At 43.4% G+C, this 288358-nt stretch overlaps 4 protein-coding genes, 3 long non-coding RNA genes, 1 other non-coding gene and 1 pseudogene across 46 annotated transcripts in view; 7 read left to right on the top strand and 2 right to left on the bottom strand.

The window, feature by feature from the left end:
• The window catches only part of A630089N07Rik (RIKEN cDNA A630089N07 gene), a 19928-nt gene extending 3591 nt beyond the window's left edge, over positions 1-16337 (top strand). Inside the window, exons 2-5 of the long non-coding RNA NR_015491.1 lie at positions 10719-10845; positions 11034-11094; positions 12184-12305; positions 14611-16337. This is a non-coding gene — a long non-coding RNA (RIKEN cDNA A630089N07 gene). The remainder of the gene's footprint in view (positions 1-10718; positions 10846-11033; positions 11095-12183; positions 12306-14610) is intronic.
• A 32051-nt stretch (positions 16338-48388) lies between these two features.
• Positions 48389-48709, bottom strand: Vmn2r-ps112 (vomeronasal 2, receptor, pseudogene 112; annotated as a pseudogene).
• A 13383-nt stretch (positions 48710-62092) lies between these two features.
• Positions 62093-81771, bottom strand: B230307C23Rik (RIKEN cDNA B230307C23 gene). 6 transcript variants are annotated; one of them, NM_001377008.1, is made up of 6 exons: positions 81413-81513; positions 70094-70220; positions 69845-69905; positions 68522-68730; positions 63130-63183; positions 62093-63007 (listed from the first exon to the last, which is right to left on the bottom strand). In NM_001377008.1, the coding sequence occupies exons 1-6, from the start codon at positions 81413-81415 to the stop codon at positions 62970-62972; spliced, it is 492 nt and encodes a 163-aa protein (NP_001363937.1). In that variant the 5' UTR covers positions 81416-81513; the 3' UTR covers positions 62093-62969. The 6 variants fall into 6 exon arrangements, with proteins under 6 accessions (NP_001363937.1, NP_001363938.1, NP_001349026.1 ...); NM_001377009.1 differs by having other exon boundaries at positions 68681-68730; NM_001362097.2 differs by lacking the exon at positions 68522-68730.
• C030010L15Rik lies at positions 70216-84250 on the top strand. 2 transcript variants are annotated; one of them, XR_001781957.2, is made up of 5 exons: positions 70216-71168; positions 77027-77077; positions 81062-81152; positions 81398-81923; positions 83706-84250. It is a non-coding gene; the product is annotated as an RIKEN cDNA C030010L15 gene (long non-coding RNA). The 2 variants fall into 2 exon arrangements; XR_001781956.2 differs by lacking the exons at positions 70216-71168; positions 77027-77077 and having other exon boundaries at positions 79724-81152.
• Positions 84251-116221: 31971 nt separating this feature from the next.
• Zbtb21 (zinc finger and BTB domain containing 21) lies at positions 116222-133054 on the top strand. 14 transcript variants are annotated; one of them, XM_030248927.1, is made up of 4 exons: positions 116223-116435; positions 121955-122091; positions 125756-125921; positions 127980-133054. In XM_030248927.1, the coding sequence occupies exons 2-4, from the start codon at positions 122020-122022 to the stop codon at positions 128966-128968; spliced, it is 1227 nt and encodes a 408-aa protein (XP_030104787.1). In that variant the 5' UTR covers positions 116223-116435; positions 121955-122019; the 3' UTR covers positions 128969-133054. The 14 variants fall into 14 exon arrangements, with proteins under 14 accessions (XP_030104786.1, XP_030104785.1, XP_030104787.1 ...); XM_006522861.4 differs by having other exon boundaries at positions 121949-122091; XM_030248924.1 differs by having other exon boundaries at positions 116223-116336; positions 121949-122091; positions 125756-127379; positions 127980-133006.
• Positions 133055-138697: 5643 nt separating this feature from the next.
• On the top strand, positions 138698-142618 carry Gm41514. The gene is made up of 2 exons (XR_876315.3): positions 138698-142250; positions 142483-142618. It is a non-coding gene; the product is annotated as a predicted gene, 41514 (long non-coding RNA).
• A 10435-nt stretch (positions 142619-153053) lies between these two features.
• Positions 153054-223640, top strand: C2cd2 (C2 calcium-dependent domain containing 2). 6 transcript variants are annotated; one of them, XM_006522976.4, is made up of 15 exons: positions 153054-156794; positions 166145-166243; positions 186540-186659; positions 188731-188835; positions 192639-192761; positions 195453-195576; positions 197155-197260; positions 199175-199239; positions 201617-201741; positions 202455-202629; positions 203607-203720; positions 208569-208696; positions 209933-210257; positions 214059-214095; positions 219273-223635. In XM_006522976.4, exons 1-14 carry the CDS (start codon positions 156534-156536, stop codon positions 214082-214084), a joined length of 1896 nt encoding a protein of 631 aa, XP_006523039.1. In that variant the 5' UTR covers positions 153054-156533; the 3' UTR covers positions 214085-214095; positions 219273-223635. The 6 variants fall into 6 exon arrangements, with proteins under 6 accessions (XP_006523039.1, XP_011244412.1, XP_011244411.1 ...); XM_011246110.3 differs by lacking the exon at positions 219273-223635 and adding an exon at positions 212918-212980; XM_011246109.3 differs by lacking the exon at positions 214059-214095 and having other exon boundaries at positions 192642-192761.
• Positions 201558-201616, top strand: Mir6964 (microRNA 6964). Its single transcript, NR_105929.1, has one exon. It is a non-coding gene; the product is annotated as a microRNA 6964 (primary transcript).
• Positions 223641-226973: 3333 nt separating the features above from the next.
• On the top strand, positions 226974-287382 carry Prdm15 (PR domain containing 15). Of its 15 annotated transcripts, XM_030248932.1 has the most exons (25): positions 227028-227076; positions 238881-238926; positions 239501-239594; positions 241122-241275; positions 241532-241688; positions 243019-243271; positions 249137-249238; positions 256839-257081; positions 260508-260637; positions 261804-262000; positions 262219-262313; positions 262656-262743; positions 266124-266291; positions 267698-267792; positions 270063-270194; positions 270993-271127; positions 271677-271840; positions 272295-272374; positions 272685-272804; positions 275008-275139; positions 279212-279295; positions 279620-279795; positions 281072-281152; positions 282990-283199; positions 284193-287329. In XM_030248932.1, the coding sequence occupies exons 6-25, from the start codon at positions 243082-243084 to the stop codon at positions 284667-284669; spliced, it is 3099 nt and encodes a 1032-aa protein (XP_030104792.1). In that variant the 5' UTR covers positions 227028-227076; positions 238881-238926; positions 239501-239594; positions 241122-241275; positions 241532-241688; positions 243019-243081; the 3' UTR covers positions 284670-287329. The 15 variants fall into 15 exon arrangements, 14 of the variants coding, with proteins under 14 accessions (XP_006522928.1, XP_006522927.1, XP_030104790.1 ...); XR_384928.4 differs by lacking the exon at positions 241532-241688 and having other exon boundaries at positions 226974-227076; positions 275008-275433; positions 284193-284324; XM_006522865.4 differs by lacking the exon at positions 241532-241688 and having other exon boundaries at positions 226975-227076; positions 261804-261898.
• The last annotated feature ends 976 nt before the right edge of the window (positions 287383-288358 follow it).

Raw genomic sequence — 288358 nt, 5'->3', positions numbered from 1 at the left:
GAGGTTATGGGGATCATCCTTCAGCAAGATCTGATTAAAATCCTTTTACCTTTCCACTATCACCAGTCAAAATGCATGAAGTGATTCAGGGAAATTCAGTTCCAGGGTCCAAAAGGAGTTTCTGAGATGTAAAGGTTTCTTAAGTGTGCATGGTGGTGTGCAGGTGGGTAGGGCAGATTCTATATCATATGCTATAATCCAGGTGGCAGGAAGCAGATATTAAAATTATTCTTCAACCTTGGTTTGTGTGTGGGCTCAATAGGGCTGGGTTTGTGCAAGAACACAAAGGGGCATTAGGTTCAGCAGAGCTCTAGCCCATCTTTCTGATGACGTCCATATAGAGAGAGCTCTGGGGCCTCTGTTTGGAAGTGGGACCAGTAGTAGCTGGAGGGATCAGAAATGTACCAGTTAGGGGTCACTTTGAATAATTTTTGTGGGAGTTGTGAAGTCTGTTTTTATTCCATTTGTATACATATGCAGTCATGGGTAATATTGGTCATGTTCACATTTTTCCTGACTGAGTTTCCTTAGGTCTTTTGATTGAAACTTGACTATAATTTGGGGCTTATATTTGGGACTTTTTTTCTCTACATCTCATTATTTTTTCATGAATGTTATAAAGCTTTTGGTTATTGTAGCTCTGTTATAAGTACGGATAGAATTTACATTGTGCTGAAAGGTGTACTATTTTTTCATAATCCTAATGACAATTCTGAGGTGTTTTGTTTTGTTTTGTTTTGTTTTGTTTTTTTCATGGCAGATAGCTTTGGAATCAGCTTTCCTGTTAGAAGTTTTCTTTAGATTGTTTTGAATTTATGCTGCAAATTAAACCTACCCATCATCCCTTTTATTTTTGAAAACCTCCCTATAATGGTGTTTTTTACAATTGTAAGTATGTGAAACTAAAAATGATGTGAAATAATGTACAAAGCTATAGAAAGAGGACTTTAGCATAGACTTTAGGGACACAGAATATATTGTTAGGGTTACATTAATGATACCTCACTAAGTATAACTTAATTGAGAAAACAAAAAGAGTGAAAATAAGGCATTGTCCAGAATTGAATAATGAATATGAATATGATACAGGGTTGTGTATTAGGAATAAACTCTGAAAGCAGTAGGTTGGGATTTTTCATAGATGTCAATAAAAATTAGTTAAGACCATGTTGTGTTATAGTTGATATAAAATTTTACATAGTTAATGTATGTATTCTGATACATTTGCACATAATACCTACTCCCAAGCAATCCAATTCTACTGACTTCTCATAAAAATGACAGAATTGCCATGGATCCCAGCAGTCTTCTCAGTATAGTTTCCATGCACTTGAAATTAGTTTAAAGAAGAACCAGAATTCTCATGTTCATTGCAGTTGTATTATGGTAGCCTAAATAAAAGAATTACCTCAGTGCTCATTTGTTGAGGAAAAGCTGGGTGCCTTAAGGTGACATTGTGCTAAAGGAATGAAGACAATAGTAAAGGTTAAATGATTAAGTTCTTGTAAAGACTCTCAGAGTCAGTGCTGTATTGGTCATAAAAACGGCATATAATTACAGCTTAAGCCTTGTTGACCCACTTCTTTTTCCCATATAATTTTAATCTTTCGTGCACTCTTATTGTCAGATGGATATGAGGACTTGAACCATCTTGTCTATCTGCAGGTAGCAGTAGAAAATAAAGGGTGACCATTCATCTCAGTCAGTCAACAGGATCTCAAGGGAGGGAGGGAGGATTGAAAAGAAGAAGACAGTTAGACATCACTATAACATGACTCCAGCCTGTGCTGAGGCTGAAGCAGGTCTATTTCCCTCAAGCCTGCTTTTAGACCATTTTAAGTACATGCCAATAATAAGGTCAGTTCTAGGTCAAGGAATACACAAGCTAATAAACAAAGTCCAGGAATCATACCTTTAAGGGGCTTATCAGAGCGACCAAGATAAAAGGAATGCCACACATTCCTTGGCTGAGATTACCTGGAGCTTTGTATTAGCCCAAATGTAACTATTCTATTCTGAGCCTACTTCCATGTCCTTGTTCAATGTCAAATTCCTGCCAAATCCCTACAGAATGGCAGAAAGCACTTAATCTAGCTGAAGCAATCTCCTTCAAAGGGTTATACTAATGTTTAGTTAGCACATTATATGGGGAAGAGAAATGAACTATCAAGCTTTCTGTAGCAAGAGTTGTTAAGATGGGAAGCAAATGTGGTATTATAGTACACTGTAAAAATGCAGAAAGTGGCTTTATTTGGATGGTATGAAAGTTTTCTGCCTGTGAGTCATACTGCATGAAAAAGTAAAAATGAATTTAAGAAACAGACTGTTTTGTTTTTATTTAAATACTGATGATAAATTACAATTGGACACACATGTAATAGCCTTAAATAACTGATTCATCTGTATTTTCTCTGCATTAAGTAAGTTAGATGGTAACACTTTCATTTTTGATTTGGAGAATGTATTTAAACATTTAACATTTTTATAGCTTGGTGTATTTATTCTTAATGTATAATATAGTTAATGCAGCAAATTTGTACAATATCACATATTTCTTTTATTGAAGAGATATGTAGACATTGGCTTTTCTTGACAATAGTCAAGAGTTTGCTTTTGAAATGAAATAAGAAACATTGTGATGCCACATTTCAAACTAGTGAAAACTAAAACAAGAAAATGACTGCTTTTGTTTCCTACGTGATATATATTTCACATTGCTGAGAGCAAAACTCCTGATTTCACAGACATAGACTGGGCACAAGACGAGCTTATCATGAACTCCTTTGTTGCAGGGTATTTGATCACACTGTTAACCCAGGGAATATCAAGTTTACTTGTGGTTGGGGGTGGGATGGGGTAGGGAAGCTGTTTCTACTTGTGGTGTGGCTCAGCCCTTAGTACACATGTTTGCTGCCAAACGATGAAAATAAAGTTAGTTTTAGAAGGAAGCACTCATGCTTGAAAGCAATGTCTAATTGAGTAGCTGACAAAATGATGAATTAGAGAAAGATCTGACAAAATAGTATATGCCCAACTCTCAAGAGAAGAGAGAGGGAAGAGAGGCAACATAAGAGGAAGCAGCCGAGAGGGTGAGAGGAGGAGCAGTTTTACCTGGAGAGTTTAACAGAGACAGGCTAAATAGAAAACAAGCTAGACACAGGTGAAGAAAGAATGAGCTAGAGAATGAGACCATACCAGAAGATGAGAACAGATTGCTAGAGTTCATTTGAGGCCAAGCACAGCAATTCATTCAGAAGTGAAAGAAGCCAGTTTGAATCGGTTAGCATGAAGAGGAGTTTGAGTCAGAACAACTGAGTAGGCCAGCCAGCCCAACTTCAGAAAGAAAAAGAAAGGGTGATTTTATTCAGCAGTTAAGTCTCTGATGCCCAAAACATTCTAGACCTAGATAAGATTGTACAGAGGTTAGAAACTTTCAGGACTAGGTCTAGATGATCAGGAGAAATTGAACCTCCAAGATGATATTTTTACACTCCTTTGTGATGGTCAGTATCTACAAAAACAGAACAAAAGCTGTATCTGTAACAATCCTACTGTCCCTGTCTTCACTATTTTGCTTTTCTTTGTTCATTATTGCTTACTTTTTTTGCATTTTCATTTAAGCAGTAATGAATTAATATTTATTTGAAGATAGATTCTCATTCAATATATCCTGAGCACTGTTTTTCCTCCCTACACTCTTCCCAGCTACCACCCCCTCCCCTATTTCACCTATCCTCCTCTCCCCAAGATCCAGTAGCCACCTGCCCTGTTTACTAGTCAAAAAGGAGCAGACCTCCAAGAGAGGACAGCCTAACAGGACAAAAAAAGATAGAAAAAGACAACGTGAAAGCCTTCATATTGGACAAGGCAACCTGATAGGAGGAAAAGTCTCAAGATCAAGCAAAAGAATCAGAGTTACACCTGCTCCCACTGTTAGGAGTCCCACAAAAACACCAAGCTAACAACCATAACGTATCAGCAGAGGACTTGGCACAGACCCATGCTGTCTCTCTGCTTGCCATTTTTAAGTCTCTGTAAGGTTCCTAGAAATCCAGTCAATGTTACTCATGGGTTCCCTCTCAGGTCAAGGGTCTCAAGTTAAACCAAACATTGGTTGGCCACTCAAACAATTTTGTTACTATCATGGCCCAGAACATTGTGTGTGTGTGTGTGTGTGTGTGTGTGTGTGTGTGTGTGTGTGTAGAATTCCTTCTCTCTTCAAAGAGAATAGAACATAGGGGTGAAAGCTCCAAGCCTGCACCAGTTTGGTTTCTACATTCAGTGAACCTTGTAGAATTTGTCCTGATTGATGGGGCCCTGCTGTCAGTTATGTGAGAGCAGTTTTGTCCCAGCATCAGCATGGATTGTTTAAGGATCTCCAAGGGACCACCTTAGCCAACAGCTCAACTATATATGTAGCCCATTTCTAATACTGAAGCCCTGGCTGGCCTCAAAAGGATGTTCAGTTCAGACTTCATATTCTTCATTACTTGGAGTCTTCATTAAGGTCACCCTATAGCATCCAGGAAGTTGATATTGTACTGGGTTTTTACACTAACCCCCAAATGACCCCATTCCAGCTGTTTCTCCCTGCATTGTACTTTAACCCTGCATTAACCCAACTGATCCCCACCACTCCTGTTCCAATCAAACCTCAGTCTACTCACAGAAACTACTCTATTTCCCCTTTAGAAGGAGATCTGTGCTTCCCTCCTATAGCCCATCTCTACCTAGCCTCTCTGGGTTTGTGGAGTACAGCTTGATTATTGTTTACCTAATAGGAAATATCCACTTATAAGTGAATGCATGCTGTGTTTGTCTTTCTGGGTATGGATTACCTCACTTAGGGGGATTTTTCTTTTTTTTAAGTTGCATTCACTTGCCCATAAATTCACGATGTCATTTAAAAAAAAAAATACAGTTGAGTGATACTCCATTGCATAAATGTACCACATTTTTTATTATCCATTCTTCAGTTGAGGTACCTCTAGGTTGTTTCCAGTTTCTGTCTAGTGTGAATAAATATGATATGAACATAGTTGAGCAAATGTCCCTGTGGTAGGGTAGAGCAACTTTTGGATAGATTCCTAAGAACAATGTAGCTGGTTTTGAGATAGATGGATTCTCAGTATTCTGAGGAACCACAATTCTGAGGAAATACTGACTTCCATAATGGTTCTGTTAGTTTGTACTCCACAAGCAGTGGAGAGTTCTTCCCAGTTCTCCACATCCTTGCCAGCATGAGCTATCACTTGTATTATTGGTCTTAACCATTCTGATATGTACAAGATAAAATTTCAAAGTAGTTTTGGTTTGCATTTCCCTGATGGCTAAGATGGCGATGATTTCATTAAGTATTTCTCAGCTTTTGGAGATTCCTCTGTTGAGCATTCTACCCCATTTTTAAATAGAATTTTTCTTTGGAAAGCCTAGTTTCTTGAGGTCTTTGTATATTTTGTATATTAGGCCTCTATAAGATATGGATTTGGATATAAGATATGGATTTAAAAAAAAAAAAAACTTGTCCCATTCCTTAGGCTGCCTCTATGTCCAATTGACAGAGTTTTTCCCCACTTCTAATCTGCTTTCTATTATTGGCAAAGAGGAGAAACAGAATACACAGGATGAGTATTGGTCTGTAATTTCTTAATTTTTAAATCATATTTCTATACTTCATGCTTAAAAGACATATGTTTGTCTTTCTGTCTCCTTTTATTTGTGGTGCTATCTATGTTGTGTGTTTTTATTCATTATAATCTAATTATATTGTTATTTCTCTGAAAAGTGATAGACGGTCACATATTTTCGTCTTCTGACAACTTACTATGAGTTTCTTGAGTTTTTTTTTTTAAAGATTTATTTATTACATGTAAGTACACTGTAGCTGTCTTCAGACACACCAGAAGAGGGCGTCAGATCTCGTTACAGATGGTTGTGAGCCACCATGTGGTTGCTGGGATTTTAACTCTGGACCTTCCAAAGAGCAATCAGGTGCTCTTACCCACTGAGCCATCTCACCAGCCCTTGAATTTTTGATAGTTTGGGAAACAGTTTTAGTTTCTTCTTCTTAATTCTGAAGGCTTGCCTCTCCTCATTTCTTGGCAGCTCTGTCTTCCTGTTGTTGCAATCAGCAATTTTTGGAGTTTTGCTACTTTTGATATGGTTAACACATTTGATTTGTGTTTTTAAAACTTTCTGATCTATTATTGTCTCTGTGTCCTAATTAGCTTCAGTTGTCAACATTTTGGAGCCTACAATCATCTGAGGAAGCCTCACTTGAGGTCATGCCCTCGTCAAAATGGCTGGATGCTATGTTAGTGAGAGATTGTGATGATTGATGTGGGAAGGCTCTTCCACTGAGGGTGGCAGGATTCCTCAGCAAGTGGGCCTGGGCTACATAAGAGAGCTAGCTGAGCATGAGACAGTGACCAAGCAAGAGGGCAAGGCAGGAAACAATGTTTGTCTATGGTTTTTGCCTTATTTTCTTGAAGTTTCTATCCTAAGCTCACAAAATGATGGACTGTGTTCTGACAGAACCAAACAAGTGAACCTGTTCATTACCTGAGTTGCTTTTGGTTAGAGGATTTAATCAAAGTAGCAGAGTAGCAAGTTAGAACGAAGAAGAAGAAGAAGAAGAAGAAGGAGGAGGAGGAGGAGAAGGAGAAGGAGAAGAAGAAGGAGAAGAAGAAGACCCCAAAAGTGATTTTGTTGCTGGACAGAAACTGGACATGTTCTCCTTTGGAGGAATGTGGGACATATCAGGACTTGAGATGGCAAACAGCAAAGAAATCTGCACTCAGAGCTTAACTTGCTGTTGTTGTGGCATCTGGAAGATATGAATATTGCAAGTTATGCAGACAGAAGTTGAAGTTGTAGGATTTCAGTTGAAAATAGAATGAAAAATTTAGCTAGAGGTCATTTTTGTGGTAATTTTACCCCAAAACTTCCTTATTCTTCCCATGCTCAGAGAAATCGAGTAAGGCAGAATTAAAAAATAATTGGCTGTATTTCTTAAATGGAATATTGAATCTGTTGGATGATTATTACTAGTAACCCATTCATGACTACAATGAAAAAAAAAAGCAAAAAGTTGGGCAGAAATAAATGCAGTCTGTGGCTTGTAGAGAAAAACAGCATTGGGTAGTTTCAAATGGCAGCCAAATGCTGAGACAGAGGCCCGAGTTCAGGAATGAAAGTCTAAGAAGGTGTCCTAAGGAAAACACACCCTCCTGCTAAGCCTTCAATGAATGGAAAGGGGGATGAGGTGGGAGGATAGGTAGGCAAAGTGATTCCTAGTCCCCAGAAGGAGCTTCATAGAAAACCCACTACAGCTGTGGTCCAAGCATGGCGGAGTCCATCCAAACTTAAAAGGAGCAACCAAGTTCTGGAAATAAGAAAGATGTAAAATGTAAGGTCATGGATTCTTCCCCTGTAGTTTCAGTTCAGCACTGTTCCAGCCAGAATCAGAGCCCCAGTGAGGGAGGAAACTGTGAGAGTGCATTGCATGAACCTGTGAGGATGAAGCCTAAGTTGCATTTTGAGACCACAAGATGTTGAGATACCTAAGCTATGAGATACCTGCTATGGAGAGCTGCATATAGAGAGTGCAAGTAACTAAACTGAGAGATGTATGAGAAGTTTCATGGATAGGGCCATCGATGTCTTTTGAAACTGAGTCCCTGTGTGTCTGAGATAGAGTTACATGATATGGTGTTTGTCCTGCTGGGTTTCCTGCCTTGGTCCAGTCTTTCCTCACTATGTACATATTCCTCTCCATTCGAAATGGAAGGGGCATTCTGTGCTTTTGTATGTTGGAAAGATATAATAACTTGACTTTTGATTTTACAAGACGTAACAATCAAGAATGTCAGAGGAGTGCATGGAGAGATGCCTCAACAGTTAAGAGAATTGGCTGCTTACTCTTTCAGAGGTCCCAAGTTCAATTCTCTGCAACCACATGGTGGCTCACAACCATCTGTAATGGAATCTGATGCCCTCTTCTGGTGTGTCTGAAGACAGCTACAGTGTACTTATATGAATGAAATAAATAAATCTTGAAAAAAAAAAAAAAGAGTGTCCTAAGAGACTTTGCTACATTTGAAGAATGCATGGGCTGCTGCAGACTGTTAGGGTCATTGAAGTTAAACTGTGTACATTTTCAACATGGATGACCATGGTCAGAATGTAGTTGTTTGAGTGAAAAAGCTCACAGATAGGAAGATGTCTTTGAACACTTGTTTCTCTCTTGCTTTTTGATTTTACAAGATGTAGCAATCAAGAGTGTCAGAAGAGGGGATGGAAATATGGGTTAGCAGTTAAGAGCACTGGCTGCTTGTTCTTCTAGAGGTCCTAAGTTCAATTCCCAGCAACCACATGGTGACTCACAACCATTTGTAATGGGATCTGATACCCTCTTCTGGTATACTACATATAAATATTGCTACAGTGTACGCATATAAATGAAATAAATCTTAGAAAGAAAGAAAGAAAGAAAGAAAGAAAGAAAGAAAGAAAGAACGAACCAAACATTTGAAGAATGTACAGGGTGCTGCAGACTATTAGGGTCATTGAAGTTAAACTAAGTGCATTTTCATCATGGGTGACCATGACCAGAATGTAGTTGATTGAGTCAAAAAGCTCCCAGATAGGGTGATGTCTTTGAACACTTGTTTCTCCTTTGTGGCTTTCTTTGGGAGAGCTTATAATGTTAGGGTCCAAGAATCACTGAAGGAAGAATCCCCCAACTCAAATAGTATACAAAATCGTTTTATTTTGCAGAATTCTATCATACAGGGGTCTGCCATTCACTATGATGGATACAGACATGTGAGCTTTGCAAGCTCAATTTAAAGCCAGTTAGAGGAATTCCAGGGAGGAGAAGGTGAACTTTATTCTGATTGGTTGGTTCAAATTCCAAGGGTATAGGTGTCTTTGGGATTGGTTAAGCTTCTGGGGGAACTTGGGGGACTTTACGGAACTAAAATTATTCTTGGTTTAGGCTTGGCTCAGGCCTGGTGGTAGGGGCAGTTCCTAGAAGCTTCTGATTGGCTGCCTGTGATAGTGGGTTTCCTGGAATTGACTTGTTTGGACTTTTCCAGTTCTAGGAAACAAAAACTTAGGCCTAGTCTTCCATAGTGTCAGTTTGCAGCCTGTCATGGAGTCAGCTTGGCTCTGACCAACTCATTTCTCTCAATGAAAGCTTTTGTAGGAGGAAACTTTCTAGATTGCTTATTGGGGATGAGATTTGAGTGTCTATAGACTCAACTCATTTCCGGTTTGTGTGTGTTCATGTGTGTGTGTGTGTGTGTGTGTGTGTGTGTCCCCTGTGTTGTGATTGGACCTAATTAGTCAGCTTCCTTCTTATGGCGTCTTGCCTTCATCATTATAGACTATCCATAAATCACATAAGATGCAGTTGAAGCAATTGTTATTCAGTGCTAAACTATGTTGCAAGCCTGGTATTTTATAATTTTAATTTTGTTGTTTTTGTCTTTGAGGACAATGTTTCTTTGTGTAGCCCCAGCTGTCCTGAAAGTAGGTATGTAGAACATGTGGCCTCAAACTTAAAAGTCCATCTGACTCTGGCTCCAGAATGCTGGGTTTAAATGTGGGTCAACATGCCTAGCATTTTCTTTGTTTTTTTTGTTTGTTTTTATATTATTGACTGATGGACTAGATTGTAAGTTTTTGTACATATCAAGCATATGCTGTTGTGTTGATAGTCATCCACGTTGTGAATTTTGAAATTTGGCAGAGAGAATATTCTGTTTCTCAGTATAGTCTGTATTCATGACATTAATACTGCCTGAGCTTTACTGCCTGAGCTTTCTGAGTCATTGGTTTGCAGGTACATAACATTCTTCCTACCTGTTGTGTTTGTTTTCATTTTTTAAATGAATATGAGTATTTGAGTGTATGCATGAATATGCACATCATGTATGCCTGGTTCCCATAGTAGTGAGAAGATGGGTTCAGAATTCCTGAACTTGGAGTAATCAATAACTACTGGCAATTGAGCCTAATTATTAGCAAGACCAGCAAGAGCTCTTCACTGCTGAGCCATCTCCTGTCCTATGTAGTATCAACATTTACATTGCCAATATTTTCATCAGTCCATTTGTATTTAAAGATGCATCCCCTTTTAGTAAGATCTCATTACTGTTATAGATTAAACTGGGACACTTCAGGATTCTGGAAGCTGAATAGAGAACTGGAGTGAATGTGTCATTCTTTGTAGGAACTCCAATAAAAACCTCTGAGTCCTTTCTATTTTTCCTGTTTGTTTGATTGATTATTACAGGGGAGACTGGGTCTTAATATGTACCTCTGGCTGTCCTGGGTAGACCAGAGATATACCTGCCTCTACCTCCTGAGTGCTGCCATTAAAGACATGAACTACTATGCTCAGTTTGTCCATCATTTTTTGTAGTTAGTAATTGTTCATAAAATTTCTCTGATGTGTGCTTAATACTACTCACCCCCTCTCTTAATTAGCATTTCTCTTTCAAGGCTACCACTCAAAGAGCAAAGAAATGACAGAAGTGAACCTTATTATTCAGTTTCCTTCTAAGATGACTTGGTAATTACATCAGAACTTCTTGGTCATGAAATAAGTGAGGGAAGCACCAGAATCATACAAATATATTGTCAATGAAGCATACATTTACAGTGATGTTGGTATCATGGTTTCATTTTTACACATGTATACAATATTTTAGGATGAATTGACCTATGATGATGTGCATGTGAACTTTACTCGTGAAGAATGGGCTTTGCTGAATCCTTCACAGAAGAGCCTCTACAAAGATGTGATGTTGGAGACCTACAGGAACCTCAATGCTATAGGTAAGACTGAATTTTCTTTCACTTTTTAAAATGAGGGAACAATTGTTTCTTTGCTATTGATGCTTTTCTGTAATTTCAATTGAGAATGAGGAAGAATGAGATGAGTAAATCACATCTGCTAAAGATAGTAACTTAAATTTGCCTAATTTCTAATAATATATCATATATTTTCTGATACTATATTTTAGGCTACAATTGGGAAGACAATAATATTGAAGAACATTGTCAAAGTTCCAGAAGACATGGAAGGTAATTTTCATGTGCAAGTTGATATGAATATGCCTCAGAAGAAATGTTAATGTGTCCTGGAACATTTAAAGAAAGGCAATAGTGTAAAAAAAAAGTACTTCTTTAAGTGTAGTGATTATTAAGTTCTCACAAATCCATATACCTCAACGTCAGGTGTCTGATTTGTGTTTTCAAGGCATTTCTCTAAAAGAGAAGATGAGGAAACAATGCCCTAACACATAGTTCCATTTGAATCATAGCCACAGTACAGCTACTCTGTAGAACTGCCAATCTAGTGTCATACCACTTACATATTGCCAAAGATATATATTAGGTGGTAAGTGTATGTTTCTAATAAGCAAATATTCCATAGTAAAGCTAATTACTCATATAGTAACATTGCTAAGTTTAAGTGAGAGGGGCAGTTTATGAGAGTCAAGAATGTTGATGACGAGAAACCTTCATTCCTATACCATATATCTATGATGAACAAACAGCCAAACTGCCTGAATGCAATGTAGAAATCTTTCATTTGTTATTCTTTTTTAATAGTTATACCCTGTATCACAATAGATACAAGCCATGTGAGTATAGGGATATTTAAAGAAGCAGAACCTTCTCTCTCTCCCAGAACAATTAAGATATATGTAGTAGTCCACATTTGAGCCAAATTTCTCAGGGTGTTACAAGTTTATAATTATTTGGTTTGCCAGCTTCAGTGGGAATATATCCATATACTCACACTGCAGAAAATCCCTATGAGTACTAGGATTGTGGACATTCTTTTCTGTTTGTCCTTGTTTATTTTGCCATTTTAGTATGAAAATGTAGTGTATTTCACAATATAGGCAAATTTATGAATGTATGTGAAAAATCTCATAGAGAAAAAGGATGCTACAAATATGAGCCATGTAATAACACTTACCATTACAGGTATGCAAAACAACCATGATGAAGGGGAAACCATGATGTAAAGAAATTGATAAAAATCTTAATATGTGATTCCTGTTTACAATTAGACCAAATTATAAAGTTAATTCCTACAGATAAAAAGATTCATTGGTTTAGTGAATGCGGTAAAGCTTTCACATGTGCCAATTATCTTTACAGGCATGAAAGAAGACTTACTGGAGAGAAACCCTCTGAAAATATTCAGTGTGGTAAAGACTTTGCAAGTCACAGTTATCCTCAAAGGCATGAAAAAATTCATACTGGAGAGAAACCCTATGAAGGTATTCAGTATGGTGAAGCCTTTGTACATCAAAGTAGTCTCCAAATAATACATACTGGAGAGAAACCCTACAAATGCAATCAATGTGGCAAAGCCTTTGCACAACACAGTACTCTGCAAATACATAAAAGAACACATACTGGAGAGAAACCCTATGAATGTAATCAATGTGGTAAAGCCTTTGCACAACACGGTAATCTCCAAATACATAAAAGAACACATACAGGAGAGAAACCCTATGAATGTGATCACTGTGGTAAAGCCTTTGCATATCTTGGTCATCTGCGAGTACATAAAAGAATACACACTGGAGAGAAACCTTATAAATGTGATCAATGTGGTAAAGCCTTTGTAGCTCAGAATGGTCTTAAAAGACATGAGAGAGTTCATACTGGAGAGAAACCTTGCAAATGTGATCAATGTGGTAAAGCATTTGCATATCATAGTTATCTCCAAGTACATAAAAGAACACATACTGGAGAGAAACCCTATGGATGTAAGCAATGTAGTAAATCCTTTGCCTCTCATGATCAACTTCAAATTCATGAAAGAAGTCATACTGGAGAGAAACCTTACAAATGTAAACAATGTGGTAAAGCATTTGCATATCGTAGTACTGTCCATGTACATAAAAGAACACATACTGAAGAGAAGCCCTATGAATGTAAGCAATGTAGTAAATCCTTTGCCTCTCATGGTCAACTTCAAAGTCATGAAAGAATTCATACTGGAGAGAAACCATACAAATGTAATCAATGTGGCAAAGCCTTTGCATATCATAGTTATCTCCAAGTACATAAAATAACACATACCGGAGAGAAACCCTATGAATGTAAGCAATGTAGTAAATCCTTTGCCTCTTGTGGTCAACTTCAAATTCATGAAAGAATTCATACTGGAGAGAAACCTTACAAATGTAATCAATGTGGCAAAGCCTTTGCATATCATAATACTCTCCAATTACATAAAAGAACACATACAGGAGAGAAACCTTACAAATGTAATCAATGTGATAAAGTCTTTGCATATCACAGTTATCTCCAAGTTCATAAAAGAATACACACTGGAGAGAAACCTTATAAATGTGATCAATGTGGTAAAGCCTTTGTAGCTCAGAATGGTCTTAAAAGACATGAGAGAGTTCATACTGGAGAGAAACCTTGCAAATGTGATCAATGTGGTAAAGCATTTGCATATCATAGTACTCTCCAAATACATAAAAGAACACATACTGAAGAGAAACCCTATGAATGTAAGCATTGTAGTAAATCCTTTGACTCTCATCATGGACTTCAAATTCATGAAAGAAGTCATACTGGAGAGAAACCTTACAACTGTAATCAATGTGGTAAAGCATTTGCATATCATAGTTATCTCCAAGTACATAAAAGAACACATACTGGAGAGAAACCCCATGAATGTAAGCAATGTAGTAAATCCTTTGCCTCTCATGGTCAACTTCAAAGTCATGAAAGAATTCATACTGGAGAGAAACCTTACAAATGTAATGAATATGGTAAAGCCTTTGCACACCATCATAATCTTTGAGAGCATAAAAGAATACATACTGGAGGGAAACCCTATTGATGTAAGCAATGTAGTAAATCCTTTGCCTCTCATGGTCAAATTTGAAAACATAAAAGAATTTCATACTGGAGAGAAACCTTACACATGTAGATAATATGGTAAAGCCTATTCATAATACATAAAAGAACACTAAAGAGTAACCCTATGAATATAACCAATGTGGTAAAAGCCTTTTCAGTGATCTTGAAAGGTGTGAATATACTTGGTCCATGGCAAGTGGTTGTATTAGGAAGTATGGCATTTCTGGAGTAGATGTGGCATTTGAGAAAGTATGTCACAGTGGGGGTGGACTTTGTGATTCTATGCTTAAGTTCCACCCAGGGCAGAAGAGTCTTCTGGTCGCCTTCTGTTCAAGATGTAGAACTCTTGTCTCATCCAGCACCATGTATGCTTGGACATTGCCACTTTTTCAGCCTTGATGATATCAGACTGAACCTCTGAATCTGTACACTACCCCCAATTAAATGTCCTTTATGAGAGTTGCCTTGGTCATAGTATCTTTTCACAGCAATGAAATCCAAATTAAGACAAACAGCATAAAAGATACCATACTGGAGAGAAACTGACAAGCAGATAGTTCTCTGCATATTTGATAACAGAAATAACATGTTTTAAGTAGTCTCTTCTTCCTTCTCCTCTTCTCTCCTTCCATTTTTCCTCGTCTATATTCCTCTACATTTCCTTTTTCTTTCTGCTTCTTTTTTTCCCCATGAGGACAGTGATGTATTAAGATAGACTCTCTCGGATGGAGCTCCTGGGGGAGCCATCTTGGGTCCCGGATCCCTCAGAGACTAGTCTGCACAGGTGAGAGTGCAGACTATAGAAGCGACACAGCTTCTGGGACAGGCCTTGTTTTGGGCCTTCATCTTCAGCTAGGAGGCAGGTCCAAACTCCAGATATCTGTACACCTTCCCTGCAAGAGGAGAGCTTCCCTGCAGAGAGTACTCTGACCACTGAGACTCAGGAGAGAGCTGGACTCCCAGGTCTGCTGACAGAGGCTAACAGACTCACAGGAGGAACAAGCTCCAACCAGAGACAACTATAACGACTAACTCCAGAGATTACCAGATGGCAAAAGGCAAATGTAAGAATCTTACTAACAGAAACCAAGACCACTCACCATCATCAGAACCCAGCACTCCCACCTCAGCCAGTCCTGGATACCCCAACACATCCGAAAAGCTAGACCTGAATTTAAAAACATATCTCATGATGATGGTAGAGGACATCAAGAAGTACTTTAATAAACCACTTAAAGAAATACAGGGGAACACTGCTAAAGAGTTACAAGTCCTTAAAGAAAAACAGGAAAACACAACCAAACAGGTGATGGAAATGAACAAAATCATACTAGACCTAAAAAGGGAAGTAGAAACAATAAAGAAAACCCAAAGTGAGGCAACGCTGGAGATAGAAACCCTAGGAAAGAAATCTGGAACCATAGATGCGAGCATCAGCAACAAATTACAAGAAATGGAAGGGAGAATCTCGGGTGCAGAAGATTCCATAGAGAACATGGGCACAACAATCAAAGAAAATGCAAAATGCAAAAAGATCCTAACTCAAAATATCCAGGACACAATGACAAGACCAAACCTATGGATAATAGGAGTAGAAGAGAATGAAGATTTTCACTTTAAAGGGCCAGCAAATATCTTCAACAAAATTATAGAAGAAAACTTCCCAAACCTAAAGAAAGAGAGAGATGCCCATGAACATACAAGAAGCCTACAGAACTCCAAATAGACTGAACCAGAAAAGAAATTCCTCCCGACACATAATAATCAGAACAACAAATGCACTAAATAAAGATAGAATATTAAAAGCAGTAAGGGAAAAAGGTCAAGTAACATGAAGGCAGGCCTATCAGAATTACACCAGACTTTTCACCAGAGACTATGAGAGCTAGAAGATCCTGGACAGATGTTATGCAGACACTAAGAGAACACAGGCTACTATGCCCAGCCAAACTTTCTATTACCATAGATGGAGAAACCAAAGTATTCCATGACAAAACCATTCACACATTATCTTTCCACGAATCCAGCCCTTCAAGGATAATAACAGAAAAAAACCAATACAACGACGGAAACCACACCCTAGAAAAAGCAAGAAAGTAATCTTTCAACAAACCTAAAAGAAGACAGCCGTAAGAACAGAATCCCAACTTTAACAACAAAAATAACAGGAAGCAACAATTAACTTTCTTTAATTTCTCTTCACATCAATGGACTCAATTCCCCAATAAAAAGACATAGACTAACAGAAATGGCTACACAAACAGGACCCAACACTTTGCTGCTTCCGGGAAACCCACCTTAGAGAAAAAGACAGACACTACTTCAGAGTGACAGTCTGGAAAACAATTTTCCAAGCAAATGGTCCAAAGAAATAAGATGTACCCATTCTAATATCGAATAAAATTGACTTCCAACCCAAAGTTATCAAAAAAGAAAAGGAAGGGCACTTCATACTCATCAAAGGTAAAATCTTCCAAGAGGAACTCTCAATTCTGAATATCTATGCTCCAAATACAAGGGCAGCAACATTCATTAAAGAAACTTTAGTAAAGCTCAAAGGACACATTACACCTCACACAATAATAGTGGGAGACTTCAGCAACCCACTCTCACCAATGGATAGATCCTGGAAACAGAAACTAAACAGAGACACATGGACACTAACAGAAGTTATGAAACAAATGGATTCAATTGATATCTACAGAACATTTTATCCTAAAACAAAAGGATATACCCTCTTCTTAGCGCCACATGATACCTCCTCTAAAATTGACCTATTCAATATAGTACTTGAAGTTCTAGTCAGAGCAATTAGACTACAAAAGGAGATCAAGGGGATACAAATTAGAAAGGAAGAAGTCAAAATATCACTTTTTGCAGATGATATGATAGTATATATAAGTGACCCCAAAAATTCCACCAAAGAACTCCTAGACCTGATAAACAGCTTCAGCGCAGTAGCTGGATATAAAATTAACTCAAATAAATCAATGGCCTTTCTCTACACAAAGGATAAACAGGATGAGAAAGAAATTAGGGAAACAACACCCTTCACAATAGTCACAAATAATATAAAATATCTTGGTGTGACTCTAAGGAAGTGAAAGATCTGTATGATAAGAACTTCAAGTTTCTGAAGAAAGAAATTGAAGAAGATCTCAGAAGATGGAAAGATCTCCCATGCTCATGGATTGGCAGGATTAATATAGTAAAAATGGCTATCTTGCTGAAAGCAATCTACAGATTCAATGCAATCCCCATCAAAATTCCAAATCAATTCTTCACTGAGTTAGAAAGGGCAATTTACAGATTCATCTGGAATAAAAAAAAAAAAAAACTAGGATAGCAAAAGTATTCTCAACAATAAAAGAACCTCTGGTGGAATCACCATGCCTCACCTCAAGCTGTACTACAGAGCAATTGTGATAAAAACTGCATGGTACTGGTACAGCAACAGACAGGTAGATCAATGGAATAGAATTGAAGACCCAGAAATGAGTCCACACATCTATGGTCACTTGATCTATGACAGGGAGCTAAAACCATCCAGTGGAAAAAAAGACAGCATTTTCAATAAATGGTGCTGGCACAACTGGCCGTTATGTAGAAGAATGCGAATTGATCCATTCTTATCTCCTTGTACAAAGCTCAAGTCTAAGTGGATCAAAGACCTCTACATAAGACCAGAGACACTGAAATTAATAGAGGAGAAAGTGGGGAAAAGCCTCGAAGATATGGGCACAGGGGAAAAATTCCTAAACAGAACAGCAATGGCTTGTGCTGTAAGATCAAGAATTGAAAAATGGGACCTCATAAAATTGCAAAGCTTCTGTAAGGCAAAAGACACGGTCAATAAGACAAAAAGGCCACCAACAGATTGGGAAAGGATTTTTACCAATCCTCTGTCTGATAGAGGACTAATATCCAAGAAGCTGGACTCAAGAAAATCAAATAACCCCATTAAAAATGGGGTTCAGAGCTAAACAAAGAATTCTCAACTGAGGAATACCGAATGGCTGAGAAGCACCTGAAAAAATGTTCGACATCCTTACTCATCAGGGAAATGCAAATCAAAACAACCCTGAGATTCCACCTCACACGTCAGAATGGCTAAGATCATATATTCAGGTATCAGCAGATGCTGGCGAGGATGTGGAGAAAGAGGACCACTCCTCCATTGTTGGTGGGATTGCAAGCTTATACAACCACTCTGGAAGTCCGTCTGGTGGTTCCTCAGAAAATGGGACACAGTACTACCAGAAGATCCAGCAATACCTCTTCTGGGGATATACCCAGAAGGTGTTCCAACTGGTAATAAGGACACATGCTTCACTATGTTCATAGCAGCCTTATTTATAATAGCCAGAAGCTGGAAAGAACCCAGATGTCCCTCAACAGAGGAATGGATACAGAAAATGTGGTACACTTACACAATGGAGTACTACTCAGCTATTAAAAACAATGGATTTATGAAATTCTTGGATAAATGGATGTATCTGGTGGATATCCTGAGTGAGGTAACCCAATCACAAAAGATGTCATTAGATATGCACTCACTGATAAGTGGATATTAGCCCAGAAATATTGAACACCCAAGATACAATTTGTAAAACACAAGAAAATCAAGAAGAGGGAAGACCAATGGGTGGATACTTCATTCCTCCGTAGAATAGGGAACAAAATACCCATGAAAGGAGTTACAGAGACAAAGTTTGGAGCTAAGACTAAAGGATGGACTATCCAGAGACTGCCCCACCCGGGGATCCATCCCATAATCCGCCACCAAATCCAGACACTATTGCATATGCCAGCAAGATTTTGCTGAAGGGACCCTGATATAGCTGTCTTGTATGAGGCTATGCCAGTGCCTGGCAAATACAGAAGTGGATGCTCACAGTCATCTATTGGATGGAACATAGGGCTCACAATGCAGGAGTTAGATAAAGTTCCCAAGGAGCTGAAGGGGTCTGCAACCCTATAGGTGGAACAACAATATAAACTAACCAGTACCTCCTGAACTCGTGTCTCTAGCTACATATGTAGCAGAGGATGGCATTGTGGGACATCAGTGACAGGAGAGGCCCTTGGTCTTGTGAAGGCTCAGTGCCCCAGTATAAGGGAATCCAGGGCAGGGGAGGAAGAGTGGGTGGCTAGTGAGCAGGGGGAGGAGGGACAGAATAGGGGGCTTTCGGAGGGGAAATGGAAAGGACATAAAATTTGAAATGTAAATTAAGAAAAATATCTAATAAAATGATTTAAAAATTCACATGGCAGTCTTTCATCATCCATGTCTAAAGAGCATCAGAACATGTGATCTGCTGCTGATGCATTGGATCAATTCCAGAAAGATCACCACAGTTATGTGACTATTAGTTTTTGAAACATTTAATTCCAAGCTTCTTCAGAATTTGGAAGGTTCGTACGAAGAACATCCAATGACCAGAGGGCCTTTGGCTACGTTAGTGATGGGTAGGGAGAGAAAAGTCTTGTGGGGTTTTCCTTAATGCTTTCCCTTCTGTGTTCTACATCATGGAAAGCATGAACTATGATTGGTCTCTGAGGTCTTGCACTATTTCTCCTTGGTAATGTTGCCTGATGACCAGGTAATGAATTCTGGTCTTTAATGTGCATGCAGAGATCATAATTTCCTAATAATTCAAATGTGTTTTCTTAGAATCAACATTGTATTGAATATGTTAAACATCTAAACTGATTTACAGTGTAAGGAGTTGTCTGGATTCTATGCTGTTATCACACAATTCTTCATGCATTGAGTTTATTTAACTCAGCTACATTGTGGCTGCTCATTATTACTTATTTGTAGACCATCTAAGTCCCAGGAAGCATATTATACAGGGAAACTACCTTTTCAATTTGTTATTTCCTAAAGTTTGTACTAGCAAACATTAAATTAAAGTATCATTTCTCTGACGTGTGCTCAGCAATTAATTTTGTATCAGCAAATTAAGAGAGCAGCTTTCAGATGCACACATTCACAGTTAACAGAGTCTGCTAGTGAAAACTTGTCAAGTGCCAAGCACATTTTTTCCTTCTAGTCATCTTGATCTACTACAAGTTTGTTCATTATCAGAAAATTAAATTTATGTAGTTAAATAAATTATGGACACAGTGATACTGGGAAATTGTATTAAAAAGAAAAATGCACTGGAGAGATGGCTCAGAGGTTAGGAGCACTGACTATTCTCCTAGAGGTCCTGGGTTCAAGTCCCAGCAACCACATGGTGGCTCACAATCATCTGTAATGACTTCTAATGCCTTCTGGTGTGTCTGAAGACAGCTACAGTGTACTCACATGTGTAAAGTAAATCTTTTTTTTTTTTATGGGCTGGAGAGATGGCTCAGAGGTTGAATGCAGTTACTGTGCTTCCAGAGGTCCTGAGTTCAATGCCCAGCAACCATGTGGTAGCTCACAACCATCTGTAATGTGATCTTGGCACCCTCTTCTGGAGTGCAGGCAGAACACTGTACATCATAAATCTCTACAAAAAAAAAAAAAAAAAAAAAAGACCAACCAAACCAAAACCAAAACAAAAAACAAACCCTAAAAGTGTAAAAATGCAAAACCCCTGCCAAAAAGGGGAAAAGAATTCTTGTCTCCCCTCCCTAGGAAGGAGGTAAAATTTATGTGACATGGCAAAAGGCTCTATGGCTATTTGAAGAAGATGGTATGTTACCTAGATGGTATAATTAGCACCTAAACTGCAGATCAGAAGACTCCCTTTTGTGTGGGAGGACAGTCATGCAAAATACATGTAATTGGGCAAGTTTGCATATCCTATTCTCCAGCTAGAGTACTGATCACATTGGGAATAGGCAATTGCAAATGTGCTTCAAAGACTCACTCACCCAGAAACAATTTTTCTTTTAAAAATAAAGACCATGAAAACTTTTTTTTTAATTTAAATTTTATTTTAAATCTTTTATTTTTAAATTGTATTTATCTATTATATAATATAGCTACTAAATTATTTATAAAACTATTATACATTTTTAATAATAAAATAAACATCATACATGAACATTTGTTTAACGGAAATTTACTGTACACTGTATAGCACCTTTCTCAGAATTAGTCTTTCATTATTATCTCATTAGATGAAATCGAAATCGGTTCAGTAGAAGTCACCAGGGGGTAACCTCAGCACTGTCTTCCACTTGTGTCCTACTTAAGGTGTCCTGGACACAAGGTGACACTAGAAAATAGACTTCTCTAGGAATCCTGCACCCTACTAGAAAAGTTCAGCAGGCAAAAACATAAGCTTTAACAAAGAGGAAATGAAACAGTGGGAATGAGTCATTCAGTACAGTGGAAGAGAAATAAAAACAGAGATCCTGGTGGAAATAAGAGACTGTGATTTTTCTACCTACAACCCACCAACAGTCTCTTCTACCACATCCACAATCTGTGAAAGCCCCTATGCCTGTGTGTAGAGTAATGCCATGACATGTCACTGATACACCTGTTTCTGGTCTGTGTCTTATGTATGAAAATCTTCAGTCATGAGGAAGAGATTTCTTTAAAATAGCATCCTCAGGAGCAACAGAAATGACCAGACACCACTCCTGTCATCAATAACGTGCCTGTTCTCCATTGGCAGCTACCACTGTCCTTCCTTCTTCCTGCCTGCACCTGTGTGATATTAGAAAAATCAAATACATAAGTCTTTTCTTTGGAGATGAGATTTAATGGATGTGACTGAATGAATAAGAGAAAAGGCTAGGCTAGGCAAGCATCTACCACAAGTCCAGCATGGCAGTATGGGGGGCTTTTATCTCTCTAGAATCTTGATTTAATGTCAAGTCCGAATTCTAAAGGATAGGGACAAAGGAAGGGACCTGTGGACATCTGAGCAAACTATTTATTTAAGAAAATATTTCTAGTCTTGAAGTCATACCTGCTCAGAAACATTCAGTCTGCACATTCTTCAGGCTGTGCCTCCCTCCTCCCCTCTACCTGGACAGTGGCTTAACAATTACACATATTTTTCCTATCTATGACAGTCTGAATGAAAATGGCCCCCATTGACCCATAAGGAGTGGCACTATTAGGAGGTGTGGCCTTTTTGGAGGAAGTTTGTCACTGTGGGGTTTGCTTTGAGATTTCAGATGCTCAAGCCATGCCTAGTTGCTCCCTTTCTCCTTATGATGCCTGCTAGTCCAGATGGAGAAGTCCCAGCTTCCTCTCTAGCACCATGTCTGCCTGTGTGGCACCGTGCTTCCCACCATGATGATAATGGACTAAACCTATGATCTGTAGGCCAGGTGTAACTAAATATTTTCCTTTATAAGACACTATGTCCATGGTGTCTCTTCATGACAGTAGAAACCCCAACTAAGATACTACCCATTTGATTTTGGGATCTTAGGTTTTCCTGGGATCCAAACTGAGGGCGTGGGGAAGTTCTGAGGGCAGGTGGGTCTCTTACCTATTCCTTTATTTTCTTTTATGAGACAGAGTATCACTATGTAGCTCAGGCTGGCCTCAAGCTTGCAATCTTCCTGCCTCAACCTCGTGATTGCTCTTATTATAGGTATACAGCATTGCATCTGGATAGACTCACAGACTTCACTGTGGAAACTTCAAGGTTTCTGAACAAATAGGAAATGGGTTGAGGTAGGTTAAATAGATCCTAGTTTATATGTATTTCCAATATTTAATTGGCTCTGTGTCTCAGCTCAAAGATGCTTAATGTTAGAAAATTGTGAGGTGAGAAATAGCCAGTGCAGGCACATTGACAGCCTTAAGAACTGAGAGCTGGATAGAGTGAGTAGTAGTTAGCTGACTGCCAGTCCCACCATTAGCCATTCCTCACATTGGAGCTGTTTTGTGTGTGAGCCAACAACCCCAGAATTCCTGGTAATTTCCAAAATGTCCTTGTGCTCAGAGCCTCATTAAGTAATTAATATTTATGATGACCTATAGTACACTTAATTAACATAAAAATTAGTAATACCTATTGAACTCTATGTGCCAGGACTTGTGTTCTATGCTTTATAGGGATTATCTCATTGGAGAAATATTCCCATATATAACCGCTTTAACTAAAAATATTTTGGTGCTTAAGCTTTAGTTGGCTGAAACTTGTACATATATGGAAACCACATTTACTAAGGAGGCTTTGGTTAAATGAGGCTTTCATGTTCTCCTTTTTGATTGTGTGTGTGCACCAACATATTAAGTCTGGCAAGTGTGTTCAGTATATATTTTTGTACTGTGCTCTGTCCTTCAGTAGTATTAGTAATCCCTTATTCATGGGAAATGCATGATGAGACTCCAGAGGGATAGCACCAGGCATGCTGTTTTTCTGTGCATGAATGTTGATGATGAGGTTTAGCCTATAAATTAAACACAAAAACAGGTTAATAGCAATGTTTAACTGTATGCTACAGTAAAAGTCATGCAAAGCGGCTATTTTACCCTTAAAATATTACATGCACTGCTCTTCCTGTGATGATGTGAGATGGCCATGCCGATGTAAGATAAAGGTAGCCAGAAAACACAAGCACTGTGATAGCAATGAGCTTCTATGCAAGGGTTATCTGAACACAGAGATGCAGTGACAGTAGATTTGAGACAGAGACAGTGATGGAGCAACACATGGGTGGGTGACATATGCAGACTGAGTACAGGACAAAGGAATTGTTTACATCTTAGGTGACACCAAGAAAGACAGCACAAAATTGTGGTTTGGGCTTTTCTCTTCCTAAGCTAGCCATGACATGGATCTCTAGCAGCTTTTCAGGGAACACCTACATTGCTCAGGTTGCCTTCCACATCCACCTTGGTCCCACTCCTCTTCTCTGAGCTTCTGCAGCCCTCACTTCCTGTCTATTGTGTGCCAACTATCTCTGCCACTCATCTCTCATGTTGACAGCCCCTTCTTCTCTGGACTACAAACAGGTGGTACTCATGCTCTTCTGTAGACTCCTCTGATGCTGGTATGTCACCCCTCCATTCTTCTTCTGGGAGTTTCACTTTTCTCATATGAACAGTAGAGATTATACTACTCACATATTGGCCAATGTGTGCATTACTCTAAATAACAGGCAAAGAGATCGCTACACTGTTAGCTATCTGTAGTGCAATTTGCATAAAATTCACTGTACTAAAATATTGTATTCATATAATTTATTTTTAAAGTTTTTTGACAAATATTTAATTTTTGTTGTGTGTATAGTGTATGATGAATGTGTGGGCACATAAATATTATGGCACATGTGTGAGGATCAGGACAACTTTGTGGAATTGGTTCTTTTTTACCTTTGCATGAGCTCTGGGACTTGCACTCAGATCTTTAGATTTATGTGGTAAGTGCTTTTTTTTCTCTCTGAACCATGTTGCCAGCCCTCACATAGCATTCTAGAAGTACATTTTTAAGGAATAAACATGGAACAATCTACTCAGCCTAAGCTGACCAGGGACCCATCTGCTGCTTCTGTATGTCAGCATTAGGCCCTAAGCCAGCCTTCTCCAAAGACTCAGACACTCAGATTTCTTCCTCACTTTTGAGATTGAACCACTTAAATAGTTGATATTTGGTGCTGTAGAGTGAATTTTTTTGTCCTCTTGAAACTGTGTATGGTAACTGGGACCACAGGTAAATGTGATTATGAATCTTTGGCAGATTATCAAGTCATAAGTATGTATCCCTCATGGAGTGTGGTTCTAGCCTTAGAAAAGAGACCCTGAGAGCTCTAGTATTCCATTTGCCATGGTAACAGAGCAAGAAGATTGCAGTCAGGGAATGGACATCTGTGGACCTCAGCAGACACCTAACCTGACACCCTGACTTAGTATTTCCAGTGTTTCTGAGCTGGAAATTTATGTGACCTTCTTTTATAATGATAAGACAATTTCTGTTGGGTTCCAGAAGTGGGAATATGCATGTGCCATGCACCATCTGCAAAGCAGTCTCTGATGATGTGTAGATGGCATCTTTATGAGAGCAAAAACCAATACCCATGTGGTCCTGTATAAGTGGGGCAATACCCTTTGTTCCCAATTTCTTGTTTCTAGCTCCACTCCTAGTATGTGTCCTGCTAAAGTGGAAGATGCTAGTTTTCTGTAAGTATCTTTCTGTTACTATTATCTTCCATCAGCTATTTTTTCTTTAAATTAAAAGAGCATTCTATCGTCAGTTTTCTTTTCTTTTCTATTTTTTAAAAACAGATTTATTTATTTATTTATTTATTTATTTATTTATTATATGTAGGTACACTGTAGCTGTCTTCAGACACACACCAGAAGAGGGCTTAGGATCCCATTACAGATGGGTGTGAGCCAGCTGGGAATTGATCTCAGGACCTCTGAAAGAGCAGTTAGTGCTCTTAACTGCTGAGCAATCTCTCAGCTCCATATCTACAAATTTTTATCTACTTGAATTCATGGCCTTTTTTCACAAGTCCATGTACTCCTTACCTATCTATGAGGTTGTGTTTTCTGAGGTTTCTGGGTACCTAAATTTCATATTATAAACTGAAAATATCCTTTACTATTCCCCGAATCTTGCTGACCATTGTCCTGTCTGCTGCTTTTTCTATGCTAGTAAATAGGAGGTGGTGAGCTGCATTGAGACACTGACATGGAAGGACTCGTTAGATCATGTTATAATGCAACTCGGTGCAGATAATCTACATATATGCAGGATACCGTCATGGGGTATAATCTGAAGTACTATTTAGACTTTGTTGTGCCTGCCAATTGGCATCCCTCATAAAAGATGGTCTTGTTTGTTTCTCTTCGTTTTTAACCTTTTAAAAGTGATTTGCTCCTACCCTGAGCTTTTACTTTGGCTATTTTCCTCAGTTCTGTCTCCCTGGTCAGCTAACTTACTATATATATATATATATATATATATATATATATATATATATATATATATTTTTTTTTTTTTTTTTTTTTTTTTTTGGTTTTCTGAGACATGGTTTCTCTGTGTAGCCCTGGCTGTCCTACTCTGTAGACCAGGCTGGACTCGAACTCAGAAATCCACCTACCTCTGCCTCCCAAGTGCTGGGATTACAGGCATGCGCCACCACTGCCCAGCTCATCTAACTTACTTAAAGCTCTCTATGTGGTCTTTTTCCATGGCCTTTTTCCTCTATCATTTCCCAAGATTTCTGGTGTTTGTTTCTTCTTTTAGAAGAAGTAGAATCGTTTTTATAATTTATGATTTATTAATGTCATTATACATTATACCATATAATTATAAAATGCCCAATATATAATGTGAAGTAAAATTAAGCATTTTTTTTTTCTATTTGATGGTGTTTAATGATTTAGGTTCTCAATAACTTAGACTTGCCTACTAGCTACTTATTGACAAACAGATAAAAGGGGCCTAAGTGTACTGTTAGGGCTCAAAATTTTTAGGTAGGATAAGGTAATTTCTTTCACATGAGACATCCTTCGTAATATTAAAAGTCACATAATTCTCTTTTTTGAAATTTTTACAAATATATGATGGTTGTAATCAGCACTGTAACCAATACTAAGTTAAGGATATTGGTTCACATTCTTCTCCTCTAGACAAAAGTAAAATCTTTTCATTTCTTATCTACAGCTAGTGATGGTATGGGTAGCAGCATATGTATGAAGATATCTAATTGATAAATATTAAGTAGTTGCTTCTTTTTCTTCATCCATATGCTGTAATATGTAAGGATAGAGTCCTTTTGCAAACAAGCATTTCAAACATGAAACATTCTACTTTCTCATCTTTAGAAATCATGTAAAGAACAAAACTACAGAAAAATTATGACATAAGTTCCTATACTCTGAGCAACCTGATGCCAAGACAGTGAAGGAAGCAGAGCATGAACACAGTGGATCACAGAACATGCTCTCTTAAGTAAATCATTAAAGATTTCAAAGTGAAAGTTTGTATAGTTCTTAGAAAACATGAAAATGATGTTTGGGATATGCGTCCACCAGCCTGGGAGGGCTTTGCCTGAGCATCTGTGGGAGACACCTTGGTTTCCGGACCCCACTGAGACTACTCTGCACAGAGGATAGGTGTTTGCCCAGCCCGGGAGGGCTTTGCTTGAGCATCTGCGGGAGACATCTTGGTTCCCAGACTCCACCGAGACTACTCTGCACAGGTAAGAGTGTGGACTACAGAAGCTAACAGTTTCTGGGACAGGCGAGCCTTCATCTTCTGCCAGGAGGCAAGTCTGAACGCCAGATATCTGTGCACCTTCCCTGAAAGAGGAGAACCTGCCTGCAGAGAGTGCTCTGACCACTGTAACTCAGGAAAGAGCTAGTCTCCCTGGTCTGCTGGTAGAGAATAACAGAATCACGAGAGGAACAAGCTCTAACCAGAAACAACTATAACAACTGACTCCAGAGTTTACCAGATGGTGAAAGGCAGACATAAGAATCTTACTAACAAAAACCAAGACTACTCACCGTCATCAGAACCCAGTACTCCCACCTCAGCCAGTCCAGGGCACCCCAACACACCCGAAAACCTAGACCCGGATTTAACGCATATCTCATGATGATGGTAGAAGGCATCAAGAAGGTCTTTAATAACTCACTTAAATACAGGAGAACACTGCTAAAGGGTTGCAAGTCCTTATAGAAAAACAGGAAAACACATCCAAACAGATGATGGAAATGAACAAAGCCATACTAGACCTAAAAAGGGAAGTAGACACAATAAAGAAAACCCAAAGTGAGGCAACGCTGGAGATAGAAACCCTAGGAAAGAAATCTGGAACCATAGATGGGAGCATCAGCAACAGAATACAAGAGATGGAAGAGAGAATCTCAGGTGCAGAAGATTCCATAGAGAACATGGGGACAACAATCAAAGAAAATACAAAATGCAAAAGGATCCTAACTCAAAACATCCAGGAAATCCAGGCCACAATGAGAAGACCAAACCTATGGATAATAGGAGTAGTAGATGAGAATGAAGATTTTCAACTCAAAGGGCCAGCAAATATCTTCAACAAAATTATAGAAGAAAACTTCCCAAACCTAAAGAAAGAGATGCCCATGAACATACAAGAAGCCTACAGAACTCCAAATAGACTGGATCAGAAAAGAAATTCCTCCCAACACGAAATAATCAGAACAACAAATGCTCTAAATAAAGATAGAATATTAAAAGCAGTGAGGGAAAAAGGTCAAGTAACATATAAAGGCAAGCCTATCAGAATTACACCAGATTTTTCACCAGAGAGTATGAAAGCCAGAAGATCCTGGACAGATGTTATACAGATACTAAGAGAACACAAATGCCAGGCCAGGCTACTATACCCAGCCAAACTTTCAATTACTGTAGATGGAGAAATCAAAGTATTCCACTACCGAACCAAATTCACACATTATCTTTCCATGAATCCAGCCCTTCGAAGGATAAGAACAGAAAAAAATCCAATACAAGGACAGAAACCATGTCCTAGAAAAAACAAGAAAGTAATCCTTCAACTAACCTAAAAGAAGACAGCCAGAAGAACAGAATGTCAACGTTAAGAACAAAAATAATAGGAAGCACCGATTACTCTTCCTTAATATCTCTTAATATCAATGGATTCAACTCCCCAATAAAAAGACATAGACTAACAGACTGGCTACACAAACAGGACCCAACATTTTGCTGCTTACAGGAAACCCATCTCAGGGAAAAAGACAGACACTACCTCAGAATGAAAGGCTGGAAAACAATTTTCCAAGCAAATGGTCTGAAGAAACAAGCTGGAGTAGCCATTCTAATATCTAATAAAATCGACTTCCAACCCAAAGTCATCAAAAAAGACAAGGAGGGGCACTTCATACTCATCAAAGGTAAAATCTTCCAAGAGGAACTCTCAATTCTGCATATCTATGCTCCAAATACAAGGGCAGGCACATTCATTAAAAAAACTTTAGTAAAGCTCAAAGCACATATTGCACCTCACACAATAATAGTGGGAGACTTCAACACACCACTTTCACCAATGGACAGATCATGGAAACAGAAACTAAACAGGGACACAGTGAAACTAACAGAAGTTATGAAACAAACGGATCTAACAGATATCTACAGAACATTTTATTCTAAAACAAAAGGATATACCTTCTTCTCAGCACCTCATGGTACCTTCTCCAAAATTGACCACATAATTGGTCACAAAACAAGCCTCAACAGATACAAAAATATTGAAATTGTCCCATGAACCCTATCAGATCACCATGGATTAAGGCTGATTTTCAGTAACAAAATAAATAATAGAAAGCCAACATTCATGTGGAAACTGAACAACACTCTTCTCAATGATACCTTAGTCAAGGAAGGAATAAAGAAAGAAATTAAGGACTTTTTAGAGTTTAATGAAAATGAAGCCACAACATACCCAAACTTATGGGACACAAAGAAAGCATTTCTAAGAGGAAAACTCATAGCTCTGAGTGCCTCCAAAAAGAAACTGTAGAGAGCACACACTAGCAGCTTGACAGCACACCTAAAAGCTCTAGAAAAAAGGAAGCAAATTCACCCAAGAGGAATAGATGGCAGGAAATAATCAAACTCAGGGGCAAAATCAACCAAGTGGAAACAAGAAGAACTATTCAAAGAATCAACCAAACAAGGAGCTGGTTCTTTGAGAAAATCAACAAGAGAGATAAACCCTTAGCCAGACTCACTAGAGGGCACAGGGAAAGCATCCTAATTAACAAAATCAGAAATGAAAAGGGAGACATAATAACAGTTCCTGAAGAAAGCCAAAACACCATCAGATCCTTCTACAAAAGGCTATACTCAACAAAACTGGAGAACCTGGATGAAATGGACAAGTTTCTAGACAGATACCAGGTATCAAAGTTAAATCAAGATCAGGTTAATGATCTAAACAGTCCTATATCCCCTAAAGAAATAGAAGCAGTCATTAATAGTCTCCTAACCAAAAAAAAAAAAAAAAAAAAAAAAAAAAAAAAAAAAAAAGCCCAGGACCAAATGGGTTTAATGCAGAGTTCAATAAGACCTTCAAAGAAGATCTATTCCCAGTTCTTCACAAACTATTCCACAAAATAGAAGCAGAAGGTACCCTACCCAACTCATTCTATGAAGCCACTATTACTCTGATACTTAAACCGCAAAAAGACCCAACAAAGATAGAGAACTTCAGACCAATTTCCCTTATGAATATCGATGCAAAAATCCTCAATAAAGTTCTTGCTAACCGAATCCAAGAACACATCAAAACAATCATCCATCCTGACCAAGTAGGTTTTGTTCCAGGGATGCAGGGATGGTTCAATATACGGAAATCCATCAACGAAATGCAGTATAAAAACAAACTCAAAGACAAAAACCACATGATCATCTCGTTAGATTCAGATAAAGCATTTGACAAGATCCAACACCCATTCATGATAAAAGTCTTGGAAAGATCAGGAATTCAAGGCCCATACCTAAACATGATAAAAGCAATCTACAGCAAACCAGTAGCCAACATCAAAGTAAATGGTGAGAAGTTGGAAGCAATCCCACTAAAATCAGGGACTAGACAAGGCTGTCCACTCTCTCCCTACCTATTCAACATTGTACTTGAAGTCCTAGCCAGAGCAATTATGGGACATCAAGGAGAGGAGAAGGCTCAATGCCCATGTGTAGAGGAATGCCAGGACAGGGAAGTGGGAGTGGGTGGGTTAGTGAGCAGAGGGGGATAGTATGGGGGGGGGTTTCAAAGGGGAAATGATGAAAGCAGATAACATTTGAAATGTAAATTAAGAATATATCTAATAAAAAACGTTCTTCGAAAAAAAAATTGCAAAGCTTCTGCAAAGCAAAAGACACAGTCAATAAGACAAAAGGGCCACCAACAGATTGGGAAAGGATCTTTACCTATCCCAAATCAGATAGGGGACTAATATCCAATATATATAAAGAACTCAAGAAGGTGGACTCCAGAAAATCAAATAACCCCATTAAAAAATGGGGCTCAGAGCTAACAATGAATTCTCACCTGAGGAATACCGAATGGCTGAGAAGCACCTGAAAAAATGTTTAACATCCTTAATCATCAGGGAAATGCAAATCAAAACAACCCTGAGATTCCACCTCACACCAGTCAGAATGGCTAAGATCAAAAAATCAGGTGACAGCAGATGCTGGCGAGGATGTGGAGAAAGAGGAATGCTCCTCCATTGTTGGTGGGATTGCAAGCTTGTACAACCACTCTGGAAATCAGTCTGGCGGTTCCTCAGAAAAATTGGACATAGTACTACCGGAGGATCTCTCAATACCTCTCCTGGGCATGTATCCAGAAAATGTTCTAACTGGTAAGAAGGACACATGCTCAACAATGTTCATAGCAGCCTTATTTATAATAGCCAGAAGCTGGAAGGAACCCAGATGCCCTTCAACAGAGGAATGGATACAGAAAATGTGGTACATTTACACAATGGAGTACTACTCAGCTATTAAAATGAATGAATTTATAAAATTCTTAGGCAAATGGATGGACCTGGAGGGTATCATCCTGAGTGAGGTAACCCAATCACAAAACTCACACAATATGTACTCACTGATAAGTGGATATTAGCCCAGAAACTTAGAATACCCAAGATATAAGATACAATTCGCTAAACACATGAAACTCAAGAAGAATGAAGACCAAAATGTGGACACTTTGCCCCTTCTTAGAATTGGGAACAAAACACCCATGGAAGGAGTTACAGAGACACAGTTTGGAGCTGAGACGAAAGGATGGACCATCTAGAGACTGCCATATCTGGGCATCCATCCCATAATCAGCCTCCAAACGCTGACATCATTGCATACACTAGTAAGATTTTGATGAAAGGACCCAGATATAGCTGTCTCTTGTGAGACTATGCTGGGGCCTAGCAAACAGAAGTGGATGCTCACAGTCAGCTATTGGATGGATCACAGAGCCCCCAATGAAGGAGCTAGAGAAAGTACCCAAGGAGCTAAAGGGATCTGCAACCCTATAGGTGGAACAACAATATGAACTACCCAGTACCCCCCAGAGCTCGTGTCTGTAGCTACATATGTATCAGAAGATGGCCTAGTCGGCCATCAGTGGAAAGAGAGGCCCATTGGTCGTGCAAACTTTATCTGCCTCAGTACAGGGGAACACCAGGGCCAAGAAGTGGGAGTGGGTGGGTGGGGGAGCGGGTGGGGAACTTTTGGGATAGCATTGGAAATGTAAATGAAATAAGTACCTAATAAAAAAATTAAAAAAAAAAAAGAAAATGATGTTTGTCCCCAAGGAAAAATGACTACCTCACATCTTTAAGGGAAAAGAAAGATTAAAGGTAATTCCATTGTAAAAATCAGTGTATTTTGTTTGAGAGCAAAGATGTGCTAGTCCATGTCTGTAGTGCTGTTGAGTGTCAGCTTTGTCCATGTCCTGGATCTCATAAACAACCTCAGTCCCAACTGTATCCTTCTCAACTGAACATTAAAGATGGAAGTGAAAATAAACTTCTCTATGACTATAAAAACCAGAAATTAATAATCCTTGTAAACAAGTGAAAATTCTTATAAAAGAAGCAATAATGATAATCATAATATGGGATGATGGTAAGACTAGTTACATTTGAAATGAAAGAACATGCTTGTTATGCAAATGAGTATAAAATAAAACAAAACTTAATTAAGTATACATTTGATATTAGACGTGTGCAGAGGTGGAGTAAATCATAAAAGCAGTGTCTCCCAAAATACAAAGAAATGAATCATGTGACTATAAACCAGCTTGTAATCCTACTTTAAAGCACTGGATCCACGAAACTTCTGCCTCTGGTGTTTAAAATGAAATCTTTCAGAATTGTGTAGGTTTGTATTTTAAAGTATGTTGTAAAAATGTTCATGTTCTTGGATCCATGTAATTTTTCCAGGTAAGCCCACCTGGAAAATTCTATTGATTTTGCTCTTTCTCCCAAGCCCTCTAAGTCCTCAGATTTCATATGAGAAACTGAAGAAAATGTCCTGATATGTGTCTGGCTATTATTTCACTCTGTCAGGTGTTTTCTCATTCTTATGAGCAGCAGGTAAGTTTTTCTCATTCTTATATCAGCAGGTAAGTTTTTGAAGAACTGACAATAGGGGTGGGGGTTCAGACATTTCTCAAAGTTCAGAAACTGTGTTTAGAAAGTGATAGAACCTAATTTTAAATTTATTTATACTATAATATAAATAATAAATTCTGTTCATATGTAACAAAGGGTTGATTTAGGGTTAGAGGGTTGTGGTTAGGATTGAGGATGGGGTACAGGTTACAGGATTAATGTTAAAGGTTAGGGTTAAGCTTAGGCTTATGGTTACTGTTGGAGTTGGTGTTAGGGTTAGGGGTTAGGGGTTAGGGTTGGGCTAGGGTTAGAGGGTTAGGGTTAGAGGCTTAAGGTTAGAGGGTTAGGGCTAGTGGTTAGGATTTAAGGTTAGAGAATTAGGGGATTAGAGGCTTAGGAGTTAGGGATAAGGGTTAGGGTTAAGGGTCAACCAGAGCCGAGAGTGCTACAGAGGACAGAACTGGAGATGTGACCCACAGCTTTTGGAGGAGCACAGAAGATCATGTGTGGATCCCAGGCAATGGAATAAGAAGCTGTAACTGTCAATGTTGCCTTGAGACCCCAAGATGTATGCGATGCCAGAGCTGTGTAGTATCTGTGGAGACTTTGGAAATTGGACTAAATGTACATTTTTAATTATGCTATGGTTACGTGTGGCCCCAATAGAATCATGTATTTCAACAAGCCTATGGTGTTCAATTAGTTCATTGTAATGCTTTGAATATACTTGGCCCAGGGAGTGGCACTATTAGGAGGCTTTAAGACCCACCCAGCTGCCTGTAAGTCAATCTTCACCTAGCAGCCTTGAGGTGAAGATGTAGAACTCTCAGCTCCTTCTGCACTACGTGTGCCATGCTTCCACCTTTATAATAATGGATTGAATCTCTGCACCTGTAAGCCAGCCCCAGTGAAATGTCCTTATAAGTGTTGTCTTGGTCAAACCCTAACTAAGACAGTAATCTGGGTTGTCATCTGTAGTTTCTTAGAGTCTGCAGCACATGTGTTCAAGCCCTTCTGGCAGCTAGAGTCTACATCTCAAAGACAGGTATAATTTTAATAGATCTCCTTTGGTATATTATTTGATTTTGTTGTTATTTTATTTTTCTATTGCAGTTTTCCTATTCTTTCTTTGTTCTATATGTTTAGTGTTTTGATATTACATGACAAAGGGACGTTTTTTTCCCCAGTCGAATCTATTTAGTATTATGTATTCTTCTTGTACCTTGATAGGCATCTTTTAATCTCTTTCCCAATTTTTCTTTTGTGATTTTGTTGAACATATTTTCTGGACCCTTGTACTAGTATTCTTCCTCTGTTCCATTTATTAGTTTTTGTCTTTTCATAATGTCCCAGATTTCTTGAATGTTTTAAGCCAGGAAACTTTTAGATCTAACGCCATTTTGACCAATGTATCCATGTTTTCTATGCCTGACATTCTCTCTTCCATCTCTATTATGTGGGTGAAGCTTGCCTCTGTAGTTGTTAGTGTACAGGCCATTCCATTGTTCTACTCTCAAGGACCTAACAACTGCTTATATCATCATGTGCCAGGTGCTCTAGGAGGGTGCTTCATGTAAAAGGACTGCCAGTCACCCCAGCCCAGGCAGCCCAGCACTCTCTCTCTCTCTCTAACTCTCTCTTCTCTCTCTCTTCATTCAGTCTCTCTTCCCTATAGACTGCACCTCTCTGGTTTCTTGGCTCTCTGTTCTTTCTCTGCCTGGCTACATGTCCTCTTGTTTGCCTCAATCCCTTTCCCAGGTACTCAATCCCCAATGAACCTCTTTAGTAAAAAAGATCAGATCATGTAACATATCTGGTGCAAAAGACCAGATAGCTTAAAATGAAAGAAGAAATTTCATGCAGATGGAGTAGATAACAAGGAATAATCAAATTGAGGGTTAAAAATCAATAAAATAGAAACAAACCAATGTAAATGATCAATGAAACTGGGTTTGTCAATCTCATTGATTTTCTCAAAGAACCCATTTCCCTTGTAAAACTTGTCCATCCACTCTAAAACAGACAGGAAAACAAAACGTAAAAACAATACAGATAGGCTCAGAAGATGAGAAAGCATCTCATTTTAGCTTCATTTGTTATTTTCACTTCATGATGCTTCAGATGCCAAAGAGAAAGTTTCTCTTCCTTGAAGATACAGATTTAAAAATCACCTAACATGGCATTGGCTCTGTTAGTTGAGCCAAGTGCCTCTCTTCTTTTACCACATACAAGATCCCTCTAAAATTACCTTCAGCCCTTCTTTGAGGAAGCCAGAAGAACTTAAGACCCCTGATAAAGTATTTTGTACACAAGAGCCTGCTTGCATATTCCCTATTTCCACTACAGTACGGGATTTCACAGCCAAGAAAATGAGGACCAGAGTGGAAAGATGGAGGCAGTTGTTGCTCAGACTCAGGAGCTCCTGCTCAAGCTGCAACAGAGCACCAGGTCTCCAATGCACAACAACCTCACCCTGTTGGCTGGCTGGAAATCTGGCTCTGCCACTGGCTGCCTTGCTTGGGACCTGCACTGGACACAAGAGGAGCAGCTATGCCTTGGGCTCAGTGGGTGGGGCAAAAGTGCTTTTAGAAGTAGCAGGCACAAAGTCAGACAAGTTCATAATGGCAAAAGATCTAGAGTACTTTCCTCCTTCAAGTATGGTGCCCCCAGACCATTTTCTTTCACTCCATGCCTTAATTCAGATCTCTTCATAAGTTTTTAGTTCCTTCCTTCCTTCCTTCCTTCCTTCCTTCCTTCCTTCCTTCCTTCCTTCCTTCCTCCCTCCCTCCCTCCCTCCCTCCCTTCCTCCCTTCCTTCCTTTCTTCCTTTCTTCCTTCCTTTCAACTAAGCTAAAGGACCAGCAACTAGATATTTTTTAACCTAATATTTTTTGTGGTCTCTGTCTTGCATACTTGCACACACACACACAAACACACACAAATCTTAAGTCCTTAATAGAATACACTTTAATAAGATACATTAGCCTAGCCCAATCTGTGAACTGGGGATTGGGGTTTTTGGAGGCAATTAAACTTGGGGGGGGGGTACATCCCTAACTCCTTATGCTTGTGCCACGAACGTATTATTAATTTTCAAAGTTTTCTTTGTCAGTGTATGTGAGTGTGTCTGTGCACATATGTGCCACAATTTTCAGTTGTTAGTTTTCACCATGGGTCTCAGGGATTGAATTCAGGCAATCATATTAGTACAGCAAGTTCTTTTATCTGTGGAGTACCTAGCTGCTATTGCACAAGTGTGTGTGTGTGTGTGTGTGTGTGTGTGTGTGTGTGTGTGTGTGTGTTTGTGTGTGTGAAATTTTCCCATAAGTATGTGCTGTATATTGGGCATATTCTCTACCCCCTTACTATTACCCCTCTTACTATCCTTATTATCCTTCCTTTTCTCTGTGCTTACCCTCAACTATCATTTATTTTTCCCTCAGGACAGTTTTACTTTGTTCATGTCATAGAGACATTCATGTGTTTACACATTTGTACAAAATGTAGAAACAAATACACTGAGTAAAACAAAAAAATTAAAAAATAAAAATGTGGTCTTTTTGTTTGGTATTCATTAGCATATGCTTTTGTTTTAATTTTTCCTACAAGTCATGTCTAATAATTAATAGTCAATCAGCTTGAAATTTTTCCTTAGTGATGATAATAGCTTTTTCATTGATATCCTTGGGGTTTTCATAAATGTTATCATACTATCTGCAGATAAAATGACTTACCTCTGCCCTTTTTATTCTTATACGTTTATATTAGTAAGTAACAACAAGTCTTACATATAGTATTTATTATAGAATGGAGCACAATATCAATTTGTGATTCATACTAGTGACAGGACTTAAAAATCACATTTCTCCATTCTGACCACAGCTCTGTGCTGTCTATAAGGGAGGTCTTCACTTAGTAGGGTTCAGTGGTCCCACTCAGAAGGGTGGTGTTGATGTGGACAAACATCATCAGATGCTTGTCTTGAAGAAATGTGGATATGGATATAAGGTGTAGGGTGCCACCTTGTGGAAGTAAGTATTTAGTGCACTTGAGCTGTGTCTTCTCCCATTGGCTGACTCCAAGTCCAAAAGCTGGAGGAAACCTTAGCCACTCACACCACAAGCACCTATCCTCTCTCTAAAAGAAACCGAACTTCAGTTTGAAAGGAAAGGGACACTTGATTTTTAGTGAGATTCGTGCTTCTCCTACAACCTGCCAATTCCAAAGGATTCTCAAACACATGAAAATGCTAGGGAATCCAGGGCACTAAACGCCACTGGAAAACTCAGGCTAGGGTCTTCTGTCAAGTTCAATGGAGCACTGCTTCTACACACCCAACTACAAGTTTTTAATCTATAAGCCAAGTCAGATGTGTTGAATCATCTAAGCATATGCACTAATAGGAAATTAATTGTGGTTGTAGGATACTAAGCAGAAATTTAATCCAAGAACTCAAGCAGGAGGGCAGAGGCAGGTAAATATCAGGGAACAGAACATTCTACTCTATATAAATATTTCCAGGATAAATACAAACAGAAAGAGACCTTCTGTTCCAAACTCTGATTTTCAGTAATTGACACGCAATATGAACATGTCATTATAGATGTGTGTCCCTTCTGGGTGCAGATTGTAAGATCAACTTTATTATGTTGGAGAATATTCATGAGAAAATAAACTAGAGCAACCAGGTAGATAAGAACAGAAGTAATGGAGTTAGAGAGATGGTTCAGTGGTTAAGAGCACTGTCTACTCTTCCCCAGGCTTTAAGTTCAATTCCAAGAAGCCACAAGAATTCCATTATAGCTGACTTACAACCATCTATAGTGAGTGCTAATGCCCACTTCTGTCATGCAGGTGTACATGCAGATAGACTAATCATATACCTGGAATAAGAAAGAAAAACCTTCAACAGAAGAAAAAAGAGAAAATTAAAACGATAATATTAAAATGTAAGACTAATTTTTACAGACAATATTTTGAAAGTCAAAGTAGCTGACTTTATGCTACTTTTTAAAAAGTCTGGTGCAATGGCTCAGAAGATAAAGTTATTTGTTGACAAACCTGCATACCTGATTTCAGTCCCTGGGGCCCCACATGGTGGAAGAAAAGAACCAACTCCTGAAAGTTATTGTCTTAGGTCAAGGCATATGCATTTCTACCATTTCCAATTATTAAACAAACAAAAAGATTTGAGAAAAGAGGTGAGACTAAGCAGTCACAGTGAGGGCTGCTTTGCTTTTTAGGTCAATGCTATCAACAGATGCCATCAAAGGATGTCAAGGAACAATCATTTGGAGGCTGTGCTCAGTAGAATCTGGTTCTACCTGGCCCTTCAAGCCAACTCAAGGCTCATATAAGGAGTAAGCAGGGCTCTCAGGGAGTATATAGGAGCCATGAAATACTTTCACTATAGATATCTTCCAGGAGAATCTAAAATGTAATGCACAAGTATATTTTTGAATGCTTTTCTGTCTTGAAGTCTCCACATGCCTGGTACATTCAGAAGCCAGACAAAGGGGGCATAGCTACAGAAATTAGAGTTGTGAATGGTGTTCATCTGCTTGTTGGACTAAAACTCAGAGATTCACTTCCCTCTGACTCTCATGTTCTGAAATTTGTTTTGATTTAGTTTGGATTTTAGTTATTCTTATTAAAAGAAATTGTTTTGGTTTGTATTGGATATTGTGGATATGTAAACAGGACCCAGCATTTTGCAGCATACAGGAAATTCACCTGAGTGTCAAAGACAAACACTACCTCAGAGTAAAGAGCTGGAAAACAATTTTCCAAGCAAACGGTCCCAAGAAACAAGCTGGAGTAGCCATTCTAATATTGAATAAAATCGACTTTCAACCAAAAGTTATAAAAACGATAAGGAAAGACACTTTATACTCATCAAAGGAAAAATCTACCAAGAGAACTCTCAATTCTGAACATCTATGCTCCAAATGCAAGGGAACTCAGAATTCTCAACTGAGGAATACCAAATGGCTGAGAAGCACCTAAAGAAATGTTCAACATCCTTAGTCATCAGGGAAATGCAAATCAAAACATCCCTGAAATTCCACTTCACACCAGTCAGAATGGCTAAGATCAAAACTCAGGTGACAGCAGATGCTGGCAAGGATTCTGCTGGGATTGTAAGCTGGTACAATCACTCTGAAAATCAGTTTATTGGTTCCTCAGAAAATTGAACATAGTACTTCCAGAGGACCCAGCAATACCACTCCTGGGCATATATCTAGAAGATGCTCCAACATGTAATAAGGACACATGCTCCACTATGTTCAGAGCAGCCTTATTTATAATAGCCAGAAGCTAGAAAGAACCCAGATGTCCCTTAACAGGGGAATGGGTACAGAAAATGTAGTACATTTACACAATGGAGTACTACTCAGCCATTAAAAACAATGAGTTTATGAAATTCTTAGGCAAATGGATGGAGTTAAAAAATATCATCCTAAGTGAGGTAACCCAATCACAAAAGAGCACATATGTTATGCACTTACAGATAAGAGGCTATTAGTCCAGAAGCTCAGAATACCCAAAATACAATTCACAGACCATATGAAGCTCAAGAAGGAGGAAGACCAAAGTGTGGATACTTTGGTTCTTCTTAGAAGGGGGAACAAAATACCCATGGGAGGAGATATATTGCGTCCCACTCGACCGGCAAGAAAGACGCAACAAACCGGAATCTTCTGCTGCAAAAGCTTTATTGCTTACATCTTCAGGAGCAAGAGTGAAAATGGCAAAACCCCGTCCCTTTTAAGGAGAATTATCCTCCGCCTAGGACATGTCGCTCCCTGATTGGCTGCAGCCCATTGGCCAAGTTGTCGTCACGGGGAAGGCAGAGCACATGGAGTGAAGAACTACCCTTGGCACATGCGCAGATTATTTGTTTACCACTTAGAACACAGGATGTCAGCGCCATCTTGTAACGGCGAATGTGAGGGCGGCTCCACATATCTCCCCCTTTTCTTTTATTTAGGAGCAATAGGCCACCCATTCTAATGAGAGTGGAGATAGAGGTCAAATCCCCAGTGTGCAGGTAAAGGAGCTGTACACAAAACCGCCTCCCAGGCTCATCACCCAGAGGGGTCCTGGTCTGGTCCCGTGTTGTTTTTCCTGGGGGAAGGACACTTGAACACTCAACCTTCTTGAAAGATGACATGTCTCCCTAGAATAGGCTCATACATGCCTCAGAGCCCTTCTACTGCAGTGCTTAGCCGTGCAACTCTCTCGGGCTGCTGAAGCACACTCACTCTATCCCGTGCAATGAGACTAGCCTCGTGGGGTACAAGAGCTGAATGGCCAGCGACCTATTGCTTAAGCATAGATAACCATATATCAGGGGAAGCACCATGTTCTAGTGCTGCAAGCGCCTGGGCAATAACCACCTTGTCTCTCCTAGTTTGGGCCTTAAGCTTACAGACCAACCAGAGAAGCAACACTAATCCACAGCAAAGTGTATCTCCAAATAATCCCACCCCCACCCATTCTTTAAAGAAGGAAAATGCTGAGGAGATCCAATTGGGTAATCCTTTGGTCAGGGACAGGTCCAAGCGCGTGGAGTTGACCTGAATGATGGCAAGTGTCAATTCCTGAAGGGTCTGTTCAAATTCAGCCGTCCAATTCTGTAACATATACTGAGAAAGACTTTTTGACAAATTAGCTGCCCTAGTAAATTTCTCATACTGAATGGAAGTAACGCACATTCCCGGAAACTTTTGTTCACATCCCAGCTGAGCTATTTGCCATAATACATCTAGTTGTTCCTGGACAAGATCTATGCATTGATTAACCAGCATGAGACCTCCCTGTATCTTGACATTAGCTGAGGCCTGTTTATTCATGGCTGTGGTCACTGAGGCTGACAATGTGTTAATGGACCTGTCCAGACAGAGCCAAGGCTGTCTGAACAAGGCCAAACCCAGTTCCTTGTTAGTGGTAAAAAAGCAGGGGAATACTTGAGCATTATACATCACCGGCATTGGGAGTGGAAATGTCGACATTATCCCCCAACGCTGCTCTCTCTTTGTTATTGTCGCCCTGGACATCACCAAGACGAGGGACATCAGTATTCCCTTGGTCAGTCTGGATTTTTCGGGTGAGTCTTTCTGGTATCCAAAATGGGTTGTCTTCATTCTGTGGAAAAACACAAACAGCTCCCCTGGATCTTATCAAAATAGGATCCGGTCCTTTCCATTTGTTACATAAAACATCTTTCCATTTAACCATCTCATTGGGCCTATCTGGCTCTGAACAATGACGTTCAGCCGCAGTATGGCCATGAGCATCAAGATTTAAAAAATTGAGTGTAAAGAGTGCCATAGACACAGACACTCTTGGTACTCGGGGTAGAGCCTCGACTCCCCCTTTCTGTTTTATCAGATAGGATTTGAGGGTGCGATGCGCATGCTCAACAATACCCTGTCCTTGAGGGTTGTATGGAAGTCCAGTCAGGTGGGTCATGTCCATCTGACGGCAGAACTGCTGGAATTTTTGAGATGTATAAGCTGGTCCATTATCAGTCTTAAGGAGTTTGGGTTTCCCCCAAGCACTCCATGCCTCAAGGCAGTGTTGACATGTGAGGCTTTTTCTCTGGTTAAAGGAGAGGCAAACATGATGTCAGAACATGTGTCAATGGACACATGGAGATATTGAAGTTTTTCAAAGGAAGAAACATGTGTAACATCCATTTGTCAGACCTGTAGAGGTCGAATACCGCGTGGGTTAATTTCCACATGAGGAACTGGCAAGAACTCACAGCAGCTTTGACATTGAGTAACAATGTCACGGGCTTCTTTTCTGGTCAAGGAGAAACGACGGCGTAATGTTTTAGCCGTCACATGAAAATTGTTATGAAAATTTCTTGCAGCCTCTACCGGGGATGATAGGGCAGCAGTTACCACTTTAGTGGCCTTATCTGCCAAATCATTTCCCAGAGCCATGGGGCCAGGTAGGCCTGAATGGGCTCTAACATGAGTAATATAAACAGGAAATCTTTTAGATAACAAGACTAATTGTATCTGCTGAAAAATATTGGCAACTTTACTGGAAGGCTTAATCACTCCAGCCACTTCTAAAAGATTTACTGCATTAACCACATAACAGGAATCTGACACAATATTAAGGGGTTCTAAAAAGGTTTTTAAAACTTCCAAAACCACTAAACATTCTACCACTTGAGGTGAATTTTCATTATATTGTTTGGATACCACTTTACCATTAGCCACATAGGCACCTATGCCAGGTTTTGATCCATCAGTATATACCACAATCCCATTTTTAAGTGGGTTTCTTACTGTTATTTGTGGAAACACAACAGATTGATTTTGGGCAAACTGTAAAATTGGATGTTTTGGATAATGGTTATCTATTTGTCCTGAAAAGGAGGTAACTAAAACTGCCCAATCATTAGATGTGGCTGCCAAGGTTTGAACCTGTGCAGCGGTATAAGGTACAATTAAAAGATAGGGACTTCGTCCAAAATGAGTGATTGCTGCTTTTAGGCCTTTAAGGGCAAGCTGTGCAATTGCATCAGGATACCAGTCTATTATTTTAGCTGGGGATACATTTGGATGGATCCACAACAATGGCCCATTCTGCCACAAAACTGCGGTTGGCAATTGTGCTGTCTTAAAGACACACAAACTAAAAGGCTGCGAATCCTCAATACGTTGTAATTGTGCATTCTGTAAGGCATTTTCCACCTTTTGTAAGGCCTGGTTAGCAGCTAGAGTAAGAGCCCTAGGGGAGGAGATATGAGAATCTCCTTCTAAAATATCAAACAAAGGCCTTAACTAAGCGGAAGGAATCTTCAAAAAAGGTCTGAGCCAATTAATATCTCCCAACAGCTTCTGAAAATCATTTAAGGTATGGAGGTGATCTCTTCTTATCTCTACCTTTTGGGGCACAATCTTATTTGGGGACACCACAGAGCCCAAGAATTGTCCTGCATCAGAAATTTGGACCTTTTCTGTGGCTATCTGTAAACCCCACTGACTTAAAGTTTTAAGTAGATAAGGATATGCCTTTTGTAGCATGGTAAGGTTTTTATGGCACAGGAGGATGTCATCCATGTAATGGAGCAAAATTAAAGAGGGGAATTGTTCCCTCACTGGTAAAAGAGCTTCTTGCACATAAAGTTGGCACATTGTAGGACTATTGGACATTCCCTGTGGTAAGACCTTCCATTGATACCTCTTATCAGGTTCCATGTGATTAATAGAGGGGATGGTAAAGGCAAATCTGGGCCTATCCCTTGGACACAAAGGTATAGAAAAGAAACAATCTTTAATATCTATAATAATTAAATCACAAACCAGTATGCACAGTTCTGAGTACTGTGCAGCTCTTAAAGGAGAATTGTCAACCTCAGATTTTAGCAAGGCCTAGACAAGAATTATGTCATTAGTAACACCACCATTTGTGGCTAAAATAGGAGCTGGAAGTCATCCTCCTCACGCCTGTTATTCCCACAGCCTGAGAAACTAAGGGGACCTTGCAGTAACAGCAAGGGTGGAAAACCAGAGGCCAGCTAAGGGACTAAGCCCATCTATCAGAATAAAAACCAATCTCTTCTAGTATAGAAATATCTGCTTTTTTAGCCCTCTTGGTAAACCTAAATCTCAACTCAGACTGAAAGCCACATGCTGGAATGTCCTTGGAATGAAGATAGCAGTTGCCACCTGTATGCTCTTGGGGGCTGGGATGCATGCCCGCTGCAGTCCGGCTGGAGGATGTTGATTGACCTGCTTGAAAATAACAAGATCTAGACAATGAGAAAAATAGCAATGCAAATCTTCTTTTGGGGAAGTCAAGGTACTTTATTCAGTTGCAAATTAGCAAGGCACAAGCTAGGACAGAGACTCTCTGGAAGTGGGGGATGTGCTCTGAATTAACTTTGCTAGGTAATTAAGACTATAGGAATCTCTAATATTGGACTAAATATTAGACCAGTCTAAGATTGAGTTAGAATGACTGGTCACACCGAAGAAAAGAGAACAATCATTATGACTCTATTAAATGACTATGCTCACTAAGTCAGAATATATAGTCTCTGATGTACTATTGCCATAAAGTTAGAAGGCTTGAAGCTAGTCTAAACTGGAAAAATGGCAAGCAAGGATGGATCTAAAACATGAATCTAATTTAGTTTCTTAGTCATTTTAATCAGGGCACTGAGTCAACTTACCTGCCAGCTCGTCACATGAATTAACCAATATGCTTTTGCAGCGTTCTGTGGAGAGAACCTGTTTTTCCTTTCCCTAATAATGTAGCTGTTTAGGATCAATCTATAAGCCAATAAGTAGATCCTTTTAAGATACTATAAAGCATTTATTAAATTCTTTGATATTTAAATTTCAAATTTTGAAAATAAAGGTATGATTTAAATAGTGTGCATGGGAATGCACTAAACAGTATGTACGGGGGATACAATTTTTCTCTTTTTTGTCTTTAAGAAGTTAAAGTTTTAAAGTTTCACAATATCTAATCTTTTGAATTAGTAACTTGTTGACAAAACATTTAAAATACTTGGCTGTAAAGGAGCAGTGACTAATTGCACTTTCAATCATTTCTCTTAAGGAGCGGTTGTAACTAGAAGGCTTGAAAAGTTATTAAGAGTCACGTGCATAATTTATTTATTTATTAACTAGAAATAAGAGCATTTATTTGTAGCAAATTATTAAGTAAAAGTTCTCAAGAATTAACACTATTATGTGGAAACAAGTAGTAATTGAGGACACTAAAAGGAAAAAAATTATACATGCACAATTTTTAAGAATACTAAAATATTATCTTAAACCATAACTGTTATGAATATATAAAGAATGAGGTTATATATCCAATCTATTTTATATGGACAGCCTATAGACTGTCTGAGATATAAATTTATCCTGGCATTGTTTTAAAAATGTCCAGGCAATTAGGACAATTTAATAAATGTCTAAAAACCGCCTTCTTGAAAGGACAGCATTTTTTCTATGAGTTGTATATGCATAAGCAATTGCAAATTTGAGAATTAATAACATCTAAGGGATGAACAATCTTAAGCAAGTGTGAGCTCTGAGATATAGCATTGACTATTAATATACAAATTAAGGTTTGATTGTTTAGTATTATAAAACACTATCTACAGCACACACTAGATTATTTGTGCTGAAACAGGGGGAAACTGTGACTCAAGGTTCCGCCCTGCAGCAGCCAGCAGCTAGTTGGGCCCACATAGGCCAACGATCAGCTGGGAGGAATGAGAAAAATGACTTTATAATGTTTTTTCTGGCCAAGGAATTGTCTTAGGCACAGCTAATATTTAATTATCAATGAATATAATTAATAACAATTATAAAAGCTTTCTTATTTTTTGTAAAACCTTTTGTAGTAAACTAAAACCCTAAGTAATAAAAAGATATTGTCTCTGAATCTTTTGGGTGAGAGCAAGGATTTAAGGTAAACTTCCCTTGAGAAGTATTAGTTAATAAAACATTTTTCACTTAGGAAAAAATACACATTGAAAGATTAAAACTCTTGGCTTCTTGTATAGAAGCAGAAATGATAAATTTTTTTAACATAATGTAGATCAATATTTAGCCATATTAGAGGCAAAATATTTTAGTTATTATAAACTCACTAGAAGCAAAACCTTTACAATCATTAAGATGCAAAGGAGAGAGAAAAAGAAACAAACTTTGGATCTAATATAACTATATAAAAGGTAGGCAAACCAGGTTGTAATGCCTTGATAAATTTTACAGTCTGATTGACTCTTTATAAACTATGAATTTGAACTTTATTTAGAACAACATCTGAATAGATCTGTAACATTGTTCATTAGCTAAAACAAAATTTCCCTGGAGGCAGAGAGAGGCAAGTTTCAAGAGCTTCCTTAGGCACCATTTGTAAGACAAAAGAAAGTCACACAAGCCCTGCCAAGGCTGCTCTGAGCTTTGTATGGCTGTATGGCCACAGAGAGCTGTATTAGTGCTCTCATAAGATGATTACTCTTGTAATAATCTTAATTAACAATATATGGGTGAGTAGAAAATCTTAAATTTGCGATCAAACTGCAAGCTGCAGTCAATGGAACACTGGCAGTTTTAACCATAATTTTCAAGTTTCTTTTGTAACGTTAGGATAATATCTACAACCTTGGGAAAGCAAAACCCAAGTTTAAAACAATTTATCATCTTTAAAATCAATATTAGAAGCATTACTATCATATTACGAAGTTTGGCTGCCAATTAATATCTATGAATACATGTAAGCTTTAATGCTTTAATAAAAAGGCATTGCTTTAAATCTTATCTTAAATTTTACTTTTTAGGATAGGAACCACACTAATTATTGTCTAAACTAGAAATATCTTTAGAGACCCAGCCTCTTGGCTTGCCTTATGCCACGTGTTGGGAAGACATTAAACTTGAGTTATCAATTTTAAGACTAACCATCTGTAGCAATGTAACAATTATTAGTCTTAACCAACAACTTATGAGCTGATTGTGAAAACACACAGAGCACATTACCAATAAAAAAAGAACCAAATGAAGCAGTTACATTTAGACCAATCAGAAAATATTAATTTTTCTAGCTACAATCATAGAATAAAAGGCACTTTATCATTTGCCAAACACATTAATCACGAACCATTTATCAGCTTTTATACCCTGAAACTAAGAGGTTGTAGACTCGCCCTTTTTTCCTAAAACGAACAGTTTTTCCAGCAGGGACCCTCCTGCCATGTGTCTGATTCTTGGTTGAAGCACGTGGCAGCTCTCGGCTTTGCAGATAAAGTTTTTATGTCATCTTTATTATCCAACATAAAACATAGAACATTCATTCATACAGACTGGACACGAACATACATGAATTGAACACGAGAACAGATTGGTGCACCAAACATTAGACAAGACACAAAAGGGTCAGAGTACTTCTGCTATAAGGCCCAGAGAGAACAAAGCATGGCACTCCTGAAATTTCTCTCTGCTCTTTGGGACATTTTCCTCCCGCATGATGCGGTTTCTTTAACTGCGGCCATCCGCCTGATTATTTGTATATAATTTCCCTTTAATAAACCCTTTCTTTTCTCATGCCTAAAAATGTAGCTTCTGAGAGCTATGGCTAACCGCCTGTTACAGTTCCTAGCTCCTGTTAAGCTTCACTGCTGAACCTAAGTGAATTAGCGCTCAGGTTAAACGCTGTTTCAACTTAGCCCATACCAACCTTCTCCGGTATGAATTTCCTTTAATTATTTTCTTCTTCTTTCATGGAGCTCCAAACCAGCAGTGCTTCTTCCAAATGTCCTCTGCCGTTTCTCAGTCCCGAGTTGGTTCGCCAAATGTTGTGTCTGGCCAGCTGACCACATGTTTGGGTTCTAGTCTGGAAAGGCATCTTAGAAACCTGGAAGAGAAGAAGGGCTAGGTGGCGTGAGATAAAAATGTAGCTAAGACAGTCATTCTGATCAAAGCTCAATTTTTTATTTCCAACACTCAGTTATGAAGGAGGGGGAGGGGCCCGATTCCCGCCAAATAATCTTGGAGTAAGGTTGCAGGTGAACACGTGATGGCTCCGGAACAGGAAGTGGGCTCCAGCAGTGGGCGTGGCAGAATGATTGAGCGGCAAACTCCACCCCTGAGCAAGCAGGTTTCAGGCTGGTGAGGGGAGGATACAAAATGCAATGGGTTTAATTGGTTCATGAGGTAGCAGGGGCCAGGTTGCACTATTGAATGGCCAGAGCCATGGTGATCATGTTTATTATAATAGGAAGTGTAGACAAAATATTGTTCATAATGACCTAACCCATAATGATGAGCAAAAGCAAGGTGAGTTTTTTTAGAGGACAAATGATATGATTTGTATAGACCTTTGGTACTGGCTAATCACTCATTGTGTTTCCAAACACAAAATAGATAAGAAGCCTACTATATTTCTGTTTGGTTTTTATAAGCAGAAAAATTCCCAAAACAAATGCAAGAAAGGTTACAATGGATCATGACAAGAGGAAATCTCAGCCAGTAAATCAATTTCCAGATTTGACCCAGTGTGCAGACCCAGAACCACATTTAATTAAGTGGTGGCCAGATTCTCTTTAGGCAGGATCACGAGAAGGTACCAATATTTTTTTTTTCTCTTAGCCTTTCTCCAGTACTTTCTCAGTGGGACTGACAGACTTTTACAAGGGTAACTGTACACTAGGAGAAAGAAAATAATCACACTTTCTGGGATCTAATGCATACTGGATCTAAATTGTTGACGATTCCAGCAGATCCCGAGAAACGCCGTGATCTGCCCATGTTCAGACTTCATATGTGTGTCAATAAAGATAGATATTATCATTCAGATTTCACAGAGAACAAGTGTGTCCAGAATACAGATAGGTGAAACAAAGTTAGTGCCTCTTTGACCAGCAGTCCTCTCATCTTTATTCCTGGATTATAAACTTGAAGGCCAGGACCATGGTAATGCCCTTGGCCGTCACAGTACAAAAAGTGACTGTGAACATAAAGACAAATGTTTGCTACAGGATATATATGGCTATGCTGGGATACCTGATGAAGAGCAAGAAGCAGAAGAAGCAGAATGTGAAAGAAATGAACTAGATGTATCTGAGAGTGAGGTTATTAACCTTGATAATGGCAGTGCCTTTGCACTTCCCAAAAGCTCTAGAAACAACATCTGTGAGGTCAGAGAGTGTAGGTACATGCAGTCAAGAGCCATCCCAAAAAGTTCTTTATAAATAAGAAAGGAGACATGTCTTCACAGGGAGTGTGCATGGTTTCTGTTGGTATACTTATCTGCACATATCTGTTGGAGAACATTAGCAACATACCATTCTAAATTTTCACCATTTTTATATGTATAATTATTTAGTGTTTGTCTTAATTAGAAGATACCACAATAAATAATTTGCCATTCAGCAAAAAGTTGTTTGTGCTGGGTAGAGCCCAGAGGACTGTCAAGGAGTTTTCCACACTGCCTTAATAGTAGTTAGTGCCCATTTCCATGGCTACTTCCCCCATTTTTAAAGAAGTCCGCACTCTTGGTGGCAGTCTGGCACCTCCTTATAATACCAGTGGGATGCCTGGTTTCTCTAGATATCATGTGTATTCCCCACTGTAGCAAAGGTTGCACAAATATGCATGCTGCTGCCCAGTACATCTGCAACACAATGCAAGTCTCCCATGTCTTTTTCCCAGATTTGTGACTCCACTTCCCCTCATAACCTCCTGGATCCCAGTTCCCACAAACAGTTATACCAGAGATCTCTGCACCACTCCATCCATGCTAATGGAGCATGCCTCCTTATAGTGGAGGGAGCAGAAAGGTTATTAATTTTTATTTACTATTATATTAATGACAGTTTTAAAATGTGAAAGAAAAATACTTCTTCTCAGAGTGTTATAAATGATGATTTAAAGTAGCTTAAATTAATTTATCCCACAGACTTGAACTTGCTACACACATTTCTGTAGACTATGTAGGTCTATATCATGTAGCTAGGTGATACTATGCATCACATTGTTAGTTTTTTCTTGGATTCTTCACATATGCACAATGATATACAATTCCTACTGGCAAATACTGTTTACATAACCTCTGAATAAGCTGCACTCACCAAGCTTGAGGGGAGAATGGGAGAAATGTTATATGTGTGGGTGACCTCCCTGGGGAGGCACTGAGGGGGATATAAAGTGAAAAAGAAAAAAATTCAATTCAATTTAGAAATTACTAATACAGGACTACTCATCCTTATCTGTTCTCTAGCTTCATAGGTCATTATAAATTTAAAGCAATAGTTTTTGTCCCAAGTTAGCAAGTTTTTTCGAGACAAGTCATCTGCTCCGTGACTTATTATTTTGAAATCTTGTATAGATAAATTAGTCATTCTTTTGTTTTATGTTCTTGCACCTTCACTAAATTGTCCTTTCCCAGTTTATATGACCTTTAGTTACCAAATAGTCACCTCATTCCTAACATAGGAGTGTTTTCCTTCATTGTAAATTTGTTCCAAGCCTGTTTTCTTTTCCTAGTGCAATTAACCCATGACACATGAAGGTTTACACAGCTCTATTTCCCACTTTCATTCTTCAGGCGCCTTGAAATTATTTGTATCAATTTAGGAGTTCTATGTTATCACTATCAGAAATTCAGAAGTCATCAATTTGTCTAAACAGCATTATAACATGAAAGTTCATCTTTATGATGATGGGCAGGAAATTTGTTGAGCTGATGACCAGGAACAACTAGGCTGTAATATTGAGAGAAATAGCATATCCACAATAAGAAGAAATCCTAGGTTGAAGTCTCTGGGGTCCTCACTTCTCTGAGTGCGTCCATTTCAGTCATGCAAAATGGTAAACCATCTACAGATAACTCACTTGCTTGCCATACTGTCCCTTCCTTCCTTCCTTCCTTCCTTCCTTCCTTCCTTCCTTCCTTCCTTCCTTCCTTCCTTCCTTCCTTCCTTCCTTTCTCTTTCTCTCTCTCTCTCCCTCTCTCTCTCTCTCTCTCTTTCTTTCTTTCTTTCTTCTTTCTCTCTCTCTCTCTTTCTTTCGAACATGATTTTAATATTTTCAACTGTTAATATTCAACAAACAATATTTATTTTAAGATATATTTCATAGTTATGTCTCCCTTTTCGTTTCTGATTTTATTAATTAGGATACTGTCTCTGTGCACTCTGGTTAGTCTGGCTAAGGGTTTATCTATCTTGTTGATTTTTCTCAAAGAACCAGCTTCTGGTTTTGCTGATTCTTTGTATAGTCCTTTTTGTTTTCAATTGGTTGATTTCAGCTCTGAGTTTGATTATTTCCTGATGTATACTCCTCTTGGGTGTATTTGCTTCTTTTTTTCCTAGAGCTTTGAGTTGTGCTGTCAAACTGCTAGTGTAAGCTCTCTCCAGTTTCTTTTTAGAGGCACTCAGAGCTATGAATTTTCCTCTTAGCACTGCTTTCTTTGTGTCCCATAACTTCTAGTATGATTTGTCTTCATTCCATTAAATTCTAAAAAAAAAAAAACCAAAGACATAATTTTTCTTTTTCTTCCTTGACCAAGTTATCATTGAGTAGAGTGTTACTCATCTTCCATGTGTATATGTGCTTTCTGTTGTTTTTGTTGGTATTTAGAACCAACTTTAGTCTGTGGTGATCTGATAGGGTGCATGAGATGATTTCAATCTTCTTGTATCTGTTGAGGCCTGTTTTGTGACCAATTATATGGTCAATTTTGGAGAAGGTGCCATGAGGTGCTGAGAAGCAGGTATATCCTTTTGTTTTAGGATAAAATATTCTGTAGATATCTGTTAAATCCATTTCTTTCATAACTTCTGTTAGTTTCACTGGGTTTCAGTTTAGTTTCTGTTTCCATGATCTGTCCATTGCTGAGAGTGAGGTGTTGAAGTCTCCCACTATTACTATGTGTGATGTAAAGTGTGCTTTGAGCTTTAGTAAAGTTTCCTATATGTATGCGGGTGCCCTTGCATTTGGAGCATAGATGTTCATTATTGAAAGGTCTTGGTAGATTTTTTTCCTTTGACCAGTATGAAGTGTCCTTCCTCATCCTTTTTGATAACTTTTGGTTGAAAGTTGATTTTATTTGATATTAGAATGGCTACTCCAGCTTATTTCCTGGGATCATTTGCTTGTAAAATTGTTTTCTAGCCCTGTATTCAGGTAGTTTCTGTCTTTGTCACTGACGTGCATTTCCTGAATGCAAAATGCTGTGTCCACTTTATTTATCCAGTCTGTTAGTCTATGTCATTGTGTGTTTGTGGGGGGGGGGGAGGAATTGAGCCCATTGATGTTAAGAGATATTAAGGAAAAGTGATTGTTACTTTATGTTATTTTTGTTGCTAGAGGTGGAATTATGTTTATGTGGCCATCTTCTTTTGGGTTTGTTGAAAGATTACTTTCTTGCTTTTTACTAGGCTATAGTTTGTCTCCTTGTATTGATGTATTCCATCTATTATCCTTTGTAGGGCTATATTTATGTATATATTGTGTAAATTTGGTTTTGACATGGAATACCTTGGTTTCTCCATCTATGGTAATTGAGAGTTTTGCTGGGTATAGTAGCCTGGGTTGGCATTTTTGTTCTCTTAGGGTCTGTATGACATCTGCCCAGGATTTTCTACCTTTCAGATTCTCTGGCGAAAAGTCTGGTTTAATTCTGATATGTCTGCCTTTTTATGTTACTTGACCTTTTTTCCCCTTACTGCTTTTAATATTCTTTCTTTTTTATGTGTGTGCATTTGGTGTTTTGACTATTATGTGACAGGAAGAATTTCTTTTCTGGTCCAGTCTATTTGGAGTTCTGTAGGCTTCTTGTATGTTTATGGGCATCTCTTTCTTTAGGTTAGGGAAGTTTTCTTCTATCATTTTGTGTGGGAAGCAGGTGCGGCCACAGGCCCCGTGAAACCCACTTATTTACTGCCTTGTCTGAGCATGTGCAGTGAGGCTGCATGCATGGGCTGCCTGCCAGGCTGGACAGTTCCTCGTGATCCAGACCTGTCAGCCTATCTGTGAATGACCTAAGCTCGTGCCTGGAGCGTGTGTGAATTCTGATTGGATGAGGTGGGGTGGAGCTAGAAGGGGAGGAGTCGAGAGTAGTGAGGAGAGTTGTTTTTTAGCGCTTGCCATAGGTAGAAGCCAGAAGTAGAGTAGTGAGGAGTTTTAGCCCATGCCGTGAGTAGAAGTAGAGTAAGAGAAGTAGAATAGGAGTAGTTTAGCCCTTGCCCTAAGAAGAAGCTGCTGGGGAAGGGAGCTGTAAAAGAAAAAGACCGAAGTAAAGTTGCTGCGTGAACCCAACTTGGTGCCTGTGTCATTCGTGTCGCCACCAGCTCAGAGGACCTGAGACAATTTTGTTGAAGATATTTACTGGCCCTTTAAGTTGGGAATCTTTACTCTCTTCTATACCTATTATCCTGAGGTTGGTCTTCTCATTGTGTCCTGGATTTCCTGGATGTTTTGGGCTAGGAGCTTTTTTGCATTTTGTGTTTTCTTTGACTGTTGTGTCAATGTTTTCTGTGGTATCTTCTGCACCGCAGTTATCTCTTCTATCTCTTGTATTCTGTTGGTGATGCTTGCATCTATGACTCCTGATCACTTTCCTAGGTTTTCTAATTCCAGAGTTGTCTCCCTTTGTGATTTCTTTATTGTTTTTATTTCCATTTTTAGATTCTGAATGGTTTTGTTCATTTCCTTTGCCTGTTTGGGTGTATTTTCCTATAATTCTTTAAAGGAGTTTTGTGTTTCCTCTCTAAGGGCGTCTAGCTGTTTACCTGTGATCTCCTGTATTTCATTAAGGGAGCTATTTATGTCCTTCTTAAAGACCTCCATCATCATCTTGAGAAGTGACTTTAGATACATATCTTGCTTTTCCGGTGTAATGGTGTATCCAGGTCTTGCTATGGTGGGAGAATTGGGTTCTGATGATGCCAAGTAACCTTGGTTTCTGTTGCTTATGCTCTTATGCTTGCCTCCCACCATCTGATTATCTCAAGTGTTTCCTGCCATGGCTATATCTAATTGGAGCCTGTCCTTCCTGTAACCCCAGTTGAGTCAGAACTCCTCAGAGTCCAGCTTTCACTGTGATCCTGTGATTCCTGGATCCTGTGATCCTGAGATTCTGGGTGTGGCAGAGTTCCTGGCAGTCAAGTTTCCTTCTGTGACCCTGAGATCCTGGTGTGACCAAGCTCCTTGGATCCTAAGATCCTAAGGTCCTGAGCATGTTAGAGCATCTGGAAGTGGTACCTCCTTTGGGGGTCATGAGGCTGTCTGCTGAGTTTGAAACCAATGTAGATGAGTGCCGACTGGAAGGAACCTGAGCCACTGGTCGGGTGGGATTTCTGTGGCCCTGCTCCTACTGGACCCAGGCACTCCCATTGGTGTTGGACAGATGTTGTGTCCTACTAACCAGTGATTCTAAGATTCTGGGAATGCTAGGGCACTCTGGGGATTATGGGACTGTCTGCCAAGTTTGTGCCCAAGGTGGCGTAAGGAATTTTTTAGATTTAACATTTTCGTTGAGTGGTGATTCAATTTACTTTACTGTAAATTCTACACCAGAGACTCTCTTTTCTTCCTCCTATATTCTGTGGTGATGCTTGCCTCTGATATTCCTGTTCTCTCCCCTAGGTTTTTTGTTTCCAAGCATCTCTCAGTTTGTATGTTCTTTTCTTTCTTTTTTTTATCATTTATTAATTTTATTTTTTGAGAATTTCATATATGTGGATGGTATTTTCACAGTTTTCCCTTTCCTTTTTTTCTTCAATTCCTTCAATGACCTTATTCCTTTCTTTTTTTGTTTTATTGAATATTTATGCATTTACATTTCAAATGTTATCCCCTTCCTGGTTTCACCTCTGAAAACCTTCTCTACCATCCAGTGCCCTCTCCCCTGCCTCTCCTCCCTTTGGCCCCGGGGCCCAGTGTCACCCTGGGGCCCCATTCTGTTGTCATCTCTTCCTTGGTATCCAGTGTGGGATGCCAGAGGCTGAGAACCTGGTGCCTAGGATTGCCCCTTGTCCACCACCAGCCGAGTGGGGTCAGTGGCTTCACACAGCCAGACATCCACCTGGGACTATGTGAAAAGTGTGTAGCAGTCCTCCCACGTCTGCCCACCCAAAGCACAGGAACTCTGGCAGAATGCAGGTTCTCTCCCACTTCCTCTTTCCCCCACACCCACGGCCCCACAGGTATTCAGCCAAGGGTCTCACCTATATTCTTAGTTATGAAAAACCGTCTGTTAAGTAGGCTGTTATGGGTGGGAGGTATACCCTGCTTACACCAGTTCAGACTCTATAGGTTCTTAAGGTGTAAAATTTATATAGAATATTGAGATTCTTTTTTTTTTTTTTGTATTCCATATTAGTATGGTTCAGTATACAGGACAATGAAGCTTGGAAGGGAATATACGTCTTTTTATTGTAGGACTGTGAAAGACAGCCTGTTTTCTGGTTGAGCTAGAACCAGAGACCCAGCAGATTAACTCTGCAAGGAATGGACTGCATTTGCCACTCTCCTAGACACCAGGCTCCTGACAACAGGCCTCAACTCTCCATAATTCTGTGGCCATCAATCATGTAGGGCAACACCCCAAGCCCCTCCACAAGTAGAATACTTGACCACAATCACCATAGCCTCAAGACACATCTCCATTTTAATGAGGCACTTAAAGAAGTAGGGTCTTGTGGCTTCTCACAGCCCGACACTCACCCAGTAATAGCATGGGGAATGAGCAGTCAAAACTTCCCATGACCTGCCTCACCCAATGGCCCAAAGTCTAGGCCTAATGTGGGCCACCATTCTAACCCTCACTTTATTGTAAGCTGAGTTTTATGGTTTAAAGGTTTTAAGGGGACAACTTGGAAGAATTATCATCAGCAAACCTACATGGCTATGTTCCTGAGAGTTTGGGGAAAACCTTATTTGCATGTGGGAAGGCTTGGTGCTGTTCCTACTTGACTGATAGCCATGTGCCTCTCCTGTGGGCGGTAACTTCGACAGGAACCAGCGGTCTAGGAGTCATGATCAAATGCCTTCCATCTTGTGTAGGTGGAAATTATCACCCACCAGGTCCCACCAGTGTTCAAGACCTAAGCTCGACTGGAGACCAGGCTTTCTGTGTGTTGCCCCACAATCAAACACAAGCCCACTAGATGGCAAGTGACAGCACTCACAGCTGAAATATAAAACACACACACACACACACACACATACACACAAACTCTGTCATAAAATCCAATGTGCCTTCATGATCAAAGTTCAATAGTCAATAGTACTAGAGGGAGCATATGTCTATAAAATAAAAGCCAGAACCTTTTCTACTTTTTTATTTTGCTTCAAGATAGAGCTTCTCATGATGTAGCCCCTGCAGCCCTGGAACTTTCTCTGTAGGCTTGGGTAGCATCAAACTCACCAAACTCTGTCACCCACACAGTCAGACAAAAGCTAGCATTTTTTTTTCTTATTTATTTCTTACTTTTTTTCAATGTATATTTGTGCTGTATCTGCTGCCTATACGCCTGCATGCCAGAAGAGGGCACCAGAACCAAGGAGGACCCACCATGCAGCTCCTGAGACTTGAGGTTTCTGATTCAATCAATCAATCAATCAATCAATCAATCAATCAATGGAAATTCTAATAGCATAGAGGGTAGATATCTGCCTGTTTCTTCTAGTGCTGTTTAAGGCTTATTATAACTAATAAAAATTGTGTGTGTGTGTTTTTTTATCCAAAAACAGAATGATCAAGGTTGGGTAAAAGCCCAGTTTGAGATTAAACATTTGTACAACATAACCTTGTGTTGTTTTTCCTTCACGTAATCAGAGGCAGGGGCTTCTCAGACATAAATCTGAAAGAATACAATAGATCATTTGAGGGGGTGGATGTGGTGGGGTGGGGTGCGGCAGACTCAAGACAGTTTTTCTTTGCATGTAGAACTCACTGTCCTGGAGCATGGCTTGTCTGTCTGTCTGTCTCTCTCTCTCTGCCTCCTAGGGACTGTTAGATAAAAGGCATGCAGTTTCATGCCTAACTTCCTTTTTTCTCTTGAACCCCTGGAAGGTTTTTGCACCACCATGTCTGTGTGTTTCTACTTCCTTGTTTTGTCACTCAGTTGCGCTTTAGCCTCACCAAGATCAAAGGTGACATGTGGGTGGCAGCCATCTTGGCTTCTAACTGACCTCACGAAGACAGAGGTGGCTGGCTGTCATGTGACCTACCGTTGCAGGTTACTTTTGTTTCTCAGCTTACTAGACTCTAGGGGACCAGAACTTGATTAGACCCAGTTTGCATGTGCAGAATAGTGAGGAGGCACCCCAAGGCAGCCAGAAGCCTTGCACCTTCTTCTCTTCTGCTTCTGTCTATTTAAGTGCCAGATGAATCTAACATTTTTAAAGTTATTTTTTAATTAAATCACATAATAAAAGATAAATATGATCAGTCATCCTGGAACTCCTTCTGTATACCAGGCAGAGTTAGTAACTTAGTTAGATAGTTAGTTGGTTAATCCGTTAAAATAGGTAAAAAATTATGTCAACACTAAGAAACCCTGTCTGAAGAAAGAGAGAGACAGAGAGAGAGAGAGAGAGAGAGAGAGAGAGAGAGAGAGAGAAACAGGCAGACTTGGGTAGCTTTTGTTTATTCCAGATGTCATATTTCTCTGAATAGCCTGAAAGACAAACTTGTTTGTTTAGTCCATCTGTTGGTTGATTTTGTTTTGTTTTGTTTTTTCAGGAACTGAGGTGGCCTAGTGCCTACTCAAGAATAGGAACAAGAAAAAAAAAAAAAGATCTCTGAAACAGCCAGGCGGTGGTGGCACATGCCTTTAATCCCAGCACTTGGGAGACAGAGGCAAGCAGATTTCTGAGTTCGAGGCCAGTGTGGTCTACAGAGTACGTTACAGGACAGCCAGGGCTACATAGAGAAACCCTGTCTCAAAAAAACAAACAAACAAAAAAAAAGGAAGGAAGGAAGGAAGGAAGGAAGGAAGGAAGGAAGGAAGGAAGGAAGAAAGAAAGAAAGAAAGAAAGAAAGAAAGAAAGAAAGAAAGAAAGGGTCACAACTTACTGAGGTGCTTGTAGAGGTGGGTGGAGAAAATATAAAACAGATTGAAGAGGAAGTAGCTATAAATGTCAGCTAAGGCCATATGACCAATTGTGGAAAAGAAAATTCACTCATGTATGAATTTGTTTTATTTTATATAAACTGCATTATGTAGATACTTGTGTTTTCTTCAATTTCATTATCAACGATAGAACATCAATATAGAATACATCAGTGGTAATCATATTTAAGTTCAAGATAACAAAAAATTATTTCTTGACAGACATTGCCATGCATTCTAAATTTATAATGTGTTTGCAGCTGTCCATGTCTCCTTTTTAATACAGGGCTACTGTATGACTTGATCCTGTGCAGGTCTTATGAATGCTGAGAAATCTCTGTGAGTTCATATGATTATCAGTCCTTTTTTCTTAATGATACTGTTTCATTGAAGTCACCTAATACATCTGTCCCTTATACTAATTGTCCTTGATTTTCCTCTTAGATCCCTGAGCCCTGAGTGTTGGTGTTGTTCTATATAAACTGGTGGCAAGGAGATAGTCCTGAAGACAAACCTTACTTATGTCATCAAATATGAAAAAGTTCATCTGGTCCTCAACTACAAGCTTTACCTCTAATGACTAGAATTCAAGTTGCTAGAAAGTATGCTACAAGCTGCCAGAGAAAAAGGTAAAGGAAATAAAGACCAAGTGAATCCCACTCCACAAATATTCTTTATCTTCAAAATGTACAGGTACATTCCTTTAATCCCAGTACTTGGGAGGCAGAGGCAGGCAAATTTCTGAGTTCAAGGCCAGCCTGGTCTACAGAGTGAGTTGCAGGACAGCCAGGGCTATACAGAGAAACCCTATCTCAAAAAAAAGTACATTTAAATGTTGGGACCTATAGGGGGGTATAGGGGAAGGAGGGGGAGGGAAAGAGCCCACGTCTAGCCAGAGTTCCTCCTATGCTCTGGGCAGGCAGACATGGGAGGGCTGCCAGACACTTTCCACTTGGCCCCAGGTGGGCATCTAAGCCACTGACCCCACTCGATGGGGAAGGGGGGTGAGGACAAGGGGAAGTCCCTGATGCCAGGGGCCCTGCAGTGACACCTTCAGCCCGGGATACAGGAGAGAGTGCAGAGGAAGAGAGGTCCCCATACAGGTGAGAGTCCTTAGTCTGGGCCTTGACTGGAACACAGGAAGACTTTCCATCGGGAGATTAGAAACAGCTCATTAGAAGAAAGTCTATCAAATGGATGTATCTGGAGGACATTATCCCAAGTGAGGTAACCCAATCACAAAGAAGTCACTTGATATGCACTCACTGATAAGTGGATATTAGCCCAGAAACCTAGAATACCCAAGATACAACTTCCAAAACACAAGAAAATCAAGAAGGAAGACCAACTCATGGATACTTCATTCCTCCCTAGAATAGGGAATAAAATATCCATGAAAGGAGTTGCAGAGACAAAGTTTATAGCTAAGATAAAAGATGGACCATCCAGAGACTGCCCCACCTGGGGGTCCATCCCATAATCAGCCACCAAACACAGATACTATTGCATATGACAGCAAGATTTTGCTGAAAGGACCCTTATATAGCTGTCTCCTGTGAGGCTTTGCCAGTACCTGGCAAATACAGAAGTGGATGCTCACAGTCATCTACAGGAGGGAACACAGGGCCCCCAATGTAGGAGCTAGAGAAAGTACCCAAGGGCTGAAGGGGTCTGCAATCCTATAGGTGGAACAACAATATGAACTAATCAGTACCCCCAGAACTCATGTCTCTAGCTGCATATGTAGCAGAAGATGGCCTAGTTGGCCATCATTGGTAAGAGAGGACCTTTGGTGTAGCAAACTTTATATGCCCCAGTACAGAGGAAAGCCAGGGCCAAGAAGTGGGAGTGAGTGGGTAGGGAAGCAGGGCGGGGGGAGGTACAGGCGACTTTTGGGATAGCATTTGAAATGTAAATGAAGAAAATATCCAATAAAAAGTTATGTTAAAAAGAAAAAGAAAGCCTATCCCCCTATCCCATCGTCCAAGCGCAGCAGGCCTTGATGAACAGAGACAGTCTATGGTTTTAGAGCCTTATTGTAGAAAGACAGGGGGAAAGAGAGAAGGTGGAGAGAGAGAGAGAGAGAGAGAGAGAGAGAGAGAGAGAGAGAGAGACGGAGACAGAGAGAGAAAGAGAAAGAGAAAGAGAAAGAGAAAGAGAGAGAGAGAACAGCCATGGCCAAGAGGAGAGAAGGGGGAAAGGAGAGAAGAAAGGCTAGAGTAAGAGGTTAGAGAGAGAGCGAGGAGAGAGTAAGAGAGTGAGAGGAGAGGAGGAGAGAATGAGGAGAGAGCGAGGTGGGGCCAAGCAGCCCCTCTTATGGTGGACTGTTATCTTACTGTTGCAAGGTAACTGGGAGGAGTCTAGCCTGAAGGTCAGAAGCTTGGGACATTGTCTATGTGACTACTAGCCACATGCTTCTCCTGTGGGGGCTGTGGGAGCGGCAACTTCGACAGGAGCCTTGAGTTCAGGAGACATGAGTGAATGCCTACCGTGCCATGTACTATGAATGTGTGCATCTGAAAGTTGTTCTCTTAATTTGCTGATACAAAATTAATTGGTGAGCACACTTTTTTCTTTTCCCGAGACAGGGTTTATCTGTATAGTTCTGGCTGTCCTGGAACTCATTCTGTAGACCAGGCTGGCCTTGAACTCAGAAATCCACCTGTCTCTGCCTCCCAAGTGCGGGGATTAAAGGTGTGCACCAAAATTGCCCACCGAAATAACAGATTTTGATTTAATGTTTGCTTGTGCAAATTTCAGGAAATAACACATTGAATGGAGAGTCTCACTGTATAATGTGCTTCCTGGGAGATAAATGGTCAATAAGTAATAGTGAGCAGCCACAACAATGAAGTGGAGTTAAACTATACTCAATGCATGTAAAACTGCATACTACCAGCACAGAACACAGACAAATTCCTCCTTACACTGTAAATCAGTTTAGGTGTTTTACATATTCAATACAATGTTGATTCTAAGAAAACACATTTGAATTATTAGGAAATCATGATCTCTGCATGCACAGTAAAGACCAGAATTCATTACCTGCTCATCAGGCAACATTACCAAGGAGAAACAGTAAGAGACTTCAGAGACCAATCATAGTTCAGACTTTGAATGATGTAGAAGAACACACACACACACACACACACACACACACACACACAAAACCCACAAGGAAAATCCACAAGACTTTTCTTTCCCTACCTGTCACTAACATAGCCAAAGGGACTCTGTTCATTATGTGTTCTTACTATGAACCTTTCAAATTCTGGAGAAGCTTGGAATTAAACATTCTAAAAACTAATAATCACATAACAGTGATTTTTCTGGAATTGCTTCAGTGCATCAAGAGCAGATACCATGTTCTGATGCTCTTTAGACATGGATGATGGCCTTGAAAGCCTGCCATGTGAATTTGTTTTTAGTCATTTTTTATTAGATATTTACTTTATTACATTTCAAATTTTATCCCCTTTCCCCTCTGAAAATCCCACTATTCGGTCCCCCAATTCCCCTGCTCACTAGCCACCCATTCTTGCTCCCCTATTCTGGGATTCCCCTACACTGGGGCATCAAGCCTTCACAAGACCAATGGCATCTCCTCCAATTGATGTCCCAAAAGGCCATTGTCTGCTACATATGTGGCTGTAGCCATGAGTCCCTCCTTGTGTAATGTTTGGTTGGACCATGTGAATCCATAAATATACTTATCTCTACTCTATCCAATATATGTCTGGATTTAAATAAATACTGGTGTTTAAATAAAATAAACACTATCTGAAGCTAGAGTGAAGCACCTTGGAACCCACGCATACACTTCCTAACACAATGGGGTTGGTCTTCATCTGGCCAAAGATGGTCTTAAGAGCATCTCCTGGAGTCCTTGTCTGGCATGAGAAGGCCTTTACATGGCTTTAAGCTCTAGTCCCTCTTGGTCATTTTGGTGCCTCTTATTGTCTCAAGTGGAACAGGCTACTTTATGACTAATGCCTAAGCTCACTCCATATCGCTATAGTAATGGGCTTGCAGGAGTTAACAGAAGTGGAGGCATGACTGTACTCTCTGAGTCTACTCCTCAATACTGTCATAACCTTAGCAATTTCCCAAATATTAGAGTTAATTTGTAGTTCAGAGATCCACATCTGTGGATTCAGCTTGAAAAACCTGGGCATGACATACAAACCTATAATATCAAAGATATTTAATCAAATATTAAAGAGATAGAGAGGTAGGAGGATTTTCAACTCAAGACTACCCTGCGTTGCATGTGAAATTCTATCTTAATACATCACTGTCCTCATTGGGAAAAAAAAAAGAAATGGAAAGGAAAAGAAGATATAGAAGAATGTAGATGAGGCAAAATGGAAGAAGAGAAGGAAGAAGAGACTACTTAAAACATGTTTTTTCTGTTATCACACATGCAGAGAACTATCTGCTTGTCAGTTTCTCTCCAGTGTGGTATCTTTTATGATGTTTGTCTTAATTTGGGTTTTATTGCTGGGAAAAAAATACCATGACCAAGGCAACTCTCATAAAGAACATTTAATTGGGAGTAGTGTATATATGCAGAGGTACAGTCTGTTATCAAGGCTAAAAAAATGTCAGTATCTCATAGGATCTCAGAGTCCAAGCCAACAGTGACACATCTTTCTTAATTCCACAACTACTCCAGAAAGGCCATCCTTCATAAACTGGCACTTGCCATGGGCCAAGTATATTCAAACCACCACACCTTTCAATATCACTATAAAGGATTTACCACATTGGTTATATTCATACGGTTACTCTTTAGTACATGTTCTTTTATGTAGTTGGAGGTGACTTGACTTTGAACAGGATTTGCCACATTGTCTATATTTATAATGTTTCTCTCCAGTATGAATTCTTTCATGATTTCAAAGTATAGCATGAGAAACAAAGGATTTACTACATTGCTTACATTCATAGGGGTTCTCTCCAGTATGTATTCTTTTAAGAATTCAAAGATTGAACTACTGGAGCAGGTGACGGAGCCATCTTGGGCCCCAGGTCCCTCAGAGACCAGTCTGCAAAACTCAGCTGGCAGACTGTGAAGGGTGAGCAAGCAGACTGCAGAAGCAACACAGCTTCTGGAACAGACCCTGTTTCGGGCTCCAGACATCTGGCACATTCACCATCAGAGGAGAGGTGTCCGCCCAGGAGATCTCTGAATGCCTGAACAGGTGAGGGAGCCATCTTATGGCTCGTGTCCCTCGGAGACCAGTCTGTGCAGGCGAGCGTGCAGACTGCAGAGGCAACACATCTTCTGGGACAGGCCCTGTTTTGGGCCTTCATCTTCAGCCAGGAGGCAGGTCTGAACGCTCGACCTCTGTGCACCTTTCCTGCAAGAGAGCTTGCCTGCAGAGAGTACTCTGACCACTGAGATTCAGGAGAGAGCTGGACTTCCAGGACTGCTGACAGAGGCTAACAGAATCACAGGAGGAACAAGCTCCAATCAGAGACAACTATAACAACTAACTCCAGAGATTACCAGATGTCAAAAGGCAAACGTAAGAATCTTACTAACAGAAACCAAGACTACTCACCATCATCAGAACCCAGCACTCCCACTTCAGCCAGTCCTGGATACCCCAACACACCTGAAAAGCAAGACACGGACTTAAAATCATATCTCATGATACTGGCAGAGGACATCAAGAAGGGCATTAATAACTCATTTAAAGAAATACAGGAGAACAGTGCTAAAGAGGTAGAAGTCCTTAAATAGGAAACACAAAAATTCCTTAAAGAGCTACAGGAAAACACAACCAAATAGGTGATGGAATTGAACAAAACCATCCAAGACATAAAAAGGGAAGTAGACACAATAAAGAAAACCTAAAGTGAGACAACTCTGGAAATAGAAACCCTAGGAAAGAAATCAGGAACCATAGATGCGAGCAACAGCAAGAGAATGCAAGAGATTCAAGGAAGAATCTCAGGTGCAGAAGATTTCATAGAGAACATGGGCACAACAATCAAAGAAAATGCAAAATACAAAAAGATCCTAACTCAAAACATCCAGGAAATCCAGGACACAATGAGAAGACCAAACCTACAATAGGAGTAGATGAGAATGAAGATTTTCAACTTAAAGGGCCAGCAAATATCTTCAACAAAATTATAGAAGAAAACGTCCCAAACTTAAAGAAAGAGATGCCCATGAACATACAAGAAGCCCAGAGAACTCCAAATAGACTGAACCAGAAAAGAAATTCCTTCCAACACATAATAATGGAAACCCACCTCAGGGAAAAGGACAGACACTACCTCAGAGTGAAAGACTGGAAAACAATTTTCCAAGCAAATGGTCCAAAGGAACAAGCTGGAGTAGCCATTCTTATATCGAATAAAATTGACTTCCAACCCAAAGTTATCAAAAAAGACAAGGGAGGGGCAGTTCATACTCATCAAAGGTAAAATCCACCAAGATGAACTCTCAATTCTGAATATCTATGCTCCAAATACAAGGGCAGCCACATTCATTAATGAAACTTTAGTAAAGCTCAAAGGACACATTGCACCTCACACAATAATAGTAGGAGACTTCAACAACCCACTCTCACCAATGGATAGATCCTGGAAACAGAAACTAAACAGAGACACATGGAAACTAACAGAAGTTATGAAACAAATGGATTTAATTGATATCTACAGAACATTTTATCCTAAAACAAAAGTATATACCTTCTTCTCAGCCCCACATGGTACCTCCTCCAAAATTGACCATATAATTGGTCACAAAACAGGCCTCCACAGATACAAAAATGATGAAATTATCCCATGCATCCTATCTGACCACCACGAACTAAGGCTGATCTTCAATAACAACATAAACAATAGAAAGCCAACATTCATGTGGAAACTGAATTTGGTATTATCATGGAATACGTTCGTTTCTCCATCTATGTTGAGTTTGGTTGGGTATAGTAGCCTGGGCTGGCATTTGTGTTCTCTTGGGGTCTGCATAACATCTGTCCAGAATCTTCTGGCTTTTATACATGAGAAGTCTGGTGTAATTCTAATAGTCCTGACTTTATATGTTACTTGACCTTTTTCCATTCCTGCTTTTAATATTCTATCTTTATTTAGTGCATTTGTCGTTCTGATTATTATGTGTCAGGAGGAATTTCTTTTCTGGTCCAGTCTATATGGAGTTCTGTAGGCTTCTTCATGCTTATGTTCATGAGCATCTCTTTCTTTAGGTTTGGGAAGTTTTCTTCTATAATTTTGTTGAAGATATTTGCTGGCCCTTTAAGTTGAAAATCTTCATTCTCATCTACTCCTATTATCCGAAGGTTTGGTTTTCTCATTGAGTCCTGGATTTCCTGGATGTTTGGAGTTAGGATCTTTTTGCGTTTTGCATTTTCTTTGTTTGTTGTGCCCATGTTCTCTATGAAATCTTCTGCACCTGAGATTCTCCCTTGAATCTCTTGTATTCTGTTGCTGATGCTGGCATCTATGTTTCCAGAATTCTTTCCTAGGGTTTCTATCTCTAGCATTGTCTCACTTTGGGTTTTCTTTATTGTATCTACTTCCCTTTTTAGGTCTTGAATGGTTTTGTTCATTTCCATCATCTGTTTGGATGTGTTTTCCTGTTTTTCTTTAAGGACTTGTAACTCTTTAGCAGTGTTCTCCTGTATTTCTTTAAGTCCTTCTTGATGTCCTCTATCATCATCATGATATGCTTTTAAATCCGGGTCTAGCTTTTCGGGTGTGTTGGGGTGCCCAGGACTGGCTGAAGTGGGAGTGCTGGGTTCTGATGATGATGAGTGGTCTTGGTTTCTATTAGTAAGATTCTTACGATTCCCTTTTGCCATCTGGTAATCTCTGGAGTTAGTTGTTATAGTTGTTTCTGGTTGGAGCTTGTTCCTCCTGTGATTCTGTTAGCCTCTGCCAGCAGACCTGGGAGTCTAGCTCTCTCCTAAGTTTTAGTGGTCAGAGTACTCTCTGCAGGCAAGTTCTCCTCTTGCAGGGAGGGTGCAAAAATATCTGGCGTTCAGACCTGCCTCCTGGCTGAAAATGAAGGCCTGAAACAGGGTCTGTCCCAGAAGCTGTGTCACTTCTGCCAGTCCCAGAAGCTCTGGAGTTTCTGTATTCCACACTCTAACCTGCGCAGACTAGTCTCTGAGGGATCTAGGACCCAAGATGGCTCCCTAGGTGCTCCAGCAGAGCCCTCCCAGGAAGACACCTCTCCTCTGGCGGGGAAGGTGCCCAGATGTCTGGAGCCTGAAATGGGGTCTGTCCCAGAAGCTGTGTTGCTTCTGTAGTCCATACTCTCACCTGTGCAGACTAGTATCTGAGGGATCCAGGACCCAACATGGCCCCCTCCAGGTGCTCCAGCCGTAAGATTCTATCTTAATACATCACTGTCCTCATGGGGAAAAAAAGAAGCAGAAAGGAAAAGGAAATGTAGAGGAATATAGACGAGGAAAAATGGAAGGAGAGAAGAGAAGGAAGAAGAGACTACTTAAAACATGTTATTTCTGTTATCAAACATGCAGAGAACTTTCTGCTTGTGAGTTTCTCTCCAGTGTGGTATCTTTTATGCTGTTTGTCTTAACTTGGGTTTTATTGCTGTGAAAAGATACTATGACCAAGGCAACTCTTATAAAAGACATTTAATTAGGGGTAGTGTACAGATTCAGAGGTTCAGTCTGATATCATCAAGGCTGAAAAAAATGGCAGTGCCCAAGCAGACATGGGGCTGGAGGAGACAAGAGTTCTACATCTTGAACAGAAGGCAACCAGAAGACTCTGCTGCCCTGGGTGGAGCTTAAGCATAGAATCTCAAAGTCCACCCCCACCATGACATACTTTCTCAAATGCCACATCTACTCCAGAAATGCCATACTTCCTAATACAGCCACTTGCCATAGACCAAGTATATTCACACCTTTCAAGACCACTGTAAAGGCTTTTACCACATTGGTTATATTCATAGGGTTACTCTTTAGTGTTCTTTTATGTAGTTGGAGGTGATGATTGTGAATAGGCTTTACCATATTATCTACATGTGTAAGGTTTCTCTCCAGTATGAAATTCTTTCATGTTTTCAAACTTGATCATGAGAGGCAAAGGATTTACTACATTGCTTACATCAATAGGGTTTCTGTCCAGTGTGTATTCTTTTATGCTCTCGAAGATTATGATGGTGTGTAAAGGCTTTACCACATTCATTACATTTGTAAGGTTTCTCTCCAGTATGAATTCTTTCATGACTTTGAAGTTGACCACAAGAGGCAAAGGATTTACTACATTGCTTACATCAATAGGGTTTCTCTCCAGTATGTGTTCTTTTATGTACACGGAGAGTACTATGATATGCAAATGCTTTACCACATTGATCACATTTGCAAGGTTTCTCTCCAGTATGAACTCTCTCATGTCTTTTAAGATCATTCTGAGCTACAAAGGCTTTACCACAGTGATCACATTTATAAGGTTTTTCTCCATTGTGTATTCTTTTATGAACTTGGAGAATACAACTACGTGCAAATGCTTTACCACATTGATTACATTTGTAAGGTTTCTCTCCAGTATGTGTTCTTTTATGTACTTGGAGACTTCTATGATATGCAAAGGCTTTGCTACATTGATTACATTTGTAAGGGTTTCTCTCCAGTATGACTTCTTTCATGAATGTGAAGTTGACCACAAGAGGCAAAGGATTTACCACAGTGATTACATTTGTAAGGTTTCTCCTCCAGTATGTATCGTTTTCGTGAATTTGAAGTTGACCATGAGAGGCAAAGGATTTACTACATTGCTTACATTCATAGGGTTTCTTTCCAGTATGTGTTCTTTTATGTACTTGGAGAGTACTATGATATGCCAAGGCTTTACCACATTGATCACATTTGTAAGGTTTCTCTCCAGTATGAACTCTCTCGTGTCTTTTAAGATCATTCTGAGCTACAAAGGCTTTACCACATTGATCACATTTATAAGGTTTCTCTCCATTGTGAATTCTTTTATGAACTTGGAGATTACAACTACGTGCAAATGCTTTACCACAGTGATTACATTTGTAAGGTTTCTCTCCAGTATGTGTTCTTTTATGTCCTTGGAGACTTCTATGATATGCAAAGGCTTTGCCACATTGAATACACTTGTAAGGTTTCTCTCCAGTATGACTTCTTTCATGACTTTGAAGTTGACCACAAGAGGCAAAGGATTTACCACAGTGATTACATTTGTAAGGTTTCTCTCCAGTATGTATTCTTTTATGTACTTTGAGATAACTATGATATGCAAATGTTTTACCACATTGAATACATCTGAATGGTTTCTCTCCAGTATGAATTCTTTCATGACTTTGAAGTTGACCATGAGAGGCAAAAAGTTTACTACATTGCTTACATTCATAAGGTTTCCTTCCAGGATGAATCCTTTCATGTTTTTTAAGTAGCTCATGAGAGGAAAAGGATTCACTACATTGCTTACATTCATAGGGCTTCTCTCTAGTATGTGTTCTTTTATGTACACGGAGAGTACTACGATATGCAAATGCTTTACCACATTGGTTACATTTATAAGGTTTCTCTCCAGTATGACTTCTTTCATGAATTTGAAGTTGATCATGAGAGGCAAAGGATTTACTACATTGCTTACATTCATAGGGTTTCATTCCAGTATGTGATCTTTTATGTACTTGGAGAGTACTATGATATGCCAAGGCTTTACCACATTGATCACATTTATAAGGTTTCTCTCCAGTATGAACTCTCTCATGTCTTTTAGGATCATTCTGAGCTACAAAGGCTTTACCACACTGATCACATTCATAGGGTTTCTCTCCAGTATGTGTTCTTCTATGTACTTGGAGAGTATTATGAAATACAAAGGCTTTACCACATTGATTACATTTATAGGGTTTCTCTCCAGTATGTGTTCTTTTATGAATTTGCAGAGTACTGTGTTGTGCAAAGGCTTTACCATATTGATTGCATTTGTAGGGTTTCTCTCCAGTATGTATTATTTGGAGACTATTTTGATGTACAAAGGCTTCACCAGACTGAATGCCTTCATAGGGTTTTTCTCCAGTATAAATTCTTTCATGCCTTTGAGGATAACTATGACTTGCAAAGTCTTTACCACACTGAATATTTTCAGAGCGTTTCTCTCCAATAAGTCTTCTTTCATGCCTGCAAAGATAATTGGCACATGTGAAAGCTTTACCACATTCACTAAACAAATGAATCTTCTTATCTGTAGGAATCAGTTTTACAATTTGGTCGAAATGTAAACAGGACTCAAGTATTAAGATTTTTATCAATTTGTTTACATTCATGGTTTATTTTGCATACCATTTAATGGTAAGTGATATTACATGGCTCATATTTGTAGCATCCTTTTTCTCTATGAGATTTTTCACATATTTGAAGAGGAATGGAAGAGCTCAGAGCTTTACCACACTGAGTACATTCATAAATTTGCCTATAGTGTGAAATACATTACAATTTCATACTAAAATGGCAAAGTAAACAAGGACAAACAGAAAAGAATGTCCACAATCCTAGTACTCATAGGGATTTTCTGCGTGTGAGTATATGGATATATTCCCACTGAACCTGGCAAACCAAATAATTATAACTTGTAACACCCTGAGAAAGTTGGCTCAAATGTGGACTACTATATATATCTTAATCGTTCTGGGAGAGAGAAGGTTCTGCTTCTTTAAATATCCCTATACTCACATGGCTTGTATCTATTGTGATACAGGGTATAACTATTAAAAAAGAATAACAAATGAAAGATTTCTACACTGCACTCATGCAGTTTGGTTGTTTGTTCATCATAGACATATGGTATAAGAATTAAGCTTTCTCATCATCAACATTCTTGACTCTCATAAACTGCCCCTCTCACTTAAACTTAGCAATGTTACTATATGAGTAATCAGCTTTACTATAGAATATTTGCTTATTGGAAACATAAACTTATCACCTAATATATATCTTTGGCAATATGTGAGTGGTATGACACTAGATTGGCAGTTCTACAGAGTAGCTGTACTGTGGCTATGATTCAAATGGAACTATGTGTTAGGACATTGTTTCCTCATCTTCTCTTTTAGAGAAATGCCTTGAAAACACAAATCAGACGCCTGACGTTGAGGTATAAGGATTTGTGAGAACTTAATAATCAATACTCTTAAAGTAGTGCCTTTTTTTACACTATTGATTTTCTTTAAATGTTCCAGGACACATTAACATTTCTTCTGAGGCATATTCATATCAACTTGCACATGAAAATTACCTTCCATTTCTTCTGGAACTTTGACACTGTTCTTCAATATTATTGTCTTCCCAATTGTAGCCTAAAATATAGTACCAGAAAATGTATGATATATTATTAGAAATAAGGCAAATTTGAGTTGCTATCTTTAGCAGACGTGATTTATTCATCTCATTTTTCCTCATTCTCAATTGGAATTACAGAAAAGGATCAATAGCAAAGAAACAATTGTTCCCTTATTTTAAAAAGTGAAAGAAAATTCAGTCTTACCTATAGCATTGAGGTTCCTATAGGTCTCCAGCATCACATCTTTGTAGAGGCTCTTTTGTGAAGGATTCAGCAAAGCCCATTCTTCTCGAGTGAAGTTCACATGCACATCATCATGGGTCAACACATCCTAAAATATTCCATACATGTGTAAAACAAAAACCATGATACTGACATCATTGTAAATGTATGCTTCATTGACAATATACTTGTATATTTGTATGATTCTGGTGCTTCCCCCACTTATTTCATGACCAAGAAGTCCTAATACAATTATCAAGTCATCTTAAAAGGAAACTGAGTCATAAGATTCACTTCTCTCATTCCTTTGCTCTTTGAATAGGATATAGCCTAGAGAGAAAGAGAGAGAGAGAGAGAGAGAGAGAGAGAGAGAGGCAAGCAGTACTGAACACACATCAGAGAAACTGTATGAACAATTACAAACTACAAAAATGATGAGCAAGCTGAGTATAGCAGTTAATGCCTTTAATCCCAGCACTGTGGAGGCAGATGCAGGTTTATCTCTGGTCTACCCAGGACAGCCAGAGATACATATTAAGGCCCTGTCTCCCCTGTAATAATCAATCAAACACACAAGAAAGACTCTAGGAGTCAGAGGATTTTACTGGAGTTCCTACAAAGAATTACACGTCTATTCCAGTTCTCTGTTCATCTTCCAGAATCCTGAAGTGTCCCAGTTTTTTCCATAATTCTGCCTTACTTAATTTCTCAGAGCATGGGAAGAATAAGGAAGTTTTCAGGTCAAATTACCACAAAAATGACCTCTAGCTAAAATTTTCATTCTATTTTCAACTGAAATCCTACAACATCAACTTCTGTCTGCATAACTTGCAATATTCATATCTTCCAGATGCCACAACAACAGCAAGTTAAGCTCTGAGTGCAGATTTCTTTGCTGTTTGCCATCTCAAGTCCTGATATCTCCCACATTCCTCCAAAGGAGAACATGTCCAGTTTCTTTTCAGCAACAAAATCACTTTTTGAAGGTTTTTTTCCCCTTGGTTCTGACTCGATACTCTGCTACTTTGATTAAATCCTCTAACCAAAAGCAACTCAGGTAATGAACAGGTTCACTTGTTTGGTCCTGTCAGAACACAGTCCATCATTTTGGGAGCTTAGAATAGAAACTTCAAGAAAATAAGGCAAAACCCATAGACAAACATTGTTTCCTGCCTTGCCCTCTTGCTTGGTCACTGTCTCATGCTCAGCTAGTTCTTATGTAGCCCAGGCCCACTTGCTGAGGGATCCTGCCACCCTCAGTGGAAGAGCCTTCCCACATCAATCATCACAATCTCTCACTAACATAGCATCCAGCCATTTTGACGAGGGCATGACCTCAAGTGAGGCTTCCTCAGATGACTGTAGGCTCCAAAATGTTGACAACTGAAGCTAATCAGGACACAGAGACAATAATACATCAGAAAGTTTTAAAAACACAAATAAAATGTGTTAACCATATCAATCACTCAAATAGCAAAACTCCAAAAATTGCTGATTGCAACAACAGGAAGACAGAGCTGCCAAGAAATGAGGAGAGGCAAGTCTTCAGAATCAAGAAGAGGAAACTTAAACTGTTTCCCAAACTATCAAAAACTCAAGAAACTCATAATAAGTTGTCAGAAGACGAAAATAGGTGAGGGTCTATCATTTTTCAGAGAATCAACAACATAATTAGATTATAATGAATAAAAACACAAAACATAGATAGCACCACAAATAAAAGGAGACAGAAAGACAAACATATAAGTCTTTTAAACATGAGTTATAAGAATATAATTTAAAAATTAAGAAATTACAGACCAATACTCATCCTGTGTATTCTGTTTCTCCTCTTTGCCAATAATAGAAAGCAGATTAGAAGTGGGGGGAAACTCTGTCAATTGGACATAGAGGCAGCCTAAGGAATGGGGAAAGGTTTTTTTGTTTGTTTGTTTGTTTTTTAACCAAGTCCATATCTTATAGAGGCCTAATATACAAAATATACAAAGACCTCAAGAAACTAGGCTTTCCAAAGAAAAATTCTATATAAAAATGGCGTATAGATCTAAACAGAGAATGCTCAACAGAGGAATCTCCAAAAGCTGAGAAATACTTAATGAAATCATCGCCATCTTAGCCATCAGGGAAATGCAAACCAAAACTGCTTTGAAAATTTATCTTGTACATTTCAGAATGATTAAGACCAATAATACAAGGGATAGCTCATGCTGGCAAGGATGTGGAGAAAGGGGAACAACTCTTCACTGCTTGTGAGGTGCAAACTAATAGAGCCATTATGGATGTCAGTAATTCCTCAGAATTGTGGTTCCTAAGAACACTGAGAATCCATCTATCTCAAAACCAGCTACACTGCTCTTAGGAATCTATCCAAAATGTGCTCTACCCTACCACAGGAACATTTGCTCAACTATGTTCATAGCATATTTATTCACACTAGACAGAAACTGGAAACAACCTAGAGGTATCTCAACTGAAGAATGGATAATCAAAAAATGTGGTACATTTATGCAATGGAGTATCACTCAAATGTTTTAAAAAAAATGACATCGTGAATTTACGGGCAAGTAAATGCAACTTTAAAAAAAAAAATCCCCTAAGTGAGGTAATCCACACCCAGAATGACAAACATGGCATGCATTCACTTATAAGTGGATATTACCTATTAGGTAAACAATAATCAAGCTGTACTCCACAAACCCAGAAAGGCTAGGTAGAGATGGGCTAAAGGGGGAAGCACAGATCTCCTTCTAAAGGGGAAATAGAGTAGTTTCTGTGAGTAGACTGGGGTTTAATGGGAACAGGAGTGGGAGGGATCAGTTGGGGAGATGCAGGGATAAAGTACAATGCAGGGAGAAATAGCTGGAATTAGGGGTGATTTGGGGGTTAGCGTAAAAACCTAGTACAATAGCAACTTCCTAGATGCATTAGGGTGACCTTAATGAAGACTCCAAGTAATGGAGAATATGGAGTCTGAACTGACCATCCTTTGTAGTCAGCCAGGGCTTCAATGTTGGAAATGGGTTACATTTAGTTGAGCTGTTGGCCAAGGTGGTCCCTTGGATATCCTTAAACAATCCAAGCTGATGCTAGGACAAAACTTTGCTCTCAGATAACTGACAGTAGGACCCCATCAATGAGGACAAATTCCACACAGTTCACTGAATGCAGAAATCAAGCTGGTGCAGGTTTGAAGCCTTAACCCTTATGTTCTAGTCTCTTTGAGGAGAGATGGTACTCTACTGGCTACAGAAAGAGAAACCTGGACCCCCACCCCTTACACACACACACACACACACACACACACACACACACACACACACCAATTGGTCCTTCCTGCAAGATGTGCTGATGCATGATGTTAACAAATTTGTTTGAGTGGCCAACCAATGTTTGGTTTAACTTGAGACCCTTGACATGAAAGGGAACCCATGACTAACACTGACTGGATTTCTAGGAACCTTACAGAGACTTAAATGGCAAGCACAGAGACAGCATGGGTTTGTGCCAGGTCCTCTGCTGATACGTTATGGTTGTTAGCTTGGTGTTTTTGTGGGACTCCTAACAGTGGGAGCAGGTGTGCTTGATCTTGAGACTTTTCCTCCTATCAGGTTGCCTTGTCCAATATGAAGGCTTTCACGTTGTCTCTTTCTATCTTGTTTTGTCCTGTTAGGCTGTCCTCTGTTGGAGGTCTGCTCGTTTTGAAGAGGAAATGGGGTGAGGGGGTGTTAAATCTTGGGAAGAGGAGGATAGGTGAAATGGGGGGGGTGGCAATTGAGAAGAGTATAGGGAGGAAAAACAGTGCTCAGGATATATTGAATGAGAGAGAATCTATCTTCAGTTAAAAAATAATTCAATATTAAATGAAAATGCAAAAAAGGAAAGCAGTGGGGGAGGGTATGGGGGACTTTTGGGATAGCATTGGAAATGTAAAAGAGGAAAATACCTAGTAAAAATATTTTAAAAAATAAAAATAAAAGGGAAGCAATAATGAATAAAGAAAAGCAAAATAGTGAAGACAGGGACAGTATGATTATGACAGATACAGTTTTCATTCTGTTTTTGTATACAGTGACCATTACACAGTAGTATAAAAATGTCATCTTGGAGGCTTAATTCCTCCTTCTGATATTCTAGACCTAGTTCTGGAAGCTTCTAGCCTCTGTACAATCTTATGTAGGTCTAGAATGTTTTTTTTTCTTTCTGAACTTTTTGGCTGGCTGGCTAACTCAGCTGTTCTGACTCAAACTCCTCTTCATGCTAACCGATTCAAATTGCTTCATTCACTTCTGACTGAATTGCTGAGCTTGGCCTTGAACTTTAGCAATCTGTTCTCGTCTTCTGGCACATTCTCATTCTCTGGCTCATTCTTTTTTCACCTGTGTCTAGCTTGTTCTCTCCTTAGCCTGTCTCTGTTAAACTCTCCAGGTAAAACTACCTCCTCCTCTCACCCTGAGCTGCTTCTGTAAGATTTTTGGTAGCTCAAAATGACCACGGTTGTAAAAAGTTAAGTAAATTCTTTTCCCAGAATTTGCCTCACTGCAAGGTATGCCAAGAGATAGTTCTCTGATTGTATACAAAAGCCCACACAATGTCTCTGGTCCTTAAGTTTATCCACCAAGAGATAGTTCTCTGATTGTGTAGAAAAGCCCACACAATGTTTCCAGTCCTTAAGTCTGCCCCTTAATGTTGCTAAAGGTTAACCAATGATAAACTGCCCCAAAAAATGTATAAAAGGTGTGTGCTTTAGCTACTCGGGGTCGCTTCTATCCTGATTTCAGAACAACCCCAGCGTGCTGGATTAGTAAACCTCTTGCTTTTTGCATCGATCTCCATCTCTGCATCTCTGTGAATGGGACATCCTGGACGTAAGGCTTTTCAGGTCTTACACTTCGTCTTATGTTGCCTCTCTTCCTTCTCTCTTCTCTTGAGAGTTGGGCATGTCCTATTCTGTCAGATCTTTCCCTGACTCATTTAGACATTGCTTTTAAACATATGTGATTCCTTCTAAAACTAACTTTAATCTTCATTGTTTGGGAGCAAACATGTGTACTAAGGGCTGAGCCACACCACAATTAGAAACAGCTTCCCGACCCCTGTTCCCCCCACCACACCTCCCCGGAGTAAATCAAATAGTCTCTGGGTTCACAATGTGATCAAATATCCTGCAACACAGGAGTTCATGATACGCTCATCTTGGGCCCAGTCTATATCTATGAAATCAGAAGTTTTGCTGTCAGCAATGTGAAATACATATCAAGTAAGAAACAAAAGCCATCATTTTCTTGTGTTAGCTTTCACTAGTTTAGAATGTGGAATTACAATGCTTCTCATTTCATTCCAAATGAATACTCCAGATTGGTTTCAAGAAAAACTAATGTTTAAATAACTACTCAATAACAATAAATATGTGATATTGTACAAAATTGTTACATTAATTTTGATATGCATTAAGAATAAGTAAACCAATGTATAAAAATATTAAATGTTTAAACACATTCTCCAAAGCAAAAATGAAAGTGTTGCCATCTAAGATAAGTTACTTAATGCAGAGAAAACAAAGAGATGAGTCAGTTATTTAAGACTATTACATGTTTGTTCAATTGTAATTTATCATCAGTATTTAAATTCAAACAAAACAGTCTGTTTCTTAAATTCATTTTTACTTTTTCATGCAGTATGACTCATAGGCAGAAAGCTTTCATACCATCCAAATAAAGTCACTTTCTGCATTTTGACAGTATACTATAATACCACATTTGCTTCCCATCTATAACAACTCTTGCTACAGAAAGCTTGATAGTTCATTTCTCTTCTCCACATAAGGTTCTAAACATTAGAAAAACCCTTTGAAGGAGGTTGCTTCAGCTAGCTTCTGTGCTTTCTGTCTTTCTGTATGAATTTGGCAGGAATTTGACTTTGGGCTAGGACTTAGGAAGTAGGCTCAGAAAAGAATATTTACATTTGGGCTAATATAAAGCTCAAGGTAAACTCAGCCAAGGAATGTGTGGCATTCCTTTTATCTTGGTTACCCCAATAAGCCCCTAAAAACAATGATCAATGGAATTTGTGTATTGCCTTGTTTGTTCCTTGACTATTTATGTTTATTGCCTTGTTTGTTCTTTCACCTAGAACTGACCTTATTATTTGCATGTACTTAAAATGGTATAAAAGCAGGCTTGAGAAAAATAGACCAGCTTCAGCCTCCACACTGGCTATAGTCATGTTATAGTGTTGTACCAGGGAAAAGTTAGTGATCCCCAAAACACACAGGAGCCAATCTGATGCAACTCACAGCAGGTTCGTTATTCTATTTGAGCCAGCTCAGGCTACTCCAATGAACCACCTTCACGCAGGATGGTTTTGGTGGTGGGGGAGCCCTGAATGTCTATCGGGGCAAGGCTTTATAGCAAGCAGCAAGCAGGGAATATGTGCACAGGGAAGCTCCTGTGGCCTTTAACATAATTGGCCGCTGCTGGGAGTCATATCATAAACTTCACTTCTGCTCCCCTCTGCATTGGTGGTTGTTAGGCAGAGGGTGGGCTTATGCAGGTTTCTTGGGGGAATAACCTGGAAACTCTGCTCTTGTTGGTGATTAGCCTAAAGACTGCAGCTAGGCTCAGGTTTTGTTGGGGGGCAACTTGGAAACCAATGCTAGATACCAACCTGTTAGTCTACCTAAATCCAAACTTAGGTCAGGTTCTCTAAAATTGGGTCTGAATTTAAAAGCTTTAGCATGGTTCAAGTTATCCTATTCATCTGACAATAAGAGTGCACTGAAGATTAAGATTATATGGGAAAAATAGGTTGACAATACTTAAGCTGTAATTACATGCCGTTTTTATTACCAAAACTGACTGTAAGAGTCTTTACAAGAACTTAATCCTTTAACCTTTGCTATTGTCTTCATTCCTTTAGCACACTGTCACCTTAAGGCACCCAGCTTGTCCTCAACAAAAGAGCACTGAGGTAATTCTCATATTTAGGCTACCATGAATACAACTGCAATGAACATGAGAATTCTGGTACTTCTTAAAACTAATTTCAAGTGCATGGAAACTATACTGGGAAGACTGCTGAGATCCATGGCAACTCTGTAACTTTTATGAGAACTCAGTAGAATGAAGTTGCTTGGGTTTAAATATTATGTCCAAATGTAACAGAATACATATACTACATATGTGCAATTTTATATCAACTATAACACAACATGGTCTTAACTAATTTTAGTTGATATCTATGGAAAATCCCAACCTACTGCTATCAGTTTATTGTTAATGCACAATCCTGTGTCACATATATATTCATTGATCAATTCAGGACAATGTTTTATTTTCATTCTTATTGTTTTCTCAACTGAGTTATACTTAGTGAGATATCACTTATGTTACCCTAACAATGTATTCTATGTCACTAAAGTATATGCTAAAGTCCTCTTTCTATGGCTTTGTACATTATTTCACATTAATTTCAGTTTTACACACTTACAACTGTAAACAACACATTATAGTGATGTTTTCAAAAAAAGGGGGGGAGGGATGTTGGATATGTTTAATTTGCAGCATAAATTCAAAACAATCTAAAGAAAACTCTTAACAGGAAAGCTGATTCCAAAGATATTTGCCATGTGAAAAAAGCCAAGAACATAAATCCCAAATTATAGTCAAGTTTCAATCAAAAGACCTACGGAAACTCAGAAAAACTCAGAAAAAAATGTGAACATGACCATAATTACCTATGATCACATGGGTATACAAATGGAATAAACATAGACTTCACAATTCCCACAAAAATAAGTCAAAGTGGCCCCTAACTGTTACATTTCTGACCCCTCCAGCCACTACTGACCTCACTTCCAGAGGCCTCATGTTCTAGAGCTCTCTCTGTATGGAGATGATCAGAAAGCTGGGCTATGGCTCTGTAGCACCTAACACCCTCTGTGATCTCACACAAATCCAGCCCCACTGAACCCACACACAAACCAAGGTTGAAGAATAATTTTAAGGTCTGCTTCCTGCCACCACCTGGATTATAGCACATGATGTAGAATCTGCCCTACCCACATGCACACCACCATGCACACTTGAGAAACCTTTGCATCTCAAAAACTCCTTTTGGACCATGGAACTGAGTTTCCCTGAATCACTTCATGCATTGTGACTGGTGATAGTAGAAAGGTAAAAGGATTTTAATCAGATCTTGCTGAAGGATGATCCCCATAACCGCATCTCTACCAGTTTCTAAACTATTTATAAAATCACACAAAACTGAATTTGCAATGCAATGTTCAGAACTTCTAGAAACCAGATTTTCAGTGTTGAAATCTGTCTTCTGCACATCAAAAGCAATACTTGTATGTGCACACCAAGCAGTGATATTATAATTAACACAGCTTCCTATGGCCAGAGCTGCAGAGCCTCCCCACCCCCACCCCCACCCCCACCCCCACCCCCAGGGAATTCACATTCAGGCAGGTTCAGAGGACAAGGCACTTGGCCCGGGTCACCACAAGTACCAAAAGAAAGACAGTCTGGTTCACAGTCCATCACAGGCCAATCAGACTGGACTGGGATTGCTTGGCCAACCCCTTTACCCTGGTGGCTGCCACAATCACAATGGCATGGCTTGGGGTCTCCCTCACAGCTCTCTGATGAACTGCATCTGAGGAGAACATGGAACGGAACGAACCTGTAAGCTACCTCCCACTGCTGCTCCTCCTGATTGCTAGGCTGCCCAGAGAACAGAAGAGGCTCTCCTACTGGAGGATTAGAGATTAAATCACTCAGACAGCACAGGTCTTCCCAGCTCTGCCCTTCCATCCACCCTATGAGCAGACAGAGCCCTAGTATGGTAAATTTGAATTTTATTGGAATCTTCTACTCTCCCAGATGTGGATAACCCTTGGTACTGCTTCTAGGAATAAGGCAAACATTTGACACTGGGCTAGGACAAGGAAGTAAGTTTAATAATAATAATAATACAGCTGAGCAATGTGTTCCTACATCTTGTCATAAGTTGATCATCTTGATAAGACCCTGAATACAGTGAGCAAGGGAACTTCCTTTACACCTTTTTTCTTCCTGGATGACGATATTTATGCTTTAAAACTGACGCTATTCTTCTATGTGCCCAGGCAGTCAAGGCGGGTCAGGGTCTGTTGGCAGATTTCCCAGCCTAATGAGACATGGAACTATAAGAGGAGGTACTCCTGAGGTTCAAGGGAGGTACCTTTGGATAAGAACAGATATTCTGTGTATATTTCAGGAAATTGTTTCTGTTAGCTTGTAGCTTTGCATTCTACAGTACTGTGTGGGTATAAAAAGACTATGAAAAATAAACTCAAGGCTCTCGCTGCTGCTGCTGCAGTATTAACCAGCAGTCCTCCCAAATCTAACTATTGGCTTTGCATCTTCTTTCTGCCTTTCCTATCTTTAATCCTTGCTCCCTGCATCAGAGACTGACTCATGCTGGGGGTGGGGAGGTGAGGGGCCAGTACAAAAAAAGAAACTAGATTCAAGGATCTCTTTCTCCTCCATCCTTGTTTCTGTCCTATCTGGTGTTAGGGGGTGAAAGAGGAGGGGGTTGGAGTTGGGGGGGGGGAGGGGATTAAGTGTGTGTTAAAAGAAGAAACCATAAAGTAGTAAAGACCAGCTACACTGGTTAATACTAAAGAGGAGCCAGACGAGGATGGATTTTGCATTCCACATATGCTGCCACCCTTAAGTCTCTTTTAGATTCAGGTTCCAGGTTAAGTTCTGAACAATTTAAATATAGACTGGAGACTGCAAGTCTAGCCACTTAGACAGATGGGAAATTTACACAGCAAATATAACCCCGGGATCATTTCTTAAGTACACCAGTGCCCTAACACAGCAGGTTAGTGAGAGTGTCCTGAGTGGAAGGCTCCAGATGATGAAAAACACTGGAAAAGGAAAAGGTAGAAAGTAAAAAAGCTGGGGTGGGGAGGACTTACACAAGCTATGGCTCATGCTAAGTAAGCTTCTAAAGAATACCATCTTGTACACGATTGACATGAGGGAAAGGAAGGAGATGGGAGACATCTATGAAGTCAGGAGAAAGATGAAGAAACTATGAAGTCAGCAGAAGCATCATACAATGGGACACACTCAGGAGAAGTCTAATCAAATAGTTGCTGCACAAGGGGAAACTCAGTGTATCTGAAAAAATTTCTGACCAAGTCTCTCATGGCCTTGGGACTGATAACCACAACCCCGTACGGTGGGAAGAGTTGTGCTCTCAGAATCTGAAGCAACCCCTCCCAAAGGCCCTGGCCCCAGACTATTACCAGCTCTCCCAAGCATATTCCAGGTCTTAGAGAAGAAGCTCTGTTTTATCTCTATACCCAGAGCCTCAGGGAAAGCTCCCAAGGCCTAGGCCCCAAGCTGTGACTGGCTCTGCCAAGCATGTTCCTGGGTTTCATGAGGAGCTATGTCATTCTCCATATATGGAAACCTCAGGGAAAGTGTAACTTAGCACTCAATACAACAGTGTTTTGTTTTGTTTTCTTTTTTACCTTCTCACATGGTTGTCACTAGGCATCATCTCACCCATGTGGCAGAACTATGCTTTTCTCAAGAAGAAAACTGAACCTTTATGCCACACCAGGCCTTACTGTAGATTGTGATCCTGTAAGGCCCCATAGACCAGCCTGTTAGAGGCCTGCTCTTTGATATGAAGATGAACCTAGTGGATGGTAGTAAATCAAGTTTGTTTCCTTTGTTATGGTTTGGTGCCCAATTTCTGGACAATCCGGGTGAATTAACTTGTGTATCCTAGCAACCTAATCTCTAACAGCCCTAGTTAGCACATTACCTATCTGTGGGATGTTTTACATGCAGTCCACCCTCAGATAAATTCTACTTGGAGTGCCTTACTATCTCCTAAGCTTTAGTAAATCCTTTAGATCATTAATCCTGCACTTTTACATCACAGCTTGATATTGGATTGCTACCCAGCACATGAGATGTCTTTTACAACCTCCACAAAATTAACTCCAATGGATTGTCCACCTTAATGGCAAATGGTAAGAACAGAACTTGCAGAAACTAGTACTCTCTGAGTTTGGGATCATGCCAAAGATCTTTCTACACACAGGCCAAATGCTCTGCACAGATGCAGCCCCCACAGTGAAGTTATTCAGAGGCTACAGCTGGGTCCCCCAAGTGGCTAGGACCTCACACGTGGCCGCCGATTCCCATTCAGTCCTGTGAAAGCCCCACCACACCAGCTCGCGCTGCTGAGACCCCTGCTTCTCCCCATTGTTGGCAGTGACCCTGTGCTTACCATGTCGCAACTTCGGAGCTTGCCTGTGCACAATCCACAGCATCCAACCGCAGGAAACGGAGCACGGCACACAGAACCATTCAAGCACTCAACCAGGAAGCGAAACCGACACCACCGCACCCGGAAAACCCGCCTTCTCTTCTGACACGCAGGTCTGCCTGGAGGCTCTGATTGGCCAGTAAGTCTTGAGTGAGTCGAGCACCTCCCTTAGAGTTAGAGTGTGCTGAAGCCACACAGTGTAGAAGTTCTCAGACCAAGCTTCAAATCCAGGGACGACCTTTTCCAGATCTACAGGGATTTTCATTTCTGTAATACTTGTGCCGGTCCTCCAATAGCCTACCCTTCTGTCTCCCCGCACAGCCCCAGGGAGGAACCACCACTGCACCTATCACTGCTCAGCCGCTTGCTCCTCCCCTATGTGAACAGTTGACCCCGTGCTCAGCAAGTCCTTGACTTTTCAGCCTGAGCTTTCCTCACTCAGTAGACTGTTTGCCTTCCTCCTGGAATCAAGGTAGTTAGCTTGCATAGCTCAACTTGCAGTGGAGTTATCAATCTGTCCTACAAGCGGAAGGGTGCCCAGGATATTAACGATTAAAAAGAGATTTGGGGAAACAATAGTTTTGTTGCGGTTGGGATTCAGACCCGGGACCAGCTTCTGATCTGCATATATTTAACACACCAAAGCTGGCTGGGTGGAGCCATCCAGCAGCCGCGGGAGAACTGAGTTTACCTGAAAGGGGTGCTGGAAATGAAAAGATGGGGGTGGGGGGTACGCGAGAGAAGAATGAAGTCAAGACAAAGATTCTGATCAAGACTCAAAGTTTAATAATAGGCTTTACGTTTATAAAGGGAAAAACCACAAAACCCATCCCCTTCTTTAGCTGGAATATGTTGTAGAACAAGGTCAGCACAGGCAGCCAAAACAGCTAAGTTCCCATGGGAACCTGCAACTGCAGCCAAGACACATGTCTCTATCCAGCTTGATAAGGCCTGTCAAGATGAATGTTCAAGGTCTGCTTAGCCTGCTCAAGGCTGGGAAGGTTACAGCTGAACCTCCAGGTTCTCCCAGCTCTCCTCAGTCTCCACCTGTTACATAGCAAAGTTGGCAGACCCCACCTTGTACCCTGAGCTTTCCTGTCTCCAGAAGATCTTCCTATATAATCCTGACAGTTTGTACTCTTTGTCTCTCTGTTTCATTCTCTCTCTCTCTCTCTCTCTCTCTCTCTCTCTCTGCCTCCTCCTTCCTCCTTCTCCTGCCCTTCCCCCTCCTCCCTCCACTTCCCTCTCCATCTCCCTCCCCCCTGCATGCCTTGCTAGCTCCTTCTCCCCACCTCTGCTCCTTATACTCCCATCCCATAACTTCTCTGACCTCCTTGGGACTAGTGAACTCTCTGGTTCCTTGGGATCACTGAATCCACTAGAGAGCTACCCCCAAATAAACCCCCAAATACTCTAATTTCACTTGGGTTGAGTCCTTCATGCTGGGCTTAGGTAAACTGCAGCTACTTTTCAGCTGGTAAGTATGTGAACCCTGGAAGGCAAACAGGAACCAGATAACAAACCCAGTGGAGCACTATGGTTAGCCAACACATCTTCCTCACTGGGAAGCTAAACATTCATACACAGAGGCTTCTGCAAGGCCTCCCCACCCCAGCTTTTGTAACTTTCTGCCTTCTACTTTTCATGTCTTTTTCATCCTCTGGGACTTTGTACTTAGGAACCTGTCACTGATGTTGTTTCAGGACACTGGTGTACTTAAGAAGTAATTCTGGGACTATATTTGCTGTGTGTCTGTCTAATTGGTTAGACATGCAGTCTCCAGTCCATATTTAAATTGTTCAAAAATTAACCTGGGACCTGAACCTAAAAGGGGCTTAAGGGTGACAGCATAGGTGGAAATTAAAATCTATTCCCAGCTGGATCTTCTTTGAGCATTAGCCAGAGCTAAATACATGCTGCCATTAAAGAGATTTCTCTCAATTAATCTTTTGTGTGTGCAGTGATAAAATCTTATATAGTTATAGACTCCCTTCTGTATGAGTTCTTTTAGGACTTCAAAGACTACTGAGATATGCAAAGGCTTTAACAGATTGATTACACACTAAAGGTTTTACTCTTGTATGAAGATCCCAGGAAGCACAAAACTTTACCACACTGTCTGTGCTTATGGAGTTTCTCTGCAGTTTGACTTTTTCTCATGATTTGTAAGACTACTGCTACATGCAAAGGCTTTACCACATTGTTTACATTTATATATTGTCTCTCAGGTATGTATTATTTTCTGTATTTGTAGATAACTGTGCTGTGAAAAGTGCTGGAGTCCATCTCTGGTGGGGTTCTGGAACCTGAAGACAGATGTGTGGTCTCCGCAAAAGTGAGGACTCTGACTACCTGTTAGACCTTTCAACCAAGTGGCACTGAATAGCTCGAGTCATCTTTCTTTAAACAATCTTTCTTTAAACAATCACAAGCCTGCTCCCAGGAGCAGTGATATCATTGGTTATTCTACTTAATGAAATCATAACATCAGCATTATAAAAGCCCCATCACTGTAAAAGCCCCCAATAGTTTTCCTTCCTCCTTCCCATCTCCTGCTATCGATTGAGGAATGTAAGCTCCAGGGATGTGGCAGACAGCATCTGGTGTGCTCCAACTCAGAGAAGCCTTCGTGCAGCAAAAAAGATGTTACAGATATTTCCCTTAGCAAACAAGGATCAGAAACTCTATACACAATGCAGGATTTTCACATGCCTCTTTCTGCTCATTTATGATACAAACTGTTAAATGGTTGTTGCTTCCCTCGATGAGTTATTCTGATTAAAGATTATCTGGAAATGATCTACCACTCAGTCTACTTTCTTTCTTCATCTCTATACACAAATGTCAAACTACATGAGCAAATTTTGAAAAGGGAAATTAAGAAAGCTTTGTAGCCAGTCCAAAGGGGAAAAAATTGAAGTCCAAATGCTTCAAACACACACACACACACACACACACACACACACACACACACACACACACCTTTAGAAGGAGCCTGAAACAGTTAAGTTTTAATGAAACTCAAGCACAGAATAATTCTGGTGAGGCTTGAATTAGAGAAAGAACTGGAAAAGCCATGCTTCACACTCGGCTCTTTTTCAGTTATGTCCTAGTTTTTATGTTTTCTCAAGAGGCTGTGTCCAACCTGAATCAAAAGTTCTATGCAACCTCTGAGAAAAACACAGTCTTCCGTTGTTCTGTGTCCTGCACCAGAATCTCAGTAGCAGCACGATACGATGGACATTGTGAACCAAGTGATTCTTCAGTGGGTAGGGCCAGGAATGGAAGAGCTGAACATAACCCACTTCTAGGACTCCAGACACTGGATCCAACAACACACACACACCCTCCCCGTGCTATACAATCATAAAATGTCTCTTGGGGCTGGAGAAATAAGTTGGTATGATAAAGATCTTACACACACAAACATAAGAACCATAGTTCAGATCCCCAGCATTCACATAAATGCCAGGTAGGTGTGGCAGCCTGCCTATATTTCTAAGGCAGACATGGTTTACCCTGGCAAGCTGGCTACCTAGCTATACCTGAGAACTATGAATTCAACTAAAAGACTAGGCTTCAACAAATAAGATAAGAAGACTCACATCTACCTTGAGCCTCCAGTACACATGCATGCACATCACACATGCACATGAGAGAAAGTAAAATTCTTTCTCTAGATACTGTCAAAGTGTCCTCTGCTGGGTGAAATTCTCCCTGGTAGGGAAGCACTGCCCTGCCTCTGTGCCTCTGAAAGGGCTTAAATGCCATATTCAGCAGTGTTTTGGCAGGTTTGGGGACTAGCACCTACCAAGCACATCTGAGTTAAACAATATTTGTTTGAACTTCTTGTAACAGGCTGGCCCTGCTGTATTTTACAAGTACCAGTAACTAGTGCTTGTAAAATACAGAATATGTTTTGGAAAGCAAAATGCTTTTCTTTAATGCTTCAGACTCATATATGTAATTCTGGGGAACATATAATTTGACTGTTCAATTAGTTCCTTGTTGGGGAAGGTGTTCTTTGTAATAAAAAGTCATTTGTCTCATGCTACAGTCTTAAATTTATTCTTCTTTTTGAGTTCAGAATATATGGTGTGATTAGAAAATTGAAGATAAAATGCTCTTTTAAGTTAAAGAAAAAATAGCTGGTGGAAGATAATAGTAACAGAAATAGTTACAGAGAAATAGCGTCTTCCACTTTAGCAGGACAGCCACTAGAAGGAGTTGAGCTAGAAATAAGAAATTGGGGACAAAGGGTATTGCCCCACTTCTACAGGACCATATGGGCATTGGTTTTTGTTCTCATAAAGCTCTTATTCTTTCACATCCTTTAAATCTCATCTTCTGAGAAAAGACTTATGTGCTTGATTCTTCTGATATCACACAGGTGCAGGCAGGAAAGAGGAAGGACAGTGGAGAACAGGCACGTTATTGACAACAGGAGTGGTGTGGGGCCTGATCATTTCTATTCCTCCTGAGGATGCTATTTTAAAGAAATCTCTTCCTCATGACTGAAGATTTTCACACATAAGACACAGACCAGAAACAGGTGTATCATGTCATAGTGTCACTCTACACACAAGCATAGCGGTGTTCACAGATTGTGGATGTGGTAGAAGAGACTGTTGGTGGGTTGTAGGTAGAAGAATCACAGTCTCTTATTTCCACCAGGATCTCTGTTTCTATTTCTCTTCCACTGTACTGAATGACTCATTCCCACTGTTTCATTTCCTCTTTGTTAAAGCTTATGATTTTTTGCCTGCTGAACTTGTCTAGTAGGGTGCAGCATTCCTAGAGAAGTCTATTTTCCAGTGTCACCTTGTGTCCAGGACACCTTAAGTAGGACACAAGTGGAAGACAGTGCTGAGGTTACCCCCTGGTGACTTCTACTGAACCGATTTCGATTTCATCTAATGAGATAATAATAAAAGACTAACTCTGAGAAAGGTGCTATACTGTATACAGTAAATTTCCTTTAAACAAATGTTCAAAGCCGGGCGGTGGTGGCGCACACCTTTAATCCTAGCACTTGGGAGGCAGAGACAGGCGGATTTCTGAGTTCAAGGACAGCCTGGTCTACAAAGTGAGTTCCAGGACAGCCAGAGCTATACAGAGAAACCCTGTCTCAAAAAACAAAAAACAAACAAATGTTCACGTGTGATGTTTATTTTATTAGAAAAATTTTATAATTAGTTTTATAAATAGTTTAACAGCTATACTATATAATATTTAAATACATTTTAAAAATAAAAGCTTTAAAATAAAATTTAAATTAAAAAACAAGTTTTCACGGTCTTTAATTTTAAGAGAAAAATTGTTTCTAGGTGAGTGAGTTTTTGAAGCACATTTGCAATTGCCTATTCCCAATGTGATCAGTACTCAAGCTGGAGGATAGGATGTGCAAACTTGCCCAATTACATGTATTTTGCATGACTGTCCTCCCACACAAAAGGGAGTCTTCTGATCTGCAGTTTAGGTGCTAATTAAAACATCTAGGTAACATACCATCTTCTTCAAATAGCCATAGAGCTTTTTGCCATGTCAAATAAATTTCACTTCCTTCTTAGGGAAGGGAGACAAGAATTCTTCTCCCCTTTTTGGTAAGGGTTTTGCATTTCTATTTTTTGTTTTGTTTTGTTTTGTTTTTAAAAGATTTATTTATTATGTACAGTGTTCTGCCTGCATGGCAGAAGAGGGCGCCAATATCACATTACAGATGGTTTTGAGCCACAATGTCATTGTGGGAATTGAACTCAGGACCTTTGAAGGCACAGTCAGTGTGTTCAACCTCTGAGCCATCTCTCCAGCCCATTTTTTTTTCATTGTTTTATTTGTTTGTTTGTTCGGTTGGTTGGTTTTTTGGTTTTTTGAGACAGGGTTTCTCTGTGTAGCCCTGGCTGTCCTGGAACTCACTTTGTAGACCAGGCTGGCCTCGAACTCAGAAATCCACCTGCCTCTGCCTCCCAAGTGCTAGGATTAAAGGTGTGTGCCACCACCACCCAGCTCCAGCCCATTTTTTAAAAAAGATTTATTTATTTTATATATGTGAATACACTGTAGCTGTCTTCAGACACACCAAAAGAGGACATCAAATTACATTACAGATGGTTGTGAGCCACCATGTGGTTGCTGGGAATGAACTCAGGACCTCTGAAAGAACAGCCAGTGCTCTTAACCTTTGAGCTATCTCTCCAGCACATTTTTATTCTTAATATAGTTAACTAAATTATGGATACAGAAATACTGGGAAATTATATTAAGAATAAAAATGTACTTTAATTTTCTGATAATGAACAAATTTATAATAGATCAAGATGACTAGAAGGAAGAAATATGCATTGAACTTTTCAGCAGTTTTCAATAACAGACTGTTTACTGTGACTGTGTGCATCTAAAAGTTGCTCTCTTAATTTGCTGATACAAAATTAATTTCTGAGCACATGTCAGAGAAATAACACCTTTTAATTTAATGTTTGCTAGTGAAAATTTTATGAAATAACACATTGAAAAGGTAGTTTCATGTACAATGTGCTTCCTGGGAGTTAGATGGTCTATAAATAAGAAATTCCGAGCGGCCACAACAATGTAGCTGAGATACATACACTCAATGCATGAAGAATTGTGTGGTAACAGCATAGAACCCAGACCCATTCTCCTTACATTGTAAATCAGTTTAGATGTTTTACAATATTCAATACAATGTTCTAAGAAAACACATTCAATTATTAGGAGATCATGATCTGCATGCACATTAAAGACCAGAATTCATTACCTGGTCATCAGGCAACATTACCAAGGAGAAATAGTGCAAGACCTCAGAGACCAATCATAGTTCATGCTTTGCATGATGTAGAAGAACACAGGAGGGAAAGCATTAAGGAAAACCCACAAGACTTTTCTCTCCCTGCCCATCACTAACGTAGCCAAAGGCCCTCTGGTCATTGGGTGTTCTTCCTATGAACCTTCAAAATTCTGAAGAAGCTTGAAATTAAATGTTTCAAAAACTAATAGTCACATAACTGTGGTGATCTTTCTGGAATTGAGCCAATGCATCAGCAGCAGATCCCATGTTCTGATGCTCTTTAGACATGGATGATGGTCTAGAAAGACTGCCATGTGAAACTTAAAGATACTCATCTCTACCATATCCAATATATGTATGTGTTTAAATAAACACTAGTGTTTAAATAAAAGAAACACTATCTGAAGCTAGAGGGAAGCACCTTGGAACCCTCTCTTATACCTCATAGCAAAATGGGGGTTGGTCCTCTCTGGCCAAGGAACATTGAATCTCTTAGAGCATCTCCTGGAGCCCTTATCTGGCTTGAGAAGGCCTTTACTGTGCTTTAAGTTCTAGTCCCTCTTGGTCATTTTTGGTGCCTCTTATTGTCTCAAGTGAAACAGGCTGCTTTAGAAGTAATGCCTAGGCTTACTCGATATCACAAAAGTAATGGACTTCGAGGAGTTAACAGAAGTAGAGGCATGGCTGTATTCTCTGAGTCTGCTCCTCATTATTGTCATCACCTTAGCAATTTCCCAAAGGTTAGACAGTTAATTTGTAGTTCAGGGTTCCATATCCATGGATTCAGCTTGAAAAACCTAGGCATGGTATACACACCGATAATCTCCAGCCTTCAAGAGGTAGAGGTAGGAGGATTTTCAATTCAAGAGTACCCTGGGGAGTCTGCGCAGGTGAGAGTGTGGACTACAGAAGGTAACAGCTTCTGGGACAGGCAGAAACCACACAGGTTCTGAGGCAGACCCGGTTTCAGGGTCCAGACATCCGGACACCTTCCTGCCAGAGGAGAGGTGTCCGCCCCACCCGGGAGGGCTTTGCCCGAGCATCTGGGGGAGCCATCTTGGTTCCTGGATCCCGCTGAGACTAGTCTGTGCAAGTGAGAGTGTACATTAAACAGTATCCAACATAAACCTGACCAATCTCTCCCCTTTTCAAGGGAGAACACAGCAAGAAAGGTGGAATCCACTTCTGCCCTCTGAAGGTTTTCTGGAGTGAAATGTCTAAGATAAATTAAATAGGAGAAAAGTGTGTGTATGCGTTTCTGTATAACATGTTTAAGTTTAGCCCAAAATGATTCAGAAGCCTTTGGCCCCACTCTTTCTAGGGGAAGTGAAATACAGGAAATGTCAGAAAACAGCATGGTAGGTTTTTCTCTTGTTGTTGTTGAGCTGTTTTGTTTTGTTTTGTTTTGTTTTTATTGTCAACCTTACATAAGTGAGGCTCATCTTCAAAGAGGACATCTTAATTGAGAAAATGCCTCTATCAGACTGGCCTGTGGGCAAATATGTTGGGCATTTTCTTGATTAATTATTGGTGTGAGAAAGCCCAACGAATTGTGGGCAATGTGACCCCTGGATAGGTGGTTCTTGGTCATATGAAAAAAAAAACAAACAAAAAAACAAGTTGAGCCAACCATGGAGAGCAAGCAAGGAAACAGCATTCCTCCATGGTCTCTGCTATAATTCCTTCTTCCAGGTTCCTGCTTGCCAGGGTTACTGCCCTGATTTACCTTCATGATAGACTATAAGTTGTGAGACAGAATAAATAAAACCCTCAAATTGGTTTTGATTGTGAAGACAAATTAGAACAAATAATAAAAATCATTTAGGGAAAGTCTAGGGTTAATATACAATAGTTTGGAACAACATGTATTTGCTCTGCCAACTTGGTGGGCAATAGTGTGTCCAATCTTTAAGAACATCCCACCTGGTGGCTGGCTACATTACTACATCTGATGCAAATCTGACAGAAGGCTGAGGACAGTTAGAGGGACACCTGTTGCACTGTGCATGTCTTCTAGCTCTTAATTGCTAAATCACAACCTGTATTTTTTTAACAGCATCTGTTGTTTATGATAGTCCTTACCAGGTAATGTGATACACTTTTAAAACAAGTATTCCTTTCTTCACTAAGAGAAGCTGCTATGGGGCTGGAGAGATGGCTCAGTGGTTAAGAGCACAGACTGCCATTGAAGAGGACCATGGACGGGTTCCCAGCACCCACATTGGAAGGTTCACAACTGCTTCTAACTCCAGCTCCACGAGACCAGACACTTCTAGTCTCTGAGGGTACCTCCACCCTCCCACACACATTCTAAAAATAGATAAATACTTGAAAAAGAAAAAGCAGTTGTCAGCTTGTCTTAATATTGCATTTTATATGATATTTTTGTTTTTAAAAACAGATAAAAAGGTGGGTTGAATATTAGAAAAATTCAGAGTTAGCAAGACCAAGTGAAAATGGTGTCATTGAAATCAACCCAAAATTGTAATTGCTAGAGTTGTCTTAGTTTCAACCTCTCATTATTCCTAATGATGCAGTAAAAAGAACCGGTTTACCAGTTGTATTAGTCAGTGTTCTCTAGAGTCACAAAACTTATGGGTAGTCTCTATATAGTAAGGAAATTAACTTAAAGTCTGTAGTTCAACTCTCCAACAATGGTCAATAGCAACTGTGAATGGAAGTTCAAGGATCTAGTAGTTGCTCAGTCCCACAAAGCAAACAGGCAAAGAAGAGAGAATCTTCCTTCTTCCAATGTCCTTATGTAGGTCTCCAGCAAAAAGTATGGCATAGATTAAAGGTGGGACTTGCTTTGTCCTACATGACCTTAAACTCAGGATCTCTTTGCCTTAGTCTCCTGGGATTCATAGCCACTAAGCCTCAAGATCTCCATGCCAAGATCCAGGTCAGAAACTTGTATCTCTCAGCCTCAAGATCTGCATCACAGGTGAGCCTTCCAATCCTGGATTGTAGTTCATTCCAGATATAGTCACGTTGACAACCAGGAATAGCCATTACAACCACTTAAAATATTTAGCTCTTTACTGCAGGGAAATGTGCATTATTGCTTTTGCTGTCTTTACTTAAAACAAATCCTACTGAAATGTGTTTACTACTTTTTATCTACTTTCACGGAAGCTTGATTGGGAAGTCTTCTGTTCTAGATTGACTTTCTATTGCTGTTATAAAAAACTACATGACTGTCCTATTGTTGTGATGAAATACATTACTTCTTAGAAGGGGGAACAAAATACCCATGGAAGGAGTTACAGAGACAAAGTTTGGAGCTGAGACTGAAGGAAGGACCATTCAGAGACTGCCCCACCCAGGGATCCATCCCATAAACAACAACCAAACCCATACACTATTGCATATACCAACAAGATTTTGCTGACAGGACCCTGATATAGCTGTCTCCTGTGAGGCTATGCCAGTGTCTGGCAAATACAGAAGTGGATGCTCACAGTCATCTATTGGATGGAACACAGGGTCTCCAGTGAAGAAGCTAGAGAAAGTACCCAAGGAGCTGAAGGGGTTTGCAGCCTCCTAGGAGGAACAACAATATGAACTAACCAGTACCCTCAGAGCTTGTGTCTCTAGATGCATATGTAGCAGAGGATGGCCTAGTTGTCCACTAATGGGAGGAGGGGCCCTTAGTCTTGCAAAGATTCTATGCCCCAGTATAGGGGAATGACAAAGCCAGAAAGTGAGAGTGGGTGGGTTGGGGAGCAGGGGGAGGGGGGAGGGTATGGTGGATTTTCAGAGAGGAAACTAGGAAAGGGGATAGCATTGAAATTTAAATGAAGAAAACATCTAATAAAAGAAAAGAAAAAAAGAGAAGAGAGGAGAGGAGAGGAGAGGAGAGGAGAGGAGAGGAGAGAAGAGAAGAGAAGAGAAGAGAAGAGAAGAGAAGAGAAGAGAAGAGAAGAGAAGAGAAGAGAAGAGAAGAGAGAAATACCATTACCAAAAGCAAATTGTGGAAAAAGGGGGTTTGTGGGCTTGTTTTGCTAACACTTCCACATCATGGTCCATCATTGAAGGAAGTAGGGACAGGAACTCAAACAGGGCAGGAACCTGGAGGCAGTAGCTGATACAGAGGTTATGAAAGAGTGCTGCTTCCCCTGGCTTACTTAGCCTGCTTTTTTATAGAACCCAGGACCTCCAGCTCAGAAAAGGCATCACCCACAATAGCCTTGGCCCTCCACCATCAATTACTAGGAAAATATCTTCCAGACTTACCTACAGCCCGAGAGGCATTTTCTTAATTGAGGTTTCCGCCTCTCAGATGACTGTAACTTGTTTTTCAGGTTGAGATAAAATTATCCAGCCTAATGACCAAACATGACTTTGGGTTTTTCTTGGCTTACAGCTTGTAGTTGTCCAAAGAAGTCAGGGCAGGAAGTCAAGGTGGGAACTTGGAGGCATAAACTGAAGTAGAGGCTATATATAAGTACTGTTTACTGGCTTGCTTAGCTTGCTTTCTTGTACAATCCAGAACTACCTGTCCAGGGGTAGCACTGCTCATAATGGGCTGGGTCTTCCCATATCAATCAAGAAAATGTCCTACAGACTTTCCCAGAGGCCAATTTGATGGAGACATTTCCTCAGTTGAGGGTCCCTCTTCCAAAATAACCCTAGCTTTTGTCAAGTTGACAAAAAGCTAACCAAAATACCTCCCTAATAAATGATAGTATTGTGCCTAACAGAGTGGAAGAAACTTACATAGAGTAAAGAGATATTTGGGGGCACTAAGTGTGTTCATGTTCTTTATAAATAACCTCTTTATACTAAAATGTCTTCATTCTACCTTGGAATGAAGTATAGAAAATGATAGGATTCAGTTCCACTGGATACAGGACTGAACCATCGCTGCACACAGGCAGGCTTAATGCTAACAAGGAAAGCCGTCTGAAGGCAGCCAGCCTAAGACAGACAGGGCAGCTTATCCCATGTTTCTGTGGGCATCTCTTGGGAAGAACATTAAATGGGAGCCGAGAGAGAAACAAAGGCAGCTCTTTAGTGAAGCACATTGCCATTTCAAATAAAACCAAATTCAGTGACTAAGAAGGGAGTGGAAAAGGGTGGTGCCCCCTTTTCCGTATCTTGGTTGCACTGACCCCTGATGTTGCATGATCCTTGGATCTTGAGCCCTCCTACTATATACCCTAAGGTCACAGTCAGCTGTATACCTAGGTGGTGGAAAGTAGAGAGGAGACAAGATATCATGAGCCCCGCATTGCCAGGGGTCTACGCAGCCTTAGGGGAAGGAGCTGAGATAGGACACAACATTGGACACAGGCCAAAATATTGATGATCTCTAACTTTCTCTAACAGTACTGAATGCTATTAGCGAACGGCTTCAGAAGACTTAACACTCTCTCGATTATTCTGTGGCTGAAAACTGCTGGCTTCTTTTCCCTCTAACTCTCTGTGGCTTCTTTTCCCTCTAACTCTCTTTCTGTGGCTTCTTTTGTCTTTAACTCTCTGTGCTTTATTTTTTAAATGCTGTATCTTTATTTTACAACTCCCCATTACTGTTCTGTGCTTCATTAAGCACTGAGGAAACTTAACTCTTTTTTACTGTTCTGTGCTAAAAATTTATCTCTTTCTTATTGTTCTGTGCTTTATTAATCACTGGGGAAAATTAATTCTTTATTATTGTTCTGGCTTATTGTTCTGTGCTAAAATCCTAACACTTTATTACTTGCGCTTTAACAAGCGCTAGTATTCTGGCAATTAACACATGCTGTTTGGGGAATTAGGTAAGAGGATTTATAGCTAGTGCTCTTTTCTCTTGTCAGCCAGAAGCCTCTAGCTGAACAGGACGCTCATTGACTCTTTTCGAACCAGAGAGAAAAAAGAGAGATGTCACGTACACACCAGGTGAAGCAGAAAATGGCTGCACCCATACATTTGGACAGACAGATGGATGGGTGGATGGATGGGGCAGAGTCTGTCCCCTCCAACCCCCCCCCCCCCACACACACACTGCCACAAGCCACCAACTTTATTTTCTTTGGCCTTTTTATACCTTCTTAGACAAAAGTTCTTTAGAAAATTACCTCATAGGTAAAATATTACACAAATGTTACAGAAGAATATCAATAATAAGTTCAAAGCAGTGCTTCACTCTATATGCTCATTATAATAAGTTCAAAGCAACAGATTCATATGGCCTTGCCTTATCATAGTGCACACCTCTGGCTTCATCCTTGGACCTGAATATTTTTCCTTGAACACAAACTTGTCCCAAGTCGATTTCTCTTTTTAGTGTAATTATGAAAGCTCACTGTATTTCTTACTATGCAGCCAGCCTTTATATGCTATTGTGAGGAATATTGTGAGGCACATCCTATTCTTGATTCTAAATTTATTGCATCATTTTAGCAAAACAGCTAAAACTATCTCTTAAAACTTTCTAAGAGTATTTAAACCAAATCAGGAACAATATAAAATCATTAATTCATCTAAGCAGCATTAATTCATGAAAGTTTATTTTTCATGTTGATCTGCAGGAAATCTACTCAATAGGGTGGGTTAGTGCCCAGGGATTATTATATTAATTTAATAATAACAATAGGAAAGGCATTTCAGTTGCAAGAAGCAATCCTGAAATGAAGTATCTTTGTGACCTTGCCACATAGGGCTCACCCATTGCAGACCATGCTAACAAAACAAACAAACAAACAAACAAACAAACAAAAAATGGTGGGCCACCTCCAGGAAGGCCACTTGCTAGTCTTAGCCTTTCCTATATGGCTCCTGGAACCTTACTCAAGGCCATATATAGAATATTCAGGGGGCTGAGGAGGTAGACTCTGTTCTGCTTCTACTCTATTGTGGGTCAAGTCTTCCTTCCAATTGTAGGGCCACGGATTAATGAAAGAGCACAGTCTCTGTCTCTGTCTCTCTCTTTCACACACATTCACAATGGCTTAATTACTTCTAATTCTTTTTCTTTCTCTCTTCCTTTGTATTTATTTATTTAATATATGTGGGTACACACTGTAGCTGTACTCAGACACACCAGAAAAGGACATCAGATCCCATTACAGGTGGTTGTGTGCCACTATGTGGTTGCTGGGAATTGAATTCAGGACCTCAGGAAGAGCAGTCAGTGTTCTTAACCACTGAGCTATCTCTCCAGCCCTCTTCCTTCCTTCCTTCCTTCCTTCCTTCCTTCCTTCCTTCCTTCCTTCCTTCCTTCCTTTCTTCCTTCCATTCATACTTCTGGAAATTGAACCCAGATATTCACAAGTGCTAGACAAATGCTCTACCACTAAGCAACATGACCAATCTTTTCTTTCTTTTTTTTTTTTTTCAGACAGAGCCTTACTAAATTTACCAGGCAATTCTTCTGCATCAGTTTCCCAAGTAGCTGGGCTCCTTCCTCCCTCAGGCTATCAGCTGCCCCATCCCATCAGAACAGATCTCTAAGTGGCCAGGACAACTCTTGAGTGTTCAGTTCCAGCTGCCTCTCTCCTGACTCATTATTGGAGCCACGATTTGCTCCAACCTTCTAAGACACCTTTGTTTCCTGGCCACTGGAGCCCCTTCATGTTGATTAGGAAAAGCCTTTGTTGAGGAAATGCAACCCTGAGAGCAAAGCAATAACAAACCTTTGCCCCTGGGAACTCAAGTAGTGGACAGACAGCATAACAGGATGATTTGACCTTATGAATGGTTGTCAGAGACGGGGATGTGCACATAGGAAAGACTCCAGCTGAGAACAAATGCACCACCTCCCCCAGTGGCCAGGAGCTGATTACTGATCTTTAGAGCCTGTGACCCAGTTCATTAGTAATTTAAGGAAACAGTCTAAATTGACATATTGGAAGGTCATGGTTATAATGATGCAATTGTCTCTCAAAATGTCTTGATTAATGTGTGGTGCATGGGGCAAGGAGAAAGCCCACGGGTGCTAAAAGGGTAGTGTTGCCAACATGCCCTCTTCCCACAGCTGCACACTTTCTGTAAGTTGGAAATTATTTCCATCTAAATCACTGTCTTAAAAACAACAAAACCAAACAAAGCTGAGGACCCCAAGCTAAGAGACTCAAGGGGGATCTGAATGGATAGTGTTCAGGCATCCCACTTCCCAAGATCCTGGGCTGTCTCAGTTGCCCTTGCAGGTGAAGTAAAACCTAAGAAGCCTCTGGCCAGCTGTCCATCCCTAGGGTCAGCACAGATGGAGGCCCACAGAAAGACCCTCCCTGATCTGCACTGCTGTGAGGGACAAGGACTTAGGGTTAGGGTTAGAATTAAAAATCCAACTAGAGAAGAATGGCAGGAGCCACTGCTATCTCATTGGCTTGAGGGGCTCTTGTCAACTACAAACAGTGCAGGCTTCTCTGGGGACATGCACACTAATCAGACCTATAGAGCTAGAGTGGCTGGCAGGTCTGGAAGCTCAGTTGAACTCTTGCTTCTCTGAGACCTAGACTTACCTTGTACTGGTTCATGACCAGGCCTAAGATGGCAGCTCCTGACCTGTCCCCGAGGAACTATGAGGCCCCACATCCTGAGGAAAGAACTGGAAATAGCAGGAACAGCTCGAGGATCCTGTGAAGCCCTTCAGGGCAGTACCTACAGTCTACCGAGGATTTGCAATGGCCAAGTCTGAGCCAAGCAGCTAGCAAAGCCAGTAAGGAAGAAGGCAGATGGGCTCTGTTCCTGCATATTCTCTGTTCTGAGACCACAGTGATGAATGTGGTACACACATATGATTCTAAAGCATATGACTGTCATGGAGCTGAAAAGTCACTTCAAAAATATCCAACAAGTGACTGATGCCACCATTGGAATATTCTAATGAAAGCCAGTTTCAACCAGCATGAACTACCAGGAGTAGTTTCCTAACACCCTTGTTTTAGAAGAGAAAGTGTTGTGGATTTAGTTTAATGCTTGGATTATGTTATTTGGGTTTCCAAATTGCACAAGAATCCCACATGTAAGATGATGAGGGTCCCTGCCCCCAGCTGGCTCTGATTGGTGAATAAAGTTGCTGGCAGTCAATGGCTGGGCAAGGAGACAGAGAGCACCATAGAAGAAGCAGAATTGTCATGTCAAAAGAGGAATAAAAACTGGGCTTGAGAGAGGCAGGAAGAGAGGCATACTGATTATGTAAAAGCTAGGGAAAAGAAGTTCCAGGGCCCCGCCCCCCCATTGGGTCTAGGGTAGCAAAGATGGAATATAGATTTTAGCAAGTAATAACTCAGGAGCATCATGGAAGTTTGGGAGTGGTCCAGCCATTGATCTGATTAAGGTATGTTCAAAGGCTGGAGAGATGGCTCAGCCGTTAAAGGCTAGGCTCACAACCAAAAATATAAGGTATGTTCAATATAAGGCTCTGTGTGTCTGTGTGTGTGTGTGTGTGTGTGTGTCTTTCATTCGGGAATCCAGAGCATCAGGGCAGGTAGTGAGGAACTTGCAGCATCACCGCTGGGCAATTAGAGTGGATTAATCAACTATAGCCACAGGAAGGGTTAGGACCTGAGCTCCAGAGCCCATCTGTGAGTGAAAGAGTAGGCAATCTTTGATGCTTCATGGGTTTTTTTTTTCTTCAAGTTATACCACAGAAAAAGAAGATGCAGGATATCCCTCTCCTCCTTGAGTCTCCCACTTGTCATGTTTGGTGGACTTGTAAGAAAATGTTCTCTTTAGCAAAGCCCATCCTGATGGCTGTGACCAACTGCACTGCACTGTGGGCAGAATAGGCCAGCCTTAGTGAACATGAAAACTTGTGCTTTTGTATCTTTAGGAGGAGTTCTCTTTGTGCTTCTTAACACCATTTATTTACAACCCAGGTAAGAGGTAAAATGTTATATACATATTTGAAACCTGTATACTCCCACAGGTAACAGAATCATAAATCCAGTTCCTCTCTTTTTGCATCTCTATTCTTCCCCCTTTTATTACTTCTTTTATTTTTACATTATAACATAATTACATTATTTCCCCTTCACTGTCCTTCATCCAAACCTTCCCATATATCCCTCCATGCATTACATATATTCCTAAATACAACTAGCTCAATCTGTATAATGTTACTCATATGTATGTTTTCAGGGCCAATCATTTGGTATTGGTATTTTCTTCCATTGGATATTGTTTTTGGCAAAGTTCTCTAGAGAAACTGAACCAGTAAGTACATATATATTGTGATATTGGCATGCCTGATAGAGGCTGGCTAGCACTATCAACAGACAGACATGCATGCCAGAGATGCCTGAGAAACTCAGTCCATGAAGGTGAATATGTCAGCAGTCCCAATCTAGTACTGGAAGCCTCTTATGTTCTGAAAGCTTGGCCACTTTCTGGTAAATTGCAGGTGTTAAGTCTAAATTGGAAAATTGAAGAAGCTGGACCATGATGTCAATGGAGGATGGTGGGTATGGCAGCAGCAGCAGCAGCATGTACCCACTGAAGAAAAGCTGCAGTCAGGCAAGTATCACTGTCTTTTCCTGGGCCCTCTTTATAACTGAACTGTTTGTTGGAAGTGCTGGAGCTGTGGCTCTGGCTTGGAGGACAGAAACAGCTATGCCACACAGCATATGTGCCTGTTTAACACTCTGGAGATGGACAAAGCCTTCCAGCTCTCCTGCCCAGGACAGGGCAACACTTCACATACAAGTTGTGTGCCTCAAAGGAGAAAGGAAAAGCCACTTCTAGTTAGTGAAACTCCTACAGAAGACCAATTCTTCTATAGCCCCAGGAGAGGAAACTGAACATCTTTTGATACTCTCTCTGTCACTCTCTTTATCATAAGTATCTGGTCAATTTAGAAATTTATTTCTCAAAGGCCCAAACCACAACAATTTAGCTTAGAGATCCTAACCTGCTCCGATTCTAGAATCAGACTTCTCATTCCATGAGACACCTGCAGCATCTCATTGAGCTGACAGAGAAGGGCAGAAGACAGAAAAAGACAAAGAACAAAAGGTGTATGTCTCACTTCAAACTCATGTCCATGTCTGTTGGGGACAGGGGTAGGAGCCATAATAGGAGGATCATTGAGTTCTCCTAACACTGAGTCGCTTTGGGTTACCCTTTTTGTATAAGGGTTAAGGAACTTCATTACCATGCCCCTGAAGTGGCTTCTTTGGGGAAGACTGTTGTCTCGGTAATGATAATTGGCAGTTTCAGCTTAATGACCCAGAATTTTAGCATGAGTGACTCCATTTCGATATTTTAGCCAACTTGCTGAAGCTCAGAGCAGGGGCCCAGTCTAAGATAATGACCTCTTGAAATTGTTAAGAAACTATTCAACTTGACCAAATTGAATTCTACTTTATCAACCTTACTGTATCATTTCCTTTTCTCATACTATGACAAAATATTTGACGTGAGAACTTGGGGAGGGTTTGCCTGACTTCACAATGTAAGGGTACAGTCCATCATGAGAGGAAGGTATGGCCGCAGGAACATGAGGTAGCTGGTCACACTGCCATGCAGGCCCTGCCCATGGGGTGATGCCACTCATGTTCCATGTGGGTTTTCCTTTCTCAGTTAACCCTTTTTAGAAACACTGACAGACTCAGGAGGAAGCATACCCCATCAATGTAACAGTGAATCCAACCATCACACTTTCCTAGCGTCTTACTTTAAACTATTACATGTGAGTATAGAATTTCTTTGAAATCTTTCTGTAAGCACTATGCTCCACTTCCCTAGCTTTTATGAACATAAAAATGTAATGCTTTGCAGTGTATCTACCAGATTATCTCCACAGAGATTATCTTACATAAAGTTTGCTATTTTATCTTACAGCCATGAGTTAATGTAGTCACCATTTTCTAACCTAATATCAGAATTTCTCTAAAACGAGCATGCATAGATTCAGCTTCCTACCACCACAGCCTGCCACTATTGCCATGCACACCAGGGTCACATCCATGCTGATGGTAACATATTTCAGAACTGATTATTTTTCTTTGAAATGGTTTCTAGTCCTCAAGTCACTTTCTAAGGCAATAGTACCTGTCTTCAGTTTAGTGCTTGCTCTGTACCAAGCACCTGGCTCTCATCATTTCCTCAGTCACAAGCTAGGAGGCAGCTGTTAGTCTCCCCTTTCATTGGTGGTGACACTGCATAGGCCAGGGTCACCCAGTTGCTAAGCTGAAGAGCTAGCTGGAATTTGAATTCAGAGGCTGATACTCCAACACCAACATGGTATAGTCTGCCTTTTTATGTAAATCCTGCATTTATTTGGCCATGACTCGGGCACAGTACTTGTGCCTAACAAAACTATTTTCATTGTTCTTCCTTAATTTTTCAGTCTCCTTATAGGACAATGAGTATCAGTCTTTAGGCCTGAAGGCCAGTTTCATTAACATTTTCCTGCTCCATGCCAGCAGGTCCAGGCAAGAGGAGAGAGGCCCCTGTCCCAATGGGGTTTCTCAGGGGCTGAGCAGGATGGCCAGTGTCAACAGCCCAAAAGAAACACACAGAGCAGGGAGTCTTGTCAAAGCAGAAACTCTGCTTTTTTGGCATTGTATGGCATCAGCCTTGTGCTTATATAAGTTCAGAACATAGGGAGGGGGAATTTTTGGTGGGGTAAGATGACATAGGAGGTGGGGAAGGTGATGGAGGGTATGGAGTGACTGACAGGGCCAATGGCAAAGCTCTACCTCAGCAACAGTGGGGCAGAGACAGGGACAAACAGATCTTGCTGAGTCACCCCAATACAGAAGTGACTGAGACTGCTCTCAAAAGGCTTTCCCACAAGGCCGCAGAAAATCGGGCCAGGCTCGGGTTTGTCCTCAAGGCCCAAACCAGGACCAAAATGGGGCCCACCAAAATTCTTCATTGTCAGGTCTCTTTGTTCTCTGACAATACCTGATGGCAATGCTTATACATGCTTTTGTCTTCACACACAAAGTGTTCTCCTCATTTTTTGGTCTGTTTGGTTCCAGGGTTCAGAGCATCACCTTTTAGCTGCTAGGACAACCAGGGCTGCATTTATGTTGATCCCTGGATTTGGTCCCCAGCACTAAACAAACAAGCAGCTGGTGCTCTCATCAGCTGTCTTTCTCATTGGTGTGGTCAAATTCCTGATAAGGACTGAATGGGAGCATGTATAGGCACAGTTTGAAGGCATAGTGACAGATCATGCAATGGTGACAGGAGTTTGCAGCTGGGCCACCACATGTCCTATCTTAACAGAACAGTTAACAGTACATAAGAAGTGAGACCCAGATATAAACCTTCAAGGCTCACCCCCAGCGATCTTTTATAAGGCTCTGCCTCCTGAAGATTCCACAACCTTTCAAAACTGCCACTATCTAAGAACTAAGTGTTCAAATAGTTTACACTCAAACCACAACCACGTCTTTACCGTAAGCAGTTGTTTTAGAGCCACTTGGGTCTCCTTTGGCAATTGATCCCAGGATGGGCCCCTAAACTCACTAGCAGATAGTTCAAGCTGCAGTGTTCCATCCTTCATTTTAATAATGAATTATGATGAGTGAACTTCAAGCCCAGAAGAGAGCATACATCTTGCGCGCACCCAACTGGCCAGGAAGAACGACGCTGCAACAGGATCCTTCTGCACACGTTTATTCAGTCCTGTTTCTTCTTGTTTATATTTCCCCCGAACCCTGGGCCTCTCACTCTTTTATACTCTCAGTTCCCATCCACGCACAGCAGGCCACGCCACCTCACCAGGCACGCAGCTTCAGCTAATCAGGGCAGCAGGGGCATATCTCCATTAAAATGGATTCACCGGTATCCTGGTACACCTGCGCAGCTCTCAAGATGTTTGTGGCTTATATGAGGAAGTCAGGTGCAAGTCATATGACTTAGCTGCAGTCCCTGGCGCCTTTGGGATTGCTGCCACACCCGCTCCTCACACATACAGGGTTAACTTTTAAAAGATTATGACAGGCCAGGAGGTGGCTCAATGAAATACTTACTATGCAAGTACGATGATCTGGGTTCAACAACCACATAAAGCCCAGGTGTGGGAGTGCACACCGAAATCCCACTGCTGAGGCGGTGGGGACATAAAGAGCCTTCTGGACAGGCAGTCTAGTTGAATCGGTGAGCTCTAGATTCAGAGAGACCCTGCCTCAAAAATAAGATAGAAAAATGTCGTGGTGCACAACTTTGAGCTCAGCAGTTGGGAGGCAGAGGCAGGTGATCTCTGTGAGTTCAAGGCCATCCTGGGCTACAGAGCAAGACCCTGTCTTTAAAAAAGTGGTAATCCCAGCACTTGGGAGGCAGAGGCAGGCGAATTTCTGAGTTCGAGGCCAGCCTGGTCTACAAAGTGAGTTCCAGGACACCCAGGGCTATACAGAGAAACCTTGTCTTGAAAAACAAAAACAAAACAAAAAAACAGAAAAATGGAAGTAGTTGAACTCTGGCCTCCACCACACAAACGCATACATTTTTAACACACATAACACACACACTTATATTGCTAGTTGCCAATGCGATCTTAATATTCAAATGTAACAATCAAAAGTATCTTCAGTCTTTATCCTCATTTCCTGGCCAAAAACAAAAAAGCAAAAAAACAAAACAAAACAAAACAAAAAAACCTCATTAAATCCTTGGGCTCTTCAAAGTGGTAAGGGTCATCTTTCTGTACATTGTGTGCAGAATACTGGATAGCAGCCCTCAGGTTCCTTGAGGGTTGAGGTAGGTCACAGAAAGACCAAGACAGGACCAGAAGGTATGGAGTTCCAGCACCAATCCCTGGACAGAGCTGAGAGACCGAGGCTTAAGGTGACCACTACCAGTCAACTGGGACAGAGGGTTGAGAAGCTTATTAACCCAAGCAAACACTGGCCACCAGGCTTTCCCAGTACCAGTTACAAAGTCCTGGCTACTCTCAGCAATGCTCACTGATCCCTACCCTTAACCTCTCCAGCCCCTGAGCTTTGCTACCTTTCTTCCAGCTTCTCTTTTCTACCAAAATATAACCTAGCCATTTTGCCTATGTATGCTCCTAGCTCTTGGTCTTTCTCGTGGTCTCTTGGTGCCTCTTTTGGCTTTTGGGCTCCATTCTTGGCCTCTTGGTTTCTCCCTCGGCTCTTGGTTCCTCTCTCTTCTCTTCCTCTCTTGCTCTCCCTCCCTTTCTCACATGGCCTGGTCTATTCTGCTGGCCATGTTAAGTCCAGACTTCCAGATGCCTCTGGCTGTGAACTTCCTATCTATAATAAAACTTTCTTGGGTTAGTCAATCCTGTGTGAAGAAGCCTTTATACCAACCCAAAGGGCAAGAACTTATGGAGGTTTTTGGAAGTCATGGAGATTGCTGGATGTTCAGTGTCTACCCTCCCCATGCCTCACCCCATCCCTCTCTTCCTCTAAGTTCTTTTGTAAGAAACATTATATTGGTAAGGATACTATGTGAGCTCACTGAGAAGCTGAGTTTGGAAGTAGGGCTGCCCCTCCCCATTTAAACATAGCTATGTTTATGTCAAGTGTTCTCCAAGACTCACTGCCCTGGGTTAGCCCACCAGCCCCAGTTCTGTAATAGGGAGAAGGAAAAGTAGCCAACAGCTAAAGGGATCAAAAATAATGTGGCTTTAAGATCAGCTAGAAGGTGAACCCTTCTACCAGAGGTTGCTTTACTATTTATACTATAATCGTTTTTTTTATTACATATTTTCCTCAATTACATTTCCAATGCTATCCCAAAAGTCCCCCACACCCTCCCCCCCAGTCCCCTACCCATCCATTCCCATTTTTTGGCCCTAGTGTTCCCCTGTACTGGGGCATATAAAGTTTGCCTGTCCAATGGGCCTCTCTTTCCAGTGATGGCCGACTAGGCCATCTTTTGATACATATGCAGCTAGAGTCAAGAGCTCCGGGGTACTGGTTAGTTCATAATGTTGCACCTACAGGGTTGCAGATCTCTTTAGCTCCTTGGACACTTTCTCTAGCTCCTCCATTGGGGGCCCTGTGATCCATCCAATAGTTGACTGTTAGCATCCACTTCTGTGTTTGCTAGGCCCCAGTCTAGTCTCACAAGAGACAGCTATATCACGGTCCTTGCAACAAACGCTTGCTAGTGTATGCAATGGTGTCATCGTTTGGAGGCTAATTATGGGATGGATCTCTGGATGTGGCAGTCTCTACATGGTCCATCCTTTTGTCTCAGCTCCAAACTTTGTCTCTGTAACTCCTTCCATGGGTGATTGTTTCCAATTCTAAGAAGGGGCAAAGTGTCCACACTTTGGTCTTCGTTCTTCTTCAGTTTCATGTGTTTTGCAAATTGTACCTTATATCTCGCTATACTAAGTTTCTGGGCTAATATCCACTTATCAGTGAGTACATATCATTTGAGTTCTTTTGTGATTGTGTTACCTCACTCAGGATGATGCCCTCCAGGTCCAACCATTTGCCTAGGAATTTCACAAATTCATTCTTTTTAATAGCTGAGTAGTACTCCATTGTGTAAATGTACCACATTTTTTTCTATCCATTCCTCTGTTGAGGGGCATCTGGGTTCTTTCCAGCTTCTGGCTATTATAAATAAAGCTGCTATGAACATAGTGGAGCATGTGTCCTTCTTACCAGTTGGGACATCTTCTGGATATATGCCCAGGAAAGGTATTGCTGGATCCTCCGGTAGTACTATGTCCAATTTTCTGAGGAACTGCCAGACTGATTTCTAGAGTGGTTGTACAAGCTTGCAATCCCACCAACAATGGAGGAGTGTTCCTCTTTCTCCACATCCTTGCCAGCATCTGCTGTCACCTGAATTTTTTATCTTAGCCATTCTGACTGGTGTGAGATGGAATCTCAGGGTTGTTTTGATTTGCATTTCTCTGATGATTAAGGATGTTGAACATTTTTTCAGGTGCTTCTCAGACATTCGGTATTCCTCGGGTGAGAATTCTTTGTTTAGCTCTGAGCCCCATCTTTTAAGGGGGTTATTTGATTTTCTGGAGTCCACCCTCTTGAGTTCTTTATATATATTGGATATTAGTCCCCTATCTGATTTAAGATAGGTAAAGATCCTTTCCCAATCTGTTGGTGGCCTTTTTGTCTTATTGACGGTGTCTTTTGCCTTGCAGAAGCTTTGCAGTTTCATGAGGTCCCATTTGTCAATCCTCGATCTTACAGCACAAGCCATTGCTGTTCTATTCAGGAATTTTTCCCCTGTGCCCATATCTTCGAGGCTTTTCCCCACTTTCTCCTCTATAAGTTTCAGTGTCTCTGGTTTTATGTGAAGTTCCTTGATCCACTTAGATTTGACCTTAGTACAAGGAGATAGGAATGGATCAATTCACATTCTTCTACATGATAACAACCAGTTGTGCCAGCACCATTTGTTGAAAATGCTGTCTTTCTTCCACTGGATGGTTTTAGCTCCCTTGTCGAAGATCAAGTGACCATAGATGTGTGGGTTTATTTCTGGGTCTTCAATTCTATTCCATTGGTCTACTTGTCTGTCACTATACCAGTACCATGCAGTTTTGTTTTTTTTTTTTTTTTATATATCACAATTGCTCTGTAGTAAAGCTTTAGGTCAGGCATGGTGATTCCACCAGAGGTTCTTTTATCCTTGAGAAGAGTTTTTGCTATCCTAGGTTTTTTGTTATTCCAGATGAATTTGCAGATTGCTCTTTCTGATTCGTTGAAGAATTGAGTTGGAATTTTGATGGGGATTGCATTGAATCTGTAGATTGCTTTTGGCAAGATAGCCATTTTTACAATGTTGATCCTGCCAATCCATGAGCATGGGAGCTCTTTCCATCTTCTGAGACCTTCTTTAATTTCTTTCTTCAGACACTTGAAGTTTTTATCATACAGATCTTTCACTTCCTTAGTTAGAGTCACGCCAAGATATTTTATATTATTTGTGACTATTGAGAAGGGTGTTGTTTCCCTAATTTCTTTCTCAGCCTGTTTATTCTTTGTGTAGAGAAAGGCCATTGACTTGTTTGAGTTAATTTTATATCCAGCTACTTCACCGAAGCTGTTTATCAGGTTTAGGAGTTCTCTGGTGGAATTTTTAGGGTCACTTATATATACTATCATATCATCTGCAAAAAGTGATATTTTGACTTCATCTTTTCCAATTTGTATCCCCTTGATCTCCTTTTGTTGTTGAATTGCTCTGGCTAGGACTTCAAGTACTATGTTGAAGAGGTAGGGAGAAAGTGGACAGCCTTGTGTAGTCCCTGATTTTAGTGGGATTGCTTCAAGCTTCTCACCATTTACTTTGATGTTGGCTACTGGTTTGCTGTAGATTGCTTTTATCATGTTTAGGTATGGGCTTTGTATTCCTGATCTTTCCAAGACTTTTATCATGAATGGGTGTTGGATCTTGTCGAATGCTTTTTCCCCATCTAACGAGATGATCATGTGGTTTTTGTCTTTGAGTTTGTTTATATACTGGATTACATTGATGGATTTTGTTATATTAAACCATCCCTGCATCCCTGGAATAAAATGTACTTGGTCAAGATGGATGATTGCTTTTATGTGTTCTTGGATTCGGTTAGCAAGAATTTTATTGAGTATTTTTGCATCGATATTCATAAGAGAAATTGGTCTGGAGTTCTCTATCTTTGTTGTATCTTTCTGTGGTTTAGGTATCAGAGTAATTGTGGCTTCATAGAATGAGTTGGGTAGAGTTCCCTCTACTTCTATTTTGTGGAATAGTTTGTGCAGAACTGGAATTAGATCTTCTTTGAAGATCTGGTAGAACTCTGCACTAAACCCATCTGGTCCTGGGCTTTTTTTGGCTGGGAGACTATTAATGACTGCTTCTATTTCTTTAGGGGATATGGGACTGTTTAGATCGTTAACTTGATCCTGATTTAACTTTGGTACCTGGTATCTGTCCAGAAATTTGTCCATTTCGTCCAGGTTTTCCAGTTTTGTTGAGTATAGCCTTTTGTAGAAGGATCTGATGGTGTTTTGGATTTCTTCAGGATCTGTTGTTATGTCTCCCTTTTCATTTCTGATTTTGTTACTTAGGATGTTGTCCCTGTGCCCTCTAGTGAGTCTAGCTAAGGGTTTATTTATCTTGTTGATTTTCTCAAAGAACCAACTCCTCGTTTGGTTAATTCTTTGAATAGTTCTTCTTGTTTCCACTTGGTTGATTTCACCCCTGAGTTTGATTATTTCCTGCCATCTACTCCTCTTGGGTGAATTTTCTTCCTTTTTTTCTAGAGCTTTTAGATGTGTTGTCAAGCTGCTAGTGTGTGCTCTCTCCAGTTTCTTTTTGTAGGCACTCAGAGCTATGAGTTTCCCTTTTAGAAATGCTTTCATTGTGTCTCATAGGTTTGGGTATGTTGTGGCTTCATTTTCATTAAACTCTAAAAAGTCTTTAATTTCTTTCTTTATTCCTTCCTTGACCAAGGTATCATTGAGAAGAGTGTTGTTCAGTTTCCACGTGAATGTTGGCTTTCCATTATTTATGTTGTTATTGAAGATCAGCCTTAGGCCATGGTGGTCTGATAGGATACATGGGACAATTTCAATAATTTTGTATCTGTTGAGGCCTGTTTTGTGACCAATTATGTGGTCAATTTTGGAGAAGGTCCCATGAGGTGCTGAGAAGAAGGTATATCCTTTTGTTTTAGGATAAAAGGTTCTGTAGATATCTGTCAGATCCATTTGTTTCATAACATCTGTTAGTTTCATGTGTCCCTGTTAAGTTTCTGTTTCCATGATTTGTCCATTGATGAAAGTGGTGTGTTGAAGTCTCCCACTATTATTGTGTGAGGTGCAATGTGTGCTTTGAGCTTTACTAAAGTGTCTTTAATGAATGTGGCTGCCCTTGCATTTGGAGCATAGATATTCAGAATTGAAAGTTCCTCTTGGAGGATTTTACCTTTGATGAGTATGAAGTGTCCCTCCTTGTCTTTTTTGATAACTTTGGGTTGGAAGTCGATTTTATCTGATATTAGAATGGCTACTCCAGCTTGTTTCTTCAGACCATTTGCTTGGAAAATTGTTTTCCAGCCTTTCACTCTGAGGTAGTGTCTGTCTTTTTCCCTGAGATGGGTTTCCTGTAAGCAGCAGAATGTTGGGTCATGTTTGTGTAGCCAGTCTGTTAGTCTATGTCTTTTTATTGGTGAATTGAGTCCATTGATATTAAGAGATATTAAGGAAAAGTAATTGTTGCTTCCTTTTATTTTTGTTGTTAGAGTTGGCATTCTGTTCTTGTGGCTGTCTTATTTTTGGTTTGTGGAGGGATTACTTTCTTGCTTTTTCTAGGGCGTGATTTCCGTCCTTGTATTGCTTCTTTTCTGTTATTATCCTTTGAAGGGCTGGATTCGTGGAAAGATAATGTGTGAATTTGGTTTTGTCGTGGAATACTTTGGTTTCTCCATCTATTGTAATTGAGAGTTTGGCCGGGTATAGTAGCCTGGGCTGGCATTTGTGTTCTCTTAGTGTGTGTATAACATCTGTCCAGGCTCTTCTGGCTTTCATAGTCTCTGGTGAAAAGTCTGGTGTAATTCTGATAGGCCTGCCTTTATATGTTACTTGACCTTTCTCCCTTACTGCTTTTAATATTCTATCTTTATTTAGTGCATTTGTTGTTCTGATTATTATGTGTCGGGAGGAATTTCTTTTCTGGTCCAGTCTATTTGGAGTTCTGTAGGCTTCTTGTATGTTCATGGGCATGTCATTCTTTAGGTTTGGGAAGTTTTCTTCTATATTTTTGTTGAAGATATTTGCTGGCCCTTTAAGTTGAAAATCTTAATTCTCATCAACTCCTATTATCCATAGGTTTGGTCTTCTCATTGTGTCCTGGATTTCCTGGATGTTTTGAGTTAGGATCTTTTTGCGTTTTCCATTTTCTTTGATTGTTGTGCTGATGTTCTCTATGGAATCTTCTGCACCTGAGATTCTCTCTTCCATCTCTTGTATTCTGTTGCTGATGCTCGCGTCTATGGTTCCAGATCTCTTTCCTAGGGTTTCTATCTCCAGTGTTGCCTCGCTTTGGGTTTTCTTTATTGTGTCTACTTCCCTTTTTAGGTCTAGTATGGTTTTGTTCATTTCCATCACCTGTTTGGATGTGTTTTCCTGTTTTTCTATAAGGACTTCTACCTGTTTGGTTGTCTTTTCCTGTTTTTCTTTAAGGACTTGTAACTCTTTAGCAGTGTTCTCCTGTATTTCTTTAAGTGAGTTATTAAAGTCCTTCTTGATGTCCTCTACCATCATCATGAGATATGCTTTTAAATCTGGGTCTAGCTTTTCGGTTGTGTTGGGGTGCCCAGGACTAGGTGGGGTGGGAGTGCTGCGTTCTGATGATGGTGAGTGGTCTTGATTTCTGTTAGTAGGATTCTTACGTTTGCTTTTCGCCATCTGGTATTCTCTGGAGCTAGTTGTTATAGTTGTCTCTGGTTAGAGCTTGTTCCTCAGGTGATTAGGTTAGCCTCTATCAGCAGACCTGGGAGACTAGCTCTATCCTTAGTTTCAGTGGTCAGAGTACTCTCTGCAGGTAAGCTCTCCTCTTGCAGGGAAGGTGCCCAGATATCTGGTGTTTGAACCTGCCTCCTGGCAGAAGTTGTGTTCCACTCACTATAGGTTTTAAGATCCAGTGGAGGGTCCTGTGTGGGTCCTTGCAGGTGTCTGGAGACTGCCCGGGCCAGGGACCCTGGTGCTGCAGTGGACCAGAAGGGACTTGTGCCCCGGATCAGGCCGGGTTCTCTGCTTCCTTAATTAATGCAGTCTCAGGTCCTGTGAGATTGGATTGGAGCATGCGCTGTGTTCCACTCACCAGAGGTCTTAGGATCCCGTGGCGGATCCTGTGTGGGTCCTTGCGGGTGTCCGGAGACTCCCTTTTATACTATAATCTAAAAGTGCCTACAAAAGAAAACTGGAAGCTGGGCTCTCATCTCTTCTTAAACTCACTCATTTAAAACCCAAACTATCTAGAGTTCCTTGATAATTTTCTTTTCTGTAAATAAGTGTTCCCCTGGGTTCTATGACCCATTCCACCAGTCACACCTTAGGACTTGGGTGTGGAACCCCAATGTATAAGCAGTCACCAGAACTTGGGGCTTGTAATTGATTGACAGTGGGAGGCAATTTAGGGGCTACAATCCTTAACCTCAGGAATTGAATGCTAGTCCCAGGTAAATGGTGTTCAAATTAGAGAATTATAGATGGTATCCACTGCTCTAACCAATATGGAAATAATGCTGATCTCCTAAAGGGATGTGTGTCCCACTTTTAGGCTGTCAGACTACTGAAACTATTGTCCCCAAGAAACTGGAATTTCCTCAGGAGTCTCCTGCTGAGATGGAAAAGCATGAAGCCTGGGACAGACAAGAGGTACAGATTTCACACAGTTCTGACAACTTGTCAGACCATCTTGCAGGAGCTGAGACAATAATGATGGGTCAATGAGTTAGGATCATACCTTGATCATAACTGCTCAGCTATGCATACCTTTGTCTACTTATACCTAAGCCTGTTCAGACTCTAAAGGTGTGTGTGTGTGTGTGTGTGTGTGTGTGTTTTCACTGCACCTCTTTCTTCCTCCTTCTACTACAATGACACTGAATAAATTTCCTTTCTACACTTTCCTCTTTAATTGGATTTGGAGAACATGCAGCCAAAGTCAGCTGTTAGTGCAGTCAGAGCCCAGCTCTGACAATGAAAATTCCAATAATATTGCCACAGCCTGGCTTCTGTGATATTTCAGGGAGATTGACAACTCCTGTCCCAAACTGTGGTCAGATTGGATAAGATTGGAGTGGCAAAACTAATGTGAGTATTTATTTCCTGCAGCTGGATCATCACGATGATCACTCTTGTCCACTAGTGGTGAAGGAAGAATTGAGCATTGACAGGAAAGCAGGTTTTACCAAGAGGCCAAGTCTTGTTCCTTCTGCAGTCATGACACATGCTTGTAGCATCTCACTGTAAAACCCTAGCTGATTTTTATAAGGGAAAAAAATCTTGGGATTTCCAGTATTATTAGGATATTCTAGACTTCTAGACAACAGTGTGTCAAATGGATTCAGCATGCAAACTTTGTAGAACCAGAAATGATGTCATCATGGTTTCTGCTCAACAGGCATCTCTTCCTAACAATTTCCAAAGTGCAGAGACATTCATGGCTATTAGCTCGCCTCAGTAACTAAGTGAGAAAGGGGCATTCATCTATTTTTGAAGTCACCCAGGTGGTAAATGATAATGAAGTGGTTAAATCATATGTGCATAAACATGTACATAAAGGCAGAGTTGGAGATCCTCTGCAATATTGGGGTGTCCATCTTTTTGACCTACTGGCCCAGAATATCTGATAGACTTTCTTGTGATGCAGGAATTACAAAAGACTAGCTTACTTTGTCCTGGCAAAATTTGGCAGTTGGCTTCCTTTGTGTCCTGCTTGTCCACAGCTTGGATGGCATGCTGTCAGCAGAGGACGACGGCAAGGGCAGTTTTTTGCCCAATGACTATCTTTGCACATTTGAAGCAAACTCCATATGGGTTTTTTTTTTTTTTTGATACCCATCATCTTTGAAGTAGTATGAGGGTGCTGCCAGGAGCAAACATATCTCATTGTCAAGCCTTTTATTATTAAAACATCTTTAAATGCTGTATTCTATAGATCTCTAAAGTGTTTAAAGATCATACCCTATAATTCCTATCTATTTCAGTATATTTGAATAGTCAAATGTTGTTTGTTTCTAGCTATTTACTATTTGATTAACTTTGAAAATGTCTACAGGAGGCTAAATATAGTTTATTTTTATAATTAACTAAGCTAGTACCTAACAAGACTACAACCAGCAACCTGTCATGTCTATAGTTTTAGAAGCTGCTTGCTCTACACTTCCTGCTTCCTTAGGTAATATCCTTCTCAGGTCACTGATGGGGTTAAAGACTAAGTAGATATAGTCTCATAGTTAAGGTCTAAAAATATATTTATAGGTTGATAAATACAAGTTATGAGAAAAAGTGACTTAGATACAGAACTTTGAACTCACCAAGTAGAATAGATAGTAAATTATGTTCTCCAAAGTTGCTAAATACAAATGGACTGGGCATTATGAATGCAAATCTTACCTGAAAGTTTTCATAATTGTTTGTATTGTATGGAAAAACACTTTTATTGGATTAAAAGGGGGCAATAGTGGATGCCATTCAGAATCTGTGTGGGGAGGTGAACTTCCTGGAGATGGTCCACTCTACTGGGAGATTTTCCATATTGTTTAGATGAGTCAATGATTTTACAGAATGCCTGATTTTATTTAAATAGTCTTAGGAAGTTAGGGTACTTGATTAAAACTTTAAGGAAATGTTTGTTGGAATTAATTATTTTAACTTCTAAAGTTAGAATTAATTAAATATATTAATACAGTTAGAAGTAAGAGTAGAATGTGGACCCTATCTTGTAGAATAGTGAGGGCTGCATAGGTTAAAAATGGCATACAGTAAGCTTTCAACAATTGCATGTATGTAATTGTACTAGGAAGAGAAAAATAGGCTTGGGACAAATTAATGCTCAAAGAAAACATTTCATTCTAGGTTAGGTCTGTGTCTTGGGGTTTTATCGCTGTGAAGAGACACTATGATCAAGACAACTCTTATAAAGGAAAACATTTATTTGGGGCTGGCTTACAGTTTCACAGGTACAGTCCATTATCATCATGGCTGGAAGTATGGCACTATGCAGGCAGAAATGGTGCTGGAGGAGGAGCTGAAAGTTCTATATCTTGATCTGAAGGCAGCCAGAAGGAGTCTGTCTTCTACAGGCAGCCAGGAGGAGAATCTCTTCCACAAAGGATAGAGCTTAAGCAAAGGAAACCTCAAAGCCCACCCCTATAGTGACACACTTCTAACAAGGCCATACCTACTCCAACAAGGCCACACCTCCTAATACTGCTAGTGGGCCAAGCATTCAAACACATGAGTCTGGGGCGGGGAAGAGGGGGCGGCAAACCTATTCAAACCAGCACAGTTTGAGTTCCTGGATTTCATGATCTAGGGATGTGGTCACAGGTGCACCATGAAAAGGCAAAGCTATGAATAAAGAGCAAATAATTTTATTGTGACTATAAAAACAGAGAATAGATGATTAGCCAGTTTAGCTGAACAAGATTTCAAAAAGAAAATGTAAGGTAGATGATCTGTTTCTTGGTAAATAAAATCGTCAACTAAGCATAGGGAAAAAAACTTGCTTAAACGTTGTTAAACAATGACAAAAGCATTATTGCTTTGTGATTACCATGAATTATAGATGGGAAATGTTTAGTTAGGTATGAGATTCAAAAGAAGAATACACAATCAATAATTCTGTTGTAATTTCCTTTGCGTGATGATTTTAATCTGTTCTTGAAGAGTATGTCCTTGTGGTGACTGGTTTTGGAGAATACATAACTTGTGGCTATGAGGTAATTGTTTTCTTACACAGATAACTTTGTCTTAGATGGTATAAAAAGGCTAAAAGAAAAAATAAAGTTGTTGGAGCCTGCTTGTTAAAGCTTTGCTCCATCTACCAAATGTGCGTGAATGTGTATGAATGTAGGAATATATGTTTGGTATGTATGTATGTATGTTGTGTGTATGTATGTATATGTGTGACATTGTTAGAGTTTGCTCATTGAAGCTTGCTTCATCCACCAAGTAGGTGTGAGTGTGCGCCTGCTTTACATTATCACCAACCCCACATCCCCTCCTTAGATCGATGACCACACTGTCAGAGTTGGTCTTCCACACACAGCCAGGCATGAAGCCTATGGGGGACAAATTCAAAGGCACATACAGGTGGCAATAGACAAACCCCACAAAAGGCACTAATGAGCACAGAGGTGTAGCATCAACCCTAGAATAAAGTTGAAGTGACAGGAAGAGCATAGAAGCAACAGAATCCCAGAGCAATTACAGATGACAGGACAAGGTAGAAGATACAGGGTAGCTCCAGTGAGGAATCAACATACCTGAAGCCCAGAGGTGAGTTGAGAAGGGTAACAAGCAAGGTTTGCTTTCACAGATGGGGGTCAAGCTATTAAGTCATCACAGGATGAAGTTCAATTCTCCCCTAAAAACAATGGAGAACCTAGTGTTCACACTGGAGTAAGGTAGCATTTTAAGACTTATCTTAAAATAAGATAAGTCTCCACCCTGGTTGCAAAGCCAGGGTGGAGTAAAACCTGGAGGCTGGAAGAGCAGTTAGAAAGTTTTGTGTGTGCACATGGGTGTGGGCACACACACTTAAAGTGACTGTACTGCCAGAGTATCTTCCCTGGCATAGATGAGGTAGCACAGAGTAACAGGACCAGCAAGACCACAGACCTCAGAAACGCAAAGTAAGACCACAGACCTCAGAAATGAAAAGTGTGTGGATGGGCAGGTAGCAAAGGAAATAATACAGGAAGCCACGAAGGTGCAAACCAGGGGCAGGAAGTCCAGGGCAAAGTGGCACAGCACTGTCACTGAGTTAGAAGAAGGAACCAATAATATATCATAAGCCAGAGGTGTATGAAAGATCCAAAGGTTTCTGTTGTATTTGGCAGTTAGGTCAGATTCAGAGAACTGGCAACCTTGTTTGAACATGGAGACACCAGAGTACAGGCAGCATGCACTGCAGATACAGCAACTGAGCTGGCAAACAGTTGGAGGGAGGTTGCTTTGCACTCCATGTGGTTAAACAAAACAAAACAAAACAAAACAAAACAAAACAAAACAAACGAATCTGGCTTCTCTCTGGGCCATAGGCTCTGCAGCTCCATACTGATTTTCTGCATGTAAAAAAGAGGCCCAATGGTGTGTGGTCCTCTCAAATCCCTCTTTACAAGACCACTTCTTGCTTAACTGCCATACAGTTCAAATACAAATACATTAAAAACAAACAAACAAATAAACAAACCAAAAAAAAAAAAAACCCTTGAATGATTGCAGAAGAGAACTTTCAGTGTGAAATTCTAAAGGGCATAGTCTTGAAATGAAAAAAAAAACTAAATACTCAGAGTTATTCATTTGGAGTCTGTCCCCCCCCCCAATGGATCTACCTATTGCAAGATTCCTTTCTCCACATATCCCTCACACACTTCATAATGCTGTTTCACCTTGATTCACGTAGTTAAAACCCACCTTCAGAAGCATACTTGAAAACCACACACTTCTTGAAACATAGAACACCTAATTTAAGATCTAGGCTTTTGTTTTGTTTTTGTTTTTGTTTTTGGAGACAGGGTTTCTCTGTAGTCCTGGAACTCACTCTGTAGACCAGGCTGGCCCTCGAACTCAGAAATCTGCCTGACTCTTCCTCCCAAGTGCTGGGATTAAAGGCGTGCGCCACCATTGCCCGGCGGATCTAGGCATTTTTAAAGTCTGTTACAGAAATTTCACTTGTTGAGACTGTCTGCTGCTATGTTCCAGGCTCTAGAAAACTTCCGTGGCCTAGAGACCCTTTCTTCACAGCTGGAATTTGTAGTTTGGCATTTGTTACCCAGCTGCCTGGTTTTGGCGTACAGTCATCTGACAAATGGCATTGTAATTTTCATGCAAAGAGGCTAAAAGAGAACTGGTGTTGCAGGGAAAAAGGTTAATCGTTCTTTGTCTTTTGTTTTGAAATGAGCCAGGGCCTCACTCTGTAGTTCAGAATAGTTAACGGGAAATCTGCCTCAGTGTCCTGGATGATGGGATTCCTTGCATGCACCACCCTTCCCAGCTTCAACACCATTTTAAAAGGGTAAGGTTTGGATATGTGTTTGAAAAAGCCACAGAGCGAATAAGGGGAACCTGGGAACCCAACTTGTTCACTGCCGCTTTCTCCAGGAGGAAGAAATGGAGATGAGCTATTTTCCCGATAGCTCCACATTCCGCATTCAGGGGCTTTCCGCGACCACATGCGTACCCTGGGGGCGTCCCTACGCTCTGCTGCTCGTGCCCGCGCCTCACCGGAGAGGCACCAACGCGCCGGACCCAACGCGGCCGCGCTCCCGCAGGCCCGCCCTCGGCCCGCCCCCAGCCGCCCGGCACCCAATCCCAGCGCCACGCACGTGACGAGCGCTGCTTGCGATGACCTCATCCCTGGTGTGGGATGACGTCAAATTCAAGATGGATGGAATCACAGCGGCAGTGGAGGCTGCGGGTTGCGCGAGCCGAGTGTGAGCGGAAAGGGGCTTGGCGCCTGCCCCAGGGCTGAAGAGCGGTGAGTAACCGTCACGCTCCGCGCCCTAGGAGGACGTCGGGCCCGGTCGGGGACTACGGCCTCTCCGCAAAACGCGGCCTTTCCTGACGTAACTCTGAGGTGATTTCTCTTCTTTTTTTCCTCCACCAGTGGGTTGCGGGCGTCGGGCCCTTTTACGCGTGCGCGGGGCCGCGGTCCTCACCGAGCATGCCCAGACTCCCACGTAGTCGAGCGTGTCCAAGCACTGCGCATGCTCTCTGCCCGCATTTGGCCTCGCCCTCGCTCCTACGCATGCTCAGCCTCCAGGCCGCTGAGCTGCTCACCCTGGCCCGGGCGGCCTGAGTAGCCGCGGTGTGCGTCTGGGGTGCTGGCCACAGCATAGCCGTTGAGACGCCGCTGCGGGTTAGGGCGCGCTCTCTGGGGCGGGCGGGCGGCGCGCGCTCGCGCGGGGCTGGGAAACTGGCGGGCGGTGGCGGCGGCGGCGGCACCCACACCTGCAGCGGCTGGAACGTGACAGCCTGGCAGCCAGCACCTCTGGGGCCACCTCGTTTGCCCATGCACACCCTATCGGACCCCTCACCCCCACCCTCGGGCCCAAGGCTTTTCTTAGGAGAAAGACCCTCTTTCGGGGACATAGCACGGAAGACCTCCCTGCAGCTCACATCTTGGCCGGGGTCTCCCCCATCTCCCTGGCTTGGTTATTTGGAGCACCTTTGAGTGCTTCCTCTGCAGAGACTGCACCTTGTAATCAAAGAACCATGCACATATGTGCCCCCGAGGCTCTGGGTTCTGGAGAACCGCACACTACAGAACGTGTACAGAGAGCCTTAAACAGGTACTCCCTAAGGTTGCCCGACACAGGGGTGGTGTTGGGGGACACTGAGCCGCCCTTTGAAGCTTGGCATTTTTTTGTGTGTTGCATGAACTCCAATCGCTTCTACATCTTTGGACATCTATCTGTGTTACAGCATAGTCTGGTGATTGTTCATCAGCATGACCCTGAGTCATAAGTTCCTGGGTTTGTTTCATGGTCCTCCCACCTTGTTTCAGAGGCTGAAAGTAGGTTAATCCATGTTAGTGTTTCCACTGAAAACCTTCCTCCACTTCTAGTGATTAATCATTACCCTTAACCTTACCCCTAAATATTGACGTTAAAGTAGAAATTTGGCTTACGTAAAAATGACTCTTTAATTCAGCCGATGCACTTAACAGCATAGTGTTTTCATTTAGTATTTATTGAAAGTATAGGGAGTGTCATTCTTAGGAAATAGAAATTGTTAATAGAAACTCTCCCTTGAGGAACTGACAGTATTGTGTGGTGGAGAATATTAGATATGACAACAGCAACAAAAGAAGTAGCGTAGAGGTCTCTAGACAAGGAGATAACTGAGAAGCCATTTTAGTTGTCCCAGTACTAGAGCTTAAAGGGCTGGATTTACAAGTATCAGAGATTGGCCAAAGGGCAAAGGAAAGAATAATTTTCTGCCAGAGGAGATATGGCTGGCATCATCCAACCTAAGAAGGTGATGATTGAAGACAAACAGGTGTGAAAGTGTGGATCACAGGTGCCATGTAGGACAAGTGACTTCACTGAGATGGATCTCTTTAGAAGGAAGGGGGTGGGGCCTGAAGAAGTCTGAGCAGAGATACAGATGGAGTCAGTCCAATTGTTAATATAGTCACAAAAGCTCAGGAAAGGCTGAGAAAACGCCCCCATGCTGGGTTCTACAGACTCTGGAGAGATAAAGATCAACAAGTCCAATCCCCAAGTCTAGTGAGCTTTCTTTATGTGGTAGATACCTGCTAAGTCCTATGCTAGGAATTCACAACTGAAAACAAGGGCTTTTTGGGAGAGCATGTGGGGTGTTGTGAGGGAGCCACATATAAACCTGATGCATTGAGATCACCACGGGGTCATTGCAGAGCGGTGAAGTGTTGCTGTTGGCAAGTTACAAAAGCTTTATAGTTCCCTCTGAATCCTTCTGTACAAAGTGGCCAAGTAAAGGAGAGATAAAAGACACGTTAGGGTTTCAGAAACTGGAAGTGCAGATTTGTGGGTTAGATGGTAAGGAGTGCCACTGTCTTAGTTTGGATTTTATTGCTGTAAAGAAATACCATGACCAAGGCAACTTTTATAAAGGAAAACATTTAATTGGGGCTGTTTTTTTGTTTCAGAGGTTTAGTCTATTATAATCATGGTGGGAAGCATGGAAGCATTCAGGCATACATGGTAATGAAGGAGGAGCTGAGAATTCTACATCTTAATCTGAAGTCAGCAGAAGGGTACTGTGTCCACACTGGGCATCGCTAGAGCATAGGAGACCTCACTGCATCCACAGTGACACACTCCAAGGAGGCCACACCTATTCTAACAAGGCCATATCTCCTAATAATATAACTCCCTATGAGTTCACTCATGTGAATCTATTGGGGCCAGGCCTATTCAAACTACCACAGCCATCCAGGTTTGGTACAGAGGTGAGTTGATATCAGTCAGAGAAGTCTTGTATGCTAGTCTGTAGTTTGGGTTTTTCTAGAGAAATAATTTAGGGGAAAAACCCCTGTAGTCTAAAACAGGTCAGTAAAGTGGCCAGCTTTATTTAGAGTAAGCAGTCAAAAAGCTTCATTTCTACTCCTTAATTTAAATTGGAGTAGGGAGTGAAAAATAATCACATATGTATTGTGTAAGATCTCAATTTGGGCATCATGAGGAGTGCCAAAAGTAATATATTGGACTTTAAAGAGCTTGCAGTCCTGGCGGGACACACAGCCAACTAGCATATGCCAGGGAATAAGCATAATGTGTTGATTGGTGTACCTGCTCTGTGTGATAACTGTTGTGCCTACTGTTGGCAGTAGGCATTTGCTTTTTGCCTTTTTGACAAGAGACTCCAACCCATGTTGGCCTTGAACTCATAATCCTCCTGCCTCAGTCTGTCAAGAACTGGCACTATAGACATGTGCTACATGATGTATTTTGCTTACTTGTTCTAAGCTTAAGTAAGTTTAGGACTGTGTTTGTTTAGTTGGCCTGCTTTAATTTAGTATACAGACTCAGTGACCTAAATAATAGAAACTTATTTTTTCACAGTTATAGAAGCTGGAAATTGGAGATGAAAGTGGTGTTGGTAGGCCAGGTCTCTACTGTACTTCTTCCCTTGGCTTGCAGATAGCGTCCTTGTGTGTCCTCATAGGATCTTCCCTCCATGTTTGTCTCTGATCTAATGTCTTTGTTCAGAGACATCACTCTTTTTTTTTTGGATTAAGACACATTTTAACTTAATTAGCTGTGTCTTAAAGACCTCAGCTCCAAATATGATTCCTTTGTAAGGTACAGAAGTTAGGACTTCCAACAAACAAACTAGGATGTTGACTGGGAGTGTTTAGCCCTAAAGGAGTCCTTAAGGATTAGAACTTGATCTGCGCTGCAAAAGGGGTTTGGCAAAATCTGGACGGTTCAGATTGAGTAGTGGAGGAGGTCAGATGGGCAGGTTGTGTCTCAGGAACAGAAACAGGAAAAAGCCACAGTAGGTAACTAAAGAATTTTAAGAGTAGTTTGAATAAAGGAGTCTGTAGAGGCTTTTTTTTTAATAGGTTTTATATTTAGCCTGTTCTGTTTTAACTAAGATAGTCAGGACTATAACTTCATTCAGTATTATATCAAGGTGGTTCCTAAGCTCCCTCTGCACTGCTGGGAACTACACCAGCTCTTACACCTCTGTCTCCATGAAGACATTTAAGACATTGAAACTGAATTTTGGGGTTTCCTTATCTCTAGACAACAGGGCTTTTTCTGTTCTGAATATCCCTGTGTAAAAAATGTAATTATCAGCCTGGTCTACAGAGTGAGTTCCAGGACAGCCAGGGCTACACAGTAAAACCCTGTCTCAAAAAAAAAAAAAATGTAATTAACACCCCTCAGATATATTTAACCATGCCTTGCACTTGTAGAGGGCCAGTGAGCAAGCTGCATTCATGGAAGATAGTGTATGCTGGGGCACTAATGGAAGCCTTTCTTGAGGAATCTAGCATATGAAAGACAAACATGAAAGATTAGGACAAGAGCAAGAAGCATGCAGAAATAAGGCAGAACAGAAACTGACTGGTTAAAAAGGGGATTTATTTTAAAAAATAAAATGAAAAATACATGATCTCTTGAGGCTCGAGGAAAAGCTTAAACATCAAGAAAAAAACAAAACAAAACAAAACAAAAAAAACCCTGGGCCAGGAATGACAAAACCAAACCACTTACAGGAATGTACAAGTCAGGCACTAGAGCATGAGCTCTCAGACCACACTGAGATCAGTCATTCGGCTCCACTCAACTGTTGCCTTTGTCTTCGCAGGAACCATAATCTAGGGAGAAAGTTTCTAGTTGGCCTGGTCTTGGGTGTATTCCTACAACCATCAGGTTGCACTTGCTAGGCAAGAATATTCTTCCAGACCAATGCAGAGGGTTTCTGCAGAAGAAGCAATGGCTGCTGAGTGGCCAGAACAGACCAACAGAAGCTGCTTGTTTGCAGCATAGCTAAGAGCCTAAACTATGTTACAGTGGAGCCATCCTCCTGACTGAGGCTGATAATCTACCCTTGAACCAAATTTGAACTAGAGAGAGGGAGGCTGAAATGTGTTGAAATGCAGTACAGTAACCTGACACCATGAAGTATTCCCCTAAGCCTGTCTGGCTTTGAAACCAGAGGCACTTTAGATAATTTCAGGATGTCTGCAGTGTTACCAGGTGAGTGATGATAACACTGAAGCTCAGCCAGCCTCCTGTCACCATGTAGTAAAATCATGTAGAGAGTGAGAGCTTGGGGATGAGGGGTGTGTGTGTGTGTATGTATGTGTGTGTATGTGTGTGTGTGTTTAAATGTTGGATGTTGATGTTCACATGCATCCCTCTAGTTCCTGGGTTATGTTAGGCTTATGTAAGTATTCTTCAACATTGCAGAGGGGCAGTATTCCCAGAGCTTAGCCTTAGGTTAGTAAAGGGACATTTCCCACAGAGCTATTAGTGTGCATTTTTGGACTAGTCCCAGAGCCTAGCTCTTTTGTAAAGATCTTTTGCTATGGCACCAGTCTTTTAAATTGAAATAGGGGAGATCGATTTGAATCCTTGCACTTCCTCACCTTCCCTTTATAGTATCCTGTTGAGTTTCTGACTGTGTGCTTCCCTTTCTTATGAATCTGTCTCCAGAATACTCTATTCCAAAATTGCCCACCTTCCTTAAACTTCAAAGTCCTTATTCCAAGTAGCATAAGGATGGAAATGCTTGGGTTGAATTAATTTATGTTAAGATACAGCTGTCTCACCTCAGCATCTAGTATGTCATAGGCATTAGTGTGATGGCATGAAGTAATTTTATTGAGTCCAGCTGTGAGGAGCTTTAGGGTCCTTATAGGGAGTTGACTTGAGGCCAGGGCAAACTTCAAAAGATTTTAAGCCTGGGCCATATAAAATTTCTGGAAGTTATGAGTCTTTGGCTTTAACATCAATATGAAGTAAATCCCAAGCCTTTCCTTATTCCCACCAGTCACTCACTCTTCCACCCTACCACCTCCTGACCACATTGATAGCCTTCTGGTGTTCTTCCACACTCTATGCCTTCTTTATCACATTGTTGTCTGCCCAGTCACAGGAATGTGAGGTGCAGGAGAACAGGAAGCCAGCCAACGAGCTCACCTCCCACCATCAGCACCTCTTATGATGCACAGTGTACAGCGGGCTCACAAACACTCGGGAGAGGAAGAGAGAAGAAAGATGTGTGCTTGCCAGGTGGGATTTGCTCTGTAGACTGGGCTTTTCACAAGTTGCCTTGTTTATGTCTCATGTGATTTACACATGGTATAGGTAGGGCTAGCACTGATCAGGCAAGGACACTACTGTTCAGAAAGGATGAGCAGTCCTGTTAAGATTATATTCCTGATAGGTGGCAGTAGACTGAAGACTTCCCCATGGATAGCTGTCTGCCATGAGCTTTCACCATCACAATTTTCTCCATTCTCCCCCTTTTAAATCTTCAGAAAACATTAAGTAAAACCATCTTGGAGAGTTTGGGAAGGTATTTATAGGAAGATCCAAGTAATAAGGAAGTCAGCCTGTTTCAGAATCTTTTTTTAGGGGAGTTTGTCTCGGCTGCTCTTTCCAGGCTTTTCTGCCATGATTGATTGATGGGATTTCTACATAATGAGTCAGGTGGAGATGAGCAAGCCAGGGACAGTGATAGCTTCATGGTATGTACATGAGATTTGTTGCTGCTGTTGAGTGATAGTGAATTCATACAGGACAGAGTCTGCTACTCTTTAACACTCACTGAGAAAGTACACCCAGCAGCACAACTGCTGTTGTGAGGGCTAAGCAGCTGAGATGTCAAAGGGTCAGGTCTGAGAAGTCAGGTCTGGAGGATTCATCTGCACTTCCACAGCCACAGTGTGCTGAATTGCCAGACAACACTCCGCAGCTCTGCTTTTCTCTTTGTTTGATCTCTCAAGCAGTGTCTATACTTTAGTTGCTAAACTCAATAAGCAGTTACACTTACTGTAATCAAAATGCAAGAATTCAAATAGTCCTTGTTTTTAGGTAGACCAGGACTAGAGCCATTGCTTTCAAGTCCTCATAATTGACTTAAAGTGTAAAAGCAACCCGTAAGTAGAGGTGAATCCATGCCACTTGGCCTTCTCTCCAGTCTCTGTAGAGACTGTAGAAATGGGTGTCACTCTTCTGCTTATAATCTGCAGTGTCTTCATTTTGATTACCTAAGCCCTTAGGGTGATGACAGTTCCCAGGATGACTCTTGCTCTCGTTTGTGGTGCTGCGCATACTCCTTGCAGCTCCTCTCACCTTTCCTGCCTGACTCTTCCCCAAGCTTTGTTCCCTCGTCTGCCTTTCACCTGGTGCTAGTGGCTGTCACTTGTACTGCATCTCCTATGATATCCATAGACATTTCTCTGTATCTACATAATGTATATTGTCAACAGATTGTTGTGTGCTATTCCTGTGCAAGACTAAACTTCAGGAACTAGGCTGTGGTTAGTAGAGTTTTAGTACATTCTAGGTGGATCATAGCTTACATCTGTATTTTTGGGTCGTCTTGGTGTCTTGGTTTTTCTCTCAAAAGTAGAGCCTGATACAATGGTCTAGATGTAGATGTTTGGGCAGAGATTCCAGGAAGCTCAAAAAAGGAAATAAAAAGATGTGCACAAAGGAAGATTGATGAATTGTCACTCGCTGTAGAGTGTCAGAACTGAGTCCCTTAGAAAAGGAGAGTTAGGGAAGCAGTCTCATTTCTCTGTCAGATCCATCTCAAAGGCCATCCTTTTCCCTGTCCTGTCAGATCTTTGTTGACTCTTCCCATTGTTCTGTAGTTACTTCATTAGAAAACTCAGTGGCTCTGCCTCAATGACAACCCCATGCTACTGCTATCATGACAGTAGACTCCTCCTATGCCCTTTGCTTTGTCATCTGCAAAGAAGCCAGAACTGTTATAATTAAGACATAACTCAGGTTTTTTGCTTATGGTCCCTCCAGTGGCTACCTATTTCCTACAGAGTAAAACCCCCTCACAGCTACCCAGCCTTATAGTCTGACTCCTGAGATGGTCTTGTCCATGACTCCCCCCTCTCGGCTCCAGTTTTATATCACACTAGTATTTACCTCTGCTGTGTTGTCTTTTCTTCAAAATCCCCAGGCTCATGCCCTGCTTTCTTGAGTCTTCCCAAATGTACTTCCATGACCAGATTAATGGACGGTAGGTAGATACTGTTTGTAGGAGCTGAGTGAGTGATGGGATAATCATCCCATTTGCCCCTCAGCAGTGTTGTGTGGAAGTTGTCACTGCCTCTGTTTGCTGTGCAGGGAAAAGACTAGGGCTCAGAGTGACTGACTAGCCAAAAACACATGTGACTCTTACCTCCCAGAAAACTGCTTTTACAACTCAACTGAATGCATGCTTCCACATAGGGATATGTCTGTCTGTAACTGAAACAGGTTTCCCAAGCCCTTGCCACATTTAGTACTTTCTCACATTTTCTCTTTTTGTGCTTTATCTGTTTTTTTTTTTTATTGCTGTTTTCACATCATTAAATTGAGTTTAAAAACAAGAACTACTTGACAAATATCTGCCCAATCATTACTTCTGGTCTGCTGTTTCCCCTATGTCAACATCTTCAGAAATTCTCAGTGCTACAGACGGCTAATGCATGGCTGAATCAGCCTTGAGATAGTCTTAGTTCAGTGCTTTTCTGCTGACCCTTGTAAAAGATGAGCTGTGTCTTTACACAGATGTATGGTTCCTATAGTGAACTGGGAGTGAGTGAGAAATAGAAATGGCTAGAATAAAAAAAGGATCTCATCCAAGCCCTTGTTACAACTGTAAAAGAGCTGCATGTCACTGTTAAAGGAAGACAGGCAAGTGAAGGAAAACCTGGTGGGTGCTAGCTTCATTTCTTGGGGCAGAGCTGAAAGGCCAGTGGCAGAGCCACACCCCTGTCTGCATCTTGCACTCTGTTCTCTCTGAAAGCCAAAGAGCATAGTCTCCAAGTGACTAGTAAAGGCTGACCCTGGAGAGCTGGGAGCTCTGGACTTGTTGACTTGCATCTGGTGCTGAGAATGGTTCTCAGTAGCAGTCTCTTTCTAGACTAATCTATCAAAGATGTATCTAGTCACTGTGGATACATTCTAATAGTTAAAAAAAAATAGTGTCTGATTCTTTCTGTCTCTGCCCAGCCCACCTGTATGTACACACACACACACACACACACACACTCTCTCACACACACTGTGGTGCTGGTAATGAGATTCAGAGTCTTACATGTGCGAAGTAGGTACTCTACTACAAACTACACCCCCAGTTTCATGACAATATTGTAAATAGAGACAGTGATATAAAACTAGATCACAGAAAGGAGGTGCTCATATAGCAGAGCCCACACATCATGTCACATGAAAAGCCTGCTTTTGCCTAGTTCACCAGAGATAGGGTGGTAATCTGTACCTTCTCCTTTGTTACTAAGTTAAACCTATTCTTGCAGTCCTGGCAGTTAGCAGCACACTTGTTGAGTGTTTACAGTAGATACTCGTTCATTTGATCTTTGCCACGCCCTTGCAAGAAAGTACAGTTGTTATTTCACACACAAACCTATGTACAGCTCACAGGCTGAAGCTGGCACCACAATCTAGTGTCTAGCCCACCAAGGTGCTTTCTCTCAAAATTTCAGTGACCTTTCAGTTCAAACCCCTTAATCAGCTTTACAGCCAGGTTAAAAATTCTGACAATTCATACTTATTTCATGAATAAAGTAAGTGTAACTAAGCATCAGATGGGTAAGGACCCTAAATGCTCAACTTAATCTTCAAGTGTCATCTCTGTCTATAACTATTAATTTTGAGCAGGCCTTTTGGTAGAATACAAATGGTGATGGCCTCACCGTCTGTCTTTCAGATAAAGTGCAGGATGGAGGGACTGCTGCATTACATCAACCCAGCACATGCTATCTCTCTGCTCAGTGCCCTCAATGAGGAGCGCCTCAAGGGACAGCTGTGTGACGTGCTCCTGATTGTTGGGGACCAGAAATTCCGAGCTCATAAGAACGTCTTGGCTGCCAGCAGTGAGTACTTCCAGAGTTTATTCACGAATAAGGAGAACGAGGCACAGACTGTCTTTCAGCTGGACTTCTGTGAGCCTGACGCTTTTGACAACGTTCTGAACTACATTTACTCTTCTTCCCTTTTTGTGGAGAAGGGCAGCCTTGCTGCTGTGCAGGAGCTGGGGTATAGCCTTGGTATCTCCTTCCTGACCAACATCGTTGCCAAAGCCCCTCAGGCTCCTTTTCCAGCCTGTCCCAACAGGAAAAGAGTGCCAGTGGAAGATGATGAAACCAGCTCTCAAAAGCGAAGTGTCATTGTGTGTCAGGGCAGAAGTGAAGTGCCAGGGAAAGCCAGTGGTCCAGCCATGCAGGACCTCAGCCATACTGCCCGGGCCTCCCCCAGTGCTTCAGTCAAGACCACCATCAGTAAGCCACATGTGGCCAAGCCGCCAGAGCAGCTTCATAGTCTGCCCTTAACTGAAAAGAGCTGGACAAAGGATAGTGCTGCAGTATATGCAAAGTCTCTGGAACAGGCTGGGGCTTTGGATGATCCTAATAGGGGCAGTTTGGTAAAGAGAAATACAGTCCTGCCCCCAAAGCCTTCACAGGACAGGGAGGCCACAGATGATAAACCAGGGGTGAGCAGCCAGCTTCCCAAGGGGAAAGCTATAGAGCTGGCTCTGAAGAGACCACGGCCCCCTGTTCTGTCTCTTCATAGCTCATCAGAGACTCCATATCTCCTAAAAGAAACTAGCAAAGGAGGCGGTCAGGGAGAGGATAGGAACTTGCTCTACTACTCTAAGCTAGGGCTGGTGGTCCCTTCTGGTGGGCCTGCTTCTGCAAACCAGAGCATTGACAGAAGTGGCCCACTAGTGAAAAGCCTCCTCAGGCGGTCACTGTCTATGGACAGCCAGGTTCCTGTTTACTCCCCCTCCATAGATTTGAAGTCATCCCAGGGATCATCCACAGCGGCAAATGAGGCACCGGGTAGTGTGTTCTGTTCGATGTCTCAAAAGTCATCTTTAAAAGATTGCAGTGAAAAAAAAGCTCTGGATGACAGGCCTCAAGTGCTCCAGCCTCATCGCCTCAGGTCCTTTAGTGCTTCCCAGTCAACAGACAGGGAGGAAGCCTCCCCTGTGACTGAGGTACGCATTAAGACGGAACCCAGCAGCCCACTGTCAGACCCCTCAGACATCATCCGGGTCACTGTGGGAGGAGACGCAGCAGCAGCAGCAGTAGCAGCAGCAGCAGCAGCAGCAGCTACGAGAGACCTGCCCCTCAAAACAGAGGAAGACCAGAGAGATATGAGCAGACTCCCAGCAAAGAGAAGGTTCCAGACAGACAGAAGGTCACCCTTGAAGAAGGCAAAGGCAAATGAACACGGGCCTGCTGTCTCAGAAGAGAACTGTGAAGAGGGCAGGAGCCCTCCTTCCCTTGACAGCAACTTCCCAGATTCTGACTTAAACAGAGAGGAGTTTGGTGAGTTGGAGGGGACGAGACCAAACAAAAAATTTAAATGCAAACATTGCCTTAAGATTTTTAGATCAACTGCGGGTCTTCACCGCCATGTTAACATGTACCATAACCCAGAGAAGCCTTACGCTTGTGACATCTGTCACAAGAGGTTTCACACCAACTTCAAAGTGTGGACACACTGTCAGACCCAACACGGCATAGTGAAGAACCCATCGCCAGCCTCTAGTTCCCATGCAGTTTTGGATGAGAAATTCCAAAGAAAGCTGATTGACATAGTGAGAGAGAGGGAGATTAAGAAGGCCCTGATCATTAAGCTGAGGCGCAGCAAGCCTGGCTTCCAGGGACAGAGTAGCTCCCCAGCACAGCAAGTCATCAAGAGGAACTTGCGCTCCCGAGCCAAAGGGGCCTACATTTGTGCCTACTGTGGCAAGGCATACCGCTTTCTCTCTCAGTTTAAGCAGCACATAAAGATGCACCCAGGAGAGAGGCCCCTCGGAGTAAGCAGAGCTGCTAAGCCAAAAGAGCGGGCTCTGGCACGCGCGGTAGAGAACAAGGAGGTTTACCCGTGCCGCCTCTGTAATGCTAAGCTCTCTTCTCTTCTAGAGCAAGGCAACCACGAGCGCTTGTGCCGGAACGCCACCGTTTGCCCTTACTGCAGCCTCAGGTTCTTCTCTCCCGCACTGAAGCAGGAACATGAGGACAGGTGTGAGTACAAAAAGCTGACTTGCCTGGAGTGCATGCGCACCTTCAAGTCCTCCTTCAGCATCTGGCGGCACCAGGTAGAAGTGCATAACCAGAACAACATGGCTTTAGCAGAGAACTTCGCCCTGGCCACCCTGGACCACAACGGTGAAGTGGCAGCCGCTTCCAGGCCTCAGACTGAGCCCAGCAAGGTAAACCATGTGGCCACTCCAAAAGAGGATACAGCATTTAGCGACTCTTCAGAGCAAGTGAACTTTGATTCTGAGGATTCCTCCTGCCTCCCTGAAGACTTGAGTCTTTCAAAGCAACTGAAAGTCCAAGTCAAAGAGGAGCCTGTGGAGGAGGCAGAGGAGGAGGCTCCTGAGGCTAGTGCAGCTCCCAGGGAGGCTGGCCCCAGCAAGGAGACCGGCCTATGGCCCTGTGAGAAATGCGGAAAGATGTTCACGGCACACAAGCAGCTGGAGCGGCACCAGGAGCTGCTGTGTTCTGTGAAGCCCTTCATCTGCCACGTATGCTACAAAGCCTTCCGTACCAACTTCCGACTCTGGAGTCACTTCCAGACCCACATGTCTCAGGCTACAGAGGAGCCTGTGCAGAAAGAATCAGAGGTGTGTCCTGTGCCCACAAACTCCCCCTCCCCACCACCTCTGCCACCTCCGCCACCCTTGCCCAAGATTCAGCCCCTGGAGCCAGACAGCCCCACAGGCCTGCCTGAGAACCCAACCCCAGCTACAGAGAAGCTGTTTGCACCCCAGGAGTCAGATACCCTCTTCTACCACGCCCCACCCCTTTCAGCAATCACATTTAAAAGACAGTTCATGTGCAAGCTCTGCCATAGGACATTCAAGACGGCCTTCAGTCTTTGGAGTCATGAGCAGACACACAATTAAAGGACCTACCCCTTTCACCTATCACAAAGTAGCAGGCCCTTGGCTTGTAAACTGTGTCCTAAGACAGAATATTTGAAAAAATAATAATAATAAAGGTTGGAAATTATTATGTTTGAATTTTAAGTTTGGGATGAATTAATACTGGCTAGAAATGACCTCACAGCTTTCTGGACCTCAGCAGCAGGGGTTTGATTCTATTACTATTGAAGTTGGACTAATGTTGGTGATTGAGGTTTTTGGTTTCTGAGTAGTGGGATGCTTGGGAAGTGGGTTTTTTGTTTGTTTGGTTGGTTGGTTTTGGTTTTTTTTTGTTGTTGGTTTTGTTTTGTTTTTGATTATTGCAGACACCTAAATTTGAGGTAACCTTTAGCCATGTTTCTAAGGCCAAAAAAACATACAAGGAAGAAGGGGAGTCATTTGCAGTATTGAGTCAGATTTTAGACTACTTTAGCAATAAGAAAAGGCAAGCCCCAACTTTAGTAAAGTATCCTAACACTTGATAAGAAAAAAACTTGGTATTTTGTGGTCCTATAAAACTTCCTTTTTGTATGAAAATTGTGAGACTTTAAATCAGCAATAGTCACACTTAGATTTTTTTTAATAAAAGAACAATCTGTCAATTACATCATACAATCAGTGATGGTCTGTTCTAAGGGAGGCAGAGCAATAGAAGCGTGTTTGTGGGGTCCTCTACAGTCAGCTGCAACAGCTTAGTTGTGAAAGCCGCTAAAGTCTGTGGTGTGTTCATAGCATGGCTTTCAACTGGGGCTTTAGAACTGACAATGTCTGCTCTCTGTCAGCTTGAAACTCGGGTGTCATTGAGATAAGCAGTGCTAGCATGAGGTTAGCAGAGCATAGCCTTACCACATCCTAGACCACCATTCTCTCTCTAGAGGCTTCAGAGATTGGAGGAAATGCCGTGTTGCAGTTTCCATGTGCTTTCCAAGAACTGTACACACAACATAGACATTTCCTGCCTGTCTTTTGTGAGTACTTCTGTGGGGTTATTGGAGTGGACAGCAGTGGAAATGTCACTACATGATATGCAAGCGTGGATTAAAGCACTAGCAAGAGGCCAAAATTAGTTTTTGCTACTTGATTTGGTACCTTAGGGTTTGGGCTCCTCTGGTTTTTTCTTGTTTTTTTGTTTGTTTGTTTGTTTGTTTTTTTGTTTTTTTTTTTTTTTTTTTTTGCTTTTTGTTTTGTTCCTTGCAGGTTATAATTAAATCTCTCCATAGGCAGAATCCAAAGTTCAGTGAAATATTTCAAAAGACAAAGGGAAGATCACTCCTGGAAAGGAAATTAGGGGGATGCAAATTCCCTATTCACTTTTGCTACAAGCTGTTTCTTCACATTTTCAAGGTGTGATCTAACAGAGACACTGGCCCATCTGCTCACCAGCATTCTACACCCATGGTAGCAAAGGCAATCTTGATATTGAAACTTTTTTTTTAATAAATTACTAATTGACTTTGTATATTATAGAAGCTATATGTGGAATTTTGCCTTTTATCTTTTCACTTGAAAAAGCAATCAGAAATCCCTAAATATGTCTGCATTTCCTATTTTGTTTCTTAAATTTTGCAAAGAAGGGAAATAAAATTAGGTTGCAGTTATTAATTCTTGCCATCTGCTTTCTTAAACTATGCATTTTAGAGATGAAACTAAAAGTGTCCACCATGTGATGAATGAAGCTAGTGCCAGGCTAGGTAGCTGTCCACTGAACTTCTTCCCTGTGGTGAGTGAATGGTCTCTCCTCAGAGTGTTACTTCTTTTAAGACCATCTCTCTGCATGGTCATCTCCTGTGTAGTTACAGAGTGATAACCTCCAGACCTGGCATTGCCAGCTCCTGCCCCAACACTTGAACCTGTGCTACGTTTTTGAAGATTTATAAAGTAACATTGTTGCAAAAAAAAAAAATGTATTTTTGATCTAAATACAGGTTCTGCATATCTGTTAGGTTTTACAAATTACCAGTGTTTGTCACCTTTTTTTGTCTAGGAAGAAAACATAAGATTTCAAATAAATTTTTGAACCAAAAACATTTATAATGCAGTTGTGGTTTTTCTATTGCTTTTTATACTGTATCTTGAAAGACATCGGGCTGCAAGAATTTATTTTGATGTCAAACTCTATCCTTCCATTCATGTAACTATTTCAAATGCTAAGAAACTAATAAAAAACAGTAATCACTTTTTGCAGTAAACAGTTTTTTAGAGAATGTTTATCTCAGCTAGCAGGCAGATGTTTAGTGAAATAAATAGGTCTTTCACCACTGTAAATCTTTAGATAGTAGAGATATTCTTGTAAATGTTTTTCTAATTGTACTAATTTTTACAAGTATAGAAAGCTCATTGTTTTTTGTAATTATTTAAGATGCCTGCTTTTTTATGCAGTTGTGGAAAGAATGTAAACTTTTAATATATTCTTTGTTAACCTGCAAACTTGTTATTGTTTTCTTTATGTGGAAAGGATTGAGTACCTAAAATATGTTTTTCCCACTCAAAGTAAGCAATAGAGTTAGCATTTCCAGGTTGCTAGCAAAATATCCCTTTAAAACTAGTTCAGATACATTTGTAGTTCTGCCAGGGCTGCATGTATTCTGCTTTTATGTTTTAGACTCTGTCCTTCTCTTTCAAAAGATTGCCTGGTGCTGAGTCACTGACCACCAGAACCTGCATGTAGCCCCCACTGGCACTAATGAACGTGGTGACTGAGATGATGAGGCCTGGAGATAGGCCTGAAGTTGGTCTCTGTTCCCTATAGTTGGGTTCGTGTGTGTGTGTGTGTGTGTGTGTGTGTGTGTGTGTGTGTGTGTGTGTGTGTGTGTGTGAGAGAGAGAGAGAGAGAGAGAGAGAGAGAGAGAGAGAGAGAGAGATAGATTGGTGCATTTCCTTAGTACAAAATGAGATAGGCCTGAAGTTGGTCTCTGTTCCCTATAGTTGGGTTCGTGTGTGTGTGTGTGTGTGTGTGAGAGAGAGAGAGAGAGAGAGAGAGAGAGAGAGATTGGTGCATTTCGAGAGAGAGAGAGAGAGAGAGAGAGATTGGTGCATTTCCTTAGTACAAAATGAGTAGCTTTCATTCGTTCAGATTTCTTCATAAATCCCATCCATTAATTTTATTGGAACATTCAAAGTCAATTTGTTAATTTCTGATATCTGACTGGTGTTTTGGGGGTAGTTGTGAAATGCATTATTGCCTCAAATACTGCCAGTACACATCCATACTAAATGTTCTTTAAAAGTAGATTTGTCCAGATGTGGTGGCATGTACCATGTCATCATATTCTGTTTGGGAAGTTGATCTGGAGGATCACTTGAGCTCAGGAGTAGCATAGTGATACTGTCTTCAAGAAAACAAATAAAAGTATTCAAGTAGGTTTTCCGTGCTTGTGGCTTTAGCACCTTAAGACATTTGATAATGTTTTTGTGATTTTTAGTGTGCTCTTAACCCTCAGTGGGGCCTCCAACTGGGAAGAAGACCATTGAGAGCTTTTTTGCAGGGCAGGGAGCTAAATTGGGGTTAAGAGATAGAGGAGAAAGGGAAGCTAGTATCTGGTCTTTCAAAAGTTCCTTTTAGAGACAGGCTTTGGGGAATCAGAAGTATCTTCCTATAAATTTTTTAAATAGTTGAGTTCTGCATTCTTGGGTCATTTGTGCACACCATTTGAATCTCCACAGTTCTTGGTTATTATTGATTCTCAGAAGGTGGCCATTTATAGCTGGCTTTAATCCAAACTGTCCTGAGAACATTTTTTCATCAAATTCTGTTTAACTAAAAGCAAATGGATTTTATAATTGTGTGCAAGTTTTGTTGTTACATGCCTTTGCAAAATAGACTGCTCAGTTTTGTTTTTTTTTTTCTTTTAAGAAATAACCTTTTGGGGACTGAAAATACATAGTATGATAGGGATGTATGGTATGTAATGCTAACCCCCACCCTTATTCCAAGTTGCCTATGGAATTAAGTTGCTGGAGCCCACAGTTGTGTGGGGTACTACAAATATGTAAACATTAAGATTAGATGCATGAACTTTGTACCTGTCTGTTTTGTGTCATTCCTGCTCAAATCCAGTTTGAAACCACTATTTTCTAGTCTCATTTCTTGATTGTAAACATTTTTCACTGTAATGAGGCTCCTCCAGTTCCTTCGTCAAAGGGATATAGTCCCTCTTTATTTTTGCAAATACCAGGCTGTGTGTATGTCACCAAGGTAAGAGAAAAAGGGCACAGAAAGAATGAGCAAACTCCTACACTGGTGGATAGAGTTGCTTGCATCACTTCCAGACAGAAAGTATAGCCAGATTTAGATTGGCAAGCCCATCATATTCAAGTATCTTTAGGTGTTACCAACAGTCACAGATGTGTGACATGCTAGGTTCAAGTCATTGGTGCTTCTCAGTGTGCAATTCAAATGAGGTCATGACTATCCCTAAGAAGAGACATAAGAGCTGACACCAAGTTCTTATAAGATGCCAGAGCTGGGCTTGCTCTCACTTTATTCCATTTCCTATTTTAGGCAACCTAGTCATAGCTGGCCCTCTTCCATATGGATATTTCTTAACCTATAATTCTTATAGCCTTGGTCATTTGAAAAAACTGTGAGCTGGTCCATTGGTAGACTGTCCCTTGATTGAACCTATCCTCTTCATGCGTGTGTTTGAGGCCATAATATCTCAGAAACTGTTCTCATCACATCTCACCATGGGGACACAAACATATACACAACTGTAGTGCAGTTGCTCTGTCTCTGGTGTGTGCCTTTCTGTCTTGTGCTTGAGGCACTCTGCCCAGCTTCTCTGCTGCCAGAACATAATTTGTGGAAGGTGTTTTGAGACCAAAATCCTATTCCTTTTCTCAACTTTACCCTGTAGTTTTGGCTAATACCTATTGCCTAGGTTCTTTTTATTTTGTAGTCACTGCCAAGTGGGGATTGCCTCATCTCAGCCTTGCTTTATTTATGGATTTTCATTCTTGTCAAAAAAAAAAAAAAAAAAAAAACCCTCACATATCCCAACCCTCTTGTCCTGACTTACCTGTGTACTCTGGTGTATTGTGGAGCCACTGATTCTGTTCTATCTAACTGGCTTTAGCATGTTGCCTTCCGTCTTTATTTAATGTTTAAATTAGTCTACATGTCCCTTCAGGTATTTTGCTTTGAAGCATAAGATATCACATACCCTTATGGGATTCTTTTCCTCCTAGATTTCTGAACCCAGCCATTTCCTCAGTTTCTTTAGTTTGGGATTAAAAAGGAGAAGTATGTGTATGTTCATTGGCACTCAATGTGGGTGTCCTAGGTCCTTCAGCAATCAGACTTGAAACGCACACACACACACACATCTGGAAAGATAGCTTAATTACTGTACTGGCTGGTTTTGTGTGTCAACTTGACACAAGCTGGAAAGGAGCTTCAGTTGAGAAAATGCCTCCATGAGATCCAGCTGTAAGACATTTCTCAATTAGTGATCAAGGGTGGGAGGGCCCATTGTGGGTGGGACCATCTCTGGGCTGGTAGTCTTGGGTTCTATAAGAAAGCAAGCTGAGCAAGCCAGGGGAAGCAAGCCAGTAAGGAACATCCCTCCATGGTCTCTGCATCAGCTCCTGCTTCCTGACCCTTGAGTTCCAGTCCTGATTTTCTTTGGTGATGAACAGCAATGTGAAAGTATAAGCTGAATAAAACCCTTTCCTCCCCAACTTCTTGGTCATGATGTTTGTGCAGGAATAGAAACCCTGACTAAGACAAATTGGTACCAGAAGTGGGGTATTCCTGTGACAGCTTGACAGTGTTTTGGGGAGGACTGTGGAAAGACTTTGTAACTTTGGGCTAGAAGATCCATTTGGTGTTAAGGGCTCTGTCAGATGTGTAGGAGCTTGGAAGATAATGTTGAGAACAGTGCAGAAGATGGAGGCCTGGCTTGTGAAATTTCAGAGGGAAGATTAAAGACTCTTTCAGGGTCATTGCTATTTTGATTGTGAAGATTCTGTAGTTCTGGTTAGCTGGGGCTGAAGAATCAGCTGTGATTAACAAGATACCAGAACTACTAAAGTGAAAACTTTGCATTACTGGAACTATTGATGCTGGTTAGTTGGAGCTAAGAAACTAGCTGTGATTAAGAAGAGAGGTGAAATTTTCTGGGAAGTGTTTTCTGAGAGCACAGAGGCTGTGTTCCAGAGATAACCAAGGTTTTACTTTGTGCTGCAGCAGGACTTGGGAATGTGTAAGAGTCACCCAGGTGGTACTAGTTTTGAAGGCATGAAGGTGTCATGAAGAACAGCTGAGGCTTGGCACTGTGAGAGGTCATGGAAGGCCACTGGAGAAGGTGTAGCCTCAGCTGTAGTTGATGGCCCAGGACTGAAGGGATCATGCAAAAGATTTGAGGCTTGGCACCATGAAGAGAGCCTATGAAAGGCTATTGATGAAACCTAGTTGGAGTAGAACACCTCAGTGTATTGGAGATGCCAGTACCATGGAATGATCACAAAGAACAGCAGCCGTAGTAGAGTGGATCAACCTGAGCTTAGAGTGCTACAGAGGGCAGAGCTGGAGAAGTGATGCCAGCCTTTAGGAGGAGCCCAAAAGATCACGTGGGATCCCAGACACTGAAACAAGAAGCTGTAACATTGAAATTGCCTTGGAGACTCAAAGATGATAAAGATGCCAAAGCCATGGGATACATGCTGAGGAAAGCTGCTAACAGGGAGTGGAACCAGCCCAGGATAAAGCAGTTTGTTGCAGTCAACCAAGATGAAAAAGGAGTGGAGATCTGAAGACCACTTTGACATCAGCCATGGAGATGCAGAGTTTGGAGTTTGCCCAGCTGGTTTCCTGTCTTTCTTTGGAGATTACAGTTAAGTGATTGGATGAATCTCAGAGAGACCTTGAACTTTGGACTTTTAACATTGTTGAGACTGCTATAGACTATGAAGACTTTGAAAGTTGGATTACATGCATTTTGCATTATGCTATGTTTAAGCATGACCCCCATAGACTCATGTGTTTGAACAAGCCTATGGGGGCCAGGGAGGGGAATGTGATGGTTTGTATATTCTTGGACCATGGAGTGGCACCATTTGGAGGTGTGGCCTTGTTGGAATAGGTGTGACCTGGTTGGAGTAGGTGTGCCACTGTGGGTGTGGGCTTAAGACCCTCACCCTAGTTGCCTGGAAGTCAGTCTTCCACTAGCAGCCTTTGGATGAAGACAAAGAACTCTCAGTTCTGCCTGTGCCTTGCCTGCCTGGATACTGCCATGCTCCCACCTTGATAATGGACTGAACCTCTGAACCTGTAAGCCAGCCCCAATTAAATGTTTTTTATAAGAGTTGCCTTGGTCATGGTGTCTGTTCACAGCAGTAAAACCCTAAGACAGTGCAAACTAGGAGCTGAGTTTCATCCCTAGTACATTAAAAAGAAAGAAAAAAGCTTCATATTGCCAAGCATGGTGGCATTCACCTTTAATCCTAGCACTTGGAGGTCAGAGACAGGCAGATGGACATCTGAGTTTGAGGCCAGCCAGGGGTATGTAGTGAAAGCCTATGTTGAAATAAATAAATTAGTAATATAAATGAATATGTACCTAAAAGCTGAGGGTGGAAAAAGTTAGATGGTGGCTTTCAGTGATAATCTCTACATCAGGGAGGCAGACAGGTAGATGGGCCTTGCCTGCCAGCAAGCTTAGTCTACTTGTTTGAGTTCCAGGACAGCAAGAGACCTTTTTTTTTTTTAATTATTTATTTTTATGTGCACTGGTTTTCTGCCTGCATGTCTGTGTGAGGGTGCCAGATCCTCTGGAATTGGAGTTACAGACAGTTGTGAACTGCCATGTGGGTGCTGGCTGGGAAATGAACCCAAGTCCTCTGGAAGAACATCCAGTGCTCTTAACCACTGAGTCATCTCTCTAGCCCCCAGCAAGGGGCCTCTTATCTCAACAAACAAAATGAATGACATCTAAGGAATTACACCTGAGGTTGTCCTCCACACACATGCACTCACAAGGAGGAAGGGTAAGACACAGCTCACTGGTTAAGAGTGTATACTGCTTGGGCTAGAGAGATAGCTCAGTGGTTAAGAGCAGTGACTGCTCTTCCAGAAGTCCTGAGTTCAATTTCTAGCAACCACATGGCTCACAACCATTTGTAATGGGATCTGATGCCCTCTCCTGGTGTGTCTGAAGACAGCTACAGTGTACTCACATATAATAAATAAATAAATCTTAAAAAAAGAGAGAGAGAGAGAGTGCATACTGCTTGTGCTAGCTGGTTTTGTGCCAGCTTGCCACAAGCTGGAGTCATCAGAGAGGAAGGAGCCTCAGTTGAAGAAATACCTCCATGAGATCCAGCAGTCAGGCATTTTCTCAACTAGTGATCAGTGAGTGAGGGCCCAGCCTGTGGTGGGTGGAACCATCCCTGGGCTGGTGGTCCTGGGTTCTATAGGAAAGCAGGGTAAGCAAGCCATGTAAAGCACGGCAGTAAGCAGCACTCCTCCATGCATGGCCTCTGCATCAGCTCCTGCCTCCAGGTTCCTGCCCTGCTTGAATTCCTGTTCTGACTTCTTCCAATGATGAACTATAATCTAGCAGTAAGCCAAATAAACCCTTTCCTCCTCAACTTGCTTTTAGATCGTGGTGTTGCATTGCAGCAGTAGAAACCCTAAGACACTGCTACTTCACAGGACCCGAGTTTGGTTCCCAGAACCCACACTTAGCAGCTCACAACTGCCTGTACCTCCAGCTCCAGTGAATGTGATCCCCTTTTCTGGCCTCCAAGGACACCTATACTCAGTGCACATACATGAACACACAAGCATAGGTATAATTAAATCGTTGGAACGAGGAAGGGGAGAGCTAATTTGGGTGGAGGAAGGATGGAATAGAAAATGGTGTTTAATGTTTGGTATGTGTGTAGTCACAGCTTTATAGGACTTGTTTGGAAGTGGCTCATGCATATATGGGCTTGACGTTTACATTATCTTCACAGTAAACCTGAATAACCATGCTTTTTTCACTTCCAGTGATCCCCAAAGCCACAGCCTGGCATTTGAATTTGATAGCCTGAGAATGGGAGGCAGCCTTTACTCTGCCCTAGGGGCAAGGCTACACCCTAGAGGAGGAGGCTGGATTGGCATCTGGCTTGCTCCTCTGGGGGAAAAGTCCATGTGGATTCTCCTCATCGATGGTAACTAAGGTGATTTGTTGTTAAAACAGCAAGCACATTGATTTACTTTTCTGTCTGATACAACAGGGCATCAGGAAGTCAGGATAGGTAAGTAGCCTTTGTCTATGCCACTAGGAAAAGGACATTTGGCATGTAAAGAAGCAGAGGTTTTATTCTGAGATCCCATTATCATTGAGGTGGGTCTGCAAGTTAATTCTATAGAGTCCATCAAAGGGACTCCGTTGGTAGAGTGCTTGCCTAGTATGAGGAAGACCTTGTTTTTCTGGTTAACACTACGTAAGTTGGGCATAATGACACACACCCGTTGTGGTGGTTTGAATGGTTGTCTATGGGAAGTGACACTATTAGGAGGTGTGGCCTTGACAGTGCAGGCTGGCTCTGTACAGTGTGGAAAAGAACCTCCTCCTGGATGATTGTGGAAGATATAATCTTCTAGCTGCCTGCATATTAAGATGTAGAACTCTTAGCTTTTCCAGCACCAAATCTGCCTGCATGATGCCATGCTTTTCACCATGATGATAAGGACTGAAACTCTGAAACTAAAACCAATTAAATGTTTGCCTTATAAGAGTTGCCTTGGTCATAGTGTCTCTTCAAAGCACTAAAAGCCTAACTAAGACATCTTTGGTTCAAGCACTCAGGGAAGTGGAGGCAAAAAAAATCAAAATAAAGTTTAAGGTCTTCCTCTGCTAGCTAGTTAAAGTCAGCCTAGGCTACATGAAACAAGTCTTTAAAAGAAAAAAAGGTAGGTAAAGGCCAACAATCCTGTCAACCTGAGTCCACTCTCCAAGACTCAGGTAGTGTAGGGAGACAATTAACTCTGAAAGCTGTAATCTGGGGGGCTGGGGAGATGGCTCAGCGGTTAAGAGCACTGGCTGCTCTTTTCAGAGATCATGAGTTCAATTCCCAGCAACCACATGGTGGCTCACAATCATCTATAATGAGATCTGACTCTCTCTTCTGGAGTGTCTGAAGACAGCTACAGTGTACTTGCATATAATAATAAATAAATCTTTTTTTTTTAAAGTTGTGATCTGACCTCCACATGTGTGTGGTAGCATGTGTGCCTTTGCTCATAGACACATACACAAATATGTAGTGATTTTTTTTTCAAAAAAGAAAAAAAAAGTTGTTCAGTAGATAAAGATGAAAGGGAGACGATTGAAGTGTGTGTAAGGTAGGGTGTTATTTCTGTTTGGATTTTTGGTAAGGTCAGAAGTCACCGTGCTAGCCCTTTCACTGAGCACAGTCATCTGCTGTAGTGCTGTTCTGTGTCCAAGAAGAACTAGGAGCTCCTCCACAGTCCCCACCACCACCACCACCATGCACACTGCTGAAGAAATGTCTGCTAGGGGTGACAATTTGGGCATAGTGGTGCTTGCCAGGGGGAGGTTTGTAATGCAGGTCAGCTAGAGAGGGGACTTTCTCTGGACATACTTAGACTGGTCATAATGATGGTGGGAAGAGGTTACAGAGTTCCACTCAGCCTCACAATGTACATAATTAGAAACCCTATTCTTGGAGAATAGTGTTTTTTCCAGAACACAGATAACAGAGGGGACGAACATTCTGTGGCCCTGTAAGTAACAGGTTGGCCTTGATTAGAGGGGAAAAATGAAGCAAGATGAATCAAAGGAGGAGGTCGCACAGGGCAGCCAGGAAAACTAGGTTCGAAGACATAGAAATGGAGAGTTGTTCTGTTGCTGACAGCCTCGTGAAGGTCAGATGTGAGGACTGGAGTCTATGAAGACGTTAGTTCTTATTTCTATTTATTTTGTGTCTGGGCATGCATATGCCGCAGTACAAATGGGGAGGCCAGAAGACAACATTTTAGGAACTGATTCTCTCCTTCCTCCTTGCTTGAAGATAGGTCTCTAGTTTCTGCTTCTGTGTTCCATACTCTAGTAGCTCCCTGGCCTTAGAGTTTCCAGCAAGTTCTCCAGTCTCCACTTCTCATCTTGTCAAAGGAGTTCAATCCTTAGCACAGCCTGAGCCAGCATGGTAGCCTATGGCTGTAATCTTAGTATTTGGGAGGGAGAGGCAGGAAGATCAATGTAAGGTCATCTTTATCTACATAATGAATTCAAGGCAAGCCTGGACTACATAAGTCCTGGTCAGAAAGAATGAAAGGAAGAGAGGCAGGAAAGAAAAAAGTGTACAAATGAGCAGGACAGGTAACAGGACATCATTGGGGCTCAGCAGGTGGATTTGAGGAGAAACAAACAGTACTTTAAAAAAGAAAAAAAATTGAAAAATCAAGAAATGAGTTGATGGACACACTTGTGTAGGACTATAAAGAGTAAATGAAGAAGCAGGGACATTAGGAAAAATCTCCAGAGATTGAGCATGAAGACTGGGCATGGCAGGGGACACAACTTTAGCCCCCAAGTTGAGGAAACAGAAGCAGGAGGATCTCTGTAAGTTCTAGGTCAGCAGGGGCTACATAATGAGACTTTGTATCAAATAACCACAAAAGTGTGAGAGAGATGAAAAACATCAAAAGGACACTCAGGCTAAGAGAGAAGTGGCTCAGTTGTGGAAGCTCTTGACTTCCAAGCAATGGGAGCTCAATTCCTAGAACCCATATTAAGACGTTCTGCTGTGGTAGTCCTGGAGAAGTGGAGAGACAGCATCCATGGAGCTCACTGGCCAGCCAGCTTACCCTAATCAGTGAGCACCAGGTCCCAGTGAATGACTATTCCTCAAAAAAGGTGGAAGGATCCTGAGACGAAGCACCCAAGATTGACCACTGACCTCCACATGCAACCACACACATGTACATGCAACAAACACACACAAAGCCTTGTGGAAATTCTAATTCCTTGGAAACCATTGTTTCCATAGTCTGACAGCCAAAGTGAGGGCACAGGTATATGTCTCTTTGAATATCTTCATTCTTTCAGGATGGTTATACTCTGAGAATGAGGAAAGCATTTAAGACATAGAAGTGAACATTTGTCAGTTGCCTTCCATCTCCTTCTAGGACCCATAAGTCTAGGTCTGTTCCCAGGGATAATGTATATCGCTTAAGACCTGTGAATGCTGCACAGCATGGCACTAGCCTCCCCTGGACTCAGTAAAAAAATCTGGGCAAGAGTCAGTCAGTGGTTTAGCTGAGGCAGAATGATGCCAGGGCCCATTTGGTCACAGGCTGTACCAAAGGAAGGCTGAGTCACAAAGTAGGTCAGGAGGACACCACCTTGTGGCCTCAGTCATGCAACCCCAGGCAGATTACAGCTCTTCTCAGGTGTGACCCAGAACATGGACTGGACACCTGGTATTAGATAGGCTATGACTTCTAGAATGCTGAGTGAAAAATGAACAGGAACAAGTAGCCTTGTTTTCTTTGTGCATTCAGTGACCTGTTTGGTATCCAAAAATGGAACCACACCTGAGCACATTTGTGGGCAGGATGAAGCTGTGTACACCATCCTTGGGGAACCAGCTTCCATAATGCAGGACCAGAGCCAGTCTCCCTCACAGACTTTTCTTCCATGCCTTTAATACCCCCTCTTCCACCAATACCCATCAAGATGATGAAGACTTTGAAGTCACACTGATGCCTATCATCTTTGCAGATAAAATCAAAGGTTGAGGAATGGTAAAGCCGTCATTGAAGAGAACATAAACAAGAATGGAAACATAGGAAAGACTGGGTGGGAAATGTGGAGATTAGCAGGGACTCAGGATCCTGCCCTGATCCCCAGTCAGGTCATGATGCTCTCTCCAAAGGTTAGTAAGAAGCAGTCTTGGGAGACAGCATGGGAAGACTGGCCTGAAATCATGTAGGACAAAGGTAGGGACAAAACAGGGATGCTTGTGGGTGTGTGGTAACAAACTTGGACTATAAAAACAGAAAGTAACAAACATAAACTCCATAACAAAAGATGGAAAGGAGAACATGACAAGTGAAAACATGAAAATTAAAAGTTGATTTCACAAACATTTTGTTTTACAGAGACATCTTGTTTTGTTTTGTTGTGATGTCCTCTGACCCCCTTACAGCACCATGGTCTCCTTCCTTTCCTGGGGTGACAAGTGGAGACTCAGCACACAGTGTCTGCCCAGCCTCCACCATGGGCATGTGATCCCTGATGACCCGGGGCAGGTGAGTAAGAGCCAGAGAGCCCTGACACACATCTGCCTTGAGTACTTAGTGAGATCTCGATTGTCAACTTGATGGTCTTTAGAATACTCACAGAAACAAACTTGTAGGTATGCCTGTGAAGGAGTTTCTAGATTAAGTTAATAAACATAGTACCATCTGGTAGGCTTAGGTCCCAGACTAAATAAAAGGAGAGTTGAGCACCAGCGTTCAGAACTCTCCGCTTCCCTCACAGCTTCAAGACCTGCCACCTTGGCTTCCCTGCTATGGTGGGCTCTTTGCCTTGGAACTGTGAATCAGAGTAAACCCTGCCTTCCTTAAGATGCTTCTGTCAAGTGGTCACAGTAACAATAAAGAACCAATACACTTAGGCTTTTTTGTTGTTGTTTGTGTTTTTGTCTTTGTTTTGAGAAAACTCATGGTGATCCTCCTACCTCAGCCCCTTAAGTGCTGTCATTACAGGAACAAGCCACAACACCCAGCTCTGGATTTTTCTTTTCATACTAATCCTCGTGCTTTAACTCACAGGTTTCCTTTTTTCATCTGCATTTCTTAGAGTGATTCACTTCACATAAGGGACCATCCTAAACAGAATACAGACCAGAACAATTAACATCAAAGTCAGTCAAGGGCAGACCTGTTAGGGAGCAGCTGCTGAGCTCAGAGGCATCGCAGAAGCAGTCAAGCACAATGACATCTTAGTTAGGCTGATATAGAAAGCATTCGATAGACACCTTCAATTCAAACTGTCATGTTGGAAACAACTCCCCCCCCCCCAGTTTTGTTTTGTTTTTTTTTTTTTAATTTCTCTGTGTAATAGCCCTGGCTTTCCTGGACAAACTTTGTAGACCAGACCTGTCTCAAACTCACAGAGATCTGCCTGCCTCTGCCTCCCAAGTGCTGGGACTGAAGGCATGCATTACCATCAATGGCCTTGGAAACAACTCTTAATGCAACAGTATTGGCAGTGGGCCTCAAGAGAGCTGAGGCAATGATTTGTGCTGAGGCCCAGGAAGTGGCTAGCTGTCCTGAGAGAGGTGAATCTTGCAGCTGGCTCAGGTGGCCTGAGAGAAGTAGGTCATGTCTAGCTAGCTCTCACCCTCTGTTGCCTCACGTCATGGTGCAGAATGGGGTCCTCTCGGATTCTGAAGCTATGCTTTTGGACTTCTCAGCATCCAGAACCCTAAGCCCTACATCACTCCTCATTTAGTATGGCAATATGTCAGAGAAAGACAAATCAGAGACTTTATTCAAAGCTAAGGTAGAGCTGGAGAGAGAGTGCAACTGGGACCAGCTGTGGACCTGAATTTGATCCAAAAATCCATGAAAAAGCCAGGCAGAGTGGCTTGTAATCCCAGCCCTGTGGAGGCAGAAATTAGTGGATTCCTCGGGCTCACTAACCAGAAAACCTTGCCTACTTCATGAACTGAAGATCAGTGAGAGACCCTGTCTCAAAACAAGGTAGAGGATTCATGAAAAATAACACCTGAGGCTGGAAGACACACACACAGAGGGGAGGGAGGGAGGGAGAAGGAGGGAGGGAGGGAGGGAGGGAGGGAGGGAGGGAGGGAGGGAGGGAGGGAGGGAGAGAGAGAGAGAGAGAGAGAGAGAGAGAGAGAGAGAGAGAGAGAAAGAGAGAGAGAGAAGAAGAAGGAGGAGGAGGAGGGGAGGGAGGGAGAGAGGTGGGAGGGGGAGGGAGAGAGTAGAAGAGAGGGAGGGAGAGGGAGAGAGAAAGGGAGAGTGGGAGGGAGAGGGAGGGAGTGGGGAAGAGGGAGAGGGAAGAAGAAAAAGAAGGAGAGAAAGAGGGGGGAGAGAGGGGAAGGGAAGTGGGGGGGAAAGAGAGGGAGGAGACGGAGGGAGAGGGAGGGAGTGAGGGAGGAAGAAGGAGAAGGAGAGGAAGAGGGGGAGAGGGAGAGGGAAAGGAAGAGGGAGGGAGAGGGGGAGGAAGGGAAGCAGGCAGGAGTGGGATTCTTCCTGTGTAGGTAGGTACAGCTATTTTGTGTTTTATCTTGTTTCTCCTCATAATCGAACTTAACAGAGTTTCAGCCTAGAAGAAAGTCTTCTGAAAGCATCTCTGTGGCCCTCTGCTACTCAGGGTCTCATAACAGTCCTATAGAACTCAGTCTGGGCCACATCTTGTGGAATATTTCCCACCAGTGTGTGAATGAGGTTAGTTTAAGGCGTTGATTCCAGTTCTTTCAGAAGTCCACTTCATCCCTAGGACTCTTGATCTGCAAGGGAGCCATCAGCTCCCATCTGTCTGTCACCAGCATAAGACAAGCAAGGCTCAGGACCTCTATAGTTGTCCATGTGCTTAGCAGATGCCTGAAAGCTGTCCCTGCCACAGCAGCAGCCATGGTCCTAGGGTGAATGCCAGTGAGCTGGGGGAACCAAGAGCACTTCCTCCTAGGCTCTTGTTCCTTACCATGGTACTCTGGGCTGCCCAAGGCAGGGGACTTTCCAAGACAGAGGATACCCATAACATCACTGCCAGGGTCCAGCACTCCTGGGCCAAGGCTGCTCTTACCAGCCATATATCTTCTTTGTTCTCTTGACATCCACCTATGGAACCTGTCTAGGTTCTCTCACAGAAGGCAGCTTCCCTGAGTTTCTCTCAATATAAAATGGGGCTGCATCTCTCCTGGCACCTGCCCCTGAGGACATTTCCATGCTTTATTGCAGAGAAGTTTGATTGGTATGAGTGGGCGTGGCTGTAGAAGAAGAGTGCAGGGATCACCCCTCCTCTATAGCAATTGAAGGGGTGACTGATTCCCAAAAGCACAGCTGGTGAGACCAAGGTCCTAGAAGAACACTGTGGATTGGTGGTGTTTTGTTGTTTTTGTTTATTTGTTTGTTTGTCACCTTGACACAAGCTAGAGTCATCTGGGAAAAGGGAATCTCAACTAAAAAGATGTCTCCATCAGACTGGCTGTAAGTCATTTTCATGGTTCACAATTGATATGGGTGGTGCCACCCCTGGGAAGGTGGTCCTGGGTGCTATAGGTAAGCAAGCCATAAGGAGTAAGCCAATAATCAGCACTCCTCCATGGCATCTGCATTAGCTCCAAATTCCTGTCCTGTTTCCATTCTTGACCTGACTTCCTTTATCATATGAAGTGTGCTGTGGAACTGTAAGCAAAATAAGCCCTTTCCTCCCCAAGTCACTTTTCTTCATGGTGTTTTATCACAGCAATAAAACCCTAAGCCACTATCCTCAGGTCTGTGGCTTAGCCACTGCAGCTGCTCTTTCAAAGGTGAATTTTCAGCTGGTGAAGGGCTTTTTGTAGGAAGCCAGAACCTTGGATGTACCTGGTGCAACCTCACCTGGCTGTTGAGAGGCATAGGACCCTTGCTTCAACCCAGACTTCATGTTCCTTCCTTTTTTACAAATGGAAGATGTAACTTTTTTTTTCTCTGCCACACTGTTTCTAAGAGCTAAACTCAGAGCTTGCAACATCTGGTTCCTTCAGTTGTTTCTAATTCCTTTTAAAGCATCTTTGGTCAGTTTACTTACCACTAGTTCAAAATCTATTGTTGACTAAGATCCTGGGAGTTTTAATGCTGGTCTTTGCTGTTCCTGCTGGCTTTTTCAGGGATTCTATATCTTTGAACTTGGTTCTTTGTGGGGCAGTCTCCTTAGCTAAGGAGTCTCTGGGGTACCAATAAAATTGACTTCCAGAAAAAATTGGCTTCTGATAGAGGTGCCAAGGACACTCAGTGTGACAACCCTGTGTTCCTCTCTCCCCAAACCAAATCTATTCATTGCAATCCCAACTTTGCCAGGTGGTAGTGCACAGTTTTAATCCCAGCATTTGGAAAACAAAGGCAGGCAGATCTCTGAGTTTGAGGCCAGCCTGGCCTATTAAGTGAGTTTCAGGACAGCCAGGGCTACATAGAGAAACCCTGTCTCAAAAAACCCAAAAGAGCAGAAGAGGAAGAGCAGGAGGAGGAAGAGGGAAAAGGAGGAAGAAGAGGAGGAGGAGGAGGAGGAGGAGGAGGAGGAGGAGGAGGAGAGAAGAGAAGGAGAAGGAGAAGGAGAAGGAGAAGGAGAAGGAGAAGGAGCAGGAGCAGGAGCAGGAGCAGGAGCAGGAGCAGGAGCAGGAGCAGGAGCAGGAGCAGGAGCAGAAGCAAGCAAGCAAGCAAGCAAGCAAGCAAGCAAGCAAGCAAGAAAGAAAGAAAGAAAGAAAGAAAGAAAGAAAGAAAGAAAGAAAGAAGAAATCCTACCTCTATGTGATAGGGTGAAGAGATGGAACCTTTGGAAGTTAATGAGGAGGTGGTAGGGCTGGTGATTAGTGCCTTTATAAAAAGCTCCCCAACCTCCAGAGAACTGGGGATGTATAACTCAGCTATGCCTAGCATGCTCTAGGCCCCAAATTATGTCCCTAGCACCACAAAAACATAGGCAAACAAATGATTAAATAAATAAATAAATAAATAAATAAATAAATAAATAAATAAATGGTCTGGAGAGCTTTCTCACCCTCTTTACCACATGAAGACTTCTGAGAAGATGACCATTTACAGCCAGAAGATGTCCTTCACAAGAACTACATCATGCCACATTCCACCCTTGGTCCCCAGCCTCCAAACTGCCTCCAGATATTGGTTTATCAGCCAATTGGGTCTCTGTTATGATACCCCAGTCCAAGACTTTCACAAGACTCTGACAGATTCCTGAGATTATGAGTTGCTGTGGGTGTAACCCCAAAGTAGTATCCCTGACTGTGATCTAAGTCCCCCCTCCCATAGTATCCTTTCTCTTGCTGCTCTGGAAGGGTCTGTTGGGGGTAGAATCTCAGTTCTATTTGCTCCTCTGTGGCCTTACACACTTGCTCCTCAGTGACAAGTGACCACTATGCTTGCTTCAGAGAAACGAGGGCACAAGCACCCACCTACCTGCCTGTTTCATGTTCTTTAGAGGGAAGCTCTTGGACACAGACAGATGATGTTGGCTGGATATCAAGCAGCTCCCCAGGTGGGTGTGAGTATAGATCACCCTAGGCCATTTTGTCTCTTTCTTCTGGACACACAAATCTAGAGTATAAATAATAGAGGGGAGATTTAATTCTGCTTAGAAGTAGACTTTCATGGACAGGACAGAGGAGAACTTCCCCCTCCCACGCTGGGATCCTCAGTTACCTCTAACCTGATGCCTGGTGTTCCTTCAGCCTAGAGGAAGAATCTGGAGACAGAAGACACTTTCACCCTGACACTGACCTCCTGGCTCTGTGGCCCCTGACTCCTAGAGAGCCCAGCAGACTTGATAAGACAAACGTGGAGTGGCATAAAGACGTAAGGAGCTAGAGGTGGTGACTGCTCTGTAGAGTTCTCCCGAACTCTGGGCACATTCCAGAAGGCACATGCCTCTGTGTGCCTGTGCCTCAGGAGCTGCTGCCTCTGCTTCACAGGGAGACATACGGACTGGCTTAAAGCATGACCCTGCCCCAGACTCTTGTTTGGGTTAAGTGGCCTAGGCCCCCATCATCTCCTTAGTGCAATGGTGCTTTATGCTTCTGACTGGGGATAGGGTGATTGCAAAGTGCAATCAAATGTTACTTTGTATTTTCTAGGCCAGTGATTGTCTGTTTTGTCTAATTGTCCCATTTGGAGATCATCATTATATGAGCAACAGATAAGTTTGTGATTAGTGTGCACTTTTAACAATTCCTTCAACCATTTATATATTTAGACCAGATCTTGCTATAGCCAGAGCTAGCCACGGGCTCAAGATCCTCCTGTATCAGCCTCCTAAGTGCTGGAATTGCAAGTGCATACCACCATAGCTCTTTCTGCTGTTGTTCTTGTTTATTGAGGTTTGATAGTTTCACTAAAGAGTTCTAACTGGCTTTGAACTGGCAATTATCCTGCTTATGGCTCTCTAGAGCCAGATGAAAGATGTTAACCACTACACCTGGTCTCCTTTAACTCTTAAAGATGATACTTTCCTCTCTGGATTGTTTCTATACACAAATAGACTTTAAAAAATTGCAGAAGGGGGAACTGGGAAGAGGTGGGACCTGTGATCAGAATGTAAAGTGAAATACTAAACAAACAAACAAACAAACAAACAAACAAACAAACAAACACATTGCAAAAGGAGCCAGGCTATGGTGGTGCCTGCCTTTAATCTCAGCATTTGGGAAGTAGAAGAAGACAGATCTCTGTGTTGGAGGCCAGCCAGTGAGTTTCAAAACAGTTAGGGCTACACAGAGGAAACCATGTCTTTAAAAAAACAAAACAAAACAAAAAGCTCAAAAGAAAATCTTAGGATAGAACTCAGAACAAACATCAATATAAGGAATGCACACTGTTCCCTGGCAAAAGATGCTATACTGTACCCCAAGTTGGGTAGCCAAGCTTGCAAGGCCTGTCCAGACTTTGGGGATTGCCTTATAAATCCAGCCAAGGTCTTATTCCAAAGTCAGCTGCTGAGATTAGGCTGTGCCCTATTGTAAATGAGTCCAGATTGTATAAAGCAATGTTTTTTTGGCTGTGCCTTGACCTAGGAGACTCCACTTTGAGGGAGGATGATGACTGCAGTCCCTGGATGGACCTATAAACTGCACTATCTGCAGGCACCACTCATACATCATGGACTGATAAATGATTTATTCCTGGCAATAGAAAAGGGTATATTGGGGTGAGTTAAGAGTGTAGGGGCATGTGGTGTATATCAAAATCATATCTAGAAAATGAGAGCCAAGAACTTATTAGACATGCCATAGAAAGAAAAAGAGTGTAACTCCCTTGACTGGACCCCATACAAAGATGGACATATAACACTAGGATGGCATAACCTCACCAACCTGACACCCATCATGTGTCAGGGATAGACAGACAGGAAACTCCTGACTTTCCTTGGACTTTCACCTCAGATCCGACCTCAGCTGCTTGACTGCCTGCCCACTCATTTGCTCACTCATTTGGATCTGAATCAGTTCTGGTCTGTTCTGCTCCACCCTGAGCCTTGTTCTCAAACCTAACTTTCAAAAGGTCTCTCTAAACTAATAGCTTCCTTGCAGCTGATGTGGGTTCATGTTCATTATCTTATCTATAACAGATTTTGTTAACATTTCTATCAGCCTACTTCTGGGACCATTTGAACTCTGCTTCAGCCTCTTTTAACTTGTATCCATTATCTATACCACATATATACAGATTGAATGTTTCTTTACTTTGGGCTATATAATATAAAAATTAATATTAGTAATTAAGATTGGGTAAAAAGGACCTGCATCTGCCTGGTTCAGAATACCAAGGTAGATGAGATTATCTGGTAGATTGCTTCTATTAAAACCACTGAACTTTGTGACTCCATTGTTATTGAGTAAAGTATGATATTATGGAAAGGTACAACCATGCTTATCTACAGTCCTAGCATAGTACAACCACAACATCATCCCTGAGTAACAAGGCTGCAGAGGCAGATCTAGCAGGCTCTGAGAAACTGGCCCCCCAAACCTTCTCCAGCAAGCAAGGAACCTGGACTACCTCTAATGGAGCCTTTGCATGTCCATCAAGGGTGCATTAAAGGAGGAGCATCTTTCAGTTGTGCATGCCCATCTGTCTTCCTCAGTTTACCCTCTTACCATGGGTCTCACTTGCTCTAGTTTGTAGTTAAGTCCCTACAAACTCTACTTTTAATGGTAAACCAAGCTTAGTGTCAGTTCCCAGGCTGTTTTCTGCCATGAGACTTCAGGTGTATATGCACAGGAGGGACCAGTATTCCTTGGAGTTGGGAAAATGTACAGTAAACGGAAAGTTTTGGAGAATTATCTCAGCATGTTGGATTCCTGCTTTTTGCTCCAGAGAGTGAACCCACCCAATCACACAAGCAATTACTCCTGGGAAATCCTGTGGGAAGCTTACTCAAGCTACCTGCTAGAAGCTGACTGTCACCCAGGCACATTCCTCTATATGTTCAGCTTGGGCAGAATCATGCATGGGTGATTCCTCAGTCTGCCTAGGGCAGGTAGCCCTTCTCAGACTCTGACAACACCTTAGTGTTTCTGTGACTCAGGCTCATCAACAGAAGTCACCTGGGTGGTGTCTGAAGGCACATCCTGTTGATTGATGGGCACCTGCGCTAGGATGCTGACCACTCAAGATGATCATATGATTGCCTGGCCATTTCCACAGAGGTGCCAGGACTGTAATCTCAGTAGTTCCCACAATGGACTTGAGACCTATAGATACGCTATACTGTTCCTTGAGTGGGTTCCTCAGTGACTAATCTCTCGGGTTTAAGAGCCTACATGTTTCCTTTAGGCAAGTTTCTGCCTGTGTTCAGGAAAAAGGGGACTCTTTTACTTCCAGCTTTTGAAACTTTAAGTATAAAATGTGCTTGCTTCTGTCTTTATAAAGGAGGATAGGAAGTTGGGTTTGGTCACAAAGAAACTGAGGCAGTTCAGTCATTTTCTTGTAGCTTTAATTCATCCTCCTCTCTGAACTAAGCTTCATTTAAAAAGTGAGATAATGTTTTCCTTCCAGTGTTGCCATGAGCAGGAAGTGAGTCCATAAAGCCCTGGGCAGGATCTGATGGCAGCTGAGGCTCAGTACATGGCTTTGACCTTCATGAGTACTACCAGGTGTCTCACATAGCTGGTGTATCTTTAGAAGTTGGAGTGTTATCTCTGTTAGAAGTGGCCCTGCTTCACAATATTGCTGTTTCTGTTGACTACACTCAAAGGAGCTGGCTGGTTGCTCTCTACCCATAGAGGCTGCACTTATTATTATTATTATTATTATTATTATTATTATTATTATTATTGAAAGTTCTGGTGAGTGTTGCTATGCCCAATCAAAACAACAGGAAAAAGGACCCAGCTACAAGCCCAGATAGTGACATGATGAAAGAGGAAGCATGCTTTTTCTTGGGGCTAGTTCTGATAGGAAGGTGAATGTACACATGCACATATGGGGTGTGTGTGTGTGCACGAGTGTGTACCTTGTCTGGTTCATCGGCTCCTTGCTTGGGCTCTACAGGCATGACCGGAAATTGGCCAGAAATAGATGAAGCCAGGATACTAGGCCAAATGTCTTTCCACACTCTGCTCACTCTCCCAACATAACCCTTAGTCTTATACCACAAAGTCAGCTGAGAGGCAGCAGAGTATGGATCCTGCTGGTTTAACTGGCCTGGGAGGTAACCATCTTAGTCCCCTCTCCACAAACTGCTATCTGCCATGGTACTGGGCACAGCAGCCATTTCCAGGAGAAGAGACAAACTGGAGAGTTTCTGGAACACCCTTTCCCTTTTCTTCAGATATTTAAGATAATTTATTGGAAATTTAACAAAAGTCCCTGTGGGACCTTGAAAGGCAGCCTGTTTTGGTTGAGCGAGGCTTGCTCCAGAGACCCAGTAGAAAACTCTACAAGGGATGGAACAGTGAGCCACATTCCCAGAGACAGGTGCCTGACACCACAGAGCCCCCAACTCCATATCCTGTGACTATATGTCACACAGACAATGTCTCAAGTTCTTGGCACTCTGGCTAGACTCCACCTCCACAGTTGCCTGATTATAGCCAGGTATGCTTCCCCACAGTCACCTGGCAACAGCAAGGTAGCCCAGCCCACTATAAAAGGGGCTGGTTGGTGCCTCCTATCTCTCTTAAGCTCTCACCTTTCTTACTCTCATCTCTAGCTCTCCTTTTCCCCCTCCCTTCCCCACTTTCTCCATGTGGCCATGGCCGGCCTCTCTCTTTCTTTTACCTTCTCTCTTTCTCTCTGTCTTTCTACAATAAAGCTCTAAAACCATAGACTGTCTCTGTTCACCAAGGCCTGCTGTGCTTGAATGATAGAATAGGTTTTCCCCTAAAGAGCGTGTCTAACCTCCCACCAGAAGGCCTACCTGTGCTCCAGCCATGGACCAGACCAAGGACTCTAGCCCTTGTGGGAACCACCCAGTGTCCCCTCTCTCCCTGCCCTCTCTTCCCTTAGGCTCCGTGGATGACCAAGCCGCCCCCGGTGCCTCTACTTGGTTCTCAGTTCTTACCTGTTATCTCTGGCCTCCATGAGGCCCAGAGACCTCGGACTGCCCCTTATCCACCCTCTGAGGGCTGTGGCTTCCCACAGCCAGACACCCACACATGCTGCGTGGAAATCATGCGGCAGTCCTACCGAGTCCACCTGCCCAGAACACTGGAACTCTGGTGGGTCGAGGGTTTTCTCCCACTCCCTTTATTCCCCCATGCCTGCTGCCCTACAAGTCCCAATTCTTTGGAAGTATGTTTATAAACCTTTCAGTGAGCTGGGGATGTAGCTCAGTTGGTAGAGTGCTTTCCTAACATGCATTAAGACCAAGGTTCCATGCCTAATATCACATAAAGTTGGGCATGTTGGAATACATCAAAAATCCTAGCACTTGGAATATAGAAGCAAAAGGATCAGGAGTTTAAAATTACCTCAGACTATATGCCTAGTTAAAGACCAGCCTGGATTACACAAGACTGTCTAAGAACCAGCCCCCCACCCCAAGTATCTGTTCAACAGTAATAAATAATTTCCCACATGAATGAGAACAACTGTATAAGATGCAAAACTTATAACACTAGATACGTTTATTATTTTCTGAAAATATAGCATTTTCATATCTTTTGGGCTTGGTTGTTAAGATGGTGAAGTATGTCTAATCTTGATGTACAGATAAGAGAATTGCCCTAAGACAGGGTGAGTCAGCATAGAACATCCAACATGCGACTCTTGACTGGAGGTCAAGCACTTCAGAAAAATGTCTGAGATGAAAATAGGAGCAGTGGGGACTTTTGCTTCAGGCTCTGGGGCTGGAGGGGAATTTAGAACATGGGTCATGTGCTTTTCTTTTCTCCACTCTGCCATGATATCCAGCCCTCTACTGCAGGAAGATCTCGTCCATGTTCAGAGTGATGCCTTTAGAAGGCTTCTGTGGATTGATGGAAAATGTTTGAGGCACAGGCTAAACAGCTAGGAGATGTTTTATCACCCACTAACTACCACAGAGGAGCGTGGACCCAGCCAGGGGCAGCAGCCAACATAACTAGGCTCCTCCTTCATGTATAGATCACTACCCTGCCTACTCATAGGAACCCAGAGTCACAACATTTTGTATTGAAGAGTGGTTAAACCTGGACTAGGGAGATGGATCAGTAGGTAAGAGCCCTTGCTATATGAAGGACCTGAGTTTAAATCTCTTTGAATCCATGTAAAAAGCCAGATGTGGCTGCATGCCTTCACCCACTGTGACCCAGTGTTGGTGGGGAGTGGGCAGAAATAGAAGAGTTCTGGGGCTTGCTGGTTATCAGCCTAGCTCTAGGATGAGTAAAGAGATTCTGTCTCTGTAGACCATGCTGACCCTGGTCTAAGATCCACCTGTCTCTCTGTCTCTCAAGTGCTGGGATAAAAGGTGTGAACCAATACCACTTGGCTGTTACATAAAGGATAATAATCATGTTACAACCCACAGACCCAGATAGTCTAAGTAGCAAGGAGGGCTCAAAAGGGCTGGGGGAGTGGGGATGACACATGCAATGGTTCTTCCTGGGAAGGGAAAATGGGCGGATTTTGTGGAGAGACTGGGAGCAGGTGGGGATCAGAACAGGAGAGATCAGGCTGGAATGGGAGGGAAGGAGGGAGGGAGAGAGTACTGGGAGAGAAAACTGGAATTGAGGGGGCATTTAAGGGACAATGTACTGCAGTGGAAACTCCCTGTAATCTGAGAGTGACCCAATGGGGAATACAGAGCCTGAACTAGCCATCTTCTGTAACCGGGCAAGGATTGTAGCAGTAAGACTGGGAAATCTACCCAGCCACAAAACCTTTGACTTACAATCTGTCCTGCCTATAAGATGTGCTGGGGTAATGGTGGCACAGAACTTGTGGGACTGGGAAGAGTGGAAGGAGGGGAAACTGCTGACAGGATATAATATATGAGAGAATAGAAGCAAAAAAAAAAAAAATACTGTCTTAAGAGAGCAAGGCTGAAAGTGGAGTAGGATACCTTATGTCCTTCTCCAGCCTTTGCTGCTTGTACATGGGTGCATGCACTTGAAACACACATGGACATGTATACTTACAAACACACATACAAACAAGAGAGAGCGAGAGGGAGAGGGAGGAGAGGGAGGAGAGGGGGAGGGGGAGGGGAGGGAGAGAGAGAGAGAGAGAGAGAGAGAGAGAGAGAGAGATTAAACTCAACAAATGGCCACAGCCAAATGTGACTGAGAATTAGACCCATAAAACCCATTGAAGTGAGAGTAGATACCCCTCACAGGAGAACTGTAGTCTGCTCCCCAGGTCAAAGATGGGTGTGGGGAAAGAAACAGGAGCTGATGGGAAGCAAGGAATATCACAACGGGGAATCAAACACCTGACAAGCCCAGGACCAATGGGTCTTCCACTAGAAGCAGAAACTAGAGGGGCCTGATCTCTTCATGAACTTAGGAGGTGTTTCTGCTCTGGTTGCAAGCATGTTTTGACCACTTGCATTGTCCCATAAGCCAGGGTCATTCTTTATTTCCTCTTAGTTTGCTTCTAGAAGCAAATATTGACACTCTCCATGTCTACATGTCAACAATCTCTTTGTAGACACATATAGAAATATGACACATTCCAGATGAGGGATGGTGGTTAATTTGAAGTTTGTTACAATCCAGTTGGGTAAGCAGCCCCTGAGACATGTCCGTGGAAGAATGAGACTGGTTGTACCAGTCACACAGGATAGATGAGCTCCTTGTCACCACCCACATAGTAGCAGCCAACATACACATAGGAACACAGGTGGATTTGGACACAGGTAGATGTGGTCTAGTCTCCCAGGTGTCTGGTAAGACCTACATCATCCAACTGAATAGATCTAGCTTTAGGTTAGAAAATAAACAGCCTTTTCTTTCAATGAGAACAGATTTTCTTTGTTTCTGCTAAAATACCAGATATAAAGAGGGAAAGGGGAGTAAGTCTGAGCCTCCAGCCAGTGTACTATGCCTGCTAGGTAGGGTTCATCATCCTATGGTAACTTGAAAGACATGGTTAGGGTTGTTTTGTTGTTGTTTACTTTTTTTTTTTTGCTTGTTTGTTTGTTCTTTTGCTTGTTTTTGTTTTTTCAAGACAGGGTTAGGGTTAGGGAGTTTTTAATCCCATATCCTAGCTAGGAGAGGTTCAAGTTCAATCCTAGCAACCTTGAACTGATTCCATTTTGTTTCCACAAAGTCCCTCTGTCCAACTGCCACCCCACGTTTCTCCTCAAAGATAAATGTGGTAGGGACACTGATTCTAGGCTTATATCTCCCCTGATGTAGCCAGTCTTTTGCTCCAACATACTAGGAGAAGGCTGAATGTTAGGTCCACCTAGCCTAACTTGAAGTCCAGTTCCACTGATGCAGCTGCAGAAAACACAGCTGAACCATGTTTCTGACAACTTTCTGAAACTTCTCAAGATGAGCATGCAGAAAGCTGTCACAAATGCACAAAACACAAAAAACGGGTACTGTGCACATACAAATCTCACCACCACATACAACATACCAAATTCCCCTCCCACCATACCACACATGTATACTTACACACACACACACACACACACACACACTCCAAAGTCGATGATCCATGCACATCCTGAACTATGGCCTAGGTTTGACAAGCACCTCCCTGGATCTTGAAATAGGACAGGCATCATCCCCATATTGCAGCGACCATCAGCCTACTTTAGGGTGACAGCTACAGGCTGCTGTGGCTAGCCTTGCAAAATCCTAGTCTTGGCAGTGGGGAAATTCTTGGAATTCTCGCTTTATCTGGGCATCCCACCCACGCGCCAGCGCACAGTTCCCAGCCAAGGCGCGCCAAGCGAGGCACCCCGACACCTTCTCACCCACCACTCAAGGTAGTGGCAGGAGAGGACTTGCGCCCTTAACGCCGCCGTGAGGGCCCTCGGGGCCTTTAAGGAGGCGGAGCTGTAAAAAGAGACTCCGCTCCTGCTCCGCCCCCAGGCCCGGCCTCCTGCGGTTACTACGGGCCGCGGGCGGGACAACCCGGGCGGCAAGCTGGGAAGAAGAGCCTTTGCCTTGCACTTCCCAACCGCGCGTGGGGAGCAGCTTCCTCTGTCCCGCGTTTGGCTCCCAGGCGCGCAGCGCTCAATTTGGTTCGCTTACCGGTCCTCGCCGCCCTCCCCGCTGCCTTGGCCTCCCAGGCCCCGGACCCTGTGCCCCTGCGTACCGGCGGATGTCCTGAGTCGCCACCCGCCAGCTCCGCGCGCCCTGCGGCCACGGCTGCTGGGGGAAGTCGGGGCGCGCTCGCCGGGTATGCGCCGTCAGCATGGGCTCGTGGCTCAGCGAGGTGCAGTGGCTCTTCCTGGTGTCGCTCTTCGTCGCGGCCCTGGGCACCGTGGGCCTGTACTTGGCGCAGTGGGCGCTGGCCAAGGCGCGACCCCCGCCCCGGCGGCGGGCGGAGCCGGATGAGCTAAGGCGCCGGGAGTCGGACACACTCCTTTCCTGGATACTGACACGGGATAGCTGGGGGAACCAGTGGCAGGCGGCTTGGGTGACCGCCCTGAACTATGAGGCCGAAAAGAGAGGGGTGAGTTCCTAGGAGGGCGTGGTGTTTGAAGGTGAGAGGGGCATCAGAAAGAGCCCTGTTCCTGGGAGGCCGCCACAGTCCCTGACTCGCCACCCAGAGCCTACCGAGGAAAGGCGTTCTTTGAAGTTAGAACTAGGGAGAGTGAAGCACCTGAGGTGGGGAGTTAACAAAGTGACTGACTGTTTCACACAGCAAACGTCTTAAGCTCCGTGAGGCTTTCTGTGGGAGAACCACCCAGCCGGTCCCTAGAGGATTCCGAGTGGACACCTACTGGTTTTGAACCCGATAAATGGATAACTGTGATCCAAATGTGCTTTCATTTAGAATCTTGTTCTCTGCCTAAAGCTTCTAAATTCTAAAAGGCTTGCATTTCTGAGCACATAGAATAGTGACCATTTATTGAGATCTCGCTGCTTCTCAGCTATAGCCCTGGGGACTGTAAATGCTTATGTCACTTCCAGATTAGCATGTCATCATCATCATCCATCTGAGGAAACTGAGGCCTGGAAGGTTAAAGTAGTCTTTGGTGTCAGAGCCAAGATGAGAACCCAAATGTGCTGACCTCACACCTTGGGCTTATTACCCTGCTCTATGTCTCATACTCCTGTGGTTGTTTCTTTCATTGTTAATTGCTTGCAGAATTATTTTTACTTTTAAGAGATGTTAGTGTAAGGACAAGTTCCTGGCGTCTACAATTTGGAGGCATTCCACAGGGGAATTAGGTTGGTGGGACAGAGCTGGCACCTGTCAGCGCTGCAGCTGTCCCTCAACTTCAGGTACACAGGCCTCTGTACCTGCTATACAGCCCAGCGGAGAAGCCCCACACTGCCAGCCTTGAACACAGTGAATATCATAATGTTCAGTCATTGTCACACTGAACCTATCCACTTTCAGAATATTCCACTAGGCCCTGAGCCTGATCTTTGTGCCATGGTCTTGGCACATGTAGCCACTGAGTGAAAAAACAAACAAACAAACCCAAACACCCAAACAAACAAAAAAGAAAAAAGCTTTAAGTATGAGTTAGCACAAATCCAACAGTACAAGAGACTTTGCTCTGGACTCTTGGAAAAAGACTTTTTTGGATGCAAAGACTACAAGGTCAGTTGACATCTGTCTTGACACCTAGAATAGGTGCGCAGTCATCAGAGCTGGACCTCTACCCAGGGTCAGTACTCAAGCCATGTGTCCTCATATATAGGAGTAAACATGACCCCACCATGAAGCTGCTGTCACTGACTGTCATTTGATCTGGTGTTAGAAGCCTGGCTTCAGTACAGAGAACACAGTGTTGCCTGAGCTGATGCCAGTCTCTCTCTCTCTCTCTTTCAGTAGGGTGATAGCAAGTGTGCTGGTTAATGATCTGTAGGAAGTAGACACTGGTGGCCTAGAGTCAGTGCCCCTTCTGTGAATTTTGGATGTTTTATTTCCTGCCATTTCTTGGTTGACTTCCTAAGATAGGATCACTCTAGACACGCTCCCAGGGCTTCTTGTGCCTGGAGGGTTGACTAGATAGAAGAGGAAGCCCCTTCCTTAACACTGGTCTCGGTTGGGCAAGTGAATTCCCATGGAATTAGTGGCAGGTGAAATCCTCTTATCTGTCACTCTGGCCTTTGTGGTTAGGGGTGGCATGGGGTTGGGGTTGGCTGAAAAGACACTGGCTTGTTTGCATGGTCATGTCTGTTTTCTGCTCTTTGACAAATTCAGACATTTATCTCTAGAGAGCTCCTGTTTGAAAGTGCCAGTACCATATTGGGTTTAAACTCAAAGTAACTTTACAGGGGGCACTTTGCACAGAAATTGGTATTGGCTATCTATTCCTTAGTACAGTTTTGTTCTAGTTGACTGACTGATGCCTGATACCCGAGAATGCTGCCTGATTGTATTCAAATGAAGGGTTTTGCATGTAGATAGGAACTCAGTCACTTACCTCTCTACCAGTGTCTTAGGATGTGGCTGTTGTTACAGTAGTGACACGTGGGGAACAGATGCAGGCATTTATACTAGTGAGAGCCTGACACCAGCCACCACACCTGCTGGAGTTTCTCCCTGCCCTCCTCCCACTTCAAATGCCACTAATCCCTGATTAGGCTGACATTCCCAGACTGCTCTAGGCACAGACAGCAACAGCCTAGAGGTCCCTTGCCTGACTCTGTCCTGAAATCTCTTTGCCCCAGCCAGGTAGGGAACTAATACTTGGGAGTCAACCAATACTTGGTCTGTCACTGGTGGAGTGGAATGGAGAGACACTAGTAATGTTCAATCAGATCCAGCATCTTCCATGAAGAGGGAACTTTTCTACCCAGTGGAAACAGTAACCAGTCCCATTCCAGATTTTATGCTAGGTTTGTATTTGTGTGTGTGATGTGTATGCAGGTGCACATGTAATGTGTGTACATGTAGAGAGAGACCAGAAGACAACCTCAAGGACACTATTCACTTTGTATTTTGAGACAAGGTTTCTGATTGGCTTATTGATTTGGTTAGGCTGGCTGGCCAGCAAGCTCCAAGAATCCACCTGTTTCTGACTCTACAACCTCCACAGCCTTCACAGTGCTGGAATTACAAGCATGCTGCTGCTTCATACCTAATTTAGTTTTCTAAGTTCTGAGAATCTAACTTAGATCCTCATCCTTACACAGCAAGCACTTTACTCATTAAGCCATCTTAGTTGTTTTACAATGGAAAGAAACTCAAACTTTTTGCTCAAGCCCTTCTCTCTCAAGAGCTTGAGAATGGAGAGCTCAAGATCTGGCTTCTTTGTGGTCCCACATAAGCTACAGCCATGCCCTGTGGGAAGCAAATTCATCCTGAGCCTCAAGTGTTTCTTCTGAATAAAGTCTAATGAAGAGGGCCTGTGTGATGTAACTGAATCCCTGTGATCCAAGGACTAAGAAGTGACTCAAGGTGGATTCTTTGTGCTCTTATAAGTGTAGCTGTGTGAACTCCAACCCAGATTCCAACCATCACTCCATAAGTAGTTTATAGGGTGATTAGTTAGGTGGGAAAGAGGGGAAGCCATCATAGATCTGGCATCTGGTGAGTAATCTTCCAGTGAGTAGGAATTACCCTTGCATGCTTCTCTGTCACGGTGCCACATTCACAAGAAGGGCTTGGCTTAGCTGAAGGTTAGAGAACAGGAGATACTTTCTTCCCCTTGGGTGAGAAGCCACTGTACACACCTGTCTCTCGCCATCTATCAACCAGAGATCTACTGTACCCAGCAATGCCTATAGTTGACGGTTTTAACATTAAGTCTCATTTCTTCATCAAGATTGTCTTTACAAAAATTTATGTTTATTGTTGGGGCCATATTTCTGTAACAGAGAGCCAGAGAACCCAGAAAGTATTGTGTTATCTGAAGATAGCTGCTCAGGGTTACCCCGTGATTGACCTGTAGTCACCTGAATACTTTGGCTTGTGGTAATAATCAGTTACATTAGTGATGGCCCATACTCCTACACCACCCAAGATTACCCAAGATTGTTGTTTCCAAAGCCCTGGCTTGGGACGCCAGCATGCTGGTAGCAGGTAGCCTCGTCTGTGGCTTCAGGTCATCCCTTCTGCCCTGTTGCCCTTGAGAAAACATGCAGGTCCCAGAGCCCATGTTCAGGTGCTGTTGTCATGGGTTTCTCTAGTGTTTCCTCTCTGCCCTCAACTAGCAGTGGTCCTAGATTAGGAAGATTCTTAGACCTGCTCATTTCTATAATCCTTCAATTCAGGATTCCCTCATAGGAATATTCTAAAATAATTGAGTGAGACTGCTAGGCAATTTATAGTCTTTGGAGAATGGGGAGTCAGTGTGAACTTAGAACATGTCTGAATAGCACTGAATTCTCAGATTTGGAAGCTTGCATGTAAATAGTGGCCAGTAACTGCACTGTCTTGCCTTCATTTAGTGGTTTTCAAGCTGGGCTTACAAAAACCAATGGCAGAAGCTGTGCACAGAAAGACTGGTAGTGAGACTCTTGACAGCCACTCAAGTAAGGGCCCTGGATCAGTTTGTCCCCCCCCCCCCCATTGAGATTTAAAATGGGTTTGGGACAACTCTGTGAACTCTACCATGCCCCTCACACCCCAGTCTCCCTTTTTATAGCTTATATACTCAGGGCTATTCCCAGTACAAGGACCTTTCCACTGGGCATCCCAGAGTTCCTTGTAGTACTATGTGCCTCCTTTCTCATTTAATTTCTTGGCTTCTTCCATTCTGTAAGGATGCAGCCCCAACCACACATCAGGCAGCCTGTACTTGTTTCCTTCTTGGTCACTTATGCCTTCATTTGCTTTCTGCATTGTGAGTTGAAGCAGAACTTGGGTCTCTCCACACAGAGGTGGATTTCATGCCCAGCTCAGAAGTGACTGGAAGCAAGCCCTGTGTATGAGTGGGTTAAAAGACAGGCCTTGTAGAAGGAGAAGACAATGTCACATACACCATGGCATCTGAATGCAAGCCTCAGACTTGGAGCCAACAGGCCCCAAGAACAGCAGCCTGCTTAATGTGCTCTGTTTTAGCATTCTGAACAAAGAAACATGAAGGGAAGGTGGCCGGTGACGGTAGATCAGTAGTGTGAAGCCCAAAGTGCCAATGGAGCTCTTCTTTGAATTCAGCCATGCTCCCAACAAGAATTCAGGAAAGAGTGGGGTGCCTTATCCACACCAACCAAAATCAGCCAAAGCTAACTCCAAACCACTTCTAGTGTCTGAAGAGGGAAAAGAGTTCTTTAACCATGGGAAAGATCTGTGAGAGCCATGGCTGGAGTTTGATTCCCAACTCTGTACTCACTAGCTGTGTGGTCTTGGACAAGTCTGATCTCTCTGTATGTTTGCAGAAGGGAGTGCATACAGATGTTATGAGCCTGTATGAGGCTGTGAACAGAGCCTGGTATACCATGAGTAAGTAAGATGGACTGTTCTTTTGAAAGTTCTCCTTTGAAAACTGATTTGCTTTTGGGTTTGCAGGAAAGTTGGAAGAGTAATTGAGTGTCTATGTGTTCCTCACCCAGCATCTCATAACTATCACTCAATTCTTAGAGCAGAATGACTGTTGGGACAGGGTTGCTATAACTTACAACTGGAGAAATTCAGGTAGAACAATGGGCTCACCTAGGTACAGTGTAACTATAACCAAGCACTCAATAAAATTAACACTGTAGAAGTCAAGAGGTTAACCTGAGCACAATGTAGCTACAACTAAAAACATAGTGAAATTAACATTGTAACACTACAAGTAGTTAACTTATCACAATCCCTTTAATAAGAAAACAAAGCATTTCCCAATCTCAGTAGCATTCTCTGCACATCTTATTGCTCAAGGTTTCCACAGGTCTCTAGTGACCCTTAGTACTACTTAGTCTCCCATAGACTGTAATGGTTTCTCATTTTGTCTTATTGTTTGTGACCTTAATAGTATAGAGTGTTGTTGTTATTTTGCTGAATATTTGTGTTTTATCCTGCTGTTGGTTTGAGACTGTACATACAGAAATAGCAACCCATGACTGTTCAGTATGAGGAGCTCATGGTATTGGTGTAACTTGCTACTAGGAGAGTGGATCCTGGCTCCTTTGGTGAGATGGTTTTGTGCCTTATGTCTTCACATTTGGCTCTAGTTACTTTGTCTTGGGAGATGCATTCTTGGATGTTTTTGCTCTCAATTTGGTGTCCCTCTGTGTGACTCACCTACAACAATTACCTATGTGGAGTTTCCTCAATGGTGATTTGCTAGTTCCTTCTTTATGTTATCAACTGGAATTCTGCTAAGAGAGATAACGTTCACTCCTCCATGTATATTTTAGCTGGTTGTATACATCACTTTGGATTTGTGGTTTGTTTGTTCTTTAAATTATTCAATGGGTTCTGATCCTGTATCATTACTATTACTTTGCTGCCAAAATTGCAGCTGTGTGTTTCTCTAGCCAGCTGTGTTCTTGTCAGCCCACACTTGTGTTTCTTTTCTTTACATGTATTTTCTTCTCTGGCCCTGGATCCAATCACTTCTTTGAGCAACTTCAGTTGAGGATGTAGAATTTGTGTATGCCTACCACTGCTCAGCTCTCAGTGTTCTAGACCCTTCCCGCAGATAGCACATCAGCATAGGCGTGGTCATGAAAATATCTGTATTTTCATGTCTACCAGTATTTGACTTCTAAGCTATGAATGTATATCAATACTCTCCTTTTTAACTCAACAGCAGGGTTCATCTTAGTCTTCTCTCTTCCTGTGTGTGTGTGTGTGTGTGTGTGTGTGTGTGTGTGTGTATTTATGTGCACAAAAACATCCCTTAGGTGCCATCTACCTTGTCTTTTGAGATAGGCTCTCTTATTGGCTTGGAACTCGTGGACTGTGAGCCTCTGGTATTCTCCTGTGTCTGCTAGTCCAACCTCCCCTATTGGGATTTAGAGCAAGCATCAGTACATTGGGGTGTTTTGTTTAGCCTGTAGGGCTGGAATTAAGGTTGTCAGCTTGCATAGCAAGCACTTTACCAATTGAGACATCTCCAGCCATTTTCCTCAGTTTTAGTTTTCTGGCATGATCAATTAGGGTGGCCAGTACATACTGAAAGTAATTTGTCACAGATTTTAAACAGTCCTGTGTTTGAAACAAAGCTTACTGGTATGGAGTTTTCCACGTGTGGCCCTGTGGCTGAGCTTCCACTTGGAATCAGCCTGTTCTACATTTTCTCCACCATTGCACATAGCCATAGTTTTAATCACAGAGACTCTGTATTATGGGCCAGAGTATGAAGGCCACCTACCTAACTTTTCAGTTTTTGTTTGGTGTGTTTTGTGTGTGTGTGTGTGTGTGTGTGTAATATGGATATGTGTGTGAATGTATGTTTTTCTGGCAGTTCCTATATGATGGGTTTCTCATGTGTGTGCAGAGTCTTTTTGTAGTCTGGGCATGTGGCTGTGGACTGGTATTGCTAGCCTCTAGCAGACTATCAGCAGTGCAGGAATTGAGTAGTCTCTCTATCCTTATTTTAACCTATAATTTGTGTTCTTTGTAAGAACATCCCTTGACATTAAAGATCTTTCTGTGGTTTTGCCCAGAAGGCACCACAGGAAGGAGCTTCGATCCTACCTGCCCTGCTATGACTCCAGGACAGAGTCTGTGTCCAGTGTTTCTAGGGTTGTCTCTGGGAGGTTCTGTTTTGCTGGCTTATATTAGCATCTAGGCACTTTGTTGATGGCCTCTATGTGCCACAAGGTCAACTCACTCATAGTACAGTGACTTCAGCAAGTTCATAGAGTCTTTAGCCAGCTGCTCCTCCCAGAACCAGCTTCAGCCCCAGACTCTGCCAGAACAGCCTGGATATGGTGATTTCATCCTCTCTGCCATGTAGGTCTTTTTTTTTGTTTGTTTGTTTTGTTTTGTGTTTTTTTTTTTGTTTTTTGTTTTTTGTTTTTCGAGACAGGGTTTCTCTGTATAGCCCTGGCTGTCCTAGAACTCACTTTGTAGACCAGGCTGGTCTTGAACTCAGAAATCTGCCTGGCTCTGCCTCCCAAGTGCTGGGATTAAAGGTGTGCGCCACTATACCTGGCGCCATGTAGATTTTTACCACCTCTCATGACTGAGAAGTGAGATGCTATTAGCACAGGGTGAGGTTATAAATCCTAAATCTAAATGAACTGTGTATTTTATACTTGAATTTGATCTCTGGGGATTCTTGGAAAATCGGGAGAGAGTTATGCTATGGCTATTCTGCACCAGGCCTGCCAAAGCATCTCTGGTCTCATCACATGCCAGTTCTGTCTTCTATCTTTGCTCATACCCATATAGGTAACTAGCTCACAGCCATGGAGTCCTGGCTTACAGAACACACAAAAGGCAGTAGCTCCTCACTACCCAGTTAGAAGTCAGACAGTAAAGGCTCTCTGGCAGGAAAATTTAAAGAAGGTTTTGATCTAAGAGCATCTTGATATACAAGCTGGGACTTCTAGAGAACTCATTTTAAGAGAAGAGTCCTTGATTTGTTGACCAAGCCCATGTTTACTTTTATAAGGCATCAATTTTACTGCCTCGTGGCATTGGTTTAATATATCTGCCATCTGGAGATTTAAAAATAAAAACAAACAAATAAACAGAAAAGCAAAACAAGGTCTCATATAACCTAGGCTGGCATCAAACTCAATATGTAGTCAAGAGTAGCTTGAACTTCTGACCTTTCTCCCTCCACCTCTTAAGTGCTAGGATTTCAGCACTATGTAGCACCATGACAATAGAATCTAAAGCCTCATGTATGCTAGACAGGAACTTGGCCAGCTGAGCTATATTCCCAGCCCTCATTGGGAAATTTTTAACTTGAGAGACACCACCCACTTCTGCTGCCCTAGAAAAAGAGAGGGCTGGTTCAATGAATAAACTATTTGCCATACAAGTATGAGGATCTGAGTTTGAATCCACAGCACACATGTGAGAGTCAGGTGTGGTAGCACATGTCTTTATAAACTTAGAGCTCATATGGTGAGAAAAGAGACAAGAAAATTCTTGAAGTTCATTGTCAGGTAGCCTTGTGCATGGAGACTGTCTCAAACAAGATTGAACAAAGGTGAGGACTGGCACCCAAGAATTTTCTCTGATCTCCATGTTTGGACTGTGACAGGCATTTGCTTGCATTCACACAAACGTTTAAACACACACACACACACACACACACACACACACACACACACAAACAAGAAAGACACAAGAGTTCACTGGAGAATGCATGGAGTTATTGAACTATGTGGCTGGGGAACCAGGCAGCTTTGGAGGGCTGTGAGATAAAGACTCTAGACACAGCTACTAGACAGGTTCCTTTCCAGTCAGTAGCCTTCTGTGTCATTTCACATCCCAGAGAGGTTCCAGGCTCTGAGTTTCTGCCCAGCAGTGAAAGAGGAGAAAGGAGATGTCACCTCAAGCTAGTGTACCTACAACCTCATAAAGCAGGAGAGGTAATTCTCTCCCTCCAGAGAAGAGCACTTCCTTACTAAGGAGGAGACAGCTGAGAGGGCAAAGTGCATCCACAGCCTGCCCTGGGCACTTTTCTCCATTCTGAACCTTAGGGCTCAGCACAATGCTTCTTTGCTTCATCTTTGAGACAGTAGCCATCTCCATCATTGTGGGGTCCTGCTTGCCAAGTGCTGAGCAAGATCCAACAATGTCTGGTTATGTGTGTGTGTGTGTGTGTGTGTGTGTGTGTGTGTGTGTGTGTGTGTGTGCCTGCATAAACCTACTGATATTTAACCATTGCTGGGATGTTTTGTTACAGGGTTTTTTTTTAATTTTTAATTTTGTAGCAAGTGTGTATTTAAAAATAAGTAAAACCCAGGCTACACTTATGCATTCTTCTTCATACAGCCTCTCTCTTACAGGGTCCACTGCGTCTCTCTTTCCAGAAGGACCCACGGCCACAATCCTTGCAGCTGACAGTTGAGAAGGTATCCAGTGTAGTCAAGTCAACCCAGGAGAAGGTGAGTTGGGTGTTTGAACTGTGCCATCTTCCCCTGTGTACTTAGTAAATATCAAGCTGGAGATAGGCACGTGCCTTGCTTCAGAGTTACTGCAAGCATGGAACCATTATTCTTGGGAGAAATTGATTATTATTGGATAAATGAACTAAAAAAGTCTAGTCTGCACATAAGAGAACATCATTAGGCATTGAGATGGACAAAAACACCAGCATATTTTTGCACACCATCAGTGAGCCTAGAAAACATGTTATTGGGGGCTGGGACGTAGCTCAGTTGGGAACATGCTTGCCTTGCATGCATGAAGCACGTGTTTGATCCCTAGCATATAAATTAGGTATTGTGGTATGTACCTGTTATCCTAATACTTAGAAGGTAGGGGCAGGAAGATCAGAAGTTCAAGGTCAATTTCAGCCACATAGTGAGTTTAAGGCCAAACTGGGGAACATGAGGCTTTGTATCAAAAAACAACAAATATCATGCAGCCCTGTGTTATGTTACTCTCTTCATATGAAATTCCCAGAACAGATAAACCATCTAATAGAACCTGGCTAGAGATGCCAGGACCTGGTGGGGGAAGGGCCTGGTAGGGATTGGAGTGGTTGCCTGCAAGCAGAGGGTTTGATAGCCATATAGCTACCAATGTGTTGAAAGTGTTTGAGTGCTCAGTCTAAAAGGCTGAATTCTTTCAGTAAAGCTGGTATGTGTACGTATGTGAAAACACCCATGTGAGGCAGGGTTTCTGAGCCAGTGCCGTGTGGTATATAGAATTAGTCCTATTGCTTTGAGTTTATAAGTGAGATGCACATATGAGACTGACCAGAAAGTCTAAGGAAATCTCAAGACTGAGTCCAAGAAATATCAAAAAATCAAAGATGAATTTCAGCCTGCTGTATTTACATACAGTCTTTTACTCACTGCCTTTATTGCTAATGATTATTATTAGTGCTGTGTACTTTGTATCTGTGGGCCTAAATCTTCCCCTATATTAAAAATGGATTATTTGATTTGCCACCATCATGACATTTGAAAATTTTGTCTGCGGTTTGAATTTTAAAACATCTTTTGTTTTCTAGCACCCTCATGGCACTACACAGATTTTAGCTTCAGTTCTATGTGGTTAAAAGCTCTCTTCAAATTTACAGGCAGGAGGAATACACAGCACATAGACATTCACTCAGGCAAATATAACAACATGCATAAAATAAAATTGAAATATAATTTTAATAAAAAAGGCTGATTTGCCTAATATTCAGTTATCTTCAAAACTCAAAAACCTGCCCCACATGGCTAGTGGGACACCCTTGCCACCGTGGTTTCTATGGATATCAGATGAGTGAGTCTTACTATAAGAGGAAGTGGTTCTTATGGATATCAGAGGAGTGAGTCTTACTATAAGAGGAAAAGGGACCTGTCAGTGCCATTCATCCCAACTCTTGGAAATGTACTTCTATGTACATAAAAATATATATAGATTTGGGCTAGAGAGATAGCTCAGTAGTTGAGAATGTTTGCTGCTTTGGCAGAGGATTAAAGTTTGCTTTCTAGCATCCTTACTGACTAGATCACAAACTCCTGTAACTCTAGCTTCAGGGTACTGACACCTCTTCTGGCCTCCAAGGGTATCTGCACACATTTTTTTTTTTTTTTTAAAGTAAGCATCTCCTACTTGCTTGCCACTCTTGGTCCTCTCTGTTGCCCTAACAGTTTAGCTTATGCTTGTATGTCATATTATACATATATGATCTCATATATCTATATAAAATCTAGGAACCACAAATGAGATAAACTGGCAGTATTTGTCTTAATGAGATTCTCTCCATTTGTATCCATTTTCCCATAAATGCTGTAACTTCATTTTTCTAAATGGCTGAAAGGGATTCCATGTTATCTAAACCATATTTTCTTTATGCATTCCTCTCTTGTTGGACATCTAAGCTGGTTTTGTAACTATAGTGAATATTGCTGTAGAAACAAGTATCTGTGTACAACTGTCTCTGTGAAGAGAATATATATATTTTTTAGGCTGTGACATAGACAATAGTTCTGTTCTTTGTCTTAGCTTCATTCCCACAGTGGTGACCATCCTGAAGGTAGGCCTAGTTCCTTCCTTTGCAGCCATCTGTGTATTCCCCACCCCTGCATGTGAAAGATCTGTACCTGTTTCACTTTCAAGTTAAATGAGTAGGGAGTGTTTAGCAGACAGCTTGGAGGGGATCCCAGGTATGCCCAGGCTGGGAGGAGAATGCTATCACTCCTCACCCTGCACACCTGGTGTTACCTTCACAGCAAGGATCTCTTGTACTTGTTAACCTATCAGTTTATATGCATGCTTTAGTACCAAGACTATACTTCATGACATTGGAGATTCATCTGCTTAGTTACAGCTTTATTTCCTTTGCTGTCACTACTCGGGGTCTGGATGAGCCAGGTTTGTGTATCCCTCTTGCTTGGCTATCGTTAGAGCCAAGTATTTGTAAAATCAGACGTATTTATTCCTCTTCCTTAGCTGGATAAATAGCTTACTTTCTCTTCTCACAGGCATAAATAACAGATGCTTCAAGAGCCTGACTATTCTCCCAACTTCCAGGTGTACAATCAAGTGTGCCGGGTTGGGGTGGGCTATGTGGGTCCAAGATATTGTTTAAAACTGACCAGATTAGTTACTACAGTGCTATGACATTAGCCCAAGGGAGGCTCTCCAACCCTTGCTAGTACAGAAGTCATATGCCCATGTTATCCCCTTAGTGAACCCAAAGAACTCTCTGGAAGATACTAGAGTGGCAGAAGGAACTGAAGCCTGTGGCAAGCATTGTAATATTGAAGTTGGTACAGCCCATGCAACTGGTAAGGACTGGAAATAGATGACCCTGTGGTCACTTTTACAGGATAGAAACTGAGGCATAGAGAGTAGGGGGCCCAACCTTCCTGGTACCTTCTTGGGAAAATGCCTGCTTCAATAGCCAGCATTGACTCTGTCAGTGGCAGATAAGGACTGTACTTCTTGGGAGCTGGGCAGCTTGTGTTTGTTGTTTTCTGAAACTGCCAATTCTCAGGAGCAGTGGATTAGTGCCAAGAGCTGGCCTGGCAGCTGAGGAGGGACAGAGATGCAGACATTACAGAAGTTCAGCATTAAATATATTCATATTGCCAAAAAAAAGTAGCCTCAGAGAGTGGGTGAGTGAAGTACATTCCTACTAGTCCATCTACAGGGTGAATTAGCAACCGAAGCCTTTAGGCTAATAGTGGTTGCACATCCTGCTCAAAATCCTGCTCAGTGTTCACACTTCAGTCTTCATTTTTCTTGAGTTTCATGTGTTTAGGAAATTGTATCTTATATCTTGGGTATCTTAGGTTTTGGGCTAATATCCACTTATCAGTGAGTACATATTGTGTGAGTTCCTTTGTGAATGTGTTACCTCACTCAGGATGATGCCCTCCAGGTCCATCCATTTGGCTAGGAATTTCATAAATTCATTCTTTTTAATAGCTGAGTAGTACTCCATTGTGTAGATGCCCCTCCTTAGAAGTGGGAACAAAACACCCTTGGAAGGAGTTACAGAGACAAAGTTTGGAGCTGAGATAAAAGGATGGACCATGTAGACACTAGCATATCCGGGGATCCATCCCATAATCAGCTTCCAAATGCTGACACCATTGCATACACTAGCAAGATTATGCTGAAAGGACCCTGATATAGCTGTCTCTTGTCAGAGTATGCCTGGGCCTAGCAAACATAGAAGTGGATGCTCACAGTCGGCTATTGGATGGATCACATGGCCCCCAATGAAGGAGCTAGAGAAAGTACCAAAGAAGCTAAAGGGATCTGCAACCCTATAGGTGGAACAACATTATGAACTAACCAGTACCCCGGAGCTCTTGACTCTAGCTGCATATGCATCAAAAGATGGCCTAGTCGGCCATCACTGGAAAGAGAGGCCCATTGGACACGCAAACTTTATATGCCCCAGTACAGGGGAACGCCAGGGCCATAAAAGGGGAGTGGGTGGGTAGGGGAGAGGGGGTGGGTGGCTATGGGGGACTTTTGGTATAGCATTGCAAATGTAAATGAGCGAAATACCTAATAAAAAATGAAAAAAAAAATCCTGCTCAGAATCATGCCATTCACCATAGACAATAGGGAAAGCAGCCCAAGCTGTGTAAATACATCAGTATGGACAGAGAATATCACTCAGCCTCATAAAGAAAGGAATACTGACATGTTCTTCCAAGTGTATGAGGACCTTTTACTATGTCCAGATATAAGAGAACAAACACTGTAAGCGGTATTAGGTGAGGCTCTAGATGCAGTCCATCTGGGAGGGGCTGGGCACGGAATTAGTTTTTTTGTGGGGACAGCCCTTCTGTTTGGGAGATGGAAAGTTCTGGAGTTGTGTGGTGGCACAATTGAACTGCCTGCCCAGGAATAAAGGAGAGGGTGAGTTTCGTCCATTATGAAAGCCAATAGAGAAATTCATAAACTTTTAAAAAGGCTTCATTTCACCCACTCAACTTTATTTGACATGTTATTGCCCTTCCTGTGGTTTTGGCCTCATCACGTCCCTAGTTTGATTACTGTGGGAGCCTCACGTCCATAGGCAGGGACATGCGTGCCATGGTATGCTGTTGCCCACAGTTCTGGAATTTAGACACAGTTTGCTTCAAGTGCTGCATTCTGTCTCAAATGTAGACTTTATATTGTTCCAAAATTAACAACTTGGAAAACATGGAGAGGAGTCACAAATACATGTAATACCCTATGCTGTATGAGCTTCCCTGAGATTAGCCTGTTTGGCCTTCAGGTCTGTTGCTTTGCTTCCTCCCACCACACTCTTAGGTTTCCCTTGTGTTTTTTTTTTTTTTTTTAAATTGTCTAACCACCTTATCAGTGGGTGCACAGGGCTTTCTGGAGGCGATCTGCCTGTTAGGCAAAAGCTGTGTTATCGGGGCAGGAGAAGGGATCTGAGGACAGACGAGGTGCCATGCTCCCTTGCTTCTTCACGCAAGGCTTGGTTTCCTGTCTGGACGTGTAACTGGTCATACACAGCACCCAGCCTTCTTGGGTAGAGAGGTGGTATGAATTAAGTGCTGCACAGGATTGCTTAGCCCTCGGTAACCTTGCCCCAGCGCCACTCCACTTTGTGTTCATTGCTTTATTATTCTAAGAAGTATAAGTACTTGGGAAAGATTTAGAAGCACATTCATTTTTTTTTTTAACATAGGTGAGTATTTTGCCTACATGTGTGTTTGTGTAGTGTCTATGGTGGGCAAGAAGAGGGTGTCAGATTCCCTGGGACTATAGTTACAGATAATTGTGAACTGCCATGTTGGTGCTGGGAATTGAACCTGGTTTTCTGCAGAAGCAGCCAGTGTTCTTAATCACTGAGCCATCTCTGTAGCCCCTGAATTGAAGCATTTTTAATGGTTTTGCTTGGCTACCAGAAAGGTGTTCATTTTTACACTGTTACAGGAAATCCTATGTGCTGAGAAGTTGAAAAGTACACAAACCAAAATGAAGTTGTCCCTCCCTCATTTATGACTGCCTCTTCTCCTGCAAGGGGTCTGTCTGTCCATAGTAGCATCCACTGCAATTTCCTCTTTTATAATTCTTGGCTTTTGCATTTTCTTTTTTTTTTATTTGATGTTTTATTTATTTACATTTCAAATGTTACCCCCTTTCCCAGTTTCCCCTCTGGAAACTCCCTATCCCATCTCCCCTCCCCCTCCCCTATTCACCCATCCACTCTCTCCTCCCCTCCCTGGTATTCCCCTACACTGGGACATCGAGCCTTCACAGGACCAAGGGTGTCTCCTCCCATTTATGTCCAACAAGGCCATCCTCTGCTACACATGTGGCCGGAGCCCTGGGTTCCTCCATGTGTACTCTTTGTTGGTGGTTCAGTCCCTGGGAGCTCTGGGGAATCTGGTTGGTTGATATTATTGTTCTTGCTATGGGGTTGCAAACCCCTTCAGCATTTTCTTGGCCAAATGAAGAAATGTTATGTCCAGGTGCTGTTCTCTGAGGTCAGATGGGCTGGCCAGGCAGGTAAACAGACCTTTGCTCTTGATTCCCAAAGTGGTTGCTCTCCACTGGTTATTGGATATGGATGTAGGAAGGGTGAGACTTTGTCTCAGCTGTCCTTAACCTCACCTGTAGGAGTGTGGTGTGTGTGTGTGTATGGGGGGGGATGAAGGGAGCTGGAGGGTGTGTGTATGTATATATGTATGTATATTTGAGGGATGTATATGTAGGGGAGGGGGCTGGGAGTGTGTGTGTGTGTGTGTGTGTGTGTGTGTGTGTGTGTGTGTGTGTGTGTGTGTTTTATCTTCTTGACCTTCTGGGAAGGTAAGAGCCCTTATATTCTAGATTTCTGTATGTGATCTTTTCATTTTTGGACAGATGCCTTGGCCAGCCACAACACACCCATTTTTAGAAAGCACTGAAGCCAGAAAAATAAGCTTTTCTCATAGCATGTCCCAGTTGGGACATTACTTAACTCCATTAGATAAAAACCAGAGGCACAGATATCTCTTTCTAATATTGTTCTGGAATTAGTTGTAGCTTTGCTATGTTCTGCTTGACCATTTCCCATGGGGTGCAAATTTCCAGTGAATTCTTTGTCACTTTCCCCACATATCCCTGTTATGCAGAATTCTTGAGAACTTGAGGACCAAAGTCCATGGTGTAGAGAAATGAAAACTTTTAATTCCAAGAGTGTTCAGAAACCATCTCTGCCAGCTTCCCCCATAGCCTCAGGTCTTGCTTTCATCTTTTTTGACTTGGTCTTCGCTGAGGCTACATATCTTGTACTAAAAAAAGAATAGGTCCTCCCAAGCCCAGCATGTTCCATTGCATAAGTCTTCTCCCAGCTGAATAAGAGTGAGGACTGGCTAATTGGCTTGTGAGCTTATACAATGGTCCCTAAGCTTGGACTTTGTCCTGTAACCTTTCAAGATCTCTGTGCAAACACAGGTTCAACACCAGTCCTTCTCCACAGCCCACGGTGAGATCTCTTAAGGCTTGAACAGAAAAAGTACCAAGGACAGGGGCAAGCTTCAGGATCTGCCACCCCCCACTGAGTCTTGAGCAGTCTGGTTCACACAGGGCACTTCTGGGCATTGCACTTCTTAGTGAGTATCTTCACACTGAGTATCTTCCCATTCAGTTCAATTCTGACCCTTACAACTATAAAGAAGTTAGTGTAACTAGCTGGGTTCCAGGCTGAGGCCTATAAGCCTGGCCCCACTGCATACCCCACTTTTGATTAGCAGGGGACAAATTGGGGCTTTGTTGGAATGGCTCGTGGAACCCAGGGAAACAGTTTGTATCATTTCTAATTTATGAATTTATAAATGAAAGACATGTACATAATGTGTATGGAGTAGGCATCGCCCCCAGGCCCCTCTGGACATGATTCCTCCCAGGACCTCCCTTCTTCACTTGAACTTGAATGATGGATTCAGCAATCTGAATGACTGATTGTTATTCAATTGCTTGTTAACCTGGACCTCCTGGATTTTCAGAACTCTTAGTCTTTCTGGCCAATCCTACCTGGAACCTGTCTAGGGACTTACAGCACCTGCCTGTCTCATGAGGTCACAAGAGTCACTTGCTTATCACCCATAGCAACCTGAAGAGTGGTGGCATATTCATGTGGTAATTTCCCTCAAGGGGCAACATGTTAGATGAATAGGTGAAACTTCCTCCAGGCACAAGACTGGCCTAGCTGTCAGCTACTGATTATAGCAAGGCCTGGTGTAAAGAGATGATCCATGGCCCTGGGCTCTGCTCCCCTGAGGTCTTTCTACCTTATTGGTTAGTCTCAGTATGCACCAACTGGTGATTTCTCCTAGACTTAATTAATTACATACTTAATTACAACTAGTTCCTAACTACATTCTCTTTCCTCACATCCTGGGAGAAGTCTGTTCTAGAGTGTTCCAACCCAAGAGACACAAGGTTCTATTTCCATAAAAGAATAGCCTGGAGTCAGTCCATCCTCCACAGTGTGCAATGTGGCCCTTCTTTGTCTGTCAGCTGGATCAGAGGTTTCTCTATCTGGGGTTTTGACAATCTAGGTACAAAACCCAACGACAAAAGCAACCCTACTATGCCATCGCCATCCACGCAATCATAACCCGTTAACAGATAGGATGGCTGTTGTTTTAAATGCAATGCAACCCTTGGCAGAAGAAAAGAAATTCTAAGGAAATATTGGTGTCCTTCTTGTCCACTGTGAGCCTAGCAAAACAATGAAGCCCAAAGAGTTAATCCTGTGCTCAGGAAAAAGAAAGGCTAAAGCTTGGTGCCAGTCAAAGGCGGAATTTATCTACCAGGAAGAGATTTCACACGGTGCTGACAGCTTATCAGACTTTCTGGCAGGAAAGATTGAAGTTAAGACAGTGATAGGTGAGTGGTGGGTGGAGCACCTTGACTAGCTCCTTACTATAACACTCTTTCCCTACTCTTTAAGTCAACCCAGATAGACTTGGGATCAAGACCCTTTAGTGGTTCCTCTTCCAATATAACCACAGTGTTGTTGTTGTTGTCGTTTCAGGGAAAGGGAGGCCTCCAATGGGTATCACCTGCCTTGGCTTATCAAGTTGCAACAGGACTAGGTTCATCTTTTCCTATTGAGGCAGGATAAGGCAGCCCAAATTAGTGGAAAGGAAGCAGGCAGCATAGTCACAGACAGCCCCTGCTCTTGCTGTAAGGAGACCCACAGGAAAACCAAGCTGCATTGCCTGTTACATATGTGTAGGGGGCTTAGTTCTGTCATGTATACTTTCTGGTTCGTAGTTCAGTTTCTGTGAGCCCCTATGGGTCCAGGTTAATTGATTCTGTAGGTTTTCTTGTGGTGTCTTTGACCTCTCTGGCTCCTTCAACCCTTCCTGCCACTCTTTCACAAGATTCCTTGAGTTTTTCCTACTGTTTGGTTGTGAGTCTCTAAATCTGTTTCTGTCAGCTATTGAGTAAAGCCCCTCAGATGATAGTTATGCTAGGCTCCTGTCTGTAAGTATAGCAGAGTATCATCAATAGTGCCAAGGGTGGGCTCTCTCTCATGGCATGGGTCTCAAGTTGGGCCAGTCACTGGTTGGCCATTCTCCCTATTTCTTTTCTTTTCTTTTCTTTTCTTTTCTTTTCTTTTCTTTTCTTTTCTTTTCTTTTTTCTCTTTCTTTCTTTCTTTAAATTTTTATTTATTTATTTATTTTTGTTTTTTTTGAGATAGGGTTTCTCTGTGTAGACCTGGCTGTCCTGGAACTCACTCTGTATACCAGGCTAGCCTCGAACTCAGAAATCTGCCTGCCTCTGCCTCCCAAATGCTAGGATTAAAGGTGTGTGCCACCACCGCCTGGCTACCATTCTCCCTATTTCTGTTCCATCTTTATCCCTGCATATCTTGTAGGGAGGATGAATTATGGTTTGAAGGTTTTGTGCTGTGTTGGTGTCCCCATCCCTCCACTGGAAATCCTGCCTGGTTACAGGAGATGACCATTTCAGGTTCCATATCTTCCACTGCTAGGAGTCTTAGATAGGGTCACCTTCATAGATTCCTGGGAGTTTTCATTCTAGCTTGTCCTAGAGATGCCCCTTCCCATCAATTCCAGTTCTCTCTCACAGTTTTCTCTCTGTCCTCCCCAGACTTGAACACAATTCTTTATAGACCTTGAAAGAACAATACTCAACTTCACATGGAAAAACAAAATGCTGGGACAGCGAAAACCATCCTGAAAATAAAAGAACTGGAAGTATCATTATCCTTGATTTCAAACTATACTATAGGGCAATAGTAATAAAGACCAAATGGCATTGGCATAAAAACAGACAGATTGATTAATGGAATAGCCTTGAACATATTGGCACAGGAGACAATTTCCTGAACAGAACAACTTAGGCACTAAGATCAACAATTAATAAATGGGACCTCATGAAACTGCAAAGCTTCTGTAAGGCAAAGGACACCATCAATAGGACAAAATGGCAACCAACAGAATGGGAAAAGAATTTCACTAATCCTACATCAGTAAGAGGGCTGATATCCAATATATATAAAGAACTCAAGAACTTATAATCAACAAACCAAATAACCCAACTAAAAATAGGGTACAGAGGTAAACAGAGGATTCTCAACAGAGGTATCTCTAATGGCTGGGAAGCACTTAAAGAAATGTTCAACATCCTTAGTCATCAGGGAAATGCAAATCAAAACAATTCTAAGATTCCATCTTACACCTGTCAGAATGTCTTAAGATCAAAAAATCAGGTGATAGCTCATGCTGGTAAGGATGTGGAGCAAGGGGAACACTTCTCATTGCAAGTGGGAGTGCAAACTTGTACAACCACTTTGGAAATCAATTTGGCAGTTTCACAGAAAATTGGGAATTGAACTACTTTAAAAACCAGCTATACTACTCCTGGGCATATACTCAAAAGATGTTCCACCATACCACAAAGACACTTGCTCAACTATATTTATAGGCATAGCTTTATTTGTAATAGCTAGATGTCCCTCAACTGAAGATTGGATAAAGAAAATGTGGTACATTTATACAATAGAATATTACTCAGCTATTAAAAACAAAGACATCATGAAATTTGCAGGCAAATGGATAGAGCTAGAAAAGATTATCCTGAATGAGGTAACCCAGACCCAGAAAGACAAACATGGTATATACTCACTTATAAGTAGATATTAGCCATAAAGCATAGAATAACCATGCTACAACCCACAGGCCCAGAGAAGCTAAGTAACAAGGAGGGCCCAAGGGAAGATGATTGAGTCTCACTGAGATGGGGAAATAAAGTAGACTTCAGAGGTAGATAGAGGGAGGAAACAGGGTGAGAGATAGGGTGGAGAGGGAACAGAAAGATTCAAATCACAGTGTATACTTCTTTTTCTACTTTTTATAAGTATTTGTCACTTCAGTAGGTGTACTGAAGCAGGTAGCTGAGCCAGGCTGTCAGGTTTGCTTGTACCCTGAGAATTCTGCTGTAACATATTTTTGGGAAACTTACCAGTACCAGCAGTAGCCACACATAGAACCAACCTCAAAGACTGAAAATGATATCACCTTTCTAGATGAGTGGTCCAGTGCCCTGTGATAGGCATTTTTGACTCAAGCTCAGGTTCCTAATGGTATAAGGACCAACTTAGGCTTAAGTTTTAAATAAAAATGTGTGCCCGCTCATCATGTAGGAAAGGCCAAGTCAGGCTCCTGGGCTTGAGGTGGGTGGGTGCTTGCTCCTCACTCCAGGCCACAGATTCTATGTTTATTAATCGCAAATCCTTCCCCAGTAGGTCTGAGCATAGAAAAACAGGGGTAGGATTCCATACCATCCCACAACATTCATACCTCTGATGGCCTTGGGTGTGATGGGCCCAGGCTGTGTTTCTTTTCATTTGTGCTCATGATACTCCTCTGTGAGAAGATAGTGCCATTGGATGGAGAGAAAACTGAGACAAGAGGGTAAGTCACTTGGCCAAAGAACAGAGCTACCAAGTGGTGATTCTGGCCACTCTGCACAACATTCTTTGTGGCTCTTGTACCTGCCCACCTTTATAATAGAAGAGATGAGAAAGGGAGGTTCGACAAAGAATGAGGCATCCCATGAGATTGTGAAACCATAGCAACAAGCAGTGTAGACAAAAAGAAGGCCACAGCCACTCAGGGTGTGCAGCCAGTAGTGTGCACTTATTTGTACCTTCATGGCTATTGTCCTTTGTATGCTGAAATTGTGGTGAATTCTGCAAATTTGTCTTTATTTCTCCTAACAGAAATCTTCATTGATCTTTTTGTTTACTTTGTATGACTTGAAATTTCAGTCATGCCATTAACCTGGTATGTATGCTAACATGCTAATAGGTTGTGCAATTGTTTTGAGGTTAGATCTTTCCCATGGCAGGTAGAAGCTCCTCCTGGGAAGTTCCACCCTCAGAATGCCACTGTAGACACTTCCCCAAGAGAACTTGCTTGTTGGGTATTGATTGACATGTGGTAAAATGACCCTTGCTGGGGGCTGGTAGATCAGTAAGATTTTGGAATACAAAACATTATGGGTAGATAACTTGGCCTTCAATAGGAAGCACTAAGTGCCAGCAAGGGAAAGATCCAGTTCCTATCCAGTTCCTTCCAGTCTTCCTATTAAAGGGAACATCTTTTCCATGTTTTTGCATGCAGAGTCCTTGAGGGAGAAAGCTTATATGCAGATGTTTCTGTGTGAATCCATATTACATAGTCATTATTCCCCTTGTAGTATAGTATTAGGGGAAAGACTCCTTTTTGGCTTCATAATATCTTGATATGAGCAAAGAACCCTGCTGGAGTGAGAGTTAGAATCCAGAACAGGGAACCAGTGTAGTCCAGGCACACCCTCTCTACCTTGCATACCTTGGAGTTATTTGCCATCTTGTTAGAATTTTTCATTTTAGCCCTCTGGGAGAGTTCCTTATGAAATAAGCCTTCAGGTCTATTCATGTGACTTGTGAGCAAAATATCTGGTAAAAGATACTTAAGAGAGGAAGGGTTTATTCTAGTTTGAAGTCTGAGAGGGTGCAGTTCTTCCTGTTGGAGAAGACCTCAGACAGGAGCTTAAGGCAGCTGGTTACATTGAACCTGCTCCCAGGAACTCAACAGATGAGTGCTAGTACTCAGCTGGCTTTCTCTCTGTTTGTGTCCAGGACCACAGTCTATGGGGTGGTACTGAAAGCATTCAGGATGAGTCTTCCCAGCTCAATTAACCCAGTTTAAACACGCCCACACAGACTTGCCCAGAGGCTTATCTCCCAAGTGATTTTAGGTTCTATCAGGTTGACAGTTAATGTAGACCATCATATAGGCCGAACGAATCCTGTAGATGTGCTAGTACTTAACTCTGGCTGGTTTTACTTTATACTGAAGACCCAATGTTTAAGAGTAGACATTGGGTTTGATATCCTCCTCATATCTTTAAGAATGTTTGTAGAGGTGGAAATAGATTGCAGAGCTGGGAATGACACCTGATTTGGGAACTGGTAATAATGGGTCAGAATCCTCTAGGGAAAAGTTTAATGAGAGACTCATGCCCCTCCTTGCCGGGAGTGGTGGTGCACGCCTTTAATCCCAGCACTTGGGAGGCAGAGGCAGGCGGATTTCTGAGTTCGAGGCCAGCCTGGTCTACAAAGTCAGTTCTAGGACAGCTAGGGCTATACAGAGAAACCCTGTCTCGAAAAACCAAAAAAAAAAAAAAAAAAAAAAAAAAAAAGAAAGAAAGAAAGAAAAGAAAAGAAAAGAAAAGAAAACTGTGTGTCCCAAATAACTGATTTCCTAAGGAATCTCATGTTGAATAAAGAAAAGGATAATTTCAGCAAAATCTTGCTAGTGTATGCAATGGTGTCAGTGTTTGGAAGCTGATTATGGGATGGATTCCCGGATATGGCAGTCTCTAGATGGTCCATCCTTTCGTCACAGCTCCAAACTTTGTCTCTGTAACTCCTTCCATGGGTGTTTTGTTCCCAATTCTAAGAAGGGGCAAAGTGTCCACACTTTGGTCTTCCTTCTTCTTGAGTTTCATGCGTTTAGCAAATTATATCTTATATCTTGGGTATTCTAAGTTTCTGGGCTAATATCCACTTATCAGTGAGTACATATTGTGCGAGTTCTTTTGTGATTGGGTTACCTCACTCAGGATGATGCTCTCCAGGTCCATCCATTTGCCTAGGAATTTCATAAATTCATTGTTTTTAATAGCTGAGTAGTACTCCATTGTGTAAATGTACCACATTTTCTGTATCCATTCCTCTGTTGAGGGGCATCTGGGTTCTTTCCAGCTCCTGGCTATTATAAATAAGGCTGCTCTGAACATAGTGGAGCATGTGTCCTTCTTACCGGTTGGAACATCTTCTGGATATATGCCCAGAAGAGGTATTTCGGGATCCTCCAGTAGTACTATGTCCAATTTTCTGAGGAACTGCCAGACTGATTTCCAGAGTGGTTGTACAAGCTTGCAATCCCACCAACACAGAAGTGGATGCTCACAGTCAGCTATTGGATGGATCTCAGGGCCCCCAATGGAGGAGCTAGAGAAAGTACCCAAGGAGCTAAAGGGATCTTCAATCCTATAGGTGGAACAACAATATGAACTAACCAATACCACCCCCCAACCCCCAGAGCTCGCGTCTCTAGCTGCATATGAATCAGAAGATGGCCTGGGTGGGTAGGGGAGTGGGTGGGGGAGCATGTGGGGGACTTTTGGGATAGCATTGGAAATGTAAATGAAATAAATACCCAACTTAAAAAAAAAAAGGATAATTTCTGACGCCAGCTAGAGGAAGAACTTGCCACTGAAAAGGATTTCACACTACTTCTTAGTCCACATTGTAGGAGAAATAGGAGCCAAGACCTTTCAGAGCAGTGATGGGTAGGATCCTACCTTCAACATGACTGCTTAGCTGTACATGCCTCTTGCCCTCCATTTGAACGTAATCCTCATTTCAGCCCCTACTGTGGGGGGACAAGACAGACTTACGGGGTAATTAAACCTCTTTCTTATTTTCTTCTTCCCAATGTGGCCAAATTGAATAAATTTCTTTTCTCTGCTTTTCTATTGTTTGTTTGGCTTATTTGAGGACTCATGGCCAAGTCCCTGAGGGCTGCCAGAGCCTGCCCTCTGACCTGACAGCTCTGGTAATAGATCGACTTCCTTTTTATTTGGTGGCTCCTTCCTTATAGCGTGTGATCCAAGTGGAAAATATACTCAGTAACCCTTTAGATGCATCTTATCAGCTGTGCCCCTAGTTCTAGAATGTTCTGAGAGGAGCTACGCCACGGGTAAGTTGGAAAGTGAAGCAGTGGTGAGATGTTAAAGGGTTGGGCTTCCCTGTTGGCAAGCAACAGCATGACTGCATGACTTGGGAGAACCTTTGGCAGGAATCTGGGGCTTCCTGTCTACACAAGACATATTTCCCAGACAAGAGCTGTGTGTGTGGGTGTAAGGTCTTAAAGCGAGGCAGGAAAAAAAAAAAAAAAAAGGAGAACAACAGGACTCTGGCTGCTATCTGCTAGGACATGTTGTGTGACAGAATGGTGTCAGTGACCTGAGTCTCTCTCCTTTACCTTTAGAAGTTTGTAGGTTTCAAATCTGTGACTCCTAACCCTAACCCTGTTAGTATATAGGCAGTTCTACTGGCTTGTTCTCAGGAACCTAGCTAGTGCTTACATCACACACTACCAGATGTGTCAGGTGTGTGTTTCTGATTAAAATGATCACTACCCACCCCAGATTCATATTCATCTCCTCTCTCTCTCTCTCTCTCTCTCTCTCTCTCTCTCTCTCCTTCTTCCTCTCCCTCCTTATGTCCCTGTCTCCTTTGTCTGCATGGCAACTTCTTCTTCAGTCTTGTACCCTGAGACAGGTGAATTCACCTGGGAGACATTCCCAAATAAATCTGCTTTTATACTTTTAATTTGACTTGAATTAACTTATTTCTATCAGCAGAGAAAACCTATTAGAAGCTACCCTTTTTTATCTGGGGGTATCCTAGACACATGCTTATGTGCCTACCACAGCCACCTTGCTCATTTTTGTTCTTGAAAAGGACAGTATTTATTGGGAATTATAGTCAGCCTTCTGTTCTGAAATGGTGGCCTCACTTAGGATTCTGTGGGTGATTTGGGGAGAAAAGATCTCAGGACTCAGGCAGGTCTGTGGCTGAGGTTTTTTGTTTGATTTTGGTTTTTGTTTTTTAATCTAGTAAATTCATTCCTGGGAGGCAAGTGCCAGCTTGATAGTATATACTAATGATACTTAACCTTTCAGAAAAGCCACTGCTTGACTTGGGGGAGAGTTGTTGACAAAGTGTTTGCCTTGCAAGTATGAGGACCTGAGTTCCATCCCAGAATTCATGTTTAAAAATAAATGCTGGACATGGTGGCATGTGCTTGTAATTCCAGTGCTGAGGAGATGGAGACAGGCAGGCTTCTAGAGTCTGCCATGCAAACATGAGGACTTGAGTTTAGATCCCCAGAACCAACTTAAGAGTCAGGTGTGGCAGTGTCCATATGTAACCCAGTGGTAGGGACAGGCAGGCAGATCCTGGGGGGTTGTTGGTCAGCCAGTCTGGCAGAAATGGTGAGCTTCAGGTTCAATGAGAGATCCTATCTCAAAAAATAGGTAGAGATGCAGTTGAGTAGAACAGACATCAACCTCTGGCCCCTGCATTTGCCTAGATGAGTTAGCACTTTAGCACACATACATATACCACATGTATAAGCACATATGCTTACACACTGGCATTCCAGAGCAGATATTTGGAACCCATGGCAGAAGAACTTAAAAACTATGCTTGGACAGGTCTACATAATACAGACTGAGGGGCTAACTAGAAAACCTAGTTATCATCTTTGAGGGGGGCTCTGGATTCACAACCAGCTCTCTATTCCTTATAGACCATGAAGTAGGTATTAACCCTGGGCATTCTGGCCCTTTAAGATGGCTGGTAAGTTGCCAGGTCCCTAAACTTGTATGGGATCCTGCTTGCTACTGTTCAGTTCAAAGACCTTAAAGTTAAACCTTCTGTGTAGGTTGAGAGAATTAATCCTTATTATGGATCGACATTAATATAGATTAAGAATATTACCAACTTAAAACCATTCGGTTCTCCTTTATTAGACAAATGAGACATTGTGGCTCTCAGGTAGCAGAGCAGAACCCTGGGGAGGGGTTCAGCCTTTATGGCTGGCTGTCCAGTAAAAGCTGTTTGTTTGGATTGACATATCAAAATGTTGAGGTAAGCCAAGTGTGGTGGCTCATTCCTTTCATCCCAGCTACTCAGGTGATCAAGGCAAAATAAGTGTCATGGGTTTGAGATAAGCATGAGTTACATAAACAAAGTAAGACTTAAATTTTAAAAAAAAAGTTGTGATTAAGAGAGGTTTTGTAACACGAGCCTATAATTCCAGTGTTTAGAAGGCTGAGAGTTGGGCTGGAGAGATAACTCAGTGGTTAAGAGCATGGAGTGCTCTTCCAGATGTCCTGAGTTCAACTCCCAGCAACCACATGATGGCTCACAACCATCTGTAATGGGATCCGATGCACTCTTCTGATGTGTCTGAAGACAGCTGCAGTGTACTTGTATGAATAAAAAACAAATAAATCTTTAGAAGGCTGAGAGTTCTGTTGCCTGCCTCAGCTCAATAGTGAGTTCAGGTCAGCCTGGACTACAGAGTGAGACCCTGAAAGAATAAAAAATAAAATAAAAAATTTTTTAAAAGGAGGAAAAAAAGAAAGAAAGAACAGAGGCAGCTTCCTACTCCCACACCACTGAGGAGGGCTCAGGTGGTTTGTTTAATGAGTTCCATGATAAACTGTGAGGGCACTAACAAAGGCTAGTGTGTATGACTGCTGAGGTGCAGTAGGGCTGGGGAGGAATTGGGACGCTATGAAAAGACTTCCCAACCTGAAATAGCTCCGTTAGTGATGCTATTAGCACTGGGGTTGGGGAGGTGAGTGACTTCTCAGTCCTTTCTCCCATGACTGTGATAAAATATCTGAAAACAGCTGCTAAAGGGAGGGAGGGCTCGGGGTCATTCTGCATCTATATCCAGGAAGCAGAGTGATAGATGCTCAGATAGCTTCTTTTTATGCAGTCTAGACTCAAGCCGGGGGACCCTGCTGCTCTCCTTTATAAAATGTCTGTCCACTTCAGTTAACTTAAGCAAGATAATCCCCTACAGGCATGCCCAGAGCTAACCTAATCCAAACAATCCCTCATGGCTGTGAATGAACCTTGTCTATTAGGTGGTTCCAGATTCTGTCAAGTTTACAGCTAACATTGACCATCACAAGTAGCTAATCATGAGCTTCGGAGTCTTGCGTTCTAGGGATCCTCAAGTCCTTTGAATTTAGTTATTGGCCTGACTTCTTCCTAGGTTTACTCAAGTGCTTAAATGATCTGTATCTCTCAAGGGATGGCTGTTGGGCAGCTTTATGTATCCTTGGGAATCAAGCCTTCTTATGAGGTTTAAAGCATGCCCCACCTTCTGCCTCAAGCCACATGTCTTCCTAGTACAGTGCTCATGGGCTCAGTGTAGAAGGAGAACATCTTGATGGTCACGCAGCAAGGCCTTCTCTGTTTTATTGTTTTATTTTAAAGCAGTAAAAGGCACAGGCCCTGGGAACAACGGCATTTCCCTGCATCAGTCGTTGGTCTGTGGAGTTCTGTTATCAAAATTTCCAGAAAGGATTGTTTATAGAACATTTATTTTTAACATGAATCAGTGACATTTCTTATCCAAACATTTTTTTTTTGTTGTTGTTGTTGTTCTAACCTTCTGTCGACTCTGGTCCACATAACCAGTCCCTGTCATCCATCTTTTGGGAGCAATATCACAGGAATGGAAAGAAAGGTGAACCAGTTTCTTCCAGAATTGAGAAGCAAGGTGCTTTTTTAGGTGAACTCCTGCTAGGCCTATGTGCTCCTAGATTTCAGAAGCTGCCATAATGGGGCTCAGAGCACTTGGAGGGTTTGTTAGCGTGTGTATATTGAGGGGCAGCAGCAGAAGCTGTGCATGCGAGGCCAGGGATGAGAAATAAAGAGGGGTGATGGCCTAGCTCTGCACTTTGTGCATCAGGCCTGACAAAGTAATTATTTTCATAATCTTTCCACTTTGTGTTTTAGATTCTGAGAAATATGCCGGGGAATTAAAGAATTTTCTATGAATCCCAAAGTGAACCTCGGGAATGGGATCAGCTCTTCCTTGAGGGAGGCAGAGGTCTATCTTGTGTCATCTTCAAACTTCTGTTTGCTCAGCTTCCTGGGGGCCTAGCCACCGTGTTATTTAGTGCCTAGCATGCCCTGTTGCTGCAACCCATGTATACCTGCATCTGGTCTGGGTGTGCACTGGGCATGCTCAGGGTTCTGCCAGGGGTAGCTGGAGTCTAACTTCGAAGCTCTGCTCTTCTAGGACTCACTGACAAAAAACACTATTTTGGTCATAAAATCACCCCTCGGAAATACCTTATGACAGATTGTGGTTTGGTTTATTGTTGATGCAATTACTTGTCTCTGTTTTCTATAACCTTGTTCTAACATACAAGTTCATTTTATATTTAAGCTCATGTTATAATTCTGTTTCTGTTAGAGTTATTTAATTTTATAATTACCTAACACTGTTTTTAGATTTGTTCTCATATTAAAAATATTAAAATTATTTAGATAGAAATAATTTTTATGTTCTAGATAACATTTAAAATTTTTTTTCATCAGTGCATGTTAAAGTTTTTGTTTTGGTTTAGTTGGGTGTTTTTGTTTTGTTTTTTTTTTTTTTGACACATGGTTTCTCTATGTAGCCCTGGCTGTCCTGGAACTTTCTCTGTAGACCAAGCTGGCCTCAGACTCAGAGATCCACCTACCTTTGCCTCCTGAGTGCTGGTTTTAAAGGTATGTGCCACCATACCCAGCTAATTTTTATACATTTAATACCTATTACTTAATTTTTTCTTTTCTTTTTTTTTTGTTTGTGTTTGTTTGTTTATTTGTTTTGTTGTTATTGTTGTTTTGAGACAGGGTTTCTCTGTGTAGCCCTGGCTGTCCTGGTACTCACTCTGTTGACCAGGCTGGCCTTGAACTCAGAAATCTACCTGCCTCTGCCTCCCAAGTGCTGGGATTAAAGGCATGCGCCACCACTGCCTGGCCACTTAATTTCTTTTAAAGGCTTACTTTTAATAAAAGACAGCAAATGACTTTTCTCTCCACGAGGGCAGAAATGTCTAGAGCTTACAAAAAATAAGTGAATTTATTATTTGTGTGTGTGTGTGTGTGTTTGCTCCTGTGAATGAATGCATGCGTGTGTGTGTGTGTGTGTGTGTGTGTGTGTAGGTCAGAGCCAATTTGTATAAGTTGGTTATTTGCTTACATTGTGTTAATCCTGAGGACGGAACTCAGGTTGTCAGATCTAGTGGTAAGCACCTGTAAATGGTGACCCATCTCATTGGCCCTGTCTAGGGAATTTAAAAGTAGCCATTGTGAAAAAAATATAGCAGTGATTTTAAAAGAACAAAACCTTCTGTATATATGGAAAAAGCAAGGCAACTAGATTTAAGTGGAACAGTATCTCTGGAGAATCCATCAGAAATCAAGGGTCGAAGGCCGTGTTTAGTTTTTGACTAGTTCTGTGTATCTGACTATTAATCCAAAGTTGACACCCCAAATTCTTCCATTGCTAACACAGAAAGACTAGGTTATTCAGGGAAATGAAGCTGTCCGTGGGAGGTGCCATCCTTGCTATCCTCTGAAGATTCTCTATCCCCTGTCTCTCCAGGTGGTGATCTGTCATGTGGTGGGTGAGACCCTTCAGTTCTTGGTCAGTGCAGGGCCTGCCTCTGCCACAGGCTCGGAGTGCCAGCTGTATGATGTCCATCTTTCCCCATTTCATTTAAAGGTAAGGCTGTGTAGATGCTGTCAGTCACAGGAAATACATGGTAGTCATGACCTTGTGTTCCCTATCATAGGAGGGACACAGGGAGGATTCCTCCATGCTGAGTTACAGGGATCTGAGTATCATTCTTATTAATTATGAATCAGGTCACTATCTTTAAACTGTAAGTCACCATGACGTGACTCAGAAAAGCACACCACCTTGTAAGGCCTGTACCCAACATAGATGGTGACTCCCCACAGCTATGTAGTTGAAGTCTCCTTCTCTAGTTCTTTCATCCTCTATGCTCTGTCCCCTTTCTGAGGCCATATGGAATTACGGCAAAATTGTATATAACTGGTTGCAAGAAGGGACTAGATAATTGGGTAAGGGTCCCATGACCCACCCTGCCTATACTGTGAGGGAATGGCAGCATTTGGCAAGCCCAACTGTAATGATCTTTTGCAAGTGGACACAGATGATCTGATAAAAAATGGCGGCAGTTTTAGGGCTACAGGACTGCAGGCTAATGTTACTGTTGGCTATATATTAATTGTAAAGAGCTTGTGTACCATCTCATTCTTTGCTTGGTCACTGTGCCTTGTTCTTTTTCAGCTCAGTCACCATGGGTGTAGTCCTCAAACCATACCTATTCGCCTGTTCTTCTCCTAGCCTCTATCATTGTTAAAGATGCTTATGATTCCCTTTGGTCACCTGGAGATATACGATGTTCTCACCACCTTAAGGTTCAGGCCCTAATCACACCTTCCAGGTCCTGTTTACCATGCCTGCCCTTATGTATAAGGCTTCATGAATGAAGGCCTGGGCATCTCTCCATGATTCTGCCAACTCTACATGAGTAGGACTGACCAATATAATAGACCAGTTGAAGCTGCTGGAGTAGCCCAGGTGAAGGGGGGAAGTATTCCATGGCACTCTCTATATAATCCCAGGGACATGTGGACATGGATACAGGCCATCCCCAGAACTGAAGACAGGGTGTACTGGGTTCCTTTACTCTCCATTCTCCTATGCCTTGGTGACAGAGAAGTACAGAGCACTAGGAGTTCCACATTTAAATAAGGCTATGGAGTGTCCGTGACACCTGGCCTGAGAGCTTCCTGGGCAGAGGAGAGACTGGATAGGAGTTTAGCAGGATCTTCACGTCTATTCTGGAAGAACATGGTAGACCAAGGCAGAAGCTAAGCTATTGTCTGTGAGAACATGTGACTAAAAGAACACACAGAGGCTGGAGTGATGGCTCAGGTTAAGAGCATATGCTGTTCTTGCAGATGACCTGGGTTTGGTTTCCAGCATTCTCTTGGTGGCTTACAATCTTTCATGACTCCAGTTCTAGGTGCCACCTCACCTCTTCTGACCTCCAGGGGCACCAGGCATGCACAGACTATACGTACATACACACAGGCAACTCAAATATATTATCTTAGTTTTCTGTTGCTGTAATAAAACACCATAACCAAAAACAACTTGGGAGGAGAGAATTTATTCCATCTTATAACTCTCAGGTAACACTCCATCACTGAAGGAAGTCAGGGTAGAAGCTCAAGGTAGGAACCTGGAGGCAGGAACTGAAACAGAGGCCATGGAGGGGTGCTGCTTACTGGCTTGCTTGCCAAGGCTTGCTCAGCCTGCTTTCTTATAGAACCTAGGACTACCTGCTCAGGGGTAGCACTGCCCACAGTGAACTGTGCTCTTCCATATCAGTCAGTAATCAAAATCCCTGCATACTTGACTGTAGGCTAATCTGCTAAGATTTCAATGTGTGTTTAGGTTTGGGTCAAGATAACAAAAATCAACCAGCACCCACATAAAATAAAAATAAATCTTAAAAAATGAACACACAGAGAGCTTCAGTACATATGTACATAGCACACTGCATGCACATATTATATGCATGCACCTTGTACAAATACAGCACACAGTACACACATATAGTGTGCACACACACACAGCACATGTATACACAGTATGCACATACATGACACACATAACAACATCCATATAAGATGTGATTAAGGCTCATGTGATGATCGCAGCTACCCAGTAACTGTTGCTTGGTGGTTTGTTCTCATAGGTAGAATTCCACATGGAAGAGAAGAGAGAGGACATACAAATCAGGTGGTCTTTCACCCACGTCCCAGAAACAGCCATCAAGATCCAGCCCCAGGCCCCAGGGGAGGTCAGTCCGTAAGTTTTTATCATTCTTTCACTGGTTTGAGGATGCATGTGTGGCTAGGGCATGTCTCGAATTGGATTGCTGGAAAGTGGGTGGCCCCTGCTACTCTCCTCATTCTGACTTAGGCCACAAGTGACAGGGCTCTGTGGGGACAGCTTTGATAGAGAGGACAGTTGCCTTTCCGCTTTCTGGGACCTTAGGGTATAAGGACAGAAGCTGGGCTGCAGTGAGTGTGTGAAAATTATCCCGGTGTAACTTTCCTTTGTTGCACAAGGGAATTCTTTCTGTGGCTTTTACAAAATTTCCTTGTAGTTCTGCTTCATTTCAACCAGGTCAGCCACTGAAGCCTCACCACAGTAGAGAGCTGTGGGCTTTGCAGGGTATTTGCACAAAGATACTTTCCCTTTTATCCTTTCATCTCACTTTTATCTCTTCTCTCTCTTCACTTTTCCTCTGGAGTTGAGACTGGAACTTAGGGCCTTTGACATGCTAAACAAGTGCTCTGCCTCAGTCCTGCCACTATCTCAGCCTTCATACTTAGATGTGTGTAATGTGAGTGTTTGTTTGGTTTGGCTTTGGTTTGGTTTGAGCTGGTAAATTTCACACACATACACAAATACTGGCTGAGGAAAATTAACTAATCTGAGATTGGTAACACAGCTACTCGGGGAGCGGGGAGGGATAAGGACTCTTGAACACAGATTGGTCCCCTTCTCAGCAGAAGAGATTGAACATGTCAGGACTTGTCTGTATGGACAGCAGGCCTGGACAACTGACATTTTTGTCTTAGAGAAGCAAACAGCAAAAGGAAGGAGAAAGGGAGAATGAATTGGGGTGGGGCCTTCCTTCTCCTCCTGCTTCTTGCTTCTCTCGAAATATGACATTATTTGTCTAGGCCTGCTGTCTACATAGGCAAGCTCAGCAACGTGAGTTTCTTATGTGGAAAGGAGAATTTCTTATGGGAAAATCACCAGTCTTTGTGATTTCTTGAGTCATTTTCCCCCATGGGTAGCTGTGTTACCAATCTGATTAATTTGCCTCAGTCAGTGTACAGGTATAGAATTTCCCTATCTTTGTTGATTTATGTATTTATTATTTTTTTATTTTTATGTGTATTGGGGGGGGGTTCCCTGCATAGGTGTCTGTGTATCTTGTATGTGTAGTGCTATCAGTCCAGAGTTCCTCTGTCTACTGAGTAGGAAACCATTGTGCAGGTCAGATGGAGAAACAAGAGCTCAATGTGAGGCACAGCCATAATATGGGATATTATTTAGCCAGGAATGGAGTGATGTGCTGGTGAATGCTGTATCCTGATTAGCCTTGCAAACAATAAACGAAGTCTGATTCAGGAGACACATGTGACATTATAACACATCCAGTCCAGAGGAGGGAATCCACAGAAAAAGAAAGATAGATGCCAGGGGTTGGAGACATGACTCCTGATAGAATGCAGTCTGGAGTTCATCTTTGAGGAGTAGTGAACATATTTAAGTAGTGGCTGCTTAGTACTATGTATGTACAAATGAGCAGTGAAATATATATTTTAAATGGTTGTTCTATATCATGTGTCTTTTATTTTAACTTAGGTTATCAAGGGGCCATTGAGGCGATAGGTAACGGCCTCCCGCTTCAAAGCACAAGCTCTGAACTGTTTTAACCACTTGGATTTGACTCTTGGCTCTCCTAATTATGGACTGTGTGGCTCTGTGAATGTTACCCGACTTCTCTCTGTTTTAGTTTCCTTATCTGTAAAGTAGAGGGGATGTGATGTAAAGGATTAAGCTAGTTAATACATATGTGTAAGAGACGCTGGCTTCCAGTGAGAGCCATGGAAACATCAGCCATTTTGATTCTTGGTACTTAGAGGCCTTATGTTTTAGAGATTCAAGTCCACTTTCAATAGATACAGGCTAAGTTCACTATAGGGAGGCCTGGTCAGTCAGGGGACAGGCATCCAGTTGTCTAACAACAATACAGATTGCTCCAGTCTTCCTTTCTAAAGTCAGTTCCTGTTATACATGTTGCAAGTGTCTTATAAGCCAGTGGGAACCTTGCCTATACAGCCAGATGGGGCCCCCAGTGAGAGGAAATGGCACCCAAGGTGCTTTCAAGCTGCCTACTACAGAATGGCATTGGAACCAAGGTGCTAGATCTTGGCAGAACTTGACCATCACAGCTTCTCTCCCCAAACCTCAGAAAGATGGCATGGATGCCTGGGCTGCATTAGAGTGGGACCTGTCATCTTAGCAAATATCCACACAGTCCTTTTTCTCAAGAGTTAAAATGAAAGCTATAATACCGAAATAAGATTCAAGGAGACCAAGGTATCCTTCACATTAATTGAGATTTTTTAAAAATGCATACTTTAAATCCGAGTATGGTACCATAGGCCTGTAATCCTAGTCTGTGGGAGATAGAAGCAGGAAGATCATGAGTTTAAGTCCAACTTGGGATGCACAGTGAGATTTTGTCTTAAAAAAAACAAAACAAAACAAAACAAAACAAAACAAAACAACAACAAAAAAAAAACCCAAGATCTGGGGATGTATTCCAGTGATGTAATGCTTACCCACTGTAGGAAAAGCCATAGGTTCTATCTCTAATACTTGCACTAAAAGCATTTATAGCAGTGGTTCTCAACCTTCCTAATGCTGCAACCCCTTTTACAGTTTCTCATGTTGTAGTGACACCCTAATAATAAAATTATTTCATTGCTACTTCATAACTATAATCTTGCTACTGTTATAAATTGTAATGCAAATGTCTGATGTGCAGGACAGCTGATCTGTAGCCCCATGTGAGAGGCCTTTCTATCCCTAAAGAGTCATGCATGACCTACAAGTTGAGAACCACTAATTTATAGAGATCTGCTGCACAGAACAGAACCATGCACACATGTGAACAAGCACCAGTACCCAGATAGGAATGGTGCAAAATGAGTCCCAGGTAGCTTATTATAGTCCCTTCACAGGCTTTACATGGGGTACTGAGACCCTGACATCTTGAATATGGGAGATGTCTGAATTACATAGTGGTAGCAGTTAAAGCTCCATTCTTAACTTGATAGGCTCTGTGGAAACAAGCTTCCAAACAAGTCATTGAGGGAGTTTCAATTGAAATAGGAAGATCCATCCTAAATGTGGGCAACACCATCTCACAGGCTGGGTTCCCAACATGAAAAAAAAAAAAAAAAAAAAAAAAAAAAGCAAAGACAAGTTGAGCACCAGCATTCATGTCTCTCTGCCTCCTGATACACACTGTGATTAGCTGCTTCGCATTTTTGCTACCTTGCCTTCCCCTGTCATGATAGACTGTGCCTTAAAACTGTGAGCCAAAATGAACCTTCTTCCTTAAGTTGCTTTTGTTAAAGCAACAAACTGGATAACCAATACAGCTATAATCATAGATCCAATAACTGAAAGCAGCACATATTTATTGCTGTTCAGTATTTGGGGCCTGGAGTCTTTGCACAGCTTGTCTTGTCCTAAGCTCTGGCTCTATCTGCCTGCCATCAAGTTCTTGACTGGGCTTTGCTCCTCTACAGCTCAGGGGCTTCTTCAACCCCACAGAGTTGGTGACATGATTGGTTCATTATGTACTAAAGTCCTCAGTTTCTCACTGGCTGTGCTCCTGAAGACTGCTGTTATTCCTGGCTTGTCATGAGCTAACAGGACAGTTGCAGTTCTAGAGATCAGAGCTAGCATCAAACCAAAGTCGAATGATGTTGTCTGATGGTTTAACATCTAGCACACCTGGCTGGTACTTGTGTCTGGCATGCAGTGATATGATGACCTGTCTCTCTCCAGAAGCAGGCGCTCGGGGTAAACATGCTTTCTGAAGCCCTTGAGGATCTTTTCAAGCACCTAGTTAATGCTGCCTCTCCATCTGTTTTTCTGAGCACCAAACCCACGCAGGTCAAAGAAGCTCAGGTAAGCCCAGATCATAGGACAAAGGAGATTCTGAACTTGTGTTTCTAGTGCCTTTACTTTCCATGGTGGGGCTGACATTGCACAGGCAGATGTTGCCCATGGTATTAGAATACAGCCTCAAGGTCAGAGCTCCATAGTGGGAATGCTTGCCAGGCCACTCATTGCTGAAGTGATGGTCTTCTAGTTTGTACTTTTCCATAAACACTGTCAGCTGGTGACAGGATTTGATGCTAAGTTCTAGGTGACTAGGGTCACATGAATACACGAAGCCATCTTTATCCTCCTTTGCTTATCGGGTGGTAGGCAAAGCTCAGCTAGCAGATGAGAACAGCAGGGGGTTATAGTCTTCACTCTCAGAGGCATAAGGCAGGGGAGTCAGTCTTCCCAAAAACCACCATCAGTTATCCATCCATGTAGGTAGGAGCAAGCCCAAGCTACTTCATCTTCTAGTAATCCTATTAATAGTGGATTCTTGGAGAGCAGAGGGGACTGGTAACCAGAAATATAAAAATCTGAGACAGTTCACAAAATAGTTTTGTATTTTCAGAATCCATGGACTCAAAAACAAAAGGCCCCTAGGCTATCATATCTAATCACATTCTAAAATGAAATTGTCCTGTTTCATTAAGTGCCACACCCATGACAGCTCTCCAGAGAATTGAACACTTGAGCATGGAGATGAGAGAGATTTATGAAGTATGTTATGATGTTGGGACTAATAAATAAATGGTTTGGTTCCAGCTCATGTCTGAAGCCTTGAACACCAGGAGAGTTTGGTCTAATTCCAGACTGACCATAGGCTCAGAGCTCAAAGCCCAGGAGGACTAGAGTTTTCTGTTTGATTCTAAAAGCAGAAAAAGACTATGGCTCAGGTTGAGCAGTCTGAAGGGAGGAATTCTTTCTCATTTGGGATGACTCAGACTTTTCTACTCAGGCTTTCAACTGATGGGTGAAGTCCACCCCATTAGTAATGGCCATCTACTTTATTCAGTCTGTCTGTTTAAATGTTGGTCTTTTGGGCTATAGCTTAGTTGGAAGGGTCCTCATATAGCATGCAGCATGCATGAAATCCAGAATTCAATTTCTTTTTCTTTTTTCTTTTTGGTTTTTCGAAACAGGGTTTCTCTGTATAGCCCTGGCTGTCCTGGAACTCACCCTGTAGGCCAGGCTGGCCTCGAACTCAGAAATCCGCCTGCCTCTGCCTCCCAAGTGCTGGGATTAAAGGAGTGCGCCACCACGCCCCGCTCAGAATTCAATTTCTAAGACCATATATCTTAGGCATGGTGGCATATGCCTCTAATACCAGCACTAAGGAGGCCGGGGCCAGAAAATCAGGAGTTCAAGGTCATCCTCCATTACAAAATGAGTCTGAGGCCAGTTAAGTCTCAGTGACACAATACCTTGTTTCAGAAAAAAAAGTCTGTACTGAACATTGATCCCACCCCCAACAGCCATCATAGAAACACTCAGAATAATATTGACCGAGTACCTCGGTATTTATGGCCCAGAAGTAGAATCCTTATAGCTTAGTGGTTAAAGCACTGTGTCAGTGTGAAGATTGGAATTTGGATTCCTAGAACCCAAAGTAAATGTCTGGTATGTATGGTAGTCTGCCTGTAGTTTTAGTCTCTGAAGGCAGAGGCCAGGGGATCCTAAAGCAAGCTGACTGACTGAACTAGCTGTATTGGTGAGCTTTGTGTTCAAGGGAGAGATCCTGCCTCAATGACTAAGGTAGAGACTGATTAAGGATTACACCTGATCACAACCACAGGCTTTCATATGCATAGACATGTCCATGTTTACACATATGCAAGCCCCCCCACACATGTAAACACTGATACATACACATGAAGGAAAGAAAAAAAATAGCCAAACATACAACTGACAAAGTATCTCATCTCCAACCCATCCCAGTGCTTTAAGGAAGTTTATAGTCCTTCTTGGCTGTTGGTATTCTTCACTCACAGAAGGGAAGAACCTGGTTCATAGCAGTATTTGCTGGGCAGTACCCATGAGTGTCTCTGAAGATGTTAGTAACCATGATCAAAGAAGTGTCTCAAGTCCAGTCAGAACCCAGGATAGCTCCTGCATGGCTTTCACTATCCAGAGTCCAGCACCTCTCAGAAAACCTTCTGAGGTCTTAGGTTCTTGTGCTAAATTTAAGAGCCCCTGTGAGCACTGCCAGTGCCTGATGCCCTTCTGAGAATGAAATAAGACTGCACTTGCCTCTGTCCCCTTGCTTGTGCAATAACAGGGGTTCCCAGCTGTTCTTCCTGTGACTGGAGGCAGAAAGTGATCACAGACTGATGGCCATTTATACCTAGATGTTGTCCTGTCCAACACAACAGCCCGAAGACTAACTCACTATATAAAGTACATCTCCTGAGTCTGAGCATGGATCTATGTGCTGGCTAGTCTTTACTGCTCTGGAAAGCAGACCACAAGCAGACTTTGAACAGAGTCATCACTATTTGCAGGTTCTTCATTTGGGATAGAAGAGATCCACTGTAGAGGCAAGAAAATCTTTCCATGAGATAGCGTCAATTCTAAGATGACCCTGAAGGCCAGGTGCCCTGTTCTGATATCCATGAAGACACTGTTGTCCCTGAAGATACTGTCCCATATAGAAGCCAGGACCCCTGGCCAACCTCACACATCCTCACAGCTGTTGCTATGTTTTTTCCCTCACAGAGTCTACAGTGCCCTTCCTCCACTGCTCAGGAACCCTGCCCTCCCAAACCTCCAAGGGCTCATGAACTAAAATTGCAGGTGAAGAATATCAGAGTTTCCCTGATAAACCACCCTGGTGCTTCAGGTGGGTGCTACCAGGGCCTCTGGGGCTGCCCACACTGTGGGAGGGATCTCCCATGACTGGGGATGGTGAATTCTCATGTGGCAACCTGGTTGGGTCTACAGTGTGATCCCTGCCTTCCTCTGCAGAAATATAGTGAAAAACTTGGTCTTTGGCTAATGGGCTTGGGGTCCAAAGGCCACAAGCTGTAACCTCCTGAGCACAGTGAGCAGCTGTGGCTGGTGGTGGCCAATCATGCATACCCAGAAAGTTTGTGGAAAGGATTCTAAATGTACCAGATTCAGAGAAAGGGCAGTTGAAACAGTAACAATGTGAGTAACAGAATCTGGTCACTATACAGGACATATGTGCCATGAAGCATCATACTGCACCTCACAAATATGCAGCTAAACTCATCAGCATGTACATGAAGGCTTAGGGAAAGCAATGTCGTGGTGGCTCTGTCTGTTTTCAGCCTGACAGATACTAGTCTTTTTAAGCTGAGCCAATAAATTCCTGTTGAGCATCCCTGAGCCTCTGATCAGTGTAGCTTATGCTCTCCTAGAAAGTGGGTTGTATGAGTGGCTTATAGGGGCTTTGTGCCTCTGGTGCTGCTAATAGGAGGAGGAAGGCAGTTGAGGAGTCATGGTTTTCCCAGGATTCCCAGTGATCACTGAGGCCCCCTGTGAGAATGGAAGTGAGATTCTGGTTGTTGTTTAAGAACACTAGGAGTTCTGGTCACTGTTTGCAAAGGTTCTTCCACTTTACAAGGCATAGAGAGGCTTCATGTGAACTAAGTCTCTACAAAGATGGCGGTAGCTGATGGTTTTGCAGCAAGTGCTTGCATGTTGCCTTTCATAACCTGGATCACCTAGTGGCTGAGTGGGTCCCCTGGACTACCAGGTTGTGGTGGGGCCCCATTTTGGGGTGCACATGCTATGAAACCAGATCCCATTCCCCAGCCATACTAAGATGCCCATAGCTGGAAATGGATCTGAGTCTTTCCTTGAGGAGTGACTATGAAAGTTACCCTACCTGAAACATGGTAAGGAGTCAAGCATTGTGGTCAAGTTACTGACCACAGAGGACTTGAGGACTGATGCTCTAGAGGAAACATTGTCTCAGAGCAGGAACAGTTGTGAAATGTCAAAGTGCCTATACCAAGTACCCACAAAGGATCGTGGGATAGATGAGGAAAGAAAACATCTGCTTGTTGTAAGTGGGATACGGGTTGTCTGTGAGGTGCAGCCACAGTTTAAGCTCAATATCGACCATCGTTTGGGTAGGCTGTTAGTCTAGTCTAAAGAGGAGCCAAGCCTAAGCAGGTGTGTTGCTTCTGGGTGAGGCTCCATACCTTAGAGTCCTGCCTGCTTCCAGGATTGATGAATTGATGAAGAAGTAGGACACTAGGGCCAGTCCAGGGCTGTTACCACCAAGTTATTGCCCCAGCATTGAGAGTGTGTAAATGGGAAATGACAGAAAGGTTTCTTGGGTGAGATTTTTTTTTCAGTTAATTTATTACTCTTTCTTGTGTGGGTAAGCAAAGTGTTAATGCAATTAAAAAATAAAAGCCAAATACAACCTTGCTTCATCTGATCACAGGCCTTAGCCATGTGTGCGTGGCTCAGCTGAACGATCCTGAACAGAGATTCATCAGCACCCTAGTGAGAAACACTACTGACCTCAGTTGGGAGGAGGAATTCACCTTGTGAGTACAGCCTGCATCCTCAGAGGCCTGCTGGTGGCAGCTAGGTCTGCTCAAGACGGACAGATCCTGGAGTCATTGTATAGCACTGTTTACACTAAGAAAATGTAAAATTAAAGAAATGAAAACAAGTTGTCCTGAGTTTCTGAAAGATAGCCAGCTCCATGTCAAACATGGACTTCCTTTTAAAGGCAGCTCCAGGGATCACCCTTCTTTCTCTTTCTCTATTGTGACAAAGGACTGTTTCCCTTAGCACCCAGCCACACAGAACAGAAGGAAGCCTCTAACTGATGCCAACCTCTGGTGGAGAAAATAGAAAGGGGACATGAAAACCATTTATAAATAACAGTATAAAGATCCTAAGTAAAAAGTCATCACATGGGATCCAATGATGCATTAAAATAAATCTATTTGGGAGCTGTGGCTCTGGTCAAGAGCATTGGCTGTTCTTGCAGACCTAGGTTTAGTTCCCAGAACCTGTTATTCCAGGGGATCTGATACCTTCTTCTGGCCTCTGCAAGAACCGAGAGTACATGTGATATACATACATGTAGGCAAAACATGGACACACGTAAAATAAAGTGTTTATATAGCCATTCTGTTAAAAATAAATAAATCCAAGCTGGGTATGGTAGAGCATGCCATTAATCCCAGTACTTGGGAGGCAGAGGTAGAGGCAGGCAGATCTCTGAGTTTAAGGTTGTCCTCTTTTACATAGTGAGTTGCAGGACAGTCAGAGCTATCTAGAGACTGTCTCAAAAAACAAACAAATCCACAAATCCAGTTTGCACCAGAAATGTAAAGCTGGCTTAATATAAGAAAATTCATTAATAACTTCCACTGTACCAGCAAGTCATAGGAGAAAGTAAACTGCCTGACTTCACACCTACCCCAAAGAGAGTTGGTAGTGTTTAATACTGGGTCCCAGTTTTGAAAACACTTAACTAGGAGAAATTCATGAACACATTTGTAAGAGGAGTTTAAAGATCTCACCATGAGTGATCGGTCATAGTGGCAGACCACTGGCATCAGGATGCTATGATCTTGATCTAGAAAAACTGATTAGCGCACTTAGAAAAGACCAAGGAATGACAGAAATGATGGGCGGATCCTGGAAAGGGAGCTGGAGGGACAGTCTGGTGGGTAAAGACTTGCTGCCAAACTTGACAGCAGATCCCAGGATTCCAATTTTCAGGACCCACTTTGCGGAGAGAACCAACTGTAGTGAGTTATCCTCTGACCTCCAACTGTGTGAGGATGTTAATCTCCATTTGTTTACTGGAAAGGACTCTGTTATTAAACAGTCTATCTGTAAGGACTTGGATGGATAAGTTTTATAAGGCCAAGGCAGAAGAGTACTAGACACCTGTAAAAAGTACAGTTGTTCTTCAGTCTGTGATATCTCCAGGGAATCACCTAAAGCTGTTAAAGGCGATGGTGGATATAGCATTGATGAATGGGTCTTATGCAAAAGATAGAAAAGAGGGAGGCTTGTTGGAATTCTGTGTTTTATACTCAATTATACACAGTCGTGCTTTATAAATGGTAGCAGTGGCATGTGACATTCAATTTTAAGTTCATAAAAATTAACCAAATGAACTCAGGGTCTCAGTCTGCACTGCCCACCTGTCATGTGCTACATGGCTGGTATATTAGCTCAATACACTTCTTATCACCAAAGGGTGTTCCATGGGTCCCCACTGAAAGGCCAACCCTTGGTTGAATTGGTGGCTATTTCTGAACTGTCAGGCTGCCGGCAGTGTGTTTTTAATGACTGACAACCATGTGTCTTTAGTATAATAATATATATATATACACACATACATACATACATACATGGCATGGTGTGTGGGGTGGGAAACTCAACCCTACAGCATGGAGCTTTGGATGGCTCACATGGGTTTGTTCTTTTTGCAGTGAACTGAACGCCAAATCCAAGGAGCTGGTCCTGCAGATCTCACAGGATGGGTGCTCCTCAGAAGGTGGGTGGTGAATATGTAGAGAAGTGTTCCAGATGAGCACTCTGGTCTAGGCTCTGGAATGGGGAGGGGAGAAACCCTGAGAAGGAGGTGGCCTCCTCCTCTGAACCAGAGGTCTCCCAACTAAATGTTTGGTACAAAGTTAAGAATCAACAGTGTCATTCCTTTGGGGGTCATGCTTGTCTAGTTTTTAAACATTTTCCTTAATCGTTATGTGTGTGAGTATGTTGCCTGTCAAATATGCCTGTGCACTGTGTGCATGTAGTGCTTACAGAGGCCACAAGAGGGTGCCAAATCTTTCAGGACCAGATGGTTGTGAGTTTCTGTGTCAGGCTGGGAACTGAACCTGGATCTTCTAGAAGAGTAGCCAGCATGCTTAGCACCTAATCTTCTCCCCAGGCTCTACTGTTAAACTCCAGAATCTTCCATCAATAATTTTTAAATTAGAGGAGCAATTTCAAACCATTCTAGACTTAACAGACTTCCTTTTATATATATATATATATATAGTTTTGTTGTTTTTCGAGACAGGGTTTCTCTGTATAACCCTGGCTGTCTTAGAACTCACTCTGTAGACCAGGCTGGCTTTGAACTCAGAAATCTGCCTGCCTCTGCCTCCCAAGTGCTAGGATTAAAGGCATGCACCACCATTGACTGGTGTTTCAATTTTTTAAAATAAAAAAAAACCAAAAAAATACGTAACAAGCCAGGTAGTGGTGGTTTACTCCTTTAATCCCAGCACTTGGGAGGCAGAAGCAGGTGGGTATCTGTGACTTTGAGGCCAGCCTTGTTTGTCTACAGATGGAGTCCAAAACAGCCAGGGATACACAGAGAAACCCTGTCTCAAACAAACAACACACTTTCCCATCATAGCCATTGTTAGCCCTAGCAGCGCCTGTCCTAATGTCCCTCTCTATAAGTTTCAGCTGATGTTTCCTTACAGAATAAGTCCCTTGGCTGAATTTAAAATGAACACACGAGGGCTGGAGAGATGGCTCAGTAGTTAGGAGCACTGACTGCTCTTTCAGCAACCACATGGTGGCTCTGTAATGGGATCCCTTTTCTGGTGTCTGAAGACGACACAGTGTATTCATATAAAGTAAATAAATCTTTAAATAAATAAATATATATATATACATATACATACATACATACATACATACACACACACACACACACACACACACGATTCAGACAGAGGAAGTTTAGGGTAAAGTCACCAACATAATCATGGATCTAAGTTTGTTAGATTTTTTTTTTGTTTTTACATTCTTTTGTGGTATGTCTGTGTAGGTTCGAGGACAGCTTGCAGGAGTTGATTCTCTTTCTATCTTGGGGGGGTCCTGGAAATCAAGTGTAATTTGTCAGGCTTGGTGACAGGTGCCTTTACCTGATGAACCATCTTGCTGGTCCTTAAATTATTTTTTTCTTTCATTTTGTGGTGCTGGGCTTCAAGCATGTTAGATAAAGTGTTGTACCACTGAGTTACACTCTCAGACCTCTTGGATGTTAAAATCCATACAAACATTAAAATTGGGAAGGTAGAGACCATTGTCCTATCCAGCTGTACCATTGAGTCTCTTGGTGATTCTTCTGAAGGGAAGTTGGAAGGCAAGAGACTGAGCAGATGTTCATGTCCTAGTTACCGTTAAGAGTTCTGTTCTAGCCTTTTGGAATCACCTGTCTTTAGATGCCTGGGGAGGTGATAAGAAAAACCTTCTCTTCATTGAGTGATTATATAGGACACCCTGCATCAGGCTACCTTTAACTTCTCATTCCTCCCAGTCCCTGCTCCTGGTGGCCCACCGTCCTCCATTCCAAGGCAGCCGGGTGTAGTCTGTGAAACTGCAGCTTTACAGAAGCCATGTAGAGTATGCCCGTGTAGTCTGTGTTTAAATTCTCATTCTGACTATTTGCCCTGTTGCTCATAATCTTTGTGTGATTAGTCATTACACTCCTATCTGTCTCCCTCTTCCTCCTTTCTCACCCTCTTTCTCCTTACTTATTCTTGTTTCTCACATATAGGGTACACATTCTATAGCAGGTCACTGTCATCATGCCTTGACCCCTCCATCCTTGCCCAGGACATTTAGTAGTCACACCACTACCACCACCACCACCTCTACCACCACCACCACACACATCTGTTTTCCAGTTTCTGTCAGTGGTTCAAGGATGGTTGATGCAGTTCTACACCCTATGTGCTTTGGATATGGCCTTTGGCAGGCCTGGCATGTAGCCCCATTCCCTCTGGAATGCCCACAACCTCTTTATGTTTTATGTTTGGTGATACTAACACTGTGTAGTGAACCTAACGGAACCCCCCTTGGGGTGTGAGACTGGAAACATCACCATTGTTCTTTCTTGTCTTCCACTCTAGGTCTGTTGGGGATAGCAACCATTCACCTGGACCTATTTAGGAAGCAGCCTAATGGCCCACAGACCTTCAGACTGATCAGTGGGACAGAGCCTGACAGCTTGGTGTTGGGCTCAGTCACTGCAGAGGTATGGTGGCATGTTCTCTGCTGCTACAGTCCTGTCTCCTGCCTGCCAGGGCTCACTGTTGCCTCCATATGACATGCTGAGCTCACCCACGATGTCCTGTTCTCACCATGGGCTTCAGGCTCAGGTGAACACATCTTGCCAGGACTGGCTTAAGGTGGCTTAAGCTGGCTACTATAGGAGATGACCTTTCCCAGTGTCATCTCAGCTAACCCAGCTGCCCTCCTTTTAACGTGGGTCTTTGTCAGTCCAGGTTGATTTAAAAAGAAAATTAAGTAATATGGGTGAAGAAACTAAAGTAGAGGTTATTGGGGCGGGGGGGTGGGGGGGGAGTGTACTGCAGCCAAGTCAGCCTGTTGTTACTGTCTGCAGAATACATATTTGCAGGTCTACAGCTGTAGTTTGCACCAACCAGTCTGAAAATATTCAGGGAAAACCAAACAAATAAAAATCATCCAAACTACATCAAACTGAACAAGTATATACCTTTTCCTCTTACCATAATTCCTTGAGCAGTACAGAAAAATATCTATTCCCTTGCATTTTTGTTGTATTTGGTTTGAGAGGTCATCTAGAGGTCATTACTATACCAGGAAAGGACATGGGTATTCTGTGACACCATGTTCTGTGTGTGGGTTGTGGCCTAGAGAGCGTGAGAAGCAGTTGTCCGTGGAATCTCCTCTGTGTTTCAAAATGAATGTCTGTCTTTGCCATAGTTTTCTTACGTAGAACCTGGGGAGCTGAAATCCTGGCCAGCTCCTCCCCCTGTTTCTGCTGCAAAGATAGAAAAGGACCGTACGGTGATGCCATGTGGGACTGTGGTCACCACTGTCACTGCTGTGAAGACCAAACCTCGGTTTGACACTGGGAGGGCAACCCCACTGAACTCAGGTGAGACCAGAGTGCATTCTCATTGCAGGAGATCCACAGGCTCCCAGCCTCTGGGGTGGGGGTGGGTGGGGCTCACCCTGCAACACTGAGCATCGTGGCATTCAGTGTCAAGGCTTAGCAGAGAAGTCTGGTGGCCTGGAAAAAGACGAGGGAGGGGAGGGAGGGAGAGATGGGGGTGGAGAGAGAGAGAGAGAGAGAGAGAGAGAGAGAGAGAGAGAGAGAGAGAGAGAGAGAATATGTTAAGAGACAGAGATGAGGTTCTTCCAGCCACATGGAACTCAGCACTCCATCATACTCGTGATTATTACAAGTCTAATACAGGTAACTGAATGTATGTTAAACACCACTGATAAAGAGGCATGATGTGGGCTGAAGATGTGGCTCAGCTGGGTAGTATTCATCTAGCATAGAGGAAGCCCTGGAGTGGATCCCAGAATTGTATCAAGTAGACATAGTGGCACACATTTGTAATCCCAGAACTGAGGAAATGGAGGTAGAAGGATCAGGAGTTCAAGTCATTCTTGCCTAACATGAAATATTATCCAACCTGGGATGTATGATGACTGGTCTCCAAAAAAAAAAAAAAAAAAAGGAGCTTTGGGGTTTTGGGTTTTTTGTTTTTTAAATGAAGCCAGCACAAACCTTTCTTTTGCATTGTAGCTAGCCCCTGGGTGGTCAAAAGAAAAATACATTGTTATACCTTCCCAAAGTAGCTCCCATGGCACAGGTCAGGGACCCACAATTCACATGAGAACTCTAGTTTTATTAAAATGTCTCTGAATTTTTGCTCCAATCTAGACCCCCAGCCCCACTTTTGCCAACACAGTGGAAGAGCCAAATGTGTGAGTCTAAAAGCCCAGCTACAGCCAGTAATAACTGCAGGGCCTCAAGGTGCACTAGGGGCTTCCCCCCATAGATTTCTAGAATCTTCTGTTGAAAATTTGCATGCCCTTGCTGATGGAGTCTTGTTCTTGCAGAGTCCCCTGTGAGGACACCCGTCACAGTGAAGGTCATTGAGAAGGACATCTCTGTCCAGGCCATTTCTTGCCACAGCGCCCCCGTCAGCAAGACATTCTCCTCTTCAGACACGGGTAAGATATCTGTGTACTTCTGAGCTTTAGGAGTGAGGGTTTCCTTCTCCCCTACCTGCTTGGGGCGTCTTTGGTTTGGTAGCAAATAGAAAATGAAAAAGCTGGGAATGTCAGGTAAAGGGAGACTGGGGACATAGCTGGGCCCCTTGGTAACTTTATGAAAGCTATTTTATCGTTTGGCATGTGGATGACGTCAGAGCCATTGGGTGAGCGACACTGGGGACAGCGTGGCCTGGACACTGTGCTTTCTCCACACTGTCCACACAAGCATTTAAGAGTCATTTTCTGAGCTCTCTGGGTACCTTTTTAAAGTTATTTTTACATAGCTGCAATCAATCAGTTGACAGAAACAGCTTCATGGTGGGAAAGCTTATTTTGGCTCCAGTTTTAGTCCCTCATGGGGTTGGGGAGAGGCATGACTGTGTAAATACATAAGGAGTCAGGATCATATTAGACCAGGACATAAAGAGATTCTAAACCCAGGGCTATCCCCTTCAAAGCCTGTCCCTAGTGTCAGACGTCTGCCAGCTAGGCCCCACCTTCTAAAGGTTCCACAGCCTCCCAAAATAGTGTCATTGGCTGGGGAACAAGTATTCATAACATGAGCCTATGGGAGACATTTGATATCTAAGCCATGGTATTGCATCCTGGCTGGCTCCAAAGGTTCACAGTCATCTTATAATGCAAAATACAATTAGTTTAACTTTAAGAGTCCCCATAAACTTAATAGTTCCAACACTGTTCAAGGATCTGAGTGTAGAGTTTTGTTTTTGAGATTCAGGGATGTCACTTAGTTGTGAGCCCCTGTAAAACCAAAAGGAGAGTTAGATATTTCCAGACTGCAAGGGTACAGAGTAATCGTGCCCATTCAGAATGGAGAAATGGGGGGATGGGAGGAAATTTTAGACTAGAGGGAAACTGAACCATATCAGGGCACTGAATGCTGTAGTCCTGTGTTTGGCATTTAATGCATGTGGTGGAAATGATTGGAGTACCAATAGACACAGACAATTCCACTCCTGCACATTTGCCATTTGCAGCCCATGTGGCCTGTCTCTTGGGCTAACTCCACTTATTACCTACAGCTTTCCTTGGGACATGTCTTATGGTCCTGGCATTGACAACATCCTGGGGTCTCTACTGCAGCTTAGGCTTCATCCTCAGAGATTCTGCCCAATGAGATGCTCCCCACAGGAAACCTGAAATGAATAGTACTTGGCCCTACACACTTTCCTTAATTTAGGTGCAACCCTGTATGATCCCATAACACCTGTTTACTGCATGCTTGAAAACCTAGCACTGAGTGGACAACCCTACGTTTCACTGATCACTTGATAGGTAGCTAGGCCTTCCTAGTATCATGACCACAGTGACTTCTAAGTGCCTAGATGAGTGAACCTGTGACACATTTCTCTATGAAGCCTCATTCAAGTATCTTTCGAATGAATACATAGTTTTATATGCTGGAGGCATCAGGGGTCTCACCAATTCCTGAAATATCCTGAGAGCATCCTTCCTACATCCTTGTACATACTATTTGACTTCTTCCTAATGGTGCTTAAATAACCATGGCCACACCTGCCACTTGCTTTGGCAGTTTGAGATACTCTTCTTTCCTAACCAAGCACTTCATTTTTCATGTCTTTCTGCTCTAATTTCTATTCTTACACCCCACTGTAAGACTGGCTAAAGCAGCCAGTAGTAACCATGCCATGGCCTGAATGCTGCACTATAAATTCTGCCTCTTTATAGTCCTAGAACATAGGTAAACTATAGGCAAATTCTGTGCCAAAATGTAACACAGATAGTTTCTAATCCTGTTCCCAGTGGAGTCCTTGTTCCCATTCCAAACTCACTGTTTCTCTCAGCACTCAGGTCTTCCATACAACCACAGGAATAAGTCTAAGGTCTAATTACAGTATTCTAGAACCTTTCTTCCTATTCAAAAATATTTTTATGTTTTGATTCAATGTATTTTGATCATATCCGTGATCACAACTCCCCAGTCCCCATCTTCTCAGACCTCCCCCAACACAAACCCTCCCACCTCATGTCTCATTCTGTTTTGTTTTGTTTTTTTAATAAACTGAGTCCCTACATGTATGAGGGGCCATCCACCAGAGCATGGTTAACCCACCAGTGACTACAATCCTTCCTGCCCCGAGCAGCCATCAACTCCCAGTAGCCCTTCCGCTATGAACAGAGCGATGAACCCGCTCATGCATGTGGAATGTTGCCTGGCTTGATCTTGTGCAAGTAATCACTCCTGCTGTGCTTCCTGCGTACCAAGGCTGTTTCATATCCAGGGCACAGCAGTGTACAGCCCTCTTTCCTGGCCTCTAGCTTTTTCCTCCTCTGCTTCCAGAGTATTCCCTGAGCCTTGGGGAGGTGGTTTATTCTCAGAAAATTTTCTTTTATGAGTCTCTGCATTGACCACTGCCAAAGGAGGCTTCTCTGACAAAAGTTGAGGTTGACACTAATTTGAATGAGAACAAATATTTCTGACCTCTATCCATTTAGCAAAGCAACAATAGACAGTTCCTCCCAAGCTTGGGCTTTTGACCAAGTTTATAGGATCAGGAGTCAATTCCTTCCTGTGCAGCTGACTTCAAATCCAAAAGGCAGAAGGTTACCCCGTAGTAGTCATGCCGCTATTGCACTAGTCATACATCTTGCCTGTCAGGTCAGTACAGAAGAATGCAGAGTTTCTGCTGTGTAAGCCCACTGATTCTTTTTCTCCCCCAGCTGCCTGCATAGCACCTTCTAGCAGGGAGGAAGTTTTCAGGTCAGTTCCAGCTTTCTCTATGTTCTAACTGAAAGTGTGTTGTGTCTTCAACAGTAGGTCTTACCTTCTAGTTTCGGTGAGCCACAAGAGCAATGGCAATAGCCTGTGTCATTTTGTGAGCCTCCAGGGCTTCTTCAGGGGTTTTTCTAGTTCACATATCCAAATTTTTCCACCATTCCTTCCACAAGTCAGTTCCAAAGGCCCAAACCACATAGGTTTCACAGAAGCAACAACCCACTTTTGTACCAATTTTTCTGGATTAGTAATTTTGTATATTCTGTATCGCTATGACAAAGGGATCTGGCAGAAACATTAAAAGGGAGAAAAGGATTGTTTTAACTCACTTTTTTAAGAGTAAATGCATGGTAGCCAGAGTTTGTGACAGAGCCTGCTCATATCATGGGTAACCAGGTAGCAGAGAGGAAGTTCAAGGTTCCATCCCTAAATGTATTACAGCCTCCAGAGTAGCACCACCATCTCAGAAGGCCCCTAAACACTGGCCTCTCAGAGACATTTCTCATTCAAGCTGTGACAGTTCCAATTCTGTATTTTTGGATTATTTTCAGATAATCAAAATCTTGAACAGGTATCTTCCTGTCTAGACGTCAGTGTGAGGACCTGAGCTTAATCTGCAGTACCCACCTAAAAAGCAAGGAGTGGTTGAGCAAGCACTCCTTTAAGCCCAGCTCTGGGGCCAAGTGTGTAACTGTAGAAACCAGACCCTGTGACCTATGGCCATGGCTGATGTCCTGCTCCTAAAACAGCTTTATTGTCCTGGTTCCTTCATTTGCTTCTGCAGTTCTGGGAATCAATCACAGAGCCTTGTGCATGCTATGCAAGTGCTGTATCATTGTTACACCCTGGATCCCTTTTTGTCATGTTTCATTTTACCTTAGCAGAATAATATAAGCTATAAGTACAAGCTCTCTGGAGGAGAGACCCCTCTCCACCTAGCCACCTACCCGATGACCTGGCATCTTTTCAAGTGGAGATTTTTTTTTTTAAAGAAAGAAAAAAGAACTCACCTGATGGAGCTAGGGATGAGCAAATGACAAAACACGCAGGCTCTGTCAGCAGTACTTAATACTTTTATGACACAGGAAGGGCCAGCTCTTAATAGCTTTATTGGCTTCCTTGGATTCATATTCTGTGTCAGCCACTTTTGGAGGGAGGAGGAGTTATGTGCCTTTGTGAGATCCAAATTTTCCCAATGTTTAAAACTTTCTTTTCTTTTCTCCTCCTCCTCCTCCTCCTCCTCCTCCTCCTCCTCCTCCTCCTCCTCCTCTTCCTCTTCCTCCTCCTCCTCCTCCTCCTCTTCCTCCTCCTCCTCCTCCTCCTCTTCCTCCTCCTCCTCCTCCTCCTCTTCCTCTTCTTCCTCCTTCTCCTCTTCCCCTCTCTCTCTCTCTCTCTCTTTCTGTATATATGTGTATGAGAGAGAGAGTAAGAATGAATGAATGAATGAATGAATGAATGAATGAATGAATGTGAGGGTCAGAGGACAGCCCACAGGAATCTGTTCTCTCCTTCCCCCACTGGGTCCAAGGAATCAAACTAAGGTTAGATCATTAGACTTAGTGCCTTTTCTTCCCGCCCCACCCCGCAACCGCTCCCGAGTCAGGGTTTCTCTGTGTAGCCCTGGCTGTCCTGGAATTCACTTTGTAGACCAGGCTGGCCTCGAACTCAGAAATCTGTCTGCCTCTGCCTCCTGAGTGCTGGGATTAAAGGCGTGTGCCACCACTGCCCGGCCATAGTGCCTTTACTTCCTGTACCGTTTCCTCTGCCCACAATTTATTAATTTTTTTTGTCTGCTGACCTTTGCCATTTTACGTAGCCCTCTTAAAGTTTTACCAGAACCAGGCCTTGCCTGTTCATTTACAGGTGGCTCCTAGCTGCTTCTACTTTATGGGGAGATGAGTTGAAAAAACCTCAACCCCTTATTTTCTCCCTCCTTCCAAATGCTTGCCAACCACTGCTTATAGACTGTTCCTGCCCCTGTGCTATGGGCGATCGCTTGGCGCTTGTGAGGTTTGCTACTGAACTCGGTGCTACTTTCCTTCTGGCAGAACTGTTGGTGCTGAATGGCTCAGACCCTGTGGCTGAAGTCGCCATTCGGCAACTCAGCGAGTCCTCAAAGCTGAAACTCAAGTCCCCACGGAAGAAAAGCACCATCATAATTTCAGGGATCTCCAAGGTAGGTGAGGGCAGCAGCAGGAGGTGGGCCTCTGTCAGCATAGTTTCCCAGTTCCCCATTCATCCAGAAGGTCCCCTCTGCAGAGCCCAGTATGGTTCCTTCCCATGAGAGAGTTGGTTACCTCTGGGGCCACAGAAATCCTTTGTCTTGCTGATACAGGTAGGTAGCAGCTGCCTGCTGGGTGATGCTCTGGGGCTTGAGAGCTTGGCTAGTCATTTCTAGAAGGACGACTAAGATAGAAATAAAAGCACATGTAAGACACCCCTGTGGTGAAGTCTCTGCCTAGCTGCCTCCCAGGGTTACTTTTTCTGTGAGATTACTCATTTCTAAAACATTTAAATATTTTGCAAAAAAATATGTGTATTTCTTTCTGTTATCTGATAGAAATAAAGATTATTCTACAAAATGTTCCAGTTCAGTTCCCCTGTTCTTCTACTCTGTGGTATCTTCATGGAGCAGAAGGTGGGAGTGAACTGCCTCTGATGGCAGCCGTGCCATTGGGCTGCAGAACAGGCTAGATCTTCAGTTTAAGGGGTCATGCAAAAAAAAAAAAAAAAAAAAAAAAATCTTGGTTCTTTCTAGACGTTTCCAAATAGGCAGATGGAGAGAGAACTGCAGTGAGTGGCAGAGTAGGTAGCTGTGGTCATGATTAGAGAGGATAGATTGGATCTTACAAGGTCATCAAGAGGGTGGTGAGGAGAGCGTGCTGGAAGTCACCCTCACTGTTGCTGACAGGGGCCAATAGTGAGTCACTATAGCTGGTGGTGTCTACACTGTGTGGGTAGCCTGGGCCCAGGACTCCAAGAGAAGCTTATTGGTGTTCTTAAACACTAAGGCGGGGGATGTCTCTTCTTAGTCTGGCTTCTTCAGCCACTGGAGTGGGAGAGGCAGGTCTCTGGTGCCAGCAAAGCCAAATAGTAGAAGCTCTTACTCAGTCTGGGTTCGATAAATGAGCAAGAGGAGGATAACCATGGCTGTCTGCTCTCTACCTTCTGGCTTTGCTTCAGAATTGTCAGCTAATCCTCACATTTAATATCTGTAGGCCACTCTGATTAGTAATTTGATTGGCATAGTTGTATTAGTATCATCAGGCACTTCTATAAGCTGGTTCATCTTCAACTGTCACTTAGCCAATGCCAAACCCTCCCTCCTTCTTTCCCTCCCATGCACTCTTGTTATATCCCTGGGATGGCTTTTCGTTTGCCCTCAGCCTCTGTTGTACATCTCCCCTGACAGACCTCACTATCTCAGGACCACAATGCTGCCCTCATGCTGGACTACGCAGCTTCTATGGACAGCACCAACCAGGGAGATGCCACGTCTGCTTTGTGCCATCCAGAGGCCACTGAAGCCTCTGCTACTACCCCACCTGAAGAAAATGAGCCAGCCCAGACCCTACCTGCCCTCAAGCCTAGAGAAAATGATCTAGATTCCTGGGAACTGGAGAAGGAGTCTCCAGTAGCATCATGGAGCGGACCAGCCTTGCAGGAGCCTGACGGTGATGAACTATCCGAGAGCTCCCTGAGTACTTCAGAGCTAGGAGCTATGAAGAAGCATAAAGGTACCTATTTCCAAGCCTCTAGCTTCTCACTTGGGCTCCCCTCTCTGTGTCCTCACTCCTATGCTGGCCTCCCTCCCTTTTGTCCTCTATGAGGCTGACCCAGTCTCATCCCCTCCATCCCAGTCTGTTCAGCCACTAAGAGCTGGAAAGAAGGTGGGAAGCTTGCATGTGAGCAGCTGGGGCTTCATCTCCGCACCTGGGGGCCATTGTGTTTTCATGACTCCAACCACCCTCCCTGTCCGCCTCTCTCCAGCTGGAAGCAGAGCTATCCAAGGCTTCAGAGTATCACCAGGATGCCATAGTGGCCAGGGGCAGAACAGAGTGAACAGAGGTTGGCAGCTCACCTTATTTGCCTAAGTCTCTTCCTCCAGCTAGAACCAAACCAGACCCCACCACATGGAGTCAGCAGGATCTATAAGGAAAGAGACTCCTAGAATAACTACCCACTGTCATGATATATGTAGTTATAAAGGCATTCATTAGCACACTCAGTCCTTTCTCATGAACAATGGGCCCTTATTTCAGAATTATACATTTCTTGAGGGTGTACACTTGGTCCCAGACCTTTGTCTCATAGTCACCTTTCGCAACAGCTCCAGGACTTAGAAACTTCACATTCATTGAGTGTGAAGACTTGGGGACCATAACCTACTATCCACATCCTTGCAAGATGAGGGCTGAAAGAGGCCCCTGCATTAATCCAGGAGCTGTGGTGGGACTCGATATCCACTTCTAGTTCTGCCTTCTATCTGGGGCTCCAAGGCCCACTTCTCTCTGTCAAGTTCTTAGAACCCCCTTCGAATGCATTGGGCAAGAAGTTTAGCCATGCTAGGGGTTAGGAATGCTGGCTGCCTACTTTTGTGAGAAACATGTGAGGTTTCCTGCTGGATATTTTGCCTCAAGGAGGACATAGGTAATGTCTACAGACAGCTGTAGTTTTACAACCAGGAAATGGGGTACTATTGGCCCCAAATGGGTAGATGCCACAGGTGCCACACTCCTTAGGGACATAGCATAGACACCACCACACAGCAGAGCACAAGTCCCAGGTGCTGAGGTTGAGAACCCACCCTCGGTGCTCCACCTCTTCTCTGCTCATCTCTTAGCCGTTGATATGTAGCTGCTTGCCTGTGACTTGTGCCAGTACCAAGTGGAGAAAGATAGGGGAGGAATTGCACATCAAAAGAGGAAAGAAAGAGGTTGTTCCTGGGGGAAGATTTTAGACCATCCAGGTTACTTCCTACAGCCTGTCCTTGGGGACCTTCAGTTGAACCCTGTGTCCTCTCTTGGTGTGAGCTGTGGCCCAGGATGTCAGGTAGACTGTCTACTGGCCACCCTATGTACATAGTCTAGCCAGGTCTTTGTCTTGAGGGTCAAAGAGGGTCAAAGGAGCCTCTGGGAGGTTGCTGGGAAAGTCAGCAGGGAGGAACAGGGACACTGAAGGATATCCTGTGTTTCACTTCATTTTGAGTCAGTGGTCTATATCCTCATGTCCCTAAAGAATCCAAACCTCCTCTTGTGCTTTCCAGTTTCTCAGAGTTGCCAAGCCTACCGCCCCAGTACATCCATCCAGTGCCACTTTGCTTTCTTCCAGCCTTTCCTACTCCCACTAGCTCTCATCTCCTTTGGGGCCCCCTCCTTGCTAAGTATCTTCCATCCTTCTTCCCACACTGGCCAGACAGATGAATGCCTCTTAGGAATCAGGTTCTGCCCCATCCTCTAGGGGCTGGAAGTAGCCTCTGTGCATGTGAGCTTCCCCACAGACCCAGGATACTGGGGAAAGTGCAAACATGTTTGGCTGGTATGTGTGTTTCACTCCTGGCTACTCTGGAAGCAGAGGTTGAACCTGCCCTTGGGTCCTTAGAGTGCCTTGACTTAGTTTTCTGAAAGGTAGTTTTTGGCAATGTCTTAAAAAGTATTTTGTGGGACCTAGGCATGGTAGTGCATGCCTTTAATCCCACCATTTGGGAGGCAGAAGCAGAAGAATCTCTGACTTCAAGGCTAGCCTGGTCTACATAGTGAGTTCTAGCCCAGCCAGAACTACTTGGTGAAACATTTAGAATATGAATGTGTGTATCTATACATATATATATAGATAGATAGATAGAGATATATACATACATCTATATATACATATTCCCTAGCCCCATATATATAATATATGAATAGGTACACACACACACACACACATATTTAAGATTCTGCCAGCCAACCTCTCAAGCTAAGTACAAAGCTTCTAGAAACCACAAGGTGAAACTAGCTAGTTGGTGAGCTGCAGATTTAATGGAACATTTTGTCAAAAACAATGGTGGGGAATAATGGAGGAGGACACCACACATTGACCTCTGACCTCCACGCAGATATACAGGTGAGTACACTTGCACATACACCACACACACACACACACACACACACACACACACACACACACACACTTAGTTTTCATCCTGCACTTTCTAGAAGCTTTGTATTTAGCTTGAGAGATTGGCAGAATCTTAAATAGGTCTAAGCTGGCTTGTCAAACCATTTTCATTTTATGCCAGTTTTTTTTTTTTTTTCAAAACTGGTGCTACAGGGAATGGCTTGATGGGATTTAGTTTTATTTGTTTTGCATTTATTTATTTTATGATTATGGGTGTTTTGTCTGCATGTATATTTAGGTATTACTTACATGCTTGTAGAGGTGAGAAGAGAGTCTTCCATCCCCTGGAATTGGAGTTAAGGTAGTTGTAAGCTACCCTGTGGGTGCTGGAAAAAGAACCCAGGTCCTCTGGAAGGGAACAGAGGTTAAGCCAGTGCTCTTAATCTTTTTGCCCTCTCTCCAGCCTCCAGGATTTGGTTTTAAACTAAGGTAGACATACATGACTTGCAAACCATCTTCACCTCCTGGTATACTGAGAAGAATGTTGGAGGCTTCAAGAAAGCCCATCTAACTGGAATTCTCTAAGACTTTTGCTGACTGGAAATATACATATTATTATACTTCAGCCAAAACGGAAAATAGAAGTTCAGAGTTATTTTAAATTCAAAAAGCAGGAGTGGGGTTGTAGCTCAGTGGTAGAATGCTTTATATAGCATGCATGAGGCCCTGGGTTTGTTCCCAGTACTTGAAAAAGAAAACAATACTGCTGTAGCTGTGTGACAATAAACCCATTGGAACTGTGCACATAGGTCTGGGGCAAATCTTAACCCTGTGTTCATCACAAATGCCCTAAGAGAAATTTGATAAAAAACTGGAAAGAAACATTGCCAAATATCTTGCATGGCAATTTTGCATTTTTGCATGTGTGTGTATATGCATAAGTATATGTTCATGTGTGTATGAGTATATGTGTATATATGTGTGTACTTGAAAGTACATTTGTGTATGTGAGAGCATGTATGTGTATAAGCACATGTGTTCTCTAATTCATATGCATTACATGTATGTACAAAGTGTGAGCGTGAATGTGCACTTATGTGCATGTGTAGTATATGTATGTGTATGTATATAACTGTGAACATGTATGTGTATGAGCCTCTGCTTATATGTGCATATGTGTACATGTTTACACATGTGAGCATGTATGTGCATGAATCTGTACTTATGTGTGCATGTGTACAAATGTGAGCATGTGTTTATGAGCCTGAAGTCGTGTGTACGTGTGCATGCACATGTGTGCAAGTGTGTGAGCATGTGTGTACACAGGTATATGATACAGTGATTCCAGACTCTGACTTTCACTCTGACTCTGCTCTTGCGTGCTTTTCTTTTTGCCTCTCAACATCTCTGCATTTCGTGTTCGTTCCCTTTAACTTAAGAGGATCAATATGCCAACCAGAATTAATTATCTACACAGTAAGTTATTTCTTTGTCTTGCTTTTTTTTTTTTTTAAGTTCTGCTTAATTGACTATGTGGAGCATGCCTAGCAGAGTTAAGGCTGTCCCTGCCTTTCTCCTTGCTCAGTGGCTTGACCTTTCCTTTGCTGATTTTCTGTGTTCCTGGCTTCTAGGTAGATTGTCACCTTCATCAACCATCAGACAGGACTCTTCCTCTGTCCTCTGATGGAACAAAGCCACCTTGCTGTGATGGCTTAAGCAAGGTATCACCTGGGCAGCCTGTCAGGGATAAGGAGCCAGAAAGGGATCCCTTCACTGGTTTCTTGTCCCTCCTATGAATGGTCTGTCTGAGGTTTCGTTTGAAACATGAGGCTGTGTTTGGGCATTAAAGCACACATTTTCAGGTTGCTAGGACCACTGTCTTCCTACTTGCAGATTTTTTTTTTAAAGATTTATTTATTATATGTAAATACACTGTAGCTGTTTTCAGACACACCAGAAGAGGGCATCAGATCTCATTTCGGACTACTTGCAGATTTTAATACAGATTTTTCCATGGCCATTTATAGCTGTCCCTCTACAGAAATAAACAGGATAAATTTAGAAATGTGACAGCAGAGTTAGAATTTAGAATAACTCTCAAATTCCTCCTATTCATGTTTCAGTCTTCTTGGGGTGTTTTTAAAGGGAACTAAAACCAGGGAGAGAGTTTTCCCTGCTGTCGGTTCCCATTTAAAAAGTATGTGATTTGCCTCAGATTTCTTGTAGCTTCAAATGAACATTTGAGAACATGGTATGTGAAAATCAAACCAGGGCAGTCAGTGCTGGTGTCTCCTTAAATGCTGACTTATATGCTAATCATACCCTATGAGAGCCAGAGTGATATTTTGACATACAGACACTCACATAAACATGAGTAGGGAGAGTTTTCTTCTCTATAAAACTTTATGCATGGAGCGCCCCCTGCTTCTGTGCGTTCATAGGACTCACTGTGAACTGTGGTTATCTGCTATGCTAGAGAGCTGTGAATCTTATCCCTATGAGTAACCTCCCTCTCTCTCTAACCCTCAGCCTCTAGAAGACTCTACCACTGTCTTCTGAGCCAAGTTCCCTCTCTATTTTGTGGCTGTGCCTCTCTCTTGATTGCTGTGTATATCTCTGGCCGTGGTTCTTCCAGAATTATTTGCCCAGTGGTAATTGTGGTAAACATCTTAGTTTGTGACTAGGGGTATAGTTCTGTGGTTCTATGGTAGAGGGTTTACTTGGTACCCTTAAGAGTGAATTGGATACCCAGTACCACAAGACAGAGACAGCTCTCTCTCTCTCTCTCTCTCTCTCTCTCTCTCTCTCTCTCTCTCTCTCACACACACACACACACACACACACACACACAGCAGGGATCATTTATTTGATTCACTCCTCACAGGTGCAGTTTAGCTGCCAATGTCAAGGTGAATTTTCCTCATTGGAATGTCTCATCATCCCCACATCCTGGTATCCCTCTTTGGAGATAGAATTCTTCTGCAATCTTATAAAAAACCATGCCAGTGCCTTGCTTTATCCTCCTGTCTGCATGCTTTTCCCTTTGCTCCAGGCACCTACTGGCTCCTTCTCAAAGGTAATATCATTGATGTTCAAAGTCAGACTTTCCTTAGCAACACCAAAGAGCTAGACATAGGAACATTGGTTTCAGGGGCCAGTCACCCTGGACTTACACATATGCCACTGAGTAGTCGCTTCTCCAACTCTGATGTCCTCAATTTTCAGTAAGTCCCGCACCCCCAACTCAGTGGGAACCCTGAGTATAAGCCTAATGAAATAGGCCTCAGCACCCACATCAAAGCATGTCCTTCAGTCTGGAAACTCATGTCATCCCACAGAAGCCATAATCTCTAAGAAGGTCCAACAAACCAGTACAGGAAGATTGCCAGGTAGGTTCATAGGATAACATCCATTTCTGACTGATTTTTGAAAGTGTAGCTTAACAAACCAGCAGAGAGGCTGACAAGATCATGGGGGAGGCTGGAAGAACAGACAACAGCCTGCTATAGGCCACAGCATGGTGTGGGGCTTTAGAACAGGTGCAGGCCTGCTGAACGGATGGTGTTGCTAAAATGGCAGTTCACACCTTGGACAGTTGTACACACAGCAAGCACACATCTGAAGCTTTCCTTTTTCTTTCTTTTCTCTCTTCTAAATCTTTCTGAAGCTGATCTTAGCCAAACAGCTGAGAAACAATACAATCTAAGACTCTCAAGTCTATCAATCACTCTTATACCCAAGTTGAAAGTCTTTGACACTTTAGGGCAAGAATTTTACTTTAGACATTCATTCTGCAATTTCTCTTGGGCAAATTGTAGTGATCACCAGGAAGTGTGAAGATTACCTTTTTAAATTACTTGAATATAGCCACCCAGTGCCTGTCTTCATAGTCTGACTTCCTGCTTTAACCTGAGCTGATCTATGCTCGTGGCTGAATCATCTGTATTGTTTTAATTTTTTCCTATTGCTGTGATAAAATACTCTGACAGAATCAACTTAAGAGAGGAAGGGTTTATTCTGGCTACAGGTCAAGCATACAGTATATCATGGTGGGGAAGTGAAAAACAATAGGAACTTGTAGCAGCTGGTCACATGGCATCAGCTGTCAGGCATCAAAGAAAGATGAATACTGGTGCTCAGTTCTATACAGTCTATATAGCTTCATATAGTCTATAGCTCCATACAGTCTATAGCTCCATATAGTCTATAGTTTCATACAGTTCTGTATTGTCCAGGATTTCAGCCAGGAAGTATTGTCACCCAGAGTGGGCAGACCTTCCCACCTCAGTTAATACAATCAAGGTAATCTCCCACAGGCATACCAAAACCCTGTCTCCCGGGCGATTCTAGATCCTGTCAGGTTGATACCTGACACTAACCATCACATGTGCTCTTCAGACACGTCACTCAGCTTTTGTGTCATTCACAACCCGTGGGCACATGCCCTAGAGATAGTAAGATATGACACAACCTAAGACATCTAACAAAATAGAGCCAAGACAGCCCCTGACTTGGATATTGATGACTTGAGGAAGGGCAACCCCCGTCAGCCCAGCCAAATGAAATGTTCCTTCTTTAAGATGTCCCCAGATTCTGATTCTTCAGATGGCCCAATGTGAACCCAAGCCTTAGCATTTTTGATAAGATGCTGGCTGATTTTTTTTCTTTTCCTGAGGATGAGGGCACAGCCCCACTGCTACTTCTCTGATGTTTGCTCTTCTGTCTGGCAGGGTTTCACGAACCAAATAGGAAGCAGTACAGTGGTTCCTGGTTATCATCTTCATTCAGATATTTCTGTTCTCTGTCCTAGATATATTCATGTTTGTGGGGCTGTAGCAAAGTACCATGAACCTAGTGTTTCAAAAAGAAGCTTCATGATCTTTTATTTCTAAATGAAAGCCTTAGATGTTAATGTCCATTGAACTGGCTCCTTCTGAGGCCAGGAGGAAAAAAACTGCCCATGGCCTTTCCTCGCTCCAGGAGTTTGCAACAATCCTTGGCCTTCTGTGTCTTGTAGGCATCCCAGTTTTTGCCTTATCCCAGTCTTTGCCTCACCTCCTCTGTCCTTCACATCATTTTCCCTCTGTGTCTCTTTCCAAATTTCCCCTTCTTTATAAGGCTACCAGGCAGAGGTGTTTGATTTGGCCCATCCTAATTATCACCTTTTAAATGTGATCACTTCTAGAATGACTCCATCTCCAAATAAGGGTGCATTCTGAGATTCTGGGGACTAGGAGTTCAACACAGGGATTTGAGGAGAACACAGTTCAGCTTGTAGCACTATCCTGACCTATATAATACAAACCCTACCCCAGGTCAACCTTCAGTTCTGGGACATACAGGGGCCCATCCGACTACACAGACTCTAGGGTCTACAGTTGGCCCAGGGCTTCCATTTACCCTCCAACCACCTCCACCTCCTCTGTTTCAAATGTGGGTACCCCAGCTGCTTGTGCTCTTTGGGACTCCAAAGCTAACCTAGAGCAGATCCCAGGAGGGGTGCTTGTATATCTGAAATTTCACAGACCCTCATTCCCCGACTCCAGCCCAGATAACACCCCTTGAAGCCTAGAGTGTGGTGCCTAGAGCTCAGGCCTCTGCTTGGCTGATGCTTCTGATTTGACAAAATTGCCCACATGAATGTCTCCATGTTCACACATGGGCCAACTCCAGTTATCCAGACACAAACCAGCGGTTGGCCTCTTGCTCAGGGATAGAACTCACACTAGGAACTATGGCCACAATGAACTTGTGGCTGGGAGCAAAGCCATTTGCATAACTGTACTTAACTTCCTTTTCATTCTCTTCCCAGCATTCCCTAGACCCAAGCAATTGCTCCTGGGAAAATGTGAAACTGCCCTAACTGCTTCCGCACAAGCAATTTGTTTGTTAAGGTAGAGGTCTTTAAACATTTTCAGGCAAATTTGTGCAGATTAAATTAATTTGGTCCCTTTGGGGTAGTCCAGTTTCTCTGCTTCTGCCAAGGAGGCTTTTTGTTTGCTTGTTTTTAGGAGATTTTGTTTGTTTGTTTGTTTTGTTTTTGAGATAGTCCTGACTGTCCTGGAACTTGCTCTGTAGACTAGGCTAGCCTCAAACTCAGAGATCTACCTACCTCTGCCTTGTAGGTACTGGGATTAAAGATGTTTGTGTACCACCATCATCACCCCAAAGTGGCTTTTAAAAGTGACCAGCTTCTTTCTCCATTGTGAATATGGATGCTAGGGAGATCCTGACTAGGTCTCCTCCCTGCCCTAAGATGCTAACATGTTGATATATGTTTTAGGTACAGAAACACATCCATTTTCTTCACCCTCTCCAGGGCTCTTAGCTTAACTATCAGGAACATGGCCTTTATTCCTGGGCATACTGCATAGCCTTGCTCACAGAGTTCCTAGTAAAGGGGAGGGGCCATGGTAGATCCCAGCCCACCCACTCCACAGTGTAGCCTTGCCAGTCTTACTGCTGGAATGTTCTGCCTTTCACTCTACAGGGTGACCTCCTATCATCTAGGCTGTGCTGTTTGCTCCTCTGGGCAGTGGTCACTCTTTGAGGGAGCACTGACTCTGTCACAGCTGTCTGGCAACTTTGCTTCCTCCTTGGCTTGAGTTCATCCTCCCTATGGCTCTGACCACTCCTGTGCTTCCCTTTTGCAGGAGGACTCCTAAGGAAAGGTGCCAAGCTCTTCTTCCGCCGGCGACACCAACAGAAAGACCCGGGCTTGAGCCAGTCACATAATGACCTGGTATTCCTGCAGCAGCCAGAGGGGAGGCAGAAGAAGGGGGCGACCCTCGGCCGGCTCCTGAACAGAAAGCTGCTTACCAGGCACAGAGGCAAACACACTATGAATGGAGTACCCAGAGAGCCCTGCATATAGCCCAAGTCACCCCCTGTCCTCACAGCTGGAGGATGGGGAACAGAAAGGTCTCCACCAGAACAGCAGGAACCAGTACCACCAGATGCCTGCTTGTCTATCTTGGTTGTTTTTCCCAATAATCTTGTCTTTGAAAGGAACAAAACAATCTGTGTGTATGGCTAGGAAGCTTCCCCTGAGAGGACTGATAACACAGTCCAGTTTGCTACCAGATACTCCGTGTCTGGCTCCAGCTTCACCAAGCCATCAAAGCTCTGAGGGGGAACATAAAGAGAGAGACTTGCATCTTTGAAGCCATGTGTGATCTGATGGACTATGGATGGTAGGCAGGAGAGATCCTAGTCCACCTCCTTCTTCCTCTCTCCTGAAGGACTGACTATTGGAGTTTGTGTCTGGACCTTGTCAGGAGGGAGAGGTGTCCCTCTGGGCTGTTGCTATGAGCAGGATGGGCTACCTCACCTAACTTGTTTAGAATTAAAACGTGCACCTGGGCCAGGGGATATAGGCAGGAATTTTGACCCATGGGAAAAAAATAGGAAAAGATGTGCTTTGACAAGTGTGAGGTATTCACCTTTGATATTAGCCATAGAAATTAAAAATGTATGCAAATACTAAGTGTGTTCTATGCAGATTGTGCCAGGAACTTCCAGATTTACTCTAGTCTTCTTGCAAGTGGAGGTGTAGAAATTCAGATATGTTTCTTTGTTTCTTATGTCTGGGGCTCTGTTTTTTCCCACAGTGCAGACAGTATGCTGAGCTCAAATATGCTGAGGCTGCTATCAGGAGCAGTGAATGACAGCTTATAGGATATGACACACATATATATATATATATATATATATATATATTTCTTGCCAAATATAGCTAACAACCAAAACAATGAACTTTTAGGGCAACTGAGGAAATTACTCTGTATCTCAGGTGCCAGTTAGTCTTAGGTGTAGAAGTTCTAATAACAATGGGCCAAACTTGCAGGAATTCTTCTTATGGGATCTTCAGAATTTTACTGTGAACAGAGACTTCTGGTCACATTTTAGGGTATTCTGGTTTTGGTTTACTGTGGGAAAATTATAAAGTTGGCACCTGGCTTCAGTGTCCCCACATAAAGTCCGTAAGATGCTGTCCTAATCTGTATGCCTGGCATTGTGGGTTCACTGAGTCTCAGAACCCTCCAGAGACATTGCGTTGGGTTAGGGTGTCCATTTTCCTACTATAGCAGTGGAAAGGCTGACAGTAAAACCTGTGTGCTCGTCACTGACATGCAATCAGGAAGCTCCCTCTGGCATCTTCTGTACATTAGAAATATGCATTTCAGGGGCAAAGTCACTGTTGACCAAAAATGTCTACGATAGCCAACATTATAGGAAAATTTTTTTTATATTTTGTTTTAGCAAGAAAGATTTGTAAACTACATTTAGAAATCCTTCCTTCCTATCTATCTATCTATCTATCTATCTATCTATCTATCTATCTATCTATTCTTTTCCTCAGTTCTTGGGATTAAACCTGTATCTTTGTGCACACTAGACAAGTCCTTGTCCACTGAACTGACTATTTCCCTGGCCCTCTTTTCACGTTTGGTCATCATAATTGTCAGGATTTTACTGCTGTGAACAGACACCATGACCAAGACAACTCTTATAAAGGACAAACTTTAATTGAGGCTGGCTTACAAGTTCAGAGGTTCAGTCCATTATCATCAAGGCGGGGCATGGCAGCATCCAGGCAGGCATGGCACTGGAGGAGCTGAGGGTTCTACCTCTCTTTCAGAAGTCAGCTAGGAAAAGGCTGGCTCTTTTGCACTGGCAGAGCTTCAAAACCCACACCCACAGTGATGTACTTTCTCCAACCAGGCCACACCTCCAAATAGTGCCACTCCCTGGTTCAAGCATATACAAACCTCCACAATCATCATCATCATCATAATTATTGTCATTATCAAGCTAAGGTTTTACTGAGTTGTTGCTTGGGCTGCCCTGTAATTCATTCTGTAACCCAGACATATCTTGAAACTCTGATTCTCCTGCCTTTGTCTCTCAAGTTACAGTGAATACAGGCCTGAGCCACTGGGCCCGGAGAACTTTACTTTCAAATAAACATTTGAAAATTCTTCATGGGTATGGTGGTACAGGCCTGTGATCCTAGCACTTAGAAGATGGAGAGAGGAGAATGGTAGCTTCCACCTCAACCTGGGCTACATGAGACCCCCTTCTCAAAACAAACAACAAAAATAGAAGAAAAAGAACTGCAAAGTTCTAGAATGATCCATCAATAATAAGTTGGTTCCCAAAGCCAGGAATCCCCACAACTTTTGGGGGATAGAAGTGATTTTAATGCTGTGCTCTACTCGAAGCATTGCTACTCCATGCAGTCTGCAGAATTGTGATCCGTACCTGTCAATTCCCAGAGACTACAGGTGCCAGGAATTCTGATTCTGATGGTGCATTTTCAGTGTGGGACACAGTAGCTGTCATCCAACATACTGGGGGCCAGAAGTGTTTCAGGCTTCTTTTGGATCTGGGGCTATCTTGATAAGACTTTACCATCTGAGCATCCCTTCATCCCAAAATATAAAAATTTCAGAAACATGAAACTCTTTGAACACTGTGATGCATACAGTGTTTTGGGTTTTAGACTTTTGGGTTAGGGATGCTCAACCTATGCAGGTTTTATTGGTTTGGGCATTTAGGTTAAGTCTAGTCAAGTGTGAAGGTATCAGAATTTTAGGTTATACTTTTAGCAAGAACAAAAAAGAACAAATGATTTTTAGCCATTCTAGCCCACAAATGACTCTGTGAGCATCCTGCTCCTGGCTTCCCAACCACATCTAAGACCTGCTTCCTTTAGGGTCTCCATTGAGTAGCCTTTGCCAGTTGTGAATACCATCACAGCAGAGTGTACAGAGATGGGGGACACAAAGAGGACAAGCCTGAGAAAATGGGCCTTCCTCAGACTATAAAATCCCTTCTCCAAGCTGTTTATCCACTTCTGTTTCTTTGTAGTGTAGGGTAATTATGTTGAAATGAACACCATTAAGATTATGTAACAGGTGCCAACAGCACAACTGCTTAAGCCAACTCTGTCCATTGATCTTGACTACATTCTTTGGTGGCTTCAGTTTCTGTCTTAAGATTTTGGCAGAGTGCTAGTTTTAAAGCAGTTTTTCATGAACACTAATCCATGTGTCTGTGAATCTGGAAGCAGAACTCAGGTTGGCTGGAGTTGGCCACATTTCCCCTGTCCTTCATGCAGTGACTGAATAGAGCTGTTTGTGTGATGTTGATGTAGCAATAACAAAACTAGGGCTCTTTTGCTCTGATTGAAAACACACTATGAACAATAGGATTTAGACAAAGCACTTTATTTTACATTTTAGTTTAGGTTTAAAACTAGCCCTGCTTCCTAGCTGTGGATACTTGGCCATTTATTGCTAACCAGTTCCAAATTAGATTTTTGCTTGGATTTTCCCTGACCACATTTACAGAAATTTTTCTTATGCAGACAGGGAAAGATTAATTTACATTGCTGCCACCCAAAGTGGTGTTTTCTTTGGTTAATAAGCTCAGGGCTGTCAATCTTGAACTTTCAAAGTTCAAGTTGATGGATGGTAGAAGGTAAAATTTGTCTGTCTCAGAAACAAGTGTGGGCACTGACTGACAACCAGGCACAGAAACAGGTGTGGGTCCTGAGACAAGCAGGCACTGTCTCCACTATCCCAACAGGTAAAAAGACTTGAGGACCAAAGCACCTGCACAGGGACAGAGACACTGTTCAAACCAGCAGTGCAAGCTCCTATCACCTCTGGCTCTTTACATAAAATGTCCATGTTCTGTGTATAAATAAGTTGTGGGATCACCAAGCTGCCTGGATCACTTGGCTGAGGGTGGAATGAAGATGTGATTATCCATCGGGCTGGAAGCTGTGGCTTTCTGCCCTCTGTCACGCCAGTCTCTATGTCAGAGGGGATAAAAGTAAAAGCTTCCCAGGTGTGTGGCGAACCTGAAGCTGGTGTGTGGGGACTGGCATCTGTGGAAATGATTGTATTTGTTATGAAAGACATGGGTGGCACAGGATGCCGTGCAGTGAGACGTGGCTGGAACTTCATTGATCTCTCGAGAAATAAATGTACCCACGGAAGACTTTAAGCCGAGTTGGTTCCGAGTGCCGTGCTGTCCTGAGAGACCCAGAGGCTTCTCTTACTGTTTGAATTACTGCCATCCTTTGTCTTTTTGTTTGACTGGCCATCACCGCCAGGTACAGAAAGGATGTACTAGGTCCTGCTTCCACCCTCATGCCGGGCATGGGCTTTCCTCCCTGTGCTCCTGTGCTGGGTGGGCTATTGTGCACCACCCAGGCCATGCTGGTGCTAAAATTTGCTATACAGTTTTAGCAGTTCCAGGGAGCTTCTGGAGGATGGTGGATTGTGGGTGCTGCAAGCTAGAGTCTGTCCTGGCCCAGGTCCCCAAGGCAGTGCCTGATATGGTCTGTGGGAGTCGTATTTGGGGAGGCAGGGGAATGAACATTCATCCGTTTGGGTCCTTGCTATCAGTGCTGTACCCCAGCAGAGGGAAAAGGTAACAGCTTAGCTATGGGAGCCACGTGTGTGACAGCATTTATGCTTTCACGGGACATGGCAGTGGTTTTTGAGGTAGGATTGGGGCAGCTTTGCTGCCTGCTGCAAGCATCTCATCCCCTTGGTGGTCTTCAGTTTCTGTGGTCTCCTTCATGTAACCCTGCTATATACACAAACACATTGCATTTGGAGAGATGCTGCATTGAGGAACCACCAGGGAGATCATCTCAGACTTGCTCACTCTTCAGCCCTATTCAGCCTGCTTGCCTATGGGATTGATTGCATATGGGGTGGCCAGCCACTGTCATCTGCCCATCAGGATGAGTCACCCGAGTTGAGCCCATCCATTCTCTGCGTCAAAGGTGTCATCTACTGTGGCATCTATACGTTGCTGTGGTAAAATACCCTGACAAGAGGAAATTTACGGAAGAAAGGGTTTATTTTTGGCTCATAGTTCCAGAAGGATTAGAGTCCATTATGGCAGGGAAGGCACGGCAGTCATCAGAGAAAGCAGTGGGCAAGGGTGGGGAGCTGGCTGGTTACACTGTCATTCATGTACAAATCTAAACGGGAAGTGAGGCAAGACTATAACCCCTTCCTTTAGGAAGGCTGTACCCCTAAGAGTGGTGGTTCTTGGCCTGCGATCCCTTTCAGGGTTAAGAGACCCTTTCACAGGTGTCACCTAAAACCATTGGGAAACAGATGTTTACATTATGTTAGCAAATTTACACAGAGAATTTGCTACATGATAGTAGCAAAAATTACAATTATGAAGTAGCAACAAAAGTGAGTTTATGATTGGGGGATAAACCATGAGGAACCGAATTGCAGTGTTGGGAAGGTTGAGAACCACAGTCTTAAAGGTTCAATAACATCCCCCCAAACAGCAGTATCAACTGGGGATCAAGTGTTCAAATACTTGAGCCTGTGGGAGGCCTTTTTCATTCAGACCCCAACAGGAGAGGAGACCTCACTACTGGAGAAATGGCAGTACTCTCACTCCCAGTTCCTCAGCCCCACACATTACACAGGGCAAGGCAATGCCTGTGTCTGGAATTGGAGAGTGTTAGGGTTGGAGGAGCTGGGGAGACTGTTGCCTCCTTTGTAGACCACCAAGTTCTGCTTTGTGCTGCCATCCCAAGAGGGGGACTAGAGGGCTAAACTGATAACAATTTACCAGGCTGATCTCTGCTGGAACCTCCTGAGGAATTCTGAACAACCCGACTTCCCTGCCAGGGTTGGTCCTTATCAACCACCACTGGTCATTCTAGAATGCACACACCCATTCTCTGTACCACCCCTATACTATTAGACTGAGCAGACAGGCCCTGCTTTCTCATGAAGTAGCCAGCAAATAAGACTTACAAGATCTGGGCTTAGCTTTGCTGGAATGCAGGTATTTAACAGGTATCCCACACTCCTGGTATCTCTAACTTCCCATCTCTTTCCCTAATTTTTCAGTTTTTGCTCTGCCAGCTTCAAACATCAATCGTCCTTTCCGTGGCTCCCCACAATTATTTTGACCTTGTAACATATTGTTTGGCCTCCAAGATCTTCCTCTGAAATCTGAATAACCCCATAACTTTTGTATTTTGCATATATGCAAAACCAGTATCATGTGGATTCCACCAAAGTCTCTCGCCAGCTCAGGCCGGGTGGTGGTGGCGCACACCTTTAATTCCAGAGGTGGCAGAGGCAGGCAGATTTCCGGTCTACAGAGTGAGTTCCAGGACAGCCAGAGCTACACAGAGAAACCCTGTCTTGAAAAACCAAACAAAACCAAAACCAAACCAAAAAAAGTAGCTGGTTTCTTGGGTCACCACTACCATGGGCTGAGTGCCTAAGCAGCTAAATATGGTGAAAACAACCTTGAGGTCACCAGTTCCTATGGGGGTCCTGTAGGAGCAGGGAGCCCTGACATTGAGAGCTCCCTTTTCAAGGGAAAGTCTTTCAAGTAAGTCTGCTTTCATATCCTGTTCCAAGGCAAAGCGCGAAGCTTAGTAGATGATAATCCATTCAGCCTACATGTCTTCCTTGGTCTCAGATTTACACTGGTTTTTCTTGTAAACAGCCTGATTTTATTTATACTTAGTCCTGTTTCATATGTAGAAGATGAAAGAAGTGGCCTTCTGAGCACTTAGAATGAGCAATACCAATGAAAGTGGTATAGGGGATGATGTGTGTGTACCTGTTTTAAAGAATGAGCAATACCAATGAAAGTGGTATAGGGGATGATGGGGTGTGTACCTGTTTTAAAGGTGTGTCGTCCCCCCCCCCTCCCCCGAGGACAGGGTTTCTCTGTATAGCACTGGCTGTCCTGGAACTCACTTTGTAGACCAGACTGGCCTCGAACTCAGAAATCCACCTGCCTCTGCCTCCCAAGTGCTGGTGTTAAAGGCGTGTGCCACCACCGCCCGGGCTTAAAGGTGTCTTGAAGGGCAAAGATGTCCTTGTCTGCTCAGTTCACTACACTGCCTGCCTCATTCACACACACACAGCTCTAACCTTAACTCCTCGGTTCACATACCATCTGGCCACCTCTCATGGATCACACAGCCTCTCTCCCCAGCTTTTTTGTTCACTCAGTCCCTTACCCTGAATCCTCACAGCCCGCTTCACCAGGCCTCCATATAGTCTCTCTCCTGTTCCCCATCCACATTGACAGTTACCCGCTCCCCATTCAGGAAGGCAACCATCCTCCATATCTGCAACCACGCATCTCTGCCCATGGGTTCCTCAATCACGCAGCCGTTTCCTGGGCTCTCTGGCTACAAAGCCCCAGCCAGTTCCCACAACACGCAGTTCTTTATCCCTGACTCCCTGTTAACACAGCCCGAAGTTCCCAGCTCCAGGTGCAAACACCCGGAGCCCTGGGCCCGCCCGTCGGCCTGCGCTGCGCACTACAACTCCCACGATGCCGCGCCACCGCCCCCCCGGCTTCCGGTGCTGCGCAGTTTCCGGAGCGGATCGCAACCCGGAGTCCGGATCCGACCCCGCTCTGCACATTCCACAGGCAGGTAAAGCCCCGGGCCCATGCTCGCCGCTGCCCCACCGCGCGCCCCTTGCTGCGGCCCGCGGCCCGCGCCTGGCCCGGGCTCGGCCTCCAGCCGCGCCCCCCACGCCCGCCCCGGTCCGGCCGCCGCGCCGCCTGTTCTTTGTTACAGTCGGGGCCGCGGGCGCCGTGGGCGATCGGAGTCAAAACCCGGCTGGAATCCGGAGCCGCTCCGGGATCGCCCTGCGCCCGCCGGGTTCCGCTGCCGCGGGCTTGGCCTCTGCCCTAAGTGCCCAGCCTGGGTTCCGAGCGCCCGGCCCCTGCCAACTGCCCTCCGCGCGCTCGGCCCACGCCAACCGGCGCCCGACCGCCCACTCGCGGGCTCGGCGCCCCCCGCCCCGGCGCGGGCTCAGGCGCTGCGCCCCTAGTGCGCCCAGGCCCAGCGGCCACCGCCAGGCCCTGCGTGGCTGCGGGCTCAAGTCTCTACAGTCCCTTCCCGGCTACCCGGCCGCCTTACCCGGTTTTCGGGCACAGCCCAGGGAGGGGCCTTCGTCTCCAGCCCCTTTGGCGTTTAAGAAAGTCCGAGGCTGTGCCGTGGCTCCCAGGCCCTGGCGCCTCACTCGTCTCTACCTTTTGGTGGCCCAGGGACCACAGTGGCAAGACAGGCTGGAGACATGTGCCCACCTACTATCTGGGAAAAGGGTGGACAGGTGGGGGCCAGGTGGAGCCTGCGTGCTCCTGAGGTGAGTTTTGAGAGGGCAGAGGTAGGACGAGAGAGGCAGTGGTGGGCGAGGGCGCGCTTATTCCCCCCCCCCCCAACACTTCATGGAATGGTGGAGGGCCTCTTCACACATGCTCATAAGCGTACCCCTCCTCCGAGGTGGTTTAAAATGGTAGAAGCTAGAATGTGAGCTGGAGACACGTGGACCTGTGCCTGAATTTAAAGCTGCCAACGCTTCTTTTAAAAAAACATATGCTAGAGCCCGTCAGAATCCTCCCATGGAGGTGCTTGTGCAGGCCACCGCTTGAGGTCCTGAAGGCAATTTTAAAAGTAAAACCTGAATTCTCCGACTTTGGGAAACCTCAGGGGTGGCAGAGACAGTACTCCCTGGAAAGTGCAGAGTAGTTGCTGAGACTTGATCGCCTATACACCCCACCCCAACCATATTTTGCTTCAAACCTACCGGCTTTCCATGTCTTACCTACTGCAGCTTCCTCCTCAGACTTGCCCTGAAATTACTGCTTTACTCTGAAATAAAACCTTTAGATCGGATTATTAAAGGGAAAAAGCACTAAGTTTTCTCCTGATGAGGTTTGTTTTTCCGTCTTTGATTCATGCTTTTCCACAAATGTCAGCAAAGAATATACTAGTTCTCTTTGGGGAACAGACAAGGTAGTTTGTTTTTCCAGAAGACAAATGGGTAGATTAAAACACCAACCACAGCTAGGTTGATGGCAAATGCTTATAATCCCAGTACTCTGGAGACTGAGCCAGAAGTCTATGTTCATGGAAGCCTGGACCATACAAAGCCAGCTACAATTACAAGGCTGTCTTAGAGAGATTACCTTTGAGAAGGACCACTGTTGCCATGGGGTGTCCTGTCATTTTTTTCCTGAAAGGTTATCTGTGCAGAAGGTAGGGAAGACATTGCTGCATTTTTCAGGTATAATAGAGCATAAAACTGGTCACCAACAGTGGCATAAAGGCTGGCCAGACTCAGATTCTCATTTGTAACATATGTCTGACACCTGTTCAGGATAACTTTCCCAGATTGTTCTACCAGGCCATTTCTGTGGTAAACGTTTGTGGACACCTTTCATACACCCAAGGGACAAAAGAAGAGGTGCAAGAGGCAGTGTAGACTATAAGTAACGGTGGTTACACAAGAGTGACAAGGACATGAAGGAAGAAGGTTGCTGGGTGTGCAGGGGTTGTTGGCACACTCTGCACTGACCTGAGCCATCTATCTAGGAAGGGTAGTTTAGTAGGAGACAGGTGCTGTGAGGAAATCTAGCCTCTAGTGGAAATCTAGTGGAAAGCAGAGTGGGCTAGTGCACAGAGGGCTGGGTGGGAACATAGTTGGGATCCCAGGCTGGGAAAGGCCAGTGAATCAGGGTGGAGAGCTTTGAACAGGACTGGCACAGGAACTGTGTCCTTAGAGTTGAGTCTGTGGGTGCTTTGGGGAGCCAGAGCACACACAAATACAGGCCAGTAGACTCCACTCAAAATAGAAGGAAACACCGAGATGATCCAGCACACGGCTGCTATCCTAGAGGCACCAGCTGGCCCACTGTCCAGGCATCCTTTGAGAGTCTGTGGGCATGAATGGGACCTGAGAGACTCTCGCTTAGAGTCTCCTAGGGCGGGTCTTCCTTCACCCAGGGCAGGAAACTACATTCATCCATTTATCCCCTGGCTTGGTCCACAGGTATAGGGAGGGACATGGAGTCACTGTGGGTGCCCACCCTCCAGCAGCTTGAAGCCCTGACTAACTGGCAGTTTTGTCTCCTAATTCAGAAGGGTAGGCATGAAGCTCTGTTGTTCCCAGCCTTCTGCTCCATCTCCTCACCCATGTGGCTCTGTTCTGATCTCCCAGGAAAAGAGCTATACGCCCTGTGTACTTCTTGAACCAGCTTCTTTGGGTACTGGATGACAATTCAGTGAAGGCCATCACAGCTCACCCTGAAGAAATGAGTGCAGCCTGTGGTCCTGTGAAATCATGTCTGATTCAATGAATAGACATACTTGTGTTGCGAGAAGTTACAACAGGGGCGTCAGGAGAGCAATTGCAGGCAGCAGTGTGTAATGGACGGTTTAGGATCTCCAGGGAAGGAGGCAGGAGGGTACGGAGAAGAGGCGGGGTCAGCTTGCTGATGCTTAAAGGGAAGCTGGTTCCTGTGAGTTGGAAGTAACTGGGGCCATCCTGTCATGAGGCTTACATTTTCATAACTGCATTTACAAGAGTGACATGAGGATCTATTTTAAGAGGTCAGTGGAATTTTCATTTGCTGCTCTTAAACCTGGCCCGATCAGAGAAGCTGGTACTGGGAATGGAGAATGGTGAAATACTTTTATGGAGATATTCGCAGCGAGCGTGCTGTGCCTGGTACCAGGCATCAAGTGTTCTTCAGGGGTTGGTCTAGACTTAGGGAGAGGCAAGTGCTGCACCAAGATCTGGCTTGGAGGTGACTTTCAACTATGTGCCATATTTGGGGAGTGGGGAGTGTCAAGGAGACACTGCATGCAGGCAGGGTACAGATGGCATAGTGTGTGCAATGAGGGAAGCAAAGCATGAGATTGATCATTGAAGAAAAACATCAGAGGGGAGGGAGGGACCTGAGATAATGATGGAGGGGGATGTAGGCTACAAAGAGGGTGTTCTATAGAACTGTTTGCTGGAGCTAAGGTTGGTTCTCCTATTAGCCCTAGAAGCAGTTCCTGTATATCAGATATTTACATTATGATCTGTAACAGTAGCAAATTACAGTTATGAAGTAGTAATGAAATAATTTTGTAGGTGGGGGTTACCACAACATGATGAACGCCACAGCATTCGGAAGGTAGAAACCACTGTCACAGAAAGTAAGGAAGCCAGCAGTTTTCTGAGGACTTTTAAGGTTACACAGGTGACCTTTAGGCAAAGGTCAAAGTTTCAGTGTGTGAGCTCTGAGTGTCCATAAGATGCTGCCAGAGAGATGCAATCACAAGGGTTTCCAGGGGAAAGTGGGAAGGTCTGTTTTTGGTGTGTGGCAGTCATGATGAACTAAGAGAACTTGTAAGGAGAGTGCTGTTGGAGAGGCCTTATTAAAAGTAGGTGGGTATTTGACAGATGGAGGGAAGGTTTTTAGTTTACTCTGTTTGCTGGTGAAATGACAGAATTCCCCAGACTAGGTAATTTATAAAGAGCGAGAACATTTGGAGACTGTTCCCAGCAGGGTTAGAGAGCACCAGGAACCCCATAGGCTGGGCCATGGAGCCTACCTTTTAAATATGGTCCATCTTGCAGTATCAGGTGGGAGAGCATCACTAATGAGGAAGTTTGGGGAGGGGAAGACCATGGCTGTTTAGGCCTCTGAGAGAGAGGATAACATCTTGTGACTCAGTCACCTTTCAAGGCCACTCACTCACCTCCTGATACCATCATAGTGACAACTACATCACAGCCAGAATTTTGAGACCACATGTACCTCTTAGCAGTGCTGGGAGAAGAAACAGCAGTACGCGACATGGAGGCTGGGAAGGGTACCCAAATAAATTCTTAGGAATCCTGTACCAGTGGATGCCCTGCTGGCGTCTTTCATCTTTTTTCATCCTCTGTCACGTGGGATGGGGGCAGGCACTGGGTCTGGTGGGATCTGATGAGCCTTGTTGATGAACTTGTGTAAACTTAATCTGGGTTGCCTGAAGACCCCACTTCCCTCTACCAAGATATGTCTTGGGCCTCCACTCACGGTTCGGAGGGTTGAGGAAGTGCCAGAATCACAGGAAACTTTGGGCAAATGACAAGGCTTGAGGGACAGTACTGAAGCCAAGTGTGTCCTGAGCGTTGCCATGGGTGTGCGGGGGTGATATGATTGGACTGGAGAGAAGGGAGCATGCCTACTGTGTTAAGAGTCTGCCTTTGATTATTCTGCTGTTTGAAATATGAGTGCTAGGACTACAGATGTTTGCACAGCCAACCCATCCAACTAAGAGGCTGCCTTTGAGAAGCATATTCCCTGTGTCTAGTTCTCTATGTGGGCTTTTGGCATTTTCTAAGTTTGAGGAACACGTGTTAATTAGTGATGGCAAGTTTGACTTTTATTGTGATGAATCACAGTGCTGCTTAGCTTAGTGCCGTGTGTTAGGCAAGGTGCTTCTAGAACTCTGCCCTTACTGGCTGTCAAATTTCTGCCATCATAACCGGTTGAGCTAGGATCTTCAAGTTGAAGGACACACTACCTCAGTTTCATTTTTATGCACTACACTGAACATCTTTCTTTCGCCCAGAAACTCCTCTGCAAGAGCCAGAAGTGAACATTGGAAACACAGCCTCACCACAGATGAGCTAAGAAGTCAGAAAGGATGGAGAAGTTAGTAAAGAAAAAAGACTCAACCTCAGTTGAGGGCTCCAAGTTGCCAGAATGGCAGGCCCAGCCCTAAGACGTCAGATAATAGGGGCTAAACTACACCTTCTGGAGGTTTTCTGGAGGTAGCAGTTGAACACAAGTGCCTTGCTGACTGGAAGGAAATCAGACATGGTGGTTTGGTGCTGGAAGCTGTAGGCTACAAGGGTTCCACTTGCAGCATCTAGAATTCTGAATGAAAGTGCCATGCTCTGGCAGCTTGCTGTGCCTCAAGGTTCAAATAAGCACACTCAGACCATAAGCAGGCTTTGCAGGGAACCTGCAGAGGAGGGACCCAGGAAGCAGAGTAGGAGCACAGACAATAGTAATTCACTTGAGAAGAGTGGTGGTGGGAAGGGATGGAACAGGCAGGCATTGGAGAAGGAAATCAGTGAAATGGAACATGGGGCCCACCTCATTGCCCTGCCAAACAGCTAGGCAAAGCTATAGAGACAGTGGGAATGTGCAGCCTCCTCTTCTCCCCCAGCAGAATCTCCACATATGCATGCCCACAGCAAACTACACACACTCAAAAAAGAAAATCAAATGGAGGAGGAGCAGTGTCTGATCACAGGCCATGTCTTATAGGTGGTAAAGTAAGGTCAGGTGAGGGCTTTAACCCCATCTGCAGGAGCTGATGCAGGAGTGGAGCTGGTGAGCAGAAGGCTTAGCAAAGCACCCTGTGCCCTGACCCTGGGCCTGGATGTCTATGGGGTAAGCATAGGACTTTCTAAAGAGCAGTAGTTGAGCTTGGCCACTGTGGTCACAGCAGAAGGCCACTGTTCCCTATCTATTGTATTTGAAGACAGACAGTCTGGCCTTCTCACTTCCGTTTGCATGGACTATTTCTCCTGTAGAGGGTCAGGTGAGTGAAACTGTGCTCGACGTGTGACTGTGGAGCTGTGTGGGGCCTGCTGTGCACCTGCCCTGCTGGCAGCTGCTCTTTGGTGCTCACTTGGGCAGGGGAAGAAGAGTCTGAACCTTAAAGTTGGGCGAAGAGGTAAATGAGTGGACCCAAAAGAAGGAAGTGAACCCAGGCTGAGAGCAAAGCTGTGCTGAATCTAGACGGTTGGCAGGCACACTGTGCTGGTTAGTATTAGCTGCCAGCCTGACTATCTAGAATACCTGGGAGAATGGCATCTGGGCCAACCCGTAGAGGCTTATCCTGATTGCACTTACTGATGTGAGCAGATCCATCTTGACTATGGGCAGGGCCGTTCCCTGAGCAGGGATCCTGGACAGTGTAAACTGGAGGAAGGCGGCTGAGCATTGGAAAGTCTTTATCACTTCTACATCCTATCCAGTTCGAGGTGTGGCTTCAGGCTGCCTTGACTTCCGGCCAAGATTGACTGTCCTTGAACTGTGAGCTAGAATAAATCCTGTCTTCCTTAAGTTGCTTTTGTTATAATATTTTATAACTAGCAGCAGGAAAAGACACTAAAACAGACAGGGAGCCCAGACAGGACCATTTATTAAAGAGTGTGGGAAAGTTTTGTTCTCCACAGGAAATGAGCTTAGGAAGCCCAGGGCCAAATATGGGAGCCAGAGCTTAGGTGACTAAGGGTTGGTTGTGCTGCTCTTCTGGCACGGATGGCATGCTGGAGCCATTTTGCATCTGCATCTAGGTAAACACTTACCCACAGAAACGGGCAGGAAGCAGGAAAGGAGGACAAGGTGGTGGGACTACAAATAGGAAGACTGTAGCAGACCAGAAAGGCCTTAAACTCGAGGAAACCAAGGCCCAGGAAAGGATAATAACCAGCCCCAGGGTCAGCAGGGACACGCAGGCTGGTCTCTGGCATCTGGCATTCCTGTACTATGAGTACCGCTGATTTAGTCCTTAGCTCCTCAGCCTGTCCATCACAAAGGGAAGCTCCCTCTACCCAGCTAGGCTGATGAGCTGCTGGCCTACCATGATCCTAGCCGATCAGTTCCGAGAGATTCCTCAGGCCTCCCGTGCCTGGTGTGTGACTCGAATGGGGTCTGCAGTGCTCTCAAGTATTTAGCTCAGGATACTCTCTGCCTGACACAGCATCCCTTCTTCAGCACGTATCAGAACTAGATCACTATTCGTTTGCTTTTTCCCCATAGAGATTTCTCCCCTATTGTAATATAGTCATGAAAGCCTGTGCCAGTCGGAAAGGTAGCCCTCTTGTTTAAACAGAAATCCCCAGGGCCTCTAGACCAGAGCTGGCTCCCAAATGCCTGAGCTGTAACTGTTCAAGCTAAGATCCATTGTAAGTGAAGAACATGCTCAGACCACCAACACTTCATGTGAGAAAATTCCTTAAAACACGAATTACATGCATGAGGATGCTTAGGTGGAGCTAAGTCTGTGTGTTTGACCCGACCAAGATCTTTTCATAGCTGTAAACAAAGTTATCCTAAAGTTTCTATGGAAAAACCCAGCATAGAAAGGGATGCTGTGTCAGGCAGAGAGGATCCTGAGCTAAATCCCAGGACTACAGAGGCAGGCAGACACATTGATTTACATAGCAAACTGGAAAGTACTGCTGCTACTTCCTAGTCCACAGAACATACTCTGAAACACTGGAGAGAAACTATTGTCTCTCAAAGATTTAATACCCCTCCTTTTGTACAAAAATAGTATTTTATATGAGTCCTTCTTTGGGGATTTCCTTCTTATTTCAGGGATATATAATGAGATACTATCTCAAGCAGTTATCTTGATTTACATAGCAAGTTTCAGGGATACATAGTGAGACACTATCTCACCAAAACAATACAAAAAAAAGAAAGGAGGGAAGAAATTTAGAAGAGGAGGAAGAGAAGGAAGAAGAATTTGATGGAGAGGCAACCATAATATATGGAACCATCTTTGAAAAGACTTCAGCACGAAGTGATGAAGCCTCACAGTAAGGCTAGGGTGGCAGGTTGTTGGCTGTACTTCTCCCACAGAGCAGCCATCAGAACAGAATAGACAACTGAGATAGCCACGTGGACAGAGCCAATGGGCTTAATGGTGTATGTCAAAGCAGGGTCATCTGTATAGCCCCACCTGACCTAGGACATGTAATTCTCCTTGGAATGCTGAAATTACATGCTCACAATGTCCAGATTTGTGGGGTTTTTTGTTTGTTTGATTGATTGATTGATTTTTATTTTTGTTTTGTTTTGTTTTGAAGATATGGGGTTACCGTTAATTTTTTTTGCATGTGGGTGCCCAGTCATCTCAGCACCATTTATAGGAAAGAAGGTCTTCCCTTCTCCACTGGATCACTTCTGTCATCATAGAAACTTGGCTGGGCATGTGTGGGTCAGTGCTTGTCTATTGATTTTCATGTTGTCCTTCTTCCCTGCCCAGACCTCCATCACTATAGCTTCATGTAAGCTTGGGGTGAGTAGACCAAATGTTCCCGCTCACAAACTTGTCTTAATTATTTGTTCTGTGGCCGCAATAAAATAACCTCACAAAAGTAGCTTAAAGGAGAAAGGACATCATAGTGGAGAAAGCATGACAGCAGGAGCTTGAGGGAGATGGCTACATTGTATCCTCATTCCAGAAGCAGAGAGTGAAGAATGCTGGTTCTCAGCTTATTTTCTCATTTTTATTCAGCTGAGGACCCCAGCCCATGGAATGGTGTCCCCACAGTTAAGGTAGGTTTTCCTCCCTAAGTTATCTCATACTGGATAACCACAGGCATGCCCAGAGGTTAACCTAATCTGGACAATCCCCTTACGGCCCACTAGGTAATTCTAGAACCTGTCACTTTGAGAATGAATATTACTATTACACGTGTCACCTGGGGTAGGTTGTGTAAATTGTGTCAGTGCTGGGGAAGGTATGCCTGGAGCCCACTGTCACCAACCAGTTAGATTCAAGAGGTCCTTGATAGACTCTCTGGAAACTGTCCTTTATAGTGGTGGCCCTCTGTCACTGTAGCCATGTTTAGTTGGTATGCCATAGCTGTGGGCTGCAGTTGAGTCAGCTGGAGAGTATAAAACAACCTGCTGGGTCCCAGCCAGCTGCTGGGCAAGTGTCTAAGCATCCAGGCAGGACATGTACTGTTGCTACTTCCTGGTCCATGGAACATACTCTGAAACACTAGAGAGAGACTATTTTCTCTCAAAAATTTAGTAACCCCCCCTTGTATAAAATAGTATTTTCTATAATTCCTTCTTTGGGGATTTCCTTCTCATTTTTGGTTTTGAGACAAGCTATCCCTGAATAGCCCAGACTGGCCTTCCTTGAACTCACAGTCCTCCTACCTCAGCCTGCTTACTGTGGGGATCATAGGTAAGTGTTCTGTTAATGTGTGAGGGTCATTGAAATCAGGAAACTGGCCTTGGCTTTTACAAAGGAGCACTCATGACACATTAATGGATGAGAGCAAACCTGGAAAACTCCATCATTGCATGCGACCTCTGTGTAGAACATCAGTAGAGGCTGTGCTATGGCGACCAGCTACTTCTAGTAAAGAATGCTTGGACTCTGGTGCTAAGCACCATATCAGTGACTGGCTTCACAGCATTTAGTGTCCTCCCTTTCTTCTCACATCAGCATCGTATGGTTCCTGTCCTTGCACTGCTGCAAGGGGTGCGTCTGGGAGGCTGGGCTGCTGCCCTAGGGAGAAGCATCATACCACACCTCTGTGCACAGATCCGGGCTCCAAAGCAAGCAGGACAGAGTAGAATCTTTTCCTCTTGCTCTACTCTGATTAGCTTTATTGGTGTTCTGTGTCTTGCTGGGATCTAGCTGTAGCTAATGGTAGCTTCTTACTAGCTGTTCTGACTGCAGAGCCCTCTGACTTGAGTATAACTGGTGGGTAGAGTTTGGGTTCCTGGTGTGGTACATAGACCCTCGGGCTCTTGTAACACGTAAGTGTTACCCTCTCATTGCATTTATAAAAGGTAAAGTGATGTCTTTTTGTTATAGTTGTGTGTTTTACAGCTAATGGTACTAGTGGGTGACAGCAGAACCTTTAGGAGGAAGAACCCAGTGGGGGAAAGTCAGGTCATTAGGAAATGCCCTGAAAGGGACATTTGCTTCTCAGCTGCCGTGCAGGGAGTGGCTTTGCTCACCCTACGTGTTTCCACTGTGATGATATGATATGATGATATGCCGCCTCCGGCCAGCAGTGCCAACCACAGACTGAATCTCCTGAGGCTGAGCCAGTCTCTTCTTGCTTTCTTCTTCGTGACCAGCCACTGTCCTCATCCTGGATTGGAACCCACTTCACATAATACCAACCTGCCAGGAGTCCTGAGAGTTCAGGCAGAGGCATGGAACTGGGTTAGAGTTAGTAGGCCCTTGCGCCAGCTTCTAGCTTAAATACTAATTCCAGCAAAAGAAAATGTTGTGCTGAGTTTGGGGACTAATGTGCTTGTTGTTTCTAGCATTTTAAAGCAGCATGGAAAACTAGACTTAGATCTCCCTGGATTCTGTATAGTACCTTTCTTCTTCTGACACATTAATGGATGTGTCAGCATCCATCCTGATGCTATTGGCCCTTCCCTTTTTTGATCAGTAATTGCTCGTTTAGCCAGTCTTGAGTTTTCGATGGAGCTTATGCTACCTGTGTTCTAATCTTAAAGCTCCCGGGGTTGGGATGAGTTTAGAAGACAAGTGAGAATAACATTCAGGAAGTATGTATCAGCTTGCATCCTTTCCTGAGACAATAAGTGGCAGCAGACACCAGAAAGGCAGAGTGATGGTGATCAGATGGCAAGAAGGATATGGGGTCAGGAGGATTGTTGAGTGGGAGACAATGGGTGTACCTTCTCTCCATACTGACCGAAGTAGGTGTTTTTGTATGTACACTATAACTTAGGCATCTGATATCCCAGAAAGAACAACACCTGCATTACCTTGTCTGAAACACATTGGATAAAGGATTGGTCTGTGGTCTACTGTCTAATAGATGGCTTTTGAGGCAACCTTCAAAGGATACAAGGAAAATAGAAATAGCTTGACAAAGGTCTATGTGGGAACAGGAGAACCCATAATGGTATCAGACACTACTTATTACCCGCTTGGGATGATAGGACATTGGCACAAGCTAGGTAATGAAGGAAAGATTACAGTAGAAATGACTGCAAGGAATCCACAGACCAGAAAGGGAGGGTAGAGAGGCAGTGGCAGTAAGAAAAGTGGCTTCTAAAATAGTGTGTATGTTTTTTTAAATGGCAGCTGCTATAAAACAATGGAGATCTGAGTTCATGAAGGCCCCCTAGTTAGGAGGGCATTCAAATTCATTGCTTTTCCTAAGAAACATGATTACAGTAGGTGAAAACATATTAAATTAAAAATAAGAATTTCAGTGTTTGTTCTCTTAAAAGCACTGTTATGTTCCTGTACAGGAACAAGGAGCCTTAAAAGACATTACGTCCAAAAGCTGTGTTGGGGAGCTGAAGAGATGACTCAGTCAATTAAGTGCTTGCCAGGCAAGCGTGAGGACCTGAGTTCTATCCCTAGTACCCACATTTAAAAGGCTGTGCTTGTGGTATGTACTTGTAATCTCTGCACTGGGGAGGTGGAGACAGGATTTCTGATGCTCCCTGGCCAGCAAGCTTAGGCTAATTGGCAAACTCCAGGTCCCAGGGAAAGTCCCTGTCTTGGAAAACAGTGAATGGCTCCAGAAGATTGACACCTGAGGGTGACTTTGGCCTTCACACACATGTGCACACATAGGAAAACCCACACATTAACTATGTTGTAAAAGCTCACTATTAACCGGGCTCTTTTTGTATCTTGGCAGGTATCAGCAATGGCTGAAGATGGTAGTGAGGAGATCATGTTTATCTGTAAGTGACCCATAGACCTGTCTGGGATTGGTGTGATGTCATAAACCACAGATGAAATTGATACTTCTTGTCTATGCAAAGTTACATCCACATTTTGTTTGTATAGCATAGACATGCACCTCTTCTGAGTCTATGGTTTGATGACTTTACTTTGAGAGCCTGGGTGTTACCTGTCTGCTGCAGTGCTGTGGCCTCAGACAACTTCTCTTCAGGACTGCCATTAGGGGCACATGACTGGGTGATCCTTAACTCAAAAAACTCACCCAGGGTTTAGAAAGAAAGAAGGTTATAAGATTTAGGGTAATAGGTTATTACCCTGAATCCTGGTCTTCCTAACCATGGAGATGATGTGTGAGTTTGAAAGGGGACTTTTGCTTGGCATTCTGTGCTTTCAGGAGCACTAAGAGGTGACTTTTGTGATATGCCTCCTCCAACTGCTGTAACACTAGTCTTTGTATCAGCACACATGTCTCAGGAACCCTTTTGCATTAGGGTCCCTTTTTCCATGTTTGTGGTCTTTGGGTTTCTCTTTCCCTGGGCATTGTCCCTTCTGACACTCAGTGTCTGTTTGCAGGGTGTGAAGACTGCAGCCAGTACCATGACTCGGAGTGTCCTGAACTGGGACCTGTGGTCATGGTCAAGGACTCCTTTGTGCTGAGCAGGGCAAGGTGAGTGAGAACCAAAGCTACCACAACAGCCCTGTCTATGAAGAAACTGCCTGTGTGCTGTGGCCAGAGTACAGAGGCCTCATGTATTCAAAGATAGAAGGAGGCTTGAGAGACAAAGTGAGAGACTATGTGTGTGGGGATGGTACGTTCCTCAGGGAGCTGGGCACTTTCCCACTAGGGTGAGACCTAATAGTTTCAAAGCATGAGGGTGTGTTTCTTTGATGTAGCCAGGGACCTCAGGATCTGGGCTGTGCCAGCCTGGATTTTATCAGTTTATGTATTGAGCAAAAGGAACCCAAACTTGCCAGATGGTAGTGGTTCACATCTTTAATCTAAATACTCAGGAACCAGAAGCAGGTGGATCTCTTTGAGTTTGAGCTCAGCCTGGTCTACAGAACAAGTTCTAGGATAACCAGGGCTACATAGAGAAACCCTGTCTCAATATATATCATCTGTGTTCTGCATCTAGGCCTCTGTGAACAGGTATGCACTATAGATGAAACTGACTAGGGTAAAGGTTCTGGACAGGTAGTCCAGGGGACAGGTCAAACTGCTGTAACTACCAGGAAAAACAAAATCTTGCAGATGTACTGAGGCAGCTCAGTAGCCAGGCATTGCTCTCCAGGCCCATGTTTTCCTGTGAAGTCTGTGTCTTCAGAGATCTAGTGTAAGGGCCCATAGACTGCCACTTAGACTTAGAACAAATGTTCCATTTGAGTACCTCAGTAGCCTGAGACATAGAGAACCTAAGTTACCCCTATGAGGCTCTGATGGTACCTGATTCAAGCTGATGCTAAACTGATATGCTTGGTATCTTATTGTTTCTAGAAATCTCCCAACTGGTGCCTACCCCTGTTTATTTATCTCTAGGTGTGATATATGTTCTGAAATATCTTTGCCCAAAGTAGAGGGCTGATCAGCTCTTCTTTGGGGCTGAAATGCCAACTGTCCATCTAAATCTAGCTGAAGACATTGGGTGCACAGCCTTGGTCATTGACTCTTTTTTCTTAGCCCAGCCTCTGCTCATCCTTAATGCTGAGGGGCCAGCTCCATGGCCTCTTTTCCAGAATTTTCTTTGACCTTCTAGTCTGGCTAATAAAGCCACATCCTCAGTGGGTTGTATCCAGCTTTGGATACTAGACCTAGACCAGAACCCCTTTGATGGTCTTCAGTGTGTGCAAAACACTTCACCATGCTCTGTGCCCTCTTTTTCTTCCTTTCTCCACATTCTCTACATAGTCTTGAAGGTCATAACTTTGTCAGATTCAGTTCTTGTACCTCAGCACCCACACTAGGAATGTGGGTTCAGCATTGTCTTGTAGGGCTTTAAATGTGTCCCTTAGTCTATGGGCTCTGGGTCCTCACACGCCTAGGCCAGTCATGTTCCCATGTATGGGAGAGCTTAAATTCTGTTCCCTGACAGATACACCATGCATATTGGAAGCATGGTGATCTGTGAGGGGGCTTGTAGGCATTGCATTGCTCTGGTCAGTGGCAGGGCCTCTTTGAGACTCCTTCTGCTTCCAGGTCCTCCCTCCCCTCTAACCTGGAGATCAGGCGCCTGGATGACGGGGCTGAAGGCGTGTTTGCAGTGACCCAGCTAGTCAAGCGCACACAATTTGGTCCGTTTGAGTCCAGGAGAGTCGCCAAGTGGGAGAAAGAGTCGGCATTTCCTCTGAAGGTAAAAGCTGCAGGGACAGGGGCTTTAGAGCCCCTTCAGAATCTGGGGCTGCATGACTTCTGGTGGGAGTGGGGTGAGGGCTGCTGAGTGGCATGGATCTGTAAGTGCTGGGCTATTCTTTCCTTCACTTCAGCATGCTTTACATTACAGAGCGTGAGGGTCAAGGCAGTACCAACTAATGTGTAGGTCTTTAGGGAGTACATTTAAGGACAGTCAGGAGTGACCCCATGCTGATGTAACTCCTCTCCTCCCCCAGCAGGTGCTGTGGCTGCAGCACAGCGATGGTCTCTGTAGCTTCCTGCACCGGTGTGGCAATCTCACTCACATGTGTGAGTTGCACGAAGCTCTCAGAGACCGAGTGACAGCATGGGGCTTGGCGGCTGCACAGAGCACATCTGGCTGAGGGAGAACGGGTATTTCCAACTTAGATATAACACCAAGAAAACCAAAGTGGATGTCAATAACAAGAATGGCTGAGGATCTAAAGTGAACCCCAGAAGCCTTCTGAGGCTGAGGAGGCTTAGACACGGGGCAAGCCTTCAAAAATAGTTGGGACATAAACAGATGAAGCTCAGTTGTTCCTCGGCAGCCCTGGGAACAGTGTGCTTCAGTCTGAGACCTGGAAGAGGCAGCTACCGTTCTTAGGTGTTAGCGCCTCAAGAGGTTGGCACTCTTTGGATATTTGAACTTATGGGACAGATTTTAGCCAACAAGGAAAGACAGATGCCTGATGATAGACGTTTATAGGAGGAAAAGTGTGAGGAAAGCAGGAAGAAAGGGTCTGTGGTAAGGAATAATATGAAAGACCTAAATCTGAGGCCAGAAAGGCAGGTGGCTTACTGTCTGCTCTCTGCAGGTTATAGGTTTACCAGGTTATGGATAAACACTAATGCCCGCACATGGCTAGAGAAAGCCCTTTATGCCTGTTTGACTTCCTTCCACCTCCTCAATGCTAAAAGTTGTTTTCAGGTATTAACTTGTTCTCAGCTCTGAGTACCTGTATATCTCAAGGGAAGCCCTATATTCCTTAGAGGACGGTGGAAGTGTGCTTTCTACACCCACTAGGGGTCACTGGGCACCTGGTGGCCTCCCAGTTTGTTACTGCTCCTCTCACGAATAAGGATCTTTAGGAGAGGCTTGGCAGTGGGGCAGGGTCATCATTCCACGGATAGAGGACAGAGCCTATGCCTATGCTAACTCAAACCTAGAGATACTAAAGGCTTTCCCTGCCCTGCCCTCAATTAACCCTGAAGCTTTAGTGATGCTCTGCAGACTCGGAGCAGCTCACCTAGACTGAAGGACTCTTCTGATTATCATGCTTAGGGCAGAACCAGGAGAAGAATCTCAGTATCTGGGTACCCACCTGAGCCATGGGGAGAACTCAGGTGTCCTATTCCCAGTAAAGCTGAGAGGAGCGCTTAGGATCTCCATGATGTCTAGAGAGGAGAGCCCAAGATTCCCTTGATACCTACCTGCACAGGAGGAGAGCTCAGGTGTCTTACTCCCCACCTGGCTCACAAATAGTCCTTATATATGCCAATGATGAGGGACCCATTGCATGTCTTCAACTTCCTCTTTCTTGTGACCAGCCTGACCCATCTAAGACACAGAGTCTTTCTCTGACCCCCCTGGCCATGGTAATCAGCTTGTCAACAGGTCTTATCAGAAGCAGTGTGGTCGCCCCCGTGGTCCCATGCCACACTGATAGACTAGTGGGTAACCAGCCTGTGGCCCTCCCCTCAGGTATTTCAGAAGGACGGGCATCCTGTGTGCTTCGACACTTCCAATGAGGATGACTGCAACTGGATGATGCTAGTGCGACCAGCACTGGAGCCTGGGCACCAGAACCTGACAGCCTACCAACATGGCAGTGACGTGTATTTCACCACCTCAAAGGACATTCCTGCAGGCACTGAACTGCGTGTGTGGTATGCTGCCTTTTATGCCAAGAAGATGGACAAGCCCATGCTAAAGCAGGCCTGCTCCAGTGTTCAGGGTAAATCCTGTTTTCTCTCTAGGGCTGGGCCTCTTGCCAGAGATGCCAATGAAGTTGCTAGATTAACAGCTGTTACAGGGAAGGTGGGGTGGATCCAGTGCAATGCTTGTCACCATACCTGGGCATATGGAGTGACAGACAGTGCTCACCAGATCTTGGGACCCTTGCTGGTGAGAGATGGTGCCTGTCTCTCTGCCTTTACGTGATTCGAGGCACTTGGGTATAATATAGGCTAACGTGCTCTAGTCTCAGGGTTTCCACTGTAGCCCATCCCTTGATCCTGTGAGGAAGCGGTTCATTTCTGTGAGTACAAAGGCTCAGGGACAAGCCAAACAAGCCAAATCATGGTGTGAAAGATGAGGCCCAGTACAGGCTGAGTGACAGTGTAGAACAGTGGTTCTTAACCTTCCTAATGCTGCGACCCTTTAATACAGTTCCTCATGTTGTGGTGACCCCCAACCATAAATTATTTTGTTGCTACTCCATATCTGTAATTTTGCTACTGCTATGAATCATAATGTAAATACCTCTGTTTTCTGATAGTCTTAGGTGACCCTCTGAAAGGGTCGTTGGACCCTCAAAGGGGGTTGTGACCCACCGGTTGAGAGCCACTGGTGTAGCAGATGAGGGAGCCAGGGGCAGGCCAGGTGACATTGTAGAATGTGAGCTGAGGGAACAGGCTACACCACAATGCAGAAGGTGAGAAAACCAGACTGGTTAGTGTACCAGTTCTGTTACTGTGCCCTTCTTCAAGTCTGGTTCATGAGCTTGTATGTATGTGTGTGCCCATGCAAAAGTGTGGTTTGTCTGGACAAATACCTTGATGCGTGCCATGTGGTTGTTATAACCTGCAGAATACATGATATTAACAGGTGCACAGATACCTTCATGTGTGAACAGATGTGTGTGCAGATGTATTGATGTATGCATATGTCAGGACCTGTGCAGATATACAGTGTGCACATCTTGTGTGCATATAGATGTATAGATTTGTAGATGTGTTATAGAGTGTATGGATCCATGGGAGTTAGATGTGTGTATGTATGTATGTAAGTATGTATGTACATATGTACAGGCATGCAGGAGTATGCCTGTTTGTACAATGCACAGGTGAATATATGTTAGTATGTATGGATCCATAGGAATACACATGTGTTAGTATATGTACCATCCATCATGCAGGCATGTACATGTATATACAGATGCACAGGTATGTAGCTATGTTGATGTGTGTATGTTTATAGGTATGTGCCTATGTGTGCTCAGATGTACACATATGTACATACACTTGTATGTATGTACAAGTATATAGGATTGTGCACCTGTACACCTATGCAGAAATGTGTGTTCGTGTGTATCCTGATGCAGATGCACACAGGAATGTACTTTTGTGTGGAGGAATTATTTGAGCGAGTCATCAAGGTCAGGATCTTTCTGGAGAAGTGGGTCACAGTAGTGTAGTAGAATCAACTTATGTTTATTTCTGACTAGCTTACAAATAATTGAGACTTAGACTATGATTATTTTATTTGGTTTTGACAATTACTGGGGGTCACCCCTAAGCTACTTTTCTAACTGCTGGCCTGGCTACCTCCCCAGCGGTGTACCCCAAATACTTGCTGTTTCTCCTGGCCACGTGCTCATGGTACCTTTCCTGTTGTGGTGCCTTCTCTCCTCTCCTCATTCTCTGCCTCCTCGTCCTTTTGCCCAGCTCAATCAACCAGGTAACTCAAAAATCCTCTGGCCTCTAATCCCTCCAGTAATTGGTGGTTGTCATTTTTATTTAACCAATAGTTTTAAATTAAGGAATAAAGCTTGCAGGACAAAAGCTGGTAAATGTGAGAATTCACTCGTAGGCCTATACCTTCTGGTACAGAATTCAGCATTATAGAACCCAGTAACAGACCAAACCTCAACACTGTAGCTGCAGTACTTACCATGTTATACCTTGGTCCTGGGCATCTTCCAAGGAAGCAGCCTTGCTTATTGTTGTCATGAAGAGTGTCATCATTAAAGTGGGACAGTAGTGACTTCTCATGAAAATGGTTTCTTTCTATGCCAAGCATCATGTGATGCAAAGGCCTTAGGCAATAGTTCTTAACATTCTGCAAAGATCTCACTGGTGTAGGTTCCTAACACAGAGGGCTCTGGCCTGTCCTATGTTTCTAGTCAGTTGAAACTTTGAGGAGTGGAAGAGACTGGTCCATGTCCTGGGGCCAGCCTCATAAAGCAGCACAAAACAGGGAGCCAGCAGGCACAGATAAGGCTTCTCCAAGCTCTAGACTCTGGAAACAGTTCGCTAAGTCTTGAGGCCAATGGCAGGCAAGCAGGTACTTGTAAGTGGTGCAGGTCATTGGCTGTTGTCGATCAGGTGGAGTCTCTGTCTTTCTACCTCTGCAGCACCTGCCTAGCCTTCTCAGGCTGGATGCTGCTGGCATATGTCCCCACTGGCCGTTTAAGTGGCAGTTTTCACACCTTGCCATCTACCTCCCTGGCCAACCATCTGCCCTTTCCCTAAGTCCCTCCATGGTATACCCACAAAGCTTGGGCTATGAACTGGATACACCCCCCCCCTCCCCAGCATAAGCCAGGCATTGCTGCCCTCCTTGCCCACATCACAAAAGCCCACAGAGAGCAAGGCGTATGAAGAGAAGAGAGAGGCGTGCAGACATCAGTACCAACCAATTCTAGTTCGCTGGGTGGACCCGAGAGGGATGGACTTTGTGTTTTGCTTAGCCCTGGGCCTTGTGTGTGCACCAGAGAGTGTGCCACCCCAGGGCGGAGTGGACAAGTCTTGTGGACATCACTTTGTCCTTACCCTAGGTGGGTGGGACCCCAGGAGCTATACTGTGGCACCCAGACTTTAAGATGAGCATGGGCCAGAAAGGTTCATTCTCCTCCTGTCCTTTTCACATTTCCTTTCGGTGGGCATCTCTATTATACACGTCAGTTTGTAAATGTCTAGAATCAGGTCCTAAGTATGATGGTCTCCAACTTGCAGTGGTTCCATATAATGTTTTTTGGTTTGGGGGTTTGTTTTGTTTTGTTTTACTTTATGATAGCATGAGTGGTACGAATTTGGTAGGAAATCTTTACTGTAAGTTTTGATCTTCCCTCAGTCTGTGGTGGGATTCTCTTGAGGCTGAGCCGCTGCAGCTCTCAGTGACCACATGACCACTAGGAAAACAGCCCATATTACTCACTGTCACAGCTGAGGTGCAGCTTGGTATTTTCACTTAACAGGGACTTTACCAGGCAGCATTGTGAGTTGAGAACATCTGCTTAAAAAAAAAAAAGACAAAAACCAAAACCAAATTTCATCCCTCCATAGCTGTGATGTTCAACAGAAATAAAAAGTGAAAAATAAATGGACTTGGATTCTTTGTCCTGGTTGTGGACTGTGTTCTGGGTACGTGTTTCTCTGAGCTCATGTTGAGAGTGGCTTGGTTTCCTCCCAAGGGCCTGAACGTGTGAGTGGAGTGGGGAACATGGACTCAGAATCACCCTTCTAATGAGAAAGACAGAAAGTAACATCTTCTAGTCGCTGGGAAGCCATGTCACACCCACAGTCTGGCCACCCTGAGTCTCTCTGCTTCTGGCTTTGGTTCTAGTGTTTTCTGGTTTTCAAACCAGCTACAGTGCATTCAGTTGAGCTTATTATGTCGTGAAGCTTTCAGCCGGTGTCTGCAGGCGTGTGTCTCTTACCACAGACTCCTGTGGGGTAGCCCACCCTCCCTTCCCTCCTGATTTCATCCCTGGTGACCCTCTGTCCTAAGATGAACTGCTGTGTGTCATGCTGGACTTTTTACAGTTGGTATGTGCCTACCCTCCTGTTACTTAGTTTGACCTATGCTCACACCTAAAGCCCTGCATCTTCTGCTGTCAAGGCTGCTGTGGACTCTGGCTGTATCATGTTGTTTGACTGAGACAGTTTCCTATGTTCAGAAATGTCAGTTGGCATCTGCTGACTATTGACTATTATTTCTTTCATTAAAATTCTTACCTTGTAAAGTTACCTTTTGCAAATCTTGTGTGAGATTTGAGAAGTCTTCACTCAGTGCCATAGTACAGATGTCCACAAATTCTCATGTGATATTTATAGGAGATGGTAGGTCACTTAGATGAAAGGAATCCCAACCCATTGACCCAAGGGCTCCTTTTAAAAACTATTTGTGTGTGTATGTCTGTCTGTCTGTGTGTGTGTTTGTGTGTGTGTATGAGTGTGTGTGTATGTGTGTGTATGAGTGTGTGTGTGTGTGTGTGTGTGTGTGTGTGTGTGTGTGTGTGTATGCATATGCCATGACACACATGGGGAGGCCAGAAGTTAACTTGCAGGGTTTGGTTCTCTTCATCATGTGAGTCCCATTGAACTCAGCTGTTTGAAGTTGTTAGCAAGTGCCTTTTCTTGCTGAGCCCTTGCTGGACCCCAAGGGCTCCTTTTTTAAATCCCTTCTCAGGAATTTCTGTATGTTTGAGAACATGAATGAAAGTTGGAATTTGGGCTGTTATTTCTGTTTATTTTCAATTTCCTGGTAATTCTTAACTGGCAGATTTCTAGAAATGGACAAAGAAGAGTTCAGACACTGGTGGGACATTCAGGTTTCCGTTCCCACCTGCCACCATTTTTGTTACCCTTTCCACCTTTGATTTCTGTTTGACAGTTTCCACATTGCCTATGTTTTCCTCTTGCAGTAATGGTGCGCATCCTTGTTTCTGTTTGTTGTGTTCTCAGCACTGCTCTGGAATGCGAGGAGTTGGGATGGGTTCTTTCCTGGCGCATTGTGGGTATATAGCTGCAGATCTGGGGGACTGTCAAGACTCAAGAGCTTCTTCCAAGTGGCCTCTGGAGTATTAATATTAAGCTTCGTGGTGATGGGTCTGGATGTGACATGCAGGAATGGCAGCTTTGGGCTGGCCCCACAGAAAAACTCACGAGACCAGATCCTGAGACGTGCCCAGTGTAGGTCCCAGGAGAGCACCTGTGATGTCTTAAAAAGGAGCCCGCAGTCCCCATCTGCATAGCCAGGGTCAGTTTGTGTACCTGAGCCTCTCTCCTTGTCCCTCTTCCTCGGGTTCCTATGTGTCACCATTGGAGGGCTAGAGGCACCTTGCCCTAGTTGAGGTTTTAAAAAAATTGAACAGTTAAAGCTCACTCCTGCTTAGGCACCAGACCTCATGGCCAGACAACAGTTAAAAAGCACAACACTTACACAGAAAACTCTGTAGGATATGTTGTACCAGGATCACAGCCATTCCAGGTCCAGGAGCACTGTGAGATGGCTGTTGTTGGTCCACCATACCCTGTTATATGAGCCACTGAAAATTTAAATGAGGGATGTGTGTGTGTGTGTGTGTGTGTGTGTGTGTGTGTGTGTGTGTGTGTGTTTGCTATAGGTAGCATAAAGGTAAAGCATTGTACCTCATACCCCACTTTAAAAAAAACTTTTGAGACAGGACTTCACTGAGTTCCAGGCTGTCTTTGAACTTGTTCTGTGACCATGGTGAGCCTTAGATTTCCATTCTTCTTGTCCAGCTGACTAAATAGTTGGTATTACAAGTCTGCACAACCAGGCCCAGCTCAAGTGTAGGTCCTGGAAGGGCTCTGGTCCCACCAGGCTGGTGACTAGGTGGGGCAACATTTCTGCATCTGGTAACAGGACTCATCTTGTGGTAGTAGCAGGGATACCACATCTGCTCAGTTTCTTCATCTGTGAAATGGGGATGAACTTGATCATTGTGCATGAGACTGAGGATAGTGCCTAGAATACAGTTGCTCATGAGTCTGTGGGCATCTCCATCCTTCTCAAATCACCTAGGGGGCAGGATATTCTCTGCTCTAGTGGCTAACCTTTCTGTGTCTTGCAGCTGCAGGCACCCCTGAGCCCAGTGTCTCTGTGGAACCTGAGCGTGGCCAATGGGTGTGTAAGGTGTGCTCCAACACCTTCCTGGAGCTTCAGCTCCTGAACGGTAAGGTAAAGGTGGCAAATGGGTTTTTTCCAAGGAGTGCAGACTATTGTACTGAGCTTTTTCATGCATGTTGGCCCATGCCCGTGGTTGTCAGTCTGTGCTAGTCTTTGTATTGTCTGTACCATGGCCCACAGTGACCTCCTCTGTGCAACCATATGACCTGGGCATGTGGGCTATTCACTCCAGCCTCACTCTGTTTATCTAGAAAATGGCCATCATGCCTGTATAGACTGTTGTGAGACTCACTGAGTCATGCCGTTACCTCCCCTACTGTCCTGCTGACCAGGCTCTGGATATGGTGGACATAAGCAAGGACAAGAATCCTTCACTTGCCTCTTGAGGTCCTGCCTAGTATCTTATCTAACAGTCTCCCTCTGTTTGTCTTCAGGGCATCCTGTTACTTCTGCCTTCCTTACTAATTGAAGGTGGCCAGAGAAAACTTGACCCCATCCATTATTACACAGTATCCTGGGAACCTCTCTGCTGGGTAATAGAGAAAGATAGCAGTCACATAAGCTACAAAGAAGCTAGGTGTGAAAGCTATGACCTTTATTACATATCGAACATGCTTGATGGCCAAACTCCACAGGGGCCACTGGCTTGCAACTCCAAGGATATGACAGAGACAGCTGGGTTCTGCTCTTGTAGTCTGAGCAAGTCAGTGATTGGAATATTCTGGGACCTATAAGAAGGTTCTTTCTAGACAGATTTTAGCAATAGAAATGCTAATGAGGACATTTCTGGGAGAAACCTTGGTCATTAGGCAGGGCTCATTCATCTTCTAAGGATTGTGGGTATCTGTTCTTGTGTTCCTGGATCATCCTCCTTCCTAATCCTAACCCTAACCCTGTCCTTAACACTTTTTTTCTTTTGCCTGGGGGAATCACATCGGTCCATCATAGATGAGAAAAATGAACAGCTACCAGTTTCTTCCTCCTCTTCCTTCTCCTCCTCTTCTTTTTAGAGTTTTATATGTGAGTGTTTTGCATGCATGCATGTCTGTGTACCACATGTGTGCAGTGTCCATACAGGCCAGAAGAGGGAATTAGATCCCCTGTAACTGGAGTTACAGAGGGTTGTAAGCTATCATGTGGGTACTGAGACATGAACCTTGGTCTTTGGAAGCTCAGCAAGACCTATTAGCCACCTCCAGCCCCATCTGCTGTTGCCTCTAGGTTTCTTAAGAGTGCTGAGCTTGTGAAAGAACATATACCCTAGGTGAGGGCAAGGTCCATCTGTAGAAATCACAGGGTACAGGGACATCACACAAGATACGGTCACTCAGCCCTGGTCAAGAAAGGCTGTTTGATCTGTTGGGTAATTTTCTTTGGTGACTAGTTTTACTTAAGGAAAAAGCCTTCCTTCACTTTGGTAGTAGAGCTAGGCAGTGTTCCTAGATGCCAGCTCAGCTGAGACCTCTTACCATGTACCTACAGTGACTCAGTGCATCTCACAACAGTCTATACAGCCATAGTGGTCATTTTCTGGATAAACAGACTGAGGCTGGTGCGAATAGCTCACATGCCCAGGCTATATGGTTACACATGCCGGAGCCACATTCAAGGCAGGCGTTGCTGCTCAACCTCTGCTACCAGGGGGTCATGGGGCTCTTCTTTCTCCTGCAACCCTTGCCTGTGTGTCTGGTAGGTAACCTGACAGTTGAGGACCTGGGTGCAGAGCTGATCAGAAGGAGAAGGATACAGAGCTTAGTCTCTGGGAAACTAGGCTGCAGGACAGAGAGACCTTTTGTTACTGTCAGACTGGCTTTGAAGACATCCCAGAGCCAAATGGCATGGCTATCGTACACAAGTCTATGGAGTATAGGCTTCATTAGGTCATATTTTGTCAAGTAGGAGAAGTGAATCCATGACCCCCCTCATCTTAGCCATGATCACATTGGGCCTGAAGCTGCCTTCTGCAGAACCTTGTCTGAGAGGCTTACCTCAAGTTAGAAGGTGTTGTTTTGTTTTTTAGGCTCCAACCTATGGTGTCTGCCTTCTCTGTGGTCAGCTAACTTCAAAACCAGATGAGTCTTTTGAACTTGAACATATTTCATGCATTTACTCATGAATATACGTGATTGAACGAGTGAGGGTCAGCATGTGTCTTTTAAAGTCAGACCCACTATGCATAGTACCAGGAGACCAACTGAGATTGCTGGACAACATGGGAAGCACAGGCTGTTGTTCTTGACCTTTCACCTGATGCTGTCATTTCCTGGGTCCCCTTGGGGAACCCTACTCCCGTCTCAAGAGGCCACTTAGGATGTCTGATTAAACATGAGGCAATAGTGAATGTACTGGCCTTGGTGCCCTCCTGGAATTCTACTCCACTTCATTGAATGTAAGGACAAAGAAAGAAGTAAAGAGCATTGAGCAAAGTCGAAAAGATGTCAGGATGTGCTTGCAGCAGCATTAACCAAGCAAGCATGCCAGAGAAGCCAAAGCCAGCAGTGGGACACCCAAGAAACAGGTCTGCTCCTACAGAGCTGGGGGAGTGTCAGGAGTCTGGGAAGAGAGGACTGTCAGCCTGCTTAGAACCCTGGCCTCCTGATCTGTTCCAACCCTGCCATGGCCCCACCCATCTGCATCTCTGCTTCCATCAGCACCCTTGGGAGACACTTGAGACTGGGAACCCTAAGGTACTGAGGACAGGGACTCACAAAGTCAGATGTTGGAATTTGAGCAGTTTCAGACATCTTCATTTCTTCCTCTTCGAGTGGTAGAGCTGGCTCAGGCCCCAGACAGGGAGGAAAATTTTTTCTGTAGAAACCAACAGGTGAAAGACCCACAAGTGGGACTGTTCAACCTCTGACCATCTTCAAGAGTAAGACTCTAGGTGCTGGGAGAAAGCTGAACATGAACAAGAGACCAAACAACTTCTCTGAGGAATCTAAAAATCCTTCCTCCATCTCCCCCCCCCCAAGAAATCCCAAAAATCCTCCATGCTGAAGTTCTCACTGAGGTGAGAGATGGCAGCATAGCACTGCATCCTTCAGATAAGAGCAGGCCACTCTCTTGAAGATTGAAGAAATCAGAGGATGGTAGATGACTGAAAATGAGAACTATGGTAGTAGTCATAAAATTGATGTGAAAGTGTCCAAAAACCCTGGGAAAGTTTTCCATAAGGAAGAAAGTGGAAAATATAAACGCGATAGAGACTGGAGGATGGTCTGAGACTGCAGGTGGACAGGAGTGTTCTGTGGGGGAAAGGGAATGGCAATAAGAATCAATCGGTGGACTGGGGAGGTAGCTTAGTTGATGGAATGATTGCCTAGCATCATAAGTCCTGAGGTCAATCCCCAGCACCCCCCAAAACAGACATGGTAACATATGCCTCTAATCCAGATCTTCAAGAGGCAGAGGCAGGAGGCTCATCAGGAGTTTAAAGTTATCCTCAACTACATAGTAAGTTTGAGTACACCCTGAGTTACATGACATCCTGTTTCAGACCCTAAAGGATGCAGATTTATAACCTAGAAGAGCCCAACAGGCCAGCAATGTGATGAATGACAAAAACCCATCTGTGCTATCATGGGACTTAATTATAGGATTTAGAGAGAAACAGGGTAAGCTATTAGAAACAGGAGCACTGTTAGGATAGGAAGGCAGATTAGCTGTTAGAGTCTTCACTGTCAGAAACCTAGTGAAGATATTCAACAAACCCAGAAATTTTCAAGCTGTGCCAAAAAAAAAAAAAAAAAAAAAAAAATCTCATGAGGAGAACCTGGAGTATGCAGATTGTCACCATCAGACCAGTTAATGAAGACACTGTCACCCACACTAACACTGGGTTCCAGTGCCCAAATGTGTGCTTTTCAGATTCTAGCACCTCTGTTGAGTTTTACAGTACTACCTTGTCCAAAGCAGTATGCATGTCCTCTACATATACGGGAAGGAATTGAGTCCTTTGCTGGGAATGGGAAAAGGATATGCAGGTCACTAGCCCAATTTAGAGAGAGTAGAGAGGGCTCTGGGGAGAACAGGTGCTGTAGAAAAAGGGGAAAGGGGAGGGGCCATGGGAGAGAGGGACAGGGAGGAGAGGGGTGCAATCCAGATGTAAAGTGAATAATGAGAAAAAAAGAAAAGAGAGAAATCTAGGAGGTAACTGTGTTTGACTGTAAGAGAGGAGAGAAGCAGGGGGTGTACAGACTAGCAGCAGACATAGTGAATGACTGATGAAAGATAAGGCAGTAAGCAGCTCCAGGGGAAAAGAGTGCTAGGTACAACTGCTTTGTGGCACCACTGTGAATACATTTTATGGCCATGGTCTTGTAAACACCAGTTGGCTCACACCAAAAGTGTAATCTGAGTGTGTTAGTGTGATTGGAAGGAGTCTGAGGTCTAAGAAGGAAACAGCAAGTATAAGAAAGTGGAATCCCCATATTTTACATCATTGGTAAACGCTGTAATATATATGGTCAGGCCTCCTTATCTGTGTCATTCTCAAGCCAGCGCTCAAACAGCTGCACACCAAAACACTGCTCAGAAAGCGTGTGTCCACTGAATATGTACAGGATTCCTTTTCTTGTCATTATTCCCTGAATGTAGAACAATAACCATTCACAGAGTATTTTTACTGCATTTTGGTATTTTGAATGTTAATGTATGACATGTGTTGGTTTTTGCAAATACTGTGCCATTTTATGTAAGGGACTAGGTGTCTGTGAGTTTTTAGCCTCAGGTTCCTGGAACTACTCTCTGTAGGTGTGGATGGGTGACTTGAAAATGCAGGTCATTGAATGGGCAGAGTGAGGCAGGAGACTGATGGGTTTTGTTATGAACCAATTACACAGTTATTTGCACCCTTCTTGTTGAGCTTTCTGCCAATATTGTGAGCCTTTTCAAAGAAACAGTTTTGAGCTTCCCTTACTTCTTACTGTATCTTCATTTTTAAAAATTAACTTCTGATGATTTATCTTTTTGTTGTTGTTGTATTTTTGAGACTGGGTTTTATGTAGTCCAGGCTGCCTCTGCACTTGGTCTGTAGCTCAGGACAACCTTGACTTCTTCTTCACCTCCAACAGACATGCGCCACCATGCCTGCCTCCTTTTTATCCTCCTTTATTTTTGTTTTTGTTTTGTTCTTTCCTCTGTTTTAAATTGAATGCTTCACTCAGTCATTTTTACTTACTTTTTAAAATATAAGCACTGAAGTTTCCCCTAAGAGCCATGCTGGCTCCCTCTACAATTTATTCGACATAGCGTGTCAATTTTCATGAACGCTATAACATGGTCGAGAAATTCATAAAGCAAAGACTGACAGCTGTATGAGGATGAATTGCACCATCTCCTCTCATGGCAACCAGAGCAGTTAGTACATCAAACACAAATCACAAGGGCATAGGAAATTTGATGAGCATGGTAGACAGACTTTGTAACCCGTGTGAGTGTGGCATCAGAGTTGGTGTGTTTCTCATGCATTTTTTAATGAATATTTTTAATTTGATGTGCATTGGGATTTTTGCCTGCATGTGTGTATGTGTAAGGGTGTCAGGTCTCCTGGAACTGAAAGTACAAACAGATGTGAGCTTGTCATGTGGGTACTGGAAGTTGAACCCGGGTCCTCTGGAAGAGTAGCCAGTGTTCTTAACCACTTTGCCATCCCTGCAGCTCCACTTTCACACATTTATTTACTGATTTCTGAGACTGAGTCTCTCTTGGTCCTCTTGCTTTAACCTTCTGAGTGCTGGGATTTTAGGCGTGTGACACCACACCTGTCTATACAATGCTAGGCACCAGGTGATACTTCATGTGAGCCAGGCAAACTGGAAGCCGGCTCACACCCTGAAAGCGCCAATCCCTAACCCTTGCTACCCCATTTGTTTACTCTGTTAATTTTGGACCTTGGACCAGAAGAATCACAGCTTTTGCCTACTGTGGATGGCTCTGTGTGTCCGTGTTGAAGGCGTTGCTTTTCTCTGTTCTCTGTTCTTTGAGGGAAAGCAGTGCCTTCAACACATACACAGAGTCATATATAGAATGAATCCCTGTCTCCTACACAGAGTCCATGTAACCTGGGTCCAGAGTAGACCAGGTTGGTGTCTTAGTCCCCAGGTCTGTGATGACTTGTAATCCAGTCTTTACAGCCTGATAACCCATGAGACCTTATGGCCTCTGATTTCACTCTTGCTGTGTGCTTCACTTTAGTTTTCAGTTCCCTCTGTGTGATTGGCAGAGTCTTGTTTGCTTTCCTTTACTACTGCTCAACCTATATTTTCAGGGTGTGTGTTCTATTTGTCTAACATGGTTAGGTACCAGATCATGTTAGCTTTTCCTCACAGGCCTTGGGGCCGCCTCCCTAGCATAGAGTCTCTAATCCTGGACAAATCGGGGATAAATGGCTACTTAGGTTGGTACTGGTGCTGAATCTATTCACATTTGCAGAGGGAGGAACCAGCTCTAGGCACAGTGGGGCTTCTGTCATAGCTTCTCTTCCTCTTCCTGTCATCTGGTACTCTGTGACCCAGCATATTTGCCCACTGCATCCCAAGCTTACCACTCCATATGGCTGCCAGCCCGTTTCCAACGTCTGTCTCCACTGCCTTGTCCTGGGTGGTTTTGGAGACTTTCTGTTAGCTGTAGAGAAGCAAAGACATTTTGCTTTCTTGTAGGGTTTATAAAGAAATGTTTAGCTGGCCAGTGGTGGAGCACACCTTTAATCCCAGCACTTGGGAGATAGAGGCAGGCTGATCTCTGAGTTTAACCCCAGCCTGGTCTACAGAACAAGTTCCCAGGACAGCCAGGGCTACACAGAGAAACTCTGTCAAAGAGAAGGAAGGAAGGAAGAAAAAGGGAAGGAGGGGAAATAGAAAGAAAGGAATGGGGAGGGAGAGAAAAATAGAAAGGAAGGAAGAAATGTTTACTGTGCTTTAGGTGGTATTCCTCTATAGGTGCTTAGTATGTCACACTCTATGAAAACAAAACCAGGAAATACAATCAAGGCAGTAAGTCGGGTTGCTGATGGTTTCGTGGAGTAAGCAAGACACTGGAGCTGCTCCAGCAGTGAACATGGCCTCTGCAGATGTGTGTGTGCACTTCCAGATATACAGACTGCTTCATACAACACCATACCCTGCCTGTGCCTCAGTACAGCTTCAGAGTGGGGGATGTGACCCAAGTGGCAGAGTGCTTGCCTAGCATGCAGGGAGCCCTTGGCTTGAACCCTAGTAATGCATAAAATGGGGCATGATGGCATGATTTGTGTAATCTTAGCCATTGAAGGTAGAGACAGAAGGGTCAAAAGTTGAAACTGGTCTATGCTACATGACATTCTTTAATGCATAAACAAAAATGATTTAAGGTGATCAGCCTACATTTGAAAGTTCCAATTATGAAGCATTATAGATTTCTAAACTCAGAGTCCACGATGATCTGGAGCCATCTGGTCCTGAATACATCAGATGAGAGAAACTCAATTCGAAGCTGTATGTATGTAGTAGAGCCATTTCTCTTTATTAACAGTGAAGATAAAGTTTATTTACCTGTGCAGAGGGCACACTTGGCAAGCATAGCAAAGAAAGCCAACAAGCAAGGCCAGTGGTGAACTGGCAGGAGTTCAAGTTCCTACTGTGTCATCATCAGCCCCTCTCCTCTTGCAGAGCATCTCTTGGGCCATCTGGAGCAAGCCAAAAGCCTCCCTGCAGGTGGCCAGCAGCATGAGGCAGCTTCTGAGAAGGAGCCTGATGCACCCAGGATGGAGCCTCCCACAGCAGCCGAGAGCAAGAGCATCCAGAGTGTCATGGTCACCAAAGAGCCAAAGAAAAAGCCTCGAAGAGGGAGGAAACCCAAAGCATCCAAGGTTGAGCAGCCTCTGGTCATTATCAAAGACAAGGAGCCTTCAGGTGAGTAGCTGACAGGGGCTGGGCTGGTGGTATGTTCCTCATCACCTCTTAGTTTTCTGGGTGACATCTTTTCTAGTCCCTCAGTCAGCTGTTAAAGTGTGATTGTTGTCTTAGGGTTTCTGTTGCTGCAAGGAAATACCATGATCCAAAAGCAAGTTGGAGAGGAAAGGGTTTATTTGGCTTACTGCTAGATTATAGTTCATCATTGGAAGAAGTCAGAACAGGAATTCAAGCAGGGCAGGAACCTGGAGGCAGGAGCTGATGCAGAGGCCATGCATGGAGGAGTGCTGCTTACTGCCGTGCTTTACATGGCTTGCTCACCCTGCTTTCCTATAGAACCCAGGACCACCAGCCCAGAGATGGTCCCACCTACCACAGGCTGGGCCCTCACTCACTGATCACTAGTTGAGAAAATGCCTGACTGCTGGATCTCATGGAGGCATTTCTTCAACTGAGGCTCCTTCCTTTTGGATGACTCTAGTTTGTGGCAAGTTGACACAAAATCAGCTAGTATAGTTATCAGGCAGAATCTTCAGACTAGAGTATTAAAAACACAGAAATTTTTAAATAGACACCTGGCTAGCCATTGTCTCATCAAGACTGGAGCCCTCGGTCTGGTTTTGTTTTGGGTTTTTTTTTTTTTTTTTTTTGGTGTTTTTTTTGTTTGTTTGGTTTTTTGTTTTTGCTTTTTGCTTTGTTTTCTATTTATGGTTGGCTTTAAGGTCAGCATGTAACCCAGACTGACTTTAAATTCTTGATCCTGCCCACTCTGCCTCTTAAAGAGCTGTGATGACACACCTGTGCCACAGTGCTTGGCTTGGCTTGTGTTTCTGTGTTTCACTATCTCAGTTGTGAGTCTTGCCCATCCCATGCCTGTCAGTCACAGCTCTGTTTACCCAGCAGGCCTTAATTCATCATGCAAGTTCCCAGTATTTGTTGCCTATTGCTTATGGGTGGACATGTTGCTGGTCATGTCCCTGTTCTTTTTAAATTTTTTTTCTTTCATTCACTCATTCGTTCGTTCATTCATTCATTGTGTGTATGTGCAGACACACCATACAGACCACAGACCAGAGTTTATACAAAAGCCAGAGGATAACTTTGTAGTTCTCTTTCAGCTCTGTGAAGACTCCAGGGATGGAACTCTGGGGCCAAACTTGTACAGTAGCTATCTTTGCCACTTAAAAATTTAGTCTTTATTAAAATCCAAAGTCTTTGTAAAATTCCAAAATCCCTTTTAAAAATCAGTCTCTGAAGTGTGGGAGTCTATAGGATCAAAATTAAGTGAAATACTTTTCAAGAGGGAAGAACCAGGGCGTGGTCATAATCCGAACAAAACAAAACAAAACTAAATTCCAACAGTGTACATCACTCAGTGTCCAATATCTGAGGATCATTCATGGTCTTCTAGGTCCACCAGCCAAGGGATAGCACCACCTCCACTGGGCCAGGCCCTCCCACATCAATTGGTAGTTTAAAAAATATCCAACAGCTTAGTCATGGTTTCTACTGCTGCAGCGAGATATCATGATCTTATAGAGACAGTTTCTCAATTGAGTTCCCTCCTTTCTAGCTTGTGTCAGGTTGACATAAAAGTAACCAGCACACCACTTGAACCACCTCACTGACCTGAGTTTGTTCTTTGATTATGCAGAACCCTCAGCTAAGTTTGCAGCAATTCACTCAGTAGCATGTATATGTCCCTGGAAAACAATGGTCTCTGTGGTCCTCATGCAACCCCTGTCCCAGCTTCCTGACCCCTCTGATGCTAGGTCTACCTCACATTCAGGACAAGTGTAGTGTTCAGATGACTGCCCCTTCTGCCTCTGCTACTGGACTCTGACTCTTTACTCTTTCCATTGTGGAAATGATAAGAGAGCTTGAAATTAAAGAGAGAATAGAAGAGCTGCTTCCATGGAACGTTCTCTGCTTTCCTGTTTCCTTCTCTCTTTGGCCAGTGCTCGTTCTCTGAACATTTTTAAGTATCTGCATGTGAGCAGGAGTGGTTTGAGCTTCCTGTGGGATGTCCCTGCCTCTATAGACAGGAAGGGACAGAAGGGACTACTTCCTGACTGTCATTTGCATTTGGTGATAGTAGGTAAAACAATAGAAACCACTGGCTCCAGAGAGGCTTCCGTGAGCAGCTGATGGGAGCAGATGCAGAGACCCACCGCCAAGCATTAGGGGGAGAGAAACCCAAATTGGAGATCTCCATTGACTCCCCACCCTTAGAGCTCAGGGAACCTCACAGAAGAGGGGGGAGGAAGAATTATAGGAGCCAGAGTGGTCAAGGACACAAAGGAACACGGCCCACAGAATCAACTAAGCAGACTCATAGGGACTTACAGAGACTGAAGTGTCAGCCACTGAGCCTGCATGGGTCTGTACTAGGTCCTCGGCATAGCTGTTATTGTTGTTAGTTCGGTGTTTCTTGGGACTCCGAAGAGTGGGAGTGGGTGTGTCTTGACTCTTTTGCCTGCTCTTGGGACCACTTTCCTCCCACTGGGTCACCTTGCCCAGCCTTGATGTGAGGGTTTGTGCCTAGTATCTTGTTTTGCTGTATTCAGTTGGTATCCTTGGGAGGCCTGCTGTTTTCGGAAGAGAAATGAAGGTGGATCTGAGGGTGGCAGGGGTAGGGGTGGGGACCTGGAAGGAGTGGAGGGAGGGGAAGCTGCAACCAGGATGTATTGAAAACAAAAAAAATGAAAATAAATAAAAATAAACCAATGGCTCAGAGTCTAGAATATGACTCTGTTTGTTGAGTGTTTGCCCATCATTCACAGATCCCAGGGTTTATCCCCAGTACCACAGAAACTGAGCATGATGACACATGCCTAGAATTATATATATCTCTTGGGAGATAGAAGGATCAGATATCCACAGTCATCCTTGATTACATAGTAAGTTCAAGGCCAGCCCTATCTCCATGAGACCCTATTTAAAACAACAAAACAAAACAAACAAACAAACAAACAAAAAACAGAAAAAAACAAAGCAACAATGGTTGAAATTTTCTTCTTTATAAAATCTTCATGTTTCATTTTATCCCACTTCTGATGTGGCCCTGAATGGAATATTTATTCACCTTTGAACATCCTTGAGATGACTAGTCATACTTATAAGTCTCTGTCAGCGTTCATTTAATAAGCTACAAGATATGGCTGATGGTGTCCTGGGCAGAGACAGGCGAGAGTGACATAATGTGGTTCTTGGGCTTTATAGGGCATGTAGTGTAACTGTGGTTTGGGTTAAAAACATTATACCCTCTTTAAATATAGATAAACGTTTAAATTCTAACATGTTCGACTTGTATCCCTGTTGTATCCACACCCAGGAGGTGCTCCCCCAAGGCGGTACTTCTCCTGGGTTTTGTGACAGTCTGTCCCGTACACTAGTGATGACCCTTTGTCATACCCTTCTGCACAGAGCATGTGGCAGAGATCATAACTGAGATCCCCCCAGATGAGCCTGTGAGTGCAACACCAGATGAACGGATCATGGAGTTAGTCTTGGGGAAGCTGGCCGCCCCCACAAATGAAGCCAGCTCAGTGCCAAAGTAAGTCCTGATTGTACATGGCTGGTGCTTGGGGACGGAGCACAGGGAACGGCTAATTGGTACCAAAGGGAAAGTACCTCCCACCTTTAATCCCCACAGCAGAGCTGGGCTTCTTCTCTTCTGGCCAGCACTGTATGTTCTGAACTCTAGGAGTTTCCTAGTGTGTTCACTGTGAGAATTTTTCTTTTCTTAAAACACAACAACAAAACAAATGACAGACAATTCACCATCACAACTCTTTTTAAGGACACAGTGTAGACACTGGCTATCCGTCTCCGAAGCTTTTTATCTATCCAAACTGAAACTAACCAACCACCCCATTCTGCTCTCTGTCTGCAGGCAGTTCCAGCCTGTATCCCCCATGTCAGCAGGGCACACAGTACTTGCTTTCTATGAATAGCTTATTTTTCTCAGTACATATCCTTCTATGTCATAGTGTGTGTCCAAATCTCTGTAAGGCTCATGTTACCCTGATGCATGTACCTGCCTTGTCTGCTCTCCCATGGGGGATCCTGAGGGCTTTGCCCCAGCTATGTGAGCAGTGCTGCTATGGTTCAGCAGTTGCTTGTATTTGGATATTATTAGTCAGCTTCACATCTTGCCCTGCTTTCTTTTTTGTGAGCTTGGGAAAGAAATGTTTATACCGCAGTTATAATTCCCTAATGAGTCTTTGCCCTGAAGTTGACTCAGCTGCTGGTGTTTTCTATGCCCTTTGGAGTTGGCAGAATTCACCTGGTGAACCTGTGAAAATGTGGGTGTGTTTATTATTCCTTTCCTGTCTTACTGCCCAGAGGATTTCAAGCACTTACCAGAAAAAGCACACTTGACAGGATGAAGAAGCATTTAGGAGTCCAGTTCAGAATCAACATAAAACATAGTAGATACCAAGTCAGGACAAGAACCATAGACAGGGCTACCCTGTTTGGAACACAAATGAAGCTCAGGCTTCCTGGTGGCCAGGGCTGAAGCAAGTGAGCTGTTAACACGGAATAATGCTCAGTCTGTGCTACCTGGGACTGGGTGGCTCCAAGTTCTGCCTTCCTTTCCTTATGGAATCATAGCTGGGAAATGTGGCTGATGAGCTTTCTGAGGTGACTGTGATTGGAAACTTACTCTGAGGACCCAGCCACCACCTCTCCTTGACCAGCTGTCCCTCTCTTGGGCAGGTTCCCACATCATCCAAGCAGCACCATTGCCCTCAAGAGGGGCTTGGTTCTGTCCAGCAGACATGGCGTCCGGCGGAAGCTCGTCCGTCAGCTGGGTGAGCATAAACGCATCCATCAGTGTGGCACCTGCAGCAAGGTCTTCCAGAACAGCAGCAACCTGAGCCGGCACGTGCGCTCGCACGGTGAGTGCGCGCACGGTGAGTGCCTGCCCAGCCTACAGGGCAGGGCCAAGAAGGTGTGTGTCCATTGCTGGGTCCTTGCTGCAGAGCTGCTGCAAGGGGTGGCCCTGTGGCTGCCTGTCCCCTCCAGCACAGGGACACCCCACCCAGACAGAGGCCTCACGTTTCAGAGATGGGTGCACCTCGCTGAGAAAGGCCAAAGCAATGAATCTGCCTTCTGTCGGTTCCTTCCTTAGGGGACAAGCTGTTTAAATGTGAGGAATGTTCGAAACTGTTCAGCCGTAAGGAAAGTCTAAAGCAGCATGTTTCCTACAAGCACAGCCGGAATGAGGTAAGTGAGCACCCAGACAACTGACTGAACAACTGTTTTCTAGAGGAAGAGCCATAATAGAAGGGAGCTCTCCACCCAATGCATTCTGAGCCCAGCTTAGGCCACTGCTTACAGAAGCAGTAGGGACAACATGGGAGAACATTGGTGGCTGGTATTTGGGGTGCAGTTGCCTGAGTGTGGGGTTCTCTTTCTCAGGCAGTTGGACAGCAAGAATATTCCTACTAGAACAGAGGAGGAAAACTGGTATAGCCAGCCCTAGAAGTTACTAGAACAGCACACAGAGGGGGGCACCTGTGTTGAACTCCTGCAGTCTTCCTTGCTGACAGTGTGCCCTTTGAGCAGGTGGACGGTGAGTACCGCTACCGCTGTGGCAGCTGTGGGAAGACATTCCGAATGGAGAGTGCACTGGAGTTCCACAACTGTAGGACAGGTGAGGCCCTAACCATATGCTTGCCCTGCGTGTTAGGAGAAAGGGTCCCGCTGAGCTGTCTGGGCCTCTCCCTGACCCTTTTACCTCAAGAAATATGAGGAATATTCAGAACTGTCTAGCCATTGGAGACAGCGTTCCCTTAGTCAAGAAAGGATGGGTTGTCTCATGTCTGTTCTGCATTCCCAGACCCTGTGTCTGAGGCTACTGTGATGCAGGACCCTTGTCCTTGCTGACAGGTGAGCAGCAGTGTTGAGTTTGTTCTAAAAGTGTATGAGAGAAAAAAATGCAAAGGCTGGAGATTGGAAAGGCTCACCTGCCTTGTCAGAGCCTTCTTCCCACCATCAGTCTCCTGCACCTGTGTCCCCTGTGGACATCTGTTGCCACCTGTCCTAGGTTGTTACATCCTGAGCCTGTTTCCATCTGCCACTCTTCAAAAGGAAAGAAACCATTTTTGCTTGAGGCTGAAAGCGTCTGTGCTGTGAGCTGCCCATGCTGGGGGACAGCTGTGGTTTTGGGGACCTTGGTGTTCTCAGGCAGTCTCTCTGTAAGTGAATGGTGGAATCTGTGCAGGCAGCAAGTAGGCCAAGGGGTGGCAACTCCCTGAGGCCTGCCTGTCCTGTGCTGTAGAGAACCCTGAGGTTACAAGTTCCTGGACTTTGACCACGGAGCCAAGTCACCAGAGGAAGTGTAGAGAGGTCACCAGTCCTTTGTGTGCTCCATCACTCTGAGACTCAAAACTACAAGATCATTCTGTGACGTTCTACTCTGTTGTCAGGCCATGCTGGTGCCCACCCGGGGATATCAGTGTCTCGACCAATTTGTTCCTCCACTGTCTGACTGCTTTCTTCTGTCCTCAGCATGGTGCCTTGTTCACTGTGACAAGGCTGATCTGAGAGACAGGACAGGTAGATTTCTGAAGGTTACCTGTCAGTGACATGAACCACCTGTGTGCTAGCCTGCACATAACTTCAGCATCTACAGCCTGTGCCCTCCCTGTCTTGGTGATCCCGTAGAATCTGGGCAGACTCCTGTCTGTTCCCATTTGGTTCAGCCTCAGGCAGACTCTTTGTTAACTGGGATTGGTGTCACCTTCCTGTTGTTCCTCAAGGAGATGCAGAATAGGGTGAGAGTAACTGCAGCTTGAAGTCGGGGATACAGTTGTTCCTATTTAAGGTTTAATGATTTCTCTAGACAAGAGTGGAACAGAAAATGAAGAATCAGTTGCTGTGTGTTGGCTAAAACTGTCATACAAGACATTTAGCCTTCTTAGGTGGTCATGGCAGTGATGAACCACAAGCAGATTTTCTCCTGAGGCTGATCTTAAGACTGGGAGCTGAGAGTGATGATGGGCTGTTAGCTTTGAGACCCCATGGCAGCCTCTTTACATGCTCATGTGCCTTTTGTGGTATGACGTTAGTAGAAAGTGCATTCTCAGAGGATTTACAGAGAGCTGGGCTGCTTCAAGTGCATAGTATTTCTGCAGCCCATGCTGTCAGGCCTTTTCTGTGTCCCCTGTACATTGGTGTCATGCTCACTGTTGGCTGTGCTCCCTTTAAACCTGAAGAGGACATTAACAGGTAGCAAGGCCCGAGTCAGAGCCCCCAAATACAGTCCTCCCCCCCCCCATCTGCTTGGGCCCAGAGCAGTCCACTCTTGTTTTCTCAGATGTCTGAGCCCCTTGCTCTTTACCATATCCTGGAGCCTGTACATATCTCCAGTGCTGCATTATGGGGTTGGGGTTGAATATCATTTCTGAGGACTGGGTTCTCATACCCAGTTATTGAGTCATCTCAGTAGACTGTAGGCGATCAGCACATAAAACAGTTGGTAGTACCAGAAGAGGCTTGTGAGGGAGAACATAGAGCCCAAGCCAGCACTGCTGCTTTCCATTGTTACTCATGTTGTTTGGAACTTATAAGGAAGAAGGCTCATATGTTCTGTTCAGAGACTCACCTGTACTGTGAACTCCTGCTTAGGAAGGAGGCCCACCTGTGCCGTAGACCTGGTTGGGGCATAGCAGAGCTGCTCTGTAATGTAGCCAAACAAACGAGAGAGAGGGTTGAATTTTATAAATAGCATTTCTTTGGGAATGTGAGTTGCATGGTAGGACAGGACACGGCCATGATGTCATTCTCATCACGTGTGTTGAGGTCACACTGCCAGGTGCAGGTCCAGTTCTCCTGAGACTCACATAGGGCTTAGTCCATGCCCTTGCAAGAGGGGCTATCCTACTGTGGGGAAAGCTATAGCGAGGCCACTGCTTTCTGTGCTGCCCTGCCCCCACATGTGGTACCCACTCGAAGGCCAAGACATAGCCCTGCCTTGTGTCTTTGTCTCATTGGAAGAAGAGAAAAGATGGCTGATTTTCTTCAGTTTTAGTTGGGTTGACCTCTAGCTAGCTACACATGGGGTCTCCTGAGTGGAGCTAGAGACTTCCTGAAGCATAGACCTCACTTGAGTAGTCCTACCAGTGGAGACTAGAGTTTTATAGGAAAACATTTGCTGAAGCTAGGGACATTCTGGCCTTTGCTCCTAAGAGAAGCAGTGGAATGCTTGTCACCTGCTGTCATATGCATCCACATCAGGATGCAGGAAAAAGCAAGGGATTCTGAGAGCTGGCCCACAAGGAAACAAGGCACTCAGTGGATGTGGAACAGAGACTGCAGGCACCAGGCAGTGGGGGGCAGGGCCAGGGCCAGATGGTAGAGTAGACTTTCAGAGGCAGGAACTACAGCTTGACTGGCTGTCTTTCAGGAAGGACTTTAAAGTGGGGGCCAGGATATGGGGATGCTGACTTCTTGTAGTGTAAATATGTATGGTTATGTGCTATGTGCTGAATAGGGGTGGAGATGGGTGTGAATGTGGTTTTGTGTGTGTGTGTGTGTGTGTGTGTGTGTGTGTGTGTGTGTGTGTGTATTTATGGGGTATGTGTTGAGTGAGTATGGAGCATGTGTCCTTTGGTGGGAGGCCTAGGCCAAGACAGCTCTTCAGAAAGATAGAGAAGTTGTGGGTGTTGCTGTAGGGGTGCTGTAAGAGATAATCAGGCAGAGAGGAGGCAGGCTAACCTGTGCAACTATGCTGGAGAAGTAGGTAGAGCATGCTGAGGACACAGACCACCTCTGGGTCTGAGGAAGCTTATAGTGCATACAGATAGAGGGAGAGGAACCTAGAGAGCTGTTGAGGCAGCCTTTCAGGTGAGGAGAGTTGACACGCCGGTATATATTTGTATGTCTAGCTGAGCACACACAGCAGATGAGCTCTGAGCCACAGTGCCCCGCTGGTTTCCTGCCTTGATTGTGCCGTTCACCCTGTTGAGACCCACATGCGGGATCCTGGTCAGGGGTAATTTACCACACCTTGTGTGTTTGTTCTCTGGACAGATGACAAGACGTTCCAATGTGAGATGTGTTTCAGATTCTTCTCCACCAACAGCAACCTCTCTAAGCACAAGAAGAAACATGGGGACAAGAAGTTTGCCTGTGAGGTCTGCAGTAAGATGTTCTACCGCAAGGATGTTATGCTGGACCACCAGAGGCGACACTTGGATGGTGAGCTTGGGGCTTGAGATCCTGCCTTCTGACCCAGTGACCCTCCTCCCAGTCGTAGGGTTCCTAGGATAGACAGTATTAACAGTGCAGTGAGCAGGGAGAAGGAGCAGTGGGGAACAGATAGGCACAGCTGGACTACTCTGTGTTAGCGTTAGACAGTTATTTGAAGTATTTCTTTAGAGAACTTTTTAATACTGTGAAGAATGCCTTTAGTGTGATGAGCTGTAAGAAAGGTCATTATGGTGTCCTGCATACGGCCAGTTCAGCCGTGTAAAGAGAATTGGAGTATGCTGGTGGGGGCCGTCAGTCTACGTGGTAGGTTATGTGAGGTCAGAGAAAGACCCAGCAGAGTCAGCTCTCTGCACACATGTGAGGCAGCAGCAAGCGTAGAATAAGAAGTGAAATGGCTACAATCAGCATTCTGATGAAGGCTCTCTTTATTTTCCTGCTAAGAGTCACAACCCCTTTGTCACTAGCATAACACTCACTGGTTAGTGTTTGAAAACACTATTTACAGAGCACATTCAGGCTATGTAGGAAGCATAACTGTTAGATACATGCACATGAGTTTGTGAAAACAAGACGAGGTCATATGCTTAGTAAGTTCCTGCACTTGGCTTCCACCATGCATCTCTCCCAGCACCCTCCCCCCCACCCCACACACACACATACTGGTTTCCCTATCGGTTTATATAGCAAGGTCTTATGAGGTCCTTAAGAGTGTACTCTGGGCCTCACCCAACCTTCTAAGAACCATATGGAAGTCACTATACCTTAGTTTTCTTGCTTGTACAGGGGAGGTGATATTTGACCCTCTTGAGCTCAATGTCATGGCTAGACCTGATCTTACCACGAGTTTCCTTCAAGCCCAACACAGAGCAGATGCTCAGAACAAAGTATGCTGTGGGCCCTGCCAGAAGCCACTGCTTTCTGTGATGAATCTAGCTGGACTAGATACACTACTCACATGTGACCTACACTATTGCTGTGGGCAGCAGCTTGCTGCTCTGGAAGCTGAGAATACCCCTAACCTCAGATCCACTTTCTTCTGTGCCTCCTAGTCCTAGAATCCTGGAATCAGCCTGTTCCCTGATGCCAAGGTTACCAGCTCTGTGTTTAGTCAGATTATATAGAAATGCCCAGAAAAGACACCTGGTTTCTCTCCTTTACTTAGAGATTGCCTGTTTCACAGGAAATTGTTTGTTTAGTTGGCTAGTTGTTTTGTTTGGTTGGTAGGTTAGTCTTGCTATGTTGCCCAAAGTAGCCCTGAACCCATGGTTTAAGCAACCCTCCACTAGCCTCTTGCATATCTGGTACCACAATGTTTCCAGCATAGTTCCCAGGCAGTTCTGGGATCTGATCTGTGTTGTGCGGCCTCACATTTCCTGTCTGGTTTGGGACTTCAGGTGTGCGGCGGGTGAAGAGAGAAGACTTGGAGGCCAGCGGGGAAAGCCTGGTTCGTTACAAGAAGGAACCTTCTGGATGCCCAGTGTGTGGCAAGGTAATGTTCTGCAGGGACTGTTGATTTTGGATGCAAAGTCCCTGTTCTCTTAAGCTCAAGGTCAGAGCTACAAGGAGAAAGCATTGTCCAGGAAGCTTATAGGCACGTTCAGCCTGCAGCATGCAGTCCTCTTGCATCCCCAGATAGCCATGAATGCAGCTTAACACAAACATGCAACATTTAAGACAGAACACATGTCCTAGTTAGGTTTCTGTCGCTGTGGTAAACGGTAACCAAAGCAACTTTAAGGGGAAAGAGTTACTTACAGTCCATCATGAAGGGGGGTCAGGGCAGGAACTCCATAAGGAACTGGAGGCAGGAAGTCGTGAAGGAGTGCTGCTTACTGGCTGGTTCTCCATGGTTTGCTCAGCTTGCTTTCTTACAGTACCAAGACAACTAACCTAGGGGTGGCACTGCCCACAGTGAGCTGGAGCCTTTTATCAGTAATTATCAAGAAAATAACCCCACAGACTTGCCTATATATAGGCCAAACTAATGAAGGTATTTTTCTCAATTGATGTTCCCTTTCCCTAGATAATGCTAGCTTGTGCCACATTAAACAGAAGACTAACCACCACAATGAGGTTTAGTTTTTGGAGTTCAGTTCTACTTGCAATTCTTAAGTGTTAACTTTGTAGACAATGCCATGTTTCAGTGTCAGAAGGTTAGATGCACCCACCAGGGCAACAGTGTTCAGTATGCACCATGTGTTTTTAACTGAAGTATCCCTCAGGTTGCACATTCAACACTTGGGTCTCTGCCACCTGGGATTGGTTTCCAGTGAATCTGCTGAGAATCTTTTTTCCTATCTGCTCTATGGGACATGCTGTCCTCCTGAGTGACTGGACCTTGTCTTCATATCTACGTTGAAGAAGGGAGATGCTCTGGAGCTTTATGCCGTCTGTGCTGGCCACCCCTGCTCAGTGTCTAGATAGTATTTTCTAAGTTAGTATTTTCTAAGGTAGGCTAAGTATTTTCATAGAGAACCCCATGGTAATCAAGGTTGGGTTGTCAATGCTAGGTATTCTCGCCTGGGTAACCTGTGCTGTTGTGTAGGTGCCTCACAGGATCTACCCTGGCCTTGGCTCGTGTCTACGGTATCTTGAGCTCCCAGCCCCTGTCCTGGCTGCCACATACACATTGTCCCATTCTTCATACATGAGCACCTACCTTCAACTAGAAATGCCATTGCTTGTTTGTTAGGCTCATCTTTGACAAGTCAGGTAACTGGAAGTACTGGTTGTGTCTCTAGAGGAATAGAAGTCATGTCCCTTACTGCACAGAGTGCACATTGGAGGATACAAGTTCTAGAAAGGGTCCTCTGTGCAAGTGCACACTAGGGATATAGGTTCTTGAGAGGCTCTTGTACATGTGACTCAGGCAGCCTCAGTTGTTGCTTAGAGAAGGAGCTACTGCTGAGCCTGTCCCAGCTACACACAGTAGCTACTGGCATGGCATAGCATTGGCACCCGAGCACCACCACACTAGGATCCCAGCCCCTCGTGACTAGCTACTCCTGACTGTGAGCGTGTAGCAGCACTGCCAGATCCAATGATGCTTTCTAGAGGAAATGAGAAACTGCTTTTGTGGTATTTTCTGGTTTCTTTCAACCCACAGAACAAGCCAAAGCCTTAGGATCAGCAGAGTAGCAAAGCCATGTGGGGCCTCTTAAACTCTGGGTTTGGGGGCCAGATGGTGCAGGGACAAGGAGGTAGAGCCTATGGCAATAGATAAGTAGGCTCTGGGGTACCTCATCTGAGGCAAGCCCTGCCATTGGATGCTCTGTGGTCTGTGGAGATCCTGGGTCCCTAGTGATGGTTGCATATCTGCTTTTTAGGTCACATCCTTCTAGCTCCAGCTCAGGGTTTATTTTGGCCTGTTAAGTGGCTCCCAGAGCACTAGTGTGGATGCATGAGTAAATCTGCATCCATTGTCTGGGCTGGAAATAGGAACATGAAGCAGTATTCAAACTGAGTTGAGTGTCTTCTTTTGTATCTATTTTGAGAAAATTGTAGGTGTATCTTCATGGCTCCTCAGTAGACTCTGTGCCGATGAGCTGTTTAAGTGCATAAGCACTCTGTTGTACTCCATTGCAGCAGAGGCTGGAAACAGCGTGTCTGTTGTGGTGTGAGTAGATGTTTAAATCACCATAAGTCTAGAACTTGCCACGTATTCTAGGCCTGGAAGTAGCTTGTCCTGTGGGCCATAGGGATCAGCTTATGTGTATGTCCAGTAACCTAGCCCTCACTGTACTGTCTCCCTGTCCCCAGGTGTTCTCCTGTCGGAGCAACATGAACAAGCACCTGCTGACCCACGGTGACAAGAAGTACACCTGCGAGATCTGTGGGCGCAAGTTCTTCCGAGTGGACGTACTCAGGGACCACATCCATGTCCACTTCAAGGTGCAGTTCCCATACAGGTGGCACTTGGGGACCTGGCTCACCCTGGGGCAGTATCTCTTAGTACATAGATGAGGCACTTACCAGCAACAGACTGAAAGTTCGAGATGAAGGTACTGGAAAGTTCACTGTCTGTTGAAGGCATCCTCGTCCATCCATCGCTCTCTTGCTGCGTCCTCACATGGTGGAGGGATGAGACTGCTAAAGGCTGTTATCCTACTTCTGGGTGTCAGACCCTGTCATTCCCCAAAGGGCCTGCTTCCTCAAGTGTCTCCTCGGGTGAAATTTTAACACATGGGCACTGGCAAGCTCTTCATACAGTCTTATACTAGCACATCTGTTTGTCCACCTGTGGGGCCTGAACAGAGATTCTTCCTGTGTGGGACCTGACAGATTACTCTTAGCTGGGCCTTTACCCCAGAACAATGGGTGTAGGGAGGGTGGCAGTCTGCTGCATCCCCGCCTTTAGGGAAAAGATGAGTAGTGCAGGAGCCCCAGGATGTGGAGAACTGGGTGTGAGGTCAGGTGGGAGAAGAACCTGTCTGAGTCAAAGGCCGAGTCCCGTGCAGTGCTGCAGCAGTCTGTGCTGTCCTCCAGGACTTTGCCTGGGCACAGGTGGGATGGTTTTGCTGGATTGGTGACTCTGAGGGCTGGTGAATGCCTGTGCCACAGAATGGTCAGGCCTAGTACCATCCCAAGGGACATAGGTGTAGCTCGCTAAGCAAACAACTCATTCCCTGAAAGTAATGACCAGCGAATCAGTTCACTGTGTTAGAGGCCGGGTTTGTGACTCCTCTGCAGGACATCGCGCTAATGGATGACCACCAGCGGGAGGAGTTCATTGGCAAAATTGGGATCTCCTCAGAGGAGAATGATGACAACTCTGATGAGAGCGCAGACTCTGAGCCACACAAGTACAGCTGCAAGAGGTGCCAGGTACTCAACACTCTGCCCCAAGCATGGCTTCCAGGGAGAAATTTGTAACCATGGAGCTGTGGGGAACTCACAGCACTGTTTTGTGCGTTTCCTCCACTGAAGAAGGTTGTTTCATATCATCTGGGCTTAGGGATGGTAACCATAGGCCTCACACCCATCCGAACCCACTTGTGGTTTGGCACACCCATAAGCAGGACTGCTTACTAGGGTAGGGCCAGTGTCTTAGGAACTGGCCTCAGTAGCCTCACTGGCCTCAGATTGAGGATGCCTTGACCCATCCCTCTCTTGATCCAGCCAGCCTGAAATGTATCTATGCTACACAAGGCAGGGTGCGTGCTTAAAGGGAGGACAATGATTGCCAAGCAGTCCATAACCTGAGTTTCCATAGCCTCTCCTGTTAAACAGCAAACTTCTGTGCATATCCCTCCACAAGCCCCCCTCTGGCATGAGTAGCTGACCCTCTTCGGGTATCTAGCTGACACGAGTGTAGGTAGTAAAGATGCCCAGGGATGCCAGAGAGTCAGCAGCCTCCACCCTGTGTTCTCACAGCTCACTTTCGGCCGTGGGAAGGAATACCTGAAGCACATCATGGAGGTGCACAAGGAGAAGGGCCACGGCTGCAGCATCTGCCACCGACGCTTCGCACTCAAGGCCACCTACCATGCCCACATGGTCATCCACCGGGAGAACCTGCCTGACCCCAACGTGCAGAAGTAAGACTCTGTGCAAGAGGGGGACTCTGCAAAGCCACAGTGCTCAGCTTAGCAGATCACAATCATTGCGTCACCTTATGCCAGATATCTGGGACACCTGCCCTTCCTCTGCACCAGCCTTCTGTACACGTCTGTCTCTTGTTTCCTCTTCTTAAGGATTAGGGTCACCATGGTGACTCCATTTTGATCTGTTCTATAAATGTCTGTCTCCACATGCAGCCACATTCTTATCTAGGACTTAAACAACAATTTGAGGGAGACAATTCAGCCCATTATAGAAGCTGAGGTCATAACACCTTTTGCCTCACCTCCATCGATAAAGGAACTTTCACACAGGCCCCTCACAGCTGAGGATACATACCCTCATAGCAGATAAGGCCTTCACAGTGAGTGAACCCCTCGGGTGATGAGCCCCTGGGGCTGTGTAGCTCCTGAGGTTTGCCTCTCCTTTCAGGTACATTCACCCCTGTGAGATCTGTGGGAGGATATTCAACAGCATTGGGAACTTGGAGCGCCACAAACTCATCCACACAGGTAAGATGCTCCTGTTGTGATGATTGGTGCTAGCTCGTCTGCCCCAGCGGCAGGATTCCCCCCATCATTCTCCCTGGCTCCATACACAGACAACCACACCTCGGATGTGTCCCCATCTCTCCAGCTTTCATCCTGGCCTCCCCTGACACTTGCAGCACATCCTTCAGATCCACCTGTGTCCACTCCAGGTCCTCAGGGCCTTCGCATGCCAAAGACTCCCATGTCTGAAAAGGCAGCCCACATAGGCTTCTTGCTGAGACCTCTTTCTGTGCGAGCTAAGGCTTTCAGACACTCCTGTGTTTGTTTATAGGTGTGAAAAGCCACGCCTGTGAGCAGTGTGGGAAGTCCTTTGCCAGGAAGGACATGCTGAAAGAGCACATGCGTGTGCATGACAACATCCGGGAGTACCTGTGCGCCGAGTGTGGGAAAGGTGGGTGTGTACCTAGAGCACCAGAAGGTCCCTCAGGGCCACAGGGTACCCTGGAGTCATAGGACACCCCAAGCCACCAGAGCAAGTTCAGCCTTGCACCCAGCTTGCTTATGATCACTAAAATTCTAGACCTGAACATAGACATAGTCTGTGCATACGGCTGAGGGGGTGGTGCTGCTAGGAGTCATGAGAGTCTTTTTGGCAAAGGAGGTTCAGGGTCCCAGATATAGAAATCTTTCTCAAAATCACATCACTTACCACAAAATCATCCACAAGGCATCTGTATCGCCTGCAGGAAAAGCTGGATGTTCCAAATTGATGACGTTCTATTGTCTAAGACAGGGTCTGTGTAGCCCAGGCTGGCCTCCTGCTCTATGACCTTGAGTACAACCTCTCTTCTCAAGCCCCTTTCTGCCCGGTTCTGCCTAGCTTTCCCTTCTCTTGCCACATACTATGTAGGTTCTCCCATCCCCCAGTCTCACTTAGAACAGAAGCCCTGTGAAACCAGGGAGTTCTGTCTAACATACCACTTGGTCTCTAGTCCCAGGCACACAAATAGTCAGAGCCATAGCAGGTATGAGAACAAATGAGTGAGTGAGTAAGACCATGAATAGGTGTTAGAACTGTGAGGGTGAGGTTTGTACCAACAGACTGCAGTCCTTTGCAAGACAGACAAGCAGTGGCAGAGGACAATACTGTGCCACTGTTTTGAGCAGAGCCTGATGTGATGGAGGCAGGGCCTGAGAGGGATTGAGAACAGTTTGGCTGAATCTCTCATCACCTGTGGTTTTTGTCCTTGGGTGGTGGGAGATATATGGCATTTTTAGTATGAGGATTAGGCAGAGGTGGGAATTAAGGTAAAATTGCTCTTCCATAGTCAGAAAGGCCTGGCACTTAGCCAGCCAGGGACTGGCAGCTGAAAGACATGGTGCGACTCCTGCGCCCTCTGCTGGCTCTAGTTTGACAGGCCCTATGGCCCAGCTGGGTTGTCTGAAGTCTCTCCACACTGAGAGACAGGTAAAGATGTAAGTGGTAACGAAATGGGACGGGGTGAGCAATTGTCCAGCTGAGTTTAGAGCTGAGAGGGGGCTTTGGGCACACTGCGCCCACTCAGTGTGACACCACTGCTGGCTTGTCTACTGGAGGGTCTAAGGACTGCACTCTGCCTGCCCTGATGTTTGAGCACTCTGGGTGTACTGCTGCTGCTAGTGACCACTGCTTTTCACCCAACTAGGTGGTGACTGGTGAGGGTGCTTCACCCTTTCCTCAACATCAGCCTGTAGTCAGTGAGATTTTGGTTGGTTTCAATGTCTAAGATTAGCATCTGGCCAGGCAGTGGTGGCACGCGCCTTTAATCCCAGCACTTGGGAGGCAGAGGCAGGCGGATTTCTTAGTTCGAGGCCAGCCTGGTCTACAGAGTGAGTTCCAGGACAGCCAGGGCCACACAGAGAAACCCTGTCTCGAAAAAAAAAAAAAAAAGAAAAAAGAAAAATACAACCAAAACCAAAAAAGTATCCATCTGGCAAGATGGCTTGGTGAATAGAGGTGCTTCCACATACGTGTAATAAGTGATTCCTGCACCCTGCAGGGTAGCAAGAACTGACTCTGGAGAATTGTCTTCTGATCTTGAATGTTAGCGCCCTCTCACACACACTCATTCATTCTCTTTCTCTCTCTCTCTCTCTCTTCCTCCCTCCTCTCTTTCTCTTTGTCTCTCTCTCTCTCTCACACACACACACTCTCTCTCTTTCTCTCTCACACACACACACATTCTCAAGACAGGGTTTCTCTGTGTAGTCTTGGCTGTTCTAGAACTCTGTAGACCAGGCTGGGCTCAAACTCACAAAGATCCATCTGCTTTTGCCTTCCGAGTGCTGGGATCAAGGCATACACTACCACTGCCCAGCTAAAAATATTTTTTTAAAGAATGGCTTTTCTTTAAAAAAAAAAAATGTAGATCTAGAGTCCTCATCTTAGTTACCATTTATGTCATCGAGATAGACATCCTGTACACATCACTACATCATCTCAGGTGCTGTTGTTGACACACTGCCATTTTAATGTCACAGTAAATCTCTAGTGGCCTTCTAAGGTGGCCTTCTAAAGATTCTGCTCATTCTGTGTCTGGGTTCAGACAGGTGCTTCAGGTGACCTGAGGCAAGTTCTGGGGAGTGTGGCACTCATACTGATCTGCCCCCTGCAGGTATGAAGACCAAGCATGCACTGCGCCACCATATGAAGCTGCACAAAGGCATCAAGGAGTATGAGTGCAAGGAATGTCACCGCAAGTTTGCACAGAAGGTCAACATGCTCAAGCACTACAAACGGCACACAGGTGTCCCAACTCTCCAAAACCAAATAGCCCTAGAGCGAGTTCCTCAGGGTTTTCTCTCTCTGTTCCTAGCCCCAAGCTTGCTATTATCCTGGCTGATGTGGGATGAGGCTGTGCATCTCAGAGCTCCCTTACTTCATGAGCACTGTAACCCTGTGTATACAAGTAAAACCCCACTGCAAATGTCTGCGCCAGAGATCTTTTATGAGTTTGCCAATGGACCCCTGGAAATCGTAGCCACTTACTGGGGCTCTCCATTTCTGCACAGGATCAAAACCCTATGGCATCATCATCAGTGTGAGTTTTTTTTCCATGTCTCTTTAGTGTTTTCCACCCCACTCTGTAGCCCTGGCTGTCCTAGAACTCACTCTGTAGACCAAGCTGGCCTCAAACTCATTAAGATTAGTTTGCCTCTGCCTCCGGAGTGCTAGGATTAAAGGTGTGCACCATTGCTACCACCCCCTACCTGGCATGTTTTTAGTTTTAATAATAGTCATTCTAACTAGGGTGAGCTGGCTCCTCATTGGAGTGTTGGTTTTCTTTTTCTTTCTTTTTTCTTTTTTTTTTTTTTTCATAGTGAAAATTTTATTTTCAATTATCTGGTGTCAGTCAAGGATGCCCACATATCAGCTCTCTCAAGGTGGCTGTTAGGAGCTCCATTAGTGCTTTCAAAGTCAGCATTCCCCCTGAAGTTAGTGTTGGTTTTCATTTCCGTGGTGACTGATGGTAATGAGCAGTTTTCTTATATTTGTGTCTATTATAATCATTTCTGATTTTTAGCTTGGATTGCTTGTTTCTAAAATGTTGGCTTGTTATACATTATTCATATTAACTAATAGATGACTGGCTGACAGGTGTCTTCTCCCATTCTGTCCATTGTCTCCTCACTCTGAGCTGGTATTGTATTTAAGGTATTATACCAAGGTATTATATTTAATCTTTGATCCGTTCTAAGTTGTTTTTTTTTTGTAGAGGTTAGAATCAAGCTTGAAGCTTCAGCATGTAGACATCCATTTTCCATGTCACCATTTTTGAAAGTTGGCTGTACATGCATGGCTTTATCTTAGGCTCTATTTTGTGGGTGTGTGTGTTTGTTTCTAATGTTAGTACTGTCATGGTTTTGTACTTAGGACTCTTTAGTGTCAGGTCATTTCTGTTATTTCTGCCAGGCTTTCATTCAAACTTCTGCCAGGCTTTCATTCAAACTTCAGGATTGTGTTTCTGATTCTGTAAAGAAGTCTTGGGTGGCCGGGCAGTGGTGGCGCACACCTTTAATCCCAGCACTTGGGAGGCAGAGGCAGGCGGATTTCTGAGTTCAAGGACAGCCAGGGCTGCACAGAGAAACCCCGTGTCGGACAACCAAAAAAAAAAAAAAAAAAAAAAAAAAGGAAGTCGTCTTGGGTGTATTGGTGTATTGCACTGAACCTGTAAATCCCTGTGTTGAGTCAACATTTTAACAGTATTCATTCTTTTTTTTTTTTTTTTTTTTTTTTTTTGGTTATTCGAGACAGGGTTTCTCTATCCCTGGCTGTCCTGGAACTCACTTTGTAGACCAGGCTGGCCTCGAACTCAGAAATCCACCTGCCTCTACCTCCCAAGTGCTGGGATTAAAGGTGTGCACCACCACCGCCCAGGCTATGGATGTGAAACATCTCTGCAGTTTTTGGTGCTGCAGTGGTTTTTATCATGTTTATAATTTTCATTGTAGGAACATTTCACTGATTTCATTATATTCTAGGTATTTGTTTCTTATTAGCTAGTGTGACTGGAATTGCTTACATGATTTTTTAATTGAATATTTTGTTTACATTTCAAATGTTATCCCCTTTCCTGGTTTCCCCTCTGCAAAACCCCATCCCATCCCCCCTTACCCTGCTTCTATGAGGGTGCTCCCCCACCCAGCCACCCACCTACCCACTCCTGCCTCATTGCCCTAGCATTCCTTTACACTGGGACATCATGTCTTCACAGGACCAAGGACTTCCCCTCCCACTGATGCCAGATAAGGCACCTTCAGTTCTTCCCCTACTCCTCTATTGGGGTCCCTGTGCTCAGTCCGATGGTTGGCTGTGAGCATCCACATCTGTATTGGTCAGGATGCTTTCATGATTTTTAATTTAAAATACACTTTAAGGCAGGAGGTGGTGCTGTACACTGTTAATCCCAGCACTCAGGAAGCAGGCAGATCTCTGAGTTTGAGGTCAGCCTGGTCTACAGGGTGTGTTTCTGGACATACAGGGCTACAGAGAGAAACACTGTCTCCAAAAATCAAAACATCAACAAATAGAGTATACTTTAATGAAAAGACTTCCTTTTAATTAAAAGTGACTTTTGTAATCTGAAGCTGTGGTGGCCGCAGACTTTACAACCTGCTCCCCAGGCTTCAGCCACCAGTACTGTAACACCCCAGTGCTCCTGAGGCACATGATGGACATGTTCTCTCTGTTGGAAAGCCTGGTGGCAGCGTCAGGGGCTGGACTCTTGGCTACATTAAGTTTACTACTACCTGAAGGGATCTTGTGAATTTGAGGGGTTTGCTCTTCCACAAGTCCCAGCATCTCTATTGTCTCCTTTCCCCAGTGTGGACATAGTGTGTGGTTTGTGTGTGTGCCTATGAGAGATCACATGCCTTCTGTCATGCTCTGTTGTGTGGAAACTGGAACACAGACAGAATCCCTGTCCTGAGCCTGGTAGCTCTTCTCTTTAAAAGCATTTGCTAAGTGTCCAGCCTGAACTTCCCTACTTTATCTCAGGATTTTCTTTTTTAATTTAGTGTGTATTTACTGTACAAAATGACAGAGTTCACAACATTTTTATACATGCAGATGATGTATGTTTTCATGATTTTTTCCCCAGCAGATATTGTTGATGTATAATTTTTATTTCAAGAGGTTGGCCTTGAACTCCTTCTGTAACTAAAGATGATCTGTAACTATTGATTTCCCCATCTCTGCTGTCTGAGATTACAGATGTACACTGCCACACCTGGTTTATGCGGTGCACAGGGTCAGACTCAGAGCTTTGTGCATGCCAGATGGACACTATTCTCACTGAGCCACATCCTAAGCCTTCAGTTCTTTCAATGTACATTTTTGTGTGTTGGGTTTTTTGTGTTAGGTAATTCTCCTCATTATCAGTTCATAAGATCTTAGGAGAGTCTTCAGGCTTTCTCACATGGAGACCTGCTGTGTACAAATAGGGATAATTTGACTTCTACTCTCCCTGCATTTTTGTTTTTTGTTTCTCTCTTGCATAATCGCTGTGCTAAAACTTGAGGTGCTATCTTGAGGAACAAGCATGGGCACCAATACCTCATCTTCTTTCAGGCTGTAGTAGAGCCTGCTTCAGTGCCTGCCTTTGGTACAATGCTGGCTGTGGATTTGCCATGCGTAGCCTCACGCTGAGGTATGATCCTTCTGCACCTGCTTTGTTAATGCTTTATTTTGAAAGGACATTTGATTTTATCACGTACTTTTCTGCATCGACTTGAGATGATCATGTGAGGTTTTGGCCCTTCATCATGTTGATGTACCATGTCACATTTGTCAATCTGCATAGATTGAACCGTCCTTGCGACCTGGGATGATTCTGCTTGATTATGCTCATCCTGTGTGTGTGCCGGTCAATGGTGAGAGATCCCAGGTTCTTCATGTATCCACAGAAGCTCTGCTGTCTCTCATAGAGACATTCCCACTCTTGCCTTGGGTCCTGGTTTTCTGTTGACATTTAGTCTCTTACATCATGTCTTAGAAGCTACATGAGGCTTTTTGAGGCTAAGTAGGTGAATTATCCTCCTTACAGAAACTGTTGCTGTCTTCATCCTTGGGTTCTCCTCTCTACATCTGTGTTCTTAGGCCTTCACAAATCTCATCATTTTAAAAAATATGAATAAAGGCCTAAATTTGAGGTCACAGTTTTCTGGGAACATTTTGGAATAAATACTGATTCTTTTGATTAATTTACCATTACCCTGAGGTACTAAAAATCCTGAAGCATAAAGAGACTGAGATGTTCTGTGTACACTTACACTGAAAAGTCACTAAGCTTATGATCTCAAATATGATTTCTCCTGCAGGAATTAAAGACTTCATGTGTGAATTGTGTGGGAAGACATTCAGTGAGAGGAACACAATGGAGACACACAAGCTCATCCACACAGGTAACTTGAGTCTCAAGGATGGTCCAGGCTGTGCAAGTGTACAGAGATGAGAACACCTGCTCTGTTTCATAAACACTTGCAGAATAGGACCGTCATGGTCATGTCATGTCCCACTATGCCTTTCCAGTGTCCATTCTTCAAGGACCATGAGTAATTGTTCCTGCTAGTCTTGGGCCAGTGGTATCCCCTGGTCTGACCAGGTGATGGCTATCTCTAGAGTAGAAGAGGTTATGGTAGATGCTTGGCATGGAAGATGAATGAAGCGTTAGTAGCTCTCTATTAACTGGCATTTCTCTTTTCTACCCCATTTACTTGTGTGAGAAGTAGGCAAGCAGTGGACTTGTTCCGTGTGTGACAAGAAGTACGTCACAGAGTACATGCTTCAGAAACACGTCCAGCTCACTCATGACAAGGTGGAAGCACAGAGTTGCCAACTATGTGGCACCAAAGTGTCAACCCGGGCCTCCATGAGCAGACATATGCGACGCAAGCACCCCGAGGTTAGCCTGGTGGGGACCCATTCCCAGATCTCCGTAGCATGGCCTGGCCCTACTGTGGGCACTTGAGACACCTTTGTCCTGATACAATGTGAGTTTAAGGTAGAGCCCTATTCTTAATATCTCTGAATTGTATCTTTTTTTTTCTTCCTGAGACAAGATCTTGTGTAGCCCAGACTGGCATAGAACTCACTATGTATCTTAGGATGACTTTGAACTTCTGACCCTCCTACTTCCAATTCCCTGAGTGCTGAGGTTGCAGGCATGCACCTCAGCACCCAGTTTTATGTGGTGCTGAGCCTTGAGCCCAGGGCTTCATACATGCTAGGCAAATACTCAGTCAACTTGGCCCCAGCCCAACCACTTTCTTCTCACAACACAACCAGATAAATGAAGTTTCACTTTTCCTTTCTTCCACTGAGCAACAGAGTTAAGGGCTGTTGGGGTAAAGTCATATGTGTAGTCTTCCTCTCAGTCTTGCAGTTTCTCTACACCTGGTTTCTTTGGCAGCTCATCTTTCAAATGCCTTCCCGGGCATTCATTTTCTTCCCCGTGCTGTGTCTGTTGCCTTGCATGACTTAATCAGTCTCCAGTTATGAGATAAGCAATGATAAGTATTGCTCACCATGGATAGGACAGTGGGGTTGGTGGGAGGCTGTGTGGGCTCATAGGTCAGGTCATGGTGTGAGTGTCACATGCTAAACACCCTCTTGAGTAGGGCTAATAAAGGAAAGGTAGGACTAGACCCTTCCTTTGTCACAAAGCTGATACGCATGTGACAAAGCTGTGTGTATTATGCTGAAGGGTGAAGGGTATAGCGTTTGACCATACAAACCTCCTTTTGGCGGTTCCTTGTAGGACAGGCTTATTGCTCTATCTTAGCTCACTCAGCTCCCCGTGGTGACAGTGGGTGCACTGATACCTCACTGACAGCACAAGTCATGGAGGCCACAGAAAGAGGAAGTAGCCTTTATCTGAGGACAGGAACCACCTAATAACAGACAGGTATCAGGTGTCCCGTACCAGGCCAGATAACACTGCTGAGGCTTGAGATGGGGGTCAGAGGACAGGGTTGAGGGATGATGCCCTAGAGAGCATTCTAGAAATAGTTTCAGTCAGTCCTCAGCCTAGGAGTCAGAAGCAGAGGTGAGTTTGTCAGTTAGCAGCCAGTCTTCTACAGCAGTGGACCGTGCACAGTGAGTTTGGACTCCTGCTGCATCTTCAGGGCAGCCATTAGGTGGGCACAACAATCCTACCCACTGCTTTCTGCCCCTCACAGGTCCTCGCTGTTCGGATTGACGATCTGGACCACCTCCCCGAGACCACCACCATCGATGCATCTTCCATCGGCATTGTCCAGGTAAGCAGCGTAACACATCTGCAGGGGTGGAGTATGAGGTGAACAGCATTCAGCATAACAAGTAGACCCTAAGGGATCAGACCACATACAGGAACAGGCTCCAGACATACCCCATTGACCATGACCATACATCAGCATAGTCTCACCGGGATTTGGTTGTCCTTCTTCCCAGAGCCTTATAGACTATATCTTGGTTTTGTTGTAGTAGCCAATGCTCAGATACTGGTGCATAGATCTTAAGAAAACGGGTAGTTTGCAGGGCTAGAGAGATGGCTCAATGCCAAGGAATACTTGTTGCTCTTTCAAAGGACTAGGTTCAGTTCCCAGCAACCATATGATGACTCACAGTTATTTGTAACTCTAGTTCTAGAGAATCCAGTATGGTTCTTCTGACATCTGTGGGCACCAAGACACATACGTGGTATATATACATGGCACACATACATATATGCAAGCAACACTCATAGACATAAACAAATGGGTTGGCGATTTAGCTTAGTTGTAGAACACTTGCCTAGCAAGTGCAAGGCCCTGGGTTTAGTCCTCAACTCTGAAAAAAAAAAAAAAGAAAGAAAGAAAGATAAAAGAACACATAAAACAAACCTAAAAATTTTTTAATTGATCATTTCTAGGAATTTTATTATGATTATTAAACTTAACCATATTAGGCAAACCTAGAATTTTTTTTTCTCTTTTTAGACAGGGCCTCACTATGTGTACTTGGCTAGCCTGGAATGCTATGTAGAATGCTTTGAGCCCACTGAGTTCCTCCTGCCTCTGTCTCCCCAGTGCTAGAATTAAAAGTGTGCACCACCACACCAAGCCAAACCTAGATTTTAAAGGAACTTTTATTCAATACTTTTTTTTTTTTTTTAATTTGAGGCAGGATCTCATGTGGTTCAGATTGATCTTGAGACTGGTATGTAGCCAAGGCTAGCCTTGAACGCCTAGTCCTCCTGCCTTTACCATTCAAGTACTAAAATCTCAGATGTGCACTATCATGTCTGGATAGACTCAGTATTTTTATGACAATTTTATTTTTAATCACAAAGAGAGTGTTTTATGCTGTCAGTGTTTAAATCTGTACCTGAGGGCTTTGACTTGTGCTAATGAGTGCCCCATGACTTCAGTTGGAATGATTGTTAGAATCCACACCTAGCCCTTCTGTGAGCCATTTATATGCCTGACAGTTCATGGGCGAGTGTGGGAAAGAAAGTTTCTCCAACACCATAGTTTGGCAAGCTGCTGGTGGGTCTGTCTACCCTCAGGAATACAAATAGAGTAGGACCATCCTGCCCCTGCCCTCCAGCTGTGCTGGCCACAGCGCATCTTGCCAACACTCTCAGAGCTGTGTAAGGGAAAGGATAAGCCTGAACAGAAAGCAGCAGAAAAATGCCTGCAGAGTTTTAATCAAACATTTACATCCTGTGGGTAATAGCTCACAAGCACTTTCCTTGATCTTAGTTCCCCAAGAGGGAAATATTTCTCCTTTAAAGATGTTTCTTGGGCTGGTTAGATGGCTCAGCAGTTAAGAGCATTGACTGCTCTTCTGAAGATACTGAGTTCAAATCCCAGCAACCACATGGTGGCTCACAACCATCCGTAACGAGATCTGACTCCCTCTTCTGGAGTGTCTGAAGACAGCTACAGTGTACTTACATATAATAAATAAATCTTTTTTTTTAAAAAAAAGATGTTTCTCTTTGAACACAAAGCCGCTTCCTATGACAGCTTGATGCCCTGTGTCTATGTCTAAGGCAGTGAGTGCATGCTGCCCTGGCCCCTATTCAGATGTGACCCACTGCCCTGGTGAGTACTGATACCAATCTCCTCACAGCCTGCGCTGGGCCTGGAGCAGGAAGAACTGGCAGAAGGTAAGCATGGAAAGGCTGCCAAGCGCAGCCACAAGAGAAAGCAGAAGCCAGAGGAAGAGGCAGGGGCTCCAGTGCCTGAGGATACCACCTTCAGTGAATACCCCGAAAAGGAGCCAGAGTTCACAGGCAGTGTGGGTGACGAGACAAATTCTGCTGTACAGAGTATCCAACAGGTTGGTTGGTGCCTTTGTTTCTATCAAATGGCAGTCACCTCTGCAGGGGCAGCGCTTCTGGACTTGCGTCCTATCATGTGTCCATATGGGTGTGTCCACAGTGGTTCCAACTCTCACCCTTACTTTCTATGTAGTCATTACCTCGTGCAAACTGTGCCAAGTGTGACCTCCAGATCACACATGTCATTTTTAATAACAGTGTGGCACAGTCTAGCATTTAAGACTGAAATACCGTTCCCAGTTGGGTGGTGCTCCTGTCAAGAAGAGCCTAGACTTCCTCCACTGAGCCGGCTTCTCTGTGCAGTCTCTGCTTTGCTTAGTCTATATCACTTGACTTGAAACCCCACATCCATAAGTGTGTCTCATTTTTGGAGATGATGATTCTGCAGTAAACCTGCTTGTATCTATCTGCCTTTCAGCACTAGGTATGAGGAAGCTGCAACTGTGGCTGCCTCCATAGTGACAGGGTTTTCACATGCCATTAAGACAGGCAAGTCAGGGGGTGGATAATGATAAAGGCTTGGCTTCCTGGCTTTTCAGATTTGCTCTCTGGGGCACATGCTTTGTGTGTGTGTGTGTGTGTGTGTGTGTGTGTGTGAAGAGAAAGAGAGATTGATTGAGATTTCTCTCTTATGTGGATACTGGGGATAGCATTCAGGGTTTCATGAATCAGTGGTGAGCACTTTACCAATGGAACTGTCTTCCCCAGCTCTAAGCATGATTCATTCTTTTTCTGGCCCATGACATTTGTGTGATTTTCCATCCCTGTGTTATCCCTGAGGATTGTCCATATGTCCTTTCTTTTTCCCACTGGTATAATTCTCCCAGGACACTGAGTTCTGCTTTCCCCAGTGGAGTCCTTGCTCAAGCTCCAATGCCTGAGCATGCAATTTTAGCACAGATTATGGCCTCTAGCGGGAGGATGCTATGGGAGGTTCTCTCTCCTTTCTGCAGAAACAATTCATTGTTTCTTTCTCCTTGTGACTCTTACAGGTGGTGGTGACCCTAGGGGACCCCAATGTGACTGCTCCATCAAGCTCAGTTGGTCTAACCAACATCACCGTGACCCCCATCACCACTGCAGCTGGAACTCAGTTTACCAATTTACAGCCAGTGGCTGTTGGACATCTTACCAACCCTGATCGCCAGCTACAGCTAGATAACTCCATCCTGACTGTGACCTTTGATACTGTCAGTGGCTCCGCCATGTTGCACAACCGGCAAAATGATGTCCAGATCCACCCACAGCCAGAAGCCACAAACCCTCAGTCAGTGGCCCACTTTATCAACCTTACCACACTGGTAAACTCCATCACACCCTTGGGGAACCAACTCAGTGAGCAGCACCCACTCACCTGGCGAGCAGTGCCCCAGACAGATGTGCTGCAGCCGCCACAGGCCCCTGCAGCCCCGCAGCAGGCGGTGCAACCCCAGGTACAGAATGAGCAGCAGCAGATGTACAGCTACTGATCTGTGGCTGCAGAATAGGCTGAGCTGCAGCAGTGGGGTTCTGAGGTCTTGAGGTGTTTGCTGGATACCAAACAGGAAGAGTTTGCAAATGTCAAGATCACTGAGATTAGCATTACAGAGCTACCTATCAGCTTTGCTGGTGGTATGGCTTTGGCAAGCAGGAGCTTCTGCCATGTGTTTTCCCAAGGTGTTGCAGCCTGGCCAGACCACAGTGTCACCCTCAGAGGTCTGTAATTGTCATGGGGCTCAGGGATACAGATAACAGGATCCTAGAAGCAGGCGTGATATTCCAAGGACCAGGGAGATTTGATCTGTTTTCTTTAGCACTCCAGTGACAATAACTGAAATATGGCTAGCCTTCTGTGGCAACACACAGAAGCAAACGCAGGTTTCTCCTTGCTCCTGGATTCACAAGCAGGGAGAAGTCATTCTGAAGTCTCAGTTCTTACGTCACAGAGCTGTGGCCTGAGGCCTCCTGTGAGAAGTATCATGAGGCCCCCAGCTCAGGCACAGAAGACATCTTGGGAACATCTATAGACTGATTTTTATGAAGAGTCTGTTTTATTTCATAACCACGTTATGTATTATGGCCCTCTCGTGGTCAATATTGATTTCTTTTAATATGATAAAGTCGTTTGCACTGTAGGGTGTCAGTCCCTGTCCAGTTGTGCACAGATGCCTTGTGTGAGGCCACACACAGTTGTGTGCAAAGTGAGCCCTCACGCTTGAATCCCGATGCTCCTCTGGAGCTATCTCAGGACTCTGCCATCCAAACATGTATTATGGTGCAGCTTAGCCACATCCCTGAATGAAGGATGGGGAGTGAACCATGTTTCCTTTCTGTGTAAGCCTTAATTCCAAAGGTGGTTATGTCTGAAAACCAATTTCCTATGAAATACAGAGGTTCAGCTCTGTAGGAGAGAAGTGTAGCTAGTGATTTACGAAGCCCGAGAGGTGCTTCCATGTGGTGGTGAGAGCAGTAGAGGTCCTCGTGACAGAATACAAACTGGCCACCCCCAGCTCTGAGGGAACATGGCTGGCACAAACCCGTGCTATCCCCATGGTAACAGGCCAGGCTGCCATCATAGGGTCCATAGTCCAGCACAGGGACATGAAGAGGCAAGGTGAGGACAGAGTTTGGTCTAGCTCTTCTGATTAGTTTTTAATGTCACACAAAAGAACTTAAAGATGAACTTGCCTTACTTCGTCCTTGGTCCTGTGTTTCCTGGAAGTATTCAAATATGGGCAGCCATCCTGCAGAGATGGATACTAACCAGCAGTGGACAAGGGAAGTTACAGTGTGATGTCAGACATGATGCTGCTACTCGGCACCTCCTTCCAGAGAGCGAGCTTTGAGGATGAGGCTGGAGCTTCTGTTACACAGATGGAGCATAAGGAAGAGATGGCACTTGAGGACAAGTCTGCAGGTCTGTGGGTCGCCTGACCCACACCCTTTCCACATCCACACAGGTCTCACCTCTTGGCAGATGGCATGCTGGGAGTTCTTGGACTTCTTAATTTATGACAGTTTTTTTTATGTTATTTATGTGTATAATTAACTACTTTGTATGCAGTACCCTTATGAAATGAACTTGGCCTAGGGGTGAACTGTTTTCTAAAACATAGCCTTTGTTCTCCAAATAAAACTATTCCAGGAAACCATGGAAAAAATGGGCAGGCAATCCATAGCCCTAATCTATTTTTTAAAAATTCAACCGCAGTTCCTCTTTGCCTTTATAGCCTCTCAAAGATGAATGAGCTGAGCCCAAATGAGCACTGGGCTCAATCAAACATCACTAGCATTTGACTTTTATTCTCTTCTCACTAAAATAAAGACCTTTGAAATCACATTTTTTATTTTTTAAAGATGTATTTTTGTGCCTATACCCAGGTTGTTAAATCCTGTTGAAAGACGGAGCTTAGGTTGTACAGTCTCTCCTGCTGCCACTGTTTGCTTAAATATACAGAGGCATCTACTTCCTGCTGTTATAAGCAGGAATTCAGATAAAACCAGCCTTTCTCCCCAAGTGTCTGTGACACATGGTCTCCCCAGTCATTGGCTGAAGCAAGCAGGTTGTCTCACCATAGTTACAGCTCCCCTGCAGATAGCAACTGGATAGCAAAACAAAGGCACCTCTACACTCCAGGTACCCCACATACATAAACCATTGTTGATCCGTAGGAAATGTTCAGGTTGTTTTGTTTTTTTTTTTAAACTGGTCTAAATCGGTCATAGCTATGTGTCCAACAAGCCCTGTGACTATGTCTAGGTTCGCATAAATAAATGTATCAGACTTTGTTTACACCTTGTGAATGGTAATGCTATAGGGTCACATGTCATAACAAGATGGATCTCATAGTTGCAGCACAGGATTCCACCCTCTGGGATGGTGTTAGCCAGTGATAAGTTCTCAGGAAAAGGGTCTGTACCAGATGCCCTCTCCTATGTCGGGCATGAAAGCCTGCTGGAGAATGGTCTCATGAAAGGCAGATCTTTGCTCCTTCACACCATTCTCAGTCAGTATCCAAAGGCAGAAGCAGTGCCTGTGACTACCATAGATTCTGAGGTTTGTGGAGACCATTCTGTAACTCTGAGGGTGTTTCATGTCACATCTGTTTGTATGGTGATAAATAAAGGTGCTGTGACCTGTGTTTTTCAATTGCTGGCCCTCTGCTCTCCTGCCCATGATAAAGTTGTACCTGGTAATCTTTGAGAATGGCTCTGGCTCCTGTTACAGGTGATGCTCTCATTTCCCTGCAGTCCTGAGTTGTATGTTTGGATCGTTTGAAATACCCTGAGATCCTGAATATCAGAAACTTCCCCAAGAGTTACAATGTGGCCTTCTTAGTAAAGTTGAGGTCAGACAGTGGCCACTAAGTAGTCCTTGGCAATGCTTTTCTGTGGGCCTATGAACTCAAATGGTCCCTTTCTGATATTGATCAAATTAAGTGGTGGGTTTGTCTCTATGGGTTTTGTGTTTGTTTCGAGACAGGGTCTCATATAGTCAAGGTGAGCTTTAGACTCTGAAATTCTAGTTATCCTGTTACTCCCCCTGCCCCACCCCTGTTTGCACATCCCAAATACTAGAATTAAAGGCATACACTACCATGTCCAGGTAAGAGTCTTTTTAAAGCCATGAAACACCTTTATTATTAGTCCTCAAAGGAATTCAGCACCAGGACTACATTTCACATATCTTAGCATCCAGTAGCAGCTCGCTCTTCTGCTGGTAAAACCTATTTAACCTTAATAGTTAGGGGCCCTGCCCTGTGGGTCCAAGCCTGTATTTCCCTCTGCACTCAGCAGACATTGGATGTACCAGTGGGAGAGATGGGGCAGCCCTTTTTTATTTCCACAGCTGATCCACTAGTACCATAATATACCCCATGGTGCTCTGCCTTCAGACACATGATCTGAAGACACCTGACCGAACTTAAAGGAGGGCTTACCTGGTTTCCCAGTTTCAGTTGGTACAGCCCTTCCTGGCAGGGGAAGTTGGGTGCCTGGAACAGCCCCATCTGTAGTATCAGGAACATGTGTCAGTAGTTTTCCCCAATAGTCTGTGGGAGACGTTGCAGATTTGAACCATAACATTTGTGCTCCTAGGCCCCACATACTCATCGCTACCTCGTAGTGCAACTACATTCAACTATAAGAGTCCCAGCCCCAATACTGGCAACCTTTTAGA

Source organism: Mus musculus, chromosome 16 (assembly GCF_000001635.26).
Source record: "Mus musculus strain C57BL/6J chromosome 16, GRCm38.p6 C57BL/6J".
NCBI classification, from domain to species: Eukaryota; Metazoa; Chordata; class Mammalia; order Rodentia; family Muridae; genus Mus; species Mus musculus.
Note: the sequence above shows the minus strand (reverse complement) of the source record. Positions and strands in the feature narration are given on the sequence as shown.

What these genes read in the sequence shown, in the direction of transcription:
- B230307C23Rik (NM_001362093.2), bottom strand. An exon ending in TAGGAACCTCAATGCTATAG is followed by an intron (nt 69,906 to 70,093) that starts GTAAGACTGAAT and finishes ACTATATTTTAG; the next exon opens with GCTACAATTGGGAAGACAAT. An exon ending in AGTTCCAGAAGAAATGGAAG is followed by an intron (nt 68,731 to 69,844) that starts GTAATTTTCATG and finishes TTATCTTTGCAG; the next exon opens with GCATGAAAGAAGACTTATTG.
- Zbtb21 (XM_006522858.4), top strand. Translation starts at nt 122,020, where the DNA reads ATGATGCACAGTGTACAGCGGGCTCACAAACACTCGGGAGAGGAAGAG. An exon ending in GAAAGATGTGTGCTTGCCAG is followed by an intron (nt 122,092 to 125,755) that starts GTGGGATTTGCT and finishes TCTGTCTTTCAG; the next exon opens with ATAAAGTGCAGGATGGAGGG.
- C2cd2 (NM_174847.2), top strand. Translation starts at nt 156,534, where the DNA reads ATGGGCTCGTGGCTCAGCGAGGTGCAGTGGCTCTTCCTGGTGTCGCTC. An exon ending in ATGAGGCCGAAAAGAGAGGG is followed by an intron (nt 156,795 to 166,144) that starts GTGAGTTCCTAG and finishes TCTCTCTTACAG; the next exon opens with GGTCCACTGCGTCTCTCTTT. An exon ending in TCAAGTCAACCCAGGAGAAG is followed by an intron (nt 166,244 to 186,539) that starts GTGAGTTGGGTG and finishes CTGTCTCTCCAG; the next exon opens with GTGGTGATCTGTCATGTGGT.
- Prdm15 (XM_006522864.4), top strand. Translation starts at nt 226,978, where the DNA reads ATGCCGCGCCACCGCCCCCCCGGCTTCCGGTGCTGCGCAGTTTCCGGA. An exon ending in AGTCGGCATTTCCTCTGAAG is followed by an intron (nt 241,276 to 243,018) that starts GTAAAAGCTGCA and finishes CCCTCCCCTCAG; the next exon opens with GTATTTCAGAAGGACGGGCA. An exon ending in GTTCCACAACTGTAGGACAG is followed by an intron (nt 262,744 to 266,123) that starts GTGAGGCCCTAA and finishes TTCTCTGGACAG; the next exon opens with ATGACAAGACGTTCCAATGT.